The sequence below is a fragment of the Emys orbicularis genome, chromosome 3, assembly GCF_028017835.1.
Source record: "Emys orbicularis isolate rEmyOrb1 chromosome 3, rEmyOrb1.hap1, whole genome shotgun sequence".
Taxonomy (NCBI): domain Eukaryota; kingdom Metazoa; phylum Chordata; order Testudines; family Emydidae; genus Emys; species Emys orbicularis.
The window spans coordinates 173,414,950-173,703,307 of NC_088685.1; the positions used below are offsets into that span (position 1 = coordinate 173,414,950).

The following is a 288,358-nucleotide window of genomic DNA, read 5'->3' on the forward strand; positions in this document are numbered from 1 at the left end:
AGCACTTTAGATTGTTTAACAGAGATGTAGCTTTGCTCATAGAGCATTTAACTTTAAATTGTTAGATCAATTTTTATAAAAATAGATAAGAAAGCTCTGTAAGAAAGTATATATCCTGTATAGGGAAAAGCTTCTCCTTAAAACAAGCAAAGAGAGGGAAAAAGTAAATAAAAGATTTCCCTAATTACACTTTGTCAGGAAAATTACATTAAAAACAGTTGTAATAAATGAAACAGTTCCAAGCATTAATGAACCTTGTGGTTTACTGGAAAGAACAGCAAACTAGCTGTATTGTAATAAAAGAGCGCTGATTTTTATTTTTTTTACTATTTCTTAAAACATTCAAACTGCTTTAGAAATTTTCTTAAAATATCATAATGAACCATATCAAAACTGCCTACCAAAACTTGTTCAAAGTTCAGCTCCTGACTGTACCGTGCAAGTCTTAGAAATTTCCCTGTATCTCAATGCCACACTAATGTTTCTAGCTCATTTGGCAGATTCTTACAAGTTTATATTTTGGAAATCAATCAAAAGTTATAAATCAATCCACTCTAGGTATATAATGGATGGATGTAGGATTTTGGAAAGCACACTACTACAATTACCTGGATACAGTGGGCCAGATTCATCTCCATGGACACAAGAGGAAAGGGGAGGTACAAATTACATCCACACTGCACCCAGGAGCTACTCATCCTTGTTGGAGGGCAGGTGATAGTACTGCTGCCATTCTCCCTCCAACGGGTTTCTGCCATGGGTGGGCAGCTTTAGTTGATGGCTGGAGCTCCCTAGGAACTCGTGGTCTGGGTTGCACTAACAGAAATTAGCACTGTCCATGGAGGGATTCAGACACAATATTTATATAGGGCCAAGTTATGCACTCAGTCACACCATTTTAAATAAGAAGTAACTTCATTGAAGTCCATATTTACAAGGCTGTAACCTAGATCTAAATCAAGTAGCTGAGCCTGAAGAGGTTCAACAGGGCCTATGGCAGGGAAGAACCGGGCCGCCCAGAGGGGGGGGGCAAGTGGGGCAATTTGCCCCGGGCCCCGCGAGCCCTGGCCCAGCGGTGGTCCAGGTCTTCGGCAGCATTTTGGCGGCGGGTCCTTCAGTGCTGCCAAAGACGCGGAACGATTGAAGGACACCCCCCGCCGCTGAAATGCCGCCGAAGACCCGGAGCGACTGAAGGGCTCCCGGCTGCCGAAATGCTGCCGAAGACCCGGACCGCCGCCGGGTGAGTACAAGCACCACAGCTCCCCTGCTTTGCCCCAGGCCCCCTGAATCCTCTGGGCGGCCCATGGGGAAGAATTCCAGCTCCTAGGGTACAGAGGGGTAGCAGTAAGGCTGTAAGCTTGCAGTAATCCCCACCATTCAAGAGGAGGCAACAGCCAGTGGTAAACACCGCAGCAAGTCCATGACCTCTGCCCCTCCCACATCCCTTAAATAGGGTGTGTTAGAACCCATAGAGCAAAGTGTGCCTTTTATGTGGTGTAGCCCCCACAAATCCTGCCCCCACTGCACATCAACACAGCATTGGTTTTCCTATGTCTGGGGTCCAGGGACTAGACTTACCTCTGAGAGCAGAATTTGACCCATACACCAAAAGGCTGTTTAATGCTGTCAAACTTATTTTTAATTCTCACATTCTTTGCTGACATCATTTTATCAGGCATTCATTCAGTGACAAGCAAATGCTTCCATGGATCTTCCCCACAAAAAATACCAACAAAACGAAACATCTACCTACAGTATGTTACAAAACCTGATAACAGATTTAAGAGATTACAAGATGTAGTATATTCCTGGGGCAGTTTACTTTAGCACTGTACTTTTCTGAATGCTACAGTTAAAACAATCAAAATATGTGTGGACCATTTTTATTAAATGTTAAATTAATGCTAAAGTAAAAGAAAGAATCCAGAAGTTGGAACAAATAGAACCAAAGAGGAGAGAAAAAGATTATTTAAATACTTAAATTTGAGACTCAAACTGCCTCCTTATAATTGGCTTTTACCTCCATTCATAATTGAAATCACATTTGGTTGTGTTGCAGGTACCATGCTATATCAGTGCTCTAATCTGCTGATCCTATTACTCTTTTGGGGTTGGGTCTATTCTCCCGTTAATGTCTGTGAGTTCCTCTCATTAACATTAATAGAAGTTAGGCATGCATTTCAAGAGGAGAATATAACTCTTAGAGTATATAAATATCTAGCTGTTACTGAAAATTCAACATAAGGAGAGAGGATAGTCTGCTTTACTTACTCCTGGAGGAATTCTGCACCAAAAAATTAAAAATTCTGCACACAATATTTTAAAATTCTGCAAATTTTATTTGTCAAAATAACACTATATAATCACACCAGTTTCAATTATTTTGGTAATTTATTTCAAAATACCTGTCAGCAAATATGTCTGTCACAATACAGACACACAAAAAATTCCCCCAGGAATACAGAGTTAAAGAAACCCCTATAACAATTCCCAGTTCCTGCTTCTCTGCCCCCTTCCCCTCCCCCAGAGCCCAGTCAGGAAGCCATACACTCACACCCCCTGCCCCCCCAGAGCCCAGCCATGGCCCACCCAGCCCAGATACTCATATCCCCTTCCTCCCAGCTGCAGCCCCCCCAGACGACTCACACACCCTCTCCCCCCAGAGGCCAGCTGCAGGGCCTCCCCAGCCCAAACATTCACACCCCCTCTCCCCCAGAGGCCAGCTGCAGGCCCCCAGCCCAAACATTCACACCCCCTCTCCCCCAGAGGCCAGCTGCAGGCCCCCAGCCCAGACACTCACAGACCCTACCCTCTTAGAGCCCAGGGATCCAGAGGGAGAAACAGCCTGATGCTGGGTCCTGGGCTTGCATGGAGTTTCCTGTACACTGCCGTCTCCTTCCTTCAGGCTGTGTTGGGAACTGCAACTGCTGGGAACCCTCCAGTTCCCTCCCCCTCCCCCTGGCCTTGTCTTCTATTTGTGAGCTGGGCTCTGACAGGTCCTGTGGCCCCTAGTGGCAGCTAACATTTCTGCAGCCCGTTTCTGGGGCGGGGGGGGGGGCAAAGAAAATTCTGAATGCACAACATTAATTTCTGCAAAATTCTGCATTGCACAGTGGCGCAGAATTCCCCCAGGAGTATTTACTGACAAGCCATAATATTAGAGACCTGCTTTAGACAAGGCAGCATTCCTCCAGACAAGTGTGATGGATAGGTAAAGAGGCTGATCCTTCTCTCAATTAAGTCAATGGGAGGTTTTATTGTATTAAAAGAGAGTTTTCCCAAATTCCATCCTTTCATCTCTTTGTTGAAGCTCTGGTGGTTTTGTAATCTACAAGGGCAGTATATATAAAAGAAAAAGAAATTTACAACAATAATCTAAAAGCTAGTCATAATGTAGGGGAATGACTGAATCATAGTAACCGGAATTATTTGGTTTTAGTTTGGGAGACAATTTTTAAAAAGATAATATTTGTTGAGTTCAGGTTGTCTTCTGACTCTAATGGTGCAAGGTATCCAAAATTGGGTCAATTGCCTTATTTTGCACTCCACTTCAGTGCCTTGTGATAAGAGGTGCTGAGTGCCCTCACTCTCAAAGTCAAGTAGCTGAGGACAACGGAAATTGAGGGTGCCTACCATCTCACAGGACCAGACCCCTTAATGAGGACAGAGAATGAACAGACAAATACAGAAACACAAAGTGGAGGAGGTAGGAAAAAAAAGAAACCACCCAAAAAGTGTCAGGCGGGAAAATAATAAAAACAGGCACTATTGTAACCAATAGGAATGATTGCAATGGTTTATGGGTGAAAGTCTCTAGAGTGCTGAAAAACTGTCTCCTATAGTATCTGCAATAAAACCAGTCGGTGGTTTGGGTACTGTCGCTTACTCCATTATAGCCTGTGGACTTGTTTAGTTGATAAATAGAGCCTGTGATACCAGTAAAAGGGCATGCCTTCATTTCAAGTAATCACTGTATTTTGAACCTTCATTTTATTAATATGCTCTGAGGATTTTAATTATGTTTAGAAACTATGCTGTATTTGTCAAGTAGCTGAATCCATAGCTCTTGTATACCAGCAAATCCTCAGCTGCTGCTGTGTCAGCCAAGAAGCTAGACCCTACTTTAAGGCTGAATTGTGGCTTTGCCACAAGCCCAGCACAAGGGGCAGCATGTAGATGTGCTGCCACAGGAGCAGACCGGGAACCAGACTGTGACTGCGAGTGCCATGTCCCCTCTTGCTCAGGGCGAAGTTATCTGCACCAGTCCTATACCTGGCACAGATTCACTCTCCCCAGGGCATGGATTCCAGATGTTCTGGCTGGCAAATGAGGGAATGGAGCCAAGGCTCTGTCCACTCCCCACCCACCTGCACAGGAAGCTGTCCTCTCTCTTGCACTGCTATATTACTGGCCAGTGCAGGGGAGTAAAAGGGCACCTGGTAACTTCATACTCCCTCGTATTGGCCTGTTAGGTCACAATCTGGCCCTTAATCTTTTGTGCAATTCAAGTATGAAGCCAATCATTCTCTTTCACTTTTGTAATCCTTTTTTCAAAGAGCCATGTATAGTATGGAAGATTTTAATCCTTTCTTCAAATAATAGGTATATATATTGCAGAAAAGATAGAAAACCCTTTTAAGTGTAGTTTCTCCAAGAAACCTTGCATATTTTATGTCAATCCAAGGGGTAAAAAACCATTGCAGTGTTGTATCAAAAATCAGTATCAATTCAAGGATTGTAATCTCTGTGTAATCCTGATATACAGGACAAAAATAATTTAATCATTTGATAAATTCTTATAAGTGCTGACTGTACCTTTAAAACAGAGGTCTGATGGGTAAACAACAGAAAAAGTCAAGAGAAAATAGAATCATGCACAATTTTGAGGCAAGCACAAAGGCCCTGTTCTGATTTCTTTCTACTACATACCAGTGTTTTTGTTCTTTGGATTGTCTTTCCTTGGTTGAGGTTTGTTCTATCTGAATGCATACAAAAGACTCTGTGCATCAGCTACTGGGGTAAGGTTTGCACAAAGCTTTATCTAAAGGCAGATTTAGAATATGGGAGTGTATATTTACATTAAGCAAATTATTTATAAAACAAAAAAACTCGCAAAACCACAAGTCATAATACTGACCTAGGAATAAAGAACAACATAGCAGTTACCCGTTCTACCACCAATTTATAAAAATTCCCACGTGAATTCCAGTAGTTGATGATGTGATTAGTTTTGAAAGACAAAAACACCTGACCACATTCTATTACCTGTATATGATGTCCATGTAAAATTAGAAATTCCTTTAAGCTCTTCCCTTAAAGTCTATGATTCTATGATATACATTTATACTGCAGGAGCCTAAATAAGTAAGACCTTTAACTTTGTGATACACTTATTGAATCTGAAGTCTATGAAAATCATATATGAAAATGTTGGAAGAGCATCATGATCTAACAAAAAGAATCTCGTTAGATGTACTCAACATGAATCTAGACATGTTTTGTCTAAATTAATGTTAATGTCTTATATGTCAGAATTGTTAATACATGAAAATGTCATTCCTAAACAATATCACTTTTCAAAAGGAATTTGATTGCTCACATCATTTAGTGTAGTTTGGGTTCCTTTTCCAGGTTACAGACTCACCAAGTTTAATTTGTAATATAGTCTGTGGTGACCTGAGATATCCCCCATGCTCTGCAATGGAATTATCTTGTTCAATAGTCACTGTGAAATACTGTACATCACTTTATACAGTGAAACCTGTACAAGAGACAACCCTTGACAGACAATATTTGATCTTAGAAGACTGCCTCAAAATATTCACAAATATACGTGGTTTATGACCCTTGGGCCTGGTCCACACTAACCCCCCACTTCGAACTAAGGTACGCAAATTCAGCTACGTTAATAACGTAGCTGAATTCGAAGTACCTTAGTCCAAACTTACCGCGGGTCCAGACGCGGCAGACAGGCTCCCCCGTCGATGCCGCGTACTCCTCTCGCTGAGCTGGAGTACCGGCGTCGACGGCGAGCACTTCCGGGATCGATCCCAGAAGATCGATTGCTTACCGCCGGACCCGGAGGTAAGTGTAGACCTACCCTTTGTCACGTATGACATGTTTCCTGGTAGTAACTCAGTAAATAACAAGTGTGTCTATTGTAAGTGAAACCAAAATGAGCTGGGGAAATGGAGGTGGTTTTTCTTATGTACAAAAAATTAACGTATATTTTTATTTAAAAATGTATGAGTTTGAAGTTGCACCTCACAAACTGAGCAACAAACAGAACTGGAAAGAACTCTTTATACTGTACTGCTACTTACAATGTTTCTGGCTAATCAAAGTTCTTGGATGTTTGAATTACCAAAATGAAGTTTATTGTGCCTTACATAAAAAACAACATGCAAGACAGGAAAGAAAATTCCTGTGGCAATGTTCTGAGAAATCCTTAAGTTAATAAAAACTGAAGGCCCTGTTCTGCAAATACAACCATCCGTTTGTATTAGCAGCTTCCACTAGTGTGATACGAAAGGCACGAAATAACATCAGTTGAAAACTGTAATGGGAGATGTCTTAGGAAAGGGGTTATGAAATCATTTAAGTATTGTGAGTATCTGAGCATCACATGATGTATCTTTAACATTATACACTTGCTGTATGCATTCACACAGTACCTGACTGTCTTTGTATCCCAAAGTTTGAACTGTTCAGAGGTAACAAGAAAGAGTTTCTTTCTTTATCCAAATTCACTACAACATCAATAATTCTCACCAAAAATAATACAGCAATCGTACCCTCCTTCTCAGTGAATGCTGCACTGGGGACTTCATTACTTTTAAGAAATAAACTGCGGTATGTTTGCTCACATACTGTAGAGTAGCAATTAAGATGAGATGAAAATTATTGTAATAAATAAAAAAAACGGTGTCATTACTTACTGAGTCATCCACGATATTTAGTAATCTGAATTGGATCTGGCAGTCAGTGTGAATTAGTGAGACTCTACTGTACTTACGGTACTTAGGCCCAAACCTCAGCTACACACACACACACACACACACACACACACACACACACACACACACACACACTTCCCTGGTCGGTGGAAGTTGTGAGTATATATCCAAAGGCAAAATTTGTCCATTATGCTACAGCTTTTTTCCACCATGACATTGCTATGAAACCAACCGTGCCAGGCTTAAATAGATGCAGAGCAAATGGACCCATACATTTGGGAGTTCAATGTTCCATGCAAGCCCTAACAACTCACGGGTTAGCCCTATTTCTCTCTGGCACCCGGAAAATAGAGAGGAAATAACTCTCTTCTAGATCCCCTGTATTCCTCCTCCAGCAACAAGACTAGAAATTATGGTTCTTGAAACTCTGCAATTCATATGACCAGCCATGGAAACAAAAATATCTTTCTTTTCCCCAAAATCACAGAACTGGTCCTTTGCCTTAGCAGTTTAACTACTACTGTTTCTTTTGTGATCTTTCAACATAATCTTCACAATATTGACATTTTAAAGAAATGCATATCAATTTGTTTAATGAAAAGATATTTTTAGTAAACTCGTGCTCTATAAGCTTCCTATATTGGAATACATGAATACAGGAAGTGCTTTCAACAGAAAGTTACATAGTTTTACAGTACAACCTGTCTAAACAGACTTGCAAGGGACCAGAACAGTGATCTGGTCTCTTTGGGTTAGGCAGAAGCACAGGCAAATGGGGAAAAACCCAATTTATGCCACAATGTGGAGCTTGTTCCTGTCACAGATTGAAGAAACATTTATTTTATGTCAGCGTTCACCTGATTCCACTCAGTCCTAGAGTTTTTCAGACTAATTTCACATCAGAAATGAAAAGTTAATGCAACTAAGTCCTAAAAAACAAAATCAAACTAAAATAACAATATATTCAATATTAAGCTTTCTTCCCAAGTGGTGGTGATTTTTTGTTGTTGTTTGGTTTTCTTGTTTCACAGTTTAATAATTTGTTTCTTGTATTAAAGGCCAGTGTCCCTAAATCGGGACGTTGGCAGGTTAGAAACTAAAAATATAAGAGCACTAAAAAACCCCAACATGATAGGAGGATTTTATAATAATTTGGGGATTTTTACATAAAATATATTTGAATTGCTAAATAGAAAATAATCCCAAACTAAACAGTATTGAATGCATCAAGGGGATGGAGCGATTGCTATCTCGTCTGTGTACAGAAAGGTTTAATCTGACACCAGTGAGGTATCTGACAAATTAATTGAAGAAAATGTGTAAAATGTTCTGCTCCATCGCACATTGTGCATTCTTTAAGGTGGAAGGTTGAATTTGTCACTTCCATAACAGATCTCTTGGTGGTGACTAAGGGACAGTCTTGTTAAACATGGAACTCCCTGGAACCACAACTGACCCTTGGTACTACCTATTAAGACTCTAGTAATGAGTGCCATCTACAGATTTGTTGTCCTTTTGATTCTTTCATTTCAGTCCAGTGATGTAGTTCCTCTTCTCCTGAGCTGTTGAGACCTAGAGAAATCCAGCCTATCATCTCTTTTCGTTTCATGCTGCGTTTATTATACACAGACAGTATGAGCGTCACATCTGAAAGCTGAAATAGTGCCACTTGAAAAATGAAGGTTTCTTTGTATACTGGATTTGGCTGCCCTCGGCGGATGGATGTCTTGCACTTGGACATCTCCTGACCCATGGAATTCAGCAGTGTTAACTTAACATATGTATCTACAAAATAAATAACATTTTGGAATGTTAGCTGTGTATTAGACTAGAACTTTTTGCTAATGAGATATATAATAACATACTACATAAGGATATGGTCTATACCATGTTGATTGAACATAGCTCAGTTTGGAGATACATAGTTATAATGTGAAGAAGATGATAAGTAAGCAAAAATATTTGTATTGCGCTAATGACGTAGCTGGTATTTTCACTAAGTTAATGAGTTTAGTTAAAGTATTCCTCATAATCCTTCTCTTCCCCCCCCCCCCCGACATCTGTACACAAAGCAGACTTGTATAGCATTAACACTTAGCAAGCTTCAACTAGCCACAACACTGTAAAGCATATCACTGAGTTTTCAGAAAATAAGAACACACAAAGTGGAATGAAGACAACTAATGAAGAGGAAAAACGAATGTTGGTGTGCAGCAATGACATCAAAACAGCTAAGGATGAAATGCTTAAAAAAAATCTCTGCATGGATGTGGTTTCTTACTTAAGGCTTTTTGATTTTGTTTACATTTAAAGATCAAAATGTAGCCAAATGTATTAAATGGTGGATATTTACAAAACAGATTAAATCTCTTTTATAGCTCCTAGTTTCATGCAAGATTACATTTAATGTATTTTTTGGAGAGAAAATAAATAATCTTTGCACAATTTAACATGGTTCTTTAAGATGTGGCTTGCCTAGTGCTTTAGGAAGTATTTTCAAAACGCTGATGTAATGTTTAAATCTATACTGTAAAATGCATTTAACACACCATGATTTTTAGTATTTGAGTGATAAGCCTTTTATTTTTAAAACTGTATTTTTTCTTGTTTGTCATGACACCTGCATACTGTACACAGCATTTGTATTTCATAAAGTTATTACTCATTTTAAGAAATATACAATTGTCTGAAAAAAATCTGCTTTTTTATTCCTATCGTATACATGACAAGAAGATTATTAAAAGATTAGAGCTTGTGTGAAAAGGAAGCTCATTGCATGTTTTCACTTTTTAGATACTCTGAAATACCATCATCCATAATCAGAGATAAGTGCTACCACTACTTTTAAGAGTACCACAGATAATAAATGTACATTTTGGAAACTAACATGGTGGACAGCCGTGGACAGCTTTACTGCTGGCAAGTTTTCTTTTGCATGAAAAAGACAACATCCAATTAGTCTCTACAGGAACTCACCTCGGATTATATAAACCTGTCCACCTATCAAGTGTTTTAGACAACAGAACAGTCCGTCTGACAACAGGGGGTGGAAAGCAGTAAAAGAAATAATGACCAGATGTCAATAGTTTGGTGAGAGAGGGTCAAAGGTTAAAGTTTAAGAGGAAACACTGTTCACTGGAGCAGAAGAACACAAAACCTTAGCAGTTCTGTTCGGATAGAGGATTGAACAAAAGGATTGTTGGGTAAAATTTAATGAAATGAGAATTTTGTACATTCATTGTGTAATCTTTACCAAAAAAATTACACTTCTTAAATAGCGGGAGATCTTAATATTAATAGTTATTGGATTTAAAGCACATTGAACATAGAAAGAATCATGCAAGTGATCAGGTTATAAAAGACTAGGTTGATATCACTGTATCTTCTTTATCAAACCCTTACACTTTTTCATGCAAACTCCAGCATATTAAGTAAGACTACACACAGTAATTATGCTCAGTATATTACAAATTATAGAATGAAAGATTATTGACCTGAAAAGTTAATCCTATAAATGTATAATGATTTTGGTCAGTCATTATATTTAATGTTACTTTGTGACTGTTTGAAGCAGAGATGAAGTTGAATCACAAAGTGAAACTGATCTAAACTTCTGCAAAGTTCACAGATGCTCAGACCTGGGATTCAAATGTGGGTCCATCTCTAGTTTAAAATTTAAACAACTCATTAATTAAAACTAATGCATACAATTATTACATGAAAGTTTATGCATTACTTTATCATTTTAAATTATAATGGAATTTTAAAAATACATAAAAGTTCATCAGGATTAGTACATTCATCTTCATCACACTATAGTGATAATTATACTATAGATACTATATCAGGTCAAATTCCAAACTCTGATTGTTAGTATAGGTCAGTCTGTAGCTTGATAAGTTCACTACAACTCTTATAACAGTAATAAAGATGCAGGAACCCTTCCAGGTTTGGTTTGAAACGACTTCGCCCAATTTACATAGGTTCACAATCCCTCATCTACGAAAAGGGTCATGTCTGAACAAAACCTTACTTTTCACAGTTGAATCTCATTGTGATCCAGGGGTAAAACTGGGATTCTATGGGATCATGAGTGTTTTAGCATTCATATCAGAACTAGAAATTAGATTACATCTCAGCTTTATGGAAACAACAGAACTCTGATCTCATGTTTGCACATATAGAATTAGGCCCTCATTATTATATTAATCAAAACATAAAATAATAAGGTAATTCCCAGTAACTGGGAAATGAATGAAAGTAGAATATTAGGGCACTGCCAGACTTGCCAGAAATAAAAAATACCAAGATCTAATTTGCATAACATTTGTACACTAATATATTATAGGAAACTGTAGCTTATTCCCTCTCTCCGGCACCTTCAGGGGCAGCTACCTATTCTTTCTTCCCTAAGGGAACCCAGGGTCATCTCTCCCCTACCTTGATTCTCACATCTCCACCTCAATCCCCTCACTCAAACTTCCATTGTCCCTCTCCACATTCATCTCTCTTGCCTGTGAGAGCCCCATCTCTCCATGCATCTTCTGCTCTTCTCCCTCCTCTGGGGTCTTTGGGTCCTTCATGTTTCTCCATCTCTTTCTCTTGCTCTCTCTTTCTCCAGCTTTTCCAGTCTCTCTAATCCCCAATCTCTATTAGTTTTTGACTCCAAAGAGATGTCTCTGGAGCTGCTGCTTGGCAACACAAGGGCAGCTAAGATTACGCCATACCCTTCTCCAGCCATGACCACCAAGCTCAGCTCCATCCCTGCAGAAAGATATTCAGAGCGGGAGATGGAGGAGAGGGCTGAGACAAAGGTAACGAATGGGATAAGTAAAGAGCCAGGGAAAGGAGAGGAGAGAGTCTCAAGCCTTGGTGTCCCACTCCTGACTCAGCTGCTAAAGAAGAGAATCCCAGAGATGGGCAGGATATGAAAACAGCTTTTTTAATGTTGTCAGCCTGCCAGGTAAGCCTGCAAAACAGTAGGAAAATTGCGGATTGGGGACACTGTTCCCTCCAATTTTCCCACCCATGTGTGGAATGAATTTTGTTATGTGGACCAATATGGCTTGGGGGGAGGCATCTCTACCCGCTGCAGCCCTGAGTGCCTGCACAGAGCTTAACAGGCAGCTGTGCGGCTACGCAGTTTAGAGGGAACTTAGATTGGGGAATAATGTGGCCAAGGTCGGAGCCTCCAGACATATCTGCCTATAACCTGCTTGAGTCAGACACCTACTGAATTTTGCCAAGTTGGATCAGAGAATTAGAATGGAATCACATAGGAACCAAATAAAAAATGGATTCTGATTAGCTGGGCTTATTCTCCACATCACATGAGAAGGAGCAACCAGTCAGGGATGGAGGTAGGATTGTCCTGGAGTCTCCAGGAATTTAAGATTAATCTGTAATTAAAGATTATGTCATGTGAGGAAACGTCCAGGAATACATCCAACCAAAATTGGGAACACTAGACAGAGGAAAAATACCATCTGGTTTATTCCATGTGTCTTATTTCAGCAAATTATGCTCAAACTCAAAATACAAACTTAGAAAATTTGGAGATATTTTTAGACACAGGTTCATCTCAAACCAAGGTTGATTTTGAGTACATTTTGCAGACTACGTTAGAATGAAAAAGTTTTCCCAGCTCCATCCAATGATGAATTTTCCAATTTAAGTGGTGATCTGTACTGCAAAGGCTAGAATTTGTCTTAGATTGTCTTCTCTGAGATTTCCAAAGTTAAATATCTTTTCCAAATATATCACATACATACACAAGCACATACACAATTAAAGACTGTAGCATCAGTCTCCTAGTAACAGCAATAGCTTCACCATATTTACACTAGTGTTAGTTGGCACATACTTTTTCTTTAAAAACTGTAACTTTTTATTCCTGGCCTGTGATGTGAGGCATTAATAGTTTAGCGATTAATCATTATAATAAAGGTAATTTATTAGTCAGTCATCATGAAAAATTAAAACAGCCTTGTCAACTTATAACTAATATTTTGAATTTTAGATTTTTGCTATTTCCCAACTGACTAGAAATATAAAACATGAAACAGATTAGTTGATGATTGCTCTATTTCATTTTGACTGGGTAAGACTAAATGATAGGATTGAAGTTCCCACCACTGAGAGCCCCACAAGTGCAGAAGTATTAGGATGATTAAAAAAAAAAAAAAAAGATTATCACTCACTGGGTGGTCTGTTTGCTGCCAAGTTTTTGAAGTGGCTGCCTTTTATCACTTCTGCTGATAGTCTTCCAGTTGTGGCATTATAAAGTAGGCCGATCAGGATTTCTGGAGCTGAGCCATGTACCAGGGACTGACAAGAGGAGGTACTTTCGCTGCAGGACATTTCTGACATGCTTATTTGAGAGTCACAGCCCTGTAAGCAGAAATGAAATATTTTGATGTGTTTTACAGAGTGAAGCTACTGGAGATCAATTTTTAGTGTAGCACTTAGGGAATTAGGCAAGCAACTTTAACAATAACAGGAGTTGCATGCCTAAAACCCTTATGCACCAGATGAGAAATGTAGTCCTTTAGTGTATTTGTGTTTAGATATACACTTGAGGTAACAAAGAACAAAGCAATCTGGAGACAAAGTTATTATTAATATTGTGTTTTCATTATTAACTAGTCAGGAAGAATAAAAGGACCAAGACAAACACAGCATTTAGGGTCTTTACTTACTTGAATTGATAAGATGAGACATACAGTGTACTTTGCTGGCATCTAAGAGCCTGCTAAACTTAGGATATTTGCTGTTTTTCCATAGATAGAAATCACCATTTGAACTTGGAACACAATAAAATACAGGGAATTTTTATTTCTCCTTTGTAAAGGTTATTTGCCAGATTGAAAACTCATGAGCATACAGTTAAAGACACGAGGAGAAACACAAACACACACTGCCAAGAATCAGTTTGTTTAGTAGGGTAGATTAATTGAGCCAGGCATATAGAATGTAACAGGCCTCTGTGCCCTGAGTGTCAGGGAGGGAAAGTCACATCAAGGGTGGACAGGCAGTGATCTAGTGTCCTCCACCTGGGTTCCTGCCAGGGCCGGCTCCAGGCACCAGCTTAACAAGCAGGTGCTTGGGGCGGCCAAGGGAGAGGGCGGCACCTGCGGCAATTCGGGTGCAGCAGGTCCCTCACTCCCTCTAGGAGCGAAGGACCTGCCGCTGCCGATCGCGGCTTTTTTTTTTTTTTTTTCCCCCAATTGTCGCCGCTGATCGCGATCGCGGCTTTTTTTTTGCTTGGGGCGGCAGAAATGCTGGAGCCGGCCCTGATTCCTGCAGGGAGGAAGCTTTAATTTCCACCATGGGAGCCTCTAAGAGGATGCACATCTCCCAGCCATTATGACTGTGTTGCCTCTTGACCCAGGCTGCTCACACCCACCTTGGTCCCTTTCAGCCCCTCCCCCCAGCAAAGGAAAGTTTACAGCTACTTTACACTATCACAGTTATTGTCCTGGTGGACTTCCTACTCTGGGGACTATATGCATATAGTAACTCTAGTGCAAACAAGGTTCTGGGTTTTATTTGGCCCAACCGCTATTTGCTTGGAAGCTGTGGAGAGAATTTAAAATGCCCAATTTACTCCTTTAAATTCCTCCCTCAAAGATCCTAAGGGTCTATCTACACTGCAGCTGGAAGTGAGCCTTCCAGCCTGAGTAGACTGACTTGCACTAGCAGGACTCAAGCTAGCACACTAAAAATAGCAGTACGGACACTGCCACTCGGGTGGAGATTTGGGCTAGCCACCTAAGATCATGCCCACTGCCACACACCTTTGGGTCTGAGCTCAGGTAGCTAGCCCAAGTCTCCATCAGAGCCATAATATCTACACTGCTATTTACAGGGCGCTAGGCTGAGCCCCACTAGCACAAATCTGTCTACCCAGGCTTTGAGGCCTGTAAGTTGTACCCACCTTTTCTTCAGTCAAAAAAAATTTGGGGTAGCTCCTTTCAGACTCAACATTATTTAAAGGAGTTGCTGGGGGAGGGATTGAAGGAGGGGGAATGGATCCATTGTTCTTTGAGGTGGTTGCTTCTCCAGTGTTCAACACATCCATACCCTTTCTAGAAATTGGTGGTAAGGACAGTGAGATCAAGCCTGGGACCATATAATATAATAATATATTTCACAGAACTGGAAGGGACCTTGAAAGGTCATCGAGTCCAGCCCCCTGCCTTCACTAGCAGGACCAAGTACTGATTTTGCCCCAGATCCCTAAGTGGCCCCCTCAAGGATTGAACTCACAACCCTGGGTTTAGCAGGCTAATGCTCAAACCACTGAGCTATCCCTCCCAGGCCTAGGTCCATCTTAAAAGCAAATGAAAATTTTACTTTACTCATAAAGCATGAATGAAATACAGAAGACCAAATTATAGCACAGGTATTAGTTTAGTCTATGAGACTGCATTTCAAATGGAACCCTTGTCCTAATTCTCGTCAACGGAAACAATATGTTCAAATAAATGTAAGGATGATACAAGCTTCCCAAAGCTTATTCCAAGAATTCCAGACCTTATATGTGAATGCATAATGGTGTTACCAAATACATTCCTGCTGGAAAAGGTCCTAACCCAAATCTTCAGATCCCAGTCCCCCAAACCATCCAAATTTGCATTTTCAGTCTTTGATAATGCTTCCAATGTTCATTATTTAGGGCTGAAAATGAGCTATGAAGTATTTTTTAATTGCATTTACTCTCTGCTTCTTTGGTATAAGCAAATAAAAAACCCACATTCCTCAACCTAAACTATGAAGTACAAAGTGGAAAGCTGAAAAGGAACATGACTCAGCTCCAGCAAGCACTGTGTACACTGTACATTCCAAAAGTGCTGGCTGTCAAGAAACAGATAAAATCAAGGTTTGGCCAGTCTGTTTTTATAATGTGTTTTCATAACTGCAGGTATGGCATACAAGAACAATTTTTTACAGCTGTTAAAGCTATATATATTCTCACTGTTGAGCTTATTCAGTTTGTCTACTTAAGCTGGAATTACACCGCATGATTGCATGACAGATATACCCAGTATCAGTCAGTATAATAGGCAGTGCTGTGAGCCTATCAGCAGCCTATCCATTGTCAAGTTTTTGTAGGCATCAGGGCAATGGAGAGTTTTAAGGAAGGATCTGAAGGAGGATAATGAGGTAGCTGTGAGCATGTTTTCTGGAGTCCCCTTCAAATGGAGGGATGCCAGTGGTAAAAATGACGAGGTAGGAAAATGTTTTTGCAGCAGCATTCTTAAAGGATACGAGTGGGGCAAGGCTGCATTTGTCAGAGCCAGAGACAAGGATGTTGCAGTAATTCAGATGGCTGATGATGAGAGCCCGGATGAGAGTTTAGCTGTGTGGATGGATAAGTAAGGCCATATCTTAGAGATATTACTCAGAAAAAATCTGCAAGATTTAGACATAGCCTAGATAGGAGTACCTAGAGAGAGGTCCAAGTCGAAGAGTATCGAGTGACAGGCAGAATGACGGTGTTGTTGATAGTGATTGAGAAAGAGTGGGGAGGAGACTTGGGGGGTGGGAGATAAAGAGCTCTGTTTAGCCATGTTGAGCTTGGGCACAAAGCTAGACATCCATGAGGAGATGTCAGAGAGACAGGTCAAGATTTTAGTTTGGACAGAAGGAGACAGGTCTGGGAGTAAAGAGATAGATCTGTGAGTCATCAGAATAGAGATGGTAGGTGAATTTGTGTTTGCAGATGAGATTACCAGAGATAAGATATAGACAGAGAAGGGAAGGGGACTAAGCACAGAGCGCTACAGAACACCCACAGGAGGTTCAAGGGTGATGAAGAGGATCCTCCGAAGAACACACGGAAGGAGCAATTAGAGAGATAGAAGGAGAATCAGGAGAGGACAGAGTCATGGAAGCCAAGGGAGAACAAAATGTCAAGAAGAAGGCCATGGTCATTAGTATGGAAGGCAGCTGACAGGTTGAGGAGGACAAGGATGGAGTACTGGTTCTGAGCTTTGGCCAGGAAGAGGTAATTAGAGACTTTAGCAAGAGCCATTTCAGTGGAGTGCAAGAAGCGGAAATCAACGGTAGGGGATCTAGGATAGAACTGGAGGAGAGGGACTGCAGACAGTGATTGTAGACAGTGCATTCAATGAAATTAGAGATGAAAGGGAGAGGGGGCAGTAGTTGGAGGTAAGTGAGGTCAAGGATGGCTTTGTTTTAAAAAGGGAAAGATTAAATAATGTTTATATTGTGAGGGGAAAGAGCCAGAGGAGAGTGAGAGATTAAAGAGAAGAGTAATGTAGGGTATGAGAGTGGGAGCAAGGGAGATCAGGAGATGAGATGGGATGGGATGGGCTCACTGGGGCAAGTGGAAGTGTTAGAAGAGGAGGAGAGCAGATGAAAAACCACTGCATCTGTTACTGTGGAGGAGGACGAGAGAGTTGTAGGAGGGAAAGGGAAGGGAAACCAAGGGGAGGGAGAATCATGTCATATTTTGTCCGTTTTCTCTTTGAGGAAATTAATGAGATTCTGTGCAGAGAGAGACATGGAGACAGGAGGAGGGGAGTGTTTGAGGAGTGAATCAAAGATAGCAAAAAATGGCTGGGATTGTAGGTATGGGATTAAATTATGTTGGAGAAGTAGAGCTGCTTATCTAGCAAGATGGCAGAACTGATGAAGAGAACAAATCTGTAGTGGAGGAAATCAGCCTGGTCACAGGATTTCCATAGAAACGCTCTGCAGTGTGAGAGCAGAAGTGAAGTAAGTGGAAGTTGGGGGTGAGCCAAGGCAGGAATGACCTTGTGATGGGAGAGAGAGGCCAAAGAGACAAAGGGGGAGGAGGGTGGAGCATGGAGACAATCAACAACTACATCAATAGAAGAAAGGGAACAGAGGACAGGGAGGAGAGGGCTGAGAGCAGATGAAAAAGCATCAATGCTGATGGACTGGAAGTCATGAAAAATCCGTTGCTCGCCTTTGTAACTGTTGTTCTTCAAGATGTGTTGCTCATATCCATTCCAATTAGGTGTGCGCGCGCTGCACGCATGGCCATCAGAGAATTTTTACCTTAGCAACACCCGGTGGGTCGGCTGTGGAGCCCCTTGGAGTAGCGCCTTTATGGCACTTGATATATACCCCAGCCGACCCAGCACCCCCTCAGTTCCCTCTTGCCGGCCACGCCGACAGAGGGGAAGGTGGGCGGGTTTGGAATGGATATGAGCAACACATCTAGAAGAACAACAGTTACAAAGGTGAGCAACCGTTTTTTTTCCTTCGAGTGCTTGCTCATATCAATTCCAATTAGGTGACTGACAACCCTTACCTAGGTGGTGGGGTCGGAGTGAGGTAATATGGATAGTAGGACTGCTCTACAAAACGCCGCATTGTCTCTGGCCTGCCAGACGATAGCATAGTGCGAAGCAAAAGGGTTTACTGATGACCAAGTTGCGGCTCTGCAGATCTCCTGGATTGGCATGTGGGCCAGAAAAGCCGCCGACGGGGCCTGAGCCCTTGTGGAGTGAGCGGTGAGGGGCGAGGTCGGAACAATGGCCAGATCATAGCAAGCACGGATACAGGACATGATCCATGAAGAGATCTACTGAGAGGAGACCGGGAGGCCCTTCATCCGGGCCGCCTCCGCAATGAAGAGCTGGGTCGTTTTCCTGAATGGCTTCGTACGCTCAATATAGAAGTCAAGGGCCCTACAGACATCGAGGGAGTGTAGCCGCTGCTCTTGGAGACTGGTGTGCAGTTTTGGATAAAAAAATGGAAGAAAAATGTCCTGGTTGATATGGAAGGTTGATACCACCTTTGGAAGAAAGGCAGGGCGAGGCTGTAGCTGCACCTTATCTTTATGGAAGATGGTGTAGGGTGGTTCTGAGGTAAGAGCCCTGATTTAGGAGACACACCTCGCCGATGTGATAGCGACAAGGAAAGCTGTTTTCCAAGAGAGATATAAAAGGGAGCAGGTGGCCAGCGGCTAGAACGGGGGCCCCCATGAGTCTGGAGAGGACCAGGTTAAGGTCCCATATGGGGACTGGCTGCCGCACCTGTGGGTAGAGACGGTCCAGGCCCTTGACGAACCTACCGACCATGGGATTGGCAAGGACAGATCGTCCATTCACGCCCGGGTGAAAAGCCGAGATGGCCGTCAGGTGAATTCTGATAGATGATGTTGCCAGGCCCTGCTGTTTCAGGCTCAGGAGATAGTCCAAAATGAGAGGCATGGGCGCTTGGAGGGGGGGCGTGCCGCGGTGAGTGCACCAGCACGAGAATCGCTTCCACTTAGCCATATACGTGGCCCGAGTGGAGGCTTCCTGCTGCCCATCAGAACTTACTGCACCAAATGCGAACAGAAGAGTACTGAATGGCTCAGCATCCACGCTGTGAGGTGGAGAGATCGTAGGTCGGGGTGACAGAGGTGGCCGTGCTCCTGAGTGATCAGGTCTGGAAGAAGAGGCAGCAGGACTGGAGCGTCCACAGAGAGCTCCAACAGCGTGGTGTACCAATGTTGTCTGGGCCATGCCGGAGCGACCAGAATCAGTCGTGTCCTGTCCTGTGCATCTTGATCAAGACCTTGTGCACAAAAGGAAACGGGGGAAAGGCATAGAATAGACGACCGGTCCACGGGAGCAGGAAGGCATCTGTGAGAGAGCCCGGAGAGCGACCTTGGAGGGAACAAAAAGCCGGGCATTTCCGATTGTTGCGGGAGGCAAACAGGTCGACCTGGGGAAACCCCCACTTTCATAAGATGGAGTGGATGACATCCGGTCGAAGTGACCACTCGTGGGAGTGGAAGGACCCGCTCAGGTGGTCCACCAGCGTGTTCTGAACCCCTGGGAGAAAATATGCCACCAGGTGAATGGAGTGGGCTATACAGAACTCCCACAGTCGAATGGCCTCCTGTCAGAGGGGGGAGGAACGGGGCCCCCTTGCTTGTTGATGTAGAACATGGTCGTGGTGTTGTCCGTGAGGACCGCCACACAACGACCATGCAACAGCTCCTGAAAGGCTTGACAAGCAAGATGTACCGCCATCAGCTCCTGTATGTTGATATGGAGAGGGAGTGCCCGGATGGGGCCCATAGGCCCTGTGTCTGGATGTCCCTGAGGTGGGCATCTGTGATGAGGAACAAGGAGGGCTGAGGGGTGTGGAAGGGGACTCCTTCGCATACCACCTGGGATCTAGCCACCAGCGGAGGGAGGCCAGGACCCACCGCGGGACGGTGACCACCAGGTTCAGGCTGTCTCGATCTGGGCAATAGAATGATGCCAGCCAGGCTTGTAGCAGACGGAGACGAAGTCTGGCATGCCTTGTCACGTATGTGCAGGAAGCCATGCGTCCTAGAAGACTCAAGCAAATTCTTGCTGACGAGGTTGGGAAGCTCTGAAGGCTCCGGATAAGACCCACAATAGCTTCGAAACGAGCGTCCGGCAGGAGGGCTCGAGCCCGCACGGAGTCCAGGACTGCTACGATGAATTCTAGTCTCTGTGTCGGTTCTAGTGTTGACTTTGCCACATTAAGAAGGAGGTCTAATAGACAAAACGTGTCCATGATCAAGCGAAAGTGGGACTGCACCTGTTCTTTGGTGCACCCCCAGATAAGCCAGTCGTCAAGGTAAGGGTATACCTGCTCCCGCCATCGACGAAGGAAGGCTGCCACGACTGCCATACATTTGGTGAACACCCGGGGGGCAGTAGAGAGGCCGAAGGGAAGGGCCGTGAACGGATAGTGTTCGTGGTTGACCACAAAGCAGAGGAAGCGTCTATGTGCCGTATGGATCGCTATGTGGAAATACATGTCAAGGGCGGCGTACCAGTCTCCAGGAAAGGTATAATGGTGCCCAAGGAGACCATGTGGAACTTCAACTTTACCATGAACTTGTTGAGTCCGTGCAGGGCCAGAATGGGCCGAAGCCTGACCTTTGCCTTGGGGATTAGGAAGTAACGGGAGTAAAACCCCCTGCCCCTTAGCTCCCTCGGAACCAACTTGATCGCCCCCATGGCGAGGAGCATCTGAACCTCCTGAATAAGGAGTTGCTCGTGAGAGGGGTCCCTGAAGAGGGACGGGGAGGGGGGGTGGGAAGGAAGAAACTTGGAGAGAGTATCCTCTTTCCACCGTGCGAAGGACCCAATGGTCCATGGTTATGAGAGACCAAGCACAGTGGAAACGGGATAAATGGTTCAAGAAAGGTGGGGTAGGATCCTGAATGAGGTCCGGTACATTGCCCTCGGACATCCCTTCAAAAGGTTTGTTTAGAACCTGTCGAGGGCTTGGACGAGCCCTGGCTCTGCCCGGACTGGTGGTTGGAGGGCTTCCTCCTGCCATTATGCCCCCGTCTCCTATAAAAATCCTGCCTCAGCCAAGGAGGGGGATAGAAGCGTTGTGGAGGCTGCTGAGGTTTAAAGGGCTTCCGCTGGGTAGCTGGTGTGTGCATGCCCAGTGGCCTCATTATAGCCCTTGAGTCTTTAAGGCTTTGCAGCCTTGAATCGGTCTTGTCCAAAAACAGGCCCTGTCCATCAAAGGGGAGACCCTGCAATGTTTGCTGAAGTTCCGGTGGCAAGCCGGAAGCTTGCAACCAAGAGATTCGCCTCATCGCGATCCTGGAAGATAAATTCCACGCGGCAGAGTCCACAGCATCCAACGAGGCCTGCAATGAGGTCTGTGCCACCATTTTGCCCTCTTCTGCCAAAGCCCCAAACTCCTGCCAATACAGAGAAGAACCGGGATATCATACAGGAAGATCTGGATGACCTTGTAAACTGGAGTAATAGTAATAGGATGAAATTTAATACTGAAAAGTGCAAGGTCATGCATTTAGGGATTAATAACAAGAATTATTGTTATAAACTGGGAACACATCAGTTGGAAGTAACAGAGGAGGAGAAGGACCTCGGAGTATTGGTTGATTACAGGATGACTATGAGCCGCCAATGTGATATGGCCGTGAAAAAAGCTAATGCGGTATTGGGATGCATCAGGCGAGGTATTTCCAGAAGAGATAAGGAAGTGTTAATACCGTTATACAAGGCACTGGTGAGACCTCATCTGGAATACTGTGTGCAGTTCTGATCTCCCATGTTTAAGAAGGATGAATTCAAACTGGAACAGGTACAGAGAAGGGCTACTAGGATGATCCGAGGAATGGAAAACCTGTGTTATGAAAGGAGACTCAAAGAGCTTGGCTTGTTTAGCCTAACCAAAAGAAGGCTGAGGGGAGATATGATTGCTCTCTATAAATATATCAGAGGAATAAATACCAGGGAGGGAGAGGAATTATTTAAGCTCAGGACCAATGTGGACACAAGAACAAATGGATATAAACTGACCATCAGGAAGTTTAGACTTGAAATTAGACGAAGGTTTCTAACCATCAGAGCACCTTGGGTCTGGCAGTACACCCAGGGCTTCCAGAACGGCTATTGAGTGGACCCTTGAGTGGGACCTTGCTCCTGCACCTGCCAATGTCCAGCCGCTGAGTCCAGGCAGCTGTGTTCCAAATGGTGGCGACCTAAGAAACGCGACCCTGCCTCTGACCCTGATGAACGAGTGGCGGAACATCATGGCCACGGTGGTGCCGAGTGGGTCTGCGCCAAGTCATGCTGACGAGACGGTGGAGAGCGGTGCCGCAACACTGGGGAGTGATGCCGGGATCTGGACCGGTACTGGTACCTGAAACGGTGCCTGGATCTGGACCTAGGCTGCGACAATGACCGGCATCGAGAGCAGCGTTGAGTCCGGGATCTGATCCTCAATGGCAACCGGCAGACAGAGGGGCGTCGAGACCGGTGCCGGGAGTTGGAGGGGTGCCGCGAGTACAACCGGCGCCGCAAGTACGACCGGCGTCACGATGGACAGCGGTGCCAGGACTGCAAGCGGCGTCAGGAGCGGGATCGGTGCTGGCGGGTGGATAAGTGCCGGCTTGTCCCGGGACGGTGCCACACGTACAGGTGCCGACGCCTCCGTCTGAGGCTGAGGGGATGCTGACATTGTCATGGCAATCAGGTCCCTTGCAGCAGCAAAGGTATCTGGGGTAGACGGCAACTGGACCTCAATGACGTTGCGAGTCGGGGAGTCCAGTCGCACCGGACTCAACAGCTCCACCCCCGGGGCCGTAGTCAACGGTGCCGAAGCCGCATGTTGTGCCCCTGGGCGCTCCGCTGCGGGATGTGACTCTGCGGGCAGTTCCAGGGAGGCTGGTCTTTGCTGAGGTGGGCCAGCCTTTTCCGGTTTCCGGTGCCGCTTCTGGCCACGAGAGTGGGAGCAGTGCCAGACCGATGATGTCGGCTGCGGTGCCGGGGAACGTCGGTGCCGCGGGTCTCTATCAGAGTCCAACCACAGTGCCGTTCCTACTGCTGCCACCGGGGCGCTACGCACCCAAGCGCTCGGTGCCGGATCTTGGCATGCTGCTGGAGGCTGAGGGCTAAGAGCCGCCTCCATGAGGAGCTGTCTTAAACGAAAGTCCCACTCCTTCTTAGTCCGGGGACGAAACCCTTTACAGATCCTGCACTTCTCAGCTTGATGAGATTCCCTCAGACACTTCAGGCAAGAGTCATGGAGGTTGCTCGTTAGCATAGGCTTAGAGCAGGAACCGCAGGGTTTAAAGCCCAGAGCCTTGGGCATGAGCCCAAGAGAAAGACGGGAAGGAGGGAAACCCCTCCAACTCCACCAACACTAACAACTATAACTATTAAACACTATAACTACAACTATTAACTATGAACTATGAACAAAACTATGAGGAATACACTAGGGAGAGTGGAGAGCAGCAAAGCGGAGCTCCACATTTCCAACAACCATCATGGGCGGTAAGAAGGAACTGAGGGGGGCTGGGTCAGCTGGGGTATATATCATATATCAAGAGCAATAAAGGCACCACTCCAGGGGGCTCCACAGCCGACCCACCAGGTGTTGCTAGGGTAAAAATTCTCCGACGGCCATGCACGTGGTGCACGCACACCTAATTGGAATCGATATGAGCAAGCACTCGAAGAAGGTTGAGTGACAGGACAAGGGGAGGGGCTGACGGGCGATGTTGAAAGGGACCAGGTGATGCTCAGAGAGGGAAAACTCAGCAACAGAGATGAGCAAGAGAGAGAAGTGCTTGGTGAAGACTTTCTACACATAGATAGCAGCATGGAAAATGTCACAAACTAAGGACTTTCAGAAGCATTTTCATACATGGCAACAACAATTGTCCACCACAGTAACCATTATGGGGAGGTCCCACTAAACACTATAGCAAAGGCTATATGAACTCAAGGAGAGTCTATATTAGCAGGATTTCTTCTCTACAGTATTTTTCCCAGTGTATGCTGCCCTACTTGAGTGTTGATGTGGAGATCTACATTGAAACAGTTCCATTTATTGCCTTTCAAGTGAAGCTCTTCTTGGTAGCAAAGGCAACTGGTATTTACCCTGACTTAGTCCTTAGTCTGTACATTGCATGAAGATTTAAAAATGTAACAGTATCACTGGGCTCCTTTCCAAGTCCTATCTTGTTTTGACTCAGTGCACATGGTAGAAAATCCAAAAAGAGGTCACCAGTCTTTTCAAGAAAGTGCGGAAAGAAATGATATTGTATTATCGGCCTTTGGATGGTACCGATATTTTGATAAATAAAAGCACAATGATCAAGTGCCAACTTTTAAAATATTAATTATGAAATTGTTAACCAATACAACATGAATATAAAGATAGACACAATAAAGCTTTAATCTTATGACAATAATGGAGTGCTATTACATTAGCCAGGATGGGTAAGAATGGTGTCCCTAGCCTCTGTTCGTCAGAGGATGGAGATGGATGGCAGGAGAGAGATCACTTGATCATTGCCTGTTAGGTTCACTCCCTCTGGGGCACCTGGCATTGGCCACTGTCGGTAGACAGATACTGGGCTAGATGGACCTTTGGTCTGACCCAGTACGGCCTTTCTTATGTTCTTATGTTCTTATGTTCTATTTCTGCCTTTCATTGCCATCTAAATCTGCCTTGAACCTACCTATAAATCAGCATGGAGGCCACTTCATCGCAGCAGTTTCATTGTGAGTAAGGTAAAATAATAATAATATCTAGTGCTTTTTATCCAAAGATCTCAAAACACTTTACAAAAAGAGGGCAGTATCCTTATTCCCATTTTTGGGATAATTGAGGCACCGGGAAATAAAGTGGTATGCCCAAGGTCATCCAGCAGGCCAGTAGCAGAGCTGAGAACAGAACCCAGGTCACCTGAGTCTCAGTCCCATGCTCAGGGCCGGCTCCAGGGACCAGCCCTCCAAGCATGTGCTTGGGGCGGCACCTGGAGAGGGGCGGCGCTCACCCGGGGAGAGCGGGGCCACGGCCGGGCTCACCGCCCTCCCCCCGGCGCTCCGGGGAGAGCGGAGCCGCGGCGGGCTCGCCGCCCTCCCCCGGCACTCCGGCCAGCCGGGGAGAGCAGGGCCCCGGCCGGGCTCTCCGCCCTCCCCCCGGCGCTCCGGCCGGCCGGGGAGAGCGGGGCCGCGGCTGGGCTCGGCACCCTCGCCTGCTGCGCTCCCCGCCGGGGGGCGGAGGGGGGGCAGCGGGAGGCTTTTTTGCCTGGAGCGGCAAAAAAGCCAGAGCCGGCCCTGCCCATGCTCTATCCTTAAAACCTGTCAAAACAAGTTTATCTACACTGACCTATTCATAAAGGTGTTTGTTTGCAAAGATAATTATATTTTTCCTAGATTAACTGTGACAAAAAATATATTTTTAGTACACTAAGTACAAAATAAAAATACTAAGTGGTAAAACCTTTTCTAAGCATTTGGTCAGAAGGACAATATCTTTACATTAAAATGCCCTGATTTCTAGCTTTCCGGCTTTATACATCAGAGCTATCATCCCCTGTTGATCTTTAAATCTTTTCTGCATACACCACAGGGCTGGTACTTTACTGCAAGGTCTCTCAGAATTGATTTGATCAACATCATTAGAATGGGTGAATTTACATCCAATTACAAGATTAAAATGTACTGTGTATGTACACATCTGAGATTAAGGGACTATCTCTGTTAACTTCTTTGTGTGTACCAAATAGAAAACAAAACTGAACCTTTAAAAAAGAATCCCTAAAGGAGTATATCAGGTATAGGAATGTTTCTATCAAACACATCATAACTGGTTCCTACTGCACAACAATCAATAAACCAAAATAAATACAAGACCTTTCCCCCTCATATAGAGGAAAATACATATAGTGCACAGTGTTGGCATGTTGAACTCCTGAGGAAAGTTTTCTTACTATCTGAACCTTAGCCCTGTGGCACATGAGAAGTGACTGGGGGGTTCAGTTCTGTTTTCTTCCCCATCAGCAAACAGAGCTAACTGGATCAAATTAAACAGCAGACATTGTTCCCTAGAAAGCAAACCTGGTATTTGCAATGGTATCTCTTATGTAGAGCTTGTGATGTCCTGGGTCTCAAATTCAGCCCTGGGAGTCCCCAGGCAGGCACCACATCCTAGCCTCCACACAATGTGTTCTGAAATAGGGTGGGCCAAGAAGCTGGTAGGACTCTAGCCTCAGCCAAGGCATCACCCACAGAAGCCCCGATTGGAGGATTGCCCTGCTCCACCAATTGGTCCAATCACACTATTTAAGCCAGACAGCACAGGAAGTTTGTCTGAGTAACAAGCTGAGTTCCTATTGTGGCTGCATTGGCCCCTGCTTGTGCCTGCCTCTTGCATCGAACCCTCTTCCTGATTCCTGCTCCACTTCTGGTTCCTGCCTCATCCCTACCTTTATTCCTGTTCCCACTATGCTCCTGCTCTGTGCTTGATCCTTGCCTCTCCTCCAATTCCTGATTTTACACCTCATCTCCAATCATCAGTTACTAGTCCTGGCTCTGACCCCGGCCATCAACTTCTGACCCTGACTCTGGCTTGACCCTGGGCTCTGGCATTTGGCATCTGACCTCGACTCTGTGACCCTCAGCTTTGATTCCTGGTTCTGATTCTGGCTTGCCCCCGGCTCTGGTAATTGGCAGTTGACTCTGGTGCTGACCCTGGGCTTTGTTCCCCAACCTGGACACCTGCTCTGCTCACTAGACCTGACTCCTGCTCTGACTACTAGGCCAGACTGCCTACATCCCAGTCCATAGCATAACTTCATTTGTATTTCTTCATTTTTTATTATTAATCACAATTTCATTGAAATACAGAAACTCCTCACTTAACGTTGTAGTTATGTTCCTGAAAAATGCGACTTTAAGCGAAACGATGTTAAGCGAATCCAATTTCCCCATAAGAATTAATGTAAATGAGGGGAAATTTTTTTCACCAGACAAAAGACGTTACACACACACACACACACACAGTATAAGTTTTAAACAAACAATTTAATACTGGTACACAGTGATGATGATTGTGAAGCTTGGTTGAAGTGGAGGAGTCAGAGGGTGGGATATTTCCCATACTGCTAAATGATGAACTAGCAATTGGCTGAGCCCTCAAGGGTTAACTCTCTCTCTACACAAGACAGCAGGAATGGAGGGAGATATGCGCATTTCCCTTAAGTACACTGCCTTGTTAATTAGATCAGCTTGCTGAGACGCAGCTGCTGCAAGCTCCCTCCATCCTGAGTCCTGGTCTGTCCCCCTTAGGGTTACCATACGTCCTCTTTTTCCCGGACATGTCCGGCTTTTCGGCACTCAAACCCCCGTCCGGGGGGAATTGCCAAAAAGCCGAACATGTCCGGGAAAATGGCGGCTCTGCTCCTCCCCTGACTCTTCGGCTCTGTTTAAGAGCCGAGCTGCCCGAGCGCTATGGGCTTCAGGCAGCCCCCTTGCCTCCGGACCCCAGCCGCCGGCCGGGCACTTCCCCGCCCGGGCTCCGGCGGCGCAGGGTCCGGAGGCACGGGGGCTGCCCGAAGCCGGTAGCACTCGGGCAGCCCGGCTCTTAAACAGAGCCGAAGAGTCAGCGGAGGAGCAGAGCCTCCGCGGCTCTGCTCCTCCCCTGACTCTTCGGCTCTGTTTAAGAGCCGGGCATGGGGGCTGCCCGAAGCCGGTAGCACTCGGGCAGCCCGGCTCTTAAACAGAGCCGGGCTGCCCGAGCGCTGCCGGCTTCGGGTAGCCCCCATGCCTCCGGACCCTGTGCCGCCGGAGCCCGGGAGGGGAAGTGCCCGGCTGGGGGCGCAGGGTCCGGAGGCAAGGGGGCTGCCCGAAGCCCAAGCGCTACCGGCTTCACGGTTTGCCGGGCAGCCCCCAGACCCTGCGCCTCCGGCTGGGCGCTTCCCCTCCCGGGCGCTTCCCCTCCCGGGCTCCAGCTGTGCTGGGCAAGCGCCGGCCGGGGGCGCAGGGTCTGGGGGCTGCCCGGCAAACCGTGAAGCCGGTAGCGCTCGGGCAGCCCTTTCCCCGTGGCTGGGAGTGGGAGGGAGGAGGGGGCGGAGTTAGGGCGGGGAAGGGGCGGGGCTGGGGGTGGGGAAATGGGCGGGGCCAGGGCCTGTGGAGGGTCCTCTTTTTTTACTTAATAGATATGGTAACCCTAGTCCCCCTGCTCTATGGAAGATGGGGTAAGCGGGGTGCAGGAGCAGGGGGCAGGGGGACACCCTGACATTAGCCCCCATCTTCCTTCCCTTCCCCCGCCCCCGCACAGCAAGAGGAGTCTCGGGGAGCAGCTCCAAGGCAGAGGGAAGGAGCAGCACATGGCAGTGGGGGGAGGGACACAGCTGAACTGCAGGCAGCTGCTGCACAGGCAACTTAGGGGAGCATGTAGCTAATAGGGGGCTGCCGGTCCACCCTGGTTCCAAGCCCCCACCAGCTAACTGCAACGGGCTGCTCTTCCTGCAAGCAGTAGACAAAGCAGGCAGCTGCCAAATGACATTAGAAGGGAGCATTACACAACTTTAAACGAGCATGTTCCCTAATTGATCAATGAAACAACGTTAACCGGGACAACTTTAAGTGAGGAGTTACTGTAGGATGTTTGTTTCTTACATGTTCATCTCCTCCTGTGACTTATTCTGGACTTGTAGTCAGAGATAAATTCTGCTCTCAATTCAATTGAAGTCACATTGTAAGTGCAAGTACAGGGGAAGGGATATTTTTCTTCCCAATGTTTTAGGTTGGTCATTTGTTCCAACTCTTACCAGGGCCCGTTTGTCATATAAAATGCTAATCCTGGTCTGCATGAGTGAAAGAGGTCCTGAAGGTCTCCTGGCTGCCCAATATGCTAATGAAAGAAATCTCTTTTGCTTTGCTAACTTGAAGTGGGCTGTGTGGGGAAGAAGCTTTGAAGGCGGCCATGTTTGGGGCGGAATCTTACATGGGTTCTACTTCCCCATATTGCTGTTTTGTTTTTTTCTTGGCTTTGTTAATGTTGAGTATTTCATAGAGTCATAGAAATGTAGGGCTGGAAGGGACCTCTACAGCTCATCTAGTCTAGTCCCCTGCCTGAGGAAGGACCAAGTAAACCTAGACTGTTCCTGATAGGCATTTGTCTAACCTGTTCTTAAAAAACTCCAATGATGGGGATTCCACAACCTCCCTTGGAAGCCTATTCCAGAGCTTAATTGGTTAGAAAGTTTTTCCTAACACCTAACCTAAATCTCCTTTGCTGCAACTTAAGCCCATTACTTTTTGTCCTACTTTCAGTGGACATGGAGAACAATTGGTCACAGTCTTCTTTATAACTGCCCTTAGCATATCTAAAGACTTATCAGGTGCCCCCCCCCCCCAGTCTTCTTTTCTCAGAATAAATATGCCTGGTTTTGTCAACCTTCCTCATATGTCAAGTTTTCTAAATCTTTTATCTTGTTTTGCTCTCCTTCGGACTCTCTCCAATTTATCCAGTCTTTCCTAATGTGGCATCCAGAACTAGACACAGTACTCCAGCTGAGGCCTCAACAATGCCTAGTAGAGCAAGACATCTACTTCCCATGTCTGACATACGACATTTCCGTTAATACTCCTGGGAATAATATTAGCTTTTTTAGCAACTGCATCACATTGTTGATTCATTCACGATAACCCCCAGACTCTTTTCTGCAGTACTACTGCCTGGCCGGTTATTCCCCATTTTGTAGTTGTGCATTTGATTTTTTTTCTTCCTAACTGTAGTACTTTCTATTTGTCTTTATTGAATTTCATCTTGTTGATTTCAGACCAATTTTCCATTGTATTCTAATCCTGTCCTCCAAAGAGCTAGCAACCCCTCACAGCTTGCTATCATCTGCAAATTTTATAAGCATACTCTCCACCCCTTATCCAATCCAGTTTGATAGTGAACCATTGATAATTACTCTTTTTCAACTAGTTGTGCACCCCCTGATAGTAATTTCATCTAGACCACATTTCCCTAGTTTGCTTATGAGAATGTCAAGTGAGACTGTCTCAAAATCCTTACTAAAATCAAAATATATCAAGTCTACAGCTTCCCCCTATCCACTGGGCCAATAACCCTGTCAAAAAAGGAAATTAGGTTGGTTTGGCATGACTTATTCTTGACAATTCCATGTTAGCTCTTACTTATAGCCCCATTATCCTCTAGGTGATTACAAATTGATTGTTTAATAATTTGTTCCAGTATCTTTCCAGATATGAAGTTAGGCTGATTGGTCAATAATTCCCCTGATCCTCTTTGTTCCCCTTTTTAAAAACAGGTACTATGTTTGCTTTTCTCCCATCCTCCATGAGTCCTCCAAGATAAATACTAACTGTTCCGAGATTGCTTCAGCTAGTTCTTTAAGTACCCCTAGGATGAATTTCATCAGTTCCTGCTGACAACCATGTGTAACTTATTGAAATATTCTTGAACCTGTTCTTTCCCTATTCTGACTTGCATTCCTTCCCCCTTGTTGTTAATATTATCTGTGAGTATCTGATCATCATTAACATTTTTTAATGAACACTGAAACAAAATAGGTACTAAAGGTCTAAAGGCCTCAGCCTTTTTGATGTCTTCTGTTATTACCTCTCTTTACTGGCTAAGTAGTGGACCTATACTTTCCTTTGTCTTTCCTTTGGTCCTAATGTATTTACAGAACCTTTCTTCATTCATTTTTATTTATTCTTTGGCAAATGATGACGTTAGCTTTTGATGAACACATTAATATTTCAATAGTTTAGTACTACTATTGAACAATCACTGGCTGATGTGGTGTGTCCTGTGCTTTTTTGCCCAAACTTGTCATTGAAAATTCTGAGAGCTCAAACCTACAATGGAGCAAGCACTATGTTGGGCAAGTATAATGGAGTACAACTTATTAATACTAAGAAGTAGCAAAGAGTCCTGTGGCACCTTATAGACTAAGAGACATATTGGAGCATGAGCTTTCGTGGGTGAATACCCACTTCGTCAGATGCATTCACCCACAAAAGCTCATGCTCCAATACGTCTGTTAGTCTATAAGGTGACATAGGACTCTTTGCTGCTTTTACAGATCCAGACTAACACGGCTACCCCTCTGATACTAAGAAGTAGTATTTATGCACTGTTGATCAGAATGTGGGAACCCTACAGATGATGAAACAATATAAGTCAGTTATAATTTGTGAACCAGTTGAACTGGTGAATGATGTGGGCACATTTTGTGGCCAGTTAAAGTTATACATTTTCCTATCTGCACAGGTTAAAAATGCGCCTTCATATTTTTATGAAACAAAAACATCTGAGTCTTCTAGATTTTAAAAATATATGTAAGAAAGATTAGACCTTGTTGATAATCTGTCAGTAGCAAAAATGTGATTCACAGCATGTTAGTTGTAGAAATGTCTAATATTAAACCACTTAACATATATTGAATTTTTTTGTCCAGCTTTTGATTTTTATTAGTACTGTATCAATATAATGTATTGAAATACCAGCCTCAGTGACTAGCTGAACTGAATTTGATATTGTAACTTTCATTTGTTTCAAGCATTCAGCCCTATATGTACTATTATTGTAGGCTTTTATAGAGTTAAGTTGGATAATGCTACTCCAAACAGTCATAGACACCCTCTCAAGACCTGTATGGTATACACATTTTTTGCGAGCTTTGTTTGGGTAGGGAAGAGAAAAGTGAAAAACAAAGTTTTTTTTTTTTAAGGCAAAACTGTTCAAGTAAATACAATGTTTTTCAAACTTTTGCACAGTGTACCAACAACTCACAATGAGCACAATAACGTGGTCTCTATTTGATACTAACTCTCCAAATTCACCAAACACTACAGACTTAGGGAGGAAATTTAAATTCCTCATTCCCCTTGATCTCCCAATACTCTCCTGTGCCCAAAAGAGGATGATCTGCTTTTTCTCAGTGGCAAAGAGGAAAATTTTAGAGCACATGACAGTTCAGGAAATCTGCTAGATGGTACAATATGCATCACTTAATCATCATATGTTTTATAGGGCTAGCTCCCAGGAAGCCAATTTAACCTAATGATAATGAATGGCACTGACTGCTACTTAACTGGGACAGTATTAGCATAAATTCTGCTTAGTGGGAACATATTCAGCAGATCCAAAGAGTTAAGTGATGCTTATATCCTCATGTTAAATATGCATGAAATAATAAGATTCACTCTGTTAGTAAAGATGTTGCCAAAAAGCAGTTAAATGAAGAAATAAAGATTAAATGTAATGAATACTCTTTTTAGTCTAGGTTTTTTTTTTTGCTAGTACAGCATTTTGTCATTTTACAACTTTCAAAACTTTTTAAAAAATGATCTCTCTTAACTGGCTGTCCTTTTGCTTATCTACATATGGACACTCACGAAAGTTAATCCAAATTAACTAAAGGTGTGAATTTAAACTGGATTAGTAAAACCACATTAAACCCCTGTTTGGACACACTTATTCAGAATTAAAATGATCTTAATTTGGTTTAGTTTAATTCTCTTTAGAAGTAAATTAAGCTAAATCACATTAAGGCCAGTTTAATTCTGAATGGGAGTGTCTACAAAGCGGTTTAATGCGGTTTAATCCATTTAAAAAAAATTATTTGGATTAATTTTCCTGAGTATCCCTGATTAGACAAGCCCTAATACTTTGGAAACTAAAGGAAGGTAACCTCCCAACACATTATGGGGGAAATCTTGACCCTACTGAAGTCGATGGGCATTTTGCCATTGACTTCAATAGGACCAAGATTCCATCCTATGTATAAGCAAAAAGCTCAGGAGTAAAATTACCAAAGCCTATGTCCCACTGACTTTCACTCTGGTGTCAAGCTGCTAATCCCCAGAAATTAGTAGACCAGCTCATGTGAAAACCAGCCTATACAGGCTGTAAACCATGACCACACTAGGAAAAATCAAGGTTGGATGCCAAGCACTGAAATTTATCAATCTTCAAGGACTAAAGTTGGACCAGAAGCTCCAAGTTGTCAAGTACAGGCAAATTCCCAGTACAAGACTCACATCTGGACAAAGTGACACAGGAACTGGGGACAAGACAGGCTGGGGATTTAAGCACATAACCTTAGCCAGGTCTGCATGCAGATTAAACCAGTATATCTGGCAGAAGAGGACTGTATTCCTTGCTGTCCAACATTATTCATTTTGGAACTATTCATTTTATAAGAAACTTTTTTAACAGGATACTCTGTTTGTAAAGTACATGTAAAGTTAAGATTAAGGTTAATAATATTCAAAAATTACAGAAGGAATTAATCTCTAATATTCTGTGGTGTTCGTTTACATGAATAATGTTTTTCAGTGGCAAAAGATGTTAATGAAGTTCCCAATCCTGAAAACATTTAACCACATGCTTAACTTAAGCACAAAATTGCCCCATTGATTTCAGTATATATAAATAAGAAAATTTACTAAATTGGATTTACAATATGGTAAATTAGTAGAACATATGGTATCACTCTTGTGATTCAAGTTGTTTTAGACTCTGAGCCTGCTAGCATATATAAAAACTTTAACCACCTGCCAAGCCTCCAATTCAAGACAGCATTCCTGATCAGGAAGCGTGCTTAAGCACGTGCTTTAACTGCTTTCCTGAATCAGGGCCTAACTAAGCATACTGCATAGTCTTCATGTGGTTAAAGCTAAGCTTGCAGAGTTAAGTACTGAATCAACTTAAATCACGGGAGCAATATCAAATGTTTTACAAATATTACCATTGTGTACCTTCAGTTTATGAAACAACATTCTCATTTGTGTAAAATTTAATACTTTAAATGTTGGCATGTTTTCTATTTGCAAGTCCCAAAATAAGACTTTATATTAACTACGATTCAACATTAATAATATTCACATTAAATGTAAAATTTTTTGATGGTTATTAAATTATCTATGTGGTTATAATCAGATTGCCTCAAAAATTGCTAAAATGATAACTTTTCATCAAAACCTTTTCCCTTTGCTTTGTTTTTTTGCTCTCAGGAGAACAAGCTACTGAATGTACTATTCAAAAAAGCAAAACATTTGGAAAGGGAGATCAAATGAAAAATATAATTCTTTCATTCATTATAATCAAGGGACTAAAACTCTTACGTACAGCCTTAATTTATCACTATGGAGACTATAAAGTTATATAAAATGTTCTTACTTGTATTTTAAACAGTTAGAAAAATATGCACAGCCAAATTAATGTAACAAGAAAAATGCCATATTATTCAAAGTTTAGTTTTGTTTCCAAACTGAAGATATTATGAATAAATTAGCCATAAAATGAAATGACAAAATAGAATTTATGTTCTCAAAACTGGCAAAACAGCATTCTGTCTTCCTGAAAGACTTTGAACAAGCCAAGTAAGAGCCCTGTGTAGCTTTTCATATTTTGAGAACACTATTACTGCTCAGTGTACAGTAATTTTATAAGTCTCATAAAAGATCTTTTTCATACTAAATCTAAAACAACAAAATGTTAATATGTACAGAAATAGTTAAACATTTTATTTCATTTGGTCATAATGTGCATCTGTTTAGACTAAATATTTAAACAATATCTTTACTTTCTACCAGAATACAGAACAGTATCTAGTTGCTCCACAGTTAAAGATCTAGCTAAGTTTCTATTTAAAGCTGAATTTCATAGCTCCGCTAAGATCCAGAAGAAAACTCAGATTAGCCTGCAAATTTGTAGGGCATGTCTGGGAAAGGGATTTTAGAGTCATTTGCACTAGAGATTTCAGAGAGAGAGAACACTTCAAAAAACATCTGTTTTTAAAGTTGCAAAAGTCTTAACGCATTTTCCACAGACCTAGAAATAAAACAGAGCAAAAGAGACATAAAACGTATATAGAATCATAGAATATCAGGGTTGGAAGGGACCTCAGGAGGTCATCTAGTCCAACCCCCTGCCCAAAGCAGAAGCGCCAACTAAATCATTCCAGCCAGGGCTTTGTCAAGCCTGACCTTAAAAACCTCTAAGGAACGAGATTCCACCACCTCCCTAGGTAACCCATTCCAGTGCTTCACCACCCTCCTAGTGAAAAAGTTTTTCCTAATATCCAACCTAAACCTCCCCCACTGCAACTTGAGACCATTACTCCTTGTTCTGTCATCTGCTCAGGGCTGGCTCTAGGATTTTTGCCGCCCAAAGCAAAAACAATTTTGGCCGCCCCCCCCCGTTTTTTAATTACCCCACCCCCGGCCCCGCCTCAACTCCGCCCCTTCCCCAAATCCCCAGCCCTGCCTCCTCCCCCCAGGCTCTCAAGCCTAGGAGGGAGGGAGGGAGAGAAGCGGCGCCTGCGCCGCGGCCGCTCGGGATCTCCCCCTCCCTCCCAGGTTTGAGAGCCTGGGAGGGAGGGGGAGACTCCGAGTGGCCGCGGCGCGCGAAACGGCTGATTCACGCGCCACTACTCGCCCTCCCTCCCAGGCACGGCGCGCGAGCGGCAGCAGCAGCGGAGGTGAGCTAGGGCGGCCGGGGCACATTTTTAGGGGCGGCATTCTGGCGCCGGCCATGCCGCCCCTAAAAATGTGCCGCCCTAAGCACCAGCTTGTTTTGCTGGTGCCTAGAGCTGGCCCTGCATCTGCTACCACTGAGAACAGTCTAGATCCATCCTCTTTGGAACCCCCTTTCAGGAAGTTGAAAGCAGCTATCAAATCCCCCCCCTCATTCTTCTCTTCTGCAGATTAAACAATCCCAGTTACCTCAGCCTTTCCTCATAAGTCATGTGCTCCAGCCCCCTAATCATTTTTGTTGCCCCCCACTGGACTCCTTCCAATTTTTCCACATCCTTCTTGTAGTGTGGGGCCCAAAACTGGACACAGTACTCCAGATGAGGCCTCACCAATGTCGAATAGAGAGGAATGATCATGTCCCTCGATCTGCTGGCAATGCCCCTACTTATACAGCCCCAAATGCCGTAGCCTTCTTGGCAACAAGGGCACACTGTTGACTCATATCCAGCTTCCCATCCACTGTAACCCCTAGGTCCTTCTCTGCAGAACTGCTGCCTAGCCATTCGGTCCCTTGTCTGTAGCAGTGCATGGGATTCTTCCGTCCTAAGTGCAGGACTCTCCACTCGTCCTTGTTGAACCTCATCAGATTTCTTTTGGCCCAATCCTCTAATTTGTCTAGGTCCCTCTGTCTCCTATCCCTACCCTCCAGCGTATCTACCACTCCTCCCCCAGTTTAGTGTCATCTGCAAACTTGCTGAGGGTGCAGTCAACGCCATCCTCCAGATCATTAATGAAGATATTGAACAAAACTGGCCCCAGGACCGACCCTTGGGGCACTCTGCTTGATACCGGCTGCCAACTAGACATGGAGCCATTGATCACTACCCGTCAAGCCTGACGATCTAGCCAGCTTTCTATCCACCAACTCTCCTTGCTCAACTCTCCTTGCTGAGTCTAGTGTATAGTGCCCAAAAGATGTGTAATTTAAATTACTAAATGCTATTAGACCTTCTTTTGAGAATTACTTAGTGGAACTGTAAAAGTTACTAGTGACCCCCCCTTAATAAAGCAGTTGTTATGTCAGCCAGCGGCCATTAGGGGAAAGCAGACACCTTAAGGACACAGTAGCCTAAACTTTTCAACTGTTTTCCCTTCAAGGCCTTAAGGTAGTTGAAGCTGGTCCCAAGCCGGTTTTCACTGACCAGATAGCAAAAGCACGGGTCTGACAACCACCAATCAAGTGTTAACACTGCAAGGACCTTTGTCTGAATGTGTATAAAGGATCTATAAAATGTGTGTAAAACAAAGTCTTTGTACCAAGGTGCAAGGCTCTCCTTACTTCTGCAGAATAAAGCAACTCCTCCTTATCCCTGTCTGGCTGTTATTGGCTCTCAGCTAGGTAAACCCGATATTTCGGTAACAGTTACTGGCGACTCTGCCGGGACTCTCCTAGCTCGGACATTGGACTCCAGACGGCTGCAGCGAACTGGGAACGGCGCCAACGGAATGTTTCGTCCCTTTTCTCTGCTTTACCGCGGCCCCTGGGGTTCGTGTTCCGATAAGGTAAGTCCTAATAGGATAAGGAGACACTATCTGGTTCTGGTCTGGTTAACCGGTTAATAAATTTCTGTCTTACACATTTGGGCGTTAGGTGTGTGGACGGAACTGAACCTCTCATTCGTAATTCCTCAGAGTAAAAGCCATCGCGTGCGATGAAGCTCTAAGGTCGAATTGGGATCCTTCTGTCCCGTCCCCGTAGCGGTCAGTATTAGTAAAAATTCCTGTAATAGAATCCTATTAGGCCATAATTCCCTCTGTTCTCTGTGTAATTCTTTGTTAGAGTGTCAGCAGGCAGATGGGTGAGTCTCTGGTAAAACCCTCTAAGAATAGTCCTTTGGATCATATGTTAAGCAAATGGCCCTTACCCGGTGTTCAAAAAGGGATGTCAAGGAAGCGTTTTTTACAACTTTGCACCCAGGATTGGCCAGCCCTGGGGACTGCATGGCCCAAGTATGGCTCCTTTAATATTCCTACCCATTTAACCCCCTTACGCCTGACATTGGAAAACCAAGCGCCGGGGCAAATGGACTATTGGTTTTTGTGGGACGATGAGGCTCATCGTCGCATGAAGAAGGTACAGATTCAGGCCCCTCTATTTCCGAAAGCTTCTGCCCCTCACAAGGCTGATTATTTGGAGGATATCCCCCCCATGTATTGCTCTAGACCACGCCCACCCCCGGCGGCAGCATTACCAATTGCGGTGGACCCGGTACCCTCCTCAATGGAGCCCAGGACAGCAGGTCTACCAAGACAAATATTACCAACAAAGATTGAAAACGCCACAATGCAGATCCCAAGGCCACGGACACAGTCCACGGTCAGTCTTATTTTTATTTCCCAGTCAGCCCCGGACATCAAGAAGCGGTTGCAGCAGCTCGAGGGTGCTAAAGGAAAATCCCTGGAAGAACTGGTAAGCGTGGCCACCCGAGTATATCATACAAAAAAAAAAGTTCAAAAGACCAAACAGGTGAGGATGCTAGCAGCCCTTGTAAACACTGGAAATGAAAAACAGGGAGGGCGGCAGGGACCCCCCAGGTGGCAACCAAAATCGGATTATGGGGGGACCCCAAGACACGCCAATAACATATGTAACTACTGTAAGCAGCTTGGCCACTGGAAGAGAGAGTGTCCGAACCGACCTACCAGACGACAACCCCGTCGCCCGGACCGACCTCAACAACAGATGGCTGTAACAAGAACAGACGCTGTTGCTAATAAAAAATGACGGCAACCAGGGGGGTCCTCTTGTCACCTATTCAAATGATTTTACCACTTATGTTTGTTCCTTCACAGACCCCCAGGTTCGCCTAACATTAAAAAAACCCACCTATTCTTGTCTTTTAAATTCAGGGGCTGCACTTTCTACTGTTACTGCCAAGCCGGAAAAAGAAAGCCTTACAGATAAGAGCATTCCGGTAATAGGTATAGGCGGAAAGCCATTTGACTGTTCTGTATTACAGGAGGCTGCTGTAAAAATCTCTGGTGTCTCCGCCTCCCATGCCTTTCTGCTAGCCCCGGATTCCCCAGTTAACCTCTTAGGCAAAAATCTGTTGTGTAAACTACGTGCTCAAATTTTCTTTTCAGATGACAAAATCGGTTGCCTCAAACCCAACTTCCCCAGCTGTGTGCTGTTCTGACCCAAGTTTCAAAGGACCCAATCCTGTCTGCGGACCCGATCCTACCTGAGCGACTCAGACAGGAGGTAAACATCTCCCTCACTTCAAGGGCAGACTTGGGTACTCTCCAGACAGAGCCAGTGCGTATAACCCTGAAGCTAGGCATTATAATTCCTCGGATTCGTCAGTATCCCATCCCCCAAGAAGCTCTGCTTGGCCTCCGGAGTCTTATCACCACATTCCTGCGGTTGGGAGTGCTGGTTCACACCAAGTCTCCTTTCAATACTCCCATTCTGCCAGTCAAAAAAACCTAACATGGACTCAGAGGGAAAACCGGTATACCGATTTGTCCAGGACTTACGTGCAGTAAATAAGGTTGTTCAAGCTAGACACAATGTGGTGCCAAATCCTCACACAATCCTAACTGCCATTCCAGCAGGTACTGCTTGTTATTCAGTAATAGACTTGTGTAATGCTTTTTTTTAAGTATTCCTCTAGATAAGAACAGCTGGGGCCACGCTTACAAATTCAATTTCAGTCCCTACTCGCTAATGTTCCTGCCCACCGGATCGCTCCAGAAAACTGGGTCTATGTGAAAGAGTGAAAACACGAGCCTCTCCAACCCCGGTGGGCGGGCCCTTTCCAAGTCCTTCTTACCTCTCACACTGCTATTCGAGTGAAAGAGCGAGACACTTAAATACACCACACCCGAGTCAAGCTAGCCCCTAGGACGGGGCCAAAAGCAGATGACTTCGGATCTCGAGGGAGCACCGCCAGCTCTTCCCACCGCGACCCAAAAAAGCCAGAAGCAAACAATACCTGAAAAGCTGAACCTCTTAAGAGACTAAAGCTTCTGTTCCGGCGAACAAAATCCTAAAACTTTATAACTATGGGTTCTCAGACGGTGCTGCAGTGGCTATTGCTTTTGGGTCTGCCCCTTGTACAAGCTAACCCACACCCAGCCACTAAACCTCTTCAGTGAATAGCCACGTTGGGACACTTATCTAATTGTTGGCTGTATCACAAAACCTGCTCTGAGGAAAAAATAGGGTTATGGGCTGTACCTGCAAATCTCTCTGAAGTACTCTCCTTACAGATAGTACAAAAAACTAAATAAGCATAAATTAAAAAATATCAATATAACAAATATAAAAAAAGGTCTAAAGTTTGGCATTATTACTGGGCAGCTAAGGGGGTCCCTTTTTAAAGTTCTTGGGATCGGGTATAACATGCCCCTTTGTTTAAAAAATGCTGAAGGAAGTGGGAGGGAAGTGGGCTACCTTCCCCTGAAGGCCTGTGATCAAACCCCTCGGTTTAAGGTCAAAAATAAAACCCTTTACCCTTTAAATACCCCTAAAAATGCCCAGAAACCCCCTTGTCTCTTGCACATGGCCTTTACTGTAAAACCAACAGGCATTTGTTATCAAGAGCAGTAGTTTCCCTCATTCCTCCCATTAGGCCCCATAAATAAAACACATATGTATTATATGGATATTTACTCTGGCATTCTGTTGCCCCACACATCCCTTGAAAGGATGTCTGGATGCCCGGAGTCCATGGGATCACTTGCAAGTTTTACAGCTAAAATATTTGGGGTTACGTATTGTGGGGCCATTTTAAACAATACCCATGCTCTAAAAAACTTAAATGTTTCCCATTGGAGGTGCCAAAACCGCCTAGTAAGTAACTCCGGGCGCTGGGATAGATGGGTGACCTGGCGCCATCGAGTTGCGGGTAATAATCTTACCCTCTATTTAAAGACCCCTGGCTTGTATTTTATCTGTGGCCACAGTGTCTACAAAGCTCTTCCTCCAGGATGGCAAGGTCGGTGTGGTGTGGCCCGGGTGTTACCAGATGTCCAAGTAAACAACACATTGGATTCCAGCCAGATCCTCAACCTGGGCAGCTGTTCCCATAAGTTTTTCACCCCCCCCCCCCCATAAGGACTCAAGCAAAACGCACCAACAATCCCCTAGTAGTCAGGCAAACGGGGTTTCACTACTTTGTTCGTGCGCTCATTCCTGGGTTGGGGGTAGCCGAGCTAAAAAAAGCAGTAGTAAATATTTCTGCAGAACTAGAAAAAGTAGCTAATGCATTAATAAACGCTTTCCAAAAGTTGAAACAGGAAATTAATAAAATGGCAAAAATAGCTTTGCAAAATAAACATATGTTAAATGCTATAAATGCTAAATTGGGGGGGGGGGGGGGCTTATGCTCGCATCGAAAAAAAATGTTGTTTCTATGTTAATCATTCTGGCTTAATTAAGCAAAATTTACAAGCCATTAAGAATGTTGCTGTTGTTTTCCATGCTGTATCTCTTGATCACACCTTTAGTTTTGAGGACCTCCTTCCAGACCTTGGGTCATGGTTTACGGGGCTCTTTCAAACAATTGTTAAATAAATTCTTTTCTTTCTTTTTTTTCTGTGTTATTTAAACAATAATACAATATGCCAAATGCCTATGTAATGCTATAATCAAAAGCTCTGCTGTCCGTAAAAAAACCCAGTATCTGTCCCTCCAGCTTAATCACAAATTGCGTAATGGGCCTGACAATTTTTAAATTTGTCAGGCCCGAAGGGGGGACTGTAAAAGTTACTAGTGACCCCCCTTAATAAAGCAGTCATTATGTCAGCCAGCGGCCATTAGGAAAAAGCAGACACCTTAAGGACACAGTAGCCTAAACTTTTCAACTGTTTTCCCTTCAAGGCCTTAAGGTAGTTAAAGCTGGTCCCAAGCCGGTTTTCACTAACCAGATAGCAAAAGCACGGGTCTGACAACCACCAATCAAGTGTTAACACTGTAAAGACCTTTGTCTAAATGTATATAAAAAATCTATAAAATGTGTGTAAAACAAAGTCTTTGTACCAAGGTGCAAGGCTCTCCTTTCTTCTGCAGAATAAAGCAACTCCTCCTTATCCCTGTCTGGCTGTTATTGGCTCTCAGCTAGGTAAACCCAATATTTCAGTAACAGAACCATGAAGTATTGATGATCCACTTATGAACTGCCAGCATAATGCATAGACTTCTCAGCTACATTCCTGACAAAGCTAGAGCTACCAACTCCCCCACTCTTCTTTACCCCTCTGAAGCTAAAAGGGAATGTGGAGGGGATGTTAGGGAGAGACCTGGGAGCTGAAACTCTGTTGAGAGCGCAGCTAACAAGCTCATCTCTCCCAGCAGATTTCCCAAATGGCAAACTTCCTATAGATGACCAGCTCAAAACCTGAGTTTGATGAACCAAAGCTGGTTCCTCAAACCAGGACTAGAGCGCTACAATCTACTCCAGCTGCTGCTCTCCCTATCTCCTTGTCCCTAAGTAAGAAGAGACAGGGAGAAGGCAAAGAGGGGACAAGGAGATGGAATATTTGTTGAGCAGACACACAAATTCCACTCCTGAGCTCTCTCCTATTGCTCCTACCTGTCCCCCCCAACCCTCGTTCTCAGTAGACAGAAGGTGGATTATTTAAGGTTGCTGAGGGCTGATGGGTACTTCTGTCCCCTCATCAGGCTCACTGCAGTGCCTGTAACTTTGTCAACCAACATGACAGCTGACACAGGCAGAATGGGTCCAGCAGTGGAGTTCCTGTTTCAGCTGCACAATTTGGTCCAATTGCTTTCCTTCCCATTTCCCTGCCCCATACTTGCTCTGCCTGGACCCTTTGGATAGTAAGGATGGGAGAGGAAAGTGGGAAGTGAAGTACCTGCAGTAGGTTGTAAGGCACAGCCAAAAATTCCACTGTTGGGCCTGTTCCTGGAAAAGGCAGGGAAGGGAGGACAGTGGCTTTTTAAATTGGCTCAGGAGCAGTGACAGCAGCTCCATCACTGACGCAACTTTTCCCCTTAACAAAGATCCAGGTCTTGGTCAGTGGGGGCACTGTGCCAGGGGAAGTCATATTTTGTTAAAAAAATGGAATTCAGAAACAATTGAACATTTCTAGTTTTGACAAAGCAATGAAAGTTTGGCCCAGGGCTGCCATTGGCTGCCCTTCTGAGACTGGGAAAGTCAGGATGAACTAGAGAGGGAGTGCTCATCTAGAATGCCCTTGATCCATGCTACATAGACTTTGTCTAGGTCTAGGACTCGGGTTTCAGCCTGGCTAGAAGTGGTGACCCAGGTGAGGGATGACACTGGCAGGAACAGGCCAAGGAGTGGACTTCAACTAGAAATGTTCAATTTTTTCTGAATTCCAATTTTTTAACAAAATATGACTTCCCCTGGCACAGTGCCCCCACTGGCCAAGACCCGCATCTTTGTTAAGGGAAAAAGTTGCGTCAGTGATGGAGCTGCTGTCACTGCTCCTGAGCCAATTTAAGAACGACTGTCCTCCCTTCCCTGCCTTTTCCCACCATCTGACCCCTCACTGTTGCCTGTTATGGGTAGAGGAGGATGATAAAATGTCCTCAAAGCTCCTTAATCCTGCTGGCCAAGCCCGTCTTAACTTCACAAATTGCTCCCATCCTCAACTGAGAGAATCCAGTGATTTTATCATATCCTCACTCCCTTTCTAACAGGTACATTCATTCACTCATGGAACAGAAACAATACTGTGTGACTAGGTTACAGCTGAACCCAGTTTGGGAGTAATCTATCTGCTAAAATTTGTTTGCATAAAATATTCATTGAATCATTTTGGATATGAACACACTTGCAATATTAAAAATCTGTTCACAATACAGAAAAAAGAAGCAATGGCTGTCAATTAGACTGTTTGCTCTGGATAGTTCACCAACACTAAAAAAAGGCTGGCAGTGGTGTCCCACATGATTTGTTCAGGTCATGTTAAATCTCCTGGACAGAGGATCCCGGATGTTTTGCAGTTTGGAAATTATCTACTTTAGTCTTACAGCTATCAAGTAAACTATAGAGAAGGGTAAGAAGTGAAGATAAGATGGATTCTCTTGGGATTCAGCTGCCAGTTGATTAAGCACATCAGAAAGACAGGAAGTGTAATGTGAAATACACAGCTCAAGGTCAGAATTAGCTGAGAGCCAAGCACTGACAAGAGGCTAACCTGCTACGGCTATAAGGATCCTTCTTAAAGGGACTGTGTAAATGGAAATGTTTATCTGAAACAGGATGAAGACTGCATGAATAGAAAAAAGGAATGAAAATCGTGAGGTCTGAAATGAAGAAAATAACCCATAGTTTTTATGTTAAAATGTACGATCCAAGGAAAGGAGAAGAACCCAGAAAGAAGCCACAGAGGACAGAGCATGTAAACTGAAAATTGAAATCACAGCACAGGAAAGACATAAATCAAATAGTTGAAAGGCAAAAAGAAAAGGGGTTGCATATAGACAATTTCCTTGGTTGATTAGTGTCACTGTTAATTCCTCACTCCAGAGCTACCCCTCTAGGCACAAAGACTAGGGGCAGGGAGTTCAGGTGCTTTGGCTGGAAAATCCAGGCCTCAATTCCACCCACTTGGCTTCCTGCTAGAAGAATATTCCCAAAGCTGCAAAAGATAATAACTTGTTCCAAATTAACACAAGCCTTAGCTGTGAAACTTTTGGGGGGTGGCCAGCAAATGGGAGGGAACATACATACACCAAGCTTTGGAAGAGGGCAGAAATGAAAAAAGATGTCACTAACTGCTGAGTTTCTGGATGGTTTCAGATTAGTGGAAACAATAACCAAAGAAAGAAAATAATCAGTTAGTGTTCCAATTCTTCATGTCTCCATTGCTTTGGGAAGTAGCAAGCGGGGAGAAAAAATAAAATAGAAGTTGGGCAATTGAGACTATCAGCATCTCTAAGGGAAATGGAAATTTAGCTTGGAACCACGGACTGGAGAATATGCCTCCTTTGGAAGATATGCCTGAAGAAGTCTTAAGGGTCAGTTTGTTGTCTTTGAAAGTAGAAATTTTATGTCAGGTGTTGACCTTGCAAATCTTCAGCGAAAGCTCTATCAGGATGTTCTTGGTAATTTTAGGTATGGCTTACCAGCTGCTCTTCTTTGATACAGCATTTAATCCACCCAGCCCTGATTTTTGTGGATTTAACCCCTATGCAATCTGAGTAGAAGAAAATGAAGAAGGCTGAAGATTTTCTGACATCCTTGGTGCATTTGAAATACATCTTGACTGCCCTTAGCCTGATTCTTCATTCCAATACACTGGTTTTATGGGGTTTAACTCCACTTACTTCTCCATTGATTTAGATCAACAAACAAACATCTGCTGGACATAGAGCTTCTATGATTGAAGTAAAAATTTACATTCTGAAGTGTGATTTTTTTTACATATCCTCACATGAAGGTGCAACAGAATCATTGGTGAATTTTACTAACAGATGGATTCGATTTGCTCCAAATAGGGTATATAAGGGTGGGCCTTTCTCAAGATCAGAGGGAGCTGGTGACTGGCATACAGGAGGTCCTGCAGGGAAAATCCTAGTTTAAGGTTTGATAGCTTTTAATTGATTTATCAATAAAACCTAACTCACAGTAAAGGGGTAATTTGCACTTTGTACAGTACACATGTGCTCTGTTCATAGTGTGGAAACTCCATCTCCTTCCATCCCCTCTTTCAAGTGTCTCACCAAACACTTTGGCTCCTGAGCATTTTGAAGAAATTCTTTGTCTTTTGAGTATCTATGGTTTTTAAGGATGCTTGGAAGACAGTTGAAGGAATGTCTGAAATCTCATTTCTGAGTTCCTTCAATGTTTCCAGCTACAAATTCTTTTGGGAAAAAAAAAACTCCCAATAAAATAACCGTATCTATGGTTAATGAAGCCACAATAATATCACTTTTAGGAAGAGAGATTAAAATAGATTTTGGCCCCGATTCTATATTTTCATGCGATGGTGGCTAATTTTTTTAAAACATTGTCTAGCTTTTCCGAGTCCTACGTTAGCCCTTCCTTACTTAGAAGTGGAAGATAGGCAACCACACATCAAGTAATGTCCCTTAATACTGAAGCACTTATCCATGGTCAATTGTATCAAAAGGTCCTAAGAAGGCCAGAATGATCAAAATGGCCAACTGATTCTAATCTAAAACAGGCAGAACATCATTCATAATCATGACAACCAAGGTCTAAATTAAAAAGGAAGGCTGGAAACCCAGATTTAAATCCCTCCCAGGGTACCAGTGATGTCTAAGAATGCTGGGCCTGTTTGAATCCTGGGGAGGGATGGACCTAGACCTTCACAAAAAAAGATGAAGTTTAAGACTGAGCAGTAATTGATAAGTAGTCCAATATTAGGAGTTGATTTCTTGATAAGGGAGTATACCTCAACTAGTAGCTCAAAAATTGTAAAGAGAATGTTTAGTTTCTGGAACACCCAAACCCATATACAGACTATGTTTTATAATTCTTCAAAACAACCCTGTATTTCAGAAATTTCATATAATCTCTTCTATAGTATGATGTGGACTCAAGTAGAAAGCTTCCTTTGTTAATCTTTATAGAGAGGATTCATAGACCAAGGGACAAATTCACCACTGGCAAACAGTTGGCAACTCCACTGAATAAGATTGCCAACATTCTAATCGCACAAAATGGAACTCTCTTGCCCCGCCCATGCCCTGCCCCTACCCTGAGGCCCTGCCCCTTCTCTGAGGGGATGATTTAATGAAGATACACCTTCTTTCTGACCTCCAGCATCCTTGGCATTTGAGTCAAGAGCCAAAAATGCCACATGTCCTACATTGTGTAATCGTTTTGTGACATGGAGAAACAACTACTAGATATTCTTGCTGTCTGAGACCATTAAACCCAATTAGAGTGAAATTCAGTTCAGTATATAGCCTAAGTAATCAAGCTTTATGCAAGAGAAAGGCACCCCAAGATGGAGTTAGGATACAGAGCTGCAGCACAACCATACACATCTACTGCCCATAGAGTGGGATAGTGGCTGCATGCCTTCCACATAATTCCACTGGATCTGAATAATCATTGCTCCCATTGATCTACTGCCTGTCTTCAAAGCTGACCTACATGCTGCAGAACACAGGGTTAGTACAGAGGTCCCCTGATGCTCTGCCCCATGTTGTCTTACCACGGAATTTAAGTGGTGTCGAAAACTGTGCTAACCTTCCACACCAGGAAGAATTTCACCCTTAATTTTTTACTAAAATCAAACACGAACCGAGGCTTTCAGACCTGAAAGATCAGTGTGTTAAGTCCATGCACAATACGCATATATCTCCCGAGAGCTACATCATCAGAGCCTTACCCAGTACATAGAGACTGTTCTTATACCTTATAATAGCCTAAATGCATAGCATCGTTTTTCCTTTGCAGATCAACATATTTTAAAATTTCCAAAGTAGATCTATTAAGTTTTTCTGGTTACAACCATTACCATTTTGAACAACCTAGAGCTGAGCTGCCTTTTCATATAGTACATGACAAAGTTCTGTCAAATTAACACAGCCTTAACTAAAGATCACATAAAATCTTTGGTTAAAATTTGGAATCTGAAAGTCTGCTTTTCTTCAGGTATGATGCAAAACTGAAATTTCTTTTGCTTTCTTTCCTTTGATTTATATTTACTATACCTTATTGTAAGGCTCACTTTAGACCCAGATTTAGCTATATGTCAACAAACTCTGCTTACAAAATACCAGTAAGCACCAGTAATATGAAATTTTGAAACTGATATTATGGATGACATTATTCCAGGCTTCTGATATTTCTTGTTGCATCACTGTTTTAGGCTTTTGTCTTGCCCATTAAAAAGCTCATTGTCTCACACTAAGCTCAAAGAGAGCTCACAGCCCTGTATGTTTGATTTAGCTCTGTCCTGTTAACGTTTGGTCTGTTTTAATCCTCTATTAAACCTTGTCAAAGAAACCACAAGTGTTTCATCGTCTGTACTATGAACTTCCATGCCTGATTCTACTCCTTCATATTTTATACCAAGGTAACTCAATTAATTGACTTCAGTAGAGTTATTCCTGATTTACTCCAGTGTAACAGAGATGAGAATCAAGCTGTAACAATCATAATATCTTACACTGGAGTCTGATTTTCTATTTTCAGGATTTCCTTCAGCAACCGGATAATTAACAATTGGAATCTTACACTCTTTTCATACAGATCTCTCAATCTCATTGAAACCAGTTCTCCCAATGACATGCTATGTATTTGGAGTTGCCTGTAATAATAATTATGTGTTGGCCTCATTAGTGTAAAGTTTGCTATATGCATATATTGAGATAATTCAGTAGAAGGACTGTCAGAAAGTGCATCCAGGAAGGGGGGAGTGGATCCAGAGATACACTTAAGGGATAATGCAAGAGCCATTTGTTTTGAGGCTGTCGTGCAACCCCCCTTGATGGACTTGCCAGGCAGGTTTCTCCAGGACCAAATCAGTCTCTGTGAAGGGTGAGGTGTATCAGTGGAACTGGGGGGAGGAGAGGGTGTGGAGTTTAGAGAGATACACAATCCTTCAAAGACAGAGACAGGATTTTGAGACTGAGAACCCGAAGTTTTCTGTGTGCTGGTCTGTGAGAAGTCAGACCTACCAGGGTCCCTATCAGGAGGCTGGTTAGAGAGTTTAGGAAAAATAGACATGTGTGTAGGTCTTTTGTTTTAAGATCCTTTTCTCTGGAATGCTTTGTTTGTATGGCTAAATAAAACAATACTTTTGTTTTGAGAAGTCTGATTTGGGTCACGGTACTCTATTGGTCACAGGCCCCCACAGGGAAGAACCACAGATACCAAACCTAGCCAGATCTGATGGGTAAGCACTGTTGATCCACAGGGCACTGGGATCTGTATGAGTACAGAGTTGAATTACATGTTTACAGCACACAGCTTTATGTGCAATTTTGAATTATTATCCATTCTCAATAAGAGATTATTAGAGAAAAATCTGTGGGATAAAGTAGACTTTGTGGTCCTAAATCAAATATACAAAAATATATTTTTAAATCTTTCAGTGTTTAGTGATAACTGAATCTTACTTTGGTAGAGATGATTTTATAAACTACATTAATGTATTTATGCAATGTAGCGTAAAGTCATTGATACTTAGATTAATTTAATTTTAGACAGAACTTTAATTATATAAAATATTATGAACAAGATCTTTCATTTGAAGTTGGTTCATTTACTGTAAATTGAAATGGCTTAGTTGTTTTTCCCCTTTTAATCTATTAAACTGGAAGGCCACCTGCTAATAATTAAGATAAATCAGTATGTTCAAATTCTAATATTCAACTCCAGATTTCTAAAATAGGACAATGAACGTAATGTATTAGGGGAAGACTTAGTATGGGAATACAATCATCCACAGGTCTAAGACCCAACCATTTTTATTAGGGCTGTCGATTAATCACTGTTAACTCACGCGGTTAACTAAAAAAAATGAATCATGATTTAAAAAATTAATTGCGATTAATCGCAGTTTTAATTGCACTGTTAAACCATAGAATACCAATTGAAATTTATTAAATATTTTTGGATGTTTTTCTACATTTTCAAATATATTGATTTCAATTACAACACAGAATACAAAGTGTACAGCGCACACTTTATATTACTTTTGATTACAAATATTTGCATTGTAAAAATGACAAAAGAAATAGTATTTTTCAATTCACTTCATACAAGTACTGTAGTGCAATCTCTTTATCGTGAAAATGCAACTTACAAATGTTGATTTTTTTGTTACATAACTGCACTCAATAACAAAACAATGTAAAACTTTAGAGCCTACAAGTCCACTCAGTCCTACTTCTTGTTCAGCCAATCGCTAAGAGAAACAAGTTTGTTTACATTTACGGGAGACAATGCTGCCTGCTTCTTATTTACAATGTCACCTACAAGTGAGAAAAGGCGTTCGCATGATACTTTTGTAGCCAGCATTGCAAAGTATTTACATGCCAGATATGCTAAACATTCACATGCCTCTTCATGCTTGGACCACCATTCCAGAGGACATGCTTCCATGCTGATGATGCTTGTTTTAAAAAATGTGTTAATTAAATTTATGGCTGAACTCCTTGGAGGAGAATTGTATGTCTCCTACTCCATGGTTTTACCCGCATTCTATCATATATTTTGTATTATGATAGTCTAGGATGACAACCCAGCATAAGTTGTTTGATTTAAGAACACTTTCTCTGCACATTTGACAAAACACAAAGAAGGTTCCAATATCAGATTTCTAAAGATAGCTACAGCACTCAACCCAAGGTTTAAGAATCTGAAATACCTTCCAAAATCTGAGAGGGATGAGGTGTGGAGCATACTTTCAGAAGTCTTAAAATAGCAACACTCCGATGCAGAAACTACAGAACCAAAACCACCAAAAAAGAAAAGCAACGTTCTGTTGGTGGCATCGGACTCAGATGATGAAAATGAACATGCATTGGTCCGCACTGCTTTGGATCATTATTGAGCAGAATCCGGCATCAGCATGGACGAATGTCCTCTAGAATGGTGGTTGAAGCATGAAGGGACATAAGAATCTTTAGCACATCTGGCATGTAAATATCTTACGACGCTGGCTACAATAATGCCATGCAAACGCCTGTTCTCACTTTCAGGTGACATTGTAAGGAAGAAGAGGGCAGCATTATCTCCTGCAAAAGTAAAAAAACTCGTTTGTCTGAGCGATTGGCTGAAGAAGAAGTAGGACTGAGTGGACTTGTAGGCTCTAAAGTTTTATGTTGTTTTATTTTTGAATGCAGTTTTTTTGTATATAATTCTAAATTTGTAAGTTCAAATTTCATGGTAAACAGATTGCACTACAGTATTTGTATTAGGTGAATTGAAAAATACTATTTCTTTTGTTTTTTACAGTGCAAATATTTGTAATAAAAATAAATATAAAGTGAGCACTGTACACTTTGTATTTTGTATTGTAATTCAAATCAATATATTTGAAAATGTAAAAAACATCCAAAAATATTTAAATAAATAGTATTCTATTATTGTTTACCAGTGTGATTAATCGCAATTAATATTTTTAATCGCTTGATAGCCCTAATTTATATAAAACTTGTCAGCCTCAGTCCCCAATGGCCATGAATCCTCATGACTGTGATGAAGTTTAAAAGTTTCAGTTTTAAAATGCTTTTCTAATAAAGTAATTTTTTGACAAATGTAGCCCTACTATATCCTGTAGGACTGCTATATAATGTGTGCCACAGATAAAGAGCAACATGAAACCAATGCACAATGCATGAAGAATGTTCAGACCCACCCCGACTTACGCAATCATTCTGTTCCGGAAAGCCTTGTGTAACTTGAATTTTGCATAAGTCGGAAACGTATACCCGTTATGCAAAAATGTTCGCAACTTGAAAATCCTATTTCTGGCTTATGGAACTTTTTCCGTAAGTGCGAATTTCCGTAAGTTGGGTCTTGCATAACCCGGGGAGCGTCTGTATAATAAATGAATAAACATCAGCTTCTAAACTGATAAATATGAATGCCTTAAGTCACTAAAAATAACTCAAACTAAAATGTTTCTTGCACAATTCCAGAGGCCAAATTAAGCATATTTTCACAAATGTTTGATGCACACACACCTGCCCAGTGTCTAGTCACTATCACTGGGATCACATCTAGTATATCCAAGGATGGAGAGTGAGAAACTTAAATTGAATTATTCACAGCAAAACGACTAGCACAGGGATGTAAGGTGAAAGATCATTATGCCTACTCATTAAAAGGCATAACAGGTATATGAACAAGGAAAATTATTTGTAAAGTACTGCAAGTGCTGTCACCTCTTCTGCAAGAAATCTTTCTCTATAGAGAGTTTTAAAAAGTGATCATTTAGATTGCAAAGTTGGATTAGGTAGCTCAGTAGTCAAGAAGGTGCTCAAGTGTACTAATACAGGTTTGCAGCAAGTCGAATCTGAACACCAACCCTTCCTCCACCTCCAAGCCCTCAATTAGGAATGGACAAAATATTTGATTAAAATAAATGGAATGTACTATTCAGATGTGTTGGAATTTTCCACACTGTACCCCCAAAATTAACTTCTGAATTCAGATCCAGAGGATATTAAATGTATTTTTTTTTTGTTCTATCCCAAACAGCAACTTCTGGTGGACGGTGTTAAGGGGGAGGGGTAGTGTTTTGATTTTATCCAAATAATTTTTGCTCATCTGCCAATAAACTGTTAAAATTGTTTTTCTACTCATACAATACTGGAGACTCTGATCCAATTTCTTGCACAAGAAGACAATTTTTCTTATTTATTTGGATGAAAAGAATGATGAACAGTTTTCCAATCCCTTTGGAGGAAAGTGCAGAACCACTTCAGTGATCCTATCTACTTCAGATAGATCAACAAAATATTTTGTTCAGAAGTATCAGACCGCTAACTGATCTAAAAGAATCACATGGACACATGAACTTAGATAATCAGCCAAAAAGACCAGAACAGCTGAAATCTGATAATGACCATATTTGAGTATTTTCCTTTTGTGGGGAAGAGGGAAAGTAAGAGAGAGAAAAATATATTCTTTACATACATACACCCTTTTTATGGTAGAAAAAGAGCAGAGAGGAGAGCAGGGGGAGAAGAGTGACGATAAGGCTCTGGATGCAGCTGATGGTGTAAGACATCCGTCAGAATGCAGAAGGAGAGGGGATATTTTATCTCGGGTGAGGAACAGGACTTGTGAGGTTATGAGGAGGAGTTAAGATGTGGTACTGAGCCATGTATAAGGAACACAGTAATGTGGATGGACTTCAAGAACACCCACCAAGGACAGTACTTGACCCTATACCCGTATGTCCCTGAAGTGGGGAAGGTTGCCACCAGACACACCAGTAACCATATGCATCTGTGGGGTAGGGGCAGAGGTGAACTAACCTGTTGATCTGGACTCTAGCTAGGATCCCTTCTAAGTATTTTTAAAGGTGGATCTGAAGTTATGCTCCATGAGACTTATGCAGGACATGCACTGCTCCCAGATTGATGATTAGCAAATAAGAATTTATTAATATACTATCAGGCAGGAGCAAGTAAGATAAACTTGTTCAGAAGAGACTACTACAGATGTTTCAGTGAAGTTAGAAAGGTTCAGTGACACATATGTTTAATGTTTAACATATAAATATATTTTAATTTTAAAATATATTTAATATATAAATATATCTAATATGTACAATTAAAATAATGAGAACCAGAGGGGAGAAGGGAGCCAATATCTGTATGTACAAAGGATCAGTCAAATACAGCTAGTGTTTAGCAACAAAACACACTAACACTAGCATAAGACAAATTTGGTTCTGGATTTAGAACCTATGTAAGTACGAGATTTATAATTTCCAAGTTTCCCTACTCAGTTGTAGCTGCCCAAATTAAAATAATCCTCTCCTTTTCCCCTTTAAGTAATCTTAGCCCTGCTTTTAGGACTACAAGGACAATAACATTACAAAATGCAAACCTTAACTTTACTGTGGAATCATGTACACTTCAGAGCATGCAGTCATCAGTCAGCCTTCCCACTGAAAAACTATATCTAAAACCATAGTAAACAACAATCCTTAGAATGTATGGAGTTGAAAAGATTTGGAAACTGGTTCACATAAGTCCAGAAGTACGAATTCCTATTCAAACTATCCAAACATATGAAGGCTTCTTTCAGGCCATTTGAACTTCCATTCCTATGCAATTCCTACACCAGCAACAGGCTATGTAGAAGACCCTTTGACCCACCAATAATCTCCATTTCCCCCATTCCTGGTATGCTTTTAGTGAAGGAGTGGGAGGGGAAGACTGAAAGCCTGGTACCTATATCTACCTTCTTTAGTGGATAACAATCTCAGTATCATCTTTGATGTCTTTCAGAGACATAGCTCCACTCTCCCTCCCAAGGGCTGGTCTACACTATCATGGTAAATTGACCTAAGTTACGCTACTTCAGTTACGTGAATAACGTGATTGAAGTCGACATAGCTTATGTAAATTTACCGCGGTGTTTACACTGTGCTGTGTCAACGGGAGACGCTCTCCTGCCAACTTACCTTACTCTTCTCGGGGAGCTGGAGTACTGGAGTCAACGGGAGAGCACGTTGCCATTGACTTAGCGGGTCTTCACCAGACCCACTAAATCGGCACTGCTGCGATTGATATAGCAGTGTTGATCTACAGTAACTCCTCACTTAAAGTCGTCCAGGTTAACACTGTTTTGTTGTTACGTTGCTGATCAATTAGGGAACATGCTCTTTTAAAGTTGCGCAATGCTCCCTTATAACGTTGTTTGGCAGCTGCCTGCTTTGTCCACTGCTTGCAGAAAGAGCAGCCCGTTGCAGCTAACTGGTGGGGGCTTGGAACCAAGGTGGACCGGCAGCCCCCCTATCAGCTCCCCGCTCCCCTAAGTTCCCTGTGCAGCAGCCACCCAGCAGGCTATCAATTGCCGGCAGTTCAGCTGTCCCTCCCCGCACTGCCATGTGCTGCTCCTGCCCTCTGCCTTGGAGCTGCTCCGGGGAGCCTCCTGCTTGCTGTGTGGGGGGATTGGGGAGGGGAACAGGGGGGCTAATGTCAGGGTGTCCCCCTCCCCCCACTCCTGCCCCCCGCTTACCCGTTCTCCATATAGAGCAGAGTGGGGACACGACAGGGCTCAGGACAGAGAGAGATTGCTGGCCGCAGCTGCTGTCTCAACTTCCTAATCTTTTTAAAGGCAATGTATTTAGAGTGGTGTCAGCTTATTTAAAGGGGCAATGCACATCTCTCTCTCTCTCTCTCTCTCCCACACATAGGGTGTGTGTCTCTATCTCTGTCTGCCATGCTGTCTCCCCTCCCTCCACTTGTGCTGCCTTGTGGAGCGTGAGGCTACATTAACAACAATGTGTTAACCCTTGAGGGCTCAGCCGAATGCTAGTTCATCATTTAGCAGTAAAGCATTCCCCGGGAAATAACCCACCCTTTTCCACCCTCTAACTTCACCACCTCAACCAAGCTTCACAATCATCATTGCTGGTACAGAATTAAATTGTTTGTTTAAAACGTATATATATATGTAGTTTTTTGTCTGGTGAAAAAAATTTCCCTGGAACCTAATCCCCCTATTTACATTAATCCTTATGGGGAAATTGGATTCGCTTAACATCGTTTCTCTTAAAGTCGCATTTTTCAGGACCATAACTACAACGTTAAGTGAGGAGTTACTGTACTGGTAAGTGTAGACTGGCCTTAGAAAATAAGTCAAAATTACTTCCGATGAGCACATGAGGTATATGCTCATCTAGGGCCTGATCCACGGGCTTCAATGAGCTTTGAATCAGACCCCTAATCAGAATTTCAGCCATGTGACAAAACCCAACTGAGCTTAAAACTCAAAACTTCATCACAAGAAAGCTCTTGTTAACATCCAAAGGGCATGGGGGAGCGGAAGGAACTCAACCTCAGCACAATTTTCACTGACACAAAAATGTTGCAAAACATATTTCATTGTTGCAGGACCCTCAGGCACTTGAAAAATAGAAAATTTAGAGTATTTTCAATTTTGTTTCAAATATTTTTCATTGCTCTTGTATTAAGCACTTCAAGTTTACTTAAGGTAAGTGAACAGTGTTTGTCCTCAGAAAGCACTACCCAGGATTCCCTTGTGTTCCTTACAGAATCATAAAAAATGGGAGATGATAAAGTCCTCTTATATCACCTGTTCCATCACCAGGACTCCATATTATACTTTTTAGCTGATTCTCATTTCAAATCCCAACAGATTATTGTCCTTTATAGATTAATGTGACTAAAAAGAAATTAAATATTTTATTTTGCTTGTCCTCTGAAGTCATTAAAATAAGGGTTTCAGCACCTTCAGGTTTCCTATTTCCATTGTTTCTGGGAAAGCAAAGCATGTGTATTATATTACAAACTGGATTTTATTACAGAAGATGAAAATCACCAACTAATATAGATTTTTAAAAATGAAAGCACAATGGTCAACAGGTTGATAAATCAAACCTGTAAAACTAATCTCAATATAATAATTTTATCCTCCTATTACTATTATAATATTTTATAGTGAAAATACCAAAGTAATCAAAATGAAAAAGCATAGGCAGCTTCTACACATGAGAAATAAATATACCTAACAGTAGCTAATTGGACCCCCTCCCCCTCCTCCAAACTATTATTTTGCATAAAGTGTGCATGACAATGGGGAGGGGGGGAAGTCCGTGGAAGTGTTGTCTCTATAAATATATAAACTATTCCTAATAAATTCAGGACAATTTATATAATTACATACTTATTCTGCTTTGTACAATACTCACAGAAAGACTGTAAGAAGGCTCCATTATCACTGGTACTGACATCTTCCCTTGAAGATTCAATTTGGTTAAGTAAAAAATCTTTTCCCCCACAATCCTCTCTTTTTTCATGCGACGTACACCATACAGTCTAAAGCGAACTGCATAATTCCCAATCATCTCAGATTCAACGTGATTAAATTTGAATGTCTCTGCGAAGACAGGGCATGGTCCCCGCTGGATGCTGGTTTTTGCTCTCTGTTTTTTTATAGGTAGGAGAACTAGATGTACTTGCCATGAGTTTCCACCTGTCCTGTTATATGTTGGGATGTCTGTGACAGCTGTCACTGTTACTAGAAGCTTCTGTTCTTGTGAGTCATAGTCAAAAGTCACATCCAGCGTGCCGTATTTAGCTACTGGCTCAGGATCAAAAGGTTTAGGAAGCTGTGAAGATGATCCTCGAGCTGACATATCCTAAGGAAAGAAATATAAATGCTTTTATTTATTTATTTTTGGTATTCTATTATTAAATCTAGCATAGAAATGCATGGTTTTCTCTAAGCAGCATGATGTGACTATGATCTTTTTGTTCACTTCATAAACAAGGTAATTAAACACTGAAGAATGAAGAGGTGGCTGACTGGCAACCAAGGAAAATCAAAAGCTACTTCCAGCTGGTCAAAATAGATAAGCCCAGGCACCAACTGGAAAAGAAAAAGCTAGAACTAATAAGTTCCGCATAAGCTTAGATAAATAAACTGTCATTCATTGTGAGGTGCAATCCAAATATCTGATTCGAGTGAGGGGTTCTGCAGAATTTTAAAAAAAACCAATACTCAAGTTTAACATATTTAACACATTAATACCTGATTTGATGGTAACAGAACATAGTGAAATATATAGGACTAGAGCAAGTAATGGGCCGAATACTGCAGTTGGTTGCACATACAACTCCCACTGCAGTCAGTGAGAATTGTGCACATGCAGCAGATAGCTAATATAGCCTGTTAAATGTAACTTCTTAGAAGTATACAAGAACCATACCTATGTCAGAAATGTCTTCTGTACTTGCCATATACTGTATATCAATTCTTAAAGCAATTATTGCTAATGCTTAATTTTTAAAATCTTTAGTGTTCTCATTAGGTGTGTACTTAAAAATTTAATAGCTAATAAAATGGTGAGGACATGCTGTTACTTTCTGTTTCAAATAAAATCACTTTGTTTGCACAATGAACCCTTCTTTAATATGGGATGATTTTTCTCCCTTACAGTATAAGTAGTTTGCTACGAATTTACTCCATTTACATGGTATTGGTAGTTTAGTGAAAGTTAACCCAGCTGTACCTACAAATATATTCTAATCATGGGGCATGATTAAGACTGTATTTTTAAAGAAAATAAGTGCTATTTTGTGTGAAGCAATATGTCAGATTTCATAGAGCAACTTTAAATTTCATAAATACAGTGAGTGCTTCATACAGTGCTAGAAATGTTTCAGTATATATATATCTATATATAAACAAATAATTTCTACTCACTATTTGACAAAAGAATTTTATTTTTTTAAAGTCAAGTATAAAGAAATAATTTGTATGCCTTCCATTCAAAAACACAACAATATTTCAATAAAACCAACAATCTGGAACTCCTCCTATAGAAAGTGTTTTTTCGGTGGTGTTCATTCTGACATAGCATGATGTATAGATGAAAATTCTCTGGCATTTATCATTCAGCAGAAAATGAAAAGAATCTTTTAACACATGCACTGTGGACTGACCCAAAAGATGACTGACTGCTAGGGTGACCGGGACAGTCCCGATATTTGGGGCTTTTTCTTATATAGGCACCTATTACTCTCCACCCCGTACTGATTTTTCACATTTGCTGTCTGGTCCCCCTTCTGACTACAATATTTATCAATCTATATATTTTTTCCATTTGGGAAAGCCCGGTTGCCTATCTATGCACCTATGTTTTCTTTTCCCATGATTGTCCTGTGATCGCTGGTCTGTGTCAGCAAGCTCAACGCAAGTAAGCCCAAAGAACAGGCCAGCTATTTCCAACAAAGCCCTCCTCAGCTACCTGCTGTATTCACATCCCTTCGTCAGCAATATTGTTTGTTCAGTAAAAATCCACATCTCTCAGGCTTTTCCTCTCTGCATTAGCAGTTTATTTTTAAAAAAGGGGGCATAAAGTTTCAATGCATGTTTTACACAGCAAATTGTCAACTCCACATTTTCCATTAGATCTGTGATTACCATACAAATAATACAGCCATAGTCATGATCAGTGACCAATTTCTACGAGGACATCAGGAGGGAGCAACAGGTCCTCAAACCTCCTGGATGTCATTAAAATTACATTCATCCCCATTTATTTATTTATTAGGGAATGGGAAAATTCTAGATTACTGAGGGAGCCATTTGACTAAAGGTTGGGCCTGAATTGAATTTATAATATAAAATAATTCTGATCAAGATAAAGCAATGGTTCTGTATGCTTGCATACTGTACCTCAATAACCTCAGTCCAAGGACTGATACAATTAGGAGCTAAAGAAATGCAATGGCTAGTGTGACAAAAGATACTGTATTAATAAGATATTTTTGAAGTATAATATAGATCATTGTATTATTCATATAAGAAGTATTTATTCCAAACATGTAAAACTTCAATGTAAATTCTGAGGTCCTTTCATATGGCTGAAGATATGACTTGTTCATATCAATGAATAGGAGATGCTATAATGTAGCTTTTTTAATCTAAAAATTGTTTGCTTCTGGTTTAAGAATTGATACTATTGGTTGTCTTTAAACATTTTAGACATCTATATATTAAAAATATTAAAAATTCAGTTTAGGAAGAATAATAATTACAAATTACAAAGGGAAAAATGAGAAAGTAAGTGTACCATAAATCTATTACATTATCCATAATAAAAATATTTCTTTAATCTCAAAACCATAAGGATACTTAATCAAGATTTTTCTCCAGTTCTCTAGGGAGTTTAATATGAAAGGCACTAAGAGAAATATAATTTTGATTGATTTATTGCTAAATTATTAATTGAAAATTGTTGTAAGAAGCAAATTGTTAATATATAGTTCCCCATGATAATGGATATCATAGCTTTTACTGGTTTAAAAAATAAACTATTCCTGCTGGGGGGTTGTTTTAAAATGAAGTGTCATTGAGGTCATTATACAGAGCAAGTTAAAATCTTATTGCTATATTATTTGGCAATATACATTTTTCTTCTTTATAACAGACCTTTGAAGTTAATGTACACAGTCTCTGTAAGATGTAAATTAAAATCAAGATATTTACAAGATCTACAAGAGAAGTTAATATACTATTGTGTTACATCCAAGATGCCTACAAGTGTAGTGCTAGACTGTATTTCATTTACCTCTGGGCTAAGGACAGCAGTACTATCACTGGGTACATCCTCTTCATATCCTTTGTTATGGAAGCTTTCTATTTCATGTCCAGTGCTTCCTTCACTTGGGCACTTGTATGAACATCTTGGACTGTTGCTACAGTGGGAAAATTCACATTTACTGTCATCAACTTCAGAGGGTGTACAAGAGAGGTGAGGAGAACCACTATCATCCTGATATGGTGGAGGCTGCAGTTCATCCAGTGGAGGTGTTCTTCTCATTCTTTGAATACAGTTTGCTGTGAATAAGTGATAGCTCTTTACTTATACACTTTCTGAACTGAAAATACATGTAGCATTTGGTTATTAACTGCTTTGGAAAATGACTGAATTCAAACATCTGGACACAACATTTAAACCCTACAATTACCTTCAATTTCTTGATGTTTCAAATTAAATAGGATACTCCTGAAAACACACTATGTTAATAAACAAATAACTCATCTATCTCTTTTAGAGACAATGTATAGGGAAAAAAGCAAATTACTTGAATACATGAATTGTATATGCATGACAAAAATATTTTACACAATATAAAAACTCTGGCCCTGATTGTGAGATGTGCTAGGCCCCTCCAACTCTATTGGGTGCAATTCACTAAGTCAGAGTTTTGGGAGCATGAAGCAGTTGGGCAAATGAAATCCACTCCCAGCCCACAGTGGAAGATTGCTGAGTAGCTCCTATGTGGCTGCTATTCCAACAGGCTGAAATAGTGACTACAACTCCTCCATGTCAGTTGTGTGAAGTATCAGGGACAATGGATCCATGTAAATGAAGATCTGCAGCCTCTCTCCTTGCCTACTGGCAGTGTGGCTTAGTACATCATCTTATGTAGGGCTGGCACAAAGGCCTTTTTTCCATGGCTTGTAGGGACCGCACTGGCACCCCTGAGCAGGTGCTCAGTCAGTGGACTACCTGTTCAGCCTTTACACAGAGTTTAAGTAATGCAAAAGACTAGCAACATGCCCCTTCTCATAGGTGAATTTCACCCACTGAACTTAAACTTAATGGCTTCTCAGCATCATATCCTCTGTTAGTTATTAAAATCAAAGGGCTCAAAATTTGGGTACCTGGAAGTTAGAGACTGGTGCCTACTCACTGAAGCCATTGGAAAGACTACTACTGACTTTAAAAAGAACAGGAGTACTTGTGGCACCTTAGAGACTAACAAATTTATTAGAGCATAAGCTTTCGTGGGCTACAACCCACTTCTTCGGATGCATATAGAGTGGAACATATATTGAGGAGATATATATACACACATACAGAGAGCATGAACAGGTGGGAGTTGTCTTACCAACTCTGAGAGGCCAATTAAGTAAGAGAAAAAAACTTTTGAAGTGATAATCAAGATAGCTCAGTACAGACAGTTTGATAAGAAGCAAGTGTGAAAATACTTACAAGGGGAGATAGATTCAATGTTTGTAATGGCTCAGCCATTCCCAGTCCACTGACTTTAGTGAGCTTTAGATCAATCCCCAAAGTGACTTGATTTTCCAAGGGGCTGAACATCTTCAGCTTCCACTGACACCAGCTGGACGGATAGATCTGTGTCTACTCAGCACCATGGAAAATCAAGGTGCCAGAATACAGATGTAGAAGCCTGACTTTATGCACTCATTTCAAATTTTAGCTTATTGCTTTACTACTTGGCACTACAAAGTAAACTGCAGATGGGAAAATAAAATATGGTCTGTGTTAGCAGAAGCAACAGAAATTCCAAAGACACAGGTAAAATATGTACCATAGAATCATAGAACTATAGGGTTAGAAGGGACAGCAAGCATCATCTAGTCTAACCCCCTGCCAAGATGCAGGGCTTCCAGGCTTATTGATGAGTCTTGGTAAGGTTGTTGACGAGCTGGCTGATACATAACATCAGTTTTCATTCAGCTGATGGTAAGGGCAAAGTTATGAACAAGGTCAAACTGCTGCAAAAAGGTAGGTGGTGGTCAGATTTGCAGCACTGACTCACCCCCTGGGAATGTAAGGCGAAAGGCTTTAAAGGTGTAAGCCCTGGTGTTGGAAACCCCTTTCTCCATGCAGCAGGCAAGGTATCACCAACCGTCTCTCCCCTTGAGGTGTGATTATCAGGTGGGGTTTGAACCTGCTGTGGGCATTGCGCTAGTCGCTCCTTTTTAGGGGGGCTGGGAAGGAATTTTTCCCGCACCACCATATTGGCTTCAGTGGAGTGGGGTTGGGTTTTTTTGCCTTCCCCACAGAGGGTGGCAGGGAAGACCTATTATGGTGGTCACAGAAGGTGGCAGGCTACAATTTATTTTGTAAGTGTGGGGTGGATGTCCAGTGCAGGTACTCCAGAGGGAAGGTATCCAGTGACCAGATAAATGGCCTGGTAAAGGACTTAAAAAGGAGGTGCTGGTTAAAGGAACAGAACGGTGTGGAGTTTGGGGCTCCTATGGTTGGAACGGCAGGGAGCCAATCCCCCCCTTTCTGATAGCCCACCTTACCCCTCCTATGAGGGAGGGTGGATGGCAATGGATTTGCTGGAGGGACCTGGATGGAAAAAGAGGGGTAGCTGGTGGAAGCCCCCTGGGTAATTACAGGGTTACCTACATTGTATACTTTTATCTGCTGGGTAGTCCCAGACATCTAATAATAAAGTTGCGTCCTGATTAAAACCATATCAAGTGTCTCCTTCTTTCGGTATAGTCGGACAATGTCACTAATGTTATTTCAAATCTAAAGCAACAGTTTCTGCTCAAAGTGGCAAAATGCCCACAAACAACATTAAATGAGACAACTACCACCATACAGCTATGCCTCAATTTTTTATTTTTTTTAAAAGTTGCAATCTACAATGACAATTTTTTTCAGTAATTTGTGCACAACTTAGAGAAACTAAAGTGTGTCCGGATAGCTATAAGCACCATAATTGTCTTAAATGAGTAAATAAAATGACTATGTGATTCATTTTCCCCCCCACTTTGATGAACTCTCTCATATGTCCCTATGGGAAAACTGCATAAGGCTGTGTGACAGAAAAGGTGCTCTTAATGTAGGTGGAGTAAAAGTGAAGAGAAGAAAATTCCTTTTAAGCAGCTAGAGTGATTCATAAATGTCAGAAAAGCAGAAACATAAATGCAAGTTTTTAACTATTTATTTTTGAAAGCTTACTTACCAAAGAGAACTACAATGTAAACTATTAAAAACAGGTTTTGAATGCCGATATTAAGGATCTAAGTACACATTTGTATAATCAGTGTAAACAGGCACAAACCATTTCAGAATCAAAAAAGCCCTTAACTCAACATAAAGAGGTAACAAAGTTTTTAAAGGAATTAGACTGAAAATGGTTTTCGAGGTAAAGTATTTTTTTTTTAAAATAGTAACAGTGGACCTTTTTGTATTAAGAATCATCTAATATTAGATACACCTTTCTTCAGGTTAAATTTTATTTCCCCTATGTGCCCACACAGATGTAAATGATCAGAGCTGCAGAATACATATCCATACCCCTTGTCCAACTCTTAATCAGAGAGGACAGAATTTCCTTATATACTGAGCAACTGCTACTCCCCTGACTTGAGTTGGAACAGCAAGTAATCCAACACTTCTGAAAATCAGGCCCATTATCTCACGGATGCCTAAATTCTTTCTGATCAATTGTGCCTGTTCTCAATTTGTTTAAACTCTTGCCCCAAAGTTCAGAGTCAAGCAAACAGAAGTATGGATTAGTAACTGCCCAGCATTGTTGGCCTAGTACATTCTGGATGGAATTCCATTGAATTCAATGGAGTTACACCAGAGATTAATTTGGTCCTGCATTTTTCTATTGCAAGAAGCCCCTCCTTTACAAACCAGTAGCATAGAAGCATTGCCAATATATGCCTTTCCAATCCTACATATATTTGTATTCCAAATAACACTTCAGCAGTCACTGAAATGAAATAATATGGGTACTTTCCTCAGACAATGCAGGTCACACAGAAATAGGGATGTTAGAAGACCATTTCAGAGAAGGAGTTCAAATATAGCAGAAGCCATTAAAAATTAACACTTGCCAACTGCTACCACAGTTACCATGGATCTCCCCCACCCTAACTATAAGGGATACTGTGGTAGCACAGATACCATTATGTGCTAATTTGGCAAATGATGGTTTATAAATGGCTATTGTCGTTTATGTATTATTGCATGCACTAAAGTATTATCAGCAGGAACTCTGTGAAGAGACAATCTAATTGTTGATGGACATCAGAGACCAGTGAAATCACATAGAATCGATCAAAGCTCAAAATAAGAAGTTGGGCATTTTCCCTAAGAATTTAACTAGTAAAAACCAAAATTATATAACCAACAAATAATATTTATTTGATCAACCTGTGTATAGATCAAAGTTTAAAATTAAAAAACTATATTTATATACGTCGGCCCTTTCTGAGAGATTCTATTGATTGGGCATGTTAAGAACTATGGGTAAGAATCTATGAACACAAGCAGATGATGGACTGCTGGTACAATCAGCAGTCACACTGAGGCTAGGTCTACACTACGCGGGGGGGGGGGGGTCGACCTAAGATACGCAACTTCAGCTACGTGAATAATGTAGCTGAAGTTGCGTATTTTAGGTCGACTTACCTGGCTGTGAGGACGGCGGCGAGTCGACCGCTGCCACGCCGCCGTCGACTCCGCTTCCGCCTCTTGCCGCGGTGGATTTCCGGAGTCGACGGCAGAGCCATCGGAGATCGATTTTATCGCGTCTTCACTAGACGCGATAAGTCGATCCCCAATAGATCGATTGCTACCCGCCGATCCGGCGGGTAGTGAAGACGTGCCCTGAGTAAATGGCCATTAGTGGACTGAAGTCAGAAGTAAAGATTTTCTTTAAACTCTGTCCATCAAAAGATGGATGTTAGTCTATTTTCAAGAGTGCCCCTCTCTGGGCTTGATTCAAAGCCCACTGAAGTCAACAGAAGTCTTCCCCTGCTTCAATGGGATTTCCATAAGTCCCCAAAGAAACAACCTATGCCAGGCTGAATATTACTATAAACATACCATTTATAATTATGTGAACTATGTGAACATTTTCACAGATATTTTTCAGAGTAGAATCATGCTTTAAGGTTTCAACAGCTTGCTGAATAGAATGCTTTTTTTCCTCACATTTTTTGTAGTTTATAAAATACTTCACCCCCAATTTTGTTAATTTTTTCCACTTTATTCTGGTCCATTACCTTCCACTTTAGTCCCAACAAAAGTATCCTGCTATTGGTAAAGCTCCTTTCTCTGTGTTTGCAAATGTAGGATCTTCAACTATTTCCCCCAAATGGTCATCATCTCCACAATCCTATCATTCTTTTATTTAATTTTTCCAGTCCACTTCCAAGAATGAGTCTCTCATTAGCATCTGGAAACTACATCCTTATTCCTGTGGTTGTAATTCCCTAGACATATAAACAACAACCAAAACACACTTTTGTAAGTTAGCTTTGAACATCTCTTGTACATTTTTTCTTTAAATATTCACAATATTGTGGTAGACACACTTTACTGAAAACTTCATAACGAACCTGGTTCTGAGTTTCTTTAAAACGACGAACTTTACATTAATCCAGAATTTTTGCAAGTCATGTTTTGTAGTTTCCATGAATATCTTTACTCTCGGTGGCATCTTTCATTCCTCTGCAATTTTGCTACATACAGTATTTTTCATACTTCATTTTTTAATCTAATGTAAATTTCAAGTTTTAATCCTTCGGGGGGTTCTATGCAAATGTTAAGACAATTTTAATAAAACATAAAATGAAATACATGTTTAAAAATTAAAGAAATATTTTTTTTTATTCTGAATGATTAAGCACCCTTAGCTGTTTCTGGTATGCAGCTCAGACAGTCCAAATGTAATTTTCACATTTTAATATTTTGGATGGGAGAAAAGTTCAACTGACTGAATAACCCTACATCATAAGGAGAGGACAAAATATAAATATGTAATATTGAATGAAGGGTTTATCTTCCCTTTAAAATGAAAAGATTATGTGTGTGTGTGAAAAAAATGTTATTTTATAAGGAAGCAGATTTCTTGGCATTTTAATTTTTACAAAGGAAATTATGTACATGTGATTCGCCTACCAAAATGTGGGGAATCTAAGGTCAACATGGAATGTATCTGTACATTGGGAGGCAGCCCCTTTTTAACAATCTTCTTTTTCCAAATGCCATATATTTTGGTTTTTATTCACAATACAGTAATCTCTGATTTCTTTTCAAATTTAGAGGTTCTTAAAGTAAGCTGGAATTGACAGAACCAGTATTTAATCTACTATACATGCTGTACCAGCATACATGAATTATTTTGTTAATGGCACTTTTTCTTTGCTCCCAAGTATTTAAAACATCTTATGTTCATACTCATTATGGGCTTGATCCTCTGCCTGTGGAAATGTTGGCATTCACTTCCTTTTCAGGGTTGAATCTTATATCAATACACTGCATTTTCATTACATTCCAAGAATAGTTTTATTAATCATAGATGAATATATTCAATATTGATTGTCATATGTTAACACAATTACTTTTTATTAGTATTAATACAAATGATTAGAGTATAATTTTTATCTGATAGAATATTAGATTCCCTAGAAATGTTAAATGTCATTTATGTACATTCTTTAGAGCTACTTCCAAATTTTCTCTCAGGAGAAGTAAAAACTCCCACAACTGAGACTATTGTTGCTGGTATAGTAAATTCCATTTAGCTTTTGTTTGTTTACATTGTGAGCCAATAAAACTGTAGTTTGTTTTGGTTTGCTGACAAAACGTGGAAGCCTGCAGAGTCTACTGTACTTTTCTGTTAACTTCTGCTGCAACTGCTGCTTATTATTCTGCTGCAACTGTTTTTGACCTGAAAACTATTCCATTAGCTTGACCAGAAATGCATCCCTTGTGTAAGGGATAAACAATGATCAGTGCTGAATTAGTGAAGTGATTCCAAGCTTCTGAGTGCCAAAATGGACTAAAAATAGAAGTATATTATAAAAATGAAGGAACTAAGAATGGCTATCTGGTATCTACTCCTTATTTTAAAAATTACATTTATCATTGTCCTGTTTCTCACCATCTGTCTCCATCCCTCCCTTCATCAGAAATGAATCTTGGTATGTCTTGAACTCATCTGCCTTCTACTTGAATAGTATTCCCTGACAACTTACTCTGTTTTTATTAACTTGTGTATGCAATGCTTGAGTTCCCATTTTATTCTTAGTTTCTTAAATAATATTTAACAATTATCCTGTACAGTGCTTTATATTGTCAAAAGTCTACCCAAATACTTCTTGGATGTACTTATTTAAATATCTAAGCTTATTAGTTATTAGTATAACCATTTATATTGATCAATTTTAGCAAATTCTCTCAAGTGTTTTAAAGTTTCTGCTACAAGAGCTCAAAATCTCCTCTTATTAAGTGAGATTATGCACAAATCTCTAAAACCTTTCCTTGTAACGATAATAGTAGTCTTACACTGTACTCTTATCAATAATATACATCCTTAGGGATAGTAACCTGTACTGTATACAGTTCTTCAGGTAGTGTTGCCTTATGCAGTACTACTTCTTGTTTTGTATTCTCTTCTTCAGTGGATACAAGCTAGACTCTGGTTTCACCTTTTTAACTAGGGTTGTGCACAGCGTCAATAACGTTAACTATTTGCACATATTACTTTCCAGAATTGTGTACTAAGTTGACTAATTAGTATGTATTCCTTGGGTTGAATCTTTGTTCTACTACTAAACTGTGTTTTCAATTTAGCAAAGTTTCTAGATACTAATTTGAGAGAGAGAGTTTTGTTTTTGAAACAAAAAATGGGCAAATCAAAGATATACACAAATTGGCACAAAACATTCATGATGGCCAATAAAGCCACTCAGTTTCTAGAGTACAAACAGAGTAAGTACAGAATTATTGGTGGTACTGGTTGCACTGCCTATGAATAACATTGCCCAACATTCCCCCATTATATGATCCTGTTTTCAGTTGTTTATAGTTTTGCCAAATTTTTACTATTTGTCTAAAATTTTCCATACTGGGTGCTTACCTTTGCCTGAATTGCATCTGGCAAATTTCAGCCAAAAACAAGTGAAATTCAGCCAAAATTTTGGAAAAGAGTTTAGCTATTTCTAAGAATGAAGTTGGGGGGGGGGGGGGGAAATATGTTGTTTTGCCCATGTTAAAAAATTCTAGCCTTTTCTTTTCAATGGTTTAGTACCCCATGCTTTGGAACAGGGACTTGAAGTTAAGCAAAGACTTATTCACATGTTTAACTTTGCACACTCTGAGTAGTTCCAATGACTTCAGTGCATAAAGCCAAATTTGCGTGTATGTCTGCAACATCAGGGTTTTGGTGTGTCTTATTTTAGTACCACATATGTAACATTGCTGTATGTTGCCGAAATTATTGATGTGTGTCCCTACATAGAGATATCTATCTCAAGACTGACCTCTCTCTCCCTTTCCTATTCATACCTGGAATGCAATATCCTTTGATAAATCAGGTGAGATATACATAAATCAATAATTTGGTAACAGACTGGAACAGGAATGAAATAAAGCAAATGTTTAGGTCAATGTTGATGGAGATATTATTTATAATTTATTTTAAATTGCATGTAATTTCTTATTAGAGAAAGACTTCAATGAAATTTTTTTAAAGTGTTTAGAATTCTAGAAAGACAGAATTCTTAGAGAAATCTTCATATCCACACAAGAGGTAATTTGCTCTTCCCTTAAAGCAAGCAAGTTTTTCATCCAACAGTTCTCTGGCAGTCAAAGTCCCAAAATATAGACTTTGTGCCATATAACATGAGGCTTAATTTAACTGGATAAAGTGCTGGAAATGTGAAAAGGCTATCTATGGGTCCAAAATCTTACTTCAGCAATGCAAAACGGTACTTTCTCTACTGATTACTCCAGCATAGTCTAGAAACCCATGAATGAGCTATATAGCAATGCCCATTTTTTGTCACTGTATTTGCTCCAAAACTTGGTCTCAAAGACAAGGAAAAGCAGATATGACAATTAATGTATATAACATGGTTCTGAAACATTTTAAAATGTGGAGCTTGTTTCAGAAATGTTAACATGCAACTTGACAAACATTATCAGGATAAAAATCTTTTCCAGATGTCACAGAAGAGTTAAACTTATTTTTCAGTAATTGTTACATTAATAAGAATATTAATATATAATAAATACAATCCAGTCAGCAGTTCAAATAGCCACACTTTCCTTGATTCCGAGAATTCCACTATTCTTACATTTTAGTTGATTTTCCATATCTTCAATTTAACAAGGCATGTAAGTGTTGTCTTTAAGAAGAGCTGTTGTTACAGTTTAAGATATAATTTCCCTTTTTATAGTTTCTTGGGAACAACTCCAGTTTATGCATTTAAGACTGTTACCATGGCTGCTAACTCCTGTAGTTGTATTCTGAAAAGTAACTCTCAAAATGGCAATGTGAAGTTCTACATATATTAGGCCCCATTCATCATTGCCTTGAGATTCCTTTGCACCAGACAGACTGGAGCAAAGCGACTGTAAAACAGTTCTAAGCCCCTAATATTCCCCTTCCGAGGTGGGGGCTTCAATGCCACACACAGAAGCTCCAGGTGAAGGGGGCAGTCTTTGGCAAGACAGGAGGCAAATAAACATGCACCTAAGGAGAGTAGGGGTGTGGCTGGAGTGGTCATATGTTCCCGTCATTCAATAGCCCTAGAGTGATAGGGCAAAAGTTAGGATTTCTAGCTGTCTACTAAGGTACTTATATAGTCCCCGTTTCCACAGTATCTGAGCACCTCACAGTCTTTAACATATCTATCTCCACACCACCCCAATTACTCCCATTTTACAGACAGGGAACTGAGGCACTAAGGCTAGCACTTTTGTCAGTATCACTTATGTCACTCGGGGTGTGAAAAAACACCTACATGACATAAATTACACCAAAAGAAGTGCCAGTGTGGACAGCACTATGTCAGCAGGAGATGCTCTCCTGCTGACATAGCTACCACCTCTTGTTGGGGGTGGTTTAATTATGTTGGTGGGAGAGCTCTCTCGTCGGCATAAGGTGGCTACATGAGTGATTTTACAGCGGCACAGCTGCATTGGTACAACTGTGCCACTGTAAGCTTGCTAGTGTAGACATGGCAGAAGTGACTTACCCAAGGTCACACAGGAAGTCTGTGGTGGAGTAGGGAATTGAACACAGTTTTCCAAACTCAGGATAGCACCCTAACCACTGGACCATTCTTCTTGAGGGTAGCCCTCCAGGGAATTTTTCTCTGCTTTTTATCTCATGCCTTTCTAAAACCAAATAATCTCAAATTCACAAGAATGTCCATAGAACTGTGTATCCATGGGGGCCTGTGGCGCTCTAGGTTCCTAGCTACTTTAAGAGATTTGCTGCAGCAGAATTTCCCAAGTTGTCGGCTATGCACTGAAGGAGAGGGAAAGAAAAAATATACACTGAAACCAAGGGAGCAGATTAGGGGGAAAGAAAGAGGGAGGGACTGGAAGAGACAAAAGGAAAGGGGAAGAGAGAGAAGTATGCTGAGTGATTTGGAAGAGAAGGTGGAGAACCTGCCAGAAAGGAAGGTGACTGGGAGAAGAGAGACTGAGAAGTGGGAGAGAATTTTGAGAAAGAAATGAGTACTCGAGAATTCACAGAGAGGCAGAGGAAGGAAGGTGCAAACTGGGAGAAAGAAGAAAGAGGTATGAATCAGAATTTTAAAAAAATGGAAAATTACATATACATATAGCAAAGAAAAAAGAAAAAGATACAGAAAAAGGACAGAAACAAGATGTGGTGCATCAATGACACACAGGGATGCAGGCCACCCAGATCTGCCACAGGTGGCGCCTCCAATCTAGGAAAGTTTGGAACCACTCACATACAGGTGCATGTATGCTATGACTACTGCCAATCATATTGTGAAAATAATTGATACCAACACTGATGAAAAGATAACCGAAATCTGAGTTACTTCTTATGGGTGTCAGCAAAATCTAGAGAGCACAGCTAGTTGCCTTCCACTAGAAGAAGCAGGATGGCTCTCAGACTTATCATCTGGAATTTTTCTTTGACAAAATATGCATTTAGCTCCCTGAGATTCCAGATGGGTTTGAACTCTCTTGCCTGCTAAGGTATCAGGAAGTACTTGAAATAAAACCTTTTAACTCTTTCACCTGGTGGCACAGGCTCGATAGCTTTCTTTACCAAGAGGAAATTAATTTCCTGAAACATCTCTTCATAAAAAGGGGCCTGAAAGCATTCCTGAGAAAAGCAAAGTGAAGGGCTGGGTTCTGTTTTATAAACCAGATCTTGTAGCCTCACTGACCAATTGCCAGGACCCACATGTCAGAGGTCAGAGTAAAACTCTCCTGGTCTCCTTCTAACAGGGTGTTCATGGTAGGCTAATAACTATGGCAGACTAGTTATAAGCTTCAGAGCCCTTCAAAATCTTTACAAATATTAATTCCTTAGGGGGCTTAGGAATCCATGGCTTTTGGGACCACTGTTGATGTCAAGTGTCCAGAGAGAGAAATGGGCAGCAGACACCTTTAAATCCAAAGGTAAACACATACCTTGGCATCAAAGATAGAACCTTTCCTTCCCATTAACCTAAAAAGAGTGGGAAAGTGGGAAAGGACAACATGTTGAAGGTGGCATTAGTCTACTTTGCTTTCTCCAAAATGGCCTTAACCTGGTTCCAAAAATGTGTTCTCCTGCTTTGAGCTTTTTTCTGGTGAGAGAAAGCAGCAGATAGAGAAAGGGAGAATACCCAATCTCCTTCCTGTATCTTCTCATAAACAGATTTCTTGCACTTTCCTCTGATTTATCTGATACTTGCCACCGTCAGAGACAGAATGTTTGACTAGATGGACCACTGGTAAATCCTATGTTCCAGTGTTCCCCACATACTTCAGAAGCAGGTGATAACCTGAACCTTGAAAAGAGTGGATGAAATTGAGTCTGCATAGTGAAGACAAGTACACTAAACTGCTGCGGCTGCCACCAGGGTGCAAGGCTATATGCATGTTGGGTTGGTGAGAACATGGGAGAGGTGGGGGAGCTAAAGATAAGACAATGTGGTGTTTACAAATGTTACAAGAATGCTACCTCAGCCTTGTTCATATCATAGGAAATTCAGTGAAACAGGAATGCCCTTGATAATCAGGGGTCACACTACAGCCTTTTCACTTGCCATCTATTTAACTCATATGTAGTTTAACTCACAAAAATAAGAGTTGGTGAGTATAGTAGTCAAGAGGTGATGATGTATTTACTTATCAGGCTGTGTGACAGACTAAATGTATACATGCACATAAAAAGATTTCTCTGAAGGAGCATCCTAAATTAGCAAGATGTTATAGACCTAATTTGAAATTACTGTTTGGTACTGTTTGTTAAATAAGAGATTTGAAGGTGGTGCACAAGCAGGTAATTAGTAATCAAAGTCTGACAGCTACAGTTGCAAAATATTTCTATGATAATTTCAAAATTGAAAATGGCTTATTGCACTCTACATGAAATTAATGTACACCCATTCAAAAGCTAAATAATTATCTGGAGAAATACCACTAAAACATTTCAGTACTTTGCTGCAAGTCTAGCAGCATAACATCATTTTGGTTCAATCTATGCAGACCAGGCCTATCCATGTTCTACCAATACTATTTGGCTGTGTAGATGAGTCTTCAAATCATATTAGCCAGAATTATATTAACACTGGTTTATATTAGAAGAGTACTACTGTTGCAAATCTCAGTGTAAAGTGAGCCTAACTACCTTATCCAATGGTTTACAAAACCAACATTACATATTATATATTGTGTAATCCAGTACAGGGCTCACATTATCTCAAAATGTCTGTACAGCAAGTGTTTAAAAACACTTGAGATAGTTCAGCTCTCCGTGCAGTTAATTATGCAGCTCATTTCTGATCTGCAGTAGTTCTCTTCTACTCCTGAACCTCATCTGAATCTACCAGCCATGCTATATTCTACAAATCATACATATTGGTAGTTCTGTCATATGAAAAAAAAACAGGGACTAAAAAAGACTCACCTACTTCATTAATATCTATGATATAACCCAGGATTTTTACAAGGTCAAGCGCTACTACAACAATTGTTGCTGTGAACTAGTTTCAGACTGAACAGAATATCACTGAGAATTGGTCCTTTGTCAAAATTAATAAAAGACATGGATTTCAGATAACAAATTTAATAACTCTGTAGTTTTATACTTAGTATAACTATAAGTCACCATGTAGCCAAGCGCTTCATAAATAAAACTCAGTATTAAGAACAATTTAGGGTCTATGAAGTATTAACATCAAGTATAACTAAGATTAGATTTATGAAGTAATAACTATTACACCATGCTGATATTGGATAGCAATTTATAATTCAGCAAATAAAAAAGCCTTAATTTTCTTGTAATTCAAATTTCTACAATAAGTATGGTAGCTTAGGCTACAGAAAGAGATGAATGCAAAAAAAAACAAAAAAAAAACCCCAACCAACAACCTCGCATTAACATTTTGACCAGTCAGCAATTCACCAATATTGAAATGTGTAGCTTAACTCAAAATCAGATGAAGCAATTTAATAACTTAAAATAAGAAATAAGTACTGAAATGTTAGAATGCTGATAAGTGATCACAGCTGCACCAGAATTAGTTTCTATAGCAACAGAGAAGAAATAATGTGATGAATTGCACTGCAATACAAGATGAATTCTTTACAAACAATGTAATTCAAACAGAAAACTTTAAAGAATTTACTTTATTAAAAAAAATTAAATTATTATTGAAGTATATCATATCTTACACTTCTTTACCCTTTCTATTTTGTTTTTCCTGGAACCAATTCTAACCCATACATTCAAATTTCCAATGACATTTTCTATTCATCATTGCGACATGCACCCTTTTAAAAAAAGAAATTAAAGTCATATTAATCTAAAAATATGGATTTTTAACCTTAGGCTGATCTGCATTTTTCAACCATATCTCTTGTATTATTCCTGCATAGAGGCACATATTAAATGTACCTTTCCAGTAATACATTTGTAAAACACAAAGGAAAGCTTTAAATATGATATTCATAAGAAGCTGCATCATAGCTATGGGAATTAACATTGATATGCAACTTCTAAAACTTGTAGTCATGAGACTTAGACTACCTTTTATCAGTACGCTCTCTCATGTCCTAAGCATGATTAACAAACCATAACAAATCTATTAGTATTCATAGTCTGCGTACTCTTAAGATGGTAAGAGAAAAGCCTATCAGCTAAGCACATCTTTATATTTCAAATGTTGCCATTTCTAAGAGTTATATTGTTTCACTGCATCTTTTCTGTTTCTAGCTATTTTGGGAAACTAATTAAAAGCATATACCTGAACCTTTTATGTATTTTGCCCTCATAATGAGACCTATTACTGTGGCTTACTCTATCCCTCTGAGTTCCAAAGTATCTCTGAGTTACCATGGATACGAATGACATGCTTTCTCTCACAACTGCTTTTTGTGTCTTATTAAACATCAGAAAACTGACACACTAGGAATCTGAGGCATCTATACAGGATGAATATCTAATCTCTTGGTAGCACTCCTCATGCTTTCAAAAATAAGAATACATCATTCTTTAAATTTTTAATGAAACATACCAGTAGGTTATTTCCTACTTTAAATCTACTACTGTTTTTAAAGAGAACTGAAGTGAAAGCGATGTTGTACATACAAAACTAAAACTAACCTGATGAACTCCAAGATAGAGTTATAAATGGTGTCCAGTGGGAAATCAATGACCTTAAACAATTTTGGGTTTGCTGTTCATTTTGAGTGCAGAGAGTTTAAGTGTTTCTGAAGTGATACCCAATGTTTCTTGTGAAATATAATGTGATGCAAGTTTCAGAACTCATCACAGGAATGGAGACTCATTGGGCCAAATTCAGAGATGATATATAAGGTGAGGTAAGTTAGATTCCTTTAAAACATAGATTAATACCTTTAGACCTCTTCACATCCTCTTACTATGTGTATATGTGTTCAAGGTGTCCAAATTGGTGTAATTTACATTTCAAGGAGCCAGAAGAATGTGTAAAAAGTTGTATATTAACATAATGGATGGTCTGTTAGTTGATTTTCTTGTTACACTCTTGTCTTCTGACCCCTCTTCATGTTAGTTACACCAATTTAGACTCCCTCACACTCAGGCAACCAAATTCAGAGGTGATGTAAAAGCAGAGGTTACATTACATGCTGGTGCTAACCAAGTCTAAGCTGATGTAACATACTTGGGTGGAGGGGAGGGGCAGCACAAGAAAATATTAGTTTCACTCATTCGGACTCACTATAGGCTGATTCAGAATCACCTCTAATTTTGACCCGTTGAGCTCAAGATTATGGTAAGGTGTTGGCTGCAAAGTGACTGCGCCACAACTAAGGTGGGGCAGAGTTTGTCTGGGCTTACCCAGGAGGGACAGCTCTGGTTTATGGTGGGGAGGAGGGGGGAAGGTCAGAAACTGCTGTAAAAAGGGTGCTCAGTGGTCAGCTTTGCAGCAATGACTCACCCCCCCCCCCGCTCCCCGCCCGGAATGTGAGATCCGAAAGGCATAAAGGTACAAAACCTGGGTGGGGCAAGTCTCTTTGTTCCACGCAGCGAGGAAGCCAGCACCCACCCTCCCTCCCCTAGTGGAGGCGAATGGCAGGCTGGGTTATGACCTGTTGTGGGCATTACGCTAGTCGCTCCTTTTAAAGGGGGTCTGGGAAGGAATTTTTCCCGCCCCACCAGAATTGGCTTCGGTGGAGTGAGGTTTTTTTGTCTTCCCCACAGCAGGTGTGAGGGAGGACCTTTTCTGGTGAGAAGAAAAAGTGGTAGACCATATGTCGCAACTTATTTTGTAAGGTTGGGCGGATGTTCAGTGCAGGTACTCCATAGGGAAGGCAGTCAGTGACCAGATAAATGGCCTGATAAAGGACTTAAAAGGAGGTACTGGATAAAAGAACAGAATGGGGGAAGGGGTTGGGGACTCCTCTGATTGGTACAGCAGGGAACCAGCCCCTCTCTCCCCCCGCCCTCCCGTTCTATATAATAAAGTTCTATATAATAAAGTTGCGGCCTGATTAAAATCCATAACAAGTGTCTCCTGTCCTTCTTGCGGTGTACCCAGACAATGAGTGTGGCAAACACAACTACTATAAAGTCAAAAAGGAAGGGAGGTCACTACTGTGAAACAGGCATCCCAAAGCAGAATAATGGGTGACAGCTTTAAGGCATATATTCAAAGTGGATAACTACCGCCTAATTGCTCTTCAGGATGGCCCTCTGAGCCTTCCCCTCTTTATGAATCTGGGGAACTAAAGATTTTGTAAAAATCACTGGAAGTAAATATTTTAGACTTCAACTTTATCACATAACACACAGATAAATAGAGTTTTAGAAAGTTTCACTTCTTTTTCTCCTATTAGAACTCTTTGGCAAATAGAACTTCTGTCCAGCAAGAAATTCTGATATTTTGACATTTGTTTTCATCATGAAGCAGGACAAAAGTCAAAATATAAAAAAAAAATGCAGGACAGAAAATTTTAAAATTGTGTTTTAAAGTGTCATAATGAAAAAAATTGACATTTTTGATCAAAATGAAATGTTTTGTTTCAACATGTTGATCTGAAACAAAATGTTTCTTTGAATTTTCCTATCAAAAATTGAAATCTTTATTTCAAAATTGAAATTTTTCTGTGAAAATTGATTGTGAAAATCTGCAGATTTCATTGGGAAATTTTTTCAGCTGAAAAATGTCAGCCAGTTGTAGTTCACATACATACACTCATTATTTGTATTAGCTTCCCAGGTTTTTTCTCCCATGCTTTGGTTGAAGGCTGTGGGGGATGGCAGAGCAGTAGTACATGTGATGCCACAGTCACTGCAGTGTTTTTTTATTTAACAATAAGAACTATAATAATATTATAAACAAGGAGAACATACACCAAATAGGGCTTTTCTGCACACAGAGTGAATTTAGATCTAATGTTTACATACAATAGTTCATTGTATATGCAATGTCCAGGTGCAAGCTGGCTCTCCGAGCTGGAGAGCACTAAGTGGTAAAAGATTGGATTTAATAAAAAAGCTACACTGGAGGCAGCAATGGCTAAATATGTTAAAACAGTACAGCAAATGACACCTTGTCCTGCACTCCCTAAGAGCCTCTCAAAGTATTATACTTTTCAAAGGCTAAACAACTTCAGGGAATGCAGCCCTACCAGTTCAACTCCCCAGCTTTGAAGGCGTACCCAAAGAATCTTAACTCTGCTCTGTGGTGACATTATACAAAAACCATACAATTATGATTAATGCATATTAGTGTTTGTGCCCCCAGCATGGAGGAAACTAATTTTAAAGATATATTTAATGTTATCTCCTTTCCCCTGCCCCCACCAGTGTCACTATAGGTCAGAGTTAAGGTTGTGTGGATGCTATATGTATTTTCATTCTTTAATGTGTTTGGATTTAAGTTTAAAATTAACTCTGAGTTTCCTGAGTTTATAATGCTTTCTTTGGGATACCACTAAATCCATTCAATGTTTGTACACTCAACTATAAACTCCATGTCTGGGAATTTTTGTCTGGGAATTTCTTTATTTTTTAAAATTTCATATATAAACACTCAAAAAGAAACCTAAAGAGAATGCTACCATGTGATATTTTTGAAGAGTTGATTATACACACTAGCAGCCTTGCCTTCCTTGAGTGCTTCTTTAGCACCTCTATCGTCCAGTGGTCCCACTGATTGCTCAGCAAACTTCCTGCTTCTACTTAAAAAAAATTGCTGGTAGTTTGTGTCTTTTGATAGTTGCTCTTCAAATTCTTTTTTGGCATGCCTAATTATACTTTGACCCTTGACTTGCCAGAGTTTATGTTCCCTTCTATTTTTCTCAGTAGGATTTGATTTCCAATTTTTAAAGGATGTCTTTTTGTTTCTAAATGCCTCTTTTATTCTGTTGTTTAGCCATGGTGGTATTTTTTTTTTTTTTTTGGTCCTCTTATTTTTTTTCATGTGGGGTATTCATATAGTTTCAGCTTCTAATGTGATGTTTTAAAAAAGTTTCCATGCAGTTTTCAGGCATTTCACTCTCATGACTTTTCCTGTTTAATTTCCAGTTAACTAGCCTCCTTATTTTTGTGTAGTGTCCTTTTTTGAAGTTAAATGCTACTGTGGTGGGTTCCTTTGGTATTTTACCCCCTGTGAGGATGTTAAACTGAATTACATTATGGTCACTATTACCAAGCGGTTCAGCTATATTCACCTATTGGACCAGATCCTGTGTGCCACAAAGGACTAAATCAAGAACTGCCTCTCCCTTTGTGGGTTCCAGGACTAGCTGCTCCAAGAAACAGTCATGAATGGTGTCTAGAAATTTCATCTCTGCCTACCATCCTAAGGTGACATGTATGGGGATAGTTGAAATCCATTATTATTGGGTTTTCTTTTTTTGTAGCCTCTCTAATCTCCCTGAGCATTTCACAATCACTGTCACCAACCTGGTCAGGTGGTCCACAGTATATTCCTACTGCTATACTCTTATTATTCAAGCATGGAATTTCTATCAATGTTGAAGGATAAACTTTCAGTTATCAAGAATAATGGGTAAAATGACCAAGTGCTAAACTTCTTAAATGATCCATTTCAAAAATTAATGTTAATTGATAGAATAAATTAACTGATTTACTTGTAAATTCTCATTCAATTCATGCTATACTCAAAGAATAACCACTATAATTTTGGGGAAAATACACTGAATTCTCCACACATAACACAGTAGTTAAATACTTACCTTAAGTGAAAAACTCAATTCTATCTTAAGTATGAAGCTACAAGTAGGCATCTACATATTAAAGTAATTTTTAGTGGGTGGTTTTAAGTTCAGACAAAATTTGGAATCTTTCGACTTTTATTAGCCATTAGACCAGGACCTATGAAAGCAAAGAAATTCAGGAGTCTTCATAGAGATTTTTTTCATTCTGAACATCACTGTTTTGAAGGATTGTTAGTCATTCCACCTATCAGGTTATTCAGGTGCAATGAAAATGACATGAACACTTAAAAGTTTTTATGAAAAGTGACTTTAAATATTTAACATATATAGTATTGTATTCCTCATTTTTGACTAATCACCTATAAAATTTAGTTTTTAAAATTTAACTATGTATTTGAGTTATAAGAACACACACAAAATTCTCTTCACAATAGTATCTCAAAAATTACCAAATTACTTATTTTAAATGGTACTAAAAACTGTGTTCTCAATGCTGAGACCTTCAACACAAAGTTTCAGATTGTGTCATGCTTTTACTGTCAAGTTAGGGATGTTTACAATACAAGAGTTTACTGTGGAAAAACATACTGATCATTAAGTATAATGAGGCAAATGGAACCACTGAAATACGTTTCTTGAATAAAACAGCAAGTATCAGGACCTGCAGCCAAAGCAATCTTGAGTATATTCAAATATCAATTTTAAACAATTCCTTAAGGATCGAGAGAATTTCCATTCAAGTCAATGGAGATACTCCTGATTTACACACTGTGAGAGCAGGATCTGGCCTTCTGTCTGCAAAAGGGTAACATACTTCTTTCTGATCTTTCTATTACAAGTTTTATTTTCTAGTGTTGAATAATAAACCAGTTACGATAAACAAGAGTAACCTTTCCCCCGTTCAGGTAGTAGACTTACACATAAGTAGTAACTGTTTCAGCTGAATAACAGCAACAAATAAAGAAAAATAAATTACAAAAATACAAAACAGTTATTACAAACTACACCTGAAGTCAGACTCTTGGGTATAGCTACACAACATTTTGGAGCGAGCCTCCCAGCCTAGGTTGATGACTCAGGCTAGTGTGGCTCAGGGCTTATCTTCACTACTGGGGTAAGTCGACCTAAGTTACGCTACTCCAGCTACGTGAATAACGTAGCTGGTACTCCAGCTATGTGAATAATGTAGCTGGAGTTGACGTAGCTTAGGTCATCTTACCCTGGTGTCTTCACTGCACTGCATCCAGTCGCCTTATCTTACTGTTCTTGGGGAGCTGGAGTACCGGAGAGCACTCTGCTGTCAATTTAGCGGGTCTTCACCAGACCTGCTAAATCAACACCCACTGCATTGATTGCAGCAGCATTGATCTCCCCGGTAGTGAAGACAAGCCCTCATTCTAGTGCTCTAAAAATAGCTGTATAGACAGAGTTTTGAAGATGCGGCTCAGGCTAGAGCTTGGGTTCTGAAGCCTCCAGCCTGAGACACAACTTCGAAGTGCTGTCTATATAACATTTTCAGAGTGCTAGCACAAGCCCAGTTAACTCGAGTCTGTTGACCTGGGCTAGGAGGCTGCCTCCTGCTCCCTACAAAATGCTGTGTAGACATACCTTTAGAGAGATCGTCCTTGTATAGTTTTATTCCGCAAGATTCACATTTTCCAGATATGTACTCTCTTATTAGCTCTATTTTTAACCTGCTGCTCATATATTATACTTAAAATTCAGAACATGTTTACATTATCCATCCAGCAGGCTAATGGAACTGCACACCAGACAGTCATGCATAATTCAAATCAATATCCTCAGGCTTGCAACTCTAAGTCAAAGCTGCCTTTAAATAAGCTAGGGTGTGACTTTAACATGAATAAAGTGTATCTAATTTTTAACTTTATCTGACAAATTGATACACTTTGCAAAGTAATGTCATAAATGTGCTGCATCTGTATAATAATGCATTTGTAAACTACTGGAAAAAAGGATAAATAACAAATAAAAAATAAGATAACTGTAAAATAGTCTTAGAAAATGAGCTCTAAATGTAACAATGTAGAGTGGTTCAACAAGATTCAAATACTAAAAGACACAAAAAGATAATAGACAAGTTTTTACAAAATGTTCTGTTAATATCCATAAAAGTTAGTGTCAGAAGTTTAGGTGGTATAGAGAGTGATCTCCTTTACATATCAGGAATGAAATGCGTTCAGTTTAGTTGGCACCAAAACCCTCTGCCCAAATCAATATGACTAGGACAGGCTGAGAATTAGAATATCGGAGGTGAAATCCTGGCACCACTGAAATGAATAGGAGTTTTGTCATTGACTTCCATGAGGCAAGGATTTCACTCCAGGAGCCAGATCCTCAGGGTAAAATGACAATTCACTAACCATGAGGCTCTGCCCCCAGATGTCTTACAAATCTCATATTGCCACTAGGAAAACAATCGTGAAGTTCTTAAAAATTAAGGTAAATTTCCAACACAAGAAGTGTTGCACCCAAATTGGGGCAATTATATATTAGACCTCATTCTGACAGATAAAGATGAATTGATCACTGATCTAAAAATTGATGGCTACCTAGATGCAAGTGATTATAACCAATTTCATTTGTTATTTGCAAACACAATATAGTCACAACCAGTAAAACAAACACTAAAAATATCAATGGAAATAATCTGTGGCCAGTAAAGATAAGAACAGTAAGAAGGAATTATTTAAATATCAGGAACAAATGAAATCCTAGTGATGATACAGGTTTGATACTAGACAGCAAAGTTGTCAATCATGATGTAGAAAAGGCAGAAGTATTAAATAAATATTTCTGATCTGTATTTGTAAAGAAGCACGTTGATGTAGTCATATCTGACAGTGATAATTAAATACTTTATTACATCAATAACTAGTTACCTATTGAAGTTACACATTTTTAAATCTGCAGGACTGGATAATTTGTACCCATGAGTATAAAAAGGATTGGTCAAGAGGGAGCTCTCTTGATTTTTAAAGATATCATGGAGCATTGGTAAAAGACTAATATAGTACCAATATATAAAAAGGGTAAAAGGGATGACCCAGGTATATAAGTTGGTTAGCTTGACACTGATCCCAGGTAAAATCATGCAAAGGTTGATTTGGGACATAATAACTAAAAAATTAAAAGAAGATAACAATTAAAATCACCATGATTTTATGGAAAATAGGCCTCATCAAACTTTCTATTTTTTGATGAGATCACAAGTTTGGCTGATAAAGGAAATTGTGTTGATATAACATATTTAGACTTCTGTAAGGCATTTTGACTTAGTACTTGTCTACATGTAGAAGTCAGTGCGCAGTAACATAGGGTTTAAATTTAAAGTGCATTAACTACTTCGCATTCACTCCCCATATTGGCAGCTTTACTGCACACTGAAAGTACCATCAGGTGATTTAGCTTAATGCACTTCTAAAATTCATTAAGGCAGAGGCACTCTTAGGTCTTCTCTATACAGGGACACTCAGGAAAGTTAATCCAAATTAACTTTTAAAGTGAATGAACACAAATCAAATTAAGGCCACTTTAATTCTGAATAAAAGCATCCGCACAGGGATTTAATGTGGTTTAACTAATCCACTTTAAATGTACACCTTTAGTTAATTTGGATTGATTTTCTTGAGTGTCCCTATATAGACAAATCTTTAGTGTGCAGTAAGAGCGTTCACAAGGGGTAGTGCATACTAGTTAGTGCAATCTTTTGCCCCGTGTAGAAAAGCTCTTAGTCTCACATGACATCATGATAAAATAATTAGCACCGTACAAAAATCAATGTACCCCACATTAAATTGCTTAAATGCTGGGTAAGTGATAGACCTCAAAAAGTAACTGTAAATGGGGTATATCTAGTGGTGTTCTTGGCTGAGTGCTACTCAATATCTTTATTGATTATTTGGAAGTATTAAATCGTTATTGGTAAAATGTGTGGACAACACAAAAATTGGAGGAGCGGTAAAAAAAGATGGAAACAGGTCAGCTGTACAGGCAAACTTGGATTACTTGGTAAGGTAGGCTCATTGTAATAAACACAAATGAAAGCTCATACATGTAGGAACAATAACAGAGGCCACACTTACAAAATTACAAATTGGAAAGAGTTCAAAAAAGAGCTACAAGAATGATTCAAGATCTGGAAAACATACCTTATCATAAGACTTGGATCTCAATCTATTTAGTTTATCCAAGAGAAGGTTAAGAAGTGACTTGATCATGGTCTACAAGTATCTATGTGGGAAAGAGATTTCTGATAGTTTTGATAAATCTTTAATCTAGCAGAAAAAGGCATAATCAGATGGTTGGAAGCTGAAGCCAGACATGGTCAGACTCGAAACCGGCTCATTTTTTTTTTTAAACAGTGAGGATAATTAACCTTTGGAATAACTTACCAAGGGATCTGGTGGTTTCTCCATCACTTCAAGTCTTTAAATCAAGATTGGATAAATTTCTCTAAAAGATAAGCTACAAGTCAAACACAAATTATGGGCTTAATGCAAATTTTACTGGGTGAGGAGATCAGGCAAATCCAAAATCTGACATTTTGTGGGAAACTTTGCCAAGCCTCCTTCTTTCCACTATAAATGATACTCACAATTTCTACAACTCTTTTAGTCCCAGAACTCTCCTACTCCCCCCACCCCCGAAAAAAACCCCTACCGCAAGCAGAGTTCTGACCCCGTAAAGGAAGAAGTGCCAGAGACTCCATGAAGTCCACTAAGGACTTTGCTATTGATTTTAAGTGGAAGATGCTCAGATATTACAGTGATGGGTGGCAGAATAAAATTGATTATAGATTAGAGAGATCTATTAGATACCAACAGTCTCTTCTGCAGATTGTTCTGTTTCTAGATTTTCAAACCACTGTATGGTATTTTCACTAGGTATGATAAACTAGGATCCAGGGTAATATACAATACACTTTAGGAACAAAATGCTGAAACCAGGCATACATCTTTCTATTTCATGTAGAATAATGTGTTTAAGATAATGATTGGACATTTATATTACACCTAAAGTTTCAAGGTCAGGTTTTGCAGGGCCCTTAAATGAATGAACATTTTAAGATTTCTCCAGCACTGACAATCATTACAAGCTTTTATGTCACACAAGTGAAAGAAACGCATCTAGTTTTCAATGTAAACAACATATCAACAAAAATTCTTGGTTCTTCAAGAATGTGTTCTTTTACACTGATACCATACTACATGTGTTTGTACTGCAATGTGTTTGTACTGCATCTGATTTCTATGTCTTTTTAATAATTTTAATGCCCATACATAGTATTATATTAAAATTTTCCATTTTAGCCCAATTATTCACATAGGCTTTGCCCAGTTACTTACAGAAATCACAAAAAGATCTCATTCTCAACCCTTTGAGAAATCCCCCGATCCAGATGAGATACTTATTAAATGAATACGTTTTAAATTAAATGAAAACCTTCCTGTAATTATTAATGCATGATTTCCATCACTTCAGAGACATCCCATTGCTAGGGGTGTATTTCTTCAAAGACTCCACATCATTGCAAAGGGTATTTCTTCAAAGACTTCAGAATGCTGGCAGGGGCAGCCTATTTTGCGAGATCACTTTGCTCACTTGCATCCATCAGAAACAAAAACTTTACATCATAGAGTGGATATCCTCTTCTGAGATTGTTGTGTTGGGAAGGAGGATTCTCTTGTTGACAATTTTCATATTGCCATCACTAACTTTGAACTTGGTTACTACTTTTTCTCTGATGATCATCTATTGTACATATTGTTCAATATTTTAAAATGACACCATCTACCATCTCTGCTGTTCATGACTGGGTAAACACGTGGCTTTGGGGTAACGTTTTACGTTTATCTAAATTTCCTTCACATATATCAACAACAGACATGCTACTCTTCTCCAACAAGAGATTTTTCAGGCATTTTTCAACTAAGACATCTCTATTTACCTGCCCTATCTTCAAACTTGATACTTACCTGACCTTGGATTCTCTTCCTCCTGCCACCATCTCCCATGTCTGCAAATCTACCTACTGCTATTTCCACAATATTACCTAGGTATACTACTGTGTAATTCCATCTCTGTTGCAGTATTCATCTTTGCTTTCAACTTCTCTCACTTTAATTACTTAATTTCAGCTCCTGTCTATGGACTTCATACATTACAGAACTCCAGATTCCAATATGTGCAGCAAGTGTTTTGGCCCTTGGAGACACCAGAAACTCTCTTTTATTCTGACCAACTGCTAGTGCCTCAGTATCCTCCTTAATGAGTGGGAAGCAGCTCTCTAACTGCTTCACAAAATTTGTGTCAGAAAAATATATCTACACCTCTACCCCGATATAACACGATCCAATATAACACGAATTCAGATATAACGTGGTAAAGCAGCATTCCGGGGGGGCAGGGCTGCGCACTCCAGCGGATCAAAGCAAGTTCAATATAACATGGTTTCATCTATAACGCGGTAAGATTTTTGGCTCCTGAGGATAGCGTTATATCGGGGTAGAGGTGTATATCATCGGATGACCACAAATCCAGTCACTGGAAAATATTGTACCTCCCAACTCTGAAAAGAAGGAGAAAGGATGAGTAGAAAGCCAGCAAAATGATATCTTCACAGAAGTCAAATTACAAATTAGGAATTTCACTTTTTCTAAAGATACGGTATTGACAGGATTCAAACTTCTGGAGACTAAAAATCTCAGGAGAAGCCTCAAAACAATCATACATTTTTAAATGCTAAAGAACAAGAAGCGATCTGTGGTGGTTTTATATATTTTGGATAATTGTAAATACCTCCCAAAATGCATTCCCCCAAACAAAAGGTGGGACAGTTAGGGAGACAATACTGGAGACAAAGTCCAATTTCAAAAAAAAACCCGCACAATCAACATCTCCAGTCATTTTGAGCCATGATGTTCAATGGACTCCTGGAACTTACTCATGGAAAGGTTTATTGCTCTTCAGCTGAATAACTCAGGTTCAACTTTAAAGAGTATGGTTAGGGTCTGTCAGCATCTATCTAGCCATTCCTTTTCATTTGCTATGGAGAAAGTCATCTTTCTGAATCGCTTTGATTGTTACACATAATAGGACAGCAGCAGGCAATGCAGTAGATTTTGAAGGGATCTCTCAGAAATTCCAGCATGACCTGCAAAGAGTCTAGCTAGAAAATGTGTACCTCTGTTTGGCTGTTTACCACGTTACACAACTACAAGCTAACACTGGGATGGTTGTTATAAGTGCACATTTCTGAACATATATACAATGGAAATGACATATTGTATCATATTTAAATAAATTAATGAATTACTTAATCCTTCATTCTTAAAGGATTACCATCTTTTCTGCAATATGGGGAATGAGGAACAATTGTAAAAGTAGGAAAACCTAGCATTCTAATTAGAAAAGTGCTGAAAGTTTAGGTTATGCTATTATGCAGTTATGAAGAATATTTTCTGTATTGATATGGAGACATAATCGGATGAATATCAGAATGTTATCACTGTATTTACACATATTTTATTAAAGAACAGGAATAAGTAATCTAATTTGCCAAATATAATTTTATCCAATACAATTTCACTATTGCTATCATTTTCTACCCAGTGTTCCCTCTCATTATTTCCCTGTATGCAGAATAATCAGCACTGAGAGCACAATTTTAATACCTATGAACACTTTGTGCATCACAAGAAATAAAAAGCTGTTCATACACTTGCTCTTGGTACAGGCGCTCCTTTTCCACTGGAGACAGAAGAGGACATCCCTAGTGCCGCTTTCCCCTGCTGGCCAGCAGCAAGATGAACAGAAGAAGAGGCGCATTTTCCCCCTTCTGACAGGAGCTGAAGGAAGAGGAGGCTGCTCAGACAAATCTTTACCACATGGAGCTGAGTGGCAGGTTCAGAACTCTGCATGATGTCTGCCAGTAAGGAGCGGGGCTTAGAGGGAACACGGTTCACCACATAATCCTATCCTCATATCAAAACACACAAAATAAGGTAGAAAACATTTTTCAGTCAGTCTTAGCTAAATATAAATATACTACAGACTTTAGACTTCTCCAGGAGCCTAGAGTCTATTGCTGCTTTTAACTTGGCAGCTTATACTCAGAAGGCTCTGACACTGGCAGTGGAGTTTTTGAAACAGAAGCAGTTGGGGAAGAAGAGAAGACATTAAGTTATCACAAAAGCTTTTTTTTTTTTTATGGCTGCTTTTTTCTTGTTTTCAAGACTGCGCTGACAAGAAAACTGCCTTTAAAAAATACACTCTCTGTTTTCTTCCAACTATGTCAATTTCCCACACTCATTAAAATCAGAGCCTTTCTACCTGAAGCTGCTCCTAGGCTGAAAGCTTCTCCATACTCCAGACTTCTGAAGGACTAACACTGCTGTGAACCTACACTAAGTTAAACTAAAATAAAAATAGTAACGAAATAAAAACAAATACATAAATTTACTGCACCATATATAACTATTTTCCCTCATCATTTTCTAACTGCGAGACCCAGTAGACAATGGAGTAAACTCATAAGGAAGACTGCTAAGGCAACATCACTGATGTGTTCACAAACAGAACAAATGAAACAGTACGGCCAGAATGTTACCATTTTAATGCTATTCACTTTAGTAGAACTACATTAGGGATTAATTTGACCCTAAAAGCCACTTTCTAACCTTTTGGAGTTTTGTTTATGTAAATACAAAATTTCAGCACATCTCTGTACATTGCAAGCTTCTAGTAGCCTGTGCTCTTGGAACTTCCATAGATCAGTATGCGTGGACTTGGCTGTGAGTAGGTTTTCCAGAGCCAGACTGCTGCAAAATATTGTAATTTTTTAGCTTATACTTGAGACCCATAAAGACTGCTTATTTATCCACAAGTCTTCAGAACAAATATACTATACTAGGACATTGCAACTATACAGGCTCAATATAAGACTCTGGCTCAGAAAGCAATGTATTCTTAGCATCATGACCCTGGTTGTGGAATCACTTTAGATGTAAACTGACCACATTATGATCTAAGTTAAAGAATTACTTCTTTCAAAAGGCTTTCCCCCAGTAAAGGAATGTCCTCACAATATGTTCCAGAAGAAGGTAGCCAGACAAGAGAAGGAAGAAGAGGAGGAAGAGAAATAGGATGAAAAGGAAGAAAATTGCCTAGAACATGAAAAGACTGGGAACTAACTCCCCTTTGGGCATAATTATACTACTTTTTGTCATTTTGAGCACATAGATATTGAAGAGATATTCAACTTAGAAACATCACAGATAAATTAGGCATTTGTGTTTATACCATGAGCCTCATTCCATCTCACCAATGCCAGACCATGCTTCCCATGATTTTTTTAAATATATATACTGTAACATAGACATAAACATAACATAGACATAGAGCTGTGTACTGGTAATCTATTTCTTAGGTCTGGATTTTGTATTTAGATCTCTTATTTAACTGAAAGACATGTATAAACTCATACACACAGACGGCTCTCTAATGCCCCTATATTAAGAGGCTCAAGAGCATGAACTGCTCTCTCAAAAATCCATAGTATGGAAATGTACGCTCTATTTCTCTCACTAGCACAGGAATAAACATTTTGGCCTTAGATAAAAATACACCCCTAGTTATCAAAAAGATCAGAATAACGTGGAAAACCCACACTTTTTATAAAATAATAGAATATTAGCAGATCAAATGTTAAGCTCGGAGGTTGCTGTTAGCCTCTCAAATGTTTAGTTCTACTATATTTTTCAGATATTTACAATGTGGATTCAAGGCTTTAACTAGCAAAACAGACTACTTTGCACTGTTGCATAAGGAAGAACTAGATGACCAAGCGAGTCATTTCCCGCTCTGTGATTTAAGAAAACACATTCAAAATATAAGCAAAAGTCTTATAAAATGAGCATACGGTATCAGACAATTAAACCATAAAGCAAGGAAACAATGAATAATATTCTACATTTTTTAAATTTACAGAGAGCAATGTACTCTCTCTAATTTCTCTCTCACTTGTTTCTACCAACTAAAACAAAAATCAGAACCAACTAACTCTTCATGTAGCATCCACTTGTTATTTCTTCTGGATGACAAAAGCAAATTCAGACTAACCAAATTCTGCATGTCTGTATCTCTTCCAACCTGCAGTACCTGAAGCTGGGAATCCCTATTCACCATTCGCTGTAGATATCTTTAAACAAATTTTCTCCATTTAACTCCTGAATGGGGAACTTGCAAAAGAAATATGCTAGCATCAGAATTATTTTTATTCATTAAAATGACAATTGATGTAGCTCCACTGAAGTCAGCTGATTTACACAAACTGAAGATCTGGCTCCAAGCATTTTTAAATAAAAAAATATGAAATAAATATACTAATTTAATATAGATGTATCCAGTTTAAAATTCGTGGGTCCACTTTGGACAGCTTTGAGATGAAAAGTGGAATGAAGCAAGGATGTGTTCTTGCCCCTACACTCTTTGGAATTTTCTTCTCAGTACTCTTGAACTGTGCTTTTGTGGACATGCAAGATGGAGTGCATCTCCACAAAAGATCAGATGGGAAACTCTTCAACCTGTCCCAACTTAAGTCAAAGACCAAAGTCAAAAAGGTGCTAAACAGAAAAATCCTATTCTCTGATTATGCTGCTCTCATAGCGCACAATGAAGATCTATTACAAGAACTCATGGACCACCTTCAAGTGCTTGTCAGGTATTTGCTCTCACATCAGCATAAAGAAAATGGTTGTATTGAGGATGGAGCTAGGCTATTCTCAATGGTGGCAGATGACAGAACAAGGAACAGTGGTCTCAAGTTGCAGTGGGGGAGGTGTAGGTTGGATATTAGGAAAAACTGTATCACTAGGAGGGTGGTGAAGCACTGGAATGGGTTACCTAGGGAGGTGGTAGAATCTCCATCCTTAGAGGTTTTTAAGGCCCGGCTTGCCAAAGCCCTGGTTGGGATGATTTAGTTGGGGTTGGTCCTGCTTTAAGCAGGGGGTTGGACTAGATGACCTCCTGAGGTCTCGTCAACTCTAATCCTCTATGATTCTATGATTCCATGTATTAGGACAGGGGGTTCCACAAGATCCTTCAATTACCTTAAATGTAAACCAGCTAGAAGTAGTCCAAAAGTTCAGCTATTTAGGTTCTACAGTGACCACCAACCTCTTACCGGATGAAGAACTAAATGTTCGCATTGGAAAGGCTGCCACCACCTTTAGCAAACTAACTAAAAGAGCATGGAACAACTCAAAGCTTACCATCAAGACCAAAATGCTAGTGTACCAAGCTTGCATCCTCAGCACTCTCATGTATGGTGGGGAAACATGGACAACTTATGTTCATCAAGAGAAAAGGTCAAATAGTTTCCACCTACGTTGTTTACGCTGCAAATTCAACACCAAATGGCAGGATAAAGTCACCAATGCAGAGGTTCTTCACAGGGCTAATTAACCAAGCGTGACAGCTCTGCTCAAGCAAAGATGACTGCACTGGCTGGGCCATCTGAGTAGGTGGGAGACGGATGTATACCCAAGGACATGCTACGGGGGAGCTATCAGAGGGAACAAGAACAACAGGATGTCCCAAGCTTCACTATAAAGACACATGCAAGCAAGATATGAAGGAATTTGGAATTGATCCTGATCAATGGGAAATCTTGGCAAGTGATCATAACAAGTGGCGCCATTGTCTCCATCAGGGTATCAAAGTCCAGGACAGAAGCTGGCTCCTACATCTTGAAGAGAAAAGAGCCAGTAGGAAGCAAGCAGCTCCCAACCAAGATACATACATTTGCAATAACTGGTAAAGATCATGCAAATCTTGGATTCGACTATTCAGTCACATGAAACATTGCAAACCAACTACATCATAGGCTGCAATTCCCACAGTCTCTCGCAGACGAAAGAATGCCAAGAGCTATCCAGTTTAAAATTCAAGAACTACCATACACACTCTCCATGAACAGATGGAAAAGTTAAATGAGTGCTCTATGAGTTTACAGGATTAGAGACATTTTTGTTTTATTTCAGCATGGCATGCTTAGACTGAACCATGAGACCACCATTTACATTAATAGGAATCACGTGCTAAACTGAAGCAATACCCATATAAGGCTTCATTAAATTTAACAGAACATTAAAATGTTTTGCCACTTTTTTCTGCTACTCAGGGAGATGGTCAAGCAAAAGAAGTCTCCAGTAGAGCTAGCTGCAAAATGACGACCCAATTTCATGGCAACTATTGAGGTTTCAAAATTTGTTTTTGTTCCACATTGCAGTCACACCAAAACCTTTTGAACCTTTCAATGTAAACAGAATTCTGGGTGTGGCCTGGTCAATAGGACACTGGCCTGAACTATGAGAGACCCATGTTCAGGTCCTTGCTCCCCGATCACTCTGAATTAGGCAGAGCAGTGACTCAAACCTCAGCCTCACATCCCAGGCCAGTGCCCTAACCACTGGGCTACAGGGTGCAAGTCTCTCTCATGCTTTTTCAAACACTGTTAAAACTGACATGCTGCCACAAAACATTTTGGTGTTGATAAAAAATATATATATTTCAGCAAAATTTAATTTCAACAAAAGTGTTCCGAACGAGCTCATTTCCAGGCCTAAAGGTGGAATTGATATCAGGTCATGAGGGCCTGATAACTGACAATATGAATCCCCAATGTATCTGAGAACATTTTTCAGCTCAAGAAACCAATTTCTCTGGCATCTTTACCTGATGGTCGAGAGCAAACATGAGCCCTTAGATGTTTCACTAACTAAATCATCAGATAACTAGGACTAAAATGAAAGAAACATTGAAATCCATATTGTAGAAACTAGTATACAACCCATCTCATCTCTCTTGACAGCAGGTACCAGACAGACATCCCTACCTATGTCAAACAATCTTAGTGAGACCCTGAATGTTTTAGTTCTATCCAGGCAGAAAAAGGGGGTTCTGAGTACATATGTGTGTCTTGCCTCCCCTTCACTGGAGTCAGATTTAGTACAGAAAACAGGTGACTATATGATCTGGTCTGGGCAAATGTTAGAGATCATTTGGGGCAGAAATTTTGGATGGGGATCAGGTGTGACCTTGTCTTGTGGAAAACATGTATGGTGAGCCCATGAGTGCCTGCAGTTCCCACAACCTGCAGGCTAATATGAACGAAGGCTGTCTTCATTGAAAGATAATGTGAAAAGCATAATGCCAAAAGTTCAAAGGGGGGGAACTATCAACCCAGCTAGAATGACATGGAGATGCAAGGAGGAAGGGGGGTCCCACGCAGGGGAAATACATGCATTAAAGCCTTTAAGGAAGGAACCCAACCATTGTAGGATGCAAGAATACAGCATGACTTTGTATAGGGGGATGGTGAGCTCATGCAGCTGCCAATGAACAGAAAGTCCTCAGATTTTCAATGACAGAAAATAGTCTAAAAGAGGAGGAATCAAACTCTGTGGGAGAGAGGGGACATATTCTCCATTTGGATGGAGAATCTTTTCCGCTTGGCTGCATAAGTCATTCTTGTAGTCTTTCCTACTTTGGATCAGAATGTTCTGGATATCTCTAGAACAAGTTTTCTGAAGCCAGCATCCAGGCTGTGAGATGCAGAGAGTCTGGATCTGGATAGATTTTCCTGCTCTTGAAAATTATGTCTGAATTCAGAGGCAACGTTACTAGAGGTCAAACAGAAAACCTGCATATCAGAACTGTATGGGCTACCCTGGTGCTATCAGAATCATTATTGCAGCTTCTTTCCTGAGCTTCCTCAAAACCTTCAGTATCAGAGGGACTGCTGGGTAAGCATGGATCACTCTGGGAGTCCAACAGATGAATAATGTGTCTGACTGTGAACTGGGGCCTCAGACCCTCTCCATGTAGCAAAAGGTATGACACATTCTATTCAACTTAACTGCCACAGAATTTATAGATGATTCCACTTGTCACATGAATGACAGAGTCCTTTATTGGCTGCTCATAGTTGCATGAAATCTGCTCAGGAGTTTTGTAATCCCAGAGGTGTAGTACTCTTGAGGTAAACTGATGGTGGATGCACCAATTCTTCTGGCGGACCAGATTCGTGGCTTAAAGGGGATGACTTGGCTCCTCCTTGTCTGATACGTAAAACATCAACATGGCATTGTCTACCATTATCTCAATTATTTTGCCTGAGAGGTGCAAATGTTAAATTAAATTAAATAAATTAATGGAGATATCCTATCTCCTAGAAATGGAAGGGACCTTGAAAGGTCATTGAGTCCAGCCCCCTGCCTTCACTAGCAGGACCAAGTACTGATTTTGCCTCAGATCCCTAAGTGGCCCCCTCAAGGATTGAACTCACAACCCTGGGTTTAGCAGGCCAATGCTCAAACCACTGAGCTATCCCTCCCCCCCCAAACCAAATGTATTGCCTTGATTTCTAAGAGATATATGTGGTGCAGAGTCTTCTCTCGTAACCATAAATCCAGAGTCTGGTATTGGTCCAAATGATGCTCCCCATCCAAGGTTGAAATCATAATGTTACTACAGTCTATGTAGGCAGAGATGGGGCAAATGGAACTTCTCTGCATACCTATCAGGATTTGTCCACCGATTTAATGAGCTACACTTTCTTCAGGAATTTGTACTGTTATGTCGATGTGGTGCTTGTTTGGGAGGTAGATGGACTTCAATCAATCTTGCATAGAAACAAAGTGAACTCTGCCAAACATGTGTGAGGCCATGTGACTTAGCAATCTCAGACACATCCTTATCATTGTCTGATATAAAACTTATAACTCAGTTAGACTAAGATGTAACTGAGTTATAAGTTCTGCCATGACCTCAAATGTCATCTGTGGTAAGTATGGTCTTACTGTTGTACAGTCTACAAGTTCTACTATAAACTCTATCTTTTGGGTTCACACAAAAGATGGCTTTTCCTTGTTGATCCTGAGCCCCAAGGTGGTGAAGAGCTCCAGGATGTGATGAATGCTGTCTGTGACCTATTGAGTTAAGCTCCCTTGAATGTGCCAGTTGTCAAGGTAAGGGTAAACTTGTATCCCATTTCCTTAAATGTTCCACTACTACAGCAAAACACTTGGTGAAGAACCTTGGAGCTGCCAATAATCCAAATGGCAGGACTCTGTACTGAGTATGTGAGATCCCCGCTAGAAATCTTAGGTATTTCCTATGTGCTGGAGGCATTGATATCTGGACATACGTGTCTTGGAGGTCAAGAGCCGCAAAACAGTACTGTGCATCTAGGAATGGGATTACTGAGGCGAGGGTTTCCATTCTGAATTTGAATTGACTAACAAATGCATTGGGTTTTCTCACGTCCAGAATCAGGTGCCATCCTCCTTTTATTGACAATTAGAAAATAATGGGAATAAGCCCCCATCCCCTGTATTAAAGAAGACCTTCTTCTATTGCTATAGTGGTTAGAAGTGACTCTACCTCTTGCTGTAACACAGAAGGGTCCCTTAAAAGAGCTAGGGCAGGCGGGTGGCGGTAGGGAGAGCATGGAACTGTATAGAATACTCCTCCTGGATGATACGCAGGACCCAGCAGTCCAAGGTGATTTGCTTCAGACCTCTTGAAAATAAAACAAATGGTCCCCAAACAGGGTGGAAAAGGGATATAGAACCTTTGGATGTGGCCCCAGGTGGCCCTTGAATTAACATCAAACCAGCTATCTCAACATGTTCACAGGTTGCACTGCTGCTGAAGTAGTAGCAGCTGAGGGGCCTTCCTCTACAGAATCTTTGTTTCTTCTTCGGTGGCTCTGATGGCTTTTGGTATAACTCACAGTAAGAAAAAGTTGTCTGCCTTGAATATGTCTGGTGTTTTGTCTGGTCTAGGGACCTAATAAGCATGGCCCACGAGTCTTTTAAGGGAAGTAAGGCATGATCAACTTTACTGATGAACATATCATAGCCCTCAAAAAGAGATCCTCTATTGTAGTCTGCACTTCCCTAGGGATCCCTGAGGATTGCAATTATGACATTCACTTCATAGTCACACCCATACCACAGTGTCATCAGGCAATATGAAGAAATGGCAGCTGGGGCAAGTTCAGCATGCTGATGGTGTTCATCATCAGAAGCTTGTAACTGGTGATGTTCAGCATGGGAAACCTGGAGTAACTGATATCATTGAGCCTTTAGGGACTGTACCAGGGAGGTGATCTAACCCAGTAAAGGGCAGAGGAAGAGGGCCTTCTAGCATGTTGAAGACCCCCTGGCATCCAGCAGTGAGCCAGAAGCAAAATGAGTAGGGGGCATGGTAGGGAGTCCCTCCCTATATCCCCTGTGACTATGATGATAGTTTGGGGCTCTGAAATCCCTATCAAAAGGCATAAGTTTCATATGAGCGTGAAGTATGTAGATGAACTCTCCCACTATGCTGTGAAGCTGATGAGGAGAATACGACTCTTCCAATGGTGGAATAGACCTGGCAGAGGGTATCAGGGCATGACCTTTGAAGACCCCTTGCCAGTACCAAAGATGCATCTGGTTCCACGGGTGTTGGTGGATGATGCTGATGGTAGTATCTTCAGTAGCAAAGATTACAGTGGTGACTTGGGAAGGACAAATACCACTAAATCACCCACTATCATCAATCTTGGTACTGAAAAGCGTCAGTACCATGAGCAAGTTAGAACCTGTCAGCATCAAAGTAGATGGTGGGGGAGGGGTCTTGACCTGAGAGTTTGGTCAGTAACCCGCTGGAGCATGTGGTGAGAAAGTTTTCTTTGCAATTTTTTAAGTAGATGTTAGTAAGCATTTTAACTTTATTTTTCTTGTAACCATTAATGACTTTTATGCCTCATTACTTATACTCACTTAAAATCTCTCTCTTTGTAGTTAATAAACTTGTTTTATTGTTTAATCTAATCCAGTGTGTTTAAATTGGAGTATCTGGTTAGGCTATTTAAAACAGTAAACTGGTATATTATTCCATTAAAGGAATAAAGGACTTAATACATCTGTGCTGTCCATACATTTCTGGGGAAAGATCCAGAACTAGGGGAGTGTTGGGGATTACTCTGAAGTATACCTAAGGCTGGTGAGAGCCAGGGTACCGCTGGCAGGTTGCAGTTACACACAGACGTTCAGGGTGTGGCTTGCATGCTACTACAGCAAGGCATTGTAAGGTACCCAAGGTTGCAGGAAAGGGGTGACATAGCCTCTCACTGGTCTGGGCTGTACCTCTGATATGTCACAGCCAATATTTAAAGCCCTGAATACAGTACCACATAGTCTGTGCAGGAGACAGCATGCAGAAGCTTTTTAGCAGGCACTGAACCACAGATGCCGAGACCTTTTTTGGGTGCCAGAGGGACCTATATGAGGCCTTGTTCTACTTTTAGATGATGCAGAATAAGGTGATCTCTGCCTCTTTTTTGTATTAGGTCCCTCACACAGTGAACTGTTTTTGTGATCTGTAGAAGAATAGTGCTGTGTCCTATCTCTGTTAATTGATGATGACTTGAGGGCAGGAACAGCTGAGTGCTTTGAGGAAGCAGGAACCTGGGAATTGGCCCCAGAGCCAACACTCACATGCGTATTTCCAGAGGAAGGCTGCTCAGATCTAGGTGGACCTTGTTTACCTGGATCAGAAGCAGGTCTCATGGAGTGGTCCCAAAGAAAATGTTTTAGGTGAGCCCCTCTTGTTTTTGTGTCCATTTAGAAAATAAATGGCAAATTGAGTATTTCTCAAGAATATGTCCATCATCAAAGCAAACTAAATACCTTGAATGACCATTACTGAGGGCTACAACTACTTCATACGAGGGGCAATATTTAAACCTTGGATATTTTTGCTCAGTCATAAGGACTGAAGCCTGGAACTCAGTAACCAAAAAAACAGAATAAAAATACTTGAACGGAAGTATCGCAATCCCATGCTAACAACTAAAAGCTACACTAAAGGGATACCTATATACAATTAAATTTGTTTAGATATGCAGTGTGCACAAATAGAGACACTGTTCACAGTTCAAGCTTGTAATCCTGGGCAATAACTGAGGAAGAGTTGGCCCCACTCCATCCCTTAAGACCTTGGGAAGAGAGAGGGACATGTGGGCACAACAACACTCAATGTGTAGGCATGGTCCCATTGGGCACTGCTGGCCAAAGGAGTCCAATCTCAAGTGCATGGAGCAAACACACATCAAGAGTGGAATACACATGGACAGGCATTCAAAGAAGAATCTGAGGTTTCAATATATTTTGGGATTATCACCTAAAAATCTTCTGCAGTATAAATTTCTGTAAGTTCACCTCACTTTCATTGGCTGCATGTGTTTCAAGGGTTTTTGTGTGGTCTGAGACCAGAGACTTCAGTATTCTACGTCATGAGAGAAAATTCCTCAACCTTAGAATACAAGACAAAACGTCTATCTAGAGAAATATACTGAAGCATAAAAGCTCTGTTGAACTCCTCAAGGTGCTTCCTTGATTTATACATCAAAGATATCAACAAATCAGTTTTTCTCTTCAAAGCAGAGGATTCCCAGGCAATAAATTTTGTGTCAGGAGTTCTACAAATCTTAGCGCTCTATAGCCTAGTCCTGACTCAATCTGATGAAACTCAGCACTCCGGTTTAGGAAAAAACATTTAGAAGAGACTGATAGTTTTGTTTGAGGTGAGGGTGATGTCACACTCACTTCCAGGACCTGATATCATGATGATGAGTGCAGCATAAATATTTAGGCTGATTGCCAGACCCAAATGCTCAAAACATCATCTTCAAAGATAGCCACATCTACACTAAGAGTGTGTTACCAGTACAGGAATACCGATACACCAGTGATTCTCAACCTATTTATCATTGTGGGCCGCATATGTGGCCCACAATGTCTTACATGGGCCGCAGGTTGAGAACCACAGTGCCCCCACAAAGCCACCCACAGTCCCTTATGCCCAGCGCCCCCCGCCCAGAGACCCCTCCATAGAGTCGGGCCAGGAATGGAGCCCTGAGCCCGGGGTCAGGCAGCCAGACCCTGTGCCTCGCACCGCGGTGCTGGGCAGCCGGACCCCGCACCCCACCTCACAGGGCCGGGCAGCTCACAGTTAGGACCCAGACCCTGCCACATCGGGCCGGGCAGCTGGGACCTATTTCCCACTCAGTCTTGGAAGAAGTGCCTACTGAGTGCTTCCACAGTTACATTCGGAGCCCTTTGTTGACAGGCTGCTGTGATGGCGATCTGGTTGCACATGCACCAATTCCAAAGCTTTACAGCCTCAGCACAGAAGGAGGGGGATCTCGCTCCTCCTTGACAATGCATGTAAAACATGTATGACATATGGTCCATCATGATTTTTATGTGTTTGCCCCCGATCAGTGGTAGGAACCGGAAGCAGGCATATCTGACCACTCCAAGTTCCATGAGGTTGAGGTGTAAGCATGCCCTCTTGCAATGTCCACTTGCCCTGCATTATGTAAGTGTCTAGATGCACTCCCCACCCTAGCAGAGAGGCATCCGTTGTTATGATGACCATTGGGAGGGAAGTGCAAATAGAAGTCCTGTGCACGTTGTGATGGCCTTTCCACTAATTGAGGGATTGCTTTACAGAGGTACGTATGAAAAGCTGCATATTTAAACTGTGTTTGCTTGGTGAGTAAACCGTTGTGAGCCACCTTTGAAAACAGTGTATTCGGAGCCTCGTGTGTTCTGTAATGAAGGTGGTGGCTGCCATACGCCTCAGCAACTGAAGACAGTTCTTGACTGTAGTTGGGGAGCTGAACTGAATTGTGTTGGGTATGTTGGAAAGGGCCACAAACCTGTGAAGAGAGAGATAGACTCTTGCTGTTACTGAATCGAGGTGTACCCCTCTGGATTCTAAACTTTGTACAGGGGTCAAACTGGATTTTTGAAAGTTCAATTGCAGGCCCAAATTTGAGGAAGAGATGTATGGCCTCGGAGGTTGCTCAAATCGTTTGTTCCAGGGAGCAGCCCTTCAGCAGCCAATCGTCCAGGTACGGGAATACTAAGATACCTTTCCTGCGGAGCTGTGCTGCTACTACCAACATGACTTTCAAAAAGACCCTCAGGGCAGACGACACGCCGAAGGGGAGCACTCGTATTGAAAGTGGTCATCACCAACAGTGAAATCATTTGTGGGATGGGTGAATAGCAATATGGAAATACAAATCCTGAAGGTCAAGGGCTGAGAACCAATCCCCTTACTCTACTGACGGAATTATCGCTGTAAGTGTCATCATTTTGAATTTCTGTACTTTCACATAGGTATTTATAATCTCAGTCTAGGATGGGTCTCTAACCTCCACTCTTTTTTGGTATCAGAAAGTACCTTGAATAAAACCCCTTCCCTCTGTGCTGCTGGGGATTGATTCTGTGGCTCCCAAGCATGACAGAGTGTCTATTTCTTGATAAAGCAAGCTCTCATAAGAGGGGTCCCTGAAGAGTGACAAGCAAGGGGTGGGGTTCATTGGTGTATGTGCAGTAAAGTGGATGGTGTATCCTGTGGAAATCATGTCCAAAACTCACTAGTCCATAGTGATCAACTCTCAGGAGCACCTGAAGTGGTGACGGTGTAGTCAAAGGGAGAAAGGATGGTGAATTGGTGCAGCTGAAGAGGTTGAGAATAGCAATTAGAGCCTTCAACCAACCCATCAAAATTGCTGCTTGGAGGTGGATGTGTGCGAGGAGGAAGGCTGAGAGGCAGAAAGTTTCCTTCTCTGGAATCTCTGCCTCTTTCGATGACATTCATACAACCTCTGAGAGGTAAAGTATTGAGCAGGGCAGGATATCTGGGCCATCTGGAACTTACTGAGTTCCCTCTTGTAGGTGGGTGTGTAAATGCCAAGAGAAGGAAAGGTAGTTCTAGAGTCCTTTAATGTTAGCAGAGACTCATCCGTGCTATCTGCAAACAACTTAGACCCATCAAGAAGAAGGTCCTCTTCTGTATTCTGGACCTCTTTTGCGAATCCAGAAAGTTGGAGCCAGGAAGCTCTTCTCATCACTACTGCTGTAGCGATTGAATGGGTGGCAGTATCAGCAGCATCAAAGGAAGGCTTGTGTGGCGTTATCTGATTAAAATATGACCATGTAGATCATTGTTGCTAACACTGTTGTATAACTGCAACAAGTATGTCAAGTAAGGTGTCTATGGAAAAGTTATGATTTGCTGAATATGATTATGCTATTTGTATGCACGTATCACTTTTGTATTTGAAGTTATGAGTATTGGCTCTGTATTTCAAATATGTGGTAACGCCCACAAGGTATTTAGCCTACACATCTTGAAGGGACTATTCAAGTTAAATAAGTAACACAACTCACAATGGACCATGGGAGACGCCTATCTATACTTAATCAACTTTCCTGTGAACATTCCATCTGGAGTATAGGTAATGGGTTTTGCTATGACTAAGCGAAATAATGCATGGACATATGACTTGCCCATGTGACCCCAAACACCATCTTGTTACAGTAATTTTCCACAGTGAGAACGATGGGTTTCTCTTCACTTGGCAGAGGCTATAAAAGGCACTGGAAACATAGCCATTTTGCCTCTTTCCTGCTCAAACCTCTGAACTATAAACTTATACTAATGGGAGCATTCTAACCTTCCAATGATTTGGAAGCAACCAGAGACTTAACAAGCGAGCAGTTTATTCCATCGCTGCTACAAACCTGATCCAAGAACTTTGCGATTATTGTATGTATTTAATTCCTTTAACCAATTTTAACGCTCACCTTTTTCTTTCTTTCTATTAATAAATCTTTAGATATTAGATACTAAAGGATTGGCAACAGCACAATTATTGGGTAAGATCTGAGTTATATATTGAGCTGGGTGTGGGGTTGGTCCTTTGGGATCAGAAGAACCCTTTTGTTTGATTAAATTGGTTTTAAATAACCACTCATCATTCAGTCTAGTGTTTTTGATGGTGATACAAAGACTGGAATGCCTAAGGAAACTGCTTTTCTGACTTCTTGTTAGCCAGTGTGGTGAAACAGAAGTTTACTTTTGTTGCTGATTTGGTATATCTTATGGGAGAATAACTATCAGTTTTCGGGTGTGTCTGACCTATTTCTCAGTAGTTTGTCCTGAATCTGGCATTCTCAGTTGTGACCCACAGAGGCACCATGACAGCTTGCAGAGCTGTTCTGGCAAGTAATTGGCCCTCCACAATAATTGCTTGGAACTGATCCCTGTGTTCTGTTGGTAGGTGGTCCACAACAGAGTTCAGTTTGGTATAACTGACATGGTTATATTTTGCCGTTGACATCTGATAATTGGCAATTCTAAATTTTAAGGAGGCCGAGGAATAAGACTTCCTCCCCAGTAAATCCAGACGCTTATGATCTTTTTCTTGAGGCGTGGTTTTAGTATGGTGCTGCCTTCCACTTTCATTAACTGTGTCAACTACCAAGAAGTTAAGTGAGGGATGGGAAAATAAAAACACAGTCCTTTGCCAGGATGTAATACTTCTTATCTTCTCTTTTCCATGTAGGTGGAATAGAAGATGGTGTGTGCCAGGTGATCTTCGCTGGGTCCAGAAGAGCTTTGTTAACAGGCAAAGTTATGTGGGCTGAACAGAGACTATCAAGCAGCTTATGATGAGGCCCTTCCTTGTCCTCAAGAAGAATCTGCAAGGAGTCTGCAACTCTTTTGATCAGATCCTGGAAGTGTTTAAAATCATCTGCCAGGGATGGAGGAGGCGGCCTGACTGCTTCATTTGGAAATGAAGAGGAGATGTTGGCTGTAGGAGAAACCTCTTCATCAGCTCTAGCTTCCTGCTCCTCAAAAGATTTCTGTTGAGGGTCAGGTCTCCTGGAAGGAGCAGGTGAAGCAGGTTGCCCCTTTTTATGGCGGGTGGTTCTGGATGCTCTGGAAAACTGTTGGTGATAAGCCACCCAAGGGTCCCAATATGGGCAAGGAGGAGGTGCATAAGGCATAGGAGGTGGCACCCAAACCAATGAGGTGTTGGTGGTAGTCATGAGCCACGAGTAGTTACAGTTCAGTTGAGGCTCCTGGAAAGGGGCCTCTACAGGAATGAGGGGGAGAACGCTGTATTGACACTTGAGACACCAAGGCAAGGTCTTCGTCAGAATCCTCTTCCTCAAGCTAACTCTGGAATGGTGGAGTACCTGGAGAGATCTCAGGTGAAAACGTCAGTATCAGGCGAATTTCAGGCAATCTTGATGTTCTCGGTACCAACAGCACATTGGAACCAAACAGCAGAGAATCGGGCGTCTCAGATACAGCCAGGTCCCAGGGGAAATGGAACTCCTGTGGTACCGAGAGTGTTATCAGTACCAAGCCTGCAGTCTGCACTGAGGTGATCATAGCCAACAGTGGTGACAGTACTGTAGATCTCGGGCACTTAGCGGGAAATGTGGTTGCTGATGGTACCAAAGGTCTTGAGCGCTCCAACAAAAGCATAATCGGAGCCTGAGCGGGCTTCTTCAGTACTAGAGCCCTTCTTGCTGCCTTGGTCTGGGCCCAAGGCTTTGCCATCTTTTGGTCTAGCCATGCCCTGGCTCCCTGAGGAGCCAGCAGCCTTGTGAGTACATGATAGAGCTGGTGATGTTGGGGTAGCTGATGATACCAACAACCTTGGCTTTTTAGAGGTAGATTCTCTACCTTGTGAGTCAGGGACACGTTCCATTGAGGACTTACGGAAAGAGACCTGAGTCTTCCTCTTAGATGACCTGGAGGTGTGGGGCATAAAAGTCATGGAGGCAGCAGACTTGCTTGGAGACGGGCACACCTGGGGGACAGGGCAAAGGGGAGTGTCCATTGGCCTGGGTCAGAAGATAGGTGTAGAGTTCTCCTTCATGAGCTTTATCTCTCTGTTTTTTCTGGCTCTTGATTTCATTGCCAGACAAAAGTTACACTTCTGGACAACATGCAATTTCCCGAGACAATGGATGCAGTGGAGTACCTGTCACTGACCAGGATCGCCTCCCAGCATCACAGACAGCATCTGAAGCTGGGAGAACTGGGCATAACCACCCAGTAAAAGAAAAAACTACCCACTAGCTAATATCTATCTAAATATAAAGAAAATAAAATAGTATTTAAAGAAAAAATAAGCTAAAAAATTACTATTTACTAAGTATAGAAACGAATGCTAATACTACTACTGATTACACTGGTCTACAATTTTTGAGAAGTCGTCTGCTTCAGAGATAAAATGTGCTATTTATTATGTATTTTGATGTGCTGAATTCAAATATGACAATTAAAACAACTGATTGGCTACTGTTTCTAAGATATTTAAATTTTTACATTTTATATCTATGTATATTGTGTAGATAGTAGAGTTTTAATCATCAATTGTAAACCTAGGTCTTTTCATGTGTTTATGGTTGCTTTACATGATAATATTTCACCTGTCCTGTTTATGTAACACTTTAAAAATCAGCAAAAGGGTTATATAAATAAAATTGATTATGAAACAAAAGGCAAAAAACTATTCTGTACATAGTTTAGTCCTATTCAGTGTCTACTCGGCGCTTCTTGGCTTGTCTCTTATATTCATTAAATGGAGCATCTCTTGTCACTGTCCAGCAATAGTCTGCAAGCATTGATGGGCTCCATTTGCCCTGATAGCGTTTCTCCATTGTTGCAATGTCCTGGTGAAATCGCTCGCCATGCTCGTCGCTCACTGCTCCGCAGTTCGGTGGAAAAAAATCTAGATGAGAGTGCAAAAAATGTATCTTTAGTGACATGTTGCAACCAAGGCTTTTGTATGCCTTGAGGAGGTTTTCCACCAACAACCTGTAGTTGTCTGCCTTGTTGTTTCCGAGAAAATTTATTGCCACTAACTGGAAGGCTTTCCATGCCGTCTTTTCCTTGCCACGCAGTGCATGGTCAAATGCATCATCTCGAAGAAGTTCACGAATCTGAGGACCAACAAAGACACCTTCCTTTATCTTAGCTTCACTTAACCTTGGAAATTTTCCACGGAGGTACTTGAAAGCTGCTTGTGTTTTGTCAATGGCCTTGACAAAGTTCTTCATCAGACCCAGCTTGATGTGTAAGGGTGGTAACAAAATCTTCCTTGATTCAACAAGTGGTGGATGCTGAACACTTTTCCTCCCAGGCTCCAATGACTGTCGGAGTGGCCAATCTTTCTTGATGTAGTGGGAATCTCTTGCACGACTATCCCATTTGCAGAGAAAACAGCAGTACTTTGTGTATCCAGTCTGCAGACCAAGCAAGAGAGCAACAACCTTCAAATCGCCACAAAGCTGCCACTGATGTTGGTCATAGTTTATGCACCTCAAAAGTTGTTTCATGTTGTCATAGGTTTCCTTCATATGGACTGCATGACCAACTGGAATTGATGGCAAAACATTGCCATTAGGCAGTAAAACAGCTTTAAGACTCGTCTTCGATGAATCAATGAACAGTCTCCACTCATCTGGATCGTGAACAATGTTGAGGGCTGCCATCACACCATCGATGTTGTTGCAGGCTACAAGATCACCTTCCATGAAGAAGAATGGGACAAGATCCTTTTGACAGTCACGGAACATGGAAACCCTAACATCACCTGCCAGGAGATTCCACTGCTGTAGTCTGGAGCCCAACAGCTCTGCCTTACTCTTGGGTAGTTCCAAATCCCTGACAAGGTCATTCAGTTCACCTTGTGTTATGAGGTGTGGTTCAGAGGAGGAGGATGGGAGAAAATGTGGGTCCTGTGACGCTGATGGTTCAGGACCAGAAGTTTCATCCTCTTCCTCTTCCTCGTCTGACTCAAGTGAGAATGATTCTGGTGCATCAGGAACCGGCAGTCCTTCTCCGTGGGGTACTGGGCGTATAGCTGATGGAATGTTTGGATAATGCACAGTCCACTTTTTCTTCTTTGACACACCTTTCCCAACTGGAGGCACCATGCAGAAGTAACAATTGCTGGTATGATCTGTTGGCTCTCTCCAAATCATTGGCACTGCAAAAGGCATAGATTTCCTTTTCCTGTTCAACCACTGGCGAAGATTTGTTGCACAAGTGTTGCAGCATATGTGTGGGGCCCACCTCTTGTCCTGATCTCCAATTTTGCAGCCAAAAGAAAGGTGATAGGCTTTCTTAACCATACTGGTTATACTGCGCTTTTGTGATGCAAAAGTCACTTCACCACAAACATAGCAGAAGTTATCTGCACTGTTCACACAAGTACGAGGCATCTCTGCTCACTTTGGCTAAACAGAAATGTGTCCCTTTGCAAAATCAAACACTGACAAATAAGAGAGCACGACACTGTATGATTTCTAGAGCTGATATAGGGCAATTTGTTCAGCAGAGTGATGTAAGCTTCGTTATGATTGCATCATCCATGACTTCTAGGAATAACATGATGCAATTCATATCATGTATGACGCAATACCAGCTTCAGATTGCATCATTCATTGTTTTGCCTAAAAAGCAAGTACTGTCCAAACCCAGTCATAGATTTATTCATAGATCCAGTCAAAGATGTATTTTAGTCATTTCTGGTTTAAATTGAGATCCCTTCCCTTTATAACTCACTTATCCTCCGCCATTCCCAAGTCAAGGGTCGTATATACTGACCCAATAGCATATCTTGAAAACTAGAGCCAATCAACAATTTTAAGCATCATTTTCGTTCTCAGTGACCCAGAATTAGTAAAGTTTGACTACATTTATTTCAGAAGCATTTTGGCTGTAGAGCAGTAAAAGTAGCGGAAAGTTGAGGAAATCTCAACAAGACAACTGTCAGATCTCTGTCTCAGGCTGAGGTGGCTGAGAAAGAACTGAGGGTAGTTCGCCTATGCAGTGCTATATAACAGTGGCACGGGGCACGAGACTGACTGACATGCATGCACAGGCTGAACGGACACTGCTATGAGAAATCTCCAATCAAAGGCACAGGGGGTGCTAGCACACCTATAGTGGAGCACCCATAGGGACACTACTCGAAGAAGAATCAGAGCTTTCAGAGTTCCAGAGAAACCTCTGCCTTCCTATTCAGAGACACTAAACTGAGCAGCAACGTGGCTGCAGTCAAACAGATATGTAAGCATACCATGCTGCTAGCCTAGCTGGGAAAAAAGAGATGGGGAAGTAAAAAAACTATAAGAGAAACTCCTTGCTCTACCATCACAATGTACAAAAGGTCGATAAAAGCCAGTACCATATGCCTGATAGAGCAGCAGATTCTCATTTAAGAGAACTTTTGTTTTCTTGCTGTAATCTTTTAGTACTTCCATATGTTTCCAAAAATCCTTGTGAAGAGTAAGACACAAATTAATCTTACAAACCAAATCTCTGAACAACCTAGTCTTTAGCCACAGGGCTACTGACTGCAATGTTGTTAAAAATACTTTAAAATAGGATGGAGATGGAATCTATGGTTGTACTGCACTGGTAATCTGTAGCTAACTTGATAACACCTAAATATTCCTTAAAGCTTTCTTTCTTTTTCTTTATGTTGCCACTGACTTTGTCTTACAATTCCAACTATGTTACCACATATCAAGTGGTACTAAGGATTTCCTGACACAGGCAATAACAGCAGTGTCAATTTTGGGAACTATGCCCCAGATTCACTGGCTATCATCTGGAATTCAGCTGATCAAGAGATTTGGGAAAAGCATGCTTAGTCAGGGGCATCCAAGGTGTACTTAGACATTTTTGCACGTTCTCATGAATATAAAAAGCAAATCCTTTTCACTCCTTTGGGTAACCGGGATTTAGAGGATTTCTTGCTTTTAGAAACAAGGAAAAATCTAGGGCTTTTGACGTCTGTCTGCAATGTCTCGGTTTCACCATGTTTGTCTTAATATTATCAACTTCAAAAACTTATCTTCAGGAACCTCAGGGGACTGTTTCTCTAAAGAAAAAATGCTGCCCTCTTCTGTAGAACTGTTAGAAAAGGACAAAGGCATGACAATTTGCTTGTATGGCTGCTTGGGTTTTTTTTAGGTTTAATAAGGAGCCACGACAGGATATATTAAGAGGGCCACTGTCACTGATTAGCTAATGTCTGTTGAGAAATCATATTTCATATGAATTGGAACTAAGAAAGTAGGGTCACTTTAAAATTATGACAGAGAGATACTGACAAATTGCCTTAGGTTTAAAAATATAAAAGGACAGTCAACTTAAAACTAATTGTTGTAAACAAACAATTCTTTACTTATATTAATAATTAGCAGCTTGGATTATGAAAAATGAAATAATTTATTTACTTTTTTTAAAAAGAATTTTAACAGAGTATGAAATATTCACTCTTTGTGCTGAAATGAAGAATTTTTCACATGTAAAAGTGGGCCAGATCCTGCAAATCAGATAACATTGTGTAAGGAAGATTACTTTATATCTAACAGTATCATAGCAGCATTTGAAATGCTAGCAAAAATAACTATACCTACAGTAGGGTGACCAGATGTCCCAATAAAATCGGGACTGTCCCGATATTTAACCCTTTGTCCCTCGTCCCGATCAATGTACGATCGGGACACCATTTGTCCCGATATTCAGGTACGGAGGCGAGTGGGAGGGAGGTGCCGACTCTGGAGCACCCACGGGGAAAAATTGCACCCAAGCTCCCCCCTCCTCGCCCCCTTCTACCCCCCCATAGCGCCACATCCCCATTCCGCCCCCCCTCACAGCGCTTCCCGCTGCCTAACAGCTGTTTGGCGATGCTTGGCGCTTTCCAGGAGGGAGGGGGGAGAAGCGGGGATGCGGTGCGCACAGGGGAGGAAGTGGAGAAGAGGCAGGGCAGGGGCGGGTACTTGGGGGAAGAGGCGGGGGGTGGGCGAGCACCCACCCGGCAGAGGGGAAGTCGGCGCCGTAGGGGTGATTGGTGGGCGGGAAGGGTGAAGAGGCAAGTGGCGGGTGGGAAGGGTGAAGAGGCGAGCGAGCGGTGGGTGAGGAGGCGAGCGGTGGGTGGGGGACTGAGGAGGGACGCAGCAAGCCAGCAGAGGGCCAGGGGGAAGAGGAAGGGCACGGTGGGGGGGGGCAAGTGGGGAGGTGGCGGGACCTGGGGCGGAGCCTGGGAGAAACAGGGGTGGACTGTGGGCGGGTCTGACAGCACCCCAATGTGTCCTGATATTTTAGTGTTGTGATCTGGTCACCCTAACCTACTGTAAAGAGGGGGTATCATTAAAAGCGATATGGCAATCATACTGGGATAGGAACAAGGAACAGCGGTTACTTCACTCTCCCTGAGAAAACATTATTGTCAAGATGCTAATGCCACAGATACTTTCTTGGTTAATATGATAATGAGTAAGTTGACACCTGACCACATCAAAAGAGTGTATAACAGGATGGCAAAAAACGGAAACTGACATTGGGATCTGAACAGACATCTAGTATGTCATGGAGAATGGCATATGTCCAAATCCTGGTGAAACTGACAAAGAGAGGTCTAGAAATATAGGCATTAAATTTGCTGATCTCTTTTCTGTGATTTCAACAATTTGGGCCTATCTGTGCAAGACGAGGGAGTTTCAGGCCTAGGTACGTCTTCTGTGCCTTTTAACCTTGCTTTGACTTGATCTTTTCTTAATTTTGTAATAAACTAGGGTTTATTTAAAGACACATTTGTATCTTAGACTGAGGTAATTCACTATAGCTTGTCAGACGAGAGGTAAGATGATCCTTTGGCCTATGCAGAAAAGCCTGAATCTAAACCCAGTTCAGGTCAAACTTCCATTACAAAGGTAAATTTTGATTCTGCAGAATCTGAATATATCATATTTGCTACAGAAATACATGAAGCAAGACAGATCCAGCTCATAAGCTGTGTTTGACCTCCTGGAATTAGAAGAACAGGAGTACTTGTGGCACGTTAGAGACGAACAAATTTATTTGAGCATAAGCTTTCATGGGCTACAGCCCACTTCATCAGATGCATAGAATGGAACATATAGTAAGAAGATATTGTGATAGACCCAGACCAGTGGGGTACAGGAGTCTGGTAGAGGGCAAATATACTGGTCACTGGATGAGTAGTTTTCTGTTCCCTGAGTGACCAGAGCAGGGGCTGCACTAGCGTAATCAGGAACCTGCTAGAACCAGTTAAGGCAGGCAGGCTAATTAGGACACCTGAAGCCAATTAAGAAGAAGCTTCTAGAATCAATTAAGGCAGGCTAATCAGGGCACCTGGGAGCTCACTTCAGTTTGTGGTGCGAGTGTGAGGAGTTGGGAGCAAGAGGCGCAAGGAGCTGAGAGTGAGAGTGAGAGCTGCTGGAGGACTGAGGAGCACAAGCGTTATCAGACACCAGGAGGAAGGTCCTGTGGTGAGAATAAGGAAGGTGTTTGGAGGAGGCCATGGGGAAGTAGCCCAGGGAGTTGTAGCTGTCATGCAGCTGTTACAGGAGGCACTATAGACAGCTGCAGTCCACAGGGCCCTGGGCTGGAACCCGGAGTAGAGGGCGGGCCCGGGTTCCCCCCAAACCTCCCAATTGACCTGGACTGTGGGTTCTCCCAGAGGGGAAGGTCTCTGGGCTGTTCCCCAACCCACATGGTGAATCTCTGAGGCAAGAAAATCCGCCAATAAGCGCAGGACCCACCAAGATAGAGGAGGAACTTTGTCACAATATATATATACACACATACAGAGAACATGAAAATTTGCAAACTAGATACCATTAACTTGGGCTTGAATAGAGACTGGGAGTGGCTGGGTCATTATGCAAATTGAATCTATTTCCCCATGTTAAGTATCCTCACACCTTCTTGTCAACTGTCTGAAATGGGCCATCTTGATTATCACTACAAAAGTTTTTTTTCTCCTGCTGATAATAGCTCATCTTAATTAATTAGCCTCTTAGAGTTGGTATGGCAACGTCCACCTTTTCATGTTCTCTGTGTGTATATATATATGTTCCATTCTATGCATCTGATGAAGTGGGCTATAGCCCACGAAAGCTTATGCTCAAATAAATTTGTTAGTCTCTAAGGTGCCACAAGTACTCCTGTTCTTTTTGCAGATACAGACTAACACGGCTGCTACTCTGAAACCTGGAATTAGAAGAACATTCTTTTTCTAACTAAAATACTTAACGAAAGATTCATGGAGCAAATTAAAATGGAGTCATAAAACAATGCAGGTAAAAACACAAAACCAGAAATAATGTTACAAAAATATTGATATGTTGTTATTTCTTGTTTGAAGATTATTAGACATGCTATATCATGATGATATGTCATTTCTATACAGTACTTCTAGGTGGAAAGAAAGATTAATATGCCACCTAGAGGACAAAAGAATGATAACAAAATATGCCACATTCTGTAATGTTTCCAAGCTTCAAAATAACACATTTTCAGAATATATGCATCCTGTAAATGTGAAATTAAATACAATATGCTGGTCAAGTATTGATACATGTTTTATAATTAATGTCAGTATTATATTAGTAGTATAAGAAGATTTTAGAATATTATAATTGAATTTTTACACTTTGGGATTACAAAAATCAGGTAATATATCAAGCAATGCAATCTTACTTAACCTCATGTGTTAAATACAAGATTTTGTTTCTTGCCTGTCCTGTTGTAAGATTTTGTGTACATGTTGTTTTTTAAACAAATAAGAGCAGGACTAGCCAAACAAAAAAAGCAAACAAAAATGTAAGTAATTGTTAAAGTGCAGAAAAGACAGCTATTCGTACAAACACATCTATGGGTCCCTTCTTTGAAAATATATAGTAGGGCATATACAGTCTGACAGAACTACTGATTAATTGCCAAAAAAGAAAATAGCACACGTTTCTGAAAATGGAAAACCATTGTAGTTTTATCAGCTCATATTGCTCCTGTTGATTTCAGTAGGAGTTATGCACAGAGATTGAAGGCTTTAATGTTCTGAAAGTAGAACTAAAATATCTAGGGTGTAGAAGTAGAAAAGATTAAACACATTTGTGAAAACCTAAAAACATAGGGAGCAAAGATGTTACTAAGTACTAAAACTGTTTATTTCTTATATGACATTTTCCTTAAGTACACAGAGCAAAGTTGTTCCATTCTCCAAAGAATTAAGAAATTTCTCTATCATTTGTCTTTACATCATCTATGTTTAAGTTATATCACGTAAACTAAAACTAAACTATTTATTGAAAAATCTCAGTTAGGATTGCTGTGATGCCTCATAGCATTAAGGATTCATGTCCAGTTTTCAGAAACAGTAAGACTTGGCATTGCATAATTTATACTGAAACAAAATGACTAAAACATTCTTGATGTTCTTCACTTTTAATCTGAGACTGTAACTTCAAATGTGTAAACATATTGTCCTCTGAACATATCTGAACAGGCTGGTTGTACGCTCCAGCCTCTCTTTATGAACTGCAGGTGTTCTTTATCAGGTTCCCACTTTCTCTGTCACTAAAGCTCTAGGATGTGAAGCTTGCCTTTCTTGGTGAATAGAACGCAACCATGCATACTCTTCCTTGTCTTTTCCTGTATTCAGAGCAAATTTGTATGGAACATATTTTAATAATAATGCAAGGAATTGGCTGTTGTATCTGAAATTGTTTTGGAAGAACTATGAAGTATCAACCAAATATATACTGTAGTGTGCCACCTTCAGGTCATAACATATTATAAAGAACACTATGATTTTTTTGTTGTTGTTGACTTCTGCAACATTATTGAGCAGCATCTCATGGAGACTAATGGCTACAGAAATAGTTATAAAACATGGCCCTGATTCTACAAATGCTTTGCTCACAACTGTAACACAACTGCAGGTTTTCTGGCAGACAACACTGCCGGAGCTCAGCTCTTGATAATGGGTTGGAAAAGAATGTAATCTTACATAGAACAGCAAATGCAAAATAAGCATTCACAAAACTCTGATAAATATTACTTTGACATTTTTTCTGTAAATTAAAATATAGAACATATATGCAAATAACCTGAAATTGAACATATTTGAAAATCAAACTTTTTAAAAATTTTCCTTAATTTTTTTCTACAAACATTTCCATTATAATAAATTAAATTAGTCAATTTACCACTTAAGTTGTTGACATTTTTTTTTGTGACAATCACCCCATTTCTTGAATGGAGACACTGTCTGGAAACATGGGCAGTGATGACATTTGCAGCAGGGCACATGAAACAGGCTGGCAAACTCCTAGCTGCTGTGCTTAGAACCTGCCAAAGATGGCCCATCTGTCATGGACTCCAATCATGTTCTAAATTTCCAGCTTGAGGAATAAGGACTGCAGCTCAGGGGAAAGGGGGAACCCAGCATGAGCCCCAGCTTTTTCAAGATAGGAGGCAAAAGAAGGTGGCTGGTAATATCTCACTGCCCCTGCAAGACAAGCTCGGAAGCAAGGAAGGGGAAGAAAAAACTTTAGGAGATGGGTTCAGATTTAAATCTCAGAAACTTTGAGGTAGGAGGAAGTGAGCAAGTGGGAGCCACTTGAAAGGAAAGAGGCAAACAGCATTGAGGCTACATTAGATTCTGTATCTTTCTTCTCCTATTTGCTGATGGCAACATCTCCCTTTCCCATCCCCAGCTAGTATCCCCTATACTTCTCCCTTCAAGTAGCTCCAGGTGAAGCTGGCTCCCCACATAGCATGGAGTACATAGGTGTTGGGGAGAAAGGCAGCAGGAAAGGAGAGGGAATGTAGATGCTGCTGTTGGCAGGTTAAAGTGGATAAAAGGAACTGAAACATCCTTCTACCCTTACTCATCTTTGCCTTTCTCCAAGTGCTTCCTGAGCAAACAATATAACCATCACTTCTCCTTTTTCCTCCCTAAATGCTGAGACTCAAGCTCGCCGATCTCCTAAGATGCGGTTTTGAAGCAGAAGGACTGAGGAATTTAGATGGTGAAGACTGAAAGAGAATTATCTTACTCTGCTGCGAGCTTCAAGTATGGCTTACCTGTTCTATCTCTGTGTCCTGCCATAGATATCAGAGTACCCATCCAGCCCCTGCTTCCAAACTAAGAATTGGAAGAAAGGTCACAAAAATAACATCTCTTTTAGCTTAAGTTGTAAATGGACATTTTTCCAAAACAAAAACAAATTAGGCTCTCACATTATGAAAAGACTTTCCAAATTTGTAAGGATGTTTTTAGGTTGCAAGCTATACTTAAACGTAAGCACTTGTACATGAGATGTATTGCTTTTTGCTAGGAAAAATTATTTAATCTTTAAAAATATGGTGTCCATTAAAATACACTTTCAGTTTTATTACATATATAATTAAAATTCCTAATTCCTCCACCAAGAAAGTCTTACCCTTGCACCCACATGAAAAATACAACCTGATTTTTTTTTTTAACTGGACCTCAGCCAGAACTCCGTTTTTATGCTTGGAAATGCTTACAGATACAATTTTGCACCTGGAACTATTTCCAGATGCAAATGATATAATTTTGACATCTCAGTACCTGTGTACTTAGCTATCTACACGGCAATCATGGGGGATGATTGCAGCTTGTGTAGATGTACCTTAGCTAGCTTTAATCTAGCAAGCTTGGATACCAATAAAGCCGCAGCAGCACAAGCTTCAGCGCGGCTGTACAAGCCCACTCAGAACCCTGGGTCATTTCTCAGCTGGCTAGCCTGAGCTGAAGCCCAGGCTGCCGTGGCTTCCCTGCTAACAGTTCCTGAACTAGCTAAATTAAAGCTAGTTCGGGTATGTCTACTCAAGCTGCGATCACACCTCACAATGGCAGTGTAGGCACTCCCTAACTGACGTGAATGGAAGCTTCAAAAATATGCCACAAAAAGGATCTATTTTCAAAATTTGACCTTTAGGAATTTTTATTAATAAAACAACTTTTTTTGGTTAACTCCTGTGATTTAAATAAAAGGCATGAGACATTCCTGTCATTTCCATGTTAATAACATAATAGAATAATTCCACTGAATGATAAGCTATACTTTGGAGCTATAAAAGTCAACATATCTATAAAGTATACCTCTGTACAAAAGATCCAGCAAGTATGTCTTGTAATTTTGTACCTAAACTACTTCATCAGGAGCCACCATGTTTCCCTCTTAATCCCCACAAAAATCAGCTTAAAAGGAGTTCTTCCAAGAAAAATGTTACTGTTGGTAAAGTTACATGCTATTAAATCCTCCTATATTAAATTCCATATGCAGTGCTTTTGGGAAGGACATGAAAGCATGCCAGTACCTGTCTTTTGTAATGTGTGCAGATATAAAAAAATATTTTAGAGTTACTAGCAGATAGTAACTATTTCTAAGCCAGACTGTCTTTAACTGCAACATTCTTATCCACAGTGTAACCTGAAGGTGAGGGATGATGGGAGAAATATTGTAAATCACATCTTACCTTCATCTATCGAGGCTTCACTACTGTACCCATCATACTCTGCAGACAGAGGGCTATATTTTTGTCTAGTTTCCCAAATGTAATTTTTTTGCTGTCTGCTATCTACCATTGGTGGCCTGGAACTTTGTGTTCTGGACAAGGCCTCATGGTATTTACCCAATGCCTCGTCTTCACTTTCAGAGGAGGAACCATGCTGGTCTTTATTCATGTACGAGTTGTCTGTTTGAAGAAAACAGAACAGTAAATGACAGATGATAGCTTGAGAAAGAGTGAAACAAATTAATCAATACAATTTAAATATTTTCAATGTTTACTGAAATTTTTTGAGAAAAACAAAATATATTTAACCAACTTTTGTCATCGTTTTACACAGGTACCAGATTGAACTGCAATACCTCAGAAATTTTTATTATTTTTCTACAAAGGCAGAAAAATTACAAATTCCTAAATATTACACAGTATATTTAATGGGAAATAAGCTGTTTTTGTTTTGTTTTGTTTTGTTTTTGAGGAAGCACACTTATCCAATTTCTTGAATCTCTTTATTTAAGAAATAAAATACCCAAAGATTTTATGTAATCACAGACAACATCATGTAATGTCATATTTTGCATTACTGACTCATATTAGAAAGTCAACTCCTGATTCTCTCCTGTCAAGGGGCTTATGGTGTAAAATATGGTATAAATAAAATTCTGATGTCAAAACAAAACAGATGACAAAATTACGTAAAAATATTTCAGGCTAATAACACCTAAAGGAAAAAATGATACAGTAATACTGTTGCTACATTTTTAAAGAAAATCTAACAAGTTGACCAATATGTTCATAGCTAAAAGCAGAAGTTTTACAATACAGGCACATACCTATAGATGTGAAGGATGTAGAAAAGTACTCAGTTACATGAAAATCAAAATGGGCATACAGAGTCTTATTTTACTTGAAACAACTGATGATTTTCCTCAAACCTGGAATTAATACAGATTCTCATAGAAGCCACCTGGCAATAGTTAAGGTTGCATAAAAGTTTATATTCTAACCTCTGTTTTTATCCAGTCATAAATTCTGAAATCATCACATTTGTGTTTAAAATGTTCCAACTTAGTGACTTTTGAAGGGTTATTTTTTTTTTTTTTTTTTAAGTTCAACAAAGATTCAGCTGTTTTCAGAATGGAGTGAAAAATAAACATTTTCCATTTTAAAAATCCTATAAGGTTTTTAGTTAGTTTTTTTTTTTAATCCTCCATTTGAAATAGCTACAGTTTAAAAGTTGAAGTTTAGCAGGAAAATAGTTCTCACTTGGGAGCAGCGCACAACCATGTTCCAGAAAAAAATGTTTTTTACTTGAAAAATTCATACCACAAGTAGACTGATTTTTTTCACTATGTACATTACGACAAAAATTCACTCAGTGCAGATGGCCAGTACAAGATCTACACTATCTTTAAGTTCCACTTAACCCCTATATAGAAATATAACACCACGTAACTATGAGGCCTTAAACAGAAATTATGTACTCTACCCCAAGTGGATATCCAAAAAGAATAAGCTGGATAAGTATTTCCAAGCAGACTTAGTTTCACAGTGAACTGGCTAGTAACATAAATTGTTGCATATTAATTGGAATAATTAGGGCTAAAACTTTGCATGGTGTGCAAGGGCTGGGTAAAGACTCCTACAGTTTGCTGGGGGCTGGCACCTCCTATGGTGTGCAAAAGGATTAAGGAAGGGTTTTGACCAATTTTGTAAGCTGCACAGTAGCTGAAGCAAAGGTTAGTGTGGATCTTAAGGTCTGAGAGGGATAAGGACGGGCTCCTGAGAACCTGATAAAGGTCAGCAGGATCATTGCCTGAAACTCCAATGAACTGCCTATGGTCAGCAGAAGCCCTTGCCTTTGCCCCTCCTCACTTTGGTAGCTCCACAGATGGGGAAGGCATTTGGCTAAAGGTAATCCTAAACAGAAGCTCTTTTCCAGTGGAGTTTAGGAACATAGCCAGACTAGAATGAAGTCTTCCACAAGTGTGGAGTTCTTAAATTGCACAGGAAAGAGGCTCTCTCCTGTACATTTTAGCATACCCACCCGAGCTGCACAAATAGGTTGGTTGGGGCTACATGCACTGCTAACTTAAGTGCACACTAGCCTCTTCAACTACGATTACAATTTAAGCTAAAGTTTATCATTTAAACTGGTGTACGTGGGCAGTGACTAATTTGAGCAAATCTCATAAACAAAGGAGAGGGGCATTCTAGTGGTATAAGAACATAAGAACGGCCATACTGGGTCAGACCAAAGGTCAATCTAGCCCAGTATCCTGTCTTCTGACAGTGGCAAATGCCAGTGCCCCAGAGGGAATGAACAGAACACGTAATCATCAAGTGATCCATCCCATTGCCCATTCCCAGCTTTTGGCAAACAGAGGCTAGGGACACCATCCCTGCCCATCCTGGCATTGATGGACCTATCCTCCATGAATTTATCTAGTTCTTTTTTGAACCGTGTTATAGTCTTAGCCTTCACAACATCCTTTGACAAGGAGTTCCACAGGTTGACTGTGCATTGTGTGAAAAAAATACTTCCTTTTGTTTGTTTTAAACCTGCTGCCTATTAATTTCATTTGGTGACCCCAAGTCCTTGTGTTATGAGAAGCAGTAAATAACACTTCCTTACTTACTTTCTCCACACCAGTCATGATCTTATAGACCTCTATCATATCCTCCCTTACTCATCTCTTTTCCAAGATGAAAAGTCCCAGTCTTATTAATCTCTCCTCCTATGGAAGACGTTTCATACCCCTAATCATTTTTGTTGCCCTTTTCTGAACCTTTTTCAATTCCAATTTTTTTTTTTTAATTTTTTTTTTTTGAGATGAGGCAACCACAGCTGCACGCAGTATTCAAGATATGGACGTACCATGGATTTATATAGAGGCAATATGATATTTTCTGTCTTATTATCTATCCCTTTCTTAATGATTCCCAACATTCTGTTCGCTTTTTTGGCTGCTGCTGCACATTGAGTGGATGTTTTCAGAGAACTATCCACAATGACTCCAAGATCTCTTTCTTGAGTGGTAATAGCTAATTTAGACTCCATCATTTTATATGTATAGTTGGGATTATGTTTTCCAATGTGAATTCCTTTGCATTTATCAACATTGAATTTCATCTGCCATTTTGTTGCCCAGTTACCCAGTTTTGTGAGATCCTTTGGTAGCTCTTCGCAGTCTGCTTGGCACTTAACTATCTTGAATGGTTTTGTATCATCTGCAAATTTTTGCCACCTCCCCATTTATCCCTTTTTCCAAATCATTTATTAATATGTTGAACATTACTGGTTCCAGTACAGACCCCTGGGGGACACCATTATTTACCTCTCTCCAATCTAACCAAGAAATCCCATATTACAAAGTCTCTGCCTCATTCACCACACACCTTCCAATTTTTGCAAAAAATGAGTCAGAAGTACTAACGGCCTCTTTCACTAAACAACCCTGCATGGCCCATCCTGTGCTCTGAATCAAACAGGGCTTGTGGGAAAAAATAGCATGTGACCATCTAATTAAAGATTGTATCACAATGCACATGCACAAGGGAGCTGAATTAAGGTTGCACAGACAACTTTAATATTGACATTTCCTACATTTTTTGCAATCTTACCTTTTTTTCTACATAAGGTTTTTGTGTGCAACTTCCCAGGTTTCTGAAAAAGCAAACTGAAATAACAGAAATTCCACCATGTGGAATCATATTGACACCCACATGAGTCATCAGCAGAACTGAAATCCTTAGATTCACAGCACAGACCTTTGCCAATTGAGCTAACGGAGTATGATGGCAGCAACAGAAGGTTCTCATCCTCTGTGTGGACCAGCCACTAGAGGAGGATGAGACACACACTTTGCCAGTGGATTTCACAGATATTTGCTGACATTCTAGGTTTTGAAGGGGAGTGTGTTCTAATGGTCACGGACCCTTCTGCTCTACTTTCCCCCAAGCCTGACCCCGTCCACCCCACTCCTTCAACCCTGTTCCTCTCCTGCCTCTTCCCTGCCCCCCATCTCTTCACCCCAGTCCCCACCACTAGCCCCTTCCCCTAACCCAGGTCTTATTGCTTAGCCAACCCCCATCTCCATCCATGAGCTCCTCATCCCAGTCCCATTTTCCCTACCCAGTAAGTCTCCCTATCTGGGCTTCCCATCTGAGTCTTGTATTCCCTCCACCCCAACTCCTAGTTCCAGTCAACTGCCCTGGTCTCCTTCTCTCCTCAGTTTCCTTGCCCACCCATTCCTGGAACTTACGCCCCAGCTCCACATTCATCTCAGTCTCTCTCACCCAGCCCCTAGCTCCCAGTCTTCTTAGTCTAGTCATTTCCCATTCCCACCCCCACCCTGTTCCCAATCCCAGTCAACTTAATCCAGGGGATTCTGCATTATACTCAGGCAGTTTCTTCCTCTAAACAATCTGAGAATCATCAGTGGAAACACTGAAAGCACAGGGGAGAGAGTCTCCCTATTGTTAGTTGTGATGCCTGACCCTAAAATAGCCCACAGCACTCAGAAACAGCAACTGCTCAGAAAGTCCTGTTTGGCCTCTGCAGCCCTGGAATGGAGCATGCCAGTGCAGACAGAGTCTTCGAGAATTTAGCTCACAAACTATAACAAGCTGTGATGTTATCTGATTAAAATAGGACCATATAGATAATTGTTGCAACCAATGTTATATATTTGCAGCAAATCTTGTACAAAGGTTGTCAAGTGAGGTGTCTGTGGCTAGGTCTACACTACAGCGGGGGGTCGACCTAAGATACGCAACTTCAGCTACGTGAATAGCGTAGCTGAAGTTGCGAATTTTAGGTCGACTTACCTGGCTGTGAGGACGGCGGCAAGTCGACCGCTGTCGCGCCGCCGTCGACTCCGCTGCCGCCTCTTGCCGCGGTGAATTTCCGGAGTCGACGGCAGAGCGATCAGGGATCGATTTTATCGCGTCTTCACTAGACGCGATAAGTCGATCCCCAATAGATCGATTGCTACCCGCCGATCCGGCGGGTAGTGAAGACGTGCCCTATGAAAAGGTTATGATTTGCTGTTTATGATTATGCTATCTGTATGCATGTATCATTTTTGTATTTGAAGTTATAAATATTGGCTCTATACCCGGATTTCAAATGTTCACTCCTGGGGTACCGCCCACAAGATAGCTCGCCAGCACATCTTGGAGGGACTATTCAAGTTAAGTGGTTCATCAAGAAACACTTAGTTGACAATGGACCATGGGAGACGCCAGTCTACACTGAGTGGACTGTCATGTAAATGTGCTGTCTGGAGTGTAGGTAATGGCTTCCTGCAATGACTAGGGAAATTGGGTATGAACATGTGACTTGCCCATGTGATTCCAAACTCCATTTTTTGCTGTAATTTGCCACAGTAAGAACAATGGAATGCCCTCCACATGGCAAAAGCTATAAAAGGCCCTGTAAACACCTCCATTTTGTCTTCAATTCTGCTTCTTACCTCTGGAGGAACTTTGCTACAAACTGAAGCTCTGAACAAAGGACTGAATGACCCATCCAAGCTGTGGATGTACTCCAGAGACTTGACTTAAGCCAGCAATGTATTCCATCACTGCTACAAGCCTGAACCAAGAACTTTGCCATTACTGTATGTAATTGATTCCTTTAACCAATTTTAACTCTCACCTTTCTCTCTTTCTTTTTATAAATAAACCTTTGGATTTTAGAAAATAAAGGATTGGCATCCGCATGATTTTTGGGTAAGATCTAAGTTATATATTGACCTAGGTGTGTGGCTGGTCCTTTGGGATCAGAAGAACCTATTATTTGATGAGACTGGTTGTAAAGAACCACTCATCTCTGAATACAGTGGTTTTGGTGGTGATATAAGAACTGGAATCCCTGAGGAAACTGCCTTTATGTTTTCTTGTTAGCCAGTGTGGTGAAACAGGAGTTTACTTTTATAAGATATACCAAACCAGCCACAAAAGAATAACCACCAGTTTTGGGTTGTGTTTGCCCTATTTCTCAGCAGTTAGTCCTGAATTTGGCATCCTCAGTTGTGACCCACTAAGGCATGGTTACAAAAGCCTCTACTGAGTACTTACAAATTGCAATTTTTCCAGACGTTTATAACTTAGTATAATTTGGGCAGTTTTTCCACAGAAACAGCAAAAGGCACTTCCCTTACACCAGAACCCCCCCCCCCCCATGTCAAGCTCTTGCTCCATAGCAGAGAGGTGCAAAAGCATCTCAATGAAACTGTTATAAGATTTTGTTTTAACATGGGCCAATTTATTTTTCCCTAATCTCATTCCTGGAACCAGCTGTAGTGTTTTAGCTGAAACTTAAACAAAACTGGAGCAAGGAGGTGTGGCCTCCCTCTGAGACTGACAGGGAAGGACCACAACCTGCCCTCTGGTGGGCTGAGCCAAGAAGGCCATGCCCGGCCCACCGGAAGCAGAGGGGCAGGACAGGAACCAGAAGTATAAAAGGCAGGCCCTGCAGCTCAGTTGGGCTGGAGCTGCCAAGGGAGACAGATGCGTCTCATGTGATGCTGGAACCTGAAGAGGATCTTAACCATACTGAGAACTTGCTATGGCCAATCGAGATGCCGAGGAGTTGCTGTGGCTACCACTGGCCACCTGCCCTGGGAAGATAGAGGACACCCACAAAATAGAAGTACCACACAAAAGGGATGTAGGAAATAGCCCAGGGAAACTAGACTACAGTCTGGTTGAGTCTTGGCTTGATTCTAGATCAGCATGTTGTGGGCAGATCCCCACTGACTCAGTATTGCCTGGACTAGGGCCCGGTGGAGTAGAGTGGGCCTGGGTCCCCCTGCCCTCCGACCCCTGGGATGGCAACCTCCCCATCTTTAGGCCAAGAGGCCTGTGTTTTTTGGCCATCCGCTAGAACAAGGACGCCTGACTATTTGATGCCCCCCCCCCACCCTGCCTGAGAGTCTGGGCCCCTAGATTTCTTTGCTGTTCTGCCCTGACTACAGGCCAGAGCACTAGACTGTTTGGTGCTCCACCCTACCTGGGGGCCTGGGTTCCAAGACTCTGTATTGCTCTAGGCAGACTGATTGTTGCTCAGCCCAGCTTAGAGGGCCCAAGTATCACAAACTGCTAATTTCCTCCTTTGATAGACTGCCACTTTAAGGGTGTGACCATGAGGAGGTGTGGCCTCCCTCTGAGACTGACAGGGAGGGAGGTGTGGCCTCCCTCTGAGACTGACAGGGAGGGATGGCCATACACGCCTACAAAAAAACAAAAATCTGACTAAAACAGAGACACAGCATGGAAAATTTCAGCCTAAACAGTAGAAGTCTGGCAAAGTTATAAGCAACCGAAAACAGAATCTCATAATGGGAAATGTCAGGCAACTGTAACTGTATATAGTGCTATCAACTCCATTTTGAATATGTATATATGACCATATCTTAAGTTAGCATTTATTGGGTGAGTTGATGCCTTAGGATAATGCTAATGAGCTACAGCATCTTTCACTTGTAGGTGAATCCAGACCATCTCAAATTGGGATAAGAGGTATTTTCCATTTTATGCCCCTATATGTAGGGTTGCCAACTTTCTAATCGAACAGAACTTTCTAATTGCCCTGCCCCCTACCACACCCCTTCCCAGAGGCCCCGCCCATTCCCTGCCCCTTCTCCGAGGCCATGCCCCCACTCACTCCATCTCCCCTCCCTCCGTCGCTCACTCTCCCCCTCCCTCACTCACTTTCACCCGGCTGGGGCAGGGGGTTGGGGTGTGGGAGGGAGGTGAGGGCTCCAGCTGGGGGTGCGGGCTCTGGGGTGGGGCCAGGGATGAGAGGCTTGGGGTGCATGAGAGGGCTCCGGGCTGGGTCAGGGGGTTGGGGTGTGGGAGGGAGGTGAGGGCTCCAGCTGGGGGTGCGGGCTCTGGGGTGGGGCCAGGGATGAGGGGCTTGGGGTGCGGGAGAGGGCTCCGGGCTGGGTCAGGGGGTTAGGGTGCAGGAGGGGGTGAGGGTTCCGGCTGGGGGTGTGGGCTCTGGGGTGGGGTCAGGGATGAAGGGTTTGGGATGCAGGAGGGGGATGGGGCACAGGGTTGGGGGGGTGTGGGCTCCAGCAGGGAATCTGGGTGTGGGAGGGGACTCCGGTCTGGGGCAGGGCGTTGGACTGCAGGAGGGGGTTCGGGATCCTGGCAAGTGGCCACCAGGTCCCTGCAGCCCCTAGGTGCCACTCCCTGCAGATTCCATTGGTCGCGGTTCCCAGCCAATGGGAGCTGCGGAGCCAGCCCTCGGGGAGGGGGCAGTGCGCGGAGCCTCCCTGGCCGTCCATGCATCTAGAGGCTGCAGGGACCAGGCAGCCACTTCCAGGAGCCTCGCAAAGCCAGGGCAGGCAGGGAGCCTGCCTTAGCCCAGGGCCCCCCCGCTGTGCCACCGACCGGACTTATAATGGCCTGGTCAGCAGTGCGGGCCGAAGTCGCCAGCGTCCCTTTTTGACTGGGCATTCCAGTCAAAAACCAGACACCTGGCAACCCTAACTATATGAAATCAGTTTCATAGGTTCCAATTCCATCTCCCACATCATAAACTCACCACTATGCTTTGTTCTAACTGATAGATTCAGCAGAGAAATGATGACCTGCACAGGACATGGAGAAGGACCCCCTGCTATCTCTAAAGAAAGTCCTTGCCTGCCCCTCCCCAGATCAGGGTTGAAATATGCTGGCAGAACAGTGTGTGTAGGACATTTGCCCAGCTGCTCCCCTGTAGATAAACATAAATCTTCATTTATCAGGCTGTCACCAGCTGATGCCTTTGACCAGCAATGAATCCACATACTTATAAGTATAAACTTCATCTTAAAAATTAAGTTACTTGCAAATATGAAATTTAGCTCATTAAATAATTTGCAGAGTGTCACATATGTACATATTTTATAAGCTTAGTATGCTAAAAACACATCACAAAGCATATTTACCAACAGCACATATAAGAAATCTCTCTGTGTTAGACTGTAATCTTCCTTAAGGCAAGCCATAGAAATAATTTAGTAAAGTGCCAAGTTTTTATGTCTACAGGCTTCTTAATTACCTCTTGTCAGTGATTATTCTATCCTAAAATTACTGTGTTATTTAAGAAGAAAACAAACACTGGGAAATTTTTCTACCACAGTACAAATATATCAAAAATTCCTTTTTTGTTTATCGTATGCCTTCAAAATCCCATCCTGAATGTTTTCTGCATACCTTAAAAAACTGTTTTCTAGATAGTCTTAAAAAGTGCACATAGAATTTAAACTGCTTTCAAAGAATTAATGGAAGATTAATTTTGGATTTTTCTTGTTTCTGAGAGAATATTGTAATTGCAAATAAAATGTTAGAAAAATAAATTTAAATCTTAAGCTCATATATATATGTGCCCTGATCCACATGCAATAAGGGCAACACAGATGCTTTGAACCTGTTCTTAGACAATATAGTACAGCTTGCTGCACTAAGTGTTCTCTTACACATTCTGACCAGGACCACTGAAATAAACAGATTTTTAGGAACATTCTAGAGCCAAACAAAGACTAGAGAAAAATTCCCAGTACCCAACAGAAACCACACAAAGCACTTCAGAAAATGCAAAATAGTTTTTATTTGGAAAAAAGAAAATTTAGAACAAATGACAGAGATTTAATCATGAATACTAGCATAGACTCAGACTTGAAGATCAGAGGTGACCATCATGATCATCTAATCTAACCTCCTACACACCCACTCATTTCCATAATAGACCCCTAACCTCTAGCTGAGTTTCTGAAGTCCTCAAATCATAGTTTAAAGACTTCAAGTTACACAGAATCCACCATTTACACTAGTTTAAACCTGCAAGTGCCCCATGTTGCAGAGGAAGGTGAAAAAACCCATCTCCGCCAATCTGACCTGGGGGGAAATTCCTTCCCGAACCCAAATATGGCGATCAGTTAGACCCTGAGCATGTGAGCAAGACCCACCAGCCAAACACCTGGGAAGGAATTCTCTGTAGTAACTGACAGCCCTCCCCATCTAATGTCCCCTCATCAGCCGCTGGAGATATTTGCTGCTAGCAGTCGCAAATTGGCTACATGTCATTGTAGAAAGTCTTATCATACCATCCCCTCCATAAACTTATCAAGCTCAGTCTTGAAGCCAGTTATGTTTTTGCCCCCACTGCTCCCCTTCAAAGACTGTTAACAGAACTTCACTCCTCTAATGGTTAACAACCTTCACCTAATCTCAAGCCTAAAAACTTGTTGACCGTCAGTTTATATCCATTTGTTCTTGTGTCCACACTGGTACTTAACCTTAACTCCTCTTCCACCCTGGTATTTATCCCTCTGATGTATTTATAGAAAGCAATCATATCTCCCCTCAGCTTTCTTTTGGTTAGGGTAAACAAGCCAAACTCTTTGAGTCTCCAATTACAGAAAAAATTAACTGGTTTTCAATAAATATCATTGCAATTAGAGAATAAATTACCTAGAAAATAAAATATACTGTAAAGTGATCTCATTTAAAAAGGAAGAATTGTTCTAGTGAAGTCTGTAAATTAGGAGGTAAAAGTAGTATGTAGAAAAAGATGCAGGAAAGGCCTAATGGAGAAAATTTGATGAAAGGCACCTCACCTTTTTCTGGTGTCTTCTTGCTACTTACTTCTCTTGAAATCTTTTCTGATTCCTTATAATTTCTCTTTTTACCTTCTTTAGAAAATGCGGTTGTTGCATTTTCTTCATGTTTCATTATGGTTTGTTCGTTACCATCAGAAAAAGTTTTGTATTTCTTTGCTTTTACTTCATTAACACAATCAGGATGATCACTCGGTGCCTTTTTAAAATTTGACTCTGATAATCTCTGCTTTGGTACGTCATTTGCTTTTGCTTCTAAATCCTTGTATCCATCTGTACAGGGCTGCTCTTTGGGGTCCTGAAAATCAATCGCTGAAGCCCTGGATTTGACTTTTCTATGCAAGTGATCCTTAGAATTTTCCAGTACTGCATGTAACCCATTGCCTGGGTCTTTAATAATAGATTCATCTGTTATAAATGTATTACTATTCAAATTATTATCCTTTGAAAACTTTTCATTTTCCAAGTATTTATTTCCAGTGGCTCCTTTACTTTTAACATGTCTTCCTACTTTTTTCATGTCTTCAGAAACTTCAATATCATTAGAATGTTTGTTAGCATCTCCCCGTTTTAATTGATTGTTTCTTTTGTCCTGGACATGAACTGACATTCTAACTTGATTCAACTCTTGTTTTACAGAATCTGATGAATCAGAATAATGAGTCTGCTTATGTTTATCTTCTTCAACACATCTTTTTTCCTTCATATTAGTTTCCTTAGAATCTGCCAATGATGTTATATTTTCCTCTTTAATAGGCATAGATTTATCCTCTTGCATTCTAGAGTTTTCATCTTCTGTGCGAAGGCCATTTATCATGCTTGTTACCTGCTCTGTGACTGAATCAGCTACAGTATAGCTGACCTCTCCAACAGCACTGGTCAGATCATCTACAGCATTACTAAGAGCGTCAACCAGAGAAGACACAGAAGGAAGGCTCAGATTTTGTTGAAAGTTTTTGAAAAATGCCATTTATCCAATCTTAACCAACAAATTATTTTTGGTAGAAAGGTCTTCAGTTTTGTAAATTTGTCACCCACCCAAAAGACTCAATTTTACATTTATCTAGTTTTGCTGTCCAAAAGCCTACTATATAACCTGCAGCTTCTGCAGTTTTGTTCTTGCCCAAAATTCTATATGTACTGAAGGAAATAATAAATTGAAGTAAAAAATCTTTGAAATGAAGCCAAGATCAACTAGCTCAAAACAATATTTTTCCATTGCAAAATAAGTAGTCTTTCATCAAAGTTCAGTATCAACTAGCCATAATACAATGAGTATTTGTTTTCAAAAATACAACAAAACAAGGGGAAATGTGTATTTTATTCAATACCTGCAAAGAAGAAGTTTTAAACACTTTAAAATTATGCACTTTTACTAAATTTATTCAGACTACAATGAACTACTGTAGATTAATATAATAGCTGCACAATAGCACATACCCCAAAGGGTTTCCTCAGCTCAAAACATTTGTTGCTTTCTAAGCAATGTGAGATACTTTGGGCCACAGACAATTGTTCCACAGCTGGCAGGAGAAAAAGAAGCCCTAGCCCCTACCCCAGAAAACAAAACCTACTCCTCCCTTTTGGGAAGCAACTTTCAAGAAGGCAGGAAAGAAGAACAGCCCAAGTAAAATAAACATACCATCTCCCATACTCTATAGCTCCTTATCCCAGGCCTGTCTCTTCTTTACAAGAGAGCCAACAAAGCCAGCTGGAATTCTTCCAGCCCAAAGGCCATTTTACCAACCTCCAATCCCAGAGAAATACAAAATTCATAACCCTGATCCCTTTGGAAATTTGATAGAGTAGTTCCCCTAATTATTTTTTTTGACAGTCTGAATACTAACTTTGGCTTACTGGATCCTATCTTCCATATAGGCAAGCTCTAGAAATGAGTTATTGGCCACCGAAGAGAAACCCTTGTGTTTTCTGGTGAGTGATTTCCTTGAAAATTCTTCCCTAACTGAACGAGCCACCTTCTGTGCAAGGACACTGGAGGACTAACTGAGCATGCTGAGTGCAACCTCCAACAATGTGGTTAACCTACATCTATTTGAGAAGGGCAATTATAGACAACCATGCAATATTTCAATTGGCATTATACATCCAATATCAAGGAGCATAGGGAGGGGAAAGTATCTTCTCATAAGCAAAGATAATCTCTTTGGCTATATAGCCATGGAGACCTGTAGAGTTTCTGGGGGCAAGCAGTCACAGAGGCTGCCTTTCCTCCAAATAGCTCCCAATCATCATAAACTTTTATACATATAACAACAGGTCTCTCTCATTTGGTCCAAGTATTTATTTGTATATTTATACTCTGTGAAAGTGTCTATTAACTTTTACAGAATTAAATTGAGTAGAATATATTTCAGATACTTACAAAGTTTGTCTTGTGAATTCTTCCTTGCATTGTATCCTGAATCAAGGTCTGGGAAGCCACCAACATTTTCAAAACACATCTTCTTATTGATATATAGAAAAAGAAGCAACATGAGGATAATGAACACTCCAACAGCTGACAGAAATCCAACTGCCTCAGGAGATACTAAAAGAAATAAAAAGAAAAAGAATCTAAAAATCTACAATAGATTTCAGAATATGATGGTTCAGTAACCAATACCCACACCGTCTCTAATGTATATGCAAGATATTACTAAAATAAAATTATACTACTTCAGTTTGGATGTATTTTGGATATGGCGTTAAATTTAAAAGTGATCAGCTGATTGACCTACTATTTTCTTATAGTCATCCAACACATCCTAAATTAGTTCTCATGTAAGAGACGTCACACAGATTTGCCAAAAATAAAGTTATTTAACATCTCTGGCATGATCTTGAATATTTGCCTTACCGTGTCATGTTATACAGTTTTTCATCACATCTTGATGCACTTCAGCTAGTCTACTAGAAATTGAAAACAGAATCATCAACGCCTTTCACATAGATCAGAGTGTGCACAATCATGATTTTTTTATTGGAAATATAGGTGGTTACTAAAAAGGTACATCCATACTGTGGAAATTACAGAATTCAGGGCTTTTTTGTACATGTACATTGTTCTGGAATGATTATATTGAATAGGAATGGAGGAAATGCTCAACTTCAAGAAACCCAGCTCATACCTACCAACAGCCAAGGTATGTTGAATCAGAATGTTTGATTGATTAACCTAATGAAAACATTACAAACATATAAGCTCTTTTCTGAGAGGAGAGGTTACTTACCTGTGCAGTAAATGGAGTTCATCAAGTTGTGCATGTACCCAATGCACCTTCAATCAGAGATTTTTTTGTTGTTGTTGCCAGAACTGTCTGCTTAATCCGCGCCTTAAATATCCTCATGCACTTTATCGAGGATACACAGGCTAGTGTGGGACCAACTGCCAATCCAGTTCCTTTTCTACTCCTCTGCTTTGTCCCTGTGGGTGCTCTATTCTAGGTGCCTCCCATGCAGTAATTCAACTATGAAGGTAGGTGTTTCAGAGTCCTATCCAAGACAGACCAAAATACAGCCACCTCAAATGAAGCATCTGTTCTAGCAACCTGTACGTGTAGTTGCCTTACAGATGTCAACAACAGGAGTTTTTCCTCAACAAGGCTTTTGAAATGGACTGATCTTGTTGAATGGGCTCCCAGGTTAGATGGGGAATCTACGGTCATGATCTCATAACATGTCTTATACACCCTGAAATTTACTTAGACAGTCTCTGTGTGGAGATTGGGACATCCCTAATCCTTTCCACAAAGAAAATTAAAAAGCCTCAGGGAGTTTCTGAAGGGGCTGTTCTCTGAAGATAAAAAGCCAACACGGAATGTCTAACATACATAACCTAGCTTCCTCATGATTGACATGAGGTTTGGGAGAATACTGGTAACTGAAAGCAAGTCTACACTATCAACTTTTGCTGACACAAGTTATATCAGCATAAAGCCACCACGGTCAGTAGATCGCTTGTGCGCGTGCATAGTTGGCTCCTTGCATCAGCGCTGCACATTCTCACCAGAAGTGCTTGTGTCAATGCATAGCGCGGTGCACCATGGGTAAGTATCGCTGTGTGCAACCCACCACCATCATGTGCATGGTCTTTTGGGAAGCTTTGGCAATGCATGGTGAGGCGCTGGCAGAAACAAATAGCGCAGGATGACGGAGCAAGAGGTCAATTTCCCAGCATGCAAAGAATGGTTTCACAAGTGCCAAAAGGACCAGATTAAGCTCCCAAACCAGAGATGTCTCCCTAATAGGTAGAAAAAAATATAATCACCTCTTAAGAAAACTAGATGTTGTATGTAAGAAAATACAGCAAAGCTTTCCAATGGATGGTGAAAGACATTAATGGCTGCCAAATATACCCTTATGAAACATGTGTATGAAGAGTTCTTCTGCTGTCTTGATGTAAAAGATTGGACGGTGCTGTTAACTGTATCAATAGTCAGGCTGAGACAAAAGGATTGGAGTAAAGATATGGGCCAATTTAGCCTATATAACTGCTATACTAGTTGTACTTAATGCTAATTTATACTTAATGCATACTAATTTATATATGGTGCAGATAATATCTATTTTTAATTTATATATAGATATATATGCTAGTCAGCATATATTGGTCACCAGGCCCCGAGCTGTCACCTTGCTAATTGTTATAGCAAAGATGACACCTTTGCCAAATTTATATGTGAAACAGTGGGGAGGGCCTTTAAACATCATTTAAAATGTTCTACCCCTGCATAAGTGGCAATACATAATGAACACAGCTAAAATTAATACACCTTGAACCACAAGTAAAGCTTTAAATGCAACTTGTGTCCAAATGAGAAATTAGTATTTTAAGATCCCCATCATGGATAAGGTCATTCAAGTCTTGTTCTGCCTTGTGCATGTCATTGCTAATCTAAATAATGTGTACGTCTTTTGTGTCTAGTAATGTTTTTAAATTTAAATGAGTGAATTAATATACATGTTAAAGACTCACTTTTGATAACAGCTTTATTTTGAAAAATTGAGATAGGCATTATTACAGTGTCCCCCACAGTGCTACATACATGAAGAGTAAAACAGAAATTTGGAGTAGTAACATTACAAGTCAGGCCTCCATACTGTCCATCCATCTTAAAGGTTACCCTTACTGCGGGTTGTCGCCATCTGGTAAGCTTCACTGGGCAGGAGACTGGAGCAGCTCAGCTTCTCTGTTCCATTGTACTGGTCTGAACCATTACGGCCACATACTGGAGTCGCAATGTCAAAAACATTGTATCAGCACATGTATTGATATCTCTTAATGGAACACGCAAGACATGTGCGGTGCTCTCCAGGTTTGTGTTGTTGTGTGATACCACCCACAGTGAAGGTAAATCCAATCACCCCTCGTAGATGCCATCTTTTAGGTAACCTACTGAATGGACAGTAACCAAGTTATCAAATATTGTAATGATAATGTAATATATATACACACACACACACACACACACACACACACACACACACACACGGAATCAGACATTGAGCAAGACTGTTTTGAATAACATATGGCTTGATTAGGATGTGATGTTACTGACATCAAATTACAAAAAGTCTTTTACCCAGCCATTGAGTCTTATGCATGTTCCTGATAAGATGCTATTATATTAATTAACAAAGAATATAGTAATGATACATCTGCTTTTACACAATAGCGAAATTCAATCACATTCCACTAAGAAAGGGAATTTGCCTACATGATTCAACGCACTACCGGTTTACCATAGTTTTTGTTATACGCAGAGGGAAATAGCAGATAGCTAACTGTTCATCACTAATAAGGTCAGGCAGTTTTCCTTTCTCAATATTCCCTAATGAATTGGTTATGGTAGTTAACATGTAATTCCCATAAGCAGTACAAATATTTATTTACTTTCCTGATTTTCCTTTACATTTTTATTTGTTGGAATAAATTTATTAAGTTTTGCTTGTGTTAGGTTAGCAATGTTGTGCATATTATACACCACATACTTTTTTTTTGTTTTTAGTAGCTACACCTCAGTGCCATGAATTATGGGTTTAGAGAGAGTTTCCACTTCTTGATGCTCAAAACCACTAATGTGGGTGGGGTTTATACATACATATTTTTCATATTACCCCTGTTCCCAATAGATATTCCAGATTCAAATAATCCTGAAATGTAACCAACAATTCCATCTAGATTGTGGAGTCTCCTGTTTTGAAAGATACTAGACTGCTGAACAGTCTTTTGCCCAACCATTGAGTCTTGTGCACCTTCCTGATAGATACTATTATATAATTATCAAAGAAGTATACAGTCATAATCCATTTGCTTTTCCACAATAACCAAATTCAGCCATATTCCACTGAGAATGATTTAAAACTACAGGTATATGCATAAACTCACCTTGCTTAACAATATACAGTTGAAATAACAATTAGACCTGGCTGGGCTAGTGGTCTTTGTAATGTCTCTACAGTCGATTGCATACTTAGGCCTGGTCTACACCATGAGTTTAGGTTGAATTTAGCAGCGTTAAATCGAATTAACCCTGCACCCATCCACACAACGAAGCCATTTACTTCGACATAAAGGGCTCTTAAAATCGATTTCTGTACTCCTCTCCGATGAGGGAAGTAGCGCTGAAATCGACATTGCCGGTTCGGATTAGGGTTAGTGTGGACGAAATTTGACGGTATTGGCCTCCGGGAGCTATCCCACAGTGCACCACTGTGACCGCTCTGGACAGCAATCTAAACTCGGATGCACTGCCCAGGTAGACAGAAAAGCCCCACGAACGTTTGAATTTTATTTCCTGTTTGCCCAGCGTGGAGAGCACAGGTGACCACGCAGAGCTCATCATCACAGGTAACCATGCAGTCTGAGAATCGAAAAAGAGCACCAGCATGGACCGTACGGGAGGTACTGGATCTGATCGCTATATGGGGAGAGGATTCCGTGCTAGCAGAACTACGTTCCAAAAGACGAAATGCCAAAACATTTGAAAAAATCTCCAAGGGCATGAAGGAGAGAGGCCACAATAGGGACAATATGCCGCGTGAAAGTTAAGGAGCTCAGACAAGCGTACCAGGAAACCAAAGAAGCAAACGGAAGGTCCGGGGGAGAGCCGCAGACATGCTGCTTCTACGCTGAGCTGCATGCAATTCTAGGGGGGGGCCGCCACCATTACCCCACCCCTGACCGTGGATTCCGAGGAGGGGGTAATCTCAGCCATGCCTGAGGATTCTGCGGACGGGGAAGATGAGGAGGAGGAGGAGGACGAGCTTGCGGAGAGCACACAGCACTCCGTTCTCCCCAACAGCCAGGATCTTTTTCTCAGCCTGACTGAAGTACCCTCCCAATCCTCCCAAGGCGGTATCCCAGACCATGAACCTATGGAAGGGTCCTCAGGTGAGTGTACCTTTGTAAATATAAAACATAGTTTAAAAGCAAGCGTTTTTTAATTATTAATTTGCCCTGAGGACTTGGGATGCATTCGCGGCCAGTACAGCTACTGTAAAAGTCTGTTAACGTGTCTGGGGATGGAGCAGAAATCCTCCAGGGACATCTCCATGAAGCTCTCCTGGAGGTACTCCAAAAGCCTTTGCAGAAGGTTTCTGGGCAGTGCAGCCTTATTCCGTCCTCCATGGTAGGACACTTGACAGCCCATGCTAGTAGCAAGTAATCTGGTATCATTGCACAATAAAGCCCGGCAGCGTATGGTCCCGGTGTTTGCTGGCATTCAAGCAACATCCGTTCTTTATCTCGCTGTGTTCCTCAGGAGAGTGATATCGTTCATGGTAACCTGGTTGAAATATGGGAATTTAATTAAGGGGACAGAGGTGGCCGTTTGGTTTCTGCAGGGATCTTCCCTGATACCAGCCACGCAGTGGGGGGAGGGGTAAAGTGATTATTCCAGAGAATTGAATGGGTGGTGGTGGGGTTTAGTTTGGTTTCTGCTGTTGCACGTTAACAGAAAAACCGCAGCACTCAACGGGCTTTGCTTGGTATGGGAAAGGAGGGCGCTGCTTTAATGAAGGTTGCAGAAGCCGAAAGACAATGGCTTACCATGCTGCATGCAAGCCGAATTCTGTTGCCCAGCCCTGCGTCTGTGATCTCTAACACCAAAGCCGCAGGCACTCAATATAAGATGCAAAATGCGACCTTGTACCGAAATGACATGTGCTATGTAATGTGAATGGTGTTGTTCACCATGAAAGAGTATATGCATTGTTCTGTAAAATGTATCTTTTTAAATACTTCTCTCCCTTTTTTCCCTCCCTCCCGCAGCTGCAAATTTTTCAAGCCTCCTTCCTCCGTCCCGAAGGCTATCTCAGATAAGGCGGCGAAAAAAACCGCACACGAGACAAAATGTTCTCGGAAATCATGCAATCGACCTGCGATGAAAGAGCTCATCTGAATGAGTGGAAGGACACGGTATCAAAGTACAGGAAAGATGCCAGTGAACGTGAGGACAGGAGGGACCAACGTGAGGACAGGAGGGATGCTCGAGATGAGAGGTGGCGGCAGGAAGATCAGAGGAGGCAGGATGCAACGCAGGGGCTAATGCGGGATCAAACGGACATGTTCCGGCGTCTGGTGGAGCTTCAGGAACAGCAACAGGATCACAGAGTGCCGCTGCATAACCGCCCTCCCCCGTCCCCAAGTTCCACAGCCACCTCACCCAGGCGTATAAGAACGCGGGGGGGGGGGGAGGCTCCATGCACCCTGCCACTCCACCCCAGTGGACAGCCCAAGCAAAAGGCTGTCATTATTTTGAACTTTTGAAGTGGCCTTTTCCTTCCCTCCTCCCCTCCTCCCAAACCCCACCCGGGCTACCTTGTCCATTCTCTCCCTCTTTTTATAATCAATTAATAAATAATACATGATTTTTAAATGATAGTGACTTTATTTCCTTTGAAAACAAGCTGTGATTGAAGGGGGAGGGTGGGTTGTTTACAGGGAATGAGTCAATCAAGGGGGCGGGTTTTCATCAAGGAGAAACAAACAGAACTTTCACACCGAAGCCTGGCCAGTCATGAAACTGGTTTTCAAAGCTTCTCTGATGCGCAGCGCTTCCTGGTGTGCTCTTCTAATTGCCCTGGTGTCTGGCTGCGTGTAATCAGCAGCCAGGCGAATTGCCTCAACCTCCCACCCCGCCATAAAGGTCCCCCCCTTACTCTCTGTGGAGCACAAAGCAAGCATCAATAACAATGGGAATATTGGTTTAGCTGAGGTCTGAGCGAGTCAGTAAAGTACGCCAGCGACCCTTTAAATGTCCAAAAGCACATTCTACCACCATTTTGCACTTGCTCAGCCTGTAGTTGAACAGCTCCTGACTAGTGTCCAGGCTGCCTGTGTATGGCTTCATGAGCCATGGCATTAAGGGGTAGACTGGGTCCCCAAGAATAACTATAGGCATTTCAACATCCCCAACATTTTCTGGTCTGGGAAGTAAATCTCTTGCTGCAGCCGTTTAAACAGATTAGTGTTCCTGAAGACGCGAGCGTCATGAACCCTTCCCGGCCAGCCCACGTTGATGTTGGTGAAACGTCCCTTGTGATCCACAAGTGCTTGCAGCACCATTGAAAAGTACCCCTTGCGGTTTATGTACTGGCTGCCCTGGTGCTCCAGTGCCAAGCTAGGGATATGGGTTCCATCTATCGCCCCACCACAGTTAAGGAATCCCATTGCAGCAAAGCCATCTACTATGACCTGCACATTTCCCAGAGTCACTACCTTTCGTAGCAGCAGTTCAGTGATTGCTTTGGCTACTTGCATCACAGCAGCCTCCACAGTACATTTGCCCACTCCAAATTGATTCCTGACTGACCGGTAGCTGTCTGGTGTTGCAAGCTTCCACAGGGCTATCGCCACTCGCTTCTCAACTGAGAGGGCTGCTCTCATCTTGGTATTCTGGTGCTTCAGGGCAGGGGAAAGCAAGTCACAAAGTTCCATGAAAGTGCCCTTACGCATGCGAAAGTTACGCAGCCACTGGGAATCGTCCCAGACCTGCAACACTATGCGGTCCCACCAGTCTGTGCTTGTTTCCCGGGCCCAGAATCGGCGTTCCACGGCTATAACCTGCCCCATTAACAGCATGATCTCCAAAGCGCCAGGGCCCATGGTTTGAGAGAATTCTGTGTTCATGTCCTCATCACTCTCGTCGCCGCGCTGCCGTAGCCGCCTCCTCCTCGCCTGGTTTTTCAGGTCCTGGTTCAGCATAAACTGCACGATAATGCGCGAGGTGTTTACAATGTTCATGACTGCTGTCTTGAGCTGAGCGGGCTCCATGCTTGCCATGGTATGGCGTCTACACAGTTCACCCAGGAAAAAAGGTGTGAAACGGTTGTCTGCCATTGCTTTCACGGAGGGAGGGGTAAGGCTGTACCCAGAACCACCAGCGACAATGTTTTTTGCCCCATCAGGCATTGGGATCTCAACCCAGAATTCCAATGGGCAGGGGAGACTGCGGGAACTATGGGATAGCTACCCACAGTGCAACGCTCCGGAAGTCGACGCTAGCCTCGGTACATGGACGCACACCACCGAATTAATGTGCTTAGTGTGGTCGCATGCACTCGACTTTATACAATCTGTTTCCAAAAATCGAATTCTGTAAATTCGGAGTAATCCCGTAGTGTAGACATACCCTGAGTTGTCCATATACAGTAAGTTGTAGTGTAGTTGACCAGTCTTATTTATAACACACTATCTTTTCTTCTTCCAATGCCTAGGGCATCTTCACTAATATCTTCTGGTTTCTTCTGGCAGTGGGATGTTGGTTAACATGTTATTTGTTTAAAAATTTACATTTCCCTTGTTTTCAGTAAACCAAATTTATATACAGATTAATTTAGTTCATTTACAATGTAATAGGGATCAAGTCACTTATAACACAAACTACGCTTTGGTACAGCATATGACAGAAGAATGACCTGGTTATGTTAGTCTAATTTCCCCCCCCAATTATTAAAATATATTTTTGCTTTTTATTCTGATTTTTCCAATTCTTTAGCACAAATTAAACATGATTTAGATGCTTTTGCAGTTTTTGCATAAAAATATTCATTATTACTTCCTCAATATGTGCATTACTAGTTTTTTAAAACAGATAAAGCACTTGACTGCTAAAATAGATGCTCGCAATCTTCTGTGAGAATATGCATTGCTCTCCCCTGTTGAGCACTCTGTTTTAGCAAGGGAGTTAGCCACAGAATTTTTACCCAAGCTTTTTAGAATTAATCTGCTTGTGGTAGCAACTGAATTTTTGTTAAATATTTGAAAGTATAAACCTTATAACAAATACTTTTTCTTATCATAACACAAAATAGTATAAAAATTAAAGCAAAATGAAGTTTACATACAGATTTATCCAAGCACTTGAGGGTATTAAACTTTCATGACATTTGCTTGTGCTTAGAAGACAAAGTTAGAAACCTGCTGAAATTGTTTGGTCAGCTCTAACATTTTGCAACATAATCAGACATAGCCACAATGTTGAACAATATATATTATCACATTTATATCTATATTTTAATATTTAATAAAGGGGCTAAAAAGTTTATAAAAGCTTTATTAAAATATGATTTTATTAATATTACCTTTATATTAATGTTGAGGTTTTTCCCCTACAGCAGCATTTCTCAAACTGGGGTCCGTGGACCCCTGGGGGTGGCCCAAGGGTACTCCAGAGGGTCCACGGACCCCGCTGATCAACTCCTCCCTCCCCCCACCCATCTCCCGGAGGCTCCTGAAGCCAAACCAGGAGATTTTAGGTGCTAAAAGTCCAGCAGCACAGCGGGACTAAGGCAGGCTCCCTACCTGCCCTGGCTCCACTCCGCGCCACTCCCGGAAGCAGTCACCACGTCCCTGCGGCCATGTGGCCCCTGGGCACTGCCCCCCCCTCCCCCGAGTGCCAACTCCACAGCCCCCATTGGCCAGGAACTGCAGGGGTAGTGCCTGCAGACAGAGACAGTGCACAGAGACCCCCTGCCTAGGAGCCGCTGCCAGGGAGATGTGATGGTCGCTTTCAGGAGCCACCCAGGGTAAGCACAGCCCAGCCCAAGCCCGAACTCCGCACCCCCTCCCGCATCCCAACCCTCTGCCCCAACCCAGAGCCCGCACCCAAACTTCCTCCTAGAGCTGCACCCTGCACCCCCTCCCGCACCCAAACTCCCTCCCAGAGCCTGCACCCCCCTCCTGCAAACCAACCCCCTACCCCAGCCTGGTGAAAGTGAGCAAGGGTGGGGGAGAGCGAGCGACAGAGGGAGAGGGGAAGGAGAGAGCGGGGGCAGGAAAAGGTGGGGTGGGGGCAGGGTCTGGGGATCAGCAGGGGGACTTAGGGGTCCCCAAAAATTTTAAAATCAGAATGGTGGTCCTTGGGTTGCTAAAGTTTGAGAACTGCTGCCCTACAGGTTTTTTCTCCTTTGATCAAAAAGCCTTTGATTAATTAAAAAATCCTTTTTGTTTGTAATTGCATTATTTATTAAGACTGAAATATATGTACATATATTTATCACTGAGGCCTTTTTGAGCTTTGCAGAAAAATTTAAATTTAATGATGGTTATGATCCAGCCTTAATATTAAATAGTATGATACCACTTATATTAATTTTTTTAATTATGAGTATAAATTTGGCTTTTGTTGCAACAAAATAAACAAAAGATTAGTCACGTGACACACAACATAAGACAATATACATGACGAAGGGCAAACTTATAATTAAAGATGAATGGTGCCAAAACTGTATTTATAGCAATACAAGATAAGGCATTAAGACCTTAAAGTTATTAAGACAACACATTTTGGAAAGCAAAAAACGGTAAACAAAAGAATTAAATATTTAATCAGGCAAGTTTATATTTAAACTTGTAATAAGCATTGATAAAAATCTCTATTAAGCTATTTGCCCACTTTGTTGTACAGTATTAATTTAGTTAACCTAAGGCAATTTCCATTACTTGTTACTTTTATCTTAAGAATACTGCTATACAGAAATATGGAAAACCCATGTTTCTTATATTAGTGGCTAGGACTTGAAGCAGAGTTAGCATTTCTGTTGCTTGGCAACTATATCTTCAAGAAGGTTAAGTATCTTCAGCTGCTGCGTCCCTGAAGGGCTAAAATCATTAATTTACTGGACTTTTTTACCTTAACCATTTTGATGGTTTCTTTGGGTTTTTTGAGCTTCTCCATCTCTTTCTGCAACAGGGATTTCTGTAATAACTTAACTTTTAAGAGAAAGGGAGGGTAGAAATGAGGAGAAAGCAATGTAGGAAGGGAGAGTGACATCAGCCAAGAGAGATTAAGTGAGGGCATTTCAAAGTACAGGCAGCAGCACCAAGCTTAGCAAACTGAGAAAGGACAAAAGAAAAACTGGACCTGTACGGAAAAATATTGGAGATAAAAGTTATATTACTAGCTCTAAGAAGGGAGTGGGGTTCTGTGGGTTAGAGTAAGGGGTGGAAAGGAGGAACTCTCATTTTTAACCCCCTCTGGTGAAGAGTGGGGCTTGCTACCTGTTCCCACAAAATCTGAAATTATTCCCCAAGTGCCTGTTGCTTTTGTCTGCACTTTTAATGGATTACAGAAGTGCTCTTCTCCTAGCTGTAATTAACTGGTTTTGGGCAACTCCGTACAGGTTTAAGATTTTTAGTCTGTCTTCAACAGCCTAATTTTTCTCCCTCTTGTTGGTTGCATCTTGTCCAACAATTTCCTAGTCTTCCCTGCATTTCTTGTAAACTGTTTATATTTAAACTTGTAAACTGTGAGCAAGAAGGGTATTACAGATGCTTATACCTTCCACTTGCTGTTTTAATTTCCTATTTTGATCTTTTTCTAGTTTTACCCCTTCTCTTAGTTCTTTGATTTGTTTTCTTATTTGTTTAACTTTTACTTCATCTAATGAAACCTGGGGGTCATTTATGTGCCTCACATCCTGCATAAATGAACTGTCCCTATATTTAGTTACTTTTTTTTTTTTACAAAAATTTCAGTAGCTCATTATTATTTACAGCTATCATAATTGCTAATTCTTGGACTTTGGGACTTCACCATTTTAGCCTTTGCTGTATCTGGGTGTTTTGCCCAGAAAGTTTCACTTGTAATTAATCTTTATATATTCTTAAATGGCTTTTTGCCCAGGAATTCCTAAAGTATTGGTGTTTTGCCTAGACTGCTTTATCATGCACTTTCTATAAAAACTAGTTCCTTTTAAATAGGCGTGCCACAGGAGTAGCGCTTATTATATTTTTTTTTAAATCACAGCAGCACCTCCTGTGCGTATTGGAATTGTGGGAGAGCTTATAGCACTCATCGGCCCAGCCAGGGCCAGCTTCATCAGTGTACATGAGATTAATGAACACTAGAGTCCCACGTCTCACTGAACGTTATCCCCTTCCAAGCAATTAGGTCATGACCCTGCACTGCTTGGTTCAACTGACATTTTGGCTAGATGGCTTCTGGCTAGGCTCACCACTTTGTCGATAAACTATATAATCAATTGTTTGAACACACTTTGGTTCAGTATGAAATATTCTCAGAGACAAAATAACCAATGTCAGTCAGGTTTATTGCTATAAGCCAATAATAACATAATACAGGAAAAGGGTTCTATACAATACCAGTCTTCAGGAAGCCATCACATGCAGCTATGTTACTCTCACCTTATGAAGAAGATGTGCTCCCAAAATTACACAGTTCATCTGGTATTATTTATGAATGATTTTGCAAGTTACACACCTCTTTACACATCACTAAAATCCAAACCATCAGTTTGTCCGAGTTCCCTAACTTGCTGTTTTGTTCCTTCCTTATTTTTGTTTTGGATACTAGCATTTCAGGTACTGGTTCATGAAGGTATTTCCCTAGCTTGTATTAAGACATAGAATGAATGTATCTTGATTTTGACAAGTTTCCTATCTGCTTGTGCCAAAACTTACTTCATCTAATGCAAGGTATTATGGGATATTTAACATAAGAGAACAGGATTATAGCAAAGGTATAGGCCAATTGCAGGCCTTGCTTTATAACTGCCATGCTATTTGTGCTTAATGCTATTTGTGCTTAATGCAAACTAACAGGGGGAGGGACAGCTCAGTGGTGTAAGCATTGGCCTGCTAAACCCAGGGTTGTGAATTCAATCCTTGAGGGGGCCATTTAGGGAACTGGGGTAAAAATCTGTCTGGGGATTGGTCCTGCTTTGAGCAGGGGGTTGGACTAGATGACCTCCTGAGGTCCCTTCCAATCCTGATATTCTATGATATATATGCTATTTATTTTTATATATATGCTAGCTAGCATATATTGGTCATCACTGCAATGCAAAAGGTACAGATGCACTGAGTCAAAAAGCTTGCCAATGCTCAGGTTATTGATAGCTTTGCATGCACGGGGTTCCTAAATTGTACTGGGGCAACTAATGGGATCTATGTGCCTGCCATTTGCCCCCCACCAGGCCTCAAGTCTATAAACAGAAAGGGATATTTCTCCAGTGTTGCAAGGCTTGGTTGATCACTGTGGCAGGTTCACAAACATTAATGCAGAGTGGTCTGGAAAGGTCCATGATGTTAGGATCTTTTCAGAACTCCCAACTGTTTGCCTTAATGAATAATGGAGGATTTGTCCTCAGGATCACTATCAACATTAATGATATTGAGATTACCTCTGTCATTCTGGAAGACCCCACTTATCCTCTGCTTCCCTTGCTGATGAAGCCATATAGGATAGAAGAAAGGAACTGTTCGACTATACCTTGAGCAGTTGTAGGATGACAGCGTGCATCTGGCCGATTGAAAGGAAGGTGCTGGTCTCTCATGACACAGTTAGAGACTGCAGAGCAATACCTACCTCAGATTACAAATGCATGCTGTATTTTGCACAATAGAGAGAGCAAGTGGCAGAGCCTCAAGAGTAGGTGAGAGGCAATGGTGCAGAGGTTTGCTAGGCAGTCTGAGCAGCCAGTAAGGCATCTATTGCAAAGTGCAAATTGCCACAGCAAAATATCAGGCATGTCTTTTGCTCTTTCTTTAAGGTTGGGGTTTGAAAACATTCTGCTGTGCTGTCAGTAGAAATGTAGGGGAGGGGAAGTGTTGTATGTTTGTTGAGTACGGGAGATGATTTTATGAATTTTTATAAAATCATACAGTGCTGGTATGGCACATTTAGGTTTTAATCATATATTTCACATTTTGAGGAGGCTCTTATGATTTTTTAAAACCAAATATAGTGCTCTTATGTGGAAACTGGGAGGCTTGGTGTATTCCATGCACTGTAGTTTCTTTAAGGTATATTTAATGGTCTTTATTGTATAAATTGTGCCAGTACAAAACATATAGAAAAATAAAACTTGGATAACATTTCAAATTTACAAATAAACATACATTATATACAACTTGAAAGTGACAAAGTGCGACTAGGGAACATTTACAAACAGTGCAGTGGGAAAGAGTCATCAGACAGCAATGGGAAAGAGGCAGCACACACTCCTGGTCACAGGCATGAAGGTCTTAATTCTCCTTCTGATCACCCTGCCTTAGGGGCGAGAGTGGTGTGGGAGAACAGCCTCTGTTGCAGTGGAGGGTTCAAATAAGTTTGGCTCTCATGCACTGCTGTTCTTGCCACCATGTGCTAGGACTTGATAGGGAATGGCCACTGACTACAAGGTTGTGGGGCAACCACAGGGTATATCTGCTGCTGATCCCAGTAATCAGTGTTATCTAAGGGTTGGAGAACATGACAGTGTCCTGCTTGAGGATGCTGCATTGCCTGTTGGCCTAGCAGTAATATATGTTCCAGCAAAGTATTTTGCCTGTTAATTGCCTCCAGGAGCTGCCTCTACATGTCCCACTCCTTCTCTACAGCGTCCTTGGTCAGGACAATGCTAATCCGGGTCAGGTCCATGCTGTCTCTGGCCAGCTGCCTATCCTTCTCCCACTCAACCAGCAAAACACCCTTCTGGTGCTTGGTGGCTTTGCATTTGTTCAACACTGAAAACTTATATCGATATAGCTACGTCTCCGAGGGGTGTGAAAAATCCACACCCCTCAGAGACGTAGCTATGCCAACCTAACCCCGATGCGGACAGTGCTAGGTTGACAGAAGAATTCTTCTGTTGACCTAGATACCGCCTCTCAGGAAGATGGATTAACTACAGTAAGGAAAATCCCTCCTGTTGCTGTAGTGAGTGTTCACACTGAAGCACTGCCACTGCAGCATTTTAAGTGTAGACATACCCTACGAGTCCATCAGGAGAACTCCAAACATCTCCTCTTCTGACATCCATTTCTTCCCTCTCAAATTTGCCAGCTGTTGATAAAGGACCTATCCTTGAGGGTCTCACCAAATCAGGTACAATAGCTGGGGGAAGGGATAAAAAAAAACCACAAGTAGTTATTGTTCAGATTAGTACTACTTCAATAGAAGGAAAGTATTCCCTCTATTTCTGAATTTCATCTGGAGATTCATCCAAGTCTTGGAAGACATCAGAGAGGGTAAATCGTGCTCATCCTTGCCCCTCTTATGCATAGGTGTCCTACTCTACACGTCATAGTTTTAAGGATGTTTGGGGAGGTGAGTGGGTATATGTGTTTCCTAGGTTAAGTCTGATAGTTCACGCTGCAGCTTTGCAATAAGTGTATGGATGGGTGATGTGGATGAGTTGGGTATGTGTGTATCCTAGGTTGGGTCTTACAGCGTATGCTGTAACTTTGTGTTAAATATCTGGATAGTGGTTGTAGACAACGGGGGGTGAGGATGGCTAGGGTGTGGGAAGGGGCTGGACGGTAATCCCTTCTGTACCTCTTAAGGCAATCTTGACTCTTGGTGACGTTACATTGATGTAGGTGATTAGAAGGCAGAGAAGGGACTTATTCAAAAAGGCAAAGGGAAGACCAGCAATATGCTGTGATGTTATTCACCAAGATGGCCCCCCTAGAAGTGCTGCAGGAATAGAAGGGCAGCCATGGAATGTCCGTACCAATAGAGAGCACTTCTTTGCATTTAATTCTGCTTTAACTCCTCTGCAGACATGAAGAAAGTGCAGAAAGAAACAGATTGGGTTTTCCATTGATTGTCTGAAACTTTAATGGCTCCCAGTCTTTTTCTCTACAATATGCTATGAAATGTCATTATGTAACATTTGCCTAATTGACTGCAGTGAGGAAAAGGTACTGGATATACCTGAGCTGGTGGCCTCAAAAGCTGTAAATCTATGCAATCCTTTTACCTACATATTCTTCTTGTACACTAACTAAGCTAAACTGAAAACAAAACTAACCTAAACTTCTTTCCTGTATAAAACTCTGGTTGCAATGTTGAAAAGGGTACTTGATATGCCTCAGCTGGGAGCAATAGCCTAAATAGCTGTATAGGTGTGTAATCCCTATGTCTACATATACCCCTCATGTAAATTGTGAAACCTAACTTAATCAGTACAGGAAAAAAGGGTGTTTCAGTAAACTTTTAAAACTTTGTACAACTACAAGGTTTCATTATTTGAATCTACTGCCCAATAGGAGAAGGGTTAGGGCCACAGTATGTCGATGCCAGTTTGGGCATGCAAATAGGGCTGCTGGGGGGATCGGCATTCACCAGCCAGTGGAGAGAGGCAGGCAGAGAAAAGAAAATAAGTAGATGGATATGTGCCCTCCATGCCATGGGTATGTAAACAATCAATGTTTGGGATGTCAGTATGAGTTAAAGGCTGAATACCTGGCCCAGTTGCCATTTTGAAAATGTGTTTGGTGGAAAGGGGGAAGAAAGGGAGACACTGCTGGGTGAAGGAGAGAGGGAAGCAGGGGCTAGAAGCTCAGAAAGGCTCCTAGCTCACATCCACTACAAATGGCAGCTGCCACCAGGCACAATCAGTTACCACTGCTGTAAAGCATAATAAATAAATAACAATAATAAATTATAATGATAGATACTTACATGCTGAGGTCCCCTCAAAAGGATCATCATCCTGTGTCCTGGATAGAGTATCTGGCTGGGGTATCTGTATGGGTACCCTTAGGGTTTTGTTGAAGAAGAGAGCCTTGGCTGTTCAGGAAGATCTCCTCATCCTCCTCTGAATCTTGGTCTTTCTTGGGATTAACAGTCTCCTTGCTGGTGGCAGTGACAGTGTCAGCACTGTCCACACATGAGCTGGGTTTGATAGTGGGGTGCCTAAAAAAAATCCTGTCCACCTCCTCATAAAATGGACAGGATACAGGGGCATTACTGGAGATTTGATTTGCATCCCTGGTTTTCTTGTAAAGGATCCTAAGCTCTTTGCTCTCCAGGTGACACTGATTAGTGTCCCAGCTGTGACCCTTCGAAGCCAGCTACTTCACAAAATCTATGAACATGTCTTTATTGTGGTGGTTGATGGCAAGAAATGGCTGCACTATTGCTTCTCCCCAGATGGCAAGATCTCTGCACAGCTCTGAGTGGATGCACAAGGTATTGTGTAGCACTGCTGTAATAATACCACTGTAATACTGATGTATTCAAATCCAGGTGCAAATGTACAAATCCTGGCCCCGTGCCAGATTTTAAACAGGGGAGGGGAGATCTGGTCAATTTGACCCCAGAGTAGTGGAGGGCACACAGGTAAACAGACAGGTTGGTCACAGCAGCATGCAAAACAGTGTGGTATAGCAGTTGGAGGACTGATAAAGTAGTGTGAAGGAGCATTCGGTGTACTCAAACACTTAATTTGCACTAACACAATTTGCAACAAAGTTACTACACTTTGAAAGTGTATTACTGATTGCACAGTTAGGGAGTTACTATGCTTTTAGGGTTTGTGTTGTGTACACAAAGGCCATTTCAATGTGCACAAACTCAAGTTAGTGTGTAGTAACCCCCCTCCCCTCACCTATATAGACAAGCCCATAGAGTACCAGCTTAATATGTTCATGAAATGACACATCACTTAACAAGATGACTACTGAATTTTGCATTAGTTGCAGTTTCTAGATGGATTTAATATGTAGCCCCATGTAGAATACATTACACTAGTCTAATCTCAAGGTGACAAATGCAGGGAATACATAAGAAACAAGTGTACACTTCTGGCCAGCAGAGATGAAAAAAGCCAGCCTAACTGTAGCTGCTCCTACTCTTCTAGCAGAGGGTTGGGAGTTTAAACCTGACTCTCAGCTTGCAAACTCAATCCACAAAATAGTACACACATACTTCAACCAAAGGAGGCTGATATTATTTCCTGACATATCTTCTGGTTGCTTCCCTCAACCAACCAAAATCATTTCCATTTTGACTGGATTGAGTCTCAGCCACCTTTCCCTCTTCCATATTTCAGTCTCCCACAGACAATTAGTAATGCATCTGACCATTATGGAAGGCTCAGCTGAGATGGGAGACAAAGATGTACATCATCAGAATACTGAATACAATACAATCCATGTCTCCACACTAATCCTCCTAATGACCTAGTCCACGTTTCTAAGCATGTGATGACAAGATGGATCCCCTGAAGATCCACACATGAGAGCACCTTCACAGGAGTGCCGCCAGCTTTTCTGCCGCCCCAGGCAGCGGAAGGTCCCGCCCTGAAATGCCGCCCCCCACAGAGGCGGCGGAAGGTCCTGCCGCCGAAATACCGCCGCGGTCACCGCCCCCCAAATTGTAGTGCCCTAGGCGACCGCCTAGGTCGCCTAATGGGTTGCGCCGGCCCTGCACCTTCATATTGGAGAAGTAGCCTACCACCATCCTGTGAGAGTACCCACTAAGCCACTCAAAAGCAGCCTTCTCCACCCCACAATGGTTCACAAATAAACCTCATGGTTAACTGTACTGAAGAAAACTAACAGATGTAACAACATCAGCAAGGATACCTGACCGTCATCCACCACTAGGAGATCGTCAATCAGCACAACCATAGCCACCTCTGTTGTACCCAGGTCATTAACCAGATTGACAAAGATCAAGATCCAGAGTAGGGTCAGAAGACCTCTTACATTTCAGGCTGTATGCATATAGCATATAGCACACCCTCTATGCTGATACTTCTTTGGCTCATGCCACACCAAGTACCCAGCCAGAACCAACTGTACTAAAACTGGTTCAGCAGCATCGTTCAATCAGGTCTGATCTATTATACATACAAAGTCATGGGCCTCATGTTTAACCAAGTTATACACTGTTGTTACCTTACATTAATCAATTCTCTGGTATGCTATCTATTTTTTTAGTTTGATCTTTTTTTAACTTATCAGAAAGCTACAAAAAGGAAAGAGGACTGGGCAAGCAGAGAGAAAAGGGCAAATGGCCCAAAATTACACAGGCCCTGGGTAACTGGCCAGCTACATTTTTTTTAAAAGCATCCTGCACGAAAAGCACATGGACAAGTGTCTTGTGTCTTTCAATGTTTAAATATGCAGACAGCACATGGATGTCACCAGCAGAAGGGAAATGGATTCTTATTTGCTAAGTCTGCAATTGTTTTTCTGCTGGTTAGTGGGTTTCTGATCAGTGGCCCCACATGGGACAGAGGGAGGGTATGAAATAGAGTTCTAATTTAAAAATAAAAACAAAAAACTAACCATCCAAGTTAACTACAATTACTTCATCCTAAAATCAAAGCATATTTTCAAGTATTATGCACCCTGATATTTAAAATTAAAATAAAACAACTGAAAGTGCTTATATCATTAACATATTTATAATGCACAGACCTATTCCTGTCAACTTCAAAGGTGATTCTGATCTATTCAACATGAGCCCTGAAACAGAAATGAACCTATAATAAAGCGGTTTGTTCCACAATACAGTAGGCCTAGTATTAAATTAATTAGTATTCAAGCAGTACTCAAGAAAGAAAATAAAAAACCCTGTAAGTGAGCTATGCAGCTCTCTATGGATACACAGTATCTGATGACATCACTCTGAAGTGAAGAAAGCACAGTATCTAACCTTACTGAAAAGACTGAAACTTTAGCTCCAGAAAGACTAATTATTAATGTAATTTAATACCACCATTGGACTTTGATACGGAAAAGGTAATTTCCAATTTGCATACATGTAGGATCTTAAAATGCTTGTACAAGGACTGAATATATTATCAAGTTAAAATATTTTTTACTTTTAATGCTATTATAAAAGCCATAACAAGTAAAACTGTATTGCGTTAAAACTGTATTTTGATTTTCCATACTTTTGTGAAGGTATGATTACTAACAGTGTAGTATATTATGAATAATGATGATTGGATAAGTCCCTAAATTAGTTTCTCATAGTTCAAATGCTAACCAGTTGCGCTCCTTGGACAGAAAACAATAAGAAACATCTTACCATGTGTAACATATGGTCTTTACTATATTCATGCATGAAATTCTTTTCATTCAAAATATGTATTCACGTAAATTCTAATTAACAATCCAAACAGACATTCATTAAACCATTAAAAATGTACTATGTGACTATAAAACTAGAGCAGAAAGATGGTTTTTTTTTTTTACTCAAAATACTTTCTGTAAACTGGTCAAATTCACATATTTTATTTCACTAACTTGATAGTTATCCTCATCTTATATTCTAAACAATATAAAATAATGGCCGAAAGGATGGTATGGTAATTAATGTAATAACGCTCTTTCAACATATTAAAAAAACTCAAATATCTTACCACAAAGTTGGTATTATGACTAATGTATTCACTGGCTATGAAAATTAATGTTATAGAAAGTATACTTAGTTTACAATAGTATTATGTAAATATTAAATTAATACATTTTGATTACTACTTAGCACTACATTAGAGTACAAACTTACCTTATTTTAGCTGAGCTGTCTTAAAACTTGAAAATTTGTGCCTCTCTCTCAAATCTAATGTCTGTTATTAAAATATGTTACAAAAAGCTGTTTCAAATGTATTGTATAATTCTCCTTATCAAAATACATAATCATCTTTAAAAATATCTTGAAGCCAAATAAAAATGTAGATTTTCAGATATATAATCTACAAAACAAAGAAATATTTTTTTTTAAAATAGATTAATTTAGAATGTGTAATTTAAGGCAAATTATTTTTGGAGCTCATGCAATGTAGTGTAGTTCTCACCTGTCCAGTAATGTATGAAACCATATGGTAACCTAACTCTATGTCAATTAAGCTTTAATTATTTATTTCATAGATGAAATCTTACCTGCCCTTTTCACAAATTAAGTAAGTGTGGGCTTGATCCAAAGCCCATTGAACTCCATGGAGTTCAATGGGCTTGGAATCAGGCTGTATGTGAGAAGCTGCTTGAACAGAAAAAAGTATACCTGCTTTCTAGTTTATTTACTGGATTTTTTACAGCAATTTTTAATCTAACAGGTTCTCTTTGTTTTCTTCATTACTTTAAATTTAAGTGCTAAAATATCTGCTCTGAATCAGTTCTAAGAAAAATTATTCATCATATTAATTTTTACATTTGTATATTTTGAAATTTTAAAAATGTAATTATCTAGCTCATAATATTATTCTAGTACAAAGATTACTCATTGTAGTTTGTCATTTTAATCAACTATCTTTCTGAAGTTACATGTGAACTTTCCCTCTTGCCATACAAAATGCATACAATGAATGACAAAAAGTGATTCAGACCAAGATTCCTCCTTATCCATCCTTTATTCTCCTCCGCATACTGTATATATATTTCTTACTAACAACCCATGTCACAATGAAACTCCATCAGAGTTAGTTTTTAAGTGAAATATCAAGACTGATTGGATAGCAATAAAAGCTATAATTTTCTATGTTTGTATCGGTAAAGTAGTTTACAGATAATAAAAATCTCTTCTTTTACAGTTAATTACAACACCCAGGATACTGATCACTTCTCTAACAACAGTCAACTGAACCTGAAGGCTACTTTAGTATTTTATTCTCTTTAAAAGAGAGATTGTTGGTTGAGAAAAGCAAGTTAAATACACAGGGCTTCAAAATGTGGAATTATTATTCACCTGGGTAATATTGTACTTGTAGCAAGCTACTCTACATCTTTAATTTACCATAAATAAAATACCATAATTAAAATGGTAATATTTTATTCAGCCTTCTGCTCTAATGTTTCAAAAGTGAAAAAATAGATCCATTATTACTTGAACAGTTTTAACGTTCTGGATTAAAATATATGATAGAACATACTCTGTATTTTAATAATATTCAGGCGTCATCTACTCACCCATACAAAAACAAAAGTGTCTTAAACTGTGTAGTGAGTCGGTGTGGCTCCCCTCCCGCCCAGCAGAGGGAGTGCCCTTACAGACACCCAAGTGGGCGGAGCCACTGACACCTGTTCCCGCCCCCCGGAAGTCAAGGGGCGGGACAGGAACTACAAAAGCCGGCCGCCAGAGCTCAGTGAGGCCCCAGCCACAGCAGGGAGCAGACGTGCGGCCGGGAGACCTCCGAGGCCGGAGGCCGTTGCCCTAACTGGCTGGAGCTGCCCCGAGCCCACTACGAGGAGGAGCCACCGGAGCCCGCCCGCTCCCGGTATTGGGAGGAGCCGTTGGAACTCCCCCGCACCAACTGCGAAGGCGAGATGCCACCAGAGCCCCTCCGCCCCTGCTGTTACCCGGAGGAGCCACCCGAGCCCAACTGGCCGGATTTCCCCGAGGAGCTGCCGGACCTGCCACCAAGCCCCGGCCGAGAGGAACCCATGCTAGTGGACTGGCCTGGACCCGGGGCCACGGACGAGGTAGGCCCTGAGGGGGAACTTGGAAGTAGCCCGGGGGTAGCTGACCCCGGTCAGGCTGCAGACACATATGAGCCGATGTCAGTGTGTTTCGGCCAGGACACCCCACTGACCCGCAGCGGCAGCGGCCGCTGCTAGGGCCCCGGGCTGGGACGCACTGGAGTAGGTGGGCCTGCGTCCCCCCCGCCACTCCCGCTCGTGGGTGGCAGGCTTCCCCCTTACCCAACGCTCAGGTGTAGGAGCCTGGGCTTACCCCAACTGTTATATGGTTGCTCAGCCCCTGCCCCAAAGGGCCTGAGCTGTGACTGTTTGTGCCCCGCCCTGATCCAGGGCCTGGGCCTCCCAACTAACTGTTATATTGTTGCTCAGCCCCTGCACCAGAGGGCCTGAGCCCCTTAACTGCTGTGTTGTTGCTCAGCCCCTGCACCAAAGGGCCTGAGCCTTCCAAACTGTAATATTGTTGCTCAGCCCCTGCACCCAAGGGGCCTGAGCCTCCTAACTGCTGTATTGTTGCTCAGCCCCTGCACCAAAGGGCCTGAGCTCCCTAACTGTTTGTTCGCTCAGCCCCTGCCTGAGGGCCTGAGCCCCTGAACTAACTGGTTGTTTGCTCCACCGGTAGTGAGTCGGTGTGCCCCGGCACGAACCTTCTACAACAGATATTGAGCTGTTTGTGCTTCCACTTAAGTCAGTGGGAGATCTGTGAATAACTTCAGGGAGAGCTCTTTTTAAAAGTTTTGCAAACCTTTAAAAAAAAATTAAAGAAAGATAAAAATTTGCAAACATTTTCTTATATTTTGTCTCCCTACTTCACAGTTCCTTCCTCTTCCTCACATTTCATTGGAAATTGTGATATTAAGCAACAGGACAAACAAGTTTTAATCCATGCTGTTGTACTAACACATAAAAACTTCAGCTGTAAGAACAAGCACTCAAAGCTCAGGTGCTCCCATACTGAAGGTTGTACATGCAACCTTAGCTCCTTGTGCCTCATCCACATGAATGACATCAGGCTAATTATATAATCACATAATATTACTCACTCTTTTTCTACAAAACACAATATATATTTATCAACTTGTAACATTTTTCCTATTGTTGGACATTTATACTGAGCTATTAGGCAATGAAATCAGGGTAAGGGACAAATTCTGGCCCAGACCGTATGTTACATATATTGCAACCAAGTGTAGTATCTTTGGGGAGCATATTGTATTTTATATTTAAACTACAAAAAAACTAAACAAAAATTATATTGAGATTGGTCAGACTGTATGAGCCATAGAATATTCATAGCCCTTTGTACCAATACAGGTGATGGCGATAACTTCTCTACAGAGATGTTATCTTCATCCATCCAAATCTCCATCTGTGATATCTCCTCATGGATATCCAGCCATCAATTTAAACTCAATATGGTCCAAACTAAACCTTTGATCTCCCTCCCTCTCAGGTCTCTACATCCCCTTCTTTACCCCTTTGGACATGACCATCCAGCTCCCAATCATTCCTGTGATCTTGTTGTCACTTCAAGTCAGCCCTCTCTCTGTCTAGACCCATATATCCAGGGTGCATTTAATCATGCATCTTCTTCCTACATAGCATTTGAAAGACCTAGCCTCTTCTGTCTGTTCATATAGCCAACACTTGCTCATGCTTCACTACTGTAATCTCCTCTCTGGCCTTTATATCTGCAGCCTCCCCCCTCCACTCAAGCTTATTCAAAACACTGTTGCTAGGATCATCTTCCTGCCTCATCATTCTGCCCAAGTCACTTTCTTTAAAAATTTCCACTGACTATCCCTTTCTCCATTGCATGAAACATAAGCTTCTTGTCAATACCTTGTAAGGTCTTCAAGATTTAGACCAGACATACTTATCAGCTCTACTGTCTATCAAGACAACTGATCTCCTGCCTACCAATGCCAACCTCGATCAGCTATTCATTCGCTTTTCTCACAAATGCCTCCACAGTTTTTGTCACATATCCCTTTCCATGCCTCCCTTTATGTGTGGGAAAAACTCTGTCAAAAATCTATAAAGCCACTATTTTATCTTTCTTAAAATTTAACTCTGCCATGAAGCTTTCTGAATACTGCTGGATAATAATGGCTCAATACAAGGTGACCTGTGACTACAGCCTACTATGCAAAATATACTCGTTCTATGTAAAAATGCAAAGCTCTCCAGCATAGGAACTATGTTCTTGTTATTTGTTTAAATAGTGCCTAGCATAATGTTCTTTGACTGGGGCTATGTGCTATTGTATTACAAATAATAAATATAAAATAATAATAATAGTAAGTCCCATTCTCAACTTGCATACAGTGCTCTAGGTTAAGAGGGAATTTTGGTGGGGAAAGAAGCAGCAACAACATTTTTTTTTAAAGGTTTAGCATTTCTCAGAAACATTTAGAAATTTGATTTGGGTGCTTTGGAATATTTCAGGGGACTAACTAAAGTAACCAAGCATATGCAGCAGAGCCTACATGCATTTATAATATTATTAAACATCTGTATCAACTGTATTGCTCATGAGTGAAGTATAATTTTCAAATGGACACAGCTGTCAAGTAAAAACAAATTTCACCATAAATAGGACTACTACCGTGCCAAATTTCAGCTCTATATTCTCAACTGTTTTAGCACTTATAGCTATTAAAGTCACAACTTTTTCTCCTTCATTTTTTTTCTTTTTAATAAATGAGAAAATGGATTTTCCCATGCACATAAACTACTTTCAAAGTTCTGGTTTTTTAATTGCTCAAACTTAAAAAGAAGTAAAAAAAAACTTTAGACAGAGACTCAGGCTAGAAAATTTCAGCCCAAAAAGTTCAAATTTTGGAAAGTTATGATAGACTGAAAACATGGGATCAGAACAGAGCTTATTCAACCTTAACTATCAATTCCCCTACAATTAACAGCACTAACAGTTAATCAGGTTGTTATCAATGGGTGTGTTAAATAAACAAAGTGAAGACAACATGCATGAGGGACAGAGTCTATACTATATTACACTGAAAAAATATATAATATTTTAATAATGCTTTATGAACATTGAAAATATTCAAATATTACTATATATTGCAATATTACTGACAAATATCACTAAGGAAATATGTCTTCATTCAATCACTTAGAGCTTGTCTACACAGGGAAATTTACTGGCATTACTATACAGGTATAATTATTCCACTAGTGTTATACTGATTAACTCCCCACTGTGGATATTCTTATTCGGAATAACTTTTTTTTAGTTTAGTTCAGGGTTTCTCAAACTGTGGGTCGTGACCCCAAAGTGAGTCGTAACCCAATTTTAATGGGGTTGCCAGGGGTGGCGTTGGACTTGCTGGAGCCCGGGACTGAAGCTGAAGCCAGAGCCCCACTGCCTGGAGACAAAATCGAAGCCCAAGGGCTTCAGCCCTGGGCAGCAGGGCTCAAGTTACATGCCCCTCTGTAACTTTGGCACCCTCGCCTGGGGCGGTGGGGCTTGGGCTTTGGGCCCCCCAACTTGGGGCAGCAAGCTCAGGCTTCGGTCCCCACTCCTGGGGTCATGTTGTAATTTTTGTTGTCAGAAGGGGGTCGAGGTGCAATGAAGTTTGAGTACTGCTGGTTAGTTTATTTTGTTTCCAAAGTACCAAAAATGTAAAATGTAAATATAGAATTTGATATTAAGTTACCTTAGCTCAGGGGTCCCCAACACGGTGCCCGTGGGTGCCATGATGTCCGCCGGGGCATCTACGTGCACCCGCCTACTGGCCGCCGGACAAGCAGCCGCCAAAATGCCGCCCAGAAGCGGCAACGTCAAGAAGCGTTGCCGCTGAAATGCCGCCGATTTTCGGCAGCATTTCGGCGGCGACGACTCTTGATGACGATGCTTTTCGGCAGCGACGCTTCTTAACGTTGCCGCTTCTCGGCGGCATTTCAGCGGCTGCTTGTCCGGCAGCCACGGTCCTCGGTCCGGCGCCCGCCACACGGAAAAGGTTGAGGACCACTGCCTTAGCTAATAGGCGGTGCCATCTAATGGCTAACTTATAAAACATGTACAATATGTCTAACGTCACTAAATAAAACCAAAATCTAAAGGCTTGTCCACACAGGGAAATTTATCGGCATTACTATACTGGTATAACTGCACGATGTGCTCTTATTTGGAATAACAGCAGCCTTTTTTCAGTTTATCTTGTCACCTCATGTTGGCTCAATGACTCTCTGTCACTACTGTGAAGATAAATCAGATATAGGATTTATAAAATGAAAAATCTTGCAACTACAGCCAGGGCCGGCTCCAGAGTTTTTGCCGCCCCAAGAGGCCAAAAAAAAAAAAAAAAAAAGCCGCGATCACCGGCACTTCGGCAGCAGCTCTACTGCCGCCGCTTCAGCCGGACGTGCCGCCCCCTTCCATGGGCCGCCCAAGCACCTGCTTGCGGTGCTGGTGCCTGGAGCCAGCCCTGACTACAGCTGAGGGAGTATTAAGATGACAGAAAAAACAAACTTGGCTGCTCTTCTTACACATCATCAACATTATCTAAAAGGGCAAAAAGTGAGGAGGATTAACCATGATTTAACTTTGCCTGGATTCTCATTGCATCCACTTTGCACTTAATAAATACAAATAATATTTTGCATTAATATAGTGATTTTCAACAATCTAGCCTTGCTCCACCCCAAGACTTTCACTGGAAACCATCAGAGATAACAGCAAACAATTGAAACCACCTGGAGATGAAAAAGGAACATTACAACAGAGAATTGCCACGACTATGAATAAAGATAAATGACTTTTTCAGTGTAACACATGGTGGGGAAAGGTACGATGTATCCTTTTACTGAGGAGACATCTTGTGGTGTTTTCATGAAAAATTTAATCCTGGTTCCTGTGAAGCCAGCCAGCTCTGCAACAGACTGAACTTTAGTGAGGAGAGGGGAAAACCTACTTTACTAGACTGAAAAGACAAGTGTAGATCCAAGTTTGCGTTTTACTATTTTGTTTGTATTGTAACCAGTTTTTTCAATCACTCCTTCTTATTTCTAATATAATGTCTATCCTTTTTTAAATAAACTTTCTTTTGTTTTATTACAAGTTCTCACTGTTAGAAGCAGGGGGTTAAGGTAAAAGTGGAGTACACTCTCCTTTGGCGGCAGAGGATTTGGGATTTCTATGAATAGCCAGTGTTAGAGTTTGGATATCACGGGGGAACACTTCAAAGAGCCTCAGTTACTGGGGTGCACCTATCGCTAACCTGCATGGTGAAGTCAGGGCTGGAGGAGAGCTCTCAAGTGGCTGATAGCTCCCTAATGCCACTAACCTAACACCCAGCCACCCCAGGCAAGATTGCTTCACGCTGGAGTGACCCCGGTCCTGGATGCCCTGAGAACCATCACAATTGTCTACTGGAATTCTCCTTCTAAAAAGCAACAGAACAATTCCATGACGGCTACTGTAGCAGCACACAGATGAGGTACACACCCCATAATGTACACAAGATATGGGAATGAGGAAAAAAGCCAGCAGAGCCAAGTAGTGATGAATCCATTGGCCTCCTCCATCAAAACTCATGTACTCTGAAGGACAGCAAATCCCAGCTGAGTTGTTCAGTTGCAAACAGGTGTGGACTCTCTTATGAACTCTAAGGACTCACTCCTCCCTAACATAACAATTCACAACATCCAGGACCTTCTTCACCCACTGAGAAAGGGGTGAGGACTGGGTATAATCTTTATATGAATTAATTTTCATTAAGATTGCAAACAGATCAAAAACAGAATTTGTACTCTGTTAGTCTCCATTGCATTTTCTGTCAAAGCATTTATTATAGTTTATCATATGGTTCAGTCATAAATACAAATCTATGACAAAAAAGCTAAACTAGTTCTTAAGTTAATTGTATGAACTATTCACTAAAAGTTGTTTGGCTTTATATATTGTATAGAATTTATACGAATTATTACAAAGTAAAAGTATTTCTAAGAACTGAGGTTCATAACTCAATGTACATCAGTTTACACCCTTAGTACCAAGTGTTTAGTATACAGCATTATGTTATTCTGTCACAGAAATTCAAATAAATAAGATTTCTAGGGAAACAGCAGCAAGGAGAGAAACATTTTTTTTTAAAAGTGTTACAATATTAATCTACCGTGTGCTTGCAAGCTTAAATCATCCTTATCTATGCCAGATTAGATTTGAACATATTTTAAAAAAACCAAGGAAATAAATCACCGGTGATTTTGATTTTTTATATCTGCTTTAAGAGAACACTGTCAATTAAATTGGGGCTGATATCTGACCCATTTTAAAATTATTATAATTTGAAGGGAAATTCCCTCCATTTTAAAATATTTTGTTTTTAAATCCACCACTCATTTTTATTTTGTGCTCCTTTGTGATATTTTGCAATACATTTTATAGGCTGCATGTGAGTGACTATTGTTATTGTTAATACATATCTCAATATTAAACTGAAGTAAGAGTATAATCTTTCTATATAAGAAAGAAAAATCACTTACCTTTATAGCAACTGAAGTTCTTCAAGGTGTGTTCATATATATTCCACTCTTGGTGTACACACGCCCCATGAGCTGGAGATCAGAGTCTTTTGGCCAGCAATGCCCATTGGGGCTGTGCATGCACTGACTGTCCTCCTGTACAGAGGACTTAAAGGAAAGAGCAGGCCCAATCACTACTCAGTTACTTTGCCGCCACAGAATCCAAGCATAATAGCCCTCCATAGTAGTGAGGAAATCATGGAATATATAAGGACAATACATGTTGAAGAACCCCAATTACTTTAAAGTTAAGTAACTTTTTTACCTCTTCAAGCACTCATCCATGTGTATTCCACTCTTGATGACGCCCAATGACCTGCTATGAGGAGGCAGGTGCTTGGAGTCTACTTAAACAATGTTTGCAATAGAGTTCTGCCAAAAGAGGCATCAGACTTCAATGCTTCCACTATGGAATAATGTTTAGTAAAAGTATGGACTAATCCCAAATGGCTGCCTTACAGAGATCTGAAATTGGTATGCTTCGGAAGAAAGCTTTAGAGGCTGCCATGAATCCTAGTAGATTGAGCCCTAATGTTAGTTGGGTGTTCTAAACCAGTGGTTCTCAACCTGTGGTCCGCGGACCCCCGGGGGTCCACAAACTATGCCTTAGGTGTCTGTAAAAGACATACTGAAAACTGACTCAACAGAATTCAACTATACATACAGACAATAGATTTCCAAAGGGGTCCACACCTCTATTTGAAATTTTTTAGGGTTCCACAAATGAAAAAAGGTTGAGAACCACTGTTCTAGACTATCTCATAAGACACTAATACACCCTGATAATCTCTGGGCTGGAACAGGTTGACCCTTCATTCTTTCAGCAAATACTATCCAACAGTTATGAGGAAGCCCTGACGGGTTTGGAAAATGGAGGGGTACAATGAAAATCATTTAAAACCGGCCTTCTTGGAAGCTGGGTCATAGACTCATAGACTTTAAGGTCAGAAGGGATCATTATGATCATCTAGTCTGACCTCCCGCATGATGCAGGCCACAAAAGCTGACCCACCCACCCTGGAATAATTCTCTCCCTTGACTCAGCTGTGGAAGTCCCCAAATCATGATTTAAAGACTTCAAGTCGCAGAGAATCCTCCAGCAAGTGACCCCTGCCCCATGCTGCGGAGGAAGGCGAAAAACCTCCAGGGCCTCTGCCAATCTACCCTGGAGGAAAATTCCTTCCCGACCCCAAATATGGCGATCAGCTGAACCCCGAGCATGCGAGCAAGATTCTCCAGCCAGACCCTCCGGAAAAAAGTTCTCTGTAGTAACTTTTAATATCCTATCATTGACCATTGTTACTAATTACCAGCGATGGCACGTTATTGACCTATTGACTAAAATCACGTTATCCCATCAAACCATCCCCTCCATAAACTTATCACGCTTAATCTTAAAGCCAGAGAGGTCTTTTGCCCCCACTGTTTCCCTCGGAAGGCTGTTCCAGAACTTCACCCCTCTGATGGTTAGAAACCTTCGTCTAATTTCAAGCCTAAACTTCCCGATGGCCAGACATCCAGACATCCAGAACTGAACCTGAAAAACTCTAGGAACTAATCTCTGCAATGGCTCAAATGCTACCAAAAACTGATCTAAAACTAAATCTAATAACTGTTTACACAAATATATTCGGGGGGGGAGGGTGAGGCAGGAGGTTAGACTTTGGGTACTGCAACATTCCTATACCTGCAGCTTGCTGTAGAAAAGAAGGAACTGAAGTGATTGCGGCTGCATGGCCACAACAGGCACTACTTACTGGAAGATTCAAAAGCTCCACAGCCTCAGCAAGAATGCACTTCATATGTGGGATATACAAGAATGCACCTCAAAGAACAGTATTTGTGTTTCAAGTCAATATTTCACTGGTCCAAAAATATTTGGGTATAGATTCATAGTAAAATAGTCAACAGCAAAACAATTTAATATCTTAATATTTTTAAATACAAAACCTTTAACCTTCAGTTTTCTAAAGGCTTAGGGATATTCTCTGAACATCAAAACCTCAGTTGTAGGTTTGCTATTTATGGGATAATAGTTATAGATTTTCATACAGGACATTTATTACAAAAACAAATATAGGATAGATTTCTGCTTTGCAATCATCTAATGAACCGATTATTGCTGTCTTCTGAAAGTGCTATAAGATTATTATTTCAAAAATTGTATTTTGTTTTTAGTTCAAGGGTTTTTATCCATACTTAAAGCAACAGAGAAAAGCTGGTAACCTTTGCATCTTCAATATTTATGAACTACACACTGAACAGTAACATGAGATAATTACATTTTGTTTCACTTTTTAGTCATGTTACCTAAGTTAAAGAAGCTTGTCATGCTCTGCAGTCTCCTCTTTCTCTTGAGCTCTAACTATAAGCACCAACTGAATGAGAGGAAGGGGAAACAAAAGGAAGAATTACTTTTAAAAAAAGTCTACTTTTTAAATGTAGAATGTGTCATAAAAAATAAAATGTTCTTTGAGTTTCATAAATAGTTTGATTCTATCACTCAATAAATAAAAGTCTCTAGTAATAAAATGAGATTCACAAAGAAGTGTGAATGGATTTTTTTGTACATATTATATATGAATGAGATGAAACACAGATACATCTTGGTAACTTAACCAAAAAGGATAAAAATCAGGAAATAATATTGCCTTGAATTGATAGTGTCCCTTTAAATCTTGGAGAAAAAGTCATGAAAAAAATCCATGATGGTCACACATTGTTTGTTTTTAGAATAACTTTCATGGGGTAAAGTAATAGTTTGTAAAATATATTTATCTCTTTTTTATTTACAATCCAGTAAAATAAGCAGCTTGAATTTCACACAGTGAAAAAAATGCATGAAAGAGAGTTCAAAGCTTAATTAAAATACCAGTATGTCTATGTGACATTCTATACCTTGGGGGAGCATCCTCTAACCCCCATATTCCTCATTTATATATAATCATGATATTGCATATAAAACAAGCCATGTGAGGTATCAGGGGAAAGGTTATGATCTGCTGAAAGTCACTGTTCTATCGAAATATGTATATCATTAGTGTATATGAAGTTATGAGAATTGTGTTGTATGGTAGTCACTAAAATATGCTGTGCGTCTGGGAAGCGCCCAGATACTAGCTCTCCAGAGACAATGCCAAGGAAAGTAACCACCGCCCAGGTGGGTGTCAAACCCTTCAACAGCAATTGTCCAGCAAGGGAGCTACAATTCAACGACTCACCTGCATAAGGCCACACCAGGCAAATTGCTTAACCTAGCCTGGGGACTCAGCAATGCCCACTAGACATGCCTAGACTTGTGTTCTCCAAGCACACAAGGACTAAGGGTATAAAACAGAACACAGGGGCCCCATGCTTCGCCTTTCTCCTTCCCCCACCTATGCTGCAAGCAAAAAAAGACACTCAAAAGACTGAAGACTCCAACAGAGGATACTGGCCCAGGTTTAAGGGACAAACCTATATATTAATGACTGCAATATCCAATGGGATGAGAAAAACTGCTGAATCTAGATGCCCAGTCTAATAGGACTGATAGTTTAGACTGCGTGCTTATATTTTCTTTTCTTTTGATAACTAACTCTGACTTTTTGCCTTATAATCACTTAAAAATCTATCTAGTGTAGTCAATAAACTTCTTTTATTGTTTAACTTTACCAGTGAGTTTGCCTGAAGTGTGTGGCAAATCTGTTCCGGTTTGCAAAGGCTGGTGTATATCCACTTTCCATTGATGAAGTGGTAAACCAATTAATAAATTTGCACTGCTCATCTTGAGCAGTGCAAGACGGTATATTCCTGAGGTGCAAGGCTGGGAGCTGGGGGAGATATGGCTGGCGCCTTTGTGAATGGCTCTGGGAGCATTCATGCAATCTAGCTAGGTGTGGGGCTCCACATGCTGTTGTGCTGAGTGATCACAACGCCTGGAGGAGTTTACTGCTTGTCATTAGCAAAGCATTGTGAGAGACAGCTCAGGCTGGAGAGGTAAGGGGGCACAGTGGTCCCACAGTCCCAGGCTGCACCCAGAGATCCCGTCACAGTTTAATAATAGCTAACTAAAAATTGGCCAAGGAGCCTTGCTGCAGTGCAGCATACAGCCAAGTAAATATCCAAGTTCTTCTCAACCTTAATCTTGAGTTCCCTGAACAGGTAACATGCTAGGGACCTAGAAGAAGGCAGCATCTTGCATAATTCTCAAGCAACCACCTCTGAACATCCCAGAAGCTGTATTGCTGGCCTCTGGAGGGTATTGGGAACATAAACAACCTAAAACAAAAAGGAAGATTGGATGGATTAAAAACCAGAAAACATTTCCAAAAAAACCCTGTCATATCACCTCTTTCTATTAGCTCAAGAACCCCAATTAATTTTGTAAAGAAGCTATAATACCATTCTTCACTGTCTAACTTAAGCCATGGCATCCCTCAGTATTATAAGTTGTATTACCCTGGCAACAAACACTACTGATCAAAAATAATTCATTTAATAGAAATATGTCTTGAAAGTGAATATAAACCAAAGCTATGTATTTAACATTTATTTAAAGTAAAAAAACTGTTCGTTACACTGTTTTGTTAAGTTCCAGATACAACTGTATAGCTACAATAATACATACTGTTCTCTATTTTACCAGACTCCCTCAGGCTCTCTCATCACCACTATCCCTGGCCTACTATTCCGCTTCTCAGCCTTGTCAGTTCTGGACTGCTGCTTGGCCCTCAGCTTCACATGTCTGTCTCTACAATTCTATGTTTTTTTCTTCCTCAGCCTCCCCCAGGAACCTGATCTTCCTGATGCTGAAAGTACAGAGAGAATGATACTTTGAGGGCCTGACCTATGGGTTATTGGACCCCACTTCTCTCTATTACTTGCACACGTCAGAAGCTTGACCTTTGACCACTTTTCCTTTTCTGTTATCTCACTTCCTAGAGATTAAACAATTTTATTACACCTGTTACCTATTCAAAACAAATTCCACTGCTATTATAATTAAACATATCAACCAACTGGGATGTGAAAGGCTCTTGCCTGGAATGAAATAACTGACCTATTCACATACTGTGCCTCCTAGCCTTGCTCACTCTTGGGGGCTTCACAGCTTCCCGCCACACCCTGCGTTGCAGCATGTCCTACCATACAATTTTTACTCCTGGGAAAAGTTTGAGGATCTGCCCCAAGTCCCTCATAGCTTTGATCATTAAATCTACCCTTTCCAAGAGTGATATCAAGTCTGCTTATTGACTGCTGCCAGTGCATCCTTCTGACTTCATCCTTTTGGATTTCTCATTCAAGGGACAATTTTATTTTGATAAAGCTATGCCCATGGAATGTGCAATATTCTGTTCAGCATTTGAGAAATTTAATACAATGCTTCACTGTGCAGAGATGCAGGAAGTAGTTTACAGCAAGTAGTGCATTACTCAGAGAACTTTTTGTTTGCGGGCAGGCCGAATTTGGATGAGTGTGTTAACCTGATGGACACCTTTCAAGCCCTTGCTTAAGAACTGGGGGTACCTCTAGTGGAGGAAAAAAACAGAGGGACCGTCCAATACACTAATCTTCCTGGGGATTTAGATAGACACACTAGCAGGTATATTGCGACTCCCTAAGGATAAGATTCAGGAGCTACTGGGCTTGATTAGGAGAGGTAGAGGGGCCTATGACAGGCGGGGCCTTGCTGGTCGAGCTGGGGCGCCCCCATCAGTCCAGTATGTGGGTGGCCCGCTCCGCCGCTCAGTCGTGGGCTTTCCCGTTAAGCGGGTGATCTCTGCCAAGTGTAGGTGACCCCGTCCGGGGGCCAGGCCAAACGGGTGGTCCGTGGATTCTGAGCGGCAAAACTGTCTGTGGGATTAGCCCCCTGGCCAGGGAAAAGCAGCAAGCAGGCTGCAACCCCGGGGTGGGGCAAGGTAAGCAATCAGTCTATAGACCTCACGTCTCTCAGGGCTGGAGCAAAGTTTAGGCAGCTTCCTCAGCGGGCAGAGGCTCGGCTTCCACGGCAGTCTCCGTGGCCAGCAGGTCATCTGGCAGGTAGTCCAGGTCCCCAGGCTTTACCGCCAGGGGCAATACAGGTACTGTTGCAGGAGCCAGGAATATGCTCCCTTCCCCTTCCCCCCCCCCCTTGACTGGCCTGGGCTGCCTCCTTTTATCTGAGTTCTCCACTAGGAGCATGTGCAGCAGGGAAGAGGGGGTGTAGCCTCCTGGGCCCACAATGAGTGGTCCACCCCTGGCAGCCCAGTGCGGGGCTGGTACACCCCGTCACACACCCTTCTCCTCAAGTCTGGACCAGATGGCAATCCCCCGTTACTCCCTTCCCCTCCTACCTCAGAAAAGAATTCCGCATTTGCATGGACTCGGGTGAAGTACCTCAAAATTGTAGGGTTGGAGGGCAAAGTACCACCTCATAATCCTGGAATTAGTGTCTTTCATAGAAAGGAGCCATCAGAGGGATGCATGAACTGTGTGATAAGCTGGAAGTGGTTCCCAAGCAGGTAGTATCATAGTGCTTCAATGGCCCATTTCACAGCCAGTGCCTCTTTCTCAATCGTTGAGTACCTGGTCTCGCGAGGGAATAACTTCTTACTCAGGTAAAGCACCAGGTGTTACTCTCCATCATGCTCTTGCAATAGGATGGCTCCCAGGCCTACTTCTGAAGCATCGGTCTGGAGTATAAACCTTTCTGCAAAATCTGGGTGAAAAAGGACCAGCTTCTGACTTAATCATGCTTGCAAGGCGTTGGAAGCATACTCGCAGTCCCGGGACCATTGTAACCTCTTGGGTTGGGAATTTTTTATCAGGTCTGTTAGAGGTGCTGCTAATGTGGCAAACTTCAGGACAAAGCATCTGTAGTAGCCGGCCAGGCCTAGAAACTGTCTCATCTGCCTCTTGGTCGTGGGGTTTAGACAGTCCTTCAGGGCTTGGACCTTATCCGCGAGTGGGCACAGCTGTCCCCACCCCATCGTGTACCCCAGATATGTTAGCTCCTTTTGCCCTAGGTGACATTTGGAGGGCTTGGCCGTCAACCCAGCTTCTCCAAGAGCTTGCAGCACAGCGGTGAGGTGTCTAAGATGGTCCTCCCAGTTGGTACTGTACATCACTATATCGTCAATATAGGTAGCTGCGTATTGCTCGTGTGGCCGCCATAATTGGTCCATAAGCCTCTGAAAGGCCACACAGCCCCATGTAGCCCAAATGGCATAGTCGTCAATTGGAAGAGGCCGAATGGTGTGGTGAAGGCTGTCTTCCCCCGGGATGCTGGAGTCAGAGAGATTTGCCAGTATCCTTTTGTGAGATCGAGAGTAGATATGAACTTGGCATTCCCCAACCATTCCAGTAACTCATCTTACCCGTGGCATAGGGTATGCATGAAACCTGGAGATCACATTTACTTTCTGAAAATCTATGCAGAACCTCATGGACCCGTCTCGCTTGGGAACAAGGACAATAGGACTCCTCCACTCACCATGGGATTTCTCCACAACCCCCAAGGCTAGCATCAGCTCAAGTTCTTCCTTTACGATCCCCCACATCTTCCGGGGCAACCGTCAGTGATGATCCCCGACTTTCTGTCCTGGGCTGGTGGCTATGTGATGGTACACCATCTTAGTCTGCCCGGACCAGGTTGATAAAACGGTTGAGAAAGACTGGATCAGTTGTTGTAGTTGTTGCCGTCTTTCTTCATTGAGCTCCTGCCCGATGTCAATCGTTGTTGCGTCGGGGAGGCTCAAGGCATCCAGCCCTAATTTCGGGTCAGTTGGGTAAGGGGCAATTAGCATGCCTTCCTGGGCTTTCAAGGCCTTTAGGAGGTTGACGTGGTACACCCGCGTCTTGTGCTGCCATCCGGGCAACTGGACCTCGTAATCTACCGGTCCCACCCTTCAGACTACTTCAAACGGTCCTTGCCATTGGAGTAGCAACAAGACACGATCACCAGGTTCGAAGGTCCGCAGACAGGCACCCTGGTTGTACCTCTGCTCCTGGGTCTGTTGTGCTTTCATTAGGTTCTCATGGGCAAACCCACCGAGCCTCTAAAGGTACTCTCACAGTTATAACATATAGGGAACAGACCCAGTAACCCGGGTTGCCTTCCGTACAATAGTTCAACTGGGGAGAACCCCGGGGACGCTTGGGGTACCTCCCATATCGCAAACAGCAAGGCAGGTAACAGTTTATCCCAATGTCGTGGATCATCCTCTACGAATTTACAGAGCATCAATTTCAAGGTCCCATTAACTCTCTCAACTAAGCCATCAGTCTGGGGATGGTAGACGGAAGTCTTCAGGGCCAGGATGTTTAGCAGCTTGCATAGCTCTGCTATTAGTCAGGATGAAAAGTTGGCACCCCAGTCTGTCATAATCGCTTTTGGTATCCGGACTCGGGCAAACATTTCTAAGAGTTCCTTTGCTATGGTGGCTGCCGTCATTGAACACAAGGGGACCGCCTTGGGATATCGTGTTGTATAGTCTACCACCACCAATGTGTAGCAGAACCCAGAACTACTCTTCTCTAAGGGCCCAATTAGGTCCATGCCTATCCTCTCAAATGGCACTCCTACCACTGGGAGGGGAATCAGGGGTGCTTTGGGTATCCCTTTGGGACTGGTGCGCTGACACTCCAGGCAGAAAGCACAAAAATCACTTTACTTCTTTATGGATGCCAGAAAAACCTAAGGGCCACCTGGCGTAGGGTCTTCTCTCGCGTCAGGTGTCCATCCCAGGGCACCAAGTGTGCCAGCCACAGCAAGTCCCGCCAGAACTTACGTGGCACCAGCAGTTGGTGGATCACTTCTTGGGTTTGTGGGTCCTTGGTCATCTGATATAGGCGCTCATTGTGGTCCTCAAAGCGGGGCCCTTGGGATGGCGTCCCTTCCTCCTCGGTTGGGGTCAATTGCTCCCATGCACGACTCAGTGTGGAGTCCTCCCTTTGCTCTCTCAGGAAGTCCCCATCAGTCACCAGCCATTCACGCAGGACGTGGTCTGGAGTCCTCAGAGGGGTCCGCGGGGGGGAGGCTCATCCTGTCCCTCTTCCTCCTGCTGGCCCAGGAGTCCCCTCGCTCGTGATCTTTCCTTTGTTTCCACCGGCGACCAGTTCCCCCATTCTTGCATGACCTCCCCAAACCAGCGCCAGTCACGATCTAGAACTGCGAGGTATGCTAGTTTTTTGGCCAGGCCGACCCAGCACATCTCCTCGCACCCGCCCACCTTCAGTTTCACCTTGGTGGCAGGGTAGGGTTGTACCTCCCCATGGATGCACTGGAGGTATATAGGGGCCTCTGTCCGGTCTAGTGACTTCACCAGATCAGCCCATACGAGGGTTTGGCTGCAACCCGAGTCAATAGGATCGGCTACTAGGGTGCCATTGACCTGCATAGGGACGATCAGTTTCAGGGAGCCTCTTTGCCAGACCTGGCCATAATTACAGTCCATGAAAGAGCAGTCACGTCTGAAGTGCACCACCTGGCCGCACTCATAACATCAACCTTTCAATGCATCTGCCTCTGAGTTCAGTGGTGCCGGCGCAGGCCCACCGGCAGGAACCTCTTCCCCATAGGGTCGCCTGCTAGGTCTCCACGTAACTCCGGGGTGGGAAGTCAGCCCTCATGACCCCAGCCTACTCCAAGGTCCTTCTTTTTCTGGTTTGGGCGGTTCTTCTCTTGGGTCCCTCCTGCAGTCTCTGGGGCTCTCTGGTTTAGGAGTTAGAAGTAGGGGCCCTTTTCCAACCAAGTAATCTTCCATCATGGACCCTGCCTCAGTGAGAGCCCTTGGCCGATGTCTGCGAACCCATTCCTTCCCCCCGGGGGAAGGATCTCTGTAAACTGCTGCAGTATGATAGCCTCCGTCACTTGAGGCCCAGTCAACTTCTCAGGTTCCAACCACTTCCAGCAGTAATCCCAGAGTTGCTGAGCCACCACCCAAGGTCGTGCCCCCAGGGAATACCTCTTCCGTAAAAACCACTGGCGGAATGTTTCGGGGATCACCCCAGTTTGGTCTAAGATGGCGGCCTTCTCTTTGGCATAGTCAAGAGCTTCTGTAAGGTCTAAGTTCCAGTAGGCGGTTTGTGCGGGTCCGGTTAGGTATGGGGCCAATAGGACAGCCCAGTGTTCTGGGAGCCAGCAGCCTGCCGTGGCAACCCATTCGAATGTGACCAAGGAGGCCTCTGGGTCATCCCCGGGTCCCCTTTTGGCCAGCCTCACTGGTAACCTAGTGAGAGTGTTCTCCAAGCCCTTGCTCCCTGCAACGGGTCCAGGTGGTCCCCACAGCTGCAGGAGCGCCACCATCTGCTGAACTAGCCATTCTTGCTGGATTGGTGTTGTGCAACTAGCTCCCTAATCAGCTGCTGCTGCTGTTCTTGGTGCTGGGATATCTGTTGCTGTTGTCGGGCAGCCTTTTGCTGTAGTAGCTGGGCTTGTTGTTGTTGTTGCTGGGTAGCCTGCTGCTGCTGGATTTCTAGCATCCATTTTAATATCTGGTCTGTGTCCATTGTGTTCTCGCAGTAGCTCTCCTCGGATTAGTCCTCCTGGCAGGACCTGACTGGTGCCCGCATTCTCCACCAGGTGTGACGGGCGGGGCCTTGCTGGTTGAGCTTGGTCAAGTCAAGTTCAGTATGGTCAGACCAGTATGGGGGTGGCCCGCTCCGCCACTTGGTAGTGGCCTTCCCCGTTAAACGGGTGATCTCTACCAAGCCCCTGGATAGGGTCACCTAAATAGGTGGTCCGTGGATTCTGAGTGTTGGATTAGTCCCCTGGTCAGGGCAATCAGTCTGTTGGATTAGTCGCCTGGTCAGGGCAAAGTAAGTAAGCAGTCTCTATAGCCCAGCAGCCTCCTGCCTGGGGCAGCAAACAATCAAAACATCTGGGGAATTAGCCCCCTGGCCAGGGCGAAGCAGGAAGCAAGCTGCAATCCTGGGGCAGGGCAAGGTAAGCAAACAATCAGTCTATTTACCTCATGTCTCTCGGGGTTAGGGCGAAGTTTAGGCAGCTTCCTCAGCGGGCGGTGGCTCGGCTTCCATGGCAGTCTCCGTGGCCAGCGGGTCATCTGACAGGTAGTCCAGGTCCCCGGGCTTTACCACCAGGGGCGCTACAGGTACTCCTGCAGGAGCCAGCGGTGTGCTCCCTTCCTCCCTCCCACCTTTACTGGCTTGTGCTGCCTCCTTTTATCTGAGCTCTCCACTTGGAGCATGTGCAGCAGGGAAGAGGGGGGTGGCCTCCTGGGCCCACAATGATTGCTCCGCCGCTGGTGGCCCAGTGCGGGGCTGGTACACCCCGTCACAGGTCCAAAAAAATAATACTCTGTGAGCTGCAATCTATTATTGGGCATCTGAACTTTGCCTGAGGGGTGTTAGTCCCAGGGCAGGGTTGCAGCGGCCACCACAGGCATAGTAACAGGGCCGTCCCTAGCTATTCTGGGGCCCTACGCAACCCCCCCACGGGCGGTTTGGGGCTCCAGGCCTCCGTGGGAGGGCAGGGCTGGCTTGGGCAGCGGGGGGAACCGCCCCCCAGCACCCGCCAGCGGTGCGGCTGGGGCCATGTCGCTGCTCTTCCCACTGCTGGTGAGTGCAGGCCCGGCCCTGCTGCAGTCCTCAGGGGCAGGAAGAGGCGGGGCTGGGGTGGGTAGGGGCGGGGGCGGAGCAGGGCAGGGGCTTTGGGGAAGGGGTGGAGTGGGGGCAAGGCTGGGGCGGAGCAGGGGCGGGAAGAGGCGGGGCTGGAGCAGCACGCAGCTGCGCAGCTGCATACTTTGCGTATGGGTAAGGACGGCCCTGCATAGTAAGATCTCACCATTTTATATGAGTTACTGGAGAAATGAAGGATTTGGGAGTGTGGGAACTATTTCTGAGCCATTTTAATGGAGTGCCATTATGGAGGGAAGAATCACCAGACCTTCAGATTACACAGGGTTATGAGGTTGATGAGGACATTTGTACTACAATGTTTAAACTTTAAACGTCTGTTTCTCTTCCAAGCACATGCCACGGGTTGATTGCTTCTCCACTGAAACCTAGCTAACCTGAGCTGTCATGGGAGGAGGGCCATGTTATGGGATCAGCTGATGCCCCTTCTGTACGCTGTGAAAGCGTGTGAGCAAGCACCAGATATAACTATAGCTCAGCTTGGGGAAAATGATTTTGGAATGCGTAAAAGGGTAGACCTAACAATCAGAGCTAAGAGGGACTTGGGGCAGATCCTGGAACTTTTCCCAGTTGTAAATATGGTGTGGTGGGCAGCTGTAAAGCCCACACAGGTCAACAAGGCTCGGAGGTATGTGAATAGGGAAGTGGCCAAATTCATGGGTGTCAAAGGAGAGAGTCAAAAATTTTAGATATTGACATAACATGGAGCACCAGAATTACTCAAAGAGGATGGGATCCACCTGTCAGACTTGAGAGCTGACACTATTTGGCGAATATTAAAGGGGGCATTAGGAGATGTCTGGGAACACAGCTAGGTATGGATGTGGGGAAAGGCAGCCAAGCTAACTGCTGGCACCTCTTTGTGATGGCTGTCCAGTGCAGGTACTCCATAAGGAAGGGATACAGGGATCAAATAAAATTGATTGATAAAGGATTTAAAGTAGGGGAGGGCAAACTACAGCCCACGGGCCAATTCCGGCCCGTCAGGGCTTTCAATCTGGCCCACGGGATTGCCAGCCCCATGGCACAGCAGGGCTAAGACAGGCTCCCTGCCTGCCCTGGTCCGCATCTCTCCCAGAAGCAGCCAGCCCCACATCCCTGCGGCCCCTGAGGGAGTGGGGGGCAGAGGGCTCCATGCGCTGCCCTAGCCTGCAGGCACTGCCCCCCGCAGCTCCCACTGGCCAGGAACAGGGAACCGCAGCCAATGGGAGCTTCAGGGGTGGTATCTGCAGGCAAGGGCAGCACGCGGCAGAGCCGCCTGCCCTGCCCCACCCCATCTCCAGGAGCCACTGCCGGACATGCTGGCCACTTCCGGGAGTGACGTGGGGCCAGGGCAGGCAGGGAGCCTGCCTTAGCCCTGCTGTGCGCCGCTGCCACTCCGGAGCCGCTCGCACCCCAAACCCCTCCTGCACCCCAACCACCTGCCCTAAGCCCCCTAACCCCCTGCCTTGAGCCCCCGCCACAGCCCTCCTGCACCCCAACCCCCTGCCCTGAGCCCCTTCCTGCACCCCGCACTCCAACCCCCTGCCCTAAGCCCCCTAACCCCCTGCCTTGAGCCCCTGCCACCCCCCTCCTGCACCCCAACCCCCTGCCCTGAGCCTTCTCCTGCACCCCGCATCCCTCCTGCACCCTGCACCCCGAGCCCCCTCATGTACCCTGCATCCCTCCTGTACCCCAACCCCTTGCCCTGAGTCCCTTTCTGCACACCACACCCCTCCCACACTCCGCACTCCCTCCCACACCCCAACTCCCTGCCCCAGCCCTACATTCATGGCCCTGCATACAATTTCCCCACCCAGACGTGGCCCTCAGGCCAAAACGTTTGCCCACCCTGATTTAAAGGAAGTAATTAAACCACATCCAGTGTCTCCTGTCCTTCTAGCATAGCCAGACAACATCCAATTGTTTGGTTTTTTTGTGATATCTTACATTCTGTGACAAACTGAGGAACAACTAAGCAGTATCTCTAGATAGTCTGAAGATTTTTTTAACAAGCATTTTATTTAAATATTTTTAGTTATTGGTTCAAGTAACTTCTGTAAATGTGTGTATAACTATAACAGGAAGTGCTTTGCTGAAAGGTTTTGGAACTTCCTGTCACAATTTTATAGAGGAGTGTTTCTCCTTAATTTTTGAAAATGTCAATTCAGGTAGACTTATATTAATATATCTGGTCTTTCAGCCTAATGCAATCCCAGCCTCCGATTGCTGATCCTATGCCTGGATAGTAATAATATACACCAACCTTTTCAAGCTGGTTTAGGGCCTGATTTTGCAGGGGATTGAATGCCCTAGGGCATGTCTACATTGCAGCTGGGAGGCATGATTCCCAGCACAAGTAGACAGACTCACCTGCATCCAAGCCCGCCCAACCTCCTGGGTCCGAGCTTGAGCGGCCAGTGCTGCAACGTCCACACTGCTAATTTTAGTGTGTTAGCTCGAGCTGAGTTAGTGCGAGTTTTTCTACCTGTGCTGGGAATCTCACCTCTCAAATGCAGTGTAGACAAACCGCACTGAGTTCTGGGCTTCAATTTGTTAAGAAAGAGTTTTTCCATATCATGTTTTTTCAAAGGCAGAAGGGGGAGGAGTTCTGCCCTTTTTTAAAAACAAACAAAAACATTTGCATGGAAACTGGAACTTCGTTTTATGCATTCATCTCCTCCAAATGCTTACTTCCCACTTGCAATAATAATTCTATATTTGTTTATGACATCACAATCATCCCTGTAACAAATAAACTCTGACAAAAATAATGGATTATGATTTTAGGTAGGGAAGAAGTAGGCAGAGCAAATTAAGAAACAAGTATCTTGTTTTTGTCACAAAATACAGAATATTCAGGGTAGAAAAATACAGAAAATATGGGACAGAAACACAGCTTGGCCAAAAAAGTGGCAGTGGGTATTTCTTTGAAAAAAAAAGAAAAAGAAAAAAGAAAAATACCGTAGATGGCCTGGTAACATAGCAGCATGACACTGCACTGTGATATGGGATTTTTAGGTTTGTAAAGAACCTTTGGATTGCTTCTTTAATGGTCAGTGAAAAACAGGCATGTCATGAGATGAAACACTTTTTCCTCTGTGATAGGAAATTGACCAACTGTTTAAGTAAACAAATGCCTAATTTGGAGAGCTTTCTACTTAGGAAGCAAGTGTTATGGTACTTATAGCAGTCATTATGGGTGGAGGCGATGCATGATACTGAGCAGGGAAGTTAAGGATGCTCCACATTTTGCAGGATTGGACCAAAATTGTGGATAATAAATAGCCCCAAAATACTGACTGAATTGTGTGGAAGTAAGAAACCTGAATCTTTGGCCAGCAAAAAACAGGGGGGGGGGGAATTAAATATGAAGAACTTGTATTTGTTTTCTTATTTCTTTATTTCCACTTTTTCCTTTAATTGTTCCTTTTCCTTCAGTTAGTTAATTGCCCTCAAAGCAATTCAATAATTAACTCAATTCATACTAGTTCAGAGCTAAGGATCATAAATCTGTTTGCAAACTGACACATATGGCTTGCAGGACACTCCATAAACAAGACAAGTGTATTATTGCTTTGGAAAAGGCAGCTGTTAGTCAAGCAGATTCACCACACAAAACCATTCAAGCAAATCTGATATCTAAAGCAAAATGAAAATGGGGCTTTTCTAACAGCTTAATGAAGTATTTCTGCGAGACTGTCACTGAGTCTTGTTTGGTTTGGTCAGCTGCTCAGCAAAAGATTTTTTGTTTTTGTTTTGAAACATGAGTACACACATATATTTATATATCTAGATTTTAAAAGACAAAAAGACACCTATCCAAGGTACTAGGCGCCCTATCACCTTCATTATTTACACAATATAATTGAATCCCAGTAGCACTGGAATAATCATTCCAACTAGAACTCAGCCAGCCAGATATGTACAAAAACCCTTTTCCACCCTTTATTGTTATGGGAAGCATACCCTTAGCCGTTTCCAAACATTCTATCAAACAGATGTCCTTTACAGTATCTAGGCGATTTTGGACCAAGTTCCAGAGTCTGGAGCCCTCACAGAGAACACACTGTCAGCTGCCCTCTTTCTTTTATAATGAGAGAAGCCAAGTTCAGGAACTCCTGCTGTCTGCAGTTTGGTAGTATGACTCAGGGAAAGAAACAATCCATCAAATAGGCCAGTCCCAAGATGTATATGACCTGTAAAGCCATATATAACACCTCAAACTCCACCCAAAGATTAAAAGACAGCCAATATAGATCCCAGAACACTGACGTCATATGCTCCCTGCTAGATGTCCCATTCAATAAGCAAGCCACAGCATTCTTCACTAGCTTCAGTCTCCGGATGGTTTTTAGGTGTACCCCATTGAAAAGTGCTCTGCAATTGCATAATAGGGAGGTGTCATAACTATAAAGGGAAGGGTGACAGCTCTCCTGTGTACAGTGCTGAGATCCCTCCTAGCCAGAGACTCCAAATCCTTTTACCTGTAAAGGGTTAAGAAGCTCGGGTAACCTGGCTGACACCTGACCCCAGGGACCAATAAGGGGACAGGATACTTTCAAATCTTGGGGGGGGGAAAGGCTTTTGTGTGTGTCCTTTGTTTAAGGGGTTGTTCGCTCTTGGGACTGAGAGGGACCAGACATCAATCCAGGTTCTCCCCATCTTTCTAAACAAGTCTCTCTTATTTTAAAATTGTAAGTAAAAGCCAGGCAAGGCGTCTTAGATTTACTTTGTTTTCTCAACTTGTAAATGTACCTTTTACCAGAGTGCTTATCTTGTTTGCTATACTTTAAACCTAAGACAGAGGGGATTCCTCTGAGCTCTTTAAGTTTGATTACCCTGTAAAGTTATTTTCCATACTGATTTTGCAGAGATGATTTTTACCTTTTGCTTTAATTAAAAGCCTTCTTTTTTAAAACCTGATTGATTTCTCCTTGTTTTAAGATCCAAAGGGGGTTTGGATCTGTATTCACCAGGAGTTGGTGAAAGGAAGGAGGGGGGAAGGGTCAATTTCTCCTTGTTTTAAGATCCAAAGGGGGTTTGGATCTGTATTCACCAGGAGTTGGTGAAAGGAAGGAGGGGGGAAGGGTCAATTTCTCCTTGTTTTAAGATCCAAAGGGGGTTTGGATCTGTATTCACCAGGAGTTGGTGAAAGGAAGGAGGGGGGAAGGGTCAATTTCTCCTTGTTTAAGATCCAAGCAGTTTGGATCTGTATTCACCAGGGAATTGGTGAAAGGTTTCTCAAGGCTTCCCAGGGAGGGAATTCTTAAGATGGTGGCAGCGGACCAGAGCTAAGCTGGTAGATAAGCTTAGCAGTTTTCATGCAGGCCCCTACATTTGTACCCTAAAGTTCAAAGTGGGGATACAGCCTTGACATGGTGGCACAGCGGTGGGATCGTTTTAAACCCAAAAGCCAGTAAGATTTTTTTTCCCTTCTAGCTGCTTGGAAAGCAGAGCTGAAGGTAGATGCATATCTTATCTCTCCTTGCCTGAAGGCAGAGGTGTTAAGTTTTTTTTAACAAGGTCCTTTGTTAAGAGAAGGGTTCAATTAATGAGCAAACGACTGATAAAAGTTAATTTACAAGGTGAATTGTTTTTTTTTTTTTCTTTTTACATCCTCGGGAGTAGCTTGTTAGAAAGTCTCTGTTAACTCAGCAGCACTCAGCAGGAGCCTGAGCTAAGTACATCCCAGTTTCAGTCAACTGCAGAGGGGTGTGACCCAGCACAAGAAAACCAGGAAAATGACTACCAAAGAAGAAAAAGCTAAAGAGGAGGCCCACAAGAGAGCTATGGAGCTGAAAGAAAAAGAGATAGAGCTGAGAGACAGAGAAGAGAAAGCCAAAGAGGGGGCCCACAAGAGAGAGATGGAGCTGAGAGACAGAGAAGAGAAAGCCAAAGAGGAGGCCCACAAGAGAGAAATGGAGCTGGAAAAAGCCAAACAGGAGGCCCATAAAAGAGAGATGGAGCTGAGAGAAAGAGAAGAAAAAGCCAAACAGGAGGCCCATAAAAGAGAGATGGAGCTGAAAGAAAAAGAGATGGAACTGGAAGCAGCAAGGACTAGGCAGGGTGCATCAGACCATCCTAACAACTCCTCTCCAGGTACCACTTCCCATCCCAGGAAATTCCCCACCTACAAGGCAGGCGATGATACTGAGGCCTTCTTAGAAAATTTTGAAAGGGCCTGCCTTGGATACGACATCCCTCCAACCCAGTACATGGTAGAGCTGAGGCCGCAGCTCAGTGGACCCTTAGCAGAGGTGGCAGCTGAAATGCCTAAGGAACACATGAACAGTTATGAACTTTTTAAAAACAAGGCCAGAATCAGAATGGGGCTAACACCTGAGCATGCCCGTCGGCGGTTCAGAGCCCTAAGGTGGAAACCTGATGTGTCATTTACCCGACATGCCTACCACATTGGGAAAAATTGGGATGCCTGGATATCAGGAGCAAATGTTAAATCTACGGAAGAGTTGCCCTTCCTATTGCAAATGGAGCAGTTTTTAGAGGGTGTTCCTGAGGAAATAGAAAGGTACATCCTAGATGGGAAGCCCAAAACTGTAACCGAGGCGGGGGAGATTGGAGCCAAATGGGTGGAGGTGACAGAAAAGAAAAAAGCTAGTAGCAGTTGGAGCGAATATCAGAAGGGGCAAGCCGAAACAAAACCTTATCACCGGGGACAACCCAAGGCCCCACCCACATCCCAAGGGAAACCCCAGACACCTTCTCACCCCACCACACCAGTCTCCATCAACCAACATCGCCCCGGTGATACCTTAGCAGGGCGATGTTTTAAATGTAATGAACTGGGGCATATAAAGGCTCACTGCCCCAAGAACCCCAATCACACCAAAGAACCCCAGACCCAAATGCCTCTCTCATACCCTCGAAGCGAAGGGAAACCTTGAGAGTGGGCGGAAAGAAGGTTATCGCTTGGAGGGACACTGGGGCACAAGTGTCAACTATCCACCAATCCCTAGTGGACCCCAAACTCATCAACCCTGAGGCTACAGTGACAATTCAACCCTTCGTGTCACAGTCTGTAACCTTGCCTACAGCCCAGTTGCATGTCCAGTACAAGGGCTGGTCAGGAATGTGGACTTTTGCCGTCTATGACAATTATCCCATTCCCATGCTGCTGGGGGAAGACTTGGCCAACCATGTGAAGCTAGTCAAGAGGGTGGGAATAGTCACCCGCAGCCAGGCTAAGCAAGCTTTCACCCCCATCCCTGTTCCTGAGCCGTCCACCAGGGCCCCGTCTGTGTTACCGGAGACCCAAACAAACACAGGTGGTGGAACCGGATCCCCTGCCAACGACTGCAACAGCCGTAGTGGATCCAATCCCAGAGACCCAGCCAAAGCCAGTCCCGGAACCGGAACTGGCAACGCACCCAGCACCAGAACCATTGCCAGCACTGAGTCCAGCGCTTGCAAGCCCGTCTACAACTCCAATGCCAGAGGGCACCAGCGAGTCTGAACTGGTGGAAGCAGCAGATAACCCTACCCAAGAGGCTCAGCCAGAGCCTGAAATACCACATAGTGCACCAGCGGACAGCGGTTCACAGTCAATGGAAACAGCCCCAGCACCTGCATCGCTTCCAGAGGGACCAAGCCTCAGTCCACAGTCCAAGGAGGAACTGATGTCTCCAGCATCAAGGGAACAGTTCCAGGCCGAGCAGGAAGCAGATGACAGCCTTCAAAAAGCTTGGGCGGCGGCACGGAGCACCCCACCGCCTCTCAGCTCTTCTAACCGATCCCGGTTTGTTGTAGAAAAAGGACTTTTATACAAGGAGACTCTTTCTGGTGGGCACCAGGAAGACTGGCATCCTCAAAGACAGTTGGTAGTTCCCACTAAGTATCGGGTAAAGCTCTTGAGCTTAGCCCATGATCATCCCAGTGGCCATTCTGGGGTGAACAGAACCAAAGACCGGTTGGGGAAGTCCTTCCACTGGGAGGGAATGGGCAAGGACGTTGCTAATTATGTCCGGTCTTGTGAGGTGTGCCAACGAGTGGGAAAGCCCCAAGATCAGGTTAAAGCCCCTCTCCAGCCACTACCCATAATTGAGGTCCCATTTCAGCGAGTAGCTGTGGATATTCTGGGTCCTTTCCCAAAGAAGACACCCAGAGGAAAGCAGTACGTACTGACTTTCATGGATTTTGCTACCCGATGGCCGGAAGCTGTACCCTTAAGCAACACCAAGGCTAAAAGTTTGTGTCAGGCATTAGCAGACATTTTTGCCAGGGTAGGGTGGCACTCCGACATACTTACAGATTCGGGAACTAATTTCCTGGCAGGGAACATGAAAAACCTGTGGAAAGCTCATGGGGTGAATCACTTGGTTGCCACCCCTCATCACCATCAAACCAATGGTCTGGTGGAGAGGTTTAATGGAACTTTGGGGGCCATGATACGTAAATTCGTAAATGAACACTCCAATGATTGGGACCTAGTGTTGCAGCAGTTGCTTTTTGCCTACAGGGCTGTACCACATCCCAGTTTAGGGTTTTCACCATTTGAACTTGTGTATGGCCGTGAGGTTAAGGGGCCATTACAGTTGGTGAAGCAGCAATGGGAGGGGTTTACGCCTTCTCCAGGAACTAACATTCTAGACTTTGTAAGCAACCTACAAAACACCCTCCGACACTCTTTAGCCCTTGCTAAAGAAAACCTAAAGGATGCTCAGGAAGAGCAAAAGGCCTGGTATGATAAACATTCCAGAGAACGGTCCTTCAAAGTAGGAGACCAAGTCATGGTCTTAAAGGCGCTCCAGGCCCATAAAATGGAAGCATCGTGGGAAGGACCATTCACGGTCCAGGAGCGCCTAGGAGCTGTTAACTATCTCATAGCCTCCCCCACCTCCAACATAAAGCCTAAGGTATACCATGTTAATTCTCTTAAGCCCTTTTATTCTAGAGAATTAAACGTTTGCCAGTTTACAGCCCAGGAAACTGATGACGCGGAGTGGCCTGCAGGTGTCTACTATGAAGGAAAAAGGAATGGTGGCGTGGAAGAGGTGAACCTCTCCACGACCCTGGGACGTCTGCAGCGACAGCAGATAAAGGAGCTGTGCACAAGCTTTGCACCGATTTTCTCAGCCACTCCAGGACGGACCGAACGGGCATACCACTCCATTGACACAGGTAATGCTCACCCAATTAGAACCCCACCCTACCGGGAGTCACCTCATGCCCAAGCGGCTATACAAAGGGAGATCCAGGACATGCTACAGATGGGTATAATCCGCCCCTCTACCAGTGCATGGGCATCTCCAGTGGTTCTAGTTCCCAAACCAGATGGGGAAATACGCTTTTGCGTGGACTACCGTAAGCTAAATGCTGTAACTCGTCCTGACAACTATCCAATGCCACGCACAGATGAGCTATTGGAAAAATTGGGACATGCCCAATTCATCTCTACTTTAGACTTAACCAAAGGGTACTGGCAAGTACCACTAGATGAACCCGCTAAGGAAAGGTCAGCCTTCGTCACCCAGGCAGGGGTGTATGAATTCAATGTACTCCCTTTCGGGTTGCGAAATGCACCCGCCACCTTCCAAAGACTTGTAGATGGTCTCCTAGCAGGATTGGGAGAATCTGCAGTTGCCTACCTCGATGATGTGGCCATTTTTTCTGATTCATGGACAGAACACCTGGAGCACCTGAAAAAAGTCTTCGAGCGCATCCGGCAGGCAGGACTAACTGTTAAGGCTAAAAAGTGTCAAATAGGCCAAAACAGAGTGACGTACCTGGGGCACCAGGTGGGTCAAGGAACTATAAATCCCCTACAGGCCAAAGTGGATGCTATCCAAAAGTGGCCGGTTCCAAAGTCAAAGAAACAGGTCCAATCCTTCTTAGGCTTGGCCGGATATTATAGGCGATTTGTACCACACTACAGCCAAATCGCCGCCCCGCTGACAGACCTAACCAGAAAGAAACAGCCAAATGCAGTTCAGTGGACTGATAAGTGTCAAAAGGCCTTTAACCAGCTTAAGGCAACACTCATGTCTGACCCTGTGCTAAGGGCCCCAGACTTTGACGAACCGTTCCTAGTAACCACAGATGCGTCCGAGCGAGGCGTGGGAGCAGTTTTAATGCAGGAAGGACCGGATCAAGAATTCCATCCTGTCGTGTTTCTCAGCAAGAAACTGTCTGAGAGGGAAAGCCACTGGTCAATCAGCGAAAAGGAATGCTACGCCATTGTGTACGCGCTGGAAAAGCTACGCCCATATGTTTGGGGACGGCGGTTCCAACTACAAACAGACCATGCTGCGCTACAGTGGCTTCATACCGCCAAGGGAAATAACAAAAAACTTCTTCGGTGGAGTTTAGCTCTCCAAGATTTTGATTTTGAAATACAACACATTTCGGGAGCTTCTAACAAAGTGGCTGATGCACTCTCCCGGGAAAGTTTCCCAGAGTTAACTGGTTAACAATTGTTCTTGTAATGAAACATATTGTTAGTTTTTATATAATCAGTAGTATGTCTAAAGGTACATGTGTCTTATTAACTCTGTTTTCTCCTAGAGCTCCAGGAAAGAAATCACAGCCAGTGTGGAACCAAACGTCCAACACTATCTGTGATTTGGGGGGCGTGTCATAACTATAAAGGGAAGGGTGACAGCTCTCCTGTGTACAGTGCTGAGATCCCTCCTAGCCAGAGACTCCAAATCCTTTTACCTGTAAAGGGTTAAGAAGCTCGGGTAACCTGGCTGACACCTGACCCCAGGGACCAATAAGGGGACAGGATACTTTCAAATCTTGGGGGGGGAAAGGCTTTTGTGTGTGTCCTTTGTTTAAGGGGTTGTTCGCTCTTGGGACTGAGAGGGACCAGACATCAATCCAGGTTCTCCCCATCTTTCTAAACAAGTCTCTCTTATTTTAAAATTGTAAGTAAAAGCCAGGCAAGGCGTCTTAGATTTACTTTGTTTTCTCAACTTGTAAATGTACCTTTTACCAGAGTGCTTATCTTGTTTGCTATACTTTAAACCTAAGACAGAGAGGATTCCTCTGAGCTCTTTAAGTTTGATTACCCTGTAAAGTTATTTTCCATACTGATTTTGCAGAGATGATTTTTACCTTTTGCTTTAATTAAAAGCCTTCTTTTTTAAAACCTGATTGATTTCTCCTTGTTTTAAGATCCAAAGGGGGTTTGGATCTGTATTCACCAGGAGTTGGTAAAAGGAAGGAGGGGGGAAGGGTCAATTTCTCCTTGTTTTAAGATCCAAAGGGGGTTTGGATCTGTATTCACCAGGAGTTGGTGAAAGGAAGGAGGGGGGAAGGGTCAATTTCTCCTTGTTTTAAGATCCAAAGGGGGTTTGGATCTGTATTCACCAGGAGTTGGTGAAAGGAAGGAGGGGGGAAGGGTCAATTTCTCCTTGTTTAAGATCCAAGCAGTTTGGATCTGTATTCACCAGGGAATTGGTGAAAGGTTTCTCAAGGCTTCCCAGGGAGGGAATTCTTAAGATGGTGGCAGCGGACCAGAGCTAAGCTGGTAGATAAGCTTAGCAGTTTTCATGCAGGCCCCTACATTTGTACCCTAAAGTTCAAAGTGGGGATACAGCCTTGACAGGAGGTAACAAAAGTATGGATATCAGTAGCAAGGTCTGCATCCAAAAGGAGAATTCGCAATCTCCTAGTCAGATAAATATGGTAAAAAGCTGACTGGGTTACTTCTGTTATACGATCGTCAAACAACAGTTGGGGGGCCTAAATTGTGAATCCTAGTAACTAACGGCACACATACTTCCTCAATAAAAAGAACTGATATTACCTCTGGCATTTCCACACACCTTTAAAAATAAAAATAATTTATATATTTTTAAAGAAAACCCTATTTTATAGTCATTTTATAGCAATAAACCACTTTTATTTCAATTTTTAGTGTAAGTTACCCTGAAACAGGAAAAAGTACAATGGAACTCTGATTATCTGATCTAACTGGGCCCAGGACCAGATCAGATCAGCAAAAATTCAGGTAATCAGGAGAATGGGCTGGACTCTGGCTGTTAGCCCCCCAAGGGCGGCGGGGCTGATAGCCCAAGCCCCGTCACCCGGTTGGGTTAATACGGAAAGCCAGATAATGGAGGCCTGGATAAATGGCATTTTATTGTATTCTAATTATTCACATCTTCTATTAAGCAAAAGTTTGTCATATCGAGATTCTGAAACCTGATTAAAATCATTTTTTAAATAAATCAGTTAAAATTCTCAGAATAAGTTTGATTTCATCCACACAACTTTATCATCTATTAAATTATACATCAATTTGAAATCAAGATGATTTTTAAACAATAAGTTAATTAAGAGCTTAATGTACTTGCCCTTAGTCCATGTACCAACTTGCCCTTAGTCCATATACCAACTTTTGTGGTTTCACAATCAGGTTTCATTACATTCAAAAATATTTCTTTCTCACCTGTTGCTGCATGAAAGACTCACCCAAACAAAAGGGGAAACTGACTGATAACCCATGAAAGATTATGAAATTGACTATTCTCAAAATGTTGAGAAACACATAAAGCAAACAAACTAAAACAGAGAATTTTTTCTTTCATCTCTCAGTTATAATAATCGTAGATATAATTTATCAGAGCAGTGGATAAAATATTTTCACACACACATGCATATAGATTTTTAAGTTGATGGTATTTTTATGGCCCTGATCCAATTTCTATTAAAGTCAGAGGAAAGACTACTATCAAATTCAATGGTATTGGATCAAGTTCTTAAAGAAACACAAATGGTATTTTACTATATACACCTCTACCCCGATATAACGCTGTCCTCGGGAGCCAAAAAATCTTACTGTGTTATAGGTGAAACCGCGTTATATCGAACTTGCTTTGATCCGCCCGAGTGCGCAGGCCCCCCCCCCCGACCCCCCGGAGCGCTGCTTTACCACGTTATATCCGAATTCATGTTATATCGGGTCGCGTTATATCGGGGTAGAGGTGTATCTCCATTTATTTCTAGCATATCTGCTTTATTTCTTATGTGCTGGATGTAAAGCAAAGCAACATAACAGGTTCCCTTTAATATCAGTTCCCTGCATACCCTCAGAAATATCAACTGCATTCACAGGAAGAAAAAGGTGTGTGTGTGTGTATATATTGGATGACAGATGTACAACTTGGAGAGCTTTCTGACTAGCCCTAGAGAGTCATACACACACATGCATACACAAATAAAATTATAAGCATCTGCAAATATTTCCATTCCAAAAAGTATAATGATAAAGGGGTAAAACCTGATCTCTGCACTAAGCCGCAGGCTTTCTACTGGGTGCTGGGGAGACAAGTTTCTGACACACATTCATAGATTGCAGAACACCAGCAGGGCTGCTCAGTGACTACTAATGTAATCAGAGGACTGCAATGGCATTCTGTCTGTCCATCTAAGGTACTTAGCACTATGTCATACAAGAACTTCCAGCCCACAACCCTTTTCTCCAGTTTTATTCAGTGAATTCACATAGTGGTGGGGCATCTGGGCATACTCGTCCTGCTTCTCCACCAGCCTGCCTCTGCCAATAAAATCCCCTCTATAGTGGCACAGAGAAAGATGCCATGCAACAGAGTTCTGTAGGATGATGGAGAACAGCTATTCTTTGTGGTGACTCTCTAGGGCTAGTCAGAAAGCTCTCCAAGTTGTACATCTGTCATCCAATGAAACTAAAAGACAGCATGTTTAAAACAAATAAGAGGAAGTATTTCTTCACACAACACTCAGTCAACATGTGAAATTTATTGCTGGGGATGTTGTGAAGTCCAAAAGTATAACTGGATTAAAAAAGAATTAAGTTAATGGAGGATAGGTGCATCAATGGCAATGACTCAAGATAGTCAACTGTTTAAACAATATTTACATCCCTAATCTCCACTGCTACAATGATCAACACTCCCCACAATACATCTTTCAAAATCCATGGGTCCTACACAGGCCTATCACAACATATGGTATACCTCATCCAGTGCACTAAATGCCCCAACAGCAACTATGTTGGTGAAAGCAGACAATCACTACGCTCTCAAATGAACTCACACATGAAAATGATAAAAGACAAAAACACCACATCACCCGTTAGTGAACACTTTTCATAAAGCAATCACTCTATATTGGACGGTAGTAGAATGAGAGAGCCTGAAACATGAGGCCTGGTATAAGAGGCCTGGTACAAAGCCTGAAGTCTGAACTAAAATAGTGTCAAGCCTTGTAGATATAAAGCAAAGTTAGCAAAACTCAGGTTGTGAGTAGAAGTCAGGCCCTGTTACAAAAGATGCCTGCTTTCAAGTTCACAGAACTTGGCAAGAACTGGGATGGCATTGCAAAAAAACACACATTCCTAAGAAGTGCTAGGCACAGGACACTCACACAAACACATTCCAGAAGGGTGGTACTGTGACAGATTTTTGTTACCAATTTGCCTGAGGCGTCAGGTGATTAGGCTGAGGCCACAGGATTTTTAGGGAGGAGATGACGCAACACATTAAGTGTTTAAGTTTTAAAGCTTTATTAATAAAATAATAAAATAACAGCAGAGAGTGATGGGTACTTTTTATGTTACTTAGAGGAAGGAAGAAAGCGTTAATGCCCCAAGCCCTAACCCACTTTTATACTGAGGCTAGGTCTACACTACCCGCCTGAATCGGCGGGTAGAAATCGATCTCTCGGGGATCGAATTATCGCGTCTCGTCGGTTCGCGACAATCGATCCCCAAATCGACGCTCTTACTCCACCAGCGGAGGTGGGAGTAAGCGCCGTCGACGGGGAGCCGCGGAGGTCGATTTTGCCGCCGTCCTCACAGCGGGGTAAGTCGGCTCTGATACGTCGAATTCAGCTACGCTATTCGCGTAGCTGAATTTGCGTATCTTAAATTGACCCCCCCCTGTAGTGAAGACCTGCCCTTACACACGTTTTACCCGAGGCTGGCCAAGCCTGGGCGTAAGGTAAGAAGAAGAGGGGGAAGGGTGGGCAGGAGTTTTGTTTTGGGCCCAGGTCGTTTGAGGTTTGCTGTTGATTTTTGAATTGCTTTAGCTTTTAAGAGGGTTTTTAAGTTTAGGGGTTTTTTGGGGTGTTTTGTTTTACGACCTTTGTTTTTGGTGTTTTTTGTACAAGTTAAAACCGGCTTTTGTGGGTTTTTTTAACTTTTTTAAAACACACTGGCTAGATTTTGGGGGTTTGGGGGGGGGGAGGGGTGGTTTGTGCTGGCCTTTTGTGACAGTACCAGAACACCCTGATACAAGGTTATAGTGTAAAAACACTCCCCGAAGAGGATACAAGGATACACTAACCCCCTCTTAAAAATAAGGTTACGATGACAGGGTGATGGTTGAACCAACATGTACAAGGTAAAGGGTGGTAACTAACCACCTAAATACATCAAGGGCCAATATGTAACTTGTTTGTATTGGTGTATAAAAGAAGGGTCACAGAGAGTGTGTCTTTGGCCAGCCAAGTAGGGAATGGAAAGTCCCACCATTCACTGAGCTGCATTCAGTGCAACAGGCATGCATGTGCTAGTATAACTGTAAACACTGATCCGGGGAACTAGGACCATGCTTCGTTGACAGTAAATCTGCCCAGGTGCCTTCGCTACTAAACCAAGTCTTGTGGTCTGATTGAGAAGTTCGATCAGAGTCTTCTGTATGGGTTATCTGGCCAGAGCCAGTGCAGCACACAGAGAGAACACACACGCAGCTAAAGACTTACTACACTGACCTATCAGTCCTCATCCTCAAAGGAAACCTGCACAACACTTTCAAAAGATGAGCCTGGCAGTTTAAATTTATAACTTTGCTACATACCAAAAATCATGGACTGAAGAGAGACACTGGATTTGTGGCTTATTACAACAACCCATTAGAACTAGCCCCAGCTATTTCCCCTGACCCTTTCCTTTCTTCCTATGACTGGAGGGGTGTTAAAAGGCCACTTCACCTTGAATGGTCCCTTGAAATATGTGTTAACTACTTATGCTAAACAATCTGTTCCATCTTGTATTTAGCTGTGACACTCTGAGGAAGGCTATGTCTACACTACCACTAATGTTGGTATAACTTATGTTGCTTGTAACAGAGTGCTAGGCAAGAACAGCTGGGCCCACACTCTGGTCATGGCAGCTCCACTCAAACAATGCAGAATAGAGCTGGTTAAACAGAGCTGTGCCTAATTGGTTGGGGAAGTAGAGCTGGAAGGTTAATTAAGCCATTAAGTAGAGGCTATAAATAGGCACAAGAAGGAAGTAGAAGGGGGGGAAAGCATATAGCAGGAGAAGGACAGAATTTGCTCTTCCCTGCTTGTTGCGGGAGCTGGGGGGGGCCCTAAGATGGTTGGAGCAGAGCCGTATATGGTATGAAGGGGTGGGAACCCACATTGTAAACAAACTACTCAAGGTGTTTGACCAGCACAAAGGTCTCTGAGCGGTTTGTGGACCAGAGCAGAGGCAGGAGCCAGGAGACCCTGTTACATTGCTCAGGGATGTGAATAAACCACCCCTCTGAGCAACATAAGCTTCACCGACAGAAGCTCCAGTGTGGTCAGCATTATGTCGGCGGGAGAACGTCTCCCACCAACATAGCTGCTGCTGTTCGTTGAGGGTGGGTTAATTAAGTCGACGGGAGAGCTCTCCCATCGTCTTAGAGCGGCTACACTAGATAGCTCCCAGCAGCGCAGCTACATCAGTGCAGCAGCACTGCTGAAAGATCTCTAGTATAGCCATAGCCTAAGGCTATGTCGACACTAGCACTTTTGTCAATAAAACTTTTGTTGGTCGGGGCATGGGGGAAAAAAAAAACCACACACACACACACACACACACACACACACACACCCCTGAGCGACATAAATTTCTCCGACAGAAGCACCGGTGTGGACAGTACTATGGCCTTGGCTACACTTGCAGATGTACAGCACTGTGAGTTAAACCTGACTTCGTGCAGCTGAGTAGGGAAAGCGCTGCACTCTGTCCACACTGACAGCTGCCCAGCGCACTGTCGTGGCCACATTTGCGGCAATTGCAGCGCTATTGGGAGCGGTGCATTATGGGCAGCTATCCCACAGAGCACCTTTTCCCATTCTGGTGCCGTGGGTTGTGGGAAGGGGGTGTGGGTGCGGAGGATTCTGGGTCCTGTCCCAATGCCCCGTGATGCATCGCTTCGCATCCCAGAAATCCCTTTTTTTCCGTCCACCTTTGGCGCCATCTTTCAACGGTTTCTGTGCAGCGCGATCTGTCTGCGGGAAATGGAGTCCGAACTGCTGAGGCGTATGCTGACTTATCTCGCCAGCACATCACGTTTGGTTGTCGAACTATTCCTTAAGATCCAAAGTGACAGTGAGGAGTCCGACGATGCTATCGAGCCGCGTAACGCGTACGACACGAAATTGCTTGTGGCATTCACGGACATGCTCAGCACCGTGGAACGCCGCTTTTGGGCTCGGGAAACAAGCACCGAGTGGTGGGATCACATCATCATGGAAGTCTGGGATGACGAGCAGTGGCTGCAGAACTTTTGGATGAGAAAAGCCACTTTCATGGGACTGTGTGAGGAGCTTGCCCCCACCCTGCGGCACAAGGACACGAGATTGAGAGCTGCCCTGCCAGTGGAGAAGCGGGTGGCTATTGCAATCTGGAAGCTGGCAACTCCAGACAGCTATCAGTCGGTCGCAAACCAGTTTGGAGTGGGAAAGTCGACCGCTGGAATCGTGTTGATGCAAGTTTGCAAGGCCATTAATCACATCCTACTCAGAAGAACCGTGACTCTGGGTAACGTGCAGGAAATAGTGGATGGCTTTGCACAAATGGGGTTCCCTAACTGTGGAGGGGCAATAGATAGGACGCACATTCCTATTCTGGCACCACCCCACCTAGGATCCGAGTACGTTAATCAGAAGGGGTATTTCTCTATGGTTCTCAAGGCGCTTGTGGCACACCGTGGGCGTTTCATTGACATTAACACAGGCTGGCCCGGAAAGGTGCATGACGCACGCATCTTTCGGAACACTTGGCTGTTCAGGAAGATGCAGGCCAGGACTTTTTTCCCAGAGCGGAAGATCACGGTAGGGGAAGTTGAAATGCCCATTGTGATCCTTGGAGATCCCGCTTACCCGTTAATGCCATGGCTCATGAAACCCTACACAGGGAGCCTTGACAGCAGCAAGGAACGGTTCAACTACAGGCTGAGCCGGTGCCGAATGACTGTGGAGTGTGCCTTTGGCCATTTAAAGGGCCGCTGGCGATCTCTGTATGGGAAGCTGGACTTGGCCGAAAACAGCATCCCCGCGGTTATATCCGCGTGCTGTGCCCTCCATAATATTTGTGAAGGGAAGGGTGAAAGCTTCACTCAGGCATGGACCTCCGAGGTTCAACACCTGGAGGCTGAATTTGCACAGCCAGAGAGCAGGGCTATTACAGGGGCCCAGCGCGGGGCTGCAAGGATTAGGGATGCCTTGAGGGAGCAATTTGAGGCTGAAAACCAGCAGTGATATCTGGTGCCCTGCACGGGAGTGAAGTGCAGTAATTCCAATCTTTAGGAATCAGTGTCTGCTTAGCAGACAAGCAGACTTGCAGTGCCTGTTTACTTCCTGGGCTAAGGAGTCTTTTACTTTATGCAATAATAAAGAATGTTTTCAAAACCAAAAAATCCATTTATTGAAAAGAAAAAAAATTTATTTATTGAAAAGAAACAAGGGGGTGGAGTGGGGAACAGTACAATCACAGATTCGCATATGTCCTGTCTGGTGTGCTGTGCAGTGAGTGCTGCACTTCAGGACAGCTATACTGCATGGTGATGGGGGTTGAGTGCAGAGGGTAAGGGTCGTGGTTTTCAGGGCTGGGTGGTGAAGATACTGGTGTTGGAGGCAGCGGGTGGCGTGAAGAACACGGAAGTTGGGGAAAGTGGGTTGGAGGTGACAGTGGGGCACAACGGAAAGAGTTTTGGGACAAGGGCTGTAGGGGGGGTGGCGTTTGTGTTTGCGGTACTGCTCCTCTTTCTGCATGGCTACCAGCTCCTGGATAGCATCTGCTTGGTGCTCCAGGATGCTTATGAGCCTATCAGTGCTTTGCTGCCGGTGCGTGGTGCTTTGCCGCCGGTGCGTGGTGCTTTGCCGCCGGTGCACTTCGTTTTCCTGGCGGATTCTGCTTTCTCTCTCCCTCCAGTCCTGTGCTTTCTCATTCTCTTTAATAGATTGCCACATCACTTCTTGCAGCATGTCTTCTTTGCTTTTTCACGGTCTCTTCCTGAGTCTTTGCAGTCTCTGAGCAGGCGATAAGAGGGACGGCTGAGGTCTCAAGGTTGATGCAGCTGTATAGGCAAAATGCAACATTTAACAGAGGCAGCATTGTTTATACCAGACAGAGTAATGATTCTCCCCACACTTAAGGAGTAGAAAACACACAGGGTCTACACAATAACATAATTTTCCCGTCCGAAACAGAGCACACATCCCACAGGAGCCTCAAAATGGTGAGTAAGGGGGACTGACTGTTTCAGGGCTGCACTGTCCTCTGGGTTTCTGTGCCTTGGGGAGAGCCAACAGCTTCAGGGAGCACCTACACTGAACACTGTCCCAACATTTTCCACAGGAGTTCGTCCTGGACGATATCTCGCTGCTGAGGGTGACCTGGGAAGCAAGGGAGGGTCTTCTCCTGCAATGCGGCTTCCGCCCTGGCCCATATGCAGCTTGCCTGTGTGCAGCAATGGTCCCCCCGCCCCTCGCGGCACAGTGGCGCGGACACATTAGCCTGGCTGGGACAAGAACCACGGTGGCTCTCCCGATAAACCTGCGCAAGCGCATTGCACACGTTCTGGATGAGACATTCGAGGAGATTACCGAGGCCGATTACCGCGATGTGATAAACCACATCAATGCACTATTCCGCATCTAGGCATGCATGCCTAACCCTCCTCTCCCAAAGAGCCCGCACCGAAAAAATTCCTTCCCGAAAAAAAAAACCGCTTACCGGGAACCTGCTCTTCTGTTTGTCCTCCACCAAGTACCGGCCGCTGCGACTGGCTACCTTCCTCCTGGCTCGAGAAGAGCTCCTGGCTGCATGGCTCCAGGGATTCCGGGGTGTCTCCATCCAGCCCACTACCATCACTCCCGTTTTCCTCCTCCTCTTCCTCCTCACCCCCGCCCCCCACCGGCTCTGAAGTATCCATGGTGGTGCTCAGAGTGGAGGTGGGGTTAACCCCAAGTATCGCATCCAGCTCTTTGTAGAATCAGCAGGTCGCAGGGGGAGCACTCGAGCGGCCGTTTGCGTTGCGGGCTTTGCGGTAGGCACTCCGCAGCTCCTTCACTTTAATCCTGCACTGCAAGGCGTCCTGGTCATGGCCCCTTTCCATCATGTCCTTTGATACCTTCCCGAAGGGATCGTAATTCCTACGGCTGGAGCGCAGCTGGGACTGTACAGCTTCCTCCCCCCAAACACTGATGAGGTCCAGCAACTCGCCATTGCTCTATGCTGGGGCTCGCTTGGTGCATGGAGGCATGGTCACCTGGAAAGATTCGCTGATAGCACTCCACGCCACGCCGGGCTGAGCAAACAGGAAGGGGATTTTTAAAATTCCCGGGGAATGTAAAGGGTGGGGTCACATGGTTGGTTACCTGAGGCCAGGGCAGTAGAGTTTGAACTGATGACCAGAGTGGCTAGAACAGGCATTGTGGGATACTGCCGAATAATTCTGGAGGCCATTCACAGTGCATTGGGCGTCCACACTGGCGCCGCAGCGCTGCAGCGGCAGCGCAATACTCGCTATTCCTCTTGGAGAGGTGGAGTACATGCAGCGCTGCAACCACGGAAATACAGCACTGCAAATGCCTTGCCAGTGTGGACGGGGAGTGAGTTACAGCGCTGGGGGCGGCTTTACAGCGCTGCAACTCGCAAGTGTAGCCAAGGCCTATGTCAATAGGAGAGCTTCTCCCACCAACATAGCTACCGCCGCTCGTTGGAGGTGGATTAATTATGCCAATGGGAGAGCTCTCTCCCGTCAGCATAGAGCAGCTACACGGGACACCTTACAGTGGCGCAGCTGCAGCAGTACAGTAAGGTCTGTAGTGTAGACATAGCCTAAGTTTCCCAGACCTGAAGAAGAGCTCTGTGTAAGCTCCAAAGCTTGTCTCTCTCACCATCAGAAGTTGGTCCAATAAAAGATATTACCTCACCCACCTTGTCTCTCTAATATCCTGGGACTGACCGTTACAACAACACTGCGTACAAACTAAATGGAAGTAATTTTACAGCAATTTGAAAGTATAGCATAAATATCCAGTTTAAAATATTTCTTTGTTCCCCAAAATTAGCCTTAAAATTAAACTAAACACCCATTTTAAAAAATTGTGTACCTTTTCTAATGCAGATTAACTCATGTACGCCACAGGTTCGTTCTCCACCTATTTGGGAAAAATAACATTAGAAAATAGTAAATAGATATTATGAAATGTATTCTAATATTTAATGAGGTTTACAAACTGCAAAAAAGATAAAGGGGGAAAACTGAGTGTCACTTAATGAGGACATTACAAAAAAATAAAACAAGTTCCTTTTTTCAGAGGATATTATATGTAAATAGAAAATATGAAAATTCAAACAGTTCTTTGGTATTACCATTCTACTAAACATGCAATTATTCATGCATTGGATTCAATGTATTAGACTGAATATTAAATTATCCCTAAACTTTTCATGTGGAATTTACACGTTGAAATCTGTGAGCTGAAGTCACCCCAAACTTTTTCCTAACTATAACCCAAGTCCTCTAGTTCTGAAAAGTTGGTGAGCCAGTTGATCTGCAAATGAAGTTTCAGAAAGCCAAAGTTTTAGAACATCATGTTGACATTCTGTTGCAATGTCTAATTGATAAGTTGTACAAAACAGGTTTTATCTCCTCAGGAAAAAACCCAGAGGTTATTTGTGTCATTCCCATCACCCCAGGTTTTATCAGCTTTTTCCATTTGGTGAGGGTTTTTTTTAAACTTGTTACTTTAAAGTACTTACATGGGCATAACATATATTTAAAAGCCTAAAAATTAGGCTGCAATTTCAGACTGTGAATGAAAACTTTAACTATTCTAAAATGTTCAAAGGGAAGCAATGAAAACATTGAAACTTGTCTAGTGTCTAGAAGCCTGAAGAAAAAGAATGGCATGTCATCATTGGTGATTAGAGAGAAAGGCTTGGTTATTGGGTGAACTAAACGGTCATTAAGTATTAAAAAAAGGGGTGGGTGGGTGTATATATATACATACATACACACACACACACCTCTACCTCGATATAACGCTGTCCTCGGGAGCCAAAAAATCTTACCGCGTTATAGGTGAAACTGTGTTATATTGAACTTGCTTTGATCCACCGGAGGGCGCAGCCCCGCCCCCCCCCCAGAGCACAGCTTTACCGCATTATATCCGAATTCATGTTATATCGGGTCACGTTATATCGAGGTAGCGGTGTATACACACACACACACACACACACACACACACACACACACACACACACACACATCATTTTAAACAATGTTTTTATTTAAGTTTGACATCATCCAAACTCAAACACTTAAAATTGGGATAATACTAAGTTCCAGGACACTTCTTAACCATATCTTAATGCCCATTAACAACAGACTGTATATTCACAATGAACATCTTTCTGCCTCCAAAAGATAAGGAAATATACATACAATACATTAATCTCCCTCACATAATGCAAAACCTTAATTAGGCCCTCAGCAAACATTTAGAGTTGACAGAAAGTACACAGGTTAAGTGTGTGATGTGTTAAGTCTTTATGGGGGAAGAGTTCATGAGACTGTAATTGATGTTACCTTATAAGGGAAATTAATGTGTTGTACATAGTATAGTTTCTTATATGTTGGAGACAAAATATTCCTTATGAAAATATAGAGTCTGTTCCTGTCAGTGGACAGATGCTGTGTAGACATTAAGGTATGGTAAAGATATATCCCATAACTAGGTATTTTCTTGAATTTTAGAGCTTGAGTTGAAGGGACCACTAACCTCAAGCCCTTTTAAACAAAGTTTCCGTTTATGGAATTTCCCATCTTTTTAATACAACAAATGTAGGAGAGATGTTTTGTTTATATTTTTAAGGGGGGCAAGGCCAAAGGGTGATAAGGATGCCCCGACTTTTGCTCAACTGGGCAGAAAAAGTGTTCCTCATGTATGTCTACACAGCCTGGGCCAACAGACCTGGACTAGCAGGGCTCACGCTAGAGCTCTAAAAATAGCTGCGTATACAGTGCTTTGAAGTAATGACTTGGGGTAGCCCAAGTCTGTCGACCAGGGCTGGGAAGCTCACTTCCGTAGGCTATGCAGACATACCCATAATCAGAGGTACAAAGCTTTAACAAGGCTGGAGAGATCTCAGAACTGGAGCTCCAAATTCCTCTCCCCTGGGAATGCTAGTCACTGCTCCCCAATTGAGCCAAAGTTATGGTATACACCTTCTCCTCACAGTTTCCCAACTGTAGACCACAGGGAAGGACCTTTTTCCCTGTGGATAGTTTGTGGGTTCAGTCCCACCAGAAACAAAAGCCCCAAGAGGTGGCAATTTTTACTAGGGGCAGCCTCACTTTCACATGGCAAGCGAGCACTTAAGTATACTGGACTACAGGTGAAGTAGATTCCCAGTTTTCTGGGGGATGGAAGGGTCAGGAAAAGCTCTCCATCAAAATATTATTCAGCCTTGTGAAAGGTGCACTGAGCTGGGAGCCAGAAGACCATGAGTTCAAATCTCATCTATTCCATTCACTTCAAAGACCTTATTATTGAGCAACATCTCATATCCCTATATTATGAGGGGGCAAAATATCATCCATACCTTTCACATATGAAATAACTGAAAGGTTGCACAAGGTCATCTCTAGCAGAGCTGGGATAGACACCAGGGTGAGAGTCTGTCCCCAGCTCTTGCCACTTTAGGCTGCTTCCCTGCCTTCTTGCCCAGCATAAAGAGCCTCTAAAAAGATCCAGTTCCATCCAGGAAATATTCATCTTGATGCAGGGACTGAAGAAGACAGCTGCAGGCCATCTTCCAAAGACCCCCTTCAAAGTCCTTGCATAGGGGCATGCCAGGGATAATATGGCTGTGTGTGGGAGGAGTACATCAAAAGTGGGGCTGAAACATGTAGCACTGCAGAGATTCAGGGCAGCACTACTGCCCATGGGCAGCCAAAGACAGGCTATTATAACTTAGATGCGACCCCCTCTTGGCTTTAAAGCCACCTTAGTGCCTCTTCCTCCTGGCCTGTTGATTCTGTGCAGCATCTCTCAATTCCTGTCTTTAAATATACACAGCCTCATTGATTCTGCCCCTCAAAAAGCATTTGCCAAATCTATGTGCTTTGCTATGCTATCAGTAACCACGGTTCTAACCACAAGACTATGCACCTCTCAGAATTAGAAACAGAACCCAGGATTCCTTACTCCCAGTCCCCGCGCTACTCTAACCAGAAGACCATTATCCCCTCCCAGGTTGGATTAGAATCCAAGAATCCTGATTCCTAGCATTATATTACTGTCTAGCAAATAACCAACCCACTGGTTAAGTGCCACTTCTCCTTTTGGGGACATCTCTTCAACAAATAAAGTAGTGGCCACCTTTACTGAGGCCATGAGTAATTTCATACCCAATAGGTAGCTTCAGTCCCACTGTAAATTATGGGAAATGGTGGCCATTTTTAGCAGTGGAAAATTGTGAATGTGATGGGAAAGACAAGAAAGTACAATGGTTAGAACTTTGCTTAATTACAATCTATTTGTATTAATGCATTCAAGGAATGCTGGCAATAACTGTTAACTGTATAGAAAGTGTGAATGATGATAAAACAACCATTTGTTAGCAAAACGGATATGAAGAAAAGTCAAACACTAAAAATGTTTTAAAGTCCCATTTAATTTTAACTCAAAGTAAAAGATTTAGTTTGAAATACTTCTGAAAATTCAGTCTTTACTCAGACTCTGAGCTTGAAGTTTGGGGAAGATACAATGTATTTTTCATGCAAATCAAAGAATGAATCTTCCCAAATTCAAAAAAATGGAACCCAATCTTAATTTAGAGGTGATACCGCTCCTCTGTAAAAAGGTATCTAGCTCATCAATCTTCAGTCTCAACAGGGTAATTTATTACGTGGTCATTTCTCACTTTAAGTGTAGTATATATGAAAGCTTCTAATCAATACGCTAAAACAATTATTGTTAATGATTCCTTCATTGGCATATAAATTTATCTGACTCGACATGAATGAAGATGAAAGAAATGGTAGGATACAAAGGATCAAATAGATCAAAGCAATAAAACCAGGTAACTCTTTCACACTAAAATGCAAAAACTGTCAAGAATTGTTAAGTAGCAAATTAGGAAGGGCCATGCTCGTCTTAAAGTGCAGAAAATCTGTTTCTTCTGATTCATCAAGCCCAAATGTGCCATTGACTGAAACTTCATCTACTGAATGGGAAAGATAGAATATTGATGAGTTTGATGATCCTGCAAGTAAGATTTTTTTTCACGGTCATCACCGTTATCAAAATGTAGCTAGAATGATCATTTAAGTCCCTGTTCAAGGTTTTCCAGCAACTTTTCAACATCAGCTTCGTTTAGGAACAGTATTTTTGTCCTTGACACACAAAAAACTGACGAAGAATAATGAGAGATTTGGCTGTTTTTATGGCATAAAGGCTCAAACCTGAACTCGTTAAGATAGTCATAACCATTTATGTCAACATAATCACCTTCAATCAGGGCCGGCTCCAGGCACCAGCCAACCAAGCACGTGCTTGGGGCGGCACCTGGTAAGGGGCGGCCAATCTTGGGGTGGCGGGGGGCAGCGGCGGGGGGTGTTCGGTGGCACAGCGCTCCGTGGGGAGGGGTTCGGCAGTGCGGCGCTCCGCGGAGGGTGTTTGGCGGTGCTCCGCGTGGGGGGGTTTTGGCAGCGTGGCGCTCCGCGGGGGGCGGGGGTGTTTGGCGGCGGTGCGCTCAGCGGTGGGTTCGGCGGCGCGGCGCTCCGCGGGGGTTTCAGTGGCGGTCTGCGCGGGGGGGGGGCTTCGGCAGTGCGGCGCTCCGCGGGGGGCGGGGGTGTTCGGCGGTGCGGCGCTTGGCGGGGGGTTCGGCAGCGCGGCGCTTGGCGGGGGTTTCGGCGGCGCTCCGCATGGGGGGGGTCAGCAGCGCGGCGCTCAGCGGGGGGAGTTCGGCAGCGTGGCAGGGGGTGGGGGCTGTTCGGCGGCGCGGCACTCGGCGGGGGGGGGTTCGGCGGCACTCCGCGGGGGCTGTTCGGCGGCACAGCACTCGGTGGGGGGGTGTTTCGACGGGGCGGGGCGGGCATGGGGGGCGGGTGTTACAGCAGGCGGCGCTTTTTTTTGCTGCTTGGGGCGGCAAAAAAGTTAGAGCCGGCCCTGCCTTCAATGGAGTACAAATAAGACATTTAAAGAGAGGCGGAAATACTTCTCCCTAGATACACTCCTCCAGATAGATTTCAACTTACTAGTGAAGAAAGAAAATTATGGAAAGAGCTAAAAGAATCAACACTGACATTAGATGGTTGGTTGAAAATGAGAAGTCACTCAATAATTACTACAAACATCTAGTCAAGGAAATGTATTCTTGTTTAATACTATTGATTCTACACATGAAAATAAAAAACAGAATACTGTGTCCAAATTGCTGAAAATCTCATCCAGAAAAAAGTTAAACAAAGAGGTCTTCACCAATTTTCAGAAAATGAAAATAAATTGAAAAAGATGAGAGCTGAAATCATGCTGAAGCAACATACTGATATTCAACACACTACTTGATGCTTGTTGAGAATAAAGTATCAACTAACACAGTTCAAAAGCATTAGTGTAAAAACCACCATCACTCTCCTGGTTGACTGGATGAAACTGGAGGACTGATGTCCCAACTTCTCAATTAAATTGAGTAGAACCGAGGAAAACTGTCTATACAGCCAACTACCGTAAGTATGCTGAAATTTGCACTTAGCACAAGGAGGACAAAACATATTTTATACAAGAAACTCTAGAAAGCCACTAAATCTATTTTTTAAAATGAAGAATTTACAGGGACTTCATAGATGTGAGGGAGAGACCTCAATATTGATGCAAAATTAAATTAATAAAACTACTTTTTTTGTTAGGTTATCATAAGTTTGTCTGCGTCTTTACTGAATATTAAGGTACAGCTACAAATGTATTATAGCCAGAATGCTTGAAAATACAAAAATATCTGTGGTATATTTAAGTTAATTATGTTATAAAAATTTCAGGCTGGCTAAAGAAATTGCGAGAGGTTTCTGCTTTCTGTCTCCCAAGAACAAGCAAATTGCCTCAGAAGATTATCGTACCTTAGCCATAAAACCATGAGTGTTATACAAACTAAGAAAAGCTGCATTTTAAACACTGCTTTGCTTTAACTTTTATACTATTTTCTTTTGTTCAATGTTTAAAGGATATAATGGTTATTGAAATTTATGCTTTTTACAAAATATCTGAGACATTTTATTGCTATGCCAGATAGACTGTAACTCTAAGGACCTTGGGTAAAGAGACAAATACCTGGCTGCATATTCAGAAGCTGGAGGTAGCACCTAAGCCAACCCCAATGGCAGGAAGCCAATGAAAAGATGACAGCAACCAACTTTGAATCTAAACAAGCCTGAAAAAGATGTGTCTGCCTAACTTCACGGAAACAAAAAGGAAAAATATTTTAAAAGCCTCAGAAGTGAGCACCCCCACATACACATACAAACCCTGTGCTACCCTACTTAAACAGCAAGCATTCATCAACTTATCCGTTCCATCTCTATAATCAAGCTGCCACAAAACCTAAGGAAAACCAGAGAAGACTCAAGGGGGAAAAAAAAAAAAAAATAAGGATAGCTTCCCCAAGTTTCAACATGGATTGGTGAAAGAAAGTTAACTAAGACACTGCCAAGAGATTAGATTTAAAACTCTTGTAATGATTTTATTGGGATATGAAAATGCTGTTATAAATTAAAACATTAATAGTTGCTCCTGTTAATCATCAAATGGTTAGACCATATACACCTGGAGAGGAGTCAAGGGCTTAACATTGGAAATAAAGGAAAAGAGGGATTTAATTGAATCTAAGATTCTTAATATTGGTCAATTGCCCTGTCTCAAGACAACTCTTTAAATGGCTTCTGCTCTAAATCACTGATTTGAACACCTCCTTCAGTTTCATAGGCAGTAGCGTAGCTAGTGGGGTGCAGGGGAAGCAGCCGCTTCCCCTCAGCACATTTCCCAAAAGCAGCGCCTGCTGGGCCGGCGCTGGGGGCAGCACGGCCAGAGGAGCCATGGGGGGGAGGGCGGCAGGCGCAGCCGGAGGAGCGAGGGGGCCGGCTCCTCGACCATCGCGCCCCACGCGGCCCCAACATCGCCGCAGGCGCAGCCACCTCCTGCGGCGGCTCAGGGCTCGGCGGCCAAGCGCTCCCCGCCCTGAGACGGAGCCAGAGCCGGAGCTGGGATCCGCCCGCAGCACGGGGCCAGGATCGGCCGGGGACAGGCGGCGGCGCAGGACAGAAGGTGAGCAGCGGGGATCCGGTGCCTTGCACTGGGGGGTCCCCTCCGGGCGAGGGGCTCCCCGGGGCCGGGCCCACAGGGCAGAGGCGCAGGCTGCGCTGTCTGGACAGGGGGCCCTGGCGCGGCGCAGGAGCCTAAAGCCCGGGGTGGGGGGGACGGGACACCACGGGTGGGGCCGGGCATCGCAGCCCAGCGGGGGACACCTGCAGAGCGGGCTGGGCAGGAGAGACTCTCCCAGGACCACAGGGGGACGGGGGTATCCGCAACCCTGGGAAGCCCGCAGGAGTCCTGAGCCGGGCCCCGGGGTTAATCTTGGGGGGGGAGGGGGACGGGAGGAGCCAAGGGGGGGGCGCCTTTTTAATGTTTGCTCCCCCTACACTTAGACCCTGGCTATGCCACTGTTCATAGGATTGAGTTAAGATTGCTTACTTTGCTCACCTATAAACTAGCTGATTATTAATAACTAGACAAGTTCTATCTACCCTTAAATTAATTATTATGTCCATACAGAAACAGCTTCTAAGTATCTAGTAAGATACGAAGACTGGGTTCATAATAATTTTGGAAAACAATATACTTTGGTTTTAACTTATCAAATGAAGAGCATCCCCAGCCGTGGTCCACTCTCAAAAGTATTATATCTGTAAAAGCTCTCTATAGACAGACAGACAGAGGAGATTGTAATGGAAGTAGCCAATTTATCATTTGCATTTTATCATTTGTGTTGTATTAAAATTTTCTTTTACTTTCTTCAATAATAAAATATCCATGGTTAATAATTCTGATTTTGCTTGGTTTTAATCCTGGTGTCCCCTAAGGTATGTAAAAAAAACCCTTTCAGTAAAATAGTGGGAGTCAGATTCCATGAGTCAGAATGATCGATACAGGTTATTCATTAGCCTATCTTTTGATTTTGGGTTTCCCTGATTTGCCAGTAAGAGAAAAGAGCTGGTCTACCACTCCTTGTTTCTCTAGATTAATTTTTTCAGTAATTTTTAAAATAAAATTACTCTGTTTCCAACAATTTTAAATTATCCCTTTCTACCCCACCCAGATTACAGGCTGGTGACACTATTGCTGAAATGCTGTTAGAAATTTGGCTTGATCTAACTAATAAAAGAACTGGAATCACACAAGAACAAAATCAAAACATGATTCAGAGAAGCTATGGAACCTTTCCATTATTTAGCCAACATGACTGATCCCAAATATAAAGATCACATGTTGAATCCAGCATAAGAAGAGGTAGCTGAAACATGGCTGATGGAATATAATCATCTCTCTTGTCATTTTAAATTGAAAATCTAGATTTCTACCACAAATCTGTGTTTGTATTCACAGTTCTGACTACGTCATAAAGTAGAAAATTGTCCAAATAAAGTCACAGGAGACAGGACAGTTGAATTTTATCAATTTTTAAAATCTCTTCATTCCTATCCTGTAAACCCTGCATCATATGATCAAGTTTTAGCTCATTCAGATAGATTTAGTTGAAACTTTATAATAGACTTGATGTTGAAAAAAGAAAGTCAGGAAACGTCACTCTTCATGTTGTATGCACAACCTTAGTTCTGTGTGTATGCATTACAATAGCCTTTAGTTATATGGCCAAAAGCTATTGCTCAAAGTACAATCTATCATACAATTTCTTCTACATCCTTGGTTATACATGTCATAATGAACTAATATATCTTTCCTGACAGACTTTTTATATGATAAATTTTCTTCTCTCTGAGGGATGTATTTTAATAATTTAAGTTCTATCTTACAAACCATCACCTACAATATATAACTTCACTTCACTTGTGGACCATATGAATGCATGGACTGGGAATGGCAGACAGTCAAGGAAATACCATTATACAAAAACTACAGTAAGCCATACTTACACAACATATACTACATATTAAATCTAACACAAACAACAACAGTGAAAATCTTCAGGTTTCTATAGGCCTCCAAAGCTTACTTCAGACCAAACCACTTCATCCCCTTAACTGCACAAGGAAGACTTTGATGCTGGATTTAAAAAAAAAAAAAAAAGGTACAGATGCAAAATATCCAATACACAAGCAAGTAAATCTAGAGTTTGCATTTGTAAATATCTCAGAGCAATGTGCCCTCCTGCAAACTTCATATACAACACAAAAGCCCTCCCAAACATTTATATGGAAAAAAATATTGAAGGTGTAAAGAAGCTAAGCATTCCTCTGGTATCCCTTTTATGGATTTAGGAAAAAAACAGTGCAAAATGTGCATGCAAAGCATGACATTTTCAAGGGGTAATAAATCCATCAAATAAAAAAAAAGAGTTTACAAGAACTCACAAAAGGCATTTATTTTTACAGAGAATTACTCAAATGCCAATTTCAGTGTTTTCCAACCATTTTGGCTACAAAGCTGTGAAAAACATGACAAGATTTTCTTTTATTATGGGAAAGCATAATTGATTTACTCTTTTAGTAAAATCAGCTGAACTGTTTTTGCTCAAATAAAAAACAAAACCCCTTTGGGGCTGAAAATAAGCCTGGAAAATTTCAGCCTATGAAGGTGAAAGATTCAGAAAGTAAAAAAAGCAACTGACAAGGGGCTTGGTATTGAACTCATTAATTATCCTTAGCAACAGAAGTCTTTGCCTCTAATGCTAACAGTATATATTTAAAAATTATTACTGCTTATTAATTTAAGGATCCACACTTTCTTCTTCTGTCTTCATTTCATCTTATCAATGGTTGATTTGAAACTGCAATTTTATTTTAATGTACATCTCTACCCCGATGTAACACTGTCCTCAGGAGCCAAAAAAATCTTACCACATTAAAGGTGAAACCATGTTATATCAAACTTGCTTTGATCCATCGGAGTGCACAGCCCCACTCCCCCAGAGCGCTGCTTTACCGCGTTATATTCGAATTAGTGTTATATCAGGTCGCGTTATATCTGAGTAGAGGTGTAGTTTTTTTGGCTATCACTATATTGTTCACCATTTGCTGGTATTTGTTTGATATTTTTATAAACTTGGTAATCTACTACACAATTCAGTTCTTCCTCTTCCAACTCTTGAATGCAACAGTAGCTTAGTGTGTCAACTGCTTTCTAATGTATGAAAGCCTCTGCTTCCCATAGAATCCTAAACATTAGGGTCAGAAGAGACTACTTGAATAACCCAATTAATCTCTTGAATATTGCAGAACTATTCTCTATATCATTCCCCTTAGGTTTCAGCTACACTATGATTTTTCTGAAAAATCTCTTTTTGTGGCACTCATGTTGTTGTATTCATGCAGCTCTGTAACTGGTATCACTAATACAGAATGGCTCCTAACCTTTTTGAGCACCTTGTCATCCAACCCTGCAGGGTGGTAACGTGGGCATCTGATCTATGTTAGTACTCAAACTATTGCTAGCACCAGTGGAGCTAAAACCAATTCCACAGCAATGATGGGAGATTTGAAGAAAAACCACTGTGTAGGAAAGGGCCAGTATATGTAGTCTAACCTGTTCTTAAGTATTGACAAATATGGAAATTCAACCATCTCCCATGGTAAGCTAGATCCCTGACAGACTGCTCCTTACTGTTAATAACATTTTCTTAATGCCCAGCCTAAACTTTTCCTTCCTTACCTTCAGGACATTTGTCCTCGTCCTGCCATCATCAGTAATTGATTTATTCCTTCCTTAATTTATACTGTTACACTGAAGCCATACATGAAACTGTAAAGTGTAACTTGTCCAAGCCTTCTTTTAGAGTAAGCATATTTACCTCTAAGCACTTCCTCATATGCCCTTGAACCAAATTTGTTGTTCTTACTCTAGTTTTACATTTATCCTTCCTAGTTTATGGGGAGCATAACTGGACACAATAATCCAAGTATAGTCTCATCAAAGCTATGCAAAGAAGCACTATTATCCATCTGGCTCCTTATGTCATCAAAGAAAAATACTATTATTTGGTTAGTATTTTGTAACAGCACTGCACTGCAAGCTCAGATTGAGTTTGCTATTTCTCTACTTGATTCACTATCTACTGTCCTACAAAAGGTGTTTTTTAAACTTACTGGTTTCCAACCAATCATCCCCCAATTTGAATCTGTGCTATTTACTTCCTTTTCATGTTGCATAGTATACCTTCATAATTATTAATATTAAACTATCTCCACTCCTCCCAGCAAAACCTGCAAGAGTGAGTATAAATTCAAGAACTCAATGAGTTTGAACTCATTTCTAACTGCATTCTCACCTTGAAGAAATCAGGTGTACAACTTTAGAGAGTGAACAAGAAGGGAAGCCCAGAAACGTGGCAGAAGTAGAGGATTTACAGAGCTATCCAAATGCATCATCTCAGATCATAAAGCATCCATTCTGTCCCTGTACTTTTCCCTCCATCCTTCATGTAGCATGGCTAAAGAGATGTTATCATTGGCTTCTCAACTGGGTCCTGTTTCACCAAAGCTCTTTAGCAAATGTCTGAGCTTAGCCCTTTCTCCAAGGGGGAAGGGAGTGCAGGTGTGACAGTGAAATTAATGCTGCTACAGTATAAGCAACATTAACCTTATACTGTGTGAATATGAAAGAAGCATTGCTACAAAGAACAGCTCCTCAGTGGCACTCTCTCTCCCCTCCCATCCCAGCACACTGCCTGAAATCCCACAGAGCCCCAAATCCCAGGGAGCTGTGGGAAAGCAGCCCCAATAGAGTAACAGAGTGGAGTTAGTATGACACATTCCTTTCAACGGCTACTTTTGGTGACTTACTGCTCCATTTCACTTTCAGTTTTCCCTCTTAGGGAGCACACTCTTCCAATCTCTCAGTCACTTTTCCATTTGATACTATCATTGATTGTGTTTGCCACTCCTCCAATTTTTGTGTTGTCTGAAATTTTTATTAGTTGAAACTTTACCTTCTATTATTAGGGGAAATATTAAACAATGTGCTTCCTGTATCTACCCCTCCAATGTATCTTATACTTGACACTGTGCGTTACTTGTTTTGTCTGAGGAGGGAGAAACATACCACAGGTAAGGCTGTCAAAGTAATTCTTTAGTCCCATTTCAGCCTGCACCTTTCCTAGTTGTCCTCTACTGTTTCCTGGTACTTCTGGAGTTGCTCAAGCCAAACCCAAACTATGTACCTGATATTAAAAAAAATGTTAATGTATTTTTTAAAAATTACTATCCCCACAATGACTGGAATTTCAGCTTCATATTGACTTTAAATGATTTATTATTTTATAACAATATGTTTATTTTGAGAAATCATCTCAGCAAGTTTTATAATGGTAGCTACTAGCAGCAAATGTGGCTACCCGAACTTCACCTCATGAAGTAATACTTCGTTTTTAAAGCTTTGTCAGTAACCAAGGCATTACCACACTGCACAAATGTAGCTATAAATAATTTCACTGATCAAAATAAATTGCACTTGCTTTCTTCCCTACAACTATTAATATCAAGAGCTTTACATGAGGAAAACAACTTAGGTTTTTCAGTTAGCACTGATGTAAACTGGTGTATGTTAACATGACTGACATATTGAAATGATACCTAAAATTCTTTTAAATACACCAAAAGTACTTCTTTACTAGAGCTAATAAATACTATTTTGAAGCTGATATTTTAATTTTGTGTAGATTTCAAATGTAACTATAATTACTTTGTTTCAAATGTTTAAAAAAAACTTTGATATTTATTCTAAATGCTGAATTTTTTTACCTTGCAGATTTCCTGTAGTTACAAATAGTAATAATATTGACCTAGTACATGGTGTTTTTTAAAAACACTATAATACTTTCTATGAACATATTTTATGTCTAATCATGTGCGTGAAAATGTCTTGGACACAGTTATTTCTGTATCTTAGTGCTGTAAGATGGAAGTCCTGCTGCTAGCCGTACTTGCAGTAGGGAAGACAAAAGCAATAGCATGTACCAAGGCTAACTAATATAAAAACATCAGTTTGATTAGTTGACTGGTAAAGGGGTTTAGTGTTTGACAAAGCCAAAGGCAAGGTGCTAACAAGCAGACCAAAGAAGAAAACCAAACTTGGGAGGAGAAGGGATTATATATACATATCAGTAAAACTGAAGAAAAAAAAACAGTTATAATTTATTAACAGAATGGATGCTACACTGTTGCTACAGCCTATAGTAATGAAATTCATTTCAACTCCTGCCTTGACCAAGAGAATTAAATCAATACTTAGCTGCTCAATTTCATAATGGGATTTGCGTCAGATTTTCAGAAGAGCTCAGCTCCCTTTTAAGCCACTTTATTTAAGTGTCCAAGTGGAAACTGAGCTCTTTTGAAACACTGGCCCCCACTGCAGGTAGTGAGCACTTTTGAAAGTCTGAATCTTTTTTGTTTTTTTAACATTTTTAGTAGTAGTCTTCTTCTTTCTACCACTCATCTTTCAAAAATAGATTTCAAATATAGAATTCAAAGGGTGATAAAAAATATCTTCAGACCCAATAAGCTCTCATGCATTTGGAGGAGATTCTCCATTTTAGGGATAAAAGTTAAGGCACTGTTTTAAAGGACACTGTCAACTTGATTTTTTTTTTAGTGACTAATTTAAAAGATTCCAATTAATGATAGCACATCCTTTATATTATATAGTAAGTCCTGGTTTCTTTCTTCCCCTTCCCCCCCACCCCCCAAAAAAAAAGATATCTGAGAAGGGATTTTTGCTCCACTGCTATTTAAAGGGGGCTTTTCAGCATGGGAGAAGCTGAACAATTCAGGTTCCTATCTTGCAAGCTACTCCATGCGGGTAAACCCCTGCATGCACACAGCACCTCCTTGACTCTGTGTGGGCACTGGAATCTGCTTGCATAAAGCAACTTCCACTGCTATAGGAAGCCAAGCCCCTACCCTGTGATAGTGAAACTGACTAAAATGCTGGCAAATGTACAAAATAACCAAACTAATAAATAGTTTTGGAATTTATTTTTTAAATTATAGCTTCTTTCAGCTACGGTAAGGGGAAAAAATTCTGACAAACGTTTTTAAATTGACAGTGTACCTTTACAGTCTCTTTCACTGGAAATTAGAGTTTGGGGGTTTGGGAGTTTTTTATTACTTTTATAATTTTTCTCAAGATTGAATGAGGTTTCAAAACCAACGGTGTCGATTCAGAAGTGGCACCCCTTTCTAAACAGATGGTCATCTTCCAACAGTACCAACAAGTGTCTATCATCCCTTGTCCTCCCAAGTGCCCACTAGACCCTCACTCCTTTAAAAAAAAAAAAAGTGATGAGTGTAAAGAACCTGGAGCAGACACAGACAGCCCTGCAAGTCTCACTCCCTGGGCAGCAGGGAGACTCCATCCTTTGGGGAATGAGTTTTAAAGCACCTGATGAAGTCTCTCCAGGGAGGAAGATGGGGGGGTTATGCTGCCTGGGTTTCGATGCGATCCACAATCTCTGTGACTGAAACCTGAGCCTCTCATTCCAATGGGCTTGAAAACAGCGGCAGCCCCCCACAGGCTGCGTCCCGGGTTGCGCCTGACAGCATCTCCCGCTCTGCGCGGACACCAGCCAAACCCCACTGCCGCCCCGCCCCGGCCCCCTGCCCCGCCGCAGCCCGAGCAGCCTCGCACCACGGTGGGGGGCGCTCAGAACCAGGGCTAGTCTCCGCCTTCTCACAGCCAGCAACCAGCGACAGGGGAGTGTGCAGCGAGGGGAGGCTTCACCCCGCCCCAGGCGGAGACCTCGGCAACACCCGCCCGGGGCAGCTGCCTGGCACCCCCGGGGATTATGTATTTACCTACTCAGAGACTCCTCGGCGCAGACACAACAGGGTGGGGAGAGGCCCGAGAGGGAACAGCACCCCTCCCCCCTTCCCCCGCGTCCCCACCCACCTCTGGGGTAGCTGCCCTGCTGCAGCCACAGACACCTGGCACCACAGGCTGCAGCCAGCCCCACCGCTCAGCCGGCCACCCGGGTACCACCGCGACCGCTTGGCACCACAGTCCCGCTTTGCCAGGGATTATTTACCTGAGTGGGGAGTCAGCCCCTCCCCCCGCTGTTCCCCAGCCCAGGGGAGCCCCCTACTCCCCACGCCCGCTGTCCGGTGGGAGGGGGGATGTTCAGGAGGAGGGGAGCCCGTTATTGGCCTACTTACCATCAATCGCCATGATCTTCCAGGTGGGCCGTACCAAGTGCAGCGCACGCAGGAGACACACCGACAGGCAGAGGCTGGAAGAAAGAAGCAACGGGGGGAGGGGGGCCTAAAAGGGGAGGGAGAATGGCGCGTGCCAGGGCAGTGGAGCTGCGCGTGACTCCGCCTCCTTTCCCCGGGCCACAGGCGCGCCCAGATTCGAACGAGCGGCAGTTGGGTGGCGGTGGTCGACACCGTCCCGAGGCCAACGGCCGTCGCCGCCCTGGTTCGCGACTGCCGCTGTCAGAGGCCGCCTGCGTCCCATCCTGCTGCTGCGCTAAGCCTTGCGCTCTTCCACCCCTTGCTCTGCCGTGGCTGCCTGCCAGGGCCTCATCCTGAGCCCAGGGAAGTCAACGGGGTTTGTGCCTGTGACTCCAAAGGAAGCAGGATTTGGCCCTGTGAGGGGGTACAATGGTCCTTTCTGCTGCGCAGCCAAGGAATCGGGGCCCAAATCCTGAACACGCTACAGCGTGATGGGAATTTTGCCTTAGCGTTCAGTAGGATCACGATTTGGTCCATTTAAAATTTGGCATAAAGTGCATATATATTCTGCCCCAACTACCAAAGACAGTTACTTGATTTTTTTTTCCCAGCAAAGGCAGAATTTTCCCACATCCAAAATAGGCAGAATTTTGAAATTTTGCTCATCTGGTATCAATAGCTGATCATAGAATATCAGGGTTGGAAGGGACCTTAGGAGGTCATTTAGTCCAACCCCCAGCTCAAAGCAGGACCAATCCCCAATCCTTGAAATTTTAAAAACATTACAGTTATTGTTAAAAATGGTATATTTTCAAATGGAAACCCATACAATTGTCCAGGTTTTTGAAGTTTTATTTGTTTAAAACACTATGCATATAGAAAACAAAAAGACTTAAAATTTAAATAAATTCCCAATTTTACATATACCACAGTAACTTTAAGCATGTGAGCACATGAGCTTTATGCACTAGGTAAAGATGTGTCTGAGATCACTGACTGCCACTGCACATTGAGCAGATGTTTTTAGAGAACTATCCACAGTGACTCCAAGATCTCTTTCTTGAGTGGTAACAGCTAATTTAGACCTAATCATTTTGTATGTATAGTTGGGGATTATGTTTTCCAATGTACATTACTTTGCATTTACCTGCATTGAATTTCATCTGCCATTTTGTTTCCCAGTCACCCAGTTTTGTGAAATCCCTTTGTAACTTTGCACTCCTCACTATCTTGAGTAATTTTGTATCATCTGCAAACTTTGCCACTTCACTGTTTACCCCCTTTTCAGCAGATACAGTCTCCCTGCTCTCCATTCCTGTGCCCAGCACTACAGCTGGTAGCAGCCAGAAGGAGTAACTGCAGGCAAAGTCCTGCTCAGCTCTTACAGCCCAAGGCCAGAGTATATTCAGTTGCTATGTAGGGATGACACATGCATAGTCCGATTGATGTGTATGAAGGGATGGACCATGCTCATTGCAGATGGATGTTCAGAGACTGTACCTGACAAAATCTGAGTCTCTGAGCATGTGAGAACTGAGATTTTTAGTGGTTTATAACTTGGGCAAATTTTCACAGGGGCACTAAAAGGCACACCTCTGGCACAAGTACATCCCAGTCAAATTTCAAGTCCCTGCTCTAAATCATGGAGTCACTAGATCTTCACAGCTAAACCATTGTAAGAATTTTTTTAAACGAAGGCAAAACAACATAATTTCCCCTAACATCACTCCCTGAAACAGCTGAACCATGTTAGCTTAAATTTTTTTTAAAAAGCCTGAGGCAGACACCCAACATGTAAAATTTCAACTCAAATGATTTACGTTTAGCCAAGTTATCAGCAACTGTAAACAGTGTCTTATAATGGAAAGTATCTGGGAACCTTTATTATAGGTGTCACCATCTGAACGGTCTATAATATTTACCTCAATTCTCCTAATCACAGACACAACAGGAGACATAAGGAAAAATTCTTAACTCCTCATCCATTCACCGTCCTATATCAACCCTCAGGTAGCTTTCCATATATCTATCAATGTTAACTTATTTCCTCTCTAAATTTATTTTTGTGCCTTTTTAAAAACTGGAACAAACACACACAATAACAAAAAAACAGATAATTTTGACTAATGGTTATCACCAAATAATGCTACATACACTTTCTTCCTGAATATTTCCTGTTTTAATCACACCACACTGTCTCCATGCCTTCTTTCATTTGAACTGTTAGCCTGGGTACTATTTTTATCTGAGTTTGATCCTAGGAGAGACTGAGTTCATCTCTGATTATCTGATAATAACTTGCTTTGAACTTTCAGAAAATCCTTAAAAAGAGGCTGTGAGGGGTTTGGTTTGGTGCTGTAGGAAGAATAGAGTATATACTATCCCTAAGAACTTCCATGCAATTTGACTTGTTCTTAACAACCATCTTGTTTGACTATATTGTACGGCTGGTTATTGGATCCAAGTACTTTTCACCTCTTTAAGGTTGTTATTCATATTTTTTCTAGCAGTATCTTCATTTTGTTGGGGGTAATGTCATGTCACATAACGCACTGACTTCAGTGGGGCTCCTGCTGGGTATAGGAATCTACCCCCACAGATCTGAGCTCCAGTTTGAAAGACATTAATAAATCATCCCAAATTTGTGGGTGGCCTGCAAAAAGTCATCCCATTGTCACATGCTTACACACCATTAATATGTTGTGACACACAAGTTTGTCTCGTTGGACAAACTTAGATAAGTGGTAATCCTTCCTCTGGAGGCTGTGAGTTAATTGTTGCTTGGGTCACAAGTAAAATGGTGACTGCAAGTGTCATCCCAGTCCCCATTTTTTCACATCTGAAAATCTCCACACACTTAGTCCCAATTAGCTGTTTGCTCAGGAAAGAGTTCCAGGACTAAAATAATAGGTGTCACTCCAGGTCAGCAAATTGGTATATTGGCAGAGAAGTGCGAGAAGCATGAACACTGCTTGCCAGCACTATCCCTGGCTCAAGTCAAAATTAATACCTTGCATTCACATGTACTATGTTTACATTTTTTAATCTTTATACTAAATCACTAAATCATAGAATAATGTAGTGGTCAGCAATGTCCTATTTTTTTCAACTGCAATGTTATTAAAAGAGGGACAAAGCTTTAAATCAAATTGCAAAATTAGTTCTTTGTTTGGGCCATATAAATCAGTTTTCTTTTAAAAATAATGTGGATGCTTGTGACAAACTGAACTTTGTCTGAATACATATTGCCCTTTATAAAAGTAATATAAAGGATCTGCTGATGTGTAAAATTCTCTCTGCCAAATCCAAGGAGCCAATCATTTTGTTGAGAGTATTATTATTAAGGCTACAATTATGTCACGGAGGTCACAGAAGTCATGGAATCCGTGACTTCCGGAGACCGCCATGACATTTTCTGCTTCAGCCCCGGGGCCACAGGGCTGGAGCTGTCAGCCAGTGGGGGCACCAGAGCTCTCAGCTGCATGGGCCCAGCAGCTGCCAGCGCTGGAGCGCCAATCTATGGAGCGGGCCCCCCCCCCAGCTCCTAGGCCCACAGGCAGTAGAGAGTCTGCAGCTCCCAGGCGCCTGCCCAAAGCTCCAAGCCGCCGAAGCTCCAAGCCACAGTGGGGGGGCCCCGGAGCTTCGAGCTGTAGCAGGGGCTCTGGCAACTCCCAGACACCAGTCCTGGAGCTCCGAGCCTCCACGGGCAGTCAGGGCTGGCAGCTCCCAGCTGCTATGAGTGGCAGGAGTGGTGGGTGCTTTACCCCCATACACCCCATTTTGTCAGGGTTATTTTTAATAAAAGTCATGGACAGACACGCTTCCGTGAATGTTTGTTTATTGCCCATGACCTGTCCGTGACTTCTACTAAAAATTACTGTGACAAAATCTTAGCCTTAATTATTATATATGATTATGTTAGTCTGCCATTTGTACAGGAGGGCATTAATACACAATTATGCAGCCAATTTATTATAAGATTTTCAGCAACTATATGAGAAAACAGCATGGTGACCCACAAATGCACTAACTGAAAGCTGATTCATAGGTTAGCAATAGGTTTAATACTTAAAGAGAATACCATGTGTGTGACAAATCCTTTACTCACACTATCTTGACACAATGATTCAAACAACTAGCAAATTATAGAGCACTTTTTATCCCATAAGTCCCAACGCATTTAACAAGCTATCTACATAGGGATCGCTTCACCCATTATTGAAACGCAGCCAATTCTGGCATGAAAAAAGCCTTTGGAAAGTGCACAACAGAACTACATGATATCTTTCAGTTTCCATTCCAGGTTCTCTGTTACAAGGGAATTTTTGATAATCAGAATGCCATTACCTAATTGGAGTTGAGGCCTGGTGTCATCCCAGTACTTGAAAAATGTTCCAGGAGATTTTTTTAAATGACTATTAAATGACTATTAAATGGACAAGATCTAAATTCACATTGCATATGAAAGATGACATCTCAACAACACAGAGCCCCTTATCATACTGGGTCATTGGTTAAATAGGAAAAGTGCCACTTATTGTTTCACTTACAATACTTCCTGCACCAAACAGATTTTCCTTACAGGTTTCCTATCCAAGTAAGAAAACCCTCGAAGTCTGCTTAGTTTGTGAGATCTATTGAGATCATAGCACAAGGAGGTATAGATGAGAGATAAGTAAAAGGTAAAACAGGAGAGGAAGGATTGTGCAGTGGTTAGGACACTAGCCTAGGATTTAGGAGATCTGAGTTTAAATCCTTGCTCCACCACAGACTTCCTGTGAGACCTTGAGCAAGTCACTTAGCCTGTCTGTGCTTCAGTTCCCCATCTGTAAAATGGCAATAACAGTTTCCTTTTGAGAGCTATAGTGATTGGGCCATATAAGTACCGTAGATAGAAACTGATGCTTACTTCTTAGGATCAGTTCTTTTTCTATAGTGTTTTAACCACCAGCATGCAGACTTGAGGTGTACCATTGTAACGTACCATTGCTTTCTAGTGGGCAGAACTAGTGCAAGTGTGTATCATTTTGTGTTTTTTTGGCAAATTCATCAGTTTCATAGCAACATACAACCCTGATGACTTTATAATAAAATGTAGTAAAAAAATCATGAAAGGACAGATCCTGTTCACATCATATTCAATGGGATTTTTACAATGGGATTACAATAAGAGCAACATGAGACCCAAACAAAGCAATCTGACAAAGGTCCTCTTCCTTGCAAAGTGGATATGGCTGTACATAAAGGAAGTTTGAATGCCATGCAGATTGTCAGAACAGAAAATACTAAAAATACCCAGTAATGTGATGTTTGGATTACTGATTGAGCACATGAGGGAGAAGATAGAGGATTATTAAAGAAGAGTGTTGTCTTTCTGCTCTTATGAAAATAATAAGTTTCTTATTAAAGCATATAGGATTAAATCCTGCTTCCACTGAAAAAGTAAGTGAACAACTTCCACAGGCTTCAATGGGATTAGTATTTGGCTGATAATGTATCAATTCATGTGGCACTATATTTTTTCTATTCTCATAAATGCACACAAACAGAGGCTACAAGAACTTCCATTGAAATCCATGGGAGTTCTTGTATTTTGTGGGCTGAGGGAGGGGGGCAGGCAGAGTAAACATCAGAACTGCAAGGATTGTAGCCAGACAGCTTTGTGAAATTCCATCCTAATCATTTTCATATTTCAGTGAGATATGAGGCAGACATCTAGAAGTGCAAAGATTGTGAATGGCACAAATGGACTATTACATAAATGTGGGCTTTGCAGCTAAAAATGTACTTTCTAACTAATACCAACCCCCAAAATACACTTTTCCAGCTAAATAATGCCAACAAAAACTGTAAGTCCTATTTGTTGTGTTACGTAATTTTGTCATGCTACTAATAAAATTATATTATACTATGCAACAGAATGTAAAACTATACCTCTTTATCTGCCAAAACTAGCAGTGGAAGCTTTGTATCATTGGAAAGGGGAGATTTCCAGCTTTTCAGCACAGGAGATACTTCTATCTCTGGAACATTGTGAGGTATTGGGTCATGAAGTATCATAATACCTGATCAATACCAATCTGAGCAAGATTGTACAGAGGAACAGTAAGTGAATGGTTCAGTATTTCATTACATATCCCCTTAAGAAATCCAATTCCCCCATAATAAATATTTTAACATACATTAAATATTATCAAAACAGTAACATAGGAATACAACATACACTGAAAGAGCATGAGCAAATAATTGTGAAAAACTATCAAATATGCAAAACTACTTAGGAGACTGAAGCACAGCTTTTAAATAATGCGACTGCGTATGTTATCATTTGACATGTAAATATGATCTTGCTACCATCTCTGAATAATACCAGAAGATTCCAGGGCGCTTTTTTTTTTTTTTTTTGAAGAGGGGGAAAAATTGCTCTCTTCTGTGCAGCACACCACACTAATTTTCATCAAAAATGGCAAATAGATAATTCAGTAGAGCCTCTGGGATAATTTGACTTTTGCCCTTGTTGTAAATTGATTCTGTGCACACCTGATGCATGCTCCATACAGAATCTGTTCTAACTTTCTTTTATTCCCGGGCATGAATGATCATAACCTACAGCAGAAGTGACTGACTAAAGGGCAAGAGAATCTAAGCTTAGAAAGTATAGATGAAAAGATTAGCTGTAATGGTACAATTGATAATGTAGGGTATCAGCAACCAAAGAGGCTAAAGAGAAGATCAATAATGTGCTAGTTCAGAATAAGGGACAAAAATTGCATGATGTCAGAGAGACATGACATATATAATTGTCATATGTGGACAGAATGAGTACACTGCACAATGTTTAATTACACTTCCATAGAGCTAGTAAAAAATGTATGACATAATGTTTTTCCATTGGAAGATATCATTTTGATTAAACCTAAACTTCCTGATGGAGTGTGCCAGGAATCAGGGCCTGCAGCACAGCTAGACTTCAGGCAACCCAATGAGCACAGCTGGCCTGTAGTAGGCTACTTAATTGACTACACCACCTGAGTGGTACCACCAGCACTGGCTTCTAATTTTCCCCAGGGGTGCTCAACCCCTGCTCAGGCCCTGCCCCCACACCACCCCTTCCCTGCCTCTTTCTGCCCTGCCTCTTCCCACCCCTGCTCCACCCCCACCCACCTCTTCCCTGCCTCCTTCTGCCCCCTTCCCCCAAGCACACCCCATCCCCGCTCCTCCCCCTCCCTCCCAGCACCTCCTGCACGCTGCAGGACAGCTGATCTGAGGCAGGCGGGAGGTGTTGGGAGGGAGGGGGAGGAGTTGATTGGCGGGGGCCGCCAGCAGTGGGGAGAGAGGGGAGCTTGGCTGCCAGCTCAGCAGACTGGTTTTTAAGCCAAGCTGCAGCAGTTCAATGGGTAGTCAAAGCATTTGCCCATGGCTGTGCTAGTTCCTGACCTACTCTACTCCATTCCATTTCACTCCACTCCAGGTAACCCAGTTCTGACCCTCAGCTTGGATTCTGACCCTTTGCTCTTGCATCAGGCCTCTGATTCCTGGCTCCTTAAACCAGCTCTAACCACTGGACTCAATGCCTGCTCTCACCACTAGGTACAACCACCCACCTCCCAGGCACTGACAGATTGTGTCACTTTCAACTAATTTTTTTTTGGAAAACAAAAACAAACATTTTGATAAAGTCAAAACATTCCATTCTAAAATGTCAATGTAGCATTGACTATTTCATTTCAAAGTGACTTTGTTTTGAAAATTTCTTTATATATAAGGAATTCTCAATATATAAATAAATAATACAATATATAAATATTATTTATATATAAATAAAAATTGAAATGAGATGTTTTGATTTAATCAAAATTAAACATTTCATTTGACCCAAACCTAATTTTTTTCAGAAATTTCATCTTGTGGGAAATTTCCAAATTTTGTTTTTGTTCTCAATCAAAAAAAAAAAAGGCAAGTTTCCATTTCACAGGAAATTCTGCAGATTTGAAATTCTGGTTCCCGCACAGCTCTAGTTTTCCAGAGTCCCAGCAAGAAGCAGAACAATGTGCTGTACAGTACATTTCTAAACCCTCCCAGTGGAGGGGAAAGGGTTGTTCAAGGGGACTTGAAAAATATCAGACTTTAGCAATACCATCATAAATAATGTACTAACAAAGAAAACACCAGACCTGCTCAGGACAAAATTTGTCTTCTCCCATATCTTCAGAAAAATTTCCTCCCAGGGACATTATTGCACTAGCAAATGAAAAGATGGTTGAAACAATTATGATACAGTGCTATGCCCCAATTGATTTGGGAGCTCAGTTTACATCTTTCGCTAAGAATTTTTGGCAGCAATGTTGTGAACACTGCCAACTGGAGCTGAAATGGATGTCCATTCAGATTAGTTTCCCATGAAAAGTGTTCCCTATTAGGGCATTAACAAAATACCTTCTAATTTGAGGGTTTGCATTTTGTTGGTACCAAAGAAAGTTTGAGTGAATATCTGTGGCTCTTATTCTTTGTCCCTTGTGGCTTCTGAAAGCTTCCCTCTACTGACAGAAATTGTTTAGCCCACTTTGGTGAGAACAATCTACCAGCCACCCTAAAGTATGAAATAATTTGATAAGTGCTCAAAAAGATGACTCTTGAAGCAAATGATCTGGTCAACTATTGCCCAGTGTCTAACTTAGCATTAATGAATAATCGAGGATTAAGAGGATGGAGCTCAGCTGTTCTCAGTGGTGGCAGATGTCAGAACAAGGAGCAATGGTCTCAAGTTGCAGTGGGGGAGGTCTAGGTTGGATATTAGGAAACACTATTTCACTAGGAGGGTGGTGAAGCACTGGAATGCGTTACCTAGGGAGGTGGTGGAGTCTCCTTCCTTGGAGGTTTTTAAGGCCCGGCTTGACAAAGCCCTGGCTGGGATGATTTAGTTGGGAATTGGTCCTGCTTTGAGCAGGGGGTTGGACTAGATGACCTCCTGAGGTCCCTTCCAACCCTGATATTCTATGATTGAGAAAATAAAAAGAGAACATTTCCAATAACACTTAACTTCTACCATCATCCTAGACTCCTTACAGTCAGGTTTTCAGTGAGGATCTGGTACTGGTCAATAATCGCCTATAAACTATGGCAATGAACAAACAGTTATGATCGGGGTTCCTATTGCTAAATATTTCAGTGTCATTTATCTTCCACACATATATAAACTTAAAATATAAACTAAAACATTAAAATTTTTATGCATTTTGTTACTTTATTTAGTGCTCCATTATCCAAGTCCTGTAACGAAGCACTCTTTTGTCCCAGATAGAACGGATAATTAAACTTACTGGTATACTCATAAAAAGCCAGACCTGCTCACGTTACCAAAGTAAATCTTACTCCACAGTGTATACTTTACTTTATAGTGTTCCAAAACAAAGAATTAAGTTACAATTAAGGTTTTTAAGTGCAATTCAAGAGAAAATATATCAGTAAATACATACTTTTTACACACATGTGGGCATATGCATGCACACACAGAGAGATTATGTAAACAATTCTGGCACAAAATTAACAAAATTCATGCACACACATACCATTGAACAAAACATATCTCAGTAGCCAGCATGCAAACAGCCATTACTCCATCCTGTAACAAAATATCCACAATACTTATAGTCTAAATGAACCATTCATCTCAACTTTCAAAATTATACATAAAATTTAATACAATCTTTACATGAGTAAGAATAAGGTAATAGGTCTGGCCTCTCCACAACAATAAGTCACAATCACATCTCTCATCATAGTATGTAAACACATCCAAATTATAATAGTTTTTTTTTTTGCAGAGAAGAATAATTCCATGTACTATTAATTAAACAGATATTGGAGATTAGCAATTGTATGACTGATGTACTATATAAACATATATCAGTTCATAAAACCATGTCCATTATTTAAAAAAACAAATTGCCCTTATCATAAAAAGCCATCACATTTGACACCATAGAACAAATATATGTGCATATTCAATTAGCCATATAGAAAATGTTAAGAAGGTATGTAAGGGCATTGTCCAACTCACATTAACTGATCGGTATTAAAATCAAAGGAAAGACTACCATCGCCTTCAACAGAAGCTGAAGCAGGCCCTAACATAGGGAAACATATATATATATATAGGGAAAGAGCTATGATTGTTTGGGTGCTGGTGACTAAGAATTTTTCTGTTGAATAAATAGTTTGTTTATGCATGAATCTAGCATTAAGGTTTGTGTCAGAACTGTTTTCAGGCTGGTCTACACTGGGGGGGATCGATCTAAGATACGCAACTTCAGCTATGTGAATAGCGTAGCTGAAGTCGAAGTATCTTAGATCGATTTACCTTGGGTCCTCACGGCGCGGGATCGAAGGCCATGGCTCCCCTGTCGACTCCGCTACCGCCGCTCGCTCCGGTGGAGTTCTGGTGTCGACAGGAGCGCGTTCGGGAATTTATATATCGCGTCTTAACGAGATGCGATATATCGATCCCTGATAAATCGATCGCTACTCTCCGATACGGCGGGTAGTCTGGACGTACCTTTAAAGTTGTAGTTGCCCAAAAAAACAATAGCGGACGGAGTGCCGCCCCTTTGTATTGGCCGCCCCAGGCACCTGCTTTCTTAGCTGGTGCCTGGAGCCAGCCCTGGACACAGGCTTTTACATTTGTCCAAACCCCAGTTAAGACACCACTAGGTCAACCCTGATTGCCAAGAAACAGCTCCCTTCATTCTCACTCTTGGTGTCTGTCTCATTGCTTTTAGTGCACTGTCTCATTGTATATTCTGCCTCCCTCTCTTCCCATCCTGATAACTCATTAGCCCAAAGCCAAAAACTTTGGACAAAATGGGTGAGCTTTGTGTAGCTGCTCTGCACATAAAGGAACCTCACAAAGATTTGTTCACAGAGACCAGTTCCTCTGCTAGTCTGTATTAAACAGAGAGTATTTACCCACTGAGTCCCCTTAGCAGCCATCTGGGTGCAGTTGCGGCTGCCAGACCTTGTATGCTTAAAGCATTTTCTGCAATAGGAGGTGTATATGCAAATAAAATGTCAACTGTGTTGTGTGATTGAGTTACTTTTGATGCTGCAGTCCCAACAATGCTAATTTGGCATCTGCAAAGGGTTTAAAGGAAAACATTGCCTATCATGCTGACCAGTATTGTCTCATTGTTTCCTTGTACTCCCCTATCTTATACTCAGATTGTAAACTTCTGGGGCAGGGACTGTCTTTTTGTTCCATGTTTGTATAGTGCCTACCACAAAAGGGTATTGGTCCATGACGGGGTCTCCTAGGCACTACCACAATACAAATAAATAAAATTATCTGTATCCTGGCAACTCTCACATAGATAGAAACTACCCCTTGGGATGGAATGGAACTTTGAGACAGAATGTTTGCTGGTGTAACTGAGAGGCAGTCAGACAAAAAGAGCAGCAGGACTGACAGGAGAAGCAGCACTGTGGAATTGAAAGTCAAAGAAATTTGGTTCTTTCTTTACAGGATGCACTTTTCATGTAACAGAACCATTCTGAGGTCTGTACATGTTTATACTGTCAGAATGCCCTTTTCATTACAAAGGCTATATAGCATAAATTCTACACTGGAGGCATGTTATGAAATTACTGTGCAGAACTGAAGTAAAAACTTAATGTACTTGATGCAGTAAAACATATAGTTTGATAGAGTTGTAACATAGGAAAGCCATGCAGTTACAGTTTGAGATTGAGTTAACTATTTCAAATTAATGTATATAAAGCTGCCCTGCTGATTTCTGAGTTAACATATTTGTAATTCTATGTCTTGTTATTAAAATGCTCTATCAGTTTTTGTTTATAGTGAGACACATCTTATAGACAGAGACGCGTGTTATGCTGACATGGAATATTTATTTATTTTTTACAGTGAGAATTGTCTGATTGTTTCAGCTTTCCCATAATTCAAAAATAGCTGATGGGATTCTGCTCAAAATTTCCATCAAAAACAAATTGCCACTAAGATCAATTATGGAAAATTTCAGTTCAAAATGTGAATGTTCCAGAAAGTTATGAGGATCTAAAAATTGTGGATTATAGTGGAGCTTACTAGCTATAGCAGGCAGAGGCACTCACTATAATTACTCTTTGTGTAAACAATATAGGGCTCTAATCAGTTAAAACAATTAATCATCCACCAGGTAAGAAGTCAGCTGCACCAAAAAAGGCAGTTTTTAAAAAATGACTTCTTTTACCTGGCAAAGAATGGACCAGTAAAGCATAATTCAGTTGGAACTGGGCATCAAGGCTCTTCTGAAAACCCCACCAGGAACCTAAAAACCTTTATAAATCTAGCTCTAAGCAACTTGCCCAAGGTTACACATACTCTTTCACAGAAAGAGTAGGAAATTGAAATCAAGCCTCCCAAGTCCTAGGCTAGTTCTCTAGCCACTGGATAATCCATCCTCTCTCAGGCAACTAGGGAAGATCACTTCTAGGAATGAGAGAGCTATTCAGTTTCTATGCCAATTCATTCCTAGGCACCTCAGGCTGAGACTGCTAATACGGGTGCAATTTGGTACCAACTGTGGTGGTGGTTTTTGTGATGAGAACACCTGACAATTGGGAAGTGAACCAAGAAAAAAATGCCAGCTGTATTTTGTGATGAAATTAGTAACAAACTGATCAGCAGTTTAGACTGTAGCCACTTTGCAATAAAGCTCCATGTACAGGTAAAGTATTTTTAAGTATTTAGGGCCAAATACAAACCAAAATGAAATTTCATTTACATTAACAGGGTCTAAATATGGATTTTGGTATCTGCTATACTTTATTTAATATGAGCAAAATGCCATAAAAACCCCACAAGTATCCTGCATAAGAAGCAAAGCAAAGTAATATACATACTGGAGATCGACAGAGCCCCACAATACTAACACTACATTGCTCAAGGATCCTCAGGAATAGAAACATTTACTAATAACACATTATAGTTCACAATTCTAATATTACAAACATATATTTGTTGTGATGGATGAAGGTTCCTAAGGGGAAATAATGCCTGTCAGGGTTCCCTCCCCACTCTGAACTCTGAGGTACAGATGTGGGGACCCGCATAAAAAAACCCCTAAGCTTATTAACCCCTTACAGATAAAGTAATTCTGTACCTCTGGCCAGGAGGGATTTATGTTACTGCATACATAAAGGTTGTTACCCTTCCCTTTATATTTATGACAATGCCAGACTCAAAAATCACAAACAGCAGGAAATAAAGATTAATCCCATGAGAGGGCATAGTTAAAATTGTCTGGACAAGACCTTGGCAATGATTGAGTAGGGTTGATTTGGTACAGGAATGGAGGGTGTGTGTTTGTTAGCATCTGGCTGGGAGTATATAGTTTAATTTGTATTTTCTGTTTTTTTGTGGTTTTGAGTGTGGCATAATTGTCCCTTAGGAACCTTAACTAGTTTTCACAAAGTATCTTTTATATCTGAATTTCCCCGTTTTGATTTTTTAAATAAACATTATTATTTGGCTTCATTTCAAAGTTTCAATTTTTGTTATTTCCACCTGATACAAACAATTTGTTCCCATTTCTATGAAATCCTGCATCTTTAGAAAAACCCTTTTTTTAAAAAACAGGCAAACCATGTAAAATGGGAAAAACATACTCTGACTCATTAGAGAAGTTGAAAATTATCCAAAGAACCAGTTACTAGGTTTAGATTTTGTTGCAATATTAGATGCAAATTAGACCTTTTTCAACAATTGTCATCAGTGGTTCTAGCACTCTGCCTCTCTCATACTCAAGCTTGTTTGTTTCTTTTCAGCTGCATATTGTCCCCAACTGGAATCTCTCTACTCCTGATAACAATCTGTTTAACTGCTCTGCCTTGGCAATCCCTGTTGGCTCCTATAGCTGTTTGCAAGTCCAAAAGGTGGTCCAGATGAAAGCTGTGTTCTCCATCACTGTCCTCTGGTACAATTCTCCCCAAGTTGTTGGTTCCCTGTGTGACACTGCACCCATATTCTTCATAGTGATATTATTATGCTATGGTTATAGCATAATTATGATGCATTTTATGCAAGATGGATCATGTGCGATGTTATTAGAAAATTTATGATTTGCTGAATATGATTATCCTATTTGTATGCATGTATCATACAGGTTATAAATATTGACTATGTATCTGTACTTCAAATGTAGTTATCCCTGAGTAACACCCATTAGACAAGATGCATTCAGTCTAGATAGCTGATTGGGAAGGGCCTATTCAGGGCAATGAGCCATTAGGGAAAACAATAGGCCTTGGGAGAAGCTTATCTCCCACCTGGGGAGCCTTCCTGAGAACGCTATAGACAGCCTGTGAGTGATGGCTGCTAGGACTCTACAAGGACATGTGACTAGGCCACATGATGCTGGACTCCATCTTGGGATGTCAATATTTTTCCACAGACTGGTCTGAGAACCAAGCTTTGGAACAAAGTGTTCCCACCATATGCAAAAGCTATATAAGGCAGGGAGTGACATCATCGGGAGTTCTTCATTCCCTACACAAGAAGATTTCTGGAAACACCTGAGGAACAAAGACTGAACTGGGGGAAGTGCTGGACCCAGGCTAAAGAGATTTCTAGCCTGTGCATGACACACCTGGGGATTCCAAGCTGTAAAGCAATTGCAGCTTGACCCTTAAGGATCTGCAGCCTGCTTGTATCATTTTTCAGGGTGAGAATCTGCTAATTCATATCCAATCTATTTAGTATATTAAGCTTAGTTTGTGTTTTTTGTTTATTTACTAGGTAATCTGCTTTAATCTGTTTGCTATCACTTATAATCACGTAAAATCTATCTTTTTAGTTAATAAACTTGTTTTTGTTTTAATCTAAACCAGTTAGCTTTGACTGGAGTGCTTGGGGAAAATCTCTGCTTCTTTACCACAAGTGTGCATTGTTCTCTTCACATTGAGGGAGAGACAGACCGGGTATTAAACCCATATACTGGCCAGATTTGACCAGGGCAGGACAGTACTGCTTTGTGGTCCCAGGCTGGGAAGCCGGTGGTTAGAGAGCCTGCGTGTAACTGCAGCTGGGTGTGTCCCTACCTGTATGAATGCTGGTTAAAGTGCAGGCTGGAGGGCTTTGCAGCTTGTCACAGCAGTACAGTGGTAGAGGGAGCCCAGGCTGGTGGGTCAGGGGGCTCAGTGGTACCCCAGTTCTAGGTGGCATCCCAGGGAGAACCAGTCACACCCTGCTCCTAGCCAACATCTGAGTTCTCTTCTCCACTTGCTGCTCTTGGGAGGTCATTCTCTGGGTCTCCATTCCTCTTCAGCTCTGGACTTTGATCTGGCTGTCTGTCTGTCATGGGGTAAGTGTACCCCATCCCCTTTATTGGCTGGAGGGAGGGGGTGTAACAGGCCTGTGGCTAAGTTCTCTTGATTGCCCTTGACCTCAGGGCAGTGTGGCCTAATGGCCAGAGTCCATATAATTGCCCTCTTCCTCAGGGCAGTGTGGCCTAATGGCCAGAGTCCATATTATTGCCCACTTTCTCAGGGCTGTGTTGCCTAATGGCCAGTGGGGAGTAGTGAGCTGCCACCTAGGGGTGGTGGCAGCCAAGGTAGGGGGACCCAGGCTGTCCCTGCTCCACCAGGTCCCAGCCCAGGGCCCTGTCAGTGGTGGGAGTATTCATCACTGAGTCAGCAGGGATCCTACTGAAACACACTAACATCCCTCAGCACAGTGGCTACTTCCCCCCAAGCTACTTCCTACCATATCCCTTGAAGCAGTGATCCAAGCGTTTCTGGGGTCTCCAGGTTCTTCAGCATGGTAGCTCCCGGCGACTCCGAGCTCCCCCGGGTGTCTGCGGGCATCTGGGTATCTGCCTGAGTCTCGGCTTCTGCAACTCCAGGGCCGGGGCCTGCAGCGAGCATCCTCCCTCCTCAGCAGTCAGCCCAGCCTGAGCTGTCCCCTTTATACTACTTCTCCAATTGGCACACTCCCAGCAAGGGCAAAGGAGCATGGCTTCCTCAGCCCACAATGTGGGGTTAACTCTTCCCTGTCCAGTGCAGGATAAGTGCTTCCCATCACACTCTCCAAAAAGAAATGTACTTCAGTGGAATTACTTTGGATTTACATCCGTGTTACTTTGGGTAGGTTTGGCCTTTCCTCTTTAAATTGTGTAGTGAGAAATTTATCTGATTAATCAGTTGTATCAAAATAAAATCATTTAGCCCTAGAGAAAACAAGTTGAGCTCCTTTGGTTAAAATCTCATAAGGGGCTACTTCACCCTGCATTAAATTGTTGATATATTATGGAACTACTTGATTACTGTTGTGTTTTACTAATTTCTGTGGAGTTTCTATACTTTTTTTTTAATCTCAAAGGCAGTTTTTGTTATTGAAATATAACTGACTATCCAGTCTCTAGAAACTCTTATGTACATCCTATATATGTGAGGATGTTGCATTTTCATCATTTTAAAAAAAAATCTGTAATGGACTGCAAAATAAAGCTACAAAGAATGGCTCTTTTAACAAAAAAGAAAGAACATTGATTCTCCAGTATTTTCTATTTGGGAAGATTTAAGTTGGAAAAAAAGACTCTGATGAGTCTGTGTGGAAAAAAAACCAAATCAAATCAAGTTGTCAAGATTCAGAGTATGTTAGTAAGAGTAAATCACATAGGGAAGTGATGTAAATGGTGCTGTAAGTCACACATGATGCAGAAAATAGATGTCAGCTGCAAGGAGAAAAGTAGTATAACTCGTAACAGTCTGGCATTCAGTGGGGGTGCGCAGTGAGTGAAACTTATATTGGGAGCAGGGGGAAGTTGTAACAATTAAAACAATTAACGTATGGGGTCAGGTAAAGCATGTTCCCCCCCAAACATCATGATATGCACCTACCATAGAACCTCAGAGTTACGAACACCTTGGGAATGACGGTTGTTCGTAACTCTGAACAAAACATTATGGTTGTTCTTTCAAAAGTTTACAACTGAACATTGACTTAATACAGCTTTGAAACTTTACTATGCAGAAGAAAAATGCTGCTTTCCCTTTATTTTTTTAGTAGTTTATGTTTAACAGTACTGCACTGAATTGCTTTTATTTATTTATTTATTTATTTTTGGTCTCTGCTGCTGCCTGATTGGATACTTCTGGTTCCAAATGAGGTGTGTGGTTGACTGGTCAGTTCATAACTCTGGTGTTCGTAACTCTGAAATTCTAGTGTACCTGTCTATCTTAGGTACTTGTATAGCTCCCCTTACCGTAGTATTCAAGGGCCTCAATCTTTAATGCATTTATCTTTTCAACACCCCTGTGAGGTAGGGAAGTATAATTTTCCCCATTTAACAGGTGGGAAACTGAGGCAGAGAGCGACTACACAACTTGCCCAAAATCACACAAGAAATCTGCTGCGATCAGGGAACTGAGCCCAGGTCACTGACTACCACCTGCGACACTGGACCATCCTTTCTCACCTACCTTATCTTTACATATGCCCATTATTTGTTTTTCCTGATTCACCACCACCTTCTGTGCTCTGGGCATGAATATTGGTTCATGGAACATTGCTTAGTTTTATACACATACGGCCAAATTCCATGCTCTATCCTGCTTACACTAGCTGAAGTAACTCCACTCAAGTCGGTAGAGTTACTGCAGATTTGCATTGGTGGAACTGAGCAGAATCTGATCTAATGTCACTCATGGAAAACATCCTGAAAAGAGCCACTAGTCAAAATGTGATTTCCTGTCTGAATGGATAACAACTATGTAAAATAAATGTATATTTAATTAACTACACCAGTGGTTCACAAGCTTTTGGAGATTGAGGATCTCTCTTCCCCCAAGCAGGGATTTGAATCCCTAAATAAATCTATTGAATGGTCTAAATGTGCTAGGTTCATCAGTTTGACACCATAGTGAAAATCCAACAGTCAGCTTCATCCGCACTAGTTAAGCGCAGCATACATAGACAGATCATCTCTAGAATGTAAGCTTGGGAATGAAAGTTCAAATCTCAGGAATTTGCTGCTACAATGACACCCTGATATAAGGCAATTCAGACTCTGGAAAAGGACAGTGTCTTAAAACAATTTGCCTTTGTTCATTTTCCCGGTAGAAATGTGACATTTCATTTCATAGCATTAGGATTTTTATTTCCAAACATATCTCATTTTAGGCAGTATTTCTTTTATAAGCTGAATTTTAGAGACTTTATGTTCCCTGAATAAATAATTTTTGTGAAATGTGGTTTGCTTTTTGGAATACAAATTCCTAGCTTGAGGTTCTTAGTTTTAACAGAAATAGATATACACAATAATCATATAGGTATTTAAAAAGTAAGCGGTGGGATTCACAACTATATGAAATATGTGGTTCTGTTAATGATAGATTCCAGCAGGAGTTAATATATTGAAATTATTGTTATATGTACACATTCTATTACTCAGCTGTATTTCAACAATGATGGCAAAAAAAAATTTACTGCCGGAGCAAACCAGTAGGATTCATTATGTTCATCCAGACGAGTAATAGTACTAGATATTTTCCTTGACACAGACAGAGTGCCATTCCCTTAGATGGGGCTAATCTGGCAAGTCTAGACAGCCAACATTAAAGTGGAACTTTTCACTGCAGTTCTATTTAGTGTGATATAGGTCACAGCTTGTGTCCTGACAAGATGATGGATGATAGACTACAAAATACTGTTATTTGATACAAAAAAGTTAGTTCCTAGCTATGGGTGCATGATAAAAACATACTTCAGATGATTCACAGGCTAGTCATATAACTGTACATGTTGTCAATCAGTGGTTAGTCATTAAGCTATGTAAAAAATTCCTGCATTAATTACTAATCTATTTGATTCCTCTGCCTTAATACTCTGCCTTAAACTGGAGATTTCCACTTTACCTCAATAGCAGTTATTTCACTTCTGGTCAGGGCAAGAACCAGTTCTTTCTGTTTTGTTTGGGGTTTTTGTTTTGTTTTGTTTTTTGTATACTGCTTAGCACAATGGGGTCCAGCTGGGGCCCTCATACTGATAAATTACATCTAATTTAGTGACATGGTTAAAATCATAAGAAGACGACTGTGTGGGCTGTTTTTAGACAGAGTGACTAGGCATAATGGAAGCTGAAATGTGCTGTTTATTCATAGCCCATATATGCTATAGAAGGACAAACACTGCACTGTTTTCCTCCTCTCATCCTTCCTACAACTGGACCCTTTCTAGGAATGAGAAGTTATGTTACTACCTGTTATTTCTTGGCTTACTCCTCCACACTGGTGACTAGGTTTATAAAAGGTACACTACCTAGTGCTAACAGCAAACTAAAATGACAAAAAGGAGAAGTCAATGGAGTTGCCCCTCACAGGAATTATGCTGGGCTAAATCCTGCCTGTTGTGATGCAGATACATCAGGATACAAGCATGTCAAGAAATCAGCAGCTTTCAGACAACCAGCAATGCACAGGGAGTTGGAGAGGAGATGTATGTGTATACATGAGGTAATCTAAATCCGGGACACTAAATACAGTCCTCACAAATGGATACAATTCCCATTGAACAAGAATTGTGTCTGCTTATGACATGGCTGAAATTGGATCAAGGGTGTGGAAAGTTAGGCAAGCATAACAGCAAAGAAGGCAGAAATCCGAGAAATGGGCGTGAAGACAGCCAATAACCCAGCATTTGCCTCTGCAACCATGAAACAGATGAGCAAGATGGTCACAGAAGCAGCATCACGAGGCAGTGTATTGGGATGCCCCAATATACCTTCCTGCCCTGCACAACCAAGATTTCTTTTGGACAAGAGGAATTTGCTGCCCCATGAGCTGCAAACAAATAATAATGGTGCATGAGTGAGGGTCACTGCCTCGTTCACAAAAGGAGACCAGAAAGTTTTTGGGGGAAAATGTAGCCACATAAATAGATCAACTGTGAACATCAAGTACTGCTAGTGACATGTTGCATGACCATGAGCAACTTATTAGATCGCTCTGTGCCTCAGTTTCTCTAACTGTAAAATGGAGACATGGATAATTAGCCAACTTTAGATAGAGCTTTGAGATCTATGGCTAAAGTGTGCTGTGTATGTGAAAAAGATAATTTATTATTATTTCTACTCGGGAGAGCATTGTAGTTTGCGGCACTCCTTTTTCAGTGCTTTGTTTTAGCATATTTCATTGTAAATATCTTGGATCGTCTCTCATCACAAAATCCAGTCATTGTATCAAGAATGAACAAGAATGAACTATTTACATCTCTTCATGAGCCTGTTTTTCACACTTTATTCCATAGTGGTAGAAATATTCTGAAGAAACAAGAGAGCCATTACTTTAAAGAAATTGTTGACTCTGAACAGCAGCTTACAATTGTTCATTAGATAAAATAAATTTAAAATGTAATCACAAATTGAGGTGCTTGAACTGGATTAGTATTTATTATGCATATAGTGTACAACCAGCTTGGAGATATTGTTCACTTTGGAAATTTTAGCAAATGATATGGCATGTGATATGGCTAAAGACAATGGGATTGGAGGGAGCCAAGCGCTTTGTGTGATCAGATCCATACTGTGCAACTCACACTCAAAAGATTCTGCAAGAAAATATAGTGTTGTGTTAAAAGCTTGCATTTGCTTCATGCCAGTACAATCAGCCAAATGAATCTCATTCATCTTCAAAGCTAATGACCTGAGCTTTATTTTGATAGATAATATTCTAGACTATGTTGAGAAGTGAGCCAGCAATATGTAATTGACCAGAAAGGGTGTGTATATATACCAATGTCCAGCAGGCATAGACTAGTACTGTATGTGTCAAATTCCACAATTCCAAATGCATATTTGGAATAAATGTATAATACATTGAACTATACAATCAAAATTAAAGCCAAATGTTTAAAAACTTTCTGTTTCTACATGGCCACAAGTAAACATTTTCCACAAGCTTTTGAAGTTTAGTGTCTGCCTTTTTGGTGATAATTCTAATGCGATGATTTTTTAAATAAATATTTACTCTATTATTAATATTGCCTAACCTTTCCCATTATAACCTTCTGTTTTCAATTACTGATAACTTTGACAAATTTTAAGCATTTGGCCAAAATTTTCTTTGTTTAGTCTCTGCCTTAAGTGGAATATTTTGAAAAGTTTCAACAAAAATGATTTAATTGTTTCTGGGAATGAAGCTGGGGGAGGTTGTTTTAACAAGGTTAAACCTTTGTTCATAAACTCTGAACATTTTACTGTGAATGTTCCTGCGTCCCAGAAGCAGCCACAGAAGCCAGAACACATGGGGCATAGAAGAATGATTCCTCCTCCTTTTTTGGGGTGGGTGAGTGGGTAGTGTAATTGTAGAGCTGGCCGGAAAAGAAAGAAGCCAATTTCCACAATAAATTTCTAAATTTTTTTTCAGTGTTGTCATTTGTTATTTACATTTTTAATAGGATGTTTTTTCAAAAGCTTTCACATTTCTGAAAATGATTTTTTTTTTTCATTTATGAAAATGACAGGAAATGTAGATAGGTTTTTCAGCTAGTTTTGAAAGGAGAGAAATAAGCCCCAAAGCTTTGTTTCTTTAGAAGCACAAATTAAGGTCATAGGGTAAAATGTTCAGAGGTACCTAAGTGACTGTGGAGCTCCTGTCCCATGAACCTCAATGGGACCTACACTCCTAACTCACTTTTATCCTACACCAGGGGTCTCAAACATGTGGCCTGCGGGCCACATGCGGCCCCCAGAGTTATTTCCTGTGGCCCACAATAGGCGCCGACTCCACTGGCAGCCAAGCTCCCCTCCCTCCTGCCCTCCCTCCCTCCTTCCTTCCCCCCAAGCGCGCTGTGTCCCCGCTCCTCTGCCTACCTCCCAGAGCTTCCCACCGCCAAACAGCTGCGGCGCTTATGACTTTCCAGAAGGGAGGGGGAGGAACGAGGACGCGGCGCGTTCAGGGAGGAGGCGGAGAAGAGGCAGGGCCGGGGCGGGGATTTGGGGAAGGGGTTGGAATAGGGGCAGGGAGGGGCGGAGTTGGGGCAGGGACTTTGGGGAAGGGGTTGGAATGGGGGCAGGGAAGGGGTGGGAAGAGGCGGGGGGGCCTCATGGAAGGGGTGGGGCCAGGAGCAGGGTGGGGCTTTAACCGAAGTAATTCTAAAAGTAAATGCGTGTTTTGTTGTTTGAGTAAGGTACATTACTGAGTATTTCTATTTTATTAAAACCCCTCTTTGCATTACAGTTTTTAAAAAGTTAATACATTGACTTTTAATAGCATACTATATTACTTTTCATTTTTGACTATACTTTTGTATCGTTGTTGAAAAGGTTTCAGTGATGTGGCCCTCGGGCCAATGTACTAGTCCTCATGTGGCCCTCGTGGTGATTTGAGTTTGAGATCCCTGTCCTACACCCTTTGAGAAGAAAATTCTGCCCAAGGAAACAGGTGTGATTCTGCTGCATGGAGGCAAGATTTGGGAAGTCTGCTCATAGGGGCCTGTGAGCAATCTGTGCACTGAGAAGCTGAGTTTCATAGGTTTATCCATGAGAGCAGAGAGGGTATGTAGTAGGCAAGAGTAGGTGTGTGGTTTATGAATCCATGCATGTGTCATTTGGCTACATCCTCCCACACAAGGGGGTGAAGCTTTGCAGAAGCTATTGCAAGGCTGAGGTGGCTGTAGTGGCCGTAAAGTACCTCTGCTAGTCTTTCACAGCCTGGAGGGGAGGATTTTGTCTCCATGGAGAACCCTGTATTTCACTTCGGCTCACCACCGTGGAAGGGATTTAACTTTAAGTACAGGATCTATTGGCATGAATGGGGAAAGAGCCAATGCCCTGATTTGCCAGAGCTTAGAGACAGCAGTATTTTTCTGTTGGCTTTTAATGTACTGTTGCCATAGTGGGCATAAAGAGAACTGTTTCTGTTCCCTGAAGAGGATATCTTTGAGAAGTTACAGAATAGCGGTTCAGGAAAGCAGACAAAGGCAATTACAGAAGCAGCAGTGAAACAAGATTACCTTTCAATCCATTTATGGCAATGCTTTTCAAATTTCATTTTAAGGCTGGGGAAACAATAATAAATACTGAGCAAAGGAAGTTAATCTAGATCTAAAGAATTATATAAAAAAAAATCAGCTCAGACCCTTTGGCTCTTTCCCTAGATGACAGAAGAACCCAAGGCAGCCAAAGCAGGGACTGCTCTGCTGGGGGAGAAAGTAAAATGGGGCCCAGTCAGGGCCATCCCTTCTCCCAGCACCCTAGACCCAGAACAGACCCCACCCACCTGCCCACAGACTTTGGGGTCACTAGGACCCAGACAGTCCCTCTGCCCCCACCCCCTCACACACACAGACCTGCCATGCATCGTTAGGGTAAAATTGCAGCCAATCACACTCCACCCACTAAAAAAACAGAAGCAGACAAAACAGGGGCCTCTGGACATTCCAGTCAAAACTGTGAAAAGTTCTGATTTTCCCTGCCCTGTGATGATTGTGCTGATTGCTCCAACTCTCTCCCACCCCTCATAGTCTCTTCATTTCAGATTTACTCCAGACTTCCCCATTTACCCTCTCCCTCCTGCTTGTCTCTCTCATGCCCCTCCCTTCCCTTTTCTTTCCATTTAGCTGATCCGCTTCCTACTAAATCCACCCAAATAAATAAATAAATTGTTGAATTACCATGCCATTTGCTGCCAGCCCCTTGTTCACTCTGTGTTTGTGTTCTACCCCTTCCCCCACCCCCACCTGAGTCTGTCTTGTCTATTTAGATTGTAAGCTCTTTGGGGCAGGAACCATGTACTATTCTGTCTGTGCAGCAGCTTGGCCAACAGGACTCTGAACCGTGACTGGGACCCGTAGGCACTACTATAATACAAATAATAGGTATTCTCAAAATCAATTACCTCTTACTGTTATATTGTTCATAGTTGAGAACTATTGTATGGATTTTACTCCAGGATCTCTAGTTTCCAGAATTCCAAAAATCTATGTATCTAAGGACAAGTCTACACTACAAAATTAAGTCAACCCAACTTATGTCGACGTACAGCCACCGCAGTAATTAAATCACTTTTGCATGACCAAACTATGCTCCTTGTGTCAGTGGTGCACGTCCTCACCAGGAGCACTTACACTGATTTAACTGTCAGTGTGGGGCATTGTGGGATGGCTTCTGAAAGGCAGCAAGAGTGTTTACTCTCGCTCTGTGTCGACCTAACTACATCAACCTAAGCATTACGCCTCTCACTGAGGTCAAGTTATTAAGTTGGTGTGTTGGGTGAGTTACATCTGTGGGAGCAACATTTAAGTGTAGACGCTTACAGAGTGAGGTTGACATAAGGCCTAATTCTTTACAAAGAAAGAGGAATATGGGTTAAACCTGACACTCAATTCTTGTTGAAGGTTGTCATAACTATAAAGGGAAGGGTAACAGCTCTCCTGTGTACAGTACTATAAAATCCCTCCTGGCCAGAGACTCCAAAATCCTTTTACCTGTAAAGGGTTAAGAAGCTCAGGTAACCTGGCTGACACCTGACCCAAAGGACCAATAAGGGGACAAGATACTTTCAAATCTTGGGGGGGGGAAGGCTTTTGTTTGTGCTCTTTGTTTTGGGGGGTTGTTCGCTCTTGGGACTAAGAGGGACCAGACATCAATCCAGGCTCTCCAAATCTTTCTGAACAAGTCTCTCATATTTCAAACTTGTAAGTAAACAACCAGGCAAGGCGTGTTAGTTTATCTTTGTTTTCTCAACTTGTAAATGTACCTTTTGCTACAGTGTTTATCTCTGTTTGCTGTACTTTGAACCTAAGGCTAGAGGGGGGTCCTCTGACCTCTTTAAGTTTGATTACCCTGTAAAGTTATTTTCCATCCTGATTTTACAGAGATGATTTTTATCTTTTTCTTTAATTAAAAGCCTTCTTTTTAAGAACCTGATTGATTTTCCTTGTTTTTAGATCCAAGGGGGTTGGATCTTGATCCACCAGGAGTTGGTGGGAGGAAGGAGGGGGGATGGTTAATTTCTCCTTGTTTTAAGATCCAAGGGGTTTGGATCTGTATTCACCAGGGAATTGGTGAAGAGTCTCTCAAGGCTACCCAGGGAAGGGAATTAGCTTTGGGAGTGGTGGCAGCGGACCAGATCTAAGCTGGTAGTTAAGCTTAGAAGTTTTCATGCAGGCCCCCACATTTTTACCCTACAGTTCAAAGTGGGGAAGCAGCCTTGACATGGTGGCAGAGCGGTGGGATCATTTTAAACCAAAAGCCAGTAAGATTTTTTTTTCTCCTTTCTAGCTGCTTGGAAAGCAGAGCTGAAGGTAGATGCATATCTTATCTCTCCTTGCCTGAAGGCAGAGGTGTTACGTTTTTTTTTTAACAAGGGTCTTTGTTAAGAGAAGGGTTCAATCAGTGAGTAAACAGCTGGTAAAAGGAATTTACAAGCTGAATTGTTTTTTTTCTTTCTACCTCTCAGAGATAGCTAGTTAGAAAGTCTCTGTTACCTCAGCAGCAGCCTGAGCTGAGGCATCCCAGTTTCAGTCAACTGCAGAGGGGTGTGGCCCAGCACAAGAAAACAGGAAAATGACTACCAAAGAAGTAGCTAACAAACTAGAACTGGCCAGACTAGAAGCAGAAGAAAATGAAAAAAAACATCAGAGACTGCTTCAATTAAAAAAACTCGAGCAAGAAGCTGAAGAGAAAGCCAAAGAGGAGGCCCACAAGAGAGCTATGGAGCTGAAACAAAAAGAGATGGAGGAAAGGGAAAAAGAGAGGAAGCTTGAACTGGAATTAGCAAGGGCTAGGCCAGATATACCAGCCAACCCTAACAACCCCTCTTCAGGTACCACTTCCCATCCCAGAAAATTCCCCACCTACAAGGCAGGCGATGATACTGAGGCCTTCTTGGAAAATTTTGAAAGGGCCTGCCTTGGATACAGCATCACTACAGACCAGTACATGGTAGAGCTGAGGCCACAGCTCAGTGGACCCTTAGCAGAGGTGGCGGCTGAAATGCCTAAGGAACACATGAACAGTTATGAACTTTTTAAAAACAAGGCCAGACTCAGAATGGGGCTAACACCCGAGCATGCCCGTCGGCGGTTCAGAGCCCTAAGGTGGAAACCAGATGTGTCATTTACCCGACATGCCTACCACATTGACAAAAATTGTGATGTCTGGGTATCAGGAGCAAATGTTAAATCTCTGGAAGATCTGGTTTCCCTAGTAAAAATGGAGCAGTTTTTAGAGGATGTTCCTGAGGAAATAGAAAGGTACATCCTAGATGGGAAGCCCAAAACTGTAACCGAGGCGGGGGAGATTGGAGCCAAATGGGTGGAGGTGGCAGAAAAGAAAAAAACTAGTAGCAGTTGGAGCGAATATCAGAAGGGGCAAGCCAAAACAAAACCTTACCACCGGGGACAACCCAAGGCCCCACCCACATCCCAAGGGAAACCCCAGACGCCTTCTCATCCCACCACACCAGTCTCCACCAACCAACATCGCCCCGGTGATACCTTAGCAGGGCGATGTTTTAAATGTAATGAACTGGGACATATAAAGGCTCACTGCCCCAAGAACCCCAACCAATTACAGTTCATTACACCACAATCACACCAAAGATCCCCAGACCCAGATGCCTCTCTCATACCCTCGGAGCGAAGGGAAACCTTAAGAGTGGGCGGAAAGAAGGTTATCGCTTGGAGGGACACTGGGGCACAAGTGTCAACTATCCACCAATCCCTAGTGGACCCCAAACTCATCAACCCGGAGGCTCCAGTGACAATTCAACCCTTCATGTCAGTCTGTAACCTTGCCTACAGCCAAGTTGCATGTCCAGTACAAGGGCTGGTCAGGAATGTGGACTTTTGCAGTCTATGACAATTATCCCATCCCCATGCTGCTGGGGGAAGACTTGGCCAACCATGTGAAGCTAGTCAAGAGGGTGGGAATAGTCATCCGCAGCCAGGCTAAGCAAGCTTTCACCCCCATCCCTGTTCCTGAGCCGTCCACCAGGGCCCTGTCTGTGTTACCAGAGACCCAGACAAAGGCAGTGGAACCGGATCCCCTGCCAACGACTGCAACAGCCGTAGTGGATCCAATCCCAGAGACCCAGCCAAAGCCAGTCCCAGAACCGGAACTGGCAATGCAACCAGCACCAGAACCATTGCCAGCACTGAGTCCAGCGCTTGCAAACCCGTCTACCACTCCAACGCCAGAGGGCACCAGCGAGCCTGAACTGGCAGAAGCAGCAGATAACCCTACCCAAGAGGCTCAGCCAGAGCCTGAAATACCACATAGTGCACCAGCGGACAGCGGTTCACAGTCAATGGAAACAGCCCCAGCACCTGCATCGCTTCCAGAGGGACCAAGCCCCAGTCCACAGTCCAAGGAGGAACTGATGTCTCCAGCATCAAGGGAACAGTTCCAGGCCGAGCAGGAAGCAGATGACAGCCTTCAGAAAGCTTGGGCGGCGGCACGGAGCACCCCACCGCCTCTCAGCTCTTCTAACCGATCCCGGTTTGTTGTAGAACAAGGACTTTTATACAAGGAGACTCTTTCTGGTGGGCACCAGGAGGACTGGCATCCTCAAAGACAGTTGGTAGTTCCCACTAAGTATCGGGTAAAGCTCTTGAGCTTAGCCCATGATCATCCCAGTGGCCATTCTGGGGTGAACAGAACCAAAGACCGGTTGGGGAAGTCCTTCCACTGGGAGGGAATGGGCAAGGACGTTGCTAATTATGTCCGGTCTTGTGAGGTGTGCCAACGAGTGGGAAAGCCCCAAGACCAGGTTAAAGCCCCTCTCCAGCCACTACCCATAATTGAGGTCCCATTTCAGCGAGTAGCTGTGGATATTCTGGGTCCTTTCCCAAAGAAGACACCCAGAGGAAAGCAGTACATACTGACTTTCATGGATTTTGCTACCCGATGGCCGGAAGCAGTACCCTTAAGCAATACCAGGGCTAAAAGTGTGTGCCAGGCATTAGCAGACATTTTTGCCAGGGTAGGTTGGCCCTCCGACATCCTTACAGATTCGGGAACTAATTTCCTGGCAGGGACCATGAAAAACCTGTGGGAAGCTCATGGGGTGAATCACTTGGTTGCCACCCCTTACCACCATCAAACCAATGGCCTGGTGGAGAGGTTTAATGGAACTCTGGGGGCCATGATACGCAAATTCGTAAATGAACACTCCAATGATTGGGACCTAGTATTGCAGCAGTTGCTTTTTGCCTACATGGCTGTACCACATCCCAGTTTAGGGTTTTCACCATTTGAACTTGTCTATGGCCGCGAGGTTAAGGGGCCATTACAGTTGGTGAAGCAGCAATGGGAGGGGTTTACGCCTTCTCCAGGAACTAACATTCTAGACTTTGTAAGCAACCTTCAAAGCACCCTCCGACACTCTTTAGCCCTTGCTAAAGAAAACCTAAAGGATGCTCAGGAAGAGCAAAAGGCCTGGTATGATAAACGTTGCAGAGAACGGTCCTTCAAAGTAGGAGACCGAGTCATGGTCTTAAAGGTGCTCCAGGCCCATAAAATGGAAGCGTCGTGGGAAGGACCATTCACGGTCCAGGAGCGCCTAGGAGCTGTTAACTATCTCATAGCCTCCCCCACCTCCAACATAAAGCCTAAGGTATACCATGTTAATTCTCTTAAGCCCTTTTATTCCAGAGAATTAAACGTTTGCCAGTTTACAGCCCAGGAAACAGATGACGCGGAGTGGCCTGAAGGTGTCTACTACGAAGGAAAAAGGGATGGTGGCGTGGAAGAGGTGAACCTCTCCGCGACCCTTGGACGTCTGCAGCGACAGCAGATCAAGGAGCTGTGCACAAGCTTTGCACCAATTTTCTCAGCCACTCCAGGACGGACCGAACGGGCATACCACTCCATTGACACAGGTAATGCTCACCCAATTAGAACCCCACCCTACCGGGAGTCACCTCATGCCCAAACTGCTATACAAAGGGAGATCCAGGACATGCTACAGATGGGTATAATCCGCCCCTCTAACAGTGCATGGGCATCTCCAGTGGTTCTAGTTCCCAAACCAGATGGGGAAATACGCTTTTGCGTGGACTACCGTAAGCTAAATGCTGTAACTCGTCCTGACAACTATCCAATGCCACGCACAGATGAGCTATTGGAGAAATTGGGACATGCCCAATTCATCTCTACTTTAGACTTAACCAAAGGGTACTGGCAAGTACCACTAGATGAACCCGCTAAGGAAAGGTCAGCCTTCGTCACCCAGGCAGGGGTGTATGAATTCAATGTACTCCCTTTCGGGTTGCGAAATGCACCCGCCACCTTCCAAAGACTTGTAGATGGTCTCCCAGTGGGATTGGGAGAATCTGCAGTTGCCTACCTCGATGATGTGGCCATTTTTTCTGATTCATGAACAGAACACCTGGAGCACCTGGAAAAAGTCTTCAAGCGCATCCAGCAGGCAGGACTAACTGTTAAGGCTAAAAAGTGTCAAATAGGCCAAAACAGAGTGACTTACCTGGGGCACTAGGTGGGTCAAGGAACTATAAATCCCCTACAGGCCAAAGTGGATGCTATCCAAAAGTGGCCGGTTCCAAAGTCAAAGAAACAGGTCCAATCCTTCTTAGGCTTGGCCGGATATTACAGGCGATTCGTACCACACTACAGCCAAATCACCGCCCCGCTGACAGACCTAACCAGAAAGAAACAGCCAAATGCAGTTTAGTGGACTGATGAGTGTCAAAAGGCCTTTAACCAGCTTAAGGCGACACTCATGTCTGACCCTGTGCTAAGGGCCCCAGACTTTGACAAACCGTTCCTAGTAACCACAGATGCGTCCGAGCGGGGCGTGGGAGCAGTTTTAATGCAGGAAGGACTGGATCAAGAATTCCATCCTGTCATGTTTCTCAGCAAGAAACTGTCTGAGAGGGAAAGCCACTGGTCAATCAGCGAAAAGGAATGCTACGCCATTGTGTACGCGCTGGAAAAGCTACGCCCATATGTTTGGGGACGGCGTTTCCAACTACAAACAGACCATGCTGCGCTACAGTGGCTTCATACCGCCAAGGGGAATAACAAAAAACTTCTTCGGTGGAGTTTAGCTCTCCAAGATTTTGATTTTGAAATACAACACATTTCAGGGGCTTCTAACAAAGTGGCTGATGCACTCTCCCGGGAAAGTTTCCCAGAATCAACTGGTTAAAAATTGTTCTTGGAATGTGGAACATATTGTTAGTTTTTATATAATCAGTAGTATGTCTAAAGGTGCATGTGTCTTATTAACTCTGTTTTCTCCTAGAGCTCCAGGAAGAAATCACAGCCAGTGTGGAACCGGCTGTCCAACACTATCTGTGATTTGGGGGGCGTGTCATAACTATAAAGGGAAGGGTAACAGCTCTCCTGTGTACAGTACTATAAAATCCCTCCTGGCCAGAGACTCCAAAATCCTTTTACCTGTAAAGGGTTAAGAAGCTCAGGTAACCTGGCTGACACCTGACCCAAAGGACCAATAAGGGGACAAGATACTTTCAAATCTTGGGGGGGGGGGGAAGGCTTTTGTTTGTGCTCTTTGTTTTGGGGGGTTGTTCGCTCTTGGGACTAAGAGGGACCAGACATCAATCCAGGCTCTTCAAATCTTTCTGAACAAGTCTCTCATATTTCAAACTTGTAAGTAAACAACCAGGCAAGGCGTGTTAGTTTATCTTTGTTTTCTCAACTTGTAAATGTACCTTTTGCTACAGTGTTTATCTCTGTTTGCTGTACTTTGAACCTAAGGCTAGAGGGGGGTCCTCTGAGCTCTTTAAGTTTGATTACCCTGTCAAGTTATTTTCCATCCTGATTTTACAGAGATGATTTTTACCTTTTTCTTTAATTAAAAGCCTTCTTTTTAAGAACCTGATTGATTTTCCTTGTTTTTAGATCCAAGGGGGTTGGATCTTGATCCACCAGGAGTTGGTGGGAGGAAGGAGGGGGGATGGTTAATTTCTCCTTGTTTTAAGATCCAAGGGGTTTGGATCTGTATTCACCAGGGAATTGGTGAAGAGTCTCTCAAGGCTACCCAGGGAAGGGAATTAGCTTTGGGAGTGGTGGCAGCGGACCAGATCTAAGCTGGTAGTTAAGCTTAGAAGTTTTCATGCAGGCCCCCACATTTGTACCCTAAAGTTCAAAGTGGGGAAGCAGCCTTGACAAAGGTAATTAACGCATGCATAGCGGGGCATGGATCAGCGTTCATGTCGCACTCCCCGTCAGTACCTGGCCCATGCCGGGGAAGCTAATGATCCAACCAGCGGACCAAATTTGGTGATGAATTCTGATCACATGCCACCTGAGGCACGTTGCGCATATGCTAAGAAGAATGCATGCACACACACACAATGATATAACGTTTCTCATACCCCAGTCCCATGGATTTTTCATGATAAAGATTTATGGAGTAATATTCAAGGCCTACCATGCATTCAAGCTTGAAGAAAATGCTCTTTTTGCAACTCTCTTGTTGGTTTTAGAAGACTCGGGCACAGTCATCATGTTCACAAAGTTAAAAGGTGTGTAACTGTCCAAGTTCTGATACAGGGAAGCACACTTACAAAACATTTATGCAAAACTACCTTTGATTTATCTTTTTAATATTTTATTCATATTTGGAGCCCAATCCTACAGTCTTTGCACACTCAAATTTTCCACTAAGTTTTGACTGCACAACAAAAGGAGGATGGGACTCATAGTGTATAAAAATTTAAGAGATGGAGCCCTGTCAGCAACTGCCACCCTTAAAGTGCCCAGATATGAGTATAGGGGGCATCACCAGGGCAGAAGTTTACCCATATAAGCACATGGACAGACCACACCTCTAAAGCTCCTGTCATGGAGGTTTGTAGAATGAGCTCTCAATTAGGTTTTGAGGGGGAAGCCATAGTAATGGTCAGCTTCCAGCCTGTATTCTAGTGGATAGACACAGCTCTTCTATGTGCAATAATTGCTTGCATTTGACCCATAGGGAAAAGTTGGCTATTCTAGTCCACTGTAGAATAACTACTTAAATATAGATAAACCCTTTGTACATTTTCTCTTAAATCCACTGTACCAGATCACCACCACTTGAGGAAAACCCATAGAATGGGGTTTAGGTAGTGTAATCCAGCAGGCTAGTTTGCCTTTATTATATTCATTGCTTTGCATTATATTTCACTTTGCATTACATTCAGCAGTAATGCAAGAAACTTATAGGCCTGTGTCTTGTAAGACATTAGCTTCAGCAATTTAGCATAAGGCTTGAGGCCTATTAACTTTGAACATTTGAACAGAAACTTTGCACAGATAAACGGCCCAACTGAAAACCCCAAGTATTTGGGAAGCTAAAAATAGAGTTCAAGGGAAAGTTATGACCACAGAAGTGTCCTGGCAATGAACTGACATACATAACAGGTACATGAGATACATCTAATGCTAGCCTGCTTGCTTGCTTATATATCTTTTCTTACAAGTTTCTTATTTTCTTATGGGTTTGATTATTTGTTTTATTATAACAGGTTTATAGGTTTATATTAAAGTATATTTTGGCTCTAACGCAAGGGACCTACGGACCATATCCCATATGCTGAGCTAGGGCAAGGTTAGCATACATATGTTTGGGACCTTTCACCTAGATAGATGGTGATGAGCTAAAGTATAAGGTCCATATATGGCTGCCACTTTAACACAGAGGATGAGTTGAAGTAGGTTGGTATAGGGGGCTTCCTAAGTTCATACCCTTTTAAACTTAACAAGACACCACAATTTGGAAAGAACCGAAAGAACCGGTTAGGGCAGAAATAACAAATGTGATACCTAACCACAAAAGGGCTATGGTAAAAAATTGACGTATATAATAATAAGTTGAGATCATTTATATACTAACCTATAAAAAAAAGACACTCCGATGTTAGTATGGTGAAGAGTGAAGGTGAGAGAAGGAGAAGTAGTCCTTGGGAGGTGCCAGAATGATGGCCACTGGTGATGAGGGGGAAGGTGATGGTGATGAGAAAGATGATGGCTAATGTTTCAGGTTGTTCTACAATTGATGGTGTGAGTATGTGGATGTGCAGATGTACATTCTGTAGTATATCTATCTACCTTACTGAGTTGGGGTGTTTGTGACTGTGCTAAATGCATCAATAAACTATATTTGTAAATATAAAAAAGTTCCTATAGTGTAAGTGTTGCAACTGTGCACAACAGGATTCCCAAATATATAATAATTTAAATAATACTGGGCCTGATCTTGGGGCAAGAACCTGTCAACCCTCAAGGTGATAACTGGGGATTCTTAAATAATCAATATAATTAATACATAATCTAAAGATTGGGCAACAGTAGAAAAATTGCAAGGAGCTTTTCTTCTGGTGCCAACTATTCTGATGGGAAGGTTTAGGCTGTTGGAGATTTCAAGGCTGTGACATTACCCAGGGTACAATCTGGACTGTAACAGCTGTGTCCCCTTAACTCTCCAGCCTAGGGTGCCTTTTACATTGCTTTGCTGTAAGAACAGCCATGCATAGCCTGCTCACATAGCCTTCAGCATGCAAATTCACTCCCAGCTAAATACATGAGCACTCTGACCAGTCTCTCATGAATTACATACAGGGCAACTCCCACAATTTCTTAGTCCCAACCTTGTTCCCCCAGAAATGTGCATCTTACTATACTGTCCAGCACACTGCTTACCAATGCAAGCTCATAGAAAGTCCATTATTTCATCAAAGGAAAATGATATATGCACCAGCTTTGTTATCCCAAATGAAGTTTCCCCACACACTCTAATCCAAACACATTGGTGAAATGGAAGCCACTGTCTCTCTCTTATATCACCCTCCCCTCTTTGAGGATTACCCCAACTGGGGTGCGGATGACAAATAGTCTCTTGTGGATGTGAGGGTTGGACTGTCTCTGTGAAGAAATGTAAATTTCTTGTTTACACCGTCCTGTTGCTGAAGAATGGCTGCTTGAGCTGGTGTTAGCTCTTTAACACCTGACTGGGGCCAGTGTGTCTTTGTCTCTGAAAAACTGGTTTGTGGTTTTACAGAATTACAACATAGTTCACTAACAATCATACAGTAGAATCTTATAACTTCACATATTATGTAGCTACACATATTTTACCAGGACAATAATGTTCAGCAGATTATTGTATTTCAAATGATACCTCACAAAGCATACTTTGTACAAAATTTATCATAGCCTTGTAAAAGTGGTGACCATAATAGTATTGTTACCCCAAAAAATGTATTTTGGGATGTTGCTATAATAACCTGCCTATTGCCCCCTTAGTGTGTCCTTCCCAAAGAAAAAGTTCCTGAGGCTGCTAAGGAAAACACCAAAGAACACGGATATAACCTTCCAATAAGGTAATTGAGACAGGCAGTATTCTTTCCAAAACAAAGTATCTTTTTATTAAAGTGTCTAATAATCCCTACTACAATCTGATCTAAAAATCCTAAATAAGGCACAAAATCCCATATTGCAAGTTAAAGAGGATTCAAACTACAATAGCATATAGTTCAAATGATACTAAGCAAAGCAATTTATTGCAAGTGCCCAGTTTGCAACAAATTGCTGACAGCAGATTGTAAATTCCTTTGGTTTACGTAAGTAAAATACAATTAAACACACACATTTCAACACACACGTTAAATGCTATATACTATCCTAAACTATACTTATACTAAATTATAATTAAAAGAATATTAAGCTTACTCTATAAATCCATGGCTTTCTTTTAAAAATCAAATCACTGCTGTTACTGTTCAGCTCTTAATCAGCTAGTTCTGCTCTGCTCCAGCTTTCTTTTCTCTCTCTGCAGCAGTCCTTCTTTGGCTTCTCTTGCTGGCTTTCCGGCTCTTCCCGCACACCTCGCTCCTTCTCGGACGCAGCCTCCAGACTCTGAAAGTGTTGCTGGCAGCTGGCCTTGTATGCTAAACAGGGCCGGCTCCAGGTTTTCTGCCACCCCAAGCAGCGGGGGGAAAAAAAGCCGATCAGCGGCAGCTCAATTGCGCCGCTCCATTCTTTGGCGGCAGTTCGACGGCGGGTCTTTGGGCTAGTCTACACTTACCCGGTAGTTCAACGGCTGCGGATCGAAGTTCCGAGTTCGATTTATCGCGTCTGGTGTGGACGCGATAAATCGAACCAGGAAGTGATCCCCGTCGACTGCGGTACTCCAGCTCGGCGAGAGGAGTACCGCGAAGTCGACGGGGGAGCCTGCCTGCCGCGTGTGGACCGCGGTAAATTCGAAGTAAGGTATGTCGAATTCAGCTACGTTATTCACGTAGCTGAATTTGCGTACCTTACTTCGACTTGGGGGATAAGTGTAGACCAAGCCTTTCACTGCCTCTCTTCCTCTTTGGCGGCACTTCGGCAGCAGCTCAAAGAGGAAGAGAGGGACTGAGGGACCCGCCACCGAATTCCCGCCGAAGACCCGGACGTGCCGCCCCAATAGCGGACGGAGTGCCGCCCCTTTGTATTGGCCACCCCAAGCACCTGCTTCCTTAGCTGGTGCCTGGAGACGGCCCTGATGCTAAATTGTAGCTCTTTCTTTATATACCTTCCTATTCTTAGCAACAGTTACCTCATTCACACATGCTCAGTCTTGAGCATTATCTCAGAATTCTGATTGACAGCTCTGACCTTTAAAGCAAGTTGTGACCAGTATGAGTGGGTTTTGACCAGCTAGCTGCTTAACTGACTGACCTCTCTGTCACCCCTTACTGCACATGTTAATAGTTGCCAATCTTGCACATGCTCACTGTTGTCTTTTACCTCAGAACTGTGATTCTGCCAAGCCTCATCCACAAACATTTGGCTCTTTGCCAGGGCACTTTTTTTTTTTTTTTTTTTTTTTTTTTTTTTTAAAGAAATCCAAAGTTCTTACTGAGCATGCTCAGGGTCCACAGCATCCATCTCAGGGTGGAGTGATTTTTGCTTATTCAGAATGGAGATCAGAAATACAAAGTAGAGACTGGAGAATTTTCCGCTGGTAATTGTAGGAAGGCCTTGCTCACTCCTAGCCCCATGAATCCCAAGGGCCAGAGAAGAAGTTATTTCCTTTCCACATGGAGAAAGGAAATATCGTATAGCAACAATGCTTGGCTTTGCTAGTCTTCCCACTTTCCGATAGCGCTGCAAGGAGCTGCACTGCCATTGGCTTCATCCCACTGAGGCTGCTCAGTAACAGAAAGACCCAATGGAAGGTGAATTACCCCAGCCCACATTTCTGCACTAAAACCTGGATGCAGGACAAATGATGAAGCTGAAGCGAGCAGCATCTCCCCTATTTCACCCTTTTGTGTTCTCACAGGGCTCCTTCTATGTGAAGCTTCCAAGGAGAGACATCCATGCAGAGTCAAGGTGGAAGTTGTTTTGCAGAGGTTGCACCCTCTCACTTCTGTATGAAAAGGGAGAGGCCCCTAGACACAGAAGCCCCTTCAGTGAGCAGATCTCCAGAGGATGAGCTGGGCCAGGTTTTGGAAGTGAGAGCTTCATTCTGCAGTTTCACTAACTATTCATATTAGGCAAAGAAGTAAAAGCAAAGGCACACCGATCCATCTGAGCAAAACCAAGCTCCTTCTACTTCTTACAAACCATACATGGGCAAAACATCTTTAAACATGCCCATTCTGGATCTTCTTAAACATCCTCTTTTCCCCCCACCCTGTAACTATTCATAACTAATTGAAACACATGCATGATCCATCTGAATTACTTAGATGGAGGTTCTACTTGGGAAACCCTGACACAGTGTAATAAGAAGTGTCGTTGGTATTGTTCATTCTCACTCTTGACAAAATTAATTGAATTTTAAACGTGTGATTAATTTTAAGAATTTGGTCCATTAATAATGTTTGTGTTCTAATTATTAGATTTAACCTACTTAGTGACCAAGATAATTACCAGGCAAAACACTTAATTAAATTGGAGTTAAGACTGTAAATATAATTTCCTTAATGGAAAAACCTTAAAGAGAATGCTCAAGATCTCGAAAAATACAAATTTACAAGAACCTGGAAAGTCAAAGTTAAAACATATATCTGAGTGTAACTGTAAGTTATAAACTTTGGAAGTTAAATATTAAGGTTATCCAACCAATTTCAACTCTGTCCCTTTTCTGTCTCCTATATTCTTCCCCGGCCCAGCCACTGCATCTTGTATGAGAAATACTGATATTTTGACGATAGGTTTAAGAAGCTCACTGTCTGTGGCTCTGATATTTGAGATCTGCTTTATTTGGGGTATTGGTTTAAGAATCAAGGAGCTCCGAAGCACATCTTTGGTTTTACAAGCTCTTCAGGACAGGCACCATCTTTCTATTATGTTTGTACAATGCACAATGGGTTCCCAGTCCCTAAGTGGAGGCTCTAAACAATACTGCAATAGAAAAATACCTCCACAATGGAAATAATGAATCAACTAATAATAACAATAATAATATATACATGACTATGAGATGAAAAGTCTGTTCCTATCATCATGCACCTGTGGCATGTAAGCTACATAATTTTTGATCCAACTCCTTAGAGGTTCAGAGCCCCAGACACAGTACTTTCCCCAGCATGTCTCTCTTCCTCCCATTCACCTCCAGGCAATCCCTTCATGATCATTTCCCCCCCACTCTCTAGAGAAGAGCAACCTCTTCCGCTCTCCCATGCAACTCCTACCCAAATTGAAGTCATTGTAATAGAGCAAAATTGAGCTCAATGTGCTTATTACTTCTCTCATTGTGTATTGTGAAGCTGCAATTAAAATATTTATTTAAGATTAAATCTTTGCATATTGTGTCAGGAACCACTCTTTCACTTGACATATTGGTATTGTTACACACGTTCTTATCCATGTCTCCTCTCAATGCTCTCACCTTCACTTGCAGTTCTAACAGAATGAGACTTCCCCAGACACTCAGAAATTGTACTTGCAAATACAATTCCCAGCTTTTATGAAGCTTCTGGATGAGTAATGCAGACACTAATGCTCTTGTTACCTCCCAGCTCTCGGTTAGACAATTTCTCTCGGTTAACACTTAACGGACTGTACTCACAGAGTGCCAGAAACGTACCAAGTCACTATTAGATCATATAAATGATGGATTGTCTATGGAGAAAATACAAGTCTAAAATGTACAACAGGAAAAAAAGGGGGGGAGAAAACATTTACCCAGAATTGCACTGTGTCATATCTATGCATAAGATGAGGTTTCCGAGACAAACAATTCTCCCTAGGCCAGTTTCTCTCTGTCATTATATACTTTCCTAATAGCTCTTTTCCATGCAAGCAATTGCTACAGTTGCCAAGGGATTATACATGATTATGAACAAGAGGAGAATTGCTCCATTCAACAGTGAGTGGGAGGTGGTTGTGCAACAGCTAATGGGAGAGGAGGTGTGCAGGAGAAGGAGATACACTTCCCAATAAGTATCGGAGGGGTAGCCGTGTTTGTTGCTTTTTACAGATCCAGACTAAGAGTCCTGTGGCACCTTAAAGACTAACAGATGTATTGGAGCATAAGCTTTCGTGGGTGAATGCCCACTTCATCAGACGCATGGGCAATGCCCACTTCATCACATGCGTTTGACGAAGTGGGCATTCACCCACAAAAGCTTATGCTCCAATACATCTGTTAGTCTTTAAGGTGCCACAGGACTCTTTGTTACTTCCCAGTAAGATGCGGATTTGCACCATGAAAAAATTTGAGAAACCCTGTTATGTTCTATTATCCCTGTACACCTGATCCCCTGCAATTAAGCCCAGATTCTTAGTTTATTACTTCTTTGCATATGCATCATTTTACCATTTAGCTGTCTATAGTTGAATTTCTCTGTCTTCTGTAGTGAGTTCTTCTGAACATTTCATAGTAATAGTGATGGGGAGTTTAATTATGTATATTCAGTAATGGATAGCTATGTTCTCCCATATGCAATGGGCTGTTTGCTGTTCAGTCATTCATTCCACTGCTCTAAATTCATTGGGACAGTATACCAGTGCTGATAACGTTAATTACAGTGCTGGCCTGAACTGAATATGATCTATAGTAAATGCTTTTGGAAAGGCAACAAACAAGTTTTACAAGGATCTTTAAGTTTCACAATCTTGGGGACAGATTTCTTAAAATTCTATCCATTTTCTAGGTCCCACAGGCTCCATAAATATACTTCAGTTTGCATGGCCTTCCATAGCATGAATCACCATGTGAATGGAATTTATTGACTGACTTTTAGGAACTAAATATTGAGATCAACTTTGCAAGCTGATTTACATTGACACTAAAAGCTTGTTTTTCAAAAGTCAGACCTGCAATGTGATGCTCAAAAACACACATGAATTGTATAGTTAATTTGTGCATATAGTTATTGTAATTGAATGGGAATACCTACTCACTGCATGCTGTCATGGTGCATGAAAGTTAGGCATGCAATTGAACATGCTTTTTTTGCACTCCTGACTTTTTGAAGTTAGCCAATTAGGTCAGTGGTAATTATTTAAAAGGAATTATGAGGTTAATGTTTTGACTGATGCAGTGAATTTAATGAAGTTTTTATTGCTACAAATTTAAATTTGATGTGACTGCCATGAAAATATTATAAATCCAATGTATGACTAAATTAAAATTCCATGTTAGATAATGCTATCCCTTCAAACTTCAGGCTTTCTCTCTTGTAGTCCAACCATCAGAATAGATTTGGATATATATTTGGACTTCAACACCACCACTGGAACCTTCAAAAAAGCATCAACTTGGCATTCACCATCTAAAATATAACCTCTAAAGTCCTATAAGGAAATTGTTCTATGCTTGCAGACAAGTATACATTATTGATCAAGATTGCATTTAAGATGTTAGCAATAAGTACATCTTAGAAAAGTAATTGTATTCGATCAATTTTGATATTACTTATCACAATTAAATATATCTCTTTTCATACAGCATAACCACAAATGCCCTATTGTCTAGGGGTCAGCTGTTTTTTTAATTCAATTTAAGTGTAAAAAATGTGTTAATATAACATTAAAGGATGAGCATTTAAATACACAGAAGTCAGAAAACTGAAGCATTTAGGCTCTTAAAGTAATATCAACACAAACAAATTACACATATGAAGTGGGGCTCTAAATTACAGTCTTTATTCAAGCAAAACTTCCATTGACTCCCTCTTCAGGAAGTGTGGCTATTAAAATAAATACACAGTTGCCTCAAAGTGTATACTTTGTGCGCCAATAGGTTTATTCTGATGCATTAAAATAGGCCTGCATTTGCCTGTGCACCACTGGTAGAGACTTTTGCCCCCAAACCCAACATAACCATAGCCAAAGGAAGATTACACCAGTTAGTAGGGGCCTCCAGTGACAGAGTGCTGCTGGCATAATGGCTCCTGTGCTAACGCACCACTCTGCCAGCAGAGAGGGAGCGACTGGAGAAAGGGGACTTGGCCAGGGCTTCCCTACAACGCATTCATGCCTAGCTGCCAGTTGGGCCCTTTGGGGCCAGTGGCAGTGAGAATAATTTATAGCATCTCTAAATTATTCCGGGGGATTTAGCCAGCCCAAGACTGGGGAGTGTAAAGGCCACTTTTGCAAGCCTTCCTGGGCAGTGCTGTGAGTGCTTTGGCTGAAACTGCTGATTTAGACCATCAGATCTGATCCTACTCACACTGAAGTCAAAAGCAAATTTCTGAAGGGAGCAGGGTTCTCTGCCACATAAGAATACTAGCAAAAACATTTCTCTATCTTTTAAAATTATAGCATTGAGAAGGCATGTTTTGACTTGAGAATTTTAGAATGATTTATATTGGCTAATGCCAAGGAAAGGCAACTCAGTTCAAGAAACTTTTGAATATTTATATTCTTTAGTCCAGAATGACACAGCAGCAGTTAAAGTTAGTTCCACTGTTACTTGGAACAATCCCAAACAAATATAACTGTATATATAATTCATCGTTGAATCACCATCTTGTTGTTCAGCACTTCTGGCCACCGTGTCTCTCAGAACATCGTCTATGTACCGAATGTATATCTTTTACCCTCTCAGTAAATCAGAAGACAGATGCTAAGAGCCAGAACGCAAATATTTTTAAATAAAAAGTCCTTTATTTCTTCCCCTTTTTTTATATTAATACTCTGGCATATTTCTTGACAGGAGATTGCAAATTACAATTCAGACAGCTTATTCATTGGAAATAAGAAAGAAATCTCAAAGAACAATATAAATGGCTAATTAAGGATACTATAAACCACTAGCTAAAAATAAAATAGATGTAGGTACAGTTAAAATGAAAAAGTAAAACTGCTTTAACACTAACTAGTACATCCCATGGGAGATAGAAGTACCATATGAGGTCTAATCCCACAGACTTTCTTGAAGCAAAGCTCTCATTGAAGCCATTGCTGCTGAGGCCAGTGGAAATTTTGTCTGAGAAATGATAGCAAGAAAAGGTCTACAGTAAAGCACCTGGATTTAGAACACAGTCTTGAGAAGTGTTGATCTGTCTGAAGCGAACTGAGGACGGCTTGTCTAAACAATGGATATCTGTTTTAACTGACATCCATAGGAAATGGCTTTGAATATTCTTTTCAATTTACTGCAGGGCATTTACCAAAGCGTAAGAAATTTCATGCAACACGTGACTTTTTCCTTCTTTTTCCTACCATATTCATTTTATACTTAGCAACAACATGGAACATTCTCCCAATCTAAACGTGATCCCTAATAGATACTGTCCCAGCTGTTCAAGGTTAACTTAGGCAACAACACTATACATTCAAACAAACATTGGGTAAAACAGTCACCTTGCAACTTTTTAAGTAGGCAAAAGAAGGAGAAATGTAGGACTCTGGATAAAGTTTTCAACCCAGGAAGTAATAATGGCCCTTTCAAACATAAACACAATTGGCAAACAGCTGGGTTCCTAAGACTTACTTCCTATCATGTTACCCCTGTGCATACCGTTTCACCTATCATGAGCTTTAACTATGTTATCATAACTCTCAAGCTTCCTCTTTCAAGAGATGTCATTCATTTTAGTCCTAAAAATCACCTGCATCCCACAAAATATGATGTCCCCTCACTGTTGTTGCTGAAAATTATTTGCACCAGAACACAGACTCATGAAATTGAAGTTATGGAAAGAGTTTTTTACACTAAAGGAGGAAATTTCACAGCATTGTAAGTCTCCTGCTTGCATCATTATACCATCATTCATCCAATGGGTCCATGTAATGAAGTTCTGTTCATCTGCAGTTTATGACTGACCCAAAGGGATGCTAGTTTTGAATTGTATGTTTTCTTCCAGTCCAACTACACTCCACGGGGTTCTTTATTTGACATTGTAGGTCCACTTGGATTAAATGTATACGTTTTTAAAATAGGTGTATTTTATAAATAAAACAAATAAATAAACACATACAAATGTGATGTGTCCCATGAGTCAACCTAATGCAAACTTTGAAATGAAAGTTGTAAGCTTGGACTTCAGAGAGGACAAAATTGACTTCACCTCAGTACTCCTTCAAGACCAGTCACAAGATGGCCAAAATTGGTACCAATTCTATTCTCCTAGCCAAAAGTTAACAACAGTGATAATTTAATAACAATAGTAATTGCACGCTTGTAGTCACCTTCATTGGTGGATCTTTAATGGCTTTACAGTCATTAGCTGATTAAGTTGTACATTATTCGGTAAGACATTCCACAGATATATTGTAACCACTTCTCCCAACAATGAAATGCAACCAGTTCTGTTTAATACCACACAGCAATACTATACAACAGTTTAGGACAGGAAATAAAGAACATCATTTTCAACTAAAGTTACATGTTGAATTTCTGTAGGTAGGATATAGCTACAAAAATGGAAGTTGGCCTGGACACCAGGCATTTTTGAGCACCCAAGAGTCCCATCGACTTCAGAGGGAGTAGAAAAAGTCTGGGATTGGGACACAGATTTCCTAGCAGAACACTATGCAGGAGTTTTTATATGAAAAAGGGTGGTTTCCTCCTGCCCCATATGCATTTGTAAGTTTGTGAGTTACTGTTACAATACCTTTTCTGCAAGGTATCAACACTATGCTCATCCACAGAAACAATATATTTCTTCTAACAACATATTTTAGATGAAAACATCTTTATGGGGAGTTTTAGATATCCCAGATGGATCATTTGAACACAGTTTTCAATCATTTTCCCCAAAAATGTCACATGCATCACAGAATCCTATACATTCGATTTTCATATGCAACCTCTGGGAGGAAAAAATACATTAACTTAAACATCTTTGAATGAAATTATCTTCTGCTACCTGTCAGTGTTATGGATTTTTTCAATACTTTCTGTTTGAAATGGAAAAGTTAAACATTTCCTCCTCAAACATACAAACCATATAGTTTTCCTTCCTCCTCTGGAGTTCTTAACATTCCTGGGGAGTATCATTGCTCTACTCCTTTATAATAATAACCCACCTTACAATAGGTACGAAATTCCAAGAAGAAGCCTCTGGACAAGCTCATCAGGACTAGTCCACAATGTGATGGTCAGAAGGCCATTTCTGAAGCACTTGCAGCCACTGACGTCAGCTAAGGAAAACAAATAATTTTTAAATAAGAAAATGAGATTTGACAGCAACACTGGGAATCTTCTTCTTGGGCACTGAGAGATATTGCAGCTGCAGTACCAGGGAGACCCAGAATATCCACAGAAATCTATTCTAGTTTTCCTGGTCATTCACTTTTTAAAGTGAATACAAAGCTAACATAACAAAAGAAAAGCTAACCAGTAAATCTTCCTGATTAAAACAAAAATCCTGCCCTAAGTAAACATGTCTGCAGACCAGCTGTCTACCTAGAGTAGTTTTCTTCCACATGCCACACCTACCTCTGACACTAAGAAAGAAAGGATGTCCTAATTGAAGGCCCCAGGTCCCGCCTCCTTCCTAGGTCACTTCCTGTCAGGACAATCCTCAGTCGATTAACCTAGGTCTGTCTGTCTATCTACATACTTCTATGGCCCCCACCACTGAACTACGTGAGCACTATTCAAGCATTCCAAAATAAGAACAACAATAATTATAGATCGCTTCCTTCCTTCCTTCCCAGCTTGTATAAGAAATAGCTTGGTATGTGTGTGTGTAGATGTTATTGAAGGAAAGCCAGGTCAAAAATCAGGGGTTTTGCATTTAGTTCTGAAAGAGGTAAAGTCTACTGTCATTCTTTTCCCTTGAGCAAGCCAGTCACACTAAGGGCTTGAATATCAGGATACAAACCTTTACTGTACTCTGTAGTCATTTGGGAGCTAGTGCAGAGAGAGCAGAGCCCGAGGGCAATGTGCTCACAACGACTTGGGCTGCTGCCTTTTGTACCGTCTGGGTTCTTTTGGGATGTGTGCCTTCATTTCTAGGAGTGTCATTTCCTAGATTTATCTTAGAGGATGATTTCGTCCACTATGTATTTATGAGAGAGAAGTTCGTAACTTCCAGGCCAGATAAGGGATAGATAGATATAGATAAATCTCTCCTCTGTTTCCTTTCAAAATACCCACTTACACCACTGGCACATATCTAAATAAAGTACTGACAGTCTGTGTTCTTTTGCTGCCAGACCAAACTAGGGGAACCTTGTAGTTGCTTCGGGTGTGCACCTCTAAGCAGCTGGTCCTCACACCACAATCTGGCCCCAGCAGCTAAGTTAAGGGGCACTTATAGAGAACTAGAGCTAGTAGCAGCAGCTGTGCTGCACACATTTTGGTTGTTCCATAAGCCAGCAGGAGACAATGACAGAATATTCCCAAAGCAGACAGGAATTTATCAAGTTCCATCCTACATTTTCTCTGTGCTGCTATGCTGAAGAAAGTAATTATACTGTGTACAGAATGAGGCACATTCATAGCTGACATATGCAGTTGCAACATCAGTGAAGATAAAAGTGGATTCAGAATCTCATCAGTGAAATCTAAACCATCAGGCTCTTTATTATGCCCTTTATGTTGATCACAAAATGACATGTAAAGCTAAATTAATCACTGGTATAAGTGGACACAAATCCATTGACATGGGAGAGAACAAACTATCTTATATGAAAGATAATGGTCTTTTGCTAGCATTTCATCCAGTGATTTTAATGGGACCTGGATTCTCCCCTTTACGAGGGTTAATTCACTGATTTGCCTAGTCCTAGAAGCCATCGACCTATCTATTGTACTTACCTGAGCACCTCACAATCTCTTATGTATTTATTTTCACAACATCCTGGTGAGGTAGGGTAGTGCTGTTATCCCCATTTTATAGACAGGGAACTTAGGCACAGAGAGACTAAGTAATTTACCCAAAGTCAAACAGGAAATCTGTAGCACAGCAGGAAATTGAACCCTATTTTCCTAAGTCCAAGGCTAGCAACCTAACCATTCAACCCAGCTTCCTAACTGACTCTAGAACTCAGTGGGGATTTTGCCTGTAGATTCAGGCCCAGTGGTTGTACATTTCTTTGTGATCCTTGGATACGGGGTATTTTAATAGCACAAAATATGTTTATTATTCATATGATCATTATCAGAAACGTTTAAACCATGTTGCTGACAAATTAAAATTAATACCTGCTTATGGTTGACTCAGACATGATAAACACAAATTAAAGAAAAGCTTTGTATATAATAAATTATGTTATGAACTGATTCAGGATTCGTGTAGCAACAGCTTGCTATTAAAAAAACAACAACATTCCATTCAATGGAAATTAACTGCCATGGGTTTCTTAAATTATTTTTTAAAATATTGTCAATAGTCTAATATACTAAAGTGCTAAAGTAAAGTCACAGAGGAAATTGATGGGCCAAATCATCAATTTCTGGACAACAGAAATATGAAAAAAAGTTATAACAAACTTGATTTTAATGTTACCTGATGTATTTATATCCATGATTTTTTAATGTGATATCCTCTAATTGAGCCAAGACTACAGATTTTGGCCCTGTCAAATCTCCCAATGACTTCACTGAGGTCTTGTCTAGCAGAGCCTTGCCTTTTTCCCTAAAATTTCCCACTTTTGCTACCACCAGGTCAATTCCAGTGGTGGAAGCGGTAGCGTAGACAACACGCAGGCGTTTTTATCAATATATCACCTATGCCTATTCAGAGATGCTACGTTGGTAGTGAATTATGACTTTGAAGTTTGCTACTGTAGGCAAGGCCAAAAGGTGTCAGTATAATTTGCGGAAGTTAATTAACCTGGCAGAAATTTTATTTCAGCCTAAACCAACAGAAAGAAGGAAGAAATCATAATGTTTAATCTGGGCCTTCCCTGCTCCATAGCGCCCCATAACATGCCTCCCAACTGGCCAAGGCCCAAATGTAGGGCACAATGTGGGAGACAGACTCAAAATAAGAGAGAGAGAAAAATAATTCATGCAAGAAACACATGCTGCCAAGGGACTGATTCCTTCCTTCTGTATAAACAGCTCTTTCTCTAACATCCGTTTAATAATTCTGTATATCTGATTTAAATCATGTTCATTTTGTGTGGAACATACATAGCTTTCGGACTAAAATGAGTGACATCCCTCAAGAGTTATGCCTATTTACTTCTATGGTCTCCCTTTCCTTTCCCTAGCTCCCCTCTCTCCCCCTCTTTCTATAGTGATCTCTACTGCTATGGTCCTGAGACTTTGGTCAGGGCTTTAGTTACCCAGGGCAGGTTTACTAATTCAGGGATGGTCTCAGCCAGATCAGGATTGTGCTTTGATAGAAGCTTGCACAGGACTTGTCTGCTCTACGTCTGGTGTAAGCAAGGGCTATTAATTCTCCACTTTCATGAGTAGTGATTTAACACAAGTTTCAAGGAGAAAAGACTCATTTTTGAAGGAGGTGTCAGAGTGCAATGCACGATTTATTTAAAAAAAAAAAAAAAAAAGTCTGTGAAAGAATATCCTTAGGACCATGCACGTTAGCGGATTATTCACCATGATTTTCTAGTCTTTTCAGAGTCACTGCTTCCCAAGGTAGAGGCCCCCATCCTGCATTCTTTGTTCATAGATCTATAATTTTACATTTGGCCATATTAAACTATGGTTTTTGCTTGTACCAAGCAATCCAGAGTACTCTGTATCAATGTCCTCTTTATTATTTACCTCTCTTAATGGCTGCCCTGTGCTACCAGTGGATTCCCTTAGGCCAGAAGAACCTCCATTCACCACTTAGGCTGGTTTTATGGTCACTTTATATGGCTGGAGTAGTGTAAACAGGGCCAGCTCTAACTTTTTTGCCGCCCCAGGCAAAAAAGAAGAGCGCCGCCCTGCCGTAACCCCCCCCAGCGCCGCACCGCCGTGCCGCCCCCCAGCGCCGCGCCGCCGAAACCCGCCACCCCAGCACCACGCGGGGCCGCCCAAACCCCTCCCCGCCCAGTGCCGGGCCGGGCCGCCCAAATCCCCGGAGCGCCAGGCAGCCCAAACCCCCGCCCCCCCCCCCCAAGTGCCGCACTGGGCCGCCGAAACCCCCAGAGCGCCAGGCCGGGCCGCCCAAACCCCCACCCACCTCCCAGCGCCGCGCCGCGCCACCCAAACCCCCGCCCCGAGCGTTGCGCCGGGCCGGACCGCCAAAACCCCCGGAGCGCCGTGCCGGGCTGGGCCGGCCAAACCCCCTGAGCGCTGCACCGCGCCACCGAAGCCCCCGCCCCCCCCCAGCGCCGCGCCGCCGAAACACCCCCGCGCTGCCCAGCCGAAACAAAAACAAAAAAAACAAAAACAAAAAAACAGGGTTTTTTTTTACCCCTCGAGCGCCCCCCGCCACCCCAACATTGGCCGCCCCTTCTGAGGTGCCACCCCAAGCACGTGCTTGGTCGGCTGGTGCCTAGAGCCGGCCCTGAGTGTAAAGTCGCCTTAATGGGGCTAAGGATGTGGGGACAAATCCTAAGCCCATTGACATCAAAAAGGATCATCTGAGGGGTAGGGTTGCCAGGCATCCAGTTTTCGACGGCTCTGGTCGGCTCCCTGCCTGCCCTGGCTCCGCGCAGGTCCCTGCGGCCCCTAAGCGCATGAGCGGCCAGGGAGGTCTGCGTGTACCCCACCCCCAGAGCCGGCTCCACAGCTCCCATTGGCCGGGAACCGCAACCAATGGGAGCTGCAGGGGCGGCAGCTGCGGGCACAACGGCAGCGCACAGAGCCTCCCTGGCCGCCCATGTTCTTAGGGGCCGCAGGGACCTGGCGGCCACTTCCTGAGAGCTGCGGTAAGTGCTGCCGGGACCCAGAACCCCGAACCGCTCCCATACCCCGAAGCCCTCCTGCACCGCAACCCCCTGCCCCAGCCCAGAGTCTCCTCTCGCACTTCAAACCCCTCATCCCCGGCCCCACCCCAAAGCCCACACCCCTAGCTAAAGCCCGCACCCCCTCCCACACTCCAAACCCCTCATCCCTGGCCCTACCCCAGAGCCCACACCCCCAGCCCAGAGCCCATACCCCCCCTGCACCCCATCCCCCCCAGCTGGAGCCCTCAGCCCCCTCCCACACTCCAACCTCCTGCCCCAGCCTGGTGAAAGTGAGTGAGGGTGGGGGAGAGCGAGCAACGGAAGGAGGGGGGATGGAGTGAACGGGGGCGGGGCCTCAGAGAAAGTGCGGGGTGGGGGAGTTCTGTTTTGTGCAATTAGAAAGTTGGCAACCCTACTAAGGTACTTCGCTATCGCTGCCACTTGCAGCACCCGCAGTCCGAGGCAGCAGGCTTGACCCAGCAGGTGTGGAAGTGTCTTCCAATGGACTGAAACAGAGGGTATGTTCATTGTATTGCCATGGTGGGAGGGAGAAAGAATCCCCCACTTTGGTTTCTGTCTGTCCACAAGGCCATGATTTCCAACATTGTGGAATGCTTGGATATCACTCATAAAGTCTCATGTACACTCCATCTCACTTCTGTCCTTGGAGGATTCACACATGCACATCCTATGCAGGTGTGTGAGTAACACTGATTTTACTTTAAATCAATACCAAAAAAGAAATTAAGAGGCTGGATCTCGCAGATGCAGGGTAGGCTGAAGTCGTGTTTTGGGGACATTTACCAATACTGACTCGGACTTTGTTTCATGCTCCATGAAAAACTTCCAAACATCACCTTCCAGGAACAGAAGGAAACCAGGACCCAAAGTAACATACTTTTGATTAGAATGCAGCGTTCTGCAGGCAGCAGAGTGGAATCTCATCAACCCTCCTCCTGAATCCAGCAACAGAAAAGCCCGGACAACACAGGGCAAAAGAATGCCCTGCTGCACGAAGCATCATCTAAAGTCGCCATCTGCAGCATTAGATTGGCATACCCAAGATAACAAAAAGCTCTCCTTGGAAAAATACACCCTCAGGCCCTGCTAGGCCTGTTAGCTAATAAGAGTATGGAAAGCTATATCTTCAAGGTTTTTTCCCCTCTCTTTGGACTTGTGATTGGGAATACAAACCCCACACTGGGGAACAAGGGGTTAAGGAGCTGCTCTGGCCTCAGCCAGCCCAGCTCCATCACACCTGCAGGGGGTGCACAGACTGGACGAGGACTTGTGGGCAGACCAGGCAAGAGGAAGGACCTCTACGTTGCAGGCCCTGAAGGAAGGCAGGATCATTCCCTCAGCAACTGCCTGAAGGTCCCTCTCCCTGAGGGAAGGGAGGACCTGTTCCTGTTGCACCAGGGTGTGGTGTTCTGTCCCATCTAATGGCACTGAGACCACTTAGAGAGAGAGTTAAATGAGTCTGCTCTATAACCTTAACTAAGAGCTACATGGCTTTTAGCATATGCTATAGAGGCTCATGCACTAAGCTCTAGAGGTCCCAAGTTTGATCTTGCCCGCTGATGACTGGGGTCTGTCAGTGTTACAAGTGTGGGGTTGTGACGTTATTGACATGAACTGTTACCGTATAGATCATTGTTGCAACCAAGGTCCTATAGTTGCACCAAATCTTGTACAAGGGAGGTCAAACGAGGTGTCTATGAAAAGCTTGTAATTTGCTGGTTTTGATTATGCTGTCTGTATGTGTGTATCATTTTGTATTTGAAGTTAAGAGTATTGGTTATGTATTTGTATCTCACTGTGTTTGATTCTAAGTAGCATTAGTGAAGCATTTGGTCAGCTTCTTGAGAAAGGAATTTTCAGATTAAGTGCCCAATCAAGAAACACTTAACTGACAATGGACCTTGGGAGACTCCAATCCATATATGAGAAGCCTTCCTGGGAACGTTCAAGGTGAGCAATGGTTGTTCTACCTGTAAAGAACTGAGTCCTGCATGGACACGTGACTTGCCCATGTGACTCCAAAAATCCACCTCGCTGCTGTGATTTTCCACAGTAAGAACAAAGGGGTTCTTCCACATGGCACAGGATAGAAAAGGCCCGGGAAACACCTCCATTTTGTCTTCAGTCCTGCTTCTTACCTCTGGAGGAACTTTGCTACAAACTGAAGCTCTGAACAATGGACTGAATGACCCATCCAAATCTGTGGATGTACTCCAGAGACGTGATTTGTGCCTGCAGTTTATTCCATCACTGCTACAAGCCTGAACCAAGAACTTTGCCATTGCTGTATGTAATTGTTCCTTTAACAATGTTAACTCTCATCTATATTTCTTTCTTTTTATGAATAAACCTTTAGATTTTAGATTTGAAAGGATTGGCAACAGCGTGATTTGTGGGTAAGATCTGACTCGTCTATTGACCTGGGTCTGGGGCTTGGTCCTTTGGGATCGGGAGAACCTTTTTCTTTTACTGGGGTATTAGAATCATAGAATATCAGGGTTGGGAGAGACCTCACCAAGTCATCTAGTCCAACCCTCTGCTCAAAGCAGGACCAATCGCCAACTAAATCATCCCAGCCACGGCTTTGCCAAGCCTGACCTTAAAAATCTCTAAGGAAGGAGATTCCACCACCTCCCTAGGTAACCCATTCCAGTGCTTCACCACCCTCCCAGTGAAAAAGTTTTTCCTAATATCCAACCTAAACCTCCCCACTGCAACTTGAGACCATTACTCCTTGTTCTGTCATCTGCTCCCACTGAGAACAGTCTAGAGCCATCCTCTTTGGAACCCCCTTTCAGGTAGTTGAAAGCAGCTATCAAATCCCCCCTCATTCTTCTCTTCTTCAGACTAAACAATCCTAGTTCCCTCAGCCTCTCCTCATAAGTCATGTGCTCCAGCCCCCTAATCATTTTTGTTGCCCTCCGCTGGACTCTCTCCAATTTTTCCACATCCTTCTTGTAGTGTGAGGCCCAAAACTGGACACAGTACTCCAGATGAGGCCTCACCAATGGCGAATAGAGGGGAATGAGCACGTCCCTCGATCTGCTGGCAATGCCCCTACTTATACAGCCCAAAATGCCGTTAGCCTTCTTGGCAACAAGGGCACACTGTTGACTCATATCCAGCTTCTCGTCCATTGTAACCCCTAGGTCCTTTTCTGCATTGGTATTGGTTTTCATAACCATTCATCCTCATAAGGAGTGGTGCTGGTGGTGATACAAGGGAACTGGGGTATCTGAGGGAATTGTTTGTATGACTTCTGGTTAGCCAGTGGGGTAAAACCAAAGTCCTTTCTGTTTGGCTGGTTTGGTGTGCCTTAATAGTAAAGGACACCCAGCCTTGGGCTGTGACTGCCCTGCTCCAATTTGTCCTGAATTGATACTCTCAGTAGTGTCCCACCAGAGGCCGCATCGTTACAGGGGTCATCTGGGATTTCAACTGGGAAGTCTCTGAAGCTCAGGACGCGCTTCCTCAGCTAGAGGAAGTATGTAACCCACACACCTTCTGGGTGTGGTGGTGTGTCCCATCTAGTGGCACCGAGATCACTTAGAGAGAAAGATAAAATGAGTCTGGCTCTACAGTCTTAGCTAACAGCCAGTTGGCTTTTAGCTCATGCTGTAGAGGCTCATGCACTAAGCTCCAGAGGTCCCAACAACCAGGGTCTGTCAGCATTACAGAGGCAGCTGCCACCCCAAGAGGGAGAGAGCTGCCACACCCAGCTGTGAAGAGGTGCCAAGCAGTGAGCTGACACCCTTCAGAGCCTCCTGTGATAAACTCTGAACTTTGGACAATAACTGGCTGGTAGGAAGTGTCACACCCTTGTGTTGCCCTCAGAGTGGCCTGGGTGAGACCCTGTGCTCCCCCACCATCTGCCGCGCCCTTCCCCTCCGCATGTCGAAGGGCTGAAACCCTGACCACTAGGCAACATCCCCACGAGCGAATGCCATCACGAGGCATCCGTCTTTGAAAGTTTGCAGAGGATGCAGGGGCAGAAAGGGGAGAGAGGATGAGGGTGGCTGTTGGCGGGGGGGGGGAGACATTGAGAGAGAGAGAGAGAGAGAGAGAGAGAGAGAGAGGGAGGGTGGGAGCCGTATGGGAATCTCTTGTTTACCGCCATCAACCCAATGATCAGACCATTGATGCCTAAAATGTTCCCTGACATGTTGTAATTGATTGGATCTAGATTTAAAAACGGTTACCACATTTTACAGACAGAGAAATGTCAGCAAGTTGAGTGGAAGGCCATTGCAAGCTCAGCTAATTATGTAATGGGGGTTATGCCCCATCTAACAAGCTCCTTAAACAATAGCTCCCAATTTTCATTCACATTGTTCTGTTAGGAATGTTGCTGCAATTCAAAATGGAGTTTAGAAATTCAAGATGGCACATATGATAGGAAGGGTTTGAACGCCGTTATGGTACCCTTTCTTCATGGCATTTTCCCGCCAAAACTCTGTTTTCCTCACGGAACCTGAGGGACAGAGAACTGGCGGGAACCGGTTGGGAGCGGTGCCTGTCAGAGTGTGCCTCAGGAATGCGCGCCTCAGAGAGCGTATAAGGGACTGTTAGTGGTGATGCAGGTGCTGTCCACCATTGAGGCAGCCATGTCCAGGTTCTTTGTGTGGCATTAGATCAAGACTTCGCTTACTAACATCTGTCAAGGACTCTGATACTTACCTGACTCCTGTAATCCACCAAAGGATCCAGTGAAGGCTGTGCTATCCGCTCAGATCTGTTGATCTCCTGCTTGGGCAGTAGAGAGCCAGATCCTCTGATGTTCCAGAGATCCTGAGACGGACCATCCGTTGCCAGTGTCCTCCACCTGCAGCTAGAAGAGAGACAGTAATTATTTTTTGGACATTTATTAGTTTAGCCAAGGGACAGTTTAAGGGCCCGGGCTTTATGCCCCCTTGCTGGAATCTATTCATGGGTATTTGTAGTGTTCCCCATAGTGAATCTTCCCCCAGTTGTATCTATCCCTTAATAAATCTGCTTTCTGTTTAAGGTTATATTCTTTCTATCCTTTATTTCAATGCAACATGGGCGGGAGGCACACAGATTTCTAATTCTCCCAGCTGATAGATGCTGGTAGGAGTTGAACCTGTTGTATATGTCACCTCCTTATTATTCCACACAGAGATTTTGGGGTAACAATCCCTTTCCCTTTCCTAATGATTTCCCACCATTTTGTTCGCTTTTTTGACTGCCGATGCACATTGAGTGGATGTTTTCAGAGAACTATCCACAATGACTCTAAGATCTCTTTCTTAAGTTGTAAGAGCTAATTTAGACCCCATCATTTTAGATGTAGAGTTGGGATCATGTTTCTCAATGTGCATTACTTTGCATTTATCAACATTGAATTTCATCTGCCATTTTGTTGCCCAGTCACCTAGTTTGGTGAGATCCCTTTGCCACACTTTGCAGTCTCTTTTGGCATTAACTAACTTGAGTTGGTTTACTTGTGGCACCTTAGAGATTAACACATTTATTTGGGCATAAGCTTTCATGGGCTGAAACCCACTTCATCGGATGTGGGTTTTAGCCTATGAAAGCTTATGCCCAAATAAATTCGTTAGTCTCTAAGGTGCCACAAGGACTCCACATTTTTTTGGCTGATACAGCTTAACACGGCTACCACTCTGTAACTTGAGTTGGTTTGTATCATCTGCAAATGTTGCCACCTCACTGTTTACCCCTTTTTCCAGATCACATAGGAGTATGATGAACAGTACTGGTCCCAGTACAGACCCCTGGGGGACACCACTATTTACCTCTCTCCATTCTGAAAACTGACCATTTAGTCAGACCCTTTCTTTCTTGCCTTTTAACCAGTTACCTAACCCAGAGAGGACCTTCCATCTTATCCCATTTTGCTTCAGAGCTTTTGATGAGGGACCTTGGCAAAGGCTTTCTGAAAATCTAAGTACACTATATGCACTGGATCACCTTTATCCACATGCTTGTTGACTCCCTGAAAGAATTCTAGTAGATTCGTGAGGCATGATTTCCCTTTACAAAAACCATGTTCACTCTTCCCCAACAAATAGTGTTTATCTATGTGTCTAATAATTCTGCTCTTTACTATCATTTCACCCAATTTGCCTGGTACTGAAGTTAGCCTTAGTGGCCTGTAATTGCCGGGAGCATCTCTGGAGCCTTTTAAAAACATTGGTGTTATATTAGCTATACTCCAGACATCTGGTATGGAAGCTGATTTAAAGGATAGGTTACATACCACAGTTAGTTAGTAGTACTGCAATTTCACATTTGAGTTTCTTCAGAACTCTTGGGTGAATACCATCTGGTTCTGGTGACTTATTGCTGTTTAATTTATCAATTTGTTCCAAAACCTCCTTACTGGTCCTTACTGAATACAGTCAAGTCATGATCAGTGCCCCAGAGCAACCACGAACATCCAGTCCAGTGATCAGTTCATCTTTATCCACCACAAGGAGGCCCACAATAGAGTCACCCCTAGTTGGGTACTTTGCATTAGAAAAGTACTTCTAATTTTTCAAAATCTCCAAGGATGATTTACTCCTGGCTACGGGAGACCTCCCCGTCTGTCTCCCAGTAGGAAGTCCCCCGTGCTAATCTGATTTCTTCCCACAAGTCACAGACAGGTGCAAAAGGAGAAACGTTTCCTGCTCTCTGGTTTGGATTCAGTGAACTGTGCCAGCCCCCCACCGGTTCACCTGCTGGGCTGTGTGAATTAGCAGATTGATCCCTATCCATTCGAGGTCCTGGGGTTCTCAATAACCAAGAACATAAAACAGGTAATGATGTGTCTAATGTGGGGATTCTCAAACTTCACTGCACTCCGACTCCCTTCTGACAACAAAAATTACTAAACGACGCCAGCAGGGGAGACTGAAGCCTGAGCCCTCCCGAGCCCCACCGCTCCAGATGTGGGGGTAAAGCCAAAGCCCGAGCCCCATCGCCCTGCGTGGGGAGGCGAAAATCGAAGCCCAAGGGCTTCAGCCCCAGACGTGGGGCCTGCAACCTGAGCCTGACTGTCCAGGGCTGAAGCCCTCAAGCTTTGGATTAAACCTCAGGCAGTGGAGCTTGGGCTTCAGCTTTGGCCCCATGCCCCAGCAAATTTATGCCAGCCTTGGTTGTTGCCTGCCTAAAAAGGCCTCGAGATATGGCAAACAGGGTCCGTCGCCCAGTGTGCTTGGCACCAATAAAGACACCGAGGGGAGAAAGCAAGCCAAGTTTATTTCAGAGCTCTGAAATGGCACTAGGAGACCAGCATGTCTCAAATCCAGTGCAACACATACAAACAACTTTTACCTTTTATACTCCAAGCAGTTTCTGTGTAAGCCTTTGTTCTGTTACTCCCTCTTACCCCTCCCACCCCTCCCTTCTCTAGCAGTTACAATTAGAAAAGTTCCCATTCGTCTGCTTATCTTTTGGCCTTGCAAGGCCTGTTTACAGCAGTCTGAGCAAAACAGCAGCTGTATGCTAGAGAAAAGCTGACCCTTACATTTCTGCTTCAACATGTAAGCAGTTAGCATAGAAGTAGGTGAGAGTTCACAAGATGGAGTTTTGTGGCTTAGGTAGGCCCAGAGCAGAAGAGCTTCATCGGCTCTTTTGGCCTTCTACTCCCCTGAGTTACCTGGTAGCTATGCCTAGTGACACCAACATGGTGACCCCATTAAAATGGGGTTGCACCCCACTTTGGGGTCCTGACCCACAGTTTGAGAACCGCTGGTCTAATGTAAAGTGCCACCCTGCCCACCACTTTTATCCTCTCTCCCCTACCTCAATGGGTTGTAACCAGTGACATTAACATTCCAGTCATACACATCGTCCCACCGGGTTTCCCCATTTCCCCACCGCAGGGAGAATTTCCAGCTCCTCTTCCTTATTGCCCAGATCCCAGTGCCAAGAGCAGTGTTGCTTCCCTTCACGAGAGATGTCTTGCAGGGCACATACACTGCACCACAGCATTCCTCTGAGTCCACACTTGGGTTACTGCAGGTTGGGTTATCTGTAAGCCAGGGAGAGACTCCATCTTACGTGTTCCTTTCTTCCCTCCATTGGAAGCTGCCGGGGGAGAAAGAGAACGTGTCCCTAGGGCTGAGGCAGAATGGGATTGCTGGGATTGCAGCATGGGATTGCTGGCATTGCAGCATGCTCTCCAGGAACCCTCAAGCCTTCCCTATCTGCTCTGCAGCATCAGAACAGCAGAGCCTGGATTGGAGCAAGGGAACGGCCTGTTTTCCACAGAATCCTTCTCTCAGGCCCGGAGTATTGACAACAGAAATCCCTGTGGGAGTTAATGTTGCTCTAAAAAGAGTGGTGCGGCTTCTTGACTAAACAATGCAAAGTGATCTGTTTGTAGAGATGCATAACGCCCTGCAGTGATTTCTCTGAGAAGATTCCCCTGAGCAGTTGCGGGAGGCAGGACCTTATTCCTTACCTCTCATGATAGGGCTGTGTGAGAGCTTGTAGAGAGCCAGAGGCAGCTTTCTAGAGGGTTCATTCAGAAATTCCCTATGGAACCTAGGGGCTGCGGCCTACAGCAGGAAGGAGCCAGGTGGTTGTTGGAATGACTCTAGGTGGAATGCTATGGGATGGCTTTCTGATCACCGCTTCACTCAGCTTCTTCCCAACCCACCTTTGGGGTAAGTCCATCACCTCCTCCTTAGTGTAGATGGGCTGGAAACCAGATATGGCATTAGGGAGGTTGCCCACTCAGCCCATGCACAGGAGGAGCCATTGCAGTTCAAGTCCTCCTGCTTGTTGCAGCCCAGAGGAATGCATGACACTGAGCCTGAACTCTGTGACTGCATTAGTCACCAACAGGTGAGTGTGGCAGGAAAGGACACATAACATAAGCTCTGGGATCTGAAGAGAGGTCTCTGGAGCCTCGGGATGTGCAGGTTTGGAGACATGTGGCTCCTACCTAGTCCAAAGTAACCTGCCGTGCTCCCTGACAAGAGCCATATTAACAGGCAACACTGCGACTGACCCCCATGCCTCTCTATTTCCTTGGCCACATGTATTGTGTCCTTTTTCTGGTGGCTAGTCCAGAAAAAGAGAAGAAGAGCTCACTACTGCTACCACCTCAGGGATTTGTTGGCTTGAGATCATGTTGATAGAAGCATGCAGTAGTGACAGAAACTGGGATGTCAAGCCCCTAGAGTGACTTCTTACCTTTATAGACCTGCCCTTTCATCGTACAAGGCTATTTTAAAGGTGAGTGTGATAGTAAAGAGACCCATTTTCAACCCTTCACCACACAAGACAAAGCCCGCAGTATTCATCATTAACTATTTATTTCTACGCTCCTGGCTCCCAAACTGTTTTTCCTCCTTACTGCCACCAGCCACCTTCGCGTTCTCCCTCTTCTCTCCCCAGCTCTGCTCACTTGAGTGCAGCAGCTCAGCGGATGCTCCAGCTTTACTCTTTCACTTCCATTCTTCTTCACTTCTGTGGATGGCTGTATTTGCCATTGAGCAGCATGATGGAAATACCTGAGTCCTCTGTCTAGGCACGCAGGCCCAGCAGCTAAAGCCAAAGCCCCACTGAGAGCAGTGGGAAATTAGCTTGGTGTGTCAGGAGTGGAGGCTTGGCCCATGGGGACCCCAGGCACTGCAGCTGCTGCCACCTACATGGTGAATCCTCCAACCCATCGCCAAACAGCTCTTCCACATTCTGCAAACTGGCCTCACTGGCTGACTCTCTAGGAGCATAGAAACCCTTTGTTAGAGCAGGAGAATCTCTTCAATGCAGCTCTCTTTCCACGGACCCCAGAGGGTCACAGTGAATCACCTGCAAGTCTCTAGGAGTGTCTCAAGGAGTTCCCTGCTCAGTCACTTAGCACCCACCAGCAATGGTCTCTGACAGTGTCATTGCAAAGGGGAGCTCAGCAGATGGTCCCTTTCTATGGCTTCCTGAGTGGGAGGGAGGCTGGTCTTGTCATTTAAGGCCTAGCTGTCAGAGTCAGGGCTCCTGGGGTTCTCTGGCTTTAGAGGCGGGTGGAGTCTAGTGGTTGGAGCTGGACTGGTATCAGTACCATGCTTCCTTCCTGCCTCTGGCAGTGATGTTGTGTGTGACCTTGCAGACAGTTGCTTTCCATCCCTGTGCGCCAGCTAACAGAGATAATACTGACCCCCTCAGAGGGGCTGGTAGGGGTCACTACCGTAATGACTCAAATTGGAGTGAGTTGTGCTCTTGGCAGCGAAGGGCCCAGATTCAGTCCCCACGGATGCCTAAGGTATCTATATGTGGCTATGGTTTGACTCACCTACCATTACAGACTGTTTAGCCCGGTCCTGGCCATGCGTGGTGCATCTTCTCCTGGCCCTCTCTGGCACACAGCTCCATCACACACAAGAACATGGCCCACCAAGGACAATCTATCAGCTCCCATTTGGTGTTCAGCTCCAAGATGGATGGTGAGACCTAGTCAGACCATAGAAAGACAAGGTGGTGTTCTTTGGTGGAAACTGCTGGAGCTTCAGCCTCTGCTCCCACCTCCACCCACATGCTAAGGGCTTCAAAAGTGGTCCCTGATCCCAGGTCAACAAAGTAGCTGAGCTGAGGCCAGGGTGGGTGGAATTACTGTTGGGACTGATCCTAAGAAAAGAGGAGATTTCTCCTCTGCTCTAGGGAGATTCCCATAGGAAAAGCAGCTGGGGTGAGGGTGGGGGCAATACAAGCACTACCCCTCAGCCCTTGAATAGCAGGCAACCAGGACTTTGGGAGCCAAGGTACTGGTGTATCTTGCTGGACAGCAAAAAAGAGCATTGGAGAAATTGTACAATGTCACGGCTGGGTCAAGGGCAGCCAGACCTACTGGTCAGAGCCAGAGTCCACACTCACATGACAGGAGTTGAGACTCAGCTGGGTCAGGATTCTGGAAGATCAGAAGCACAAGAGAAACTTGCAATCACAACCACAAATCAGATGCCATGAAATCAAGCCAGGGGAGCAGCAGCAGAAACAGGCAGCACATGGTCCAGAACAGGGAGCAGCCCTGGTGTTCAGTCAGCTTCCTTTTCCTGCTGCTGCCTTAAGCAGGGCCAGAGGGCCAATTAGCTTCTCTGGGACTCCTCCAATAGGACCTCAGGACTGGAGCCTCAAACTGGGGCTGAACTTCATGGGTCCTAAGTAAGCAATTTTCAGCAGGCTTCCAGGTGGAGGGTTGGAGTGTGGCTGCTTCCATGAACCCTACAGCCCCGGGTTGAAGACCTCTGGGTCCTGACAGTGAGTGATCTCTCCCCGTTCAAACCTCCTGCAGAAAACATTATCCAGGATCCTGGACACATCCTCTGAGAATAAAATCAGGATATCATGATGAGAAATAGGTCTCTGTACCAGGGCTGGGATCCAGGGATAGGGAAAGCTCCCAACCAGGGTATGTAGCAGTAGCCCCGTTTGTTGCAAGAGCCCCAAGTGGCAGGAAGAGTCAACGGTTCTTACCTCCAGGAGATGCATGGGATCTTCCATCTGAGCCTCAATGAGACCCATGTTGCTTGGGTTGACAGGATGAGATCACCTGTCTCCACTGCTCCCTGAGCTGGGTTGGCTGCAGGATACATCTCTGTGAGAGGCTGGGACAGAGCCTGAAAGCCAGATGTGACAATCAGGGTTCTGTCACCCCAGGGGGAGAACAGAGGGTCTCTGCACCCCAAAGAATAAGCAATTGAATCAACTGATTCAATGCAGAATTATTGTACCATACAGGTACCTTATAAGGTCCTCTCATGGATTGGTAACTGGTTAAAAGATAGGAAACAAAAGGTAGGAATAAATGGTCAGTTTTCAGAATGGAGAGAGGTAAATGGTGGTGTCCCCCTGGGGTCTGAACTGAGACCAGTGCTGTTCAACATATTCATAAATGATCTGGAAAAAGGGGTAAACAGTGAGGTGGCAAAATTTGCAGATGATAAAAAAACTACTCAAGATAGTTAAATCCCAAGCAGACTGCCAAGAGCTACAAAAGGATCTCACCAAACTGGGTGACTGGGCAACAAAATGGCAATGTTCAATGTTCAGAATTCAATGTTGATAAATGCAAAGAAATGCACACTGGAAAATACAATCCCAACTCTACATATAAAATGATGGGATCTAAATTAGCTGTTACCACTCAAGAAAGGGATCTGGAGGGGTATGGAACAGCTGCCAAATGAGGAGAGGTTAAGAAGACTGGGATTTTTCATCTTAGAAAAGGGATGACTAAGGGGAGGATATGATAAGAGGTCTTTGAAATCATGACTGGTGTGGAGAAAGTAAATAAGGAAATGTTACTTACTCCTCATCATTCAAGAACTAGGGGTCACCAAATGAAATTAATAGGCAGCAGGTTGAAAACTAAAAATAGGAAGTATTTTTTCACACAACACATAGTCAACCTGTGGAACTCCTTGCCAGAGGATGTTGTGAAGACCAAGACTATAACAGGGTTCAACAAAGAACTAGGTAAGCTCATAGAGGATAGGTCCATCAATGGCTATTAGCCAGGATGGGTAAGGATGCTGTCCCTAGCCTCTATTTGCCAGAAGCTGGGAATGGGCGACAGGGGATGGACCACTTGATCATTACCTGTTCTGTTCATTTCTTCTGGGGCACCTGGCATTGGCCACTGTCGGAAGACAGGATATGGGGCTAGATGGACCTTGGGTCTGACCCAGTATGGCCGCTCTGATGTTTGGAAAGCTGACAACACTCTGGTGATGAATATCCTTGTGTGATGTAGGTCTGAGTGGGGTACAATGAGTTCTATACATGTACTGGAAATACGCCCCCTGAAATATGTTGAGGGGTCAGACTTGATAAATCAGTATGGCTTAGAGATAGAGAAGAAGTTCCTGTTTGTTTCATGTTCATACAGCCATAGCCTAATAGCCAAGGCAGAAGGGGAGAAGAAAGTGTACCAGGGCAAGTGCAGGGGTAGGATCCGGTCAAGTGACCAGCTCTCTCCCAGGTTTGTGGGTGAGAGCTAGGACAGGTCTCTGTTGGATAAAGGACAACGCCCTGCTCCTTACAATCCTCTGTGTCCATGGGAGAGAAGGGATGAATCCCTCCTTGAGAATCTCATCAGCTTCCTAGGAAGGAGCCAGTGCTCTTCTCGGAGGGCCTTCTCCTGGACCTCACAGGGGTCTGATGCTCTCACTCCACAAGCCTGCCTGGGGCCTTGGAGTTAGTGCTCAACAGAACCAGGAAGAGCCCTGTTGTCGAGCACCAGCGCCTTACCTCTATCCCTGAAGGTGGAAGGGCCCCAACACTGCCCTGCACTCACTGCCCTGACCACGCATGGCTCTCAGGTAGCAGGACACAATGGAAACGTGGATCATCCAGTCTCTCATTTCCAGGCCTCCCCAGGGCTAAGGTAAAATTCCTGTTCCCCCTGACCATTATGCTCACCTCCAAGATGTGCTGGAGATTGTCTGTGCTGGGGGTTGCTGTCAACAAGCTCTTCAGCATGGCATCCATGTCTCTGGGCAGGCCTTCTTCAGAGCCTGCCAGCGGAGGGAGACCATGGGTCAGGGTTATGGAACCTGGGGCTACACCTACCAGGATGGCAGCTGGCTCTGCAGTCCTTGCCCAGAGCAGCTCTCTGCAGAGGGCCTGGTGCACAGCAGGTAGGGAACAGCCAAGCTGCTAGGGATGGGAGCTGGGCTTCCTGGCAGAGTCCAGCATCTGCAAGGAAGGGATTCCCCACAGAGGGGCAACATAATCTCCCACAGAGGGGGAGTCTCCCCGACAGTTGATTAAATCCTGTGGCCTCTTCCCACCTCTGCCCACCCCACCCCCAAATCAGAGCAGCTCCAGCTACCGAAGAGAGCAAAAACCAGAGGCCTTCCTGGCCCTTGGGACAGAGGAGTAGGTTGATGATCTACCTGGATGTGAGTTTTGGCCTTCCCCAGACCCATGCTCTATACTCCCTTCAGGGCAGCGCACAGGAACCCACCATGGACTGCTCCACCCTTGTGTTTGTCCCTACTTCAGTCTGCTTCATCTCTGTGCCTACCGTTTCCTCCTTCACCTCCCTGCAGCACTCGGCAGGGTGTGTGTGTGAACGATCAGCATGGTCCCCTTAAAAACCCAGTCACCACTTAACCAGGACAAGAAGAACTTGACTCTACCCAAGCTCATTCTCTGCTCTGCCTCTGCCTCCCCAAGAGGAACACCCCTAACCCACAACCCCTGCAGCAGCACATCCTACAGCCAGTTGGAGCCAGCCCGCCTCACCCCTCCTGGTGGTGGGAAGGGAACAGGAGAAAGGACAAAAGAAGTAAGAGATGAAGAGAAAGGAAGGAGGGATGGAAGAAAAGGTAAAACAAAAAAGACAAACCCTAATGTCCCCAGTGATTCTACGGGACAAAATCCCAGGTGGGGAATAAAATTCTGCCACCTTAAACTAGTGTTTTCCATGCCTAGAATTCAGCTGGCACCAGATGGATCAGACTGAACAGGTTCCAAAACCTCTCGGAGACTCTTACCTTCTAAACAGGGACGTCTGTTTTCAAGTAAAATCAGTAAAAGGAAAGGAGAAAACTCAAAAGAGGCTCCTCCTCGCACTCACAAACGTGTACCCTAATACTCTCTCACTCCTCAAAGAGAGACCTCGAGACGGAGTCTTGCTGAAGCAAAGCCACAGGGGTCTCTGAGGTTTCCCTGGCCCTGCACCCCTGTCCTGCATGGCTCATGTCAGCATCTCTCTGTGAGGTCACCACCTCCCCACCACCTTTGACCAATAGCCTGAGGTCCTGCAAAAGGCCTTTGTGATGTCACTGCCACACACACCCATCCCCTGAAGTACTAATATCCTGCTGCTGGCCTGACACTTTGAAGGTTTGAGCTACTCTCTGTGGATCACCCCACTCAATGCATGTTCATTCTAGGAAGCAAGCCGGCTAGACAGTGAAACATAAGAGGCTGCTCCCAATGCTACACTCAGTTTTTCCGAAATTAGTAGACTTTATGGCCAGAAGAGACCTTTAGAGCATCTAATCTAACCCCCTGCATATCATAGCCTTCCTGTATAGTACAATAGTTACTTTTTGGGCACACACATTCCAGAAAGGCATCTAGTCTTCATTAAATGACATCAAGAGATGGAGAATCCACCACTTTCCCTTTTAGTGAGTGCCAGGGGGCTCCATTTCCCCTTCCCACTAGCTCCCCATTTACAGTGAGCCAGAGCAGTACCTGCAGCAGGGAGCGGGAGTTGCTGATGGCCTCAGAGGCACAGCCCCCGCAGTGCCTCAGGCACCTGGCGCAAGAGCCGGATGATGCGGAGCTGGTGCATCACTTTCGCCGTGACGTCCTCCTGCTGCAAGGGAACGAGAACCTGTCAGAGACTCAAATGCCCCGAGGAATCAGGGGGAATTAAGGGCACCTGGAACCAGCAGCATTTCCACCCAGCACCTGCCCACCACTGAGGGATGGATTCACCTCCTGACCCCCAGAATGGAGTCTTGTTGTCCTTTCTAGTAACCTCCACTGCCAAACCCCCTCTTTGTAGGGTGAGCTCCTGCCACCTCCCCCTCAGTGCCCTTGACAGCTGTTCCACCTCCAAAAAACAGCTCGAGTTCTCAGAACCCTCTCCTTGAGCCCCACCCAGGTTGGACAGGGAGGGGTCTCTAGCAGGGGAGGCAGGAGGGATTCTGGCAGCAGTGAAGTGGGTTGCGGGGAGGTCGAGATCTTGCCCCAAGTCATCCCAGACACTAATGCTGAAGCCTCGGGATGGCAGCCCTGGTGAATGGGGCAGATCAGCAGCCCCTGCTGACTGAATCCTCCCGTTCTCTCTAGGTGGTGGCTCGGGTGACACAGACACTAGGCCACTGGCAACTAGGTGAGGCCCTCTGGGACAGGAGAGGCTCACAGAGGTCACTTAGGGGACTCGTGTGCTCTTCCCGAGAGCAAAAGCACCGTGCCCTAAGAACATAAGTCCGTGATGAGGTAACGCTTGTCATTAATTAGCCTTGCTAAAGAGCTGCTCCGGGGACAAGCTGGTTCCCTCCTGCTCATGGAGGTGAATTCATCTCCCTTCCCACTAGCCCCTGCTCTCGCTCTCATTCCCCACCAGGCTCCTTGCTGCTAGGCCAGCGAATGGCGATAGGATGGGAATGAGGCCTGGGCCCTGCCCCAATCTCCTGAGTCTAAAGCAGCTGCTTACCTTGTCCCTCATCAGCTCTTGGGCTTCCCCCAGGAGGGAGTAGGCTAGGACCAGCCCAGCCTGGCTGACACGCAGCAGGGGGTTGTGGATGGCCAGCACTGCCGTCCGGAGGAAGAGTCTTCTCTGCCCTTCTGAGAAGAACTTTCCGAAGACCTAAAACCAACAGGATGTGAGGCATTAGCAGATTGCCCAGAGCCAGGCTCCAACTCCTGGGGCTAGAACGGCATCTCCATCTAGTGGCCCCTGGAGGCAGCCACTGCAGGGGACCCAGCCACCCCCACTCCCTATCTGTCTCATGCCCTGGCAGAGTGTCCTTACCACCCCCACCCTGGCTGTGTTCCTGTAGCCCAGGAGCCTGCTCTCCTGGTGCCAGTCCCAGCACCACTGGTCTTCGGCCTCATGGATGCTCAGCCCTGGGAAAGAGAGACACACACACATTTGTCATTCTGGTAGCAGTGCTTGTGTCCTTCCAATCCCATTGGTGGCTGCACAGTGGGCAGAGTCCTCGCTGCGTGTCTGGCCCAACAGAATTGCAGGGGAGGGGTGTAGAACAGAGAAAGCAACAGACAGAGACTCATCCTCCAGCCGGGGTCAGTCTGAGAGAAATTGGCTGGGGTCCCAGTCTCACTCTTCTATCGGGTGCCATTTCCCAGCTGGGTTCCTTACCCCTCTGGTGCAGCAGCAGCTGGTAGAGCCGGTAAACCCCCTCCCTGGCCTGCCAGCTGATGTCCTGGGCTGGGTCACTGATCAACAGAGCCAGCTGTGCCACGTGGTGACCCATCCTGGGGAATTCTGCTGAGTTCTAATGGAAGGGAGAGGGAGAGGGGACTCCATCAGCATTTTCCTGTCAGCTCCCAGTCCCCCATGGGCCAGGACTCTCTTTTTCCCCTCAGCCCCTCTGCAGGAGATGCTAGAGGATAGAAGCTAGAGCTAGACCCTTCATTTCCTCTGTCCCCAAGGGAGCCTGGAGATCAGGGATATGGGCAGAGTCCTCCATGAGGACTTGCTTCCCCAGCTGCTCCAGGATGACAGGAAGGCATGAACCTGGAGCATGGTCCCCTTAAAAGCCCAGTCACCACTTAACCAAGAGAAGAAGAACTTGACTCAAGCCAAGCTCATTCTCTGCTCTGCCTCTCAAGTCCTTGGTTGGGTCAAGAGACTGAGTGTGAGCACAATCCCCCCAGGAATCTCAGGGCCCAACGGAGAGAAGGGCTGATTCTCTGGGGTCCTTCTGTTTCCCTAGGAAGGAGCCTGTGACTCTTCTCTGAGGACCATCTTCTGGATCTCACAGGAGGGGTTCAGACTCTCACTCCCCAAGCCAGCCAGGGGCCCTGTGGTTAGTGCTCAACAGAACCATGCAGAGCTCTGGCTTGAAGTCCCAGCTCCTTCCTCTGTCCTTCACTAGGAAGGGCCTGACACTACATTGCACTGACTGCCCTGACCGAGGACGGGCCACTGGGGACCCAGCTAGGAGGACAGACTGGAAAATGGATCTAAGACTTAAGGTAAAATTGCCCCCACCTCTCTCATCGGGCTCACCTCCAAGATGTAGTGGAGCCTGTCGGTGTCTTGGGACTCTGCCAGCAGGTTCAATGTGAGCCATGGGTCAGAGTTAGGGAAAGTGGGGCTACACTGTCACAGGATGGGAAGAGGGGTCTCTGGAAAGCACTGGTGAGACTCCCAAACACATATCCCAGCCTCTCATTCACATCCCTCTGCAGGCAATTAGCAAGGATTCGTGGCAGGATGACAGCTGTCTCTTCAATCCACGACTTTAGCAAGATCTACCTGGACTTGGGTGGTGTCCTTCTGCGTGCCCAGGGTGAAGACGGCATGCAGGGCAGCTCGAAGGAGGTGGGTCTCTAGCTCTGGCTCAAGGGCAGGTGTCATGGTGCTGGAAAGAGAGAGGAGCCGGTATTAGACTGTGCAGTGTGGGGGTGGGACTGGCACCAACACGGCCATGAAACAGCAGGGAAACTGAGGCACCGAGCCAGGGAATAACAAAGCCAAGGTTTCCCAGACAGACAGTGGCAGGGCAGGAATAGCGCCTGTTCCCTGGACCCTGCTGCCCCTCCTGTATCTGATCCTGGGAGTGAGCCTCTCCCCAAAGCCATTGCAATGTTACTGGCGTGAAAAGAACAGCCCAGCCAGGACACAGTGAAACTTCCCACCACCTCTGCCACAGGAGCAACCCTCGGCTGCCCCTCCAGCACCAGGCATCCCCCATCCATTGGCCCGGGGAGACCCCTGCCCCTCCCATGACTCTGTGCTCCCTCCAGCAGCTGGGCGCCATGTCTCACTCACCACAATCCTCTCCACCACAGCCGCCTTGCAGCAGTGCAGCTCCAATGTGTCCTGCCCTCTCTGCTCTGCAGCGAGACACACGGGGTGGATGGCGTGCAGGAACATAAGCTGCTGAGCCTCATCCTGCACCCACCAGGAGTGGGGTTAGGGGATAGAGAGAGAGTCAATTAGCCAGGGACCTCCCTGCCCCACCCACAGCCGCTGCAGGACTCAGGCCTGAATGGGGGATAGTGGGGACCCACCCACTGTCCAAATCACCCACAACTCCTACACAAGCAGGGTCAGGAACTGGGACAGTGCCTGTGGGGGTGGAGACCCAGGCTGGTGGGTGAAAAATACCCCAATCTTGGGGGTCCCAGATCATGGTGGAGAAAGGTTCCCGTTAGGGCTGGTGGATCATCAGAGACAAGACCCTCTGCAGGGGGTCAGGGTGCTGGGAAGGGGCAGGACAATCTCGGTTCCAGCACAGCTGGGGAACCTTTGTACCTTTTCTCGGCCCTGGAGCTGCTCTCAGATGTTTTTGAGAGCAGCATCCTCTGTGGCCAGGTCTACCTATTCCTCCCCCGCGTCCTCAGAGTCCCTGGGGGTCCCTGCACTAGGGAGAGAAGGGGACAGGGTGACGCCTGCTGCCACTCAGAGGAAAGATGGGGGCATGGTGGGGCAATGTGCTCCCTTCCCACCTCCGGGACCCAGGGCAGACTGGGCCCCACACTCCCCCCTCTCAGTGATGCCTTCAGCCCCCAACTCCTTCAGGAGTCAGTAGGAAAGAGACCCCCCCACACTATCCTGGACTCCCTAGGAGGTGCCTTCCCCACCCCCCACCCAACTGGAGCATCAACGACCAAAGTGGCAGCATCTAGTGTAAGTGGGGTCCAAGCACTATTTGAACCCCACATTTTTGGATGGACCTCCCACAAAGAGAGATGAAGAGCACCCCCAGCAACACACACACACACACACCCTTCCTGGTGGTGGGAGGGGAACAGGAGAAAGGACAAAAGAAGTAAGAGATGAAGAGAAAGAAAGGAGGGATGGAGGAAAAGGTAAAACAAAAAGGACAAACCCTAATGTCCCCAGTGATTCTACGGGACAAAATCCCAGGTGGGGAATAAAATTCTGCCACCTTAAACTAGTGTTTTCCATGCCTAGAATTCAGCTGGCACCAGATGGATCAGACTGAACAGGTTCCAAACCTCTCGGAAGCTCTTACCTTCTAAACAGGGATGTCTGTTTTCTAGCAAAATCAGTAAAGGGAAAAAAGAAAACTCGAAAGAGGCTCCTCCTCGCACTCATGTACGTGAACCCTAATACTCTCTCAGTCCTCAGAGACCTCGAGAAGGAGACTTGCTGAAGGAAACCCACCGGGGTCTCCAGGGTTTCCCTGGCCCTGCGCCCAGTCCTGCCTGGCTGATGTCAGCATGTCTCTGTGATGTCACCACCACCCTACGATCATTGACCAATAGGCTGAGGTCCTGCAAAAGGCCTTTGTGATGTCACTGCCACACACACCCCTCCCCTGAAGTGCTAATGTCCTGCTGCTGGCCTGACACTTTGAAGGTTTGAGCTACTCTCTGTGGATCACCCCACTTAATGTGTGTTCATTCTAGGAAGCAAGCCGGCTAGACAGTAAAACATCAGTGGCTGCTCCCAATGCTACACTTCCAAACTAGTAGACTTTATAGCCAGAAGAGACCTTTAGAGCATCTAATCTAACCCCCTGCATGGTCACGGGCTTCCTGTATAGTACAATAGTTACTTTTTGGGCACACACATTCCAGAAAGGCATCTAGTCTTCATTCCATGATATCAAGAGATGGAGAATCCACCACTTTCCCTTTTAGTGAGTGCCAGGGGGCTCCACTTCCCCTTCCACTAGCTCCCCATTTACAGTGAGCCAGAGCAGTACCTGCAGCAGGGAGCGGGAGTTGCTGATGGCCTCAGAGGCACAGCCCCTGCAGTGCCTCAGGCACCTGGCGCAAGAGCCGGATGATGCGGAGCTGGTGCATCACTTTGGCCGTGACGTCCTCCTGCTGCAAGGGAACGAGAACCTGTCAGAGACTCAAACGCCCCGAGGAATCAGGGGGAATTAAGAGCACCTGTAACCAGCAGCATTTCCACCCAGCACCTGCCCACCACTGAGGGATGGATTCACCTCCTGACCCCTAGAATGGAGTCTTGTTGTCCTTTCTAGTAACCTCCAGTGCCAACCCTGCTCCTTGTAGGGTGAGCTCCTGCCAGCTCCCCCTCAGTGCCCTTGACAGCTGTTCCACCTCCAAAACACAGATCGAGTTACCAGAACCATCTCCTCCACCCCCACCCAGGTTGGGCAGGGAGGGGGCTCTAGCAGGGTGGGGAGGAGGGATTCTGGCAGCAGTGAAGTGGGTTGCAGGGAAGTCGAGATCTTGCCCCAAGTCATCCCAGACACTAATGCTGAAGCTACAGGATGGCAGCCCTGGTGAATGGGGTAGATCAGCAGCCCCTGCTGACTGAATACTCCCGTTCTCTCTAGGTGGTGGCTTGGCTGACACAGACATTAGGTCACCGCGAGCTCGGTGAGGCCCTCTGGGACAGGAGAGGCCCGCAGAGGGCACTTAGGGGACTCGTCTGCTCTTCCCAAATGCAAAAGCACCGTTTCCAAAGAAAATAAGTCCGTGATGAGGTAATGCTTGTCATTAATTAGCCTTGCTAAAGAGCTGTGTTGGAGCTCCTCCGGGGACAAGCTGGTTCCCTCCTGCTCATGGAGGTGAATTCATCTCCCTTCCCAGTAGCCCCTGCTCTCGCTCTCATTCCCCACCAGGCTCCTTGCTGCCAGGCCAGCGAATGGCGATAGGATGGGAATGAGGCCTGGGCCCTGCCCCAATCTCCTGAGTCTAATGCAGCTGCTTACCTTGTCCCGCATCAGCTGCTGAGCTTCCCCCAAAAGGGAGTAGGCCAGGACCAGCCCAACCTGGCTGACACGCAGAAGGGGGTTGTGGATGGCCAGCACTGCCGTCCGGAGGAAGAATCTTCTCTGTCCCTCCAAGAAGAACTTTCCGAAGACCTAAAACCAACAGGATGTGAGGCATTAGCAGATTGCCCAGAGCCAGGCTCCAACTCCTGGGGCTAGAACGGCATCTCCATCTAGTGGCCCCAGGATGGAGGCAGCCACTGAGGGGCAGGAGGCTGAGGGTTCTCACCAGAGAGCCCAAAGGTTGGCCCAAGTCACCGGTGGGGATCACTGTCAGAGGACTATTTCAGCCCCACTTTGTTCGGTGGAGCTCCCACAATGGGAGCTGCAGAGCACACACACCCCGCGACACACACACACAATCTCTACACCTCCTGGTGCTGGGAAGGGAACAGGGGAAAGGAGAAAAGAAGTAAGAGATGAAGAGAAAGGAGGGAGAGATGGAGGAAAAGGTAAAACAAAAAGGAGAAACCCTAATGTCCCCAGTGATTCTAAGGGAAAAAATCCCAGGTGGGGAATAAAATTCTGCCAGCTTAAACTAGTGTTTTCCATGCCTAGAATTCAGCTGGCACCAGGTGGATCAGACTGAACAGGTTCCAAACCACTCGGAGGCTCTTACCTTCTAAAAAGGGATGTCTGTTTTCTAGTAAAATCAATAAAAGGAAAGGAGAAAACTCGAAAGGTTCCTCCTCGCGCTCACATACGTGAACCCTAATACTCTCTCAGTCCTCAAAGAGAGACCTCAAGAAGGAGACTTGCTGAAGCAAAGCCACAGGGGTCTCTGAGGTTTCCCTGGCCCTGTGCCCCTATCCTCCTGGCTGATGTCAGCATCTCTCTGTGAGGTCACCACCTCCCCACCACCTTTGACCAATAGGTGGACGTTCTGCAAAAAGGCCTTTGTTCTGTCACTGCCACACACACCCCTCCCCTGAAGTACTAATGTCCTGCTGCTGGCTAGACACTTTGAAGGTTTGAGCTATTCTCTGTGGATCACCCCACTCAATGCGTGTTCATTCTAGGAAGCAAGCCGGCTAGACAGTAAAACATAAGAGGCTGCTCCCAATGCTACACTCAGTTTTTCCAAAACTAGTAGACTTTATGGCCAGAAGAGACCTTTAGAGCATCTAATCTAACAACATGCTTGTTGACTCCCTCAAAGAATTCTAGTAGATTCGTGAGGCATGATTTCCCTTTATAAAAACCATGTTCACTCTTCCCCAATAAATTTGGTCTATCTATGTGTCTAATAATTCTGCTCTTTACTATCATTTCACCCAATTTGCCTGGTACTGAAGTTAGCCTTAGTGGCCTGTAATTGCCGGGAGCATCTCTGGAGCCTTTTAAAAACATTGTTGTCATATTAGCTCTACTCCAGTCATCTGGTACGGAAGCTGATTTAAAGGATAGGTTACATACCACAGTTAAGTATCAGAGGGGTAGCCGTGTTAGTCTGAATCTGTAAAAAGCAACAGAGGGTCCTGTGGCACCTTTAAGACTAACAGAAGTATTGGGAGCATAAGCTTTCGTGGGTAAGAACCTCACTTCTTCAGATGCAAGTTAGTTAGTAGTACTGCAATTTCACATTTGAGTTTCTTCACAACTCTTGGGTGAATACCATCTGGTTCTGGTGACTTATTGCTGTTTAATTTATCAATTACTAAATGACGCCAGGAGGGGAGACCAAAGCCTGAGCCCTCCCGAGCCCCACCGCTCCAGGTGTGGGGGGAAGGCAAAAGCCTGAGCCCCATCACCCTGTGTGAGGAGGCCAAAATCGAAGCCCAAGGGCTTCAGCCCCAGACGTGGGGCCTGCAACCTGAGCCTGACTGCCTAGGGCTGAAGCCCTCAGGCTTTGGATTCAACTTCAGGCAGTGGAGCTTGGGCTTCAGCTTTGGCCCCAGGCCCCAGCAAATCTAAGCTAGCCCTGGTGAAGCCATTAAAATGGGGTTGCAACCCACTTTGGGGTCCTGACCCACAGTTTGAGAACCGCTGGTCTAATGTAAAGTGCCACTCTGCCCACCACTTTAATCCTCTCTCCCCTACCTCAATGGGTTGTAACCAGTGACATTAACATTCCAGTCATACACATCGTCCCGCCGGGTTTCCCCATTTCCCCACCCCAGGGAGAATTTCCAGCTCCTCTTCCTTATTGCCCAGATCCCAGTGTCAAGAGCAGTGTTGCTTCCCTTCACGAGTGATGTCTTGCAGGGCACATACACTGCACCACAGCATTCCTCTGAGTCCACACTTGGGTTACTGCAGGTTGGGTTATCTGTAAGCCAGGGAGAGAGTTCATCTTACGTGTTGCTTTCTTCCCTCCATTGGAAGCTGCCGGGGGAGAAAGAGAACGTGTCCCTAGGGCTGAGGCAGAATGGGATTGCTGGGATTGCAGCATGGGATTGCTGGCATTGCAGCATGCTCTCCAGGAACCCTCAAGCCTTCCCTATCTGCTCTGCAGCATCAGAACAGCAGAGCCTGGATTGGAGCAAGGGAACGGCCTGTTTTCCACAGAATCCTTCCCTCAGGCCCAGAGTATTGACAACAGAAATCCCTGTGGGAGTTAATGTTGCTCTAAAAAGAGTGGTGCGGCTTCTTGACTAAACAATGCAAAGTGATCTGTTTGTAGAGATGCATAACGCCCTGCAGTGATTTCTCTGAGAAGATTCCCCTGAGCAGTTGCGGGAGGCAGGACCTTATTCCTTACCTCTCATGATAGGGCTGTGTGAGAGCTTGTAGAGAGCCAGAGGCAGCTTTCTAGAGGGTTCATTCAGAAATTCCCTATGGAACCTAGGGGCTGCAGCCTACAGCAGGAAGGAGCCAGGTGGTTGTTGGAATGACTCTAGGTGGAATGCTATGGGATGGCTTTCTGATCACCGCTTCACTCAGCTTCTTCCCAACCCACCTTTGGGGTAAGTCCATCACCTCCTCCTTAGTGTAGATGGGCTGGAAACCAGATATGGCATTAGGGAGGTTGCCCACTCAGCCCATGCACAGGAGGATCCATTGCAGCTCAAGTCCTCCTGCTTGTTGCAGCCCAGAGGAATGCATGACACTGAGCCTGAACTCTGTGACTGCATTAGTCACCAACAGGTGAGTGTGGCAGGAGAGGACACATAACATAAGCTCTGGGATCTGAAGAGAGGTCTCTGGAGCCTCGGGATGTGCAGGTTTGGAGACATGTGGCTCCTACCTAGTCCAAAGTAACCTGCCGTGCTCCCTGACAAGAGCCATATTAACAGGCAACACTGCGACTGACCCCCATGCCTCTCTATTTCCTTGGCCACATGTATCGTGTCCTTTCATTGGTGGCTAGTCCAGAAAAAGAGAAGAAGAGTTCACTACTGCTACCACCTCAGGGATTTGTTGGCTTGAGATCATGTTGATAGAAGCATGCAGTAGTGACAGAAACTGGGATGTCAAGCCCCTAGAGTGACTTCTTACCTTTATAGACCTGCCCTTTCATTGTACAAGGCTATTTTAAAGTTGAGTGTGATAGTAAAGAGACCCATTTTCAACCCTTCACCACACAAGACAAAGCCCGCAGTATTCATCATTAACTATTTATTTCTACGCTCCTGGCTCCCAAACTGCTTTTCTTCCTTACTGCCACCAGCCACCTTCGTGTTCTCCCTCTTCTCTCCCCAGCTCTGCTCACTTGAGTGCAGCAGCTCAGCGGATGCTCCAGCTTTACTCTTTCACTTCCATTCTTCTTCACTTCTGTGGATGGCTGTATTTGCCATTGAGCAGCATGATGGAAATACCTGAGTCCTCTGTCTAGGCACGCAGGCCCAGCAGCTAAAGCCAAAGTCCCACTGAGAGCAGTGGGAAATTAGCTTGGTGTGTCAGGAGTGGAGGCTTGGCCCATGGGGACCCCAGGCACTGCAGCTGCTGCCACCTACATGGTGAATCCTCCAACCCATCGCCAAACAGCTCTTCCACATTCTGCAAACTGGCCTCACTGGCTGACTCTCTAGGAGCATAGAAACCCTTTGTTAGAGCAGGAGAGTCTCTTCAATGCAGCTCTCTTTCCACGGCTCCCAGAGGGTCATAATGAAACACCTGCAAGTCTCTAGGAGTCTCTCAAGGAGTTCCCTGCTCAGTCACTTGGCACCCACTAGCAATGGTCTCTGACAGTGGCATTGCAAAGGGGAGCTCAGCAGATGGTCCCTTCTATGGCTTTCTGAGTGGGAGGGAGGTTGGTCTTGTCATTTAAGGCCTAGCTGTCAGAGTCAGGGCTCCTGGGGTTCTCTGGCTTTGGAAGTGGGTGGGGTCTAGTGGTTGGAGCTGGACTGGTATCAGTACCATGCTTCCTTCCTGTCTCTGGCAGTGATGTTGTGTGTGACCTTGCAGACAGTTGCTTTCCATCCCTGTGCGCCAGCTAACAGAGATAATACTGACCCCCTCAGAGGGGCTGGTAGGGGTCACTACTGTAATGACTCAAATTGGAGTGAGTTGTGCTCTTGGCAGCGAAAGGCCCAGATACAGTCCCCATGGATGCCCAAGATATCTATATGTGGCTATGGTTTGACTCACCTACCATTACAGACTGTTTAGCCCGGTCCTGGCCATGCGTGGTGCATCTTCTCCTAGCCCACAGCTCCATCACACATAAGAACATGGCCCACCAAGGACAATCTATCAGCTCCCATCTGGTGTTCAGCTCCAAGATGGATGGTGAGCCCTAGTCAGACCATAGAAAGACAAGGTGGTGTTCTTTGGTGGAAACTGCTGGAGCTTAAGCCTTTGCTCCCACCTCCACCCACACGCTAAGGGCTTCAAAAGTGGTCCCTGATCCCAGGTCAACAAAGTAGCTGAGCTGAGGCCAGGGTGGGTGGAATTACCGCTGGGACTGATCCTAAGAGAAGAGCAGATTTCTCCTCTGCTCTAGGGAGATTCCCATAGGAAAAGCAGCTGGGGTGAGGGTGGGGGCAATACAAGCACTACCCCTCAGCCCTTGAATAGCAGGCAACCAGGACTTTGGGAGCCAAGGTACTGGTGTATCTTGCTGGATAGCAAAGAAGAGCATTGGAGAAATTGTACCAAAGTCAATGTCACGGCTGGGTCAAGGGCAGCCAGACCTACTGGTCAGAGCCAGAGTCCACACTCACATGACAGGAGTTGAGACTCAGCTGGGTCAGGAAGATCAGAAGCAAAAGACAAACTTGCGATCACAACCACAAATCAGATGCCACGAAATCAAGCCAGGGGAGTGGTGGCAGAAACAGGCAGCACACGGTTCAGAACAGGGAGCAGCCCTGGTGTTCCGTCAGCTTCCTTTTCCTGCTGCTGCCTTAAGCAGGGCCAGAGGGCCAATTAGCTTCTCTGGGACTCCTTCAATAGGACCTCAGGAGTGGAGCCTCAAACTGGGGCTGAACTTCATGGGTCCTAGGTAAGCAATTTTCAGCAGGCTTCCAGGTGGAGGGTTGGAGTGTGGCTGCTTCCATGAACCCTACAGCCCCGGGTTGAAGACCTCTGGGTCGTGACAGTGACTGATCTCTCCCCGTTCAAACCTCCTGCAGAAAACATTATCCAGGATCCTGGACACATCCTCTGAGAATAAAATCAGGATATCATGATGAGAAATAGGTCTCTGTACCAGGGCTGGGATCCAGGGATAGGGAAAGCTCCCAACCAAGGTATGTAGCAGTAGCCCCGTTTGTTGCAAGAGCCCCAAGTGGCAGGAAGAGTCAACGGTTCTTACCTCCAGGAGATGCATGGGATCTTCCATCTGAGCCTCAATGAGACCCATGTTGCTTGGGTTGACAGGATGAGATCACCTGTCTCCACTGCTCCCTGAGCTGGGTTGGCTGCAGGATACATCTCTGTGAGAGGCTGGGACAGAGCCTGAAAGCCAGATGTGACAATCAGGGTTCTGTCACCCCAGGGGGAGAACAGAGGGTCTCTGCACCCCAAAGAATAAGCAATTGAATCAACTGATTCAATGCAGAATTATTGTACCATACAGGTACCTAATAAGGTCCTCTCATGGATTGGTAACTGGTTAAAAGATAGGAAACAAAGGGTAGGAATAAATGGTTAGTTTTCAGAATGGAGAGAGGTAAATGGTGGTGTCCCCCTGGGGTCTGAACTGAGACCAGTGCTGTTCAACATATTCATAAATGATCTGGAAAAAGGGGTAAACAGTGAGGTGGCAAAATTTGCAAATGATAAAAAAACTACTCAAGATAGTTAAGTCCCAAGCAGACTGCCAAGAGCTACAAAAGGATCTCACCAAACTGGGTGACTGGGCAACAAAATGGCTATGTTCAATGTTCAGAATTCAAGGTTGATAAATGCAAAGAAATGCACAATTGAAAATACAATCCCAACTCTACTTATAAAATGATGGGATCTAAATTAGCTGTTACCACTCAAGAAAGGGATCTGGAGGGGTATGGAACAGCTGCCAAATGAGGGGAGATTAAGAAGACTGGGATTTTTCATCTTAGAAAAGGGATGACTAAGGGGGGGGATATGATAGAGGTCTTTGAAATCATGACTGGTGTGGAGAAAGTAAATAAGGAAATGTTATTTACTCCTCATCGTTCAAGAACTAGGGGTCACCAAATGAAATTAATAGGCAGCAGGTTGAAAACTAAAAATAGGAAGTATTTTTTCCATACAACACACAGTCAACCTGTGGAACTCCTTGCCAGAGGATGTTGTGAAGACCAAGACTATAACAGGGTTCAACAAAGAACTAGGTAAGCTCATAGAGGATAGGTCCATCAATGGCTATTAGCCAGGATGGGTAAGGATGCTGTCCCTAGCCTCTATTTGCCAGGACCTGGGAATGGGCGACAGGGGATGGACCACTTGATCATTACCTGTTCTGTTCATTTCTTCTGGGGCACCTGGCATTGGCCACTGTCGGAAGACAGGATATGGGGCTAGATGGACCTTGGGTCTGACCCAGTATGGCCGCTCTGATGTTTGGAAAGCTGACAACACTCTGGTGATGAATATCCTTGTGTGATGTAGGTCTGAGTGGGGTACAATGAGTTCTATACATGTACTGGAAATACGCCCCCTGAAATATGTTGAGGGGTCAGACTTGATAAATCAGTTTGGCTTAGAGATAGAGAAGAAGTTCCTGTTTGTTTCATGTTCATAGAGTCATAGCCTAATAGCCAAGGCAGAAGGGGAGAAGAAAGTGTACCAGGGCAAGTGCAGGGGTAGGATCCGGTCAAGTGCCCAGCTCTCTCCCAGGTTTGTGGGTGAGAGCTAGGACAGGTCTCTGTTGGATAAAGGACAACGCCCTGCTCCTTACAATCCTCTGTGTCCATGGGAGAGAAGGGATGAATCCCTCCTTGAGAATCTCATCAGCTTCCTAGGAAGGAGCCAGTGCTTTTCTCAGAGGGCCTTCTCCTGGACCTCACAGGGGTCTGATGCTCTCACTCCACAAGCCTGCCTGGGGCCTTGGAGTTAGTGCTCAACAGAACCAGGAAGAGCCCTGTTGTCAAGCACCAGCGCCTTCCCTCCATCCCGGAAGGTGGAAGGGCCCCAACACTGCCCTGCACTCACTGCCCTGACCACGCATGGCTCTCAGGTAGCAGGACACAATGGAAACGTGGATCATCCAGTCTCTCATTTCCAGGCCTCCCCAGGGCTAAGGTAAAATTCCTGTTCCCCCTGACCATTATGCTCACCTCCAAAATGTGCTGGAGATTGTCTGTGCTGGGGGTTGCTGTCAACAAGCTCTTCAGCATGGCATCCATGTCTCTGGGCAGGCCTTCTTCAGAGCCTGCCAGCGGAGGGAGACCATGGGTCAGGGTTATGGAACCTGGGGCTACACCTACCAGGATGACAGCTGACTCTGCAGTCCTTGCCCAGAGCAGTTCTCTGCAGAGGGCCTGGTGCACAGCAGGTGGGGAACAGCCAAGCTGCTAGGGATGGGAGCTGGGCTTCCTGGCAGAGTCCAGCATCTGCAAGGAAGGGATTCCCCACAGAGGGGCAACATAATATCCCGCAGAGGGGGAGTCTCCCCCTGAATCGTGATTAAATCCTATGGCCTCTTCCCACCTCTGCCCACCCCACCCCCAAATCAGAGCAGCTCCAGCTACCAAAGAGAGCAAAAACCAGAGGCCTTCCTGGCGCTTGGGACAGAGGAGTAGGTTGATGATCTACCTGGATGTGAGTTTTGGCCTTCCCAAGACCCATGCTCTATACTCCCTTCAGGGCAGCGCACAGGAACCCACCATGGACTGCTCCACCCTTGTGTTTGTCCCTACTTCAGTCTGCTTCATCTCTGTGCCAACCGTTTCCTCCTTAACCTCCCTGCAGCACTCGGCAGGGTGTGTGTGTGAACGATCAGCATGGTCCCCTTAAAAGCCCAGTCACCACTTAACCAGGACAAGAAGAACTTGACTCTACCCATCCTCATTCTCTGCTCTGCCTCTGCCTCCCCAAGAGGAACACCCCTAATCCACAACCCCTGCAGCAGCACATCCTACAGCCAGTTGGAGCCAGCCCGCCTCACCCCTCCTAGTGGTGGGAGGGGAACAGGAGAAAGGACAAAAGAAGTAAGAGATGAAGAGAAAGGAAGGAGGGATAGTGGAAAAGGTAAAACAAAAAGGACAAACTCTAATGTCCCCAGTAATATGGGACAAAATCCCACGTGGGGAATAAAATTCTGCCACCTTAAACTAGTGTTTTCCATGCCTAGAATTCAGCTGGCACCAGATGGATCAGACTGAACAGGTTCCAAACCTCTCGGAGGTTCTTACCTTCTCAACAGGGACATCTGTTTTCTAGTAAAATCAGTAAAAGGAAAGGAGAAAACTCGAAAGAGGTTCCTCCTCGCGCTAACGTATGTGAACCCTAATACTCTCTCAGTACTCAAAGAGAGACCTCGAGAAGGAGACTTGCTGAAGAAAAGCCACAGGGCTCTCTGAGGTTTCCCTGGCCCTGCGCCCCTGTCCTGCCTGGCTGATGTCAGCATCTCTCTGTGAGGTCACCACCACCCCACCACCTTTCACCAATAGGCTGAGGTCCTGCAAAAGGCCTTTGTGATGTCACTGCCACAACCACCCATCCCCTGAAGTGCTAATGTCCTGCTGCTGGCCAGACATTTTGGAGGTTTGAGCTACGCCCTGTGGATCACCCCACTCAATGTGTGTTCATTCTAGGAAGCAAGCCGGCTAGACAGTAAAACATCAGAGGCTGCTCCCAATGCTACACTCAGTTTTTCCGAAATTAGTAGACTTTATGGCCAGAAGAGACCTTTAGAGCATCTAATCTAACCCCCTGCATATCACAGGCTTCCTCTGTAGAAGAATAGTTACTTTTTGGGCAAACACCTTCTAGAAAGGCATCTAGTCTTCATAAAATGACATCAATGAAATTAAGTGATGGAGAATCCACCAATTTCACTTTTAGTGAGTGCCAGGGGGCTCCATTTCCCCTTCCACTAGCTCCCCATTTACAGTGAGCCAGAGCAGTACCTGCAGCAGGGAGCGGGAGTTGCTGGTGGCCTCAGAGGGACAGCCCCTGCAGTGCCTCAGGCACCTGGCGCAAGAGCTGGATGATGCGGAGCTGGTGCATCACTTTGGCCGTGACATCCTCCTGCTGCAAGGGAACGAGAACCTGTCAGAGACTCAAACGCCCCGAGGAATCAGGGGGAATTAAGGGCACCTGGAACCAGCAGTATTTCCACCCAGCACCTGCCCACCACTGAGGGATGGATTCACCTCCTGACCCCCAGAATGGAGTCTTGTCCTTTCTAGTAACCTCCAGTGCCAACCCCCCTCCTTGTAGGGTGAGCTCCTGCTACCTCCCCCTCAGTGCCCTTGACAGCTGATCCACCTCCAAACCACAGCTCAAGTTCTCAGAACCCTCTCCTCCAGCCCCACCCTCGTAGGGCAGGGAGGGGACTCTTGCAGGGGGGGCAGGAGGGATTCTGGCAGCAGTGAAGTGGGTTGCGGGGAGGTCGAGACCTTGCCCCAAGTCATCCCAGACACTAATGCTAAGCCACAGGATCGCAGCATCTAGTGTCAGTGGGGTTCACGTGGCTCAGACCAGACACCTCGGCTGGGGACCCGCCCCCATAGTACTGGTTGAGTGCGTGGCCCAGGGTGTTCACAGCTCCCTCCTCACCCCTCCCTGAGCCCAGCCTGGCTCCTCACCTGGAACAAAGCAGCAGCGCCCATCGGCCTCACTACTGCCTGAGTCCCAGGCGCTGCTGCTGTCCCATGGGGAGCGGGCCGAGCTGCTGGTGCTGCGACAGGGATCATCCACCTCCTGCCGTGGGGAGGCTGGAAGGTCCTCAGGGACCGGGCAGGGCGATGACTCCTGCTGGGAACCGGGGCTGGGCTCTTGGGGCCGGTGCTTCCCACACAACAAGCCCCAGAGCCACCCTGCCCGGCTCCCCTTCTGGGCTGGGTCCTGCCTGACCAGCCGCATCCTGGGCCAGCTCCATTTCGGCCTGGCTGGTGGCTCTCTCACCTCAGCGCCTGCGCCGGGAGCGGCTTTCCTCTGCCAGAAGGCTGGGCACTTCCACCTCCTCGCTCGGCCGGGAGCTCCTTCCCCGCCAGCAGGGACGGAGAGGCTGCTCTGCTCCTGGGGACGATGGCAGCTGCTTCCCTCAGGCTCTGGGGCCACCTGCAGAGCCTTCTTCCTGAACATCCTCAGGAGCCTGGACAGCCTGGAACCGAGCGGGGAGCAGGCGTGAGTCTGGGGTCAAGGCAGCCTCTCACTAACCAGCCTTTTTGGTCCCTCCCCATCCCTGCCCCAGCCAGAGCAGCTCCTTCTCCCCGCACAGGGGTGCAGGGAATGCAATCTAAACACACTGGCAGGAGTTCATTGCATGATCTGCTCCCATGGATTGCAAATCCAATCTCCTTTGGGAGAGATTCTCTCCCCCTCTTTCTGCCTCTCCCCAGACAGACAGGGGACGCCACAGAGGAACCCTAATGCCACTCACTTGCTGTGGGTGATGGAGCGATGGATGGTGGATGTTCAGGGTCGCCAGCTGTCCCTTGCCCTCCTCCTCACTCTCCAAGCCCAAGGCAGGCTAGAGAGGGTGGTGACCTGAGGAGTTACCCTGCCCAGCCAGCAGGCAGGGTGATGACACTGGGCGATCGACTGGCTGTGAAAACAAGCGTCTGTCTTATTGCCAAGGGACAGAGAAATTCAGCCAGCAGCAGGGGGTGCAGAACACTTCCCTAGTGCGGGGGTGACAGCGCACCCCAGCTCCTGACATCCCGGCACTTTACACACCTTCCTGGAGCCTGCTGCACTTAACAATTTCAAAATAATAAAATACAAAAAAATATATATATTTCAGCTATTCTATTCTGTCATAATCTGATCTGAAAAAATGGGATAGGACACCGCATATTATGCAGTGCTCCTAGGGACACTCTCCAATGGATCCCCATCCTCCACCTATGCTGAGGTAGATAGAAGCGGATTGTTATCCCTACTTGAAAGGGGGAGAAGCTAAGGCTGAGAAAGGAGAATTGACTTGTCTTAGGTCACACAGTCAGTCAGTGGCAGAGTTGGGAATAGGAACCAAGAGCCCTGACTTTCAATCTAACCATCGGATCTTGAATTTCATACATTGAATAACCTGAATAAAGTGCTCTCAAATGAGCTCCAGACAAACAACAGTTCATGAACTGCGCAGAGACAATTAATGCAGAGAAGCAGCAAAATTCGTCAAACAGATGACTGGTTATGACTTATTTACTTGTTCTTAAAAGAGAACAAAAAGGACCTGAGTCTCCTCCCTGTCAATAACCCCCTGCTCAACCAATCAGGGTAGAGACAGAGGGGCGGGAGGCTGAGAGTTATCACCAGAGAGCCCAAAGGAAGGCCCAGGTCACCGGTAGGGATCATTGTCCGAGGACTATTTCAGCCCCACTTTCTTGGGACACTAATGCTGAAGCCACAGGATGGCAGCCCTGGTGAATGGGGCAGATTAGCAGCCCCTGCTGACTGAATTCTGCTGTTCTCCATAGGTGGTGGCTTGGTTGACATGGACACTAGGCCACTGGGAACTAGGTGAGGCCCTCTGGGACAGGAGAGGCTCGCAGAGGGCACTTAGGGGACTTGTCTACTCTTCCCGAGAGCGAACACACCGTTCCCTAAGAACATAAGTCCATGATGAGTTAATGCTTGTCATTAATTAGCCTTGCTATAGAGCTGTGTTGGAGCTGCACCATGGACAAGCTGGTTCCCTCCTACTCATGGAGGTGAATTCATCTCCCTTCCCAGTAGCACCTGCTCTCACTCTCATTCCCCACCAGGCTCCTTGCTGCCAGGCCAGCGAATGGCGATAGGATGGGTATGAGGCCTGGGCACAGCCCCAAACTCCTGATGCAGCTGCTTACCTTGTCCCCCATCAGCTCTTGGGCTTCCCCCAGGAGGGAGTAGGCCAGGACCATCCCAGCCTGCTTGACATGTAGCAGGGGGTTGTGGATGGCCTGCACTGCCATCCGGAGGAAGAATCTTCTCTGCCCTTCCGAGAAGAACTTTCCAAGACCTAAAACCAACAGGATGCGAGGCATTAGCAGATTGCCCAGAGCCAGGCTCCAAATCCTGGGGCTAGAACGGCATCTCCATCTAGTGGCTCCAGGAGGCAGCCACTGCAGGGGACCCAGCCACCCCCACTCCCTGAGCTGTCTCATGCCCTGGCAGAGTGTCCTTACCTCCCCCACTCTGGCTGTGTTCCTGTAGCCCAGGAGCCTGCTCTCCTGGTGCCAGTCCCAGCACCACAGGTCTTCGGCCTCATGGATGCTCAGCCCTGGGAAAGAGAGACACACACACATTTGTCATTCTGGTAGCAGTGCTTGTGTCCTTCCAATCCCACTGGTTGCTGCACAGTGGGCAGAGTGCTCGCTGCGTGCCTGGCCCAACAGAATTGCAGGGGAGGGGTGTAGAACAGAGAAAGAGACAGACAGAGACTCATCCTCCAGCCGGGGTCAGTCTGAGAGAAATTGGCTGGGGTCCCAGTCTCACTCTTCTATCGGGTGCCATTTCCCAGCTGGGTTCCTTACCCCTCTGGTGCAGCAGCAGCTGGTAGAGCCGGTAAACCCCCTCCCTGGCCTGCCGGCTGATGTCCTGGGCTGGGTCACTGATCAACAGAGCCAGCTGTGCCACGTGGTGACCCATCCTGGGGAATTCTGCTGAGTTCTAATGGAAGGGAGAGGGAGAGGGGACTCCATCAGCATTTTCCTGTCAGCTCCCAGTCCCCCGTGGGCCAGGACTCTCTTTTTCCCCTCAGCAGGAGATGCTAGAGGATAGAAGGTAGAGCTAGACCCTTCATTTCCTCTGCCCCCAAGGGAGCCTGGAGAACAGGGATATGGGCAGGGCCCTCCATGAGGACTTGCTTCCCCAGCTGCTCCAGGATGACAGGAAGGCATGAACCTGGAGCATGGTCCCCTTAAAAGCCCAGTCAACACTTAACCAGGACACGAAGAACTTGACTCCAGCCAAGCTCTGCTCTGCCTCTGCCTCCCCAAGAGGAACACTTTAACCCACAGCCCCTTCAGCAGCAGATCCTACAGCCAGTTGGAGCCAGCCCGCCTACGCCTGGAGTCAGGAAGCTGGGGTCAGAGGTCACTTACGCCAAACTCAGGGAGGGTGATGGTGAGTCGGAGCAGGGCCGTGCTGCTCCTAATGGCCTTGGCTCTCTCCTGCGACACCCTGGACACCATCCAGTAGTTATGTGCTGCGGGGAAAGGAGGCAGCTCAGGATCAATGGGCAGGTGCACGTGTTGTGCAAATGAAACCCCCACCCCCCAATCTCCAGGGGGCTGAGACATTGTGCGCAGGGTGGCATATCTGATTCGTTGATTGCAGAGCTTTAGAAGGGGATTGTTGCCCCCAGGACGATGCTTGTATCCTGCAGGTCACAACTTGTCATTGTCTCTGTAGACTGGAACAATGTTCGGTGTCGGGGCTGGTCCCATCCTCCCTGAACGCCTGATTCCTGAACAGCTCATCAGGAAGGAGACAGATCCCCACCCCTCCCTGCCTCTCGAGTCCTTGGTTGGGTGAAGGGACTGAGTGTCAGCACAATCCCGCCAGGAATCTCAGGGCCCGTCAGAGAGAAGGGCTGATTCTCTGGGGTCCTTCTGTTTCTCTAGGAAGGAGCCTGTGACTCTTCTCTGAGGACCATCTTCTGGATCTCACAGGAGGGGTTCAGACTCTCACTCCCCAAGCCAGCCAGGGGCCCTGTGGTTAGTGCTCAACAGAAACAGCCAGAGCTCTGGCTTGAAGTCCCAGCTCCTTCCCCTGACCTTCAAGGAGGAAAGGCCTGACACTGCATTGCACTGACTGTCCTGACCGAGGACGGGCTACTGGGGACCCAGCTAGGAGGACAGACTGGAAAATGGATCTAAGAGTGAAGGAAAAATTGCCCCCACCCCTCTCATCGGGCTCACCTCCAAGATGCAGTGGAGCCTGTCGGTGTCTGGGGATTCTGCCAGCAGGTCCCCAGCATGGCATCCACAAGGTGCGGCAAGACCCTATGCAGATCCTGCAAAGCAAGGGAGAGCCATGGGTCAGAGTTAGGGAAAGTGGGGCTACACCTGCCACGGGATGGGAAGAGGGGTCCCTGGGAAGCACTGGTGAGACCCCCAAAAACATATCCTGGCCTCTCGCATTCACATCCCACTGCTGGCAATTAGCCAGGATTCGTGGCAGGATGACAGCTGGCTCTTCAATCCATGACTTTAGCATGATCTACCTGGACTTGGGTGGTGTCCTTCTGCGTGCCCAGGGTGAAGACAGCATGCAGGGCAGCTCGAAGGAGATGGGTCTCTAGCTCTGGCTCAAGGGCAGGTGTCATGGTGCTGGGAAGAGAGAGGAGCCGGTATTAGACTGTGCTGTGCGGGGGTGGGACTGGCACCAACACGGCCGCGAAGCTGCAGGGAACTAGGCAGAGGCTGGCGAAAATGGAAACTGAGGCACCAATGATAGGGCCAAGGTTTCCCAGACAGACAG

General features: G+C 43.5%; 1 protein-coding gene across 4 annotated transcripts; it reads right to left on the bottom strand.

Moving 5' to 3' along the window:
- Positions 1–8,427: 8,427 nt before the first annotated feature.
- On the bottom strand, positions 8,428–126,842 carry SYT14 (synaptotagmin 14). 4 transcript variants are annotated; one of them, XM_065400833.1, is made up of 7 exons: positions 126,686–126,842; positions 113,657–113,875; positions 59,492–59,760; positions 56,105–56,554; positions 13,157–13,346; positions 9,933–9,989; positions 8,428–8,741 (listed from the first exon to the last, which is right to left on the bottom strand). In XM_065400833.1, the coding sequence occupies exons 1-7, from the start codon at positions 126,795–126,797 to the stop codon at positions 8,428–8,430; spliced, it is 1,611 nt and encodes a 536-aa protein (XP_065256905.1). In that variant the 5' UTR covers positions 126,798–126,842. The 4 variants fall into 4 exon arrangements, with proteins under 4 accessions (XP_065256905.1, XP_065256906.1, XP_065256904.1 ...); XM_065400834.1 differs by lacking the exon at positions 9,933–9,989 and adding an exon at positions 116,085–116,100 and having other exon boundaries at positions 113,657–113,849; positions 126,682–126,842; XM_065400832.1 differs by lacking the exon at positions 9,933–9,989 and having other exon boundaries at positions 126,686–126,797.
- Positions 126,843–288,358: the final 161,516 nt, after the last annotated feature.

Coding starts and splice junctions, on each gene's coding strand:
- SYT14 (XM_065400831.1), bottom strand. CDS start 125,272: ATGGCATTTTTCAAAAACTTTCAACAAAATCTGAGCCTTCCTTCTGTG. Junction 59,761..113,656: donor TGAAGCCTCGATAGATGAAG/GTAAGATGTGAT, acceptor ACTTATTCACAG/CAAACTGTATTCAAAGAATG. Junction 56,555..59,491: donor CTGCTGTCCTTAGCCCAGAG/GTAAATGAAATA, acceptor TTCTTTCCTTAG/GATATGTCAGCTCGAGGATC.